Source organism: Phalacrocorax aristotelis, chromosome 10, assembly GCF_949628215.1.
Source record: "Phalacrocorax aristotelis chromosome 10, bGulAri2.1, whole genome shotgun sequence".
In the NCBI taxonomy this organism is placed as follows: Eukaryota; Metazoa; Chordata; class Aves; order Suliformes; family Phalacrocoracidae; genus Phalacrocorax; species Phalacrocorax aristotelis.
The window spans coordinates 20,637,841-20,845,210 of record NC_134285.1 but is presented as its reverse complement, the minus strand read 5'-3'; the positions used below and the strand labels follow the sequence as shown (position 1 = coordinate 20,845,210).

Sequence of the window (207,370 nt, the reverse complement as noted above, 5' to 3'; positions counted from 1 at the left end):
TCCTGCAATGAGACATTACAAGCGTTCACACAAAGATCCCATTCAAGTTTATGGGACTCGAATGCCAGTTTATATTCTCAGATCATATTTACTGACATTCTGCTTGACTTAATCCAAGTTGTCCTATCCTCTTTCCTCAACAGCAGGAGAGAGGAACATCAGGTACACTTATACAGTATACTAGAGTTGTTAAGCTATACTCCTTGACATCACACCCAGCAGAATGATGTGACGTAGTCTACAAAGATCAAAATGGGATTTTCAGAAAGTTTCAAATATAGAGTAGACCAATTACCAGTAAGTGAGATCACAGTGTGCTCAACAAAGAACCAAAGATTTCTTCCTTAATTCTACTTTTAAGTTTTTATGCAACAGTCAGATAAACTGCAGTGACATCTGTGTGGTACTGAGCCACCTAGTGGTTACTTTCAAAAAATAAAGGGCTCTTCCACAAGAGAAATCAACGAGTTGGATGCAATAAAGAATTCTGATAAAAAAACCAATCCAACAGTAGAAAGGAATTCATCTGCATCACTGCCAGTTGGCTTTGTATCCTGAATACATGACTGGACATCCTCCAAAGACAACCAACCATCCTGGTTTATAGATGTCCTGCCAGTGACATTTTACCAACAAGTCTTTTCATGACATAGAAGTCACTAAGGTTGCAAACTGCAACAATCAATGCTTTTGCTAAATTGTCAGTCATACTCATGGAACAAGAGCTTTACTCTAAGGGGGGCCCAGATGACAGGGCAAACGATAGGAAAGACTGAAGAATATATTTATCACTATCATAGAAATGTGGTTTGCAAATCAGCAGACCTGCCATAGATCACTGAGTCCATTCCCTGCTTTCCCTCACAACCACATCATAAGCCATAAGAAAATGTAACTTAATACTAGCTTAATTTCTTGGTTGGAACTCCTATGGAAGCATAAGCTGGGACCTAAGACTTCACACTGTATACGGTTTTGTAACAAAATTAAAACCAAGAAACTGAGCTCTTGAAATCTAGTGCTTTTATTGCAGTTTTGTAGTGGCATACAAAATACACCGTTTTATCAAGACGCTTACAAAAACGAATAGAGAAACTCTAGCAAGTGCATAAGAAATATAAAAACAAATTTACACTGATGATACAGGCTCCAAGGGAATCCTGTCCAACTACTTCGAAAAGGAACTCCTGAACAGTCTTCTCAGTAGCCTGTCTTCCTATGAACTGCTGCTCGCTGTCCTTGCTGGTTTTGCTGTTTTGGGTTTTTTGTTTGTTTTTAATAATTGAAGAACTGTAACATAAGAACAGAAATATAACTACCTACAAAATCCCTATTGGATTAAAGCACAACTATGTTGTATTTTTCACCCAAGAGCGTAAAGAGGTAGTTCTTTGAATAGCCATCCTATTTGAAGAAAATTATTTGTTAGGTTAAAGATAAGCCAAAGTCCAATTCAGCAGTGTTGCAGATGCTATCAGAATACACTTCTTTTTGCAGTTCTCTCCATTTCAGTATTTGCTCTGTCAGCTCCTCCAACTCCATTGCAAGCAACTCTATTTTTGTCAAAGCAATGTCCTGAAACAGAAGAGAGTTGGATTTAATCTCTATACATCCTGTCAATCTAGCAGGACATAAAAATAACTTAAAACAACCCAATAGCATTGAATTCTTAATGCTGAAGGAGACAAAAGGCTCAGTTCTTTTGCTACTCACCATATTCTTTATTATGTTCGGTATCTGAGGGATGCTTCTTACGGTCTGCAAATGGCTTTCAAGTTTCTCGGTGAAAGTCACAGCCTCAGTCAACAACTCTACTAAATACCTGTAACCAAGAAGGAGCCCCCTACTCAGACACTGTGCAAAACAACGAGGATTTAATACTTCCAAGCTCTTATTTCTTTCTCCTATGGGTTGTCTTAGTCCAATCCTCCGGTTTCACAGAACTTCCTAACCACCTAATTAATTTCTCTGCAATTACACTTCTTTTATGACTCCCAGCAACAAGTAGGGCAGGAATTACAGAAATGAATATGCACTTCAGTAACTGGACTAGATTTTTAGACCATGAGAAGGACTATATTCTAAAATATGTGCTATGCATGTCTGTGAAACATTCGCTCGCTTATTCTGAGCAAGTCACAGCGGAAGGAACGCACCAAATGCTAAAATAACAACTCCTACCCATGGAGAAGCATAATCAAGCTCTTAAAACATCTGTTTAAAACAATACATCACAAATTGTTATAATCTTCAGAAGACCAATAACTTAAGCAAACAGTCATAAAAATATGTATCGCTACCTTTCTATGAATTTAGCAATGAGTAAACTACTATCTTTTAGCTGAGATTCTGCTACCATTTTTTTTTCTATTCTTCTGAATGGAAAAGTGAATGAAAGCATGTGGTTTTTACTGCCTATTAGTTCAAATTAATTTGGACTCATGCAGACAAAGAACAATTATTTCCTAAATGCCTACTTGTGAAAAGTAACCTCAATAGGCAGGGTGTCTTGACATCTGGGCTCTATCAACCTCTTCCTAAGAGCCCTCTTCTCTTTCAGTACAGCTTCCAAGTGACTGTTCATATCTTGCAAAATCTGGCATTTTTCGCCTATAAAATAAAATTGCAAAGTTGAAACTATTGTCCTGCCAAGACAAGGGCAAAATTTCTTCTGGAGAAGGACAGAAAGAAAAAGTTTGGTCTATTGCATTGGACAGTTTACACTCAAGAACGGTATCATTAATCAGAATGACTTTTGTTGGAGCGTATAGGACTTGATATCAGCATACACCTCAAAGTCGTAATACCTACTTTTTAGAGATAAAGCTTTGTTAGTTGTTTTACGTTATTTATAGTTTTAAGTAAACCGTCTTTGAGATGAAACCAACTTCTTAAACTATACTATAGCACTGAAGAATTACAATATTCCAACTATCACACAAACCTACTAACATACAAACATAACACTTAACTAACACAGTAGTAGCAAGCTAGAATGTTTTTAAGCATCCACCAAATCGTAGTGGGAAATGTGCAAAATAGTAAAGAAATTAATACATATGCTCCCAAAATACTAAAATGAAAGTCCAAGTAATTTTAGGCACATACAGATGCAGCAGAAATGCACTGAGTTACTGGAAAAGCAGCAAAGAAGCACACAGGCCAAGGGAAGCAAATCAGGTTACTGATGATGATGTCTGAAGTGCTGACGCTCCACTGACCCTGGGGAGCTGACCACACACATACACAAAACGTTTTTGGAGATTGTGTTTCACACAGAGCTTCTACTGAGCCAGCAGAAGGTGAGAGGTCAAACAGTATGGAAGCATTCTTTAGGGGCTAGTAAAACATCTGCCACCCCTAACAAGCTATCCAGTGGAGAAATCTGCAATAACTTCTAGAAGTGTCATGTTCTTAGATGAAACAATCTGCTGACGAAGTCATTTAACGCTCTTGGTTTTTCTACAGTACAACTGCACTTACCTAAGTAAAAGGGGTGAGCAATGTCTGCTGTCTCCTTCTCCAGCTGCAGAATTTCAGCTTTCAGTTTCTTCTACAACAATAAGATCAAATTAAAACACTTTTTTAACATACCTATCTGGATATTGTTCACTCTCTTGGGGTGGGGGAAGAAGTAGAAAGGGAGAAAGCTGGAGCACAGGGAGAGCCTGTGTGTGAAAGAGTAAGCATTTGCATGACAGCATGTTACCATGTTCTCTCGAGCGTTTCTACTACTAGGTGGGGCTTTTTTGGTCAATAGGAAAAGACTGTTTAAAAAAACCTAAACAATTTGGTGATTTATTGGGAATTTGTGCTGGAAAAGTCTGATCCTGCAATTCATTCCTAAAACACAGAAACTTACATCTGTTTCATAGTCTATATTCTACTGAAGAGCCTTGCATAGCCACAAGTTTCCTCCTCCTGGTAAAGATTGGTTTGTGTTGTGTTAGTGTTTTCAGCTGTGGGAGAACCTCTCCCAGGTGAAACTCCGAGCTTTAATTCTCTACAATAATAAGCCAGCACAAGAGCAGCACATACCTTCCTGTGGCTGAAAGAATCACAGGTTGGAAGGGACCTCAGGGATCATCTAGTCCAACCTTTCGAGGAAGAGCGCAGTCTAGACAAGATGGCCCAGCACCCCGTCCAGACAACTCTTGAAGGTATCCAACATGGCTGAGTCAACCCCTTTCCTGGGGAGATTATTCCAATGGTGACTGTCCTCACTGTGAAAAATTTTCCTCTGGTGTCCAGTCGGAATCTCCCCAAGAGCAACCTGTGTCCATTCCCCCTTGTCCTCTCCATGTGACTCCGTGTAAAAAGGGAGTCTCCACCTTCTCTGTAGCTACCCCTTAAGTACTGGTACATGGGGATGAGATCCCCTCTGAGCCTCCTTTTCTCAAGGCTGAACAAACACAGCTCTCCCAGCCTACCCTCGTATGGCAGCTTCCCAGTCCTCTGATCATCCTGGTGGCCCTTCTCTGGACCCCTTCCAGCCTGGCCACATCCTTTTTGTATAGCGGGGACCAGAACTGCACACAGCACTCCAGGTGTGGCCTGACCAGCGCTGAGTAGAGCAGGATAATGACCTCTTTCTCTCTGCTGGCGATGCCCTTTTTGATGCAACCCAGCATCCTGTTGGCCTTCTTGGCCGCAGCAGCCACTGTTCACTCATGTTGAGCTTTCTGTCCACCAGGACCCCCAGGTCCCTTTCCACAGAGCTGCTCTCCAGCCAGGTGGATCCCAGTCTGTGCTGCACTCCTGGATTATGTTTTCCCAGGTGTGTGACCTTACACTTCTCCTTGTTGAGCTTCATAAGGTTCTTGCTGGCCCACTCTTCCAGCCTATCCAGATCTCCCTGCAGAGCAGCTCTCCCTTCTGGAGTGTCTACTTCCCCACTCAACTTGGTGTCAGCCACAAACTTCACAAGGCTACACTTGATGCCGGTATGCAGATCACTTTTAAAGATATTGAATTGGGCCCAATATTGATCCCTGGGGGTCTCCACTAGTGACAGGTTGCCACCTGGAAAAGGAGCTATTTACCACCACCCTTTGGGGGCTGCCTGTCAGCCAGTTCCCCACCCACTGCACAGACCACTTGTCTAGGCCATAACACATCCATTTCTCCAGGAGGAGACTGTGGGGGACCTTTTCATCAGGAGAGGGGTTTGGGTAGTTGCCGCAACCCACGGCCTGTACTGGTGTGTCCTTTCTTACCAGACCCATCTGGGCGGACGCGTCTGACATCTTGGGGGCTTTTGGTGAACGAACAGCGGTTTTAGCTCTGAGGCAAGTGCCCACCATTTCGCCAGAGACCAAAGCACTTGCCTGAGCTGTAGACCTACAAGCAGGCTGTGGCGTCCCTCCTGCTTGCCCTGCCTGCGCGAACTGCCGTGCCCTGTTTGCCCATCCTGGTCGCCACGCTCCCTAGGGGCTGTTTAGATCTCCCGCCGTTGCTTCTGGCAACACCCCACGCTGCATCAGCTGCATGTCAGCCCCTCGCTCGTGAGAGCTGCCAGCTCCTGACGGGTCCCTCTGCTAGACAATGGAAGACTGAGGAAGGTATAGAAGAGGATGGCATATCAGTCTCCCAGGACAGAGGGAGCCGTTGCTTTGCATTTCTTGATCAAGAGATGACAAAAATAAACCTGCTTCACTCACAGCATATTGAACATTTGTCACCGGGAGTATTCTGTATGTGAAACTTTTCAACAAAGGAAGCTAAGCAGCCACCTTACTAGGAGCTGGAAATTTCTTACCAGGAACTATGAGTTAGGACCCACAGGAATGGCAGGAAGATGTGCCAGGGGAGGGTTAGGTTGGATATTAGGAAAAGGTTCTTCCCCCAGAGGGTGGTGGAGCACTGGAATAAGCTCCCCAGGGAGGCGGTCACAGCACCAAGCCTGACACTATTCAAGAAGCACTTAGACAATGCCCTCAGAAGCATGGTATGGATTTGGGGTTGTCCTGTGCAGGGACAGGAATCAAGACTTGATGATCCTTGTGGGCCCCTTCAAACTCATTATATTCTACAATTCTATGAAACTGTTTGTTCCTTCTGTCTGTCAATACAGGGTGATGCCAGCTGTCTAACTTGTTCTCCAAAAGTGTAAATGGTGAATTTGTCACTAAGGCTTTGTAGCTGCTGGAGCCCATGTTGTGTAACTTAATAAACACAGTTTTTGCACCACTAAGCAAATGCTCTGAAAACATCATTGTAAAATACCAGCAAACAGTCAATTCAGGCAGTAGGAAGTGACTGAGGTTACCTCTTGCTAACCAACAAAATGGTCTAGCTGCCTATAAAGAAACACATTTTTGTGAATTCAAATCAACTACAGTTTCTTCACAAAACTTCAGGTAATACTTCAGTCAAAGATGCAGGCTGCTGCATCTTTCCAATCATACCAAAGCTTTTTGTTTCATAATCCTGTTCTTTTCTTTATGGCAACTCAGCCCACTGGGGAAAAAGTGCCAACTATCAAACAGCTGAACTGCTAAAAAAAAAAAAAAACTGAAACAAGAAACAATACTGCATGGCAGTCTGATACCTCATCTGGTGCCATGTATTATCTCTAAGTATTGAAGTGTTGAGTGTACACTGACAACAGTAAAGGTGGTACCTCACTGATTTCAGCTTGAATGTTTGCCATTTTTTCCATCTCTGAGAATTTCACAAAGCATGGGGCTTTTCTACAGGTTAATTCCAACGTCTCCTGTGAAAGGAAAACAATGGGGAAAAAATGCAGTCAGCAGCAAGAACATATCGGACAGATTCTCAGGATTGGCTTTTATTAGCCAGAAGTCAATCTCTTGTACTATGCAACCAGTAAATTTCATCTGAACAACTCATAAATTACATGCATTATTTGGGGAAAACAAACGTCAGTGAAAATAAAATTTCATAAAAGGCAGTACGAGAGCACTCTCAATGACAATGGCTTGCATGCTGCTGGAATGCGCTAGAGGGCATCAAAAAAACCTCATGTCTATACTCCAGAAAAATACACACCACAAACATTCAGACACACAAACACATACCAATACACTCCAGAAAAATATACACCAGAAGGTATGGTTTTTCCTGGTAAGGAAAGCTGCCATCTAACCACAAAAGATCCCACAATAAAAGGAACAACTTCTCTGTCTTTCAAGTTAACAAGCATTTATGCAAACAGTAGCACGGTTTACTACTTTCATAGAATGGTTTGGGTTGGAGAGGACATTTAGAGGTTATCGAGCCCAACTGCCATGCAGTTGAGTAGAGACATCTTCAACTCGATCAGGGTGCTCAGAGCCCCGTCCAACCTGACCTTCAATGTTTCTAGGGATGGGGCCTCCACTACCCCTCTGGGCAACCTGGGCCAGTGCTTCACCACCCTCATTGTAAAAAATTTCTTCCTTATATCCAGTCTAAATTACCCTCCTTTAGTTTAAAACCATTACCCCTTGTCCTGTCACAACAGGCCTTGCTAAAGAGAGTGTCCCCATCCTTCCTATAGTCCCCCTTTAAGTACTGAAAGGCCACAATAAGGTCTCCCCACAGCCTTCTCTTCTCCAGGCTGAACAACCCCCCCTCTCAGCCTGTCCTCCTACGAGAGCTGTTCCACCCCTTAGGATCTCATTTTTGTGGCCTCCTCTGGACCGGCTCCAACAGCTCCATGTCTTTGCTGTGCTGAGGACCCCGGAGCTGGACGCAGGGCTCCAGGTGGGCCTCACCAGAGCAGAGCAGAGGGGCAGAACCCCCTCCCTCGACCTGCTGGCCACGCTGCTTTTGATGCAGCCCAGCATACGGTTGGCCTGGGCTGTGAGTGCACATTGCGGGCCCATGTCCAGCTTTTCACCCACCAGCACCCCCAAGCCCTTCTCCGCAGGGCTGCTTACCCTCGGGCCGTTACCTGGCTAACAACGCCCGCCGCCAGGCACCGCGCCAGAAGGGCGGCCGCCGCTGTGGGCTGCCCCCACTCCCAGCGCCCGCGGGCGGCCGCGGCGCCGCCGCTCCGCTCCTCATCGCCCTTCTCGCCTCGCCGCCCGTTCAGCTCCGGAGCCCGTCCCGCCGGTCCCACCGCCCCGTGGCGCTTGGGTATGGCAGCCGCCGCCGCTGGGGAAGCGGGGCAGCAAGCCTCCGCCGTGCCGGGTGCGACAGAGGCGCAGATAGATGGCGGCACGCTCGGCTGCCGGGCGGCCGCCATCTTGGGTGTGACAGGAAAGGCGAAGGGCGACATACGACCGGTTCCGGGGGAGCCGGCAAGTGCTTTTGGAGCGTCGGTTCTCGAAGGGCCGGTTCAGGTGGGTCGGGCTGGGCTGGGCTGGGCTGGGCTAGGCCGGGCTGCCCCCGCTGGAGCTCCCTGGTGGGGCCGGAGCCGGCGAGGCGGAGGGACGCGGGTCGTTGCTGGCTTTGCCCCGTGCTGAGGGTCCCGCTGACCCGCTGCTGGCCGGCGCGGCAGGGAGGGCTGTTTGGGCTCCCCGTCCCGGCTGGTTACGTGCCGCGTTAGGCTTTATTCCCCACCTCCCGGCTACAAACCTGACGCTAATCCTTCGGCCTGTAACCCGGCGTAGTTTGTCGCGGGGATTAAACGCTGCTGGAGTTACGGGGGGTGGGTGTCGTGTGTCTGCAGCTAGAGTCACGAGAAAGGAGTCAAGTCTTGAAATGAATAAATTAAAAAAAAAAAACCAAAAAACAGGCAAATAAAACTGCAGTATTGAAAGCAGGTCAGTACTGGTAGATGCCACTAAAATCACAGCTGATCTCCACGGAGAGTCTCCTTGCATTACTGGGCCCTGAAAGAGGCGAAATGTGGAAAGTATGCCTTTTTTTCCCCTTAGTTTTAACTATATTTGCTGCATCATTTCAATATTCAAACAGCTATAATGAAGGCACCTTCAGCTAGGTAAACCTTTTTAAGTTCTAGGTTTTATTTATGAGGGAGGTGAAAACGCAGCAGTGAAACAGTTCAGTATGTTGAGATGCTTGTGTTGAAGACAGTATGCATAAAATGACTTTTTGCATTTTCTTTATCACAGAGGCTTCGGACTGTGGTTCTCCAGTGCAGAGTAACTGAGAGAAACTCGCCAAGACTATCACTCCAACTCTGTATGCTTGGCAAAGAACTGGTAGGATGGGAAATAGTGCATTAAAGGCTCACCTGGAGACAGCACAGAAAACTGGTGTGTTTCAGCTAACAGGAAAGGGACTTACAGAGGTAATGAAACTGTAGTGGAAACGTGGCTGTGTGTACGACTGACAATTTTGGAAAGAAATTCCCACCTCATTATCATCATGCACTGCATACCAGTATTTCTCATAAATAGTGATGGATAATATTATTTCAAGATCTTCTTTTTCCCCCTTTTTGCAAGCAGATTTTTGCTTGCACTGTCTTCTGATTGATGATTTGTCTGTCAGGACATTAACATGCTTCTGACCTTATGCTTTAGAGTGCATGTATGTTAAAGAAATACTAGTTATGATGTTGCTGTGCTTTTTAAAGAAGCGATGTAAAGTTTGGGGAAAAAAAGTAAATTTTATAACTGTAGTGTTCCCTAGATCGATACTCCACAATTTGTTGCATTTAGATACTTGTGCTGTATTTAATTGTAGACATATGAATAGTCTGTACAGGTGTTCACTGGGCTGGAAGCATCTTGAAGTTTATTACGTTGGAAATTGTCTTGACTTTGACTCAGCTGCAGAAAAACACAGAATGTCTTGAAGCCATAAGTCTAGTAGCAATTCAGAAAATAGCCAAAATAACTATATTGCAGTAATTTTCCATTACTTTTCTGAAGTATCTTCTTCCACTATCCTACCTTCTCTCTTCCCTTTTCCTCTGCCAAACCAAAGGAGAATCAACACCACTGGTCTATTGACCAGGACTCACCAATGGTGACTGTCAGATTTTAACTTTTTTCAGCTTAGTGCCAAGTGCAGATTGCAGTGGTACAGAATGTAAATAAGAATGAGGAAAATTGGTTATATAATTATTTAAAAAGGAAAGCAAGACAAAAATTTCCCACTCCTGCTCTGGTAAAATAGAGAGTTGTTAACTAGCGGTAGAATATTTTTAAATGACAGGCATGTTTAAGAGAAACACACAAGAGGACTAAAACAAATGAGCTCATGCCGTGGTGTACATCCTTCTCCCTTCTTAATTTAAATTCTTTGGCTTAAAAATTACTCTTTCTACATGCTAGGCTGTCCCCTTTATATCCCTTTTCTTTTCCTAAGATGAAAAAATATCTTTAAAACTATGTATTAAGCAAATTTGCCAACTTAATTGCACACCATGGTGATTGGACATTGTGATATATATGACAGTATGCAATAACGATACAAATTTCAATTAAAATTTTAAGCTGTGTAACTTGAACATGCGAAGTCGTATAAACTATTTAAATGCTGTATTTTTTTTCTCCCCCATAGTTTCCTGAAGACCTGCAGAAGCTAGCAAGCAACTTAAGGACCATAGACTTGTCAAACAACAAAATAGAGCTCTTGCCACCACTCATTGGAAAATTTTCCTTTTTGAAGAGCCTTGTTCTAAACAACAACAAACTGAGTATGCCTGCTAATTAATGTCTCCACAGATCTTTAAAATAACAACCTGATGTAACTGATCAGAAACTTAATTTTGGTGATTTAACTCTCACAAGATGTAAATGAGGAGTTTAGTCACCTAAACTGAAATGTTTGTAATTCATGTACAGGACAAAAAAAAACCCAAACCATGAATTCTTCAAAACTAGTTGCCATCTTAGTTGTACGATCAGTTTTACAATGACGTGTAAGTAGTTCAAACCATAAGATGTTTCTGTGCCATGACTTGTCTGATCTGACAGTTTATTACTTGCATAGAGAACAGGTAATGAAGACTATCTGTAGAAAATGCTGCTGGCCATTCAATGGTTGTTATGGTTTCCGTTGGAAAACTGTCCAACTTTATGGAAAAATCAGGATGATGCGAAGAAACTAACTTTTTAATGCATTAATTGTGTATTATCTGCCTTTTTGAAAAACAGATGTAATTTACAAACCTCTTTGGCTCTATAGCAGAATTCAAGGAATGCTACAGGTTATACGCATGTGTAGGTAGAGTGAGGGATGAACACCAGCAGAGCTTACCTGGTGAGGCTTATTGCTGGCATGATACGATTATGAATTATCTGAGAACTTACTTTTGAGTGAGTTGAGTAATACTTATATAGCGTTGCAGCAGACCTGAAGCTGTGAATTGTGGGGTACTTCAAATGTCATAGAATGCATTGGCAAAGTGCTTAATAAAGAGTATAGCTGATAGTCTGAAATCCTCCGAGTAGTGTTTCCAGCCTGTGGAAAAGGCAAGTTCTGCCTTGTCTGCAGATTATTTTTACGATATTCATGGAAGATTGTAAAAAAGCATGTGTTCGTATTGGGATTAAATTTCTGTGCAGGGATCTGTCTGTGCCTTCAGTGGAAAATGGTGAGGAATCCTGTGAGAAATTACTGTAATATAGCACCATTTTCCATGCAGAGCTTTTTTGAATTAAATGTGTATGAATGTTTACTTTTTGTTTAGGTCATCTCTTTGTTCTGTCATTTATTTCTAGCTGCTTTACCGGAGGAGCTGTGTAAACTGAAAAAACTGGAAACACTACACTTGAATGGCAATCACCTGAGGCAGCTACCGGCTGCATTTGGACAACTTTCAGCTCTCAGAACCCTGAGCCTTTCTGGAAACCAGCTTCGGACTGTGCCTACACAACTCTGTGGTCTTCGCCACTTGGATGTGGTAGATCTTTCCAAAAACCAGATCCAAAATGTACCTGACACTGTGGGAGAATTGCAGGCTATTGAGCTCAATTTGAACCAGAATCAGGTCTGGTAACAGATATTATGGGCTTGTAGATTTATGACATGGTTTATCTCGGACTTAGTATGTCCACAGAACATAAGTTGAAACAAAACTTCATAGTGAAAAGAGATCTCCTAGATACAAGAGAAACGAGGGATCATAACTAGAATTTGTGTACTGATACATCCAACTGTCTGATTTAACTAACAAACAAATCCTGAATTTAATTAAAAAAAAATATTTGAACTGTTCTTGAGTAGGAATCTGATAAAGATGTGTAGGTTGCCTATCATCATGGAAGAAAAAAAGGTTTGTTGGATTTTTTGACTATTATTATTGCTGCTTACGATTGTTGTTAGGTAGTTACTGTAGTTTATATTTACATGATAATTGTTTCATATTAGTCTGAAACACAAATCACTTTAAGTAATCGTGGATCACTGACATTTTAATTCCATTTCTCTTTGTTTCTGTATTTCTACCAGATCTCCCAGATCTCAGTGCAGATCTCCCACTGTCCACGCCTCAAGGTCTTGCGTTTAGAAGAAAACTGTCTAGAACTCAGCATGCTTCCTCAAAGCATCCTCAGCGATTCCCAGATCTCACTGCTGGCAGTAGAAGGTAACCTCTTTGAAATCAAGAAACTCAGAGAACTGGAAGGTTACGACAAGGTTTGTGTCTTCTTTTTTTTTTTTGTCTTTAATGAAGCTTCTGGTGAAGTCCTTACCCCGTACCTCCTCACAATACTAAGCTTTTATGCTGGTGAATAAAGCTGCAGCCTGCTGGTATCATCACTGGTACTGGTTTTGTAACTAACCTCTGAAAAGAATTTCAAGAGTTCTTCAAAGATTAACTTTCTCATACGATTCAGGATCAGCATTCTTTCATGAGCATCTGTTGAAGGGTAGCTAATGATGACAGGTGTATGATGGAGTGAGTCTTCACTTTGATGGGACAAAAAATAATGGATGTTTCCTATTAGGCTGCATTAACTGCTTAATGTTAGTTCATCCTTAACACTGAAGAGCTGACCGTGCAGCACCGTGAGGACTTTCTAGAATATTAATATGAATTACAGGAAATGGCAGAAAGTTTTTTGTTTGGGTGGGTTTTTTTCAAATTAAAGCTCTAACAGTTGTGTCTGGGAAATGTAAATATGCTTTAGATATAGAGTACTCTTGCCTCTGAGAGCATAAGCTTAGCTGCGTTCAGTAGTGAATTGTGTGTTAATTTCTGCATCTTTTTGTTTTCTTTGTAGTACATGGAACGATTTACAGCTACAAAGAAGAAGTTTGCGTGATCATTATTCTGACTCCATGTATTCCCAGTAAGAAGAGTTAGTGACTGAAGCACCTGACTCACTGACTTAAACCAAGACCAATGAAGGAGATGATCAGAGTACTCCTCCTCTAGTAGTCTGAAAAGGTCTGTTAAGGCCACACTGAATAAACTTGAACTAGAGAACATGGGTAGCAGACTGCTGAACCTGCCCGGGGCCAGTTTTGATTTTTGTGCCACTGTAGCTTTTAACACACGTTCTACTTTGTCAGGGCTTGCTCTTTAACACAGAAATGGAACGAGCATTTTGAAGTTTCCAGTTCCCTTTTGTCAGAAAGCTGGCTGTTGATTTCTAAACAGATTATTTCTCCTGGAAACGTTTTTCCGTGATAGCACATGGAAATTCTACCACCAAAGCAGATCTGAAACATTAGATGTCTTGCAGTAAGCACTATTCTACAGAGAACTTTTACGGATGAGGGTTTAGTTTATAACATGTGTAAGTCTTTTATAAAGCACAAATAGTTGTGGCTAACCTAAGCGTTTTATTTACTAGAAGCAGTTAACAAATCATGGTTTAAGCATCCTTACTTCATATTTTACTGTGTAGGTTTTCTTTTCCCATAAGCAAGAATTGCACTACAGTCCACTTCTGCTTGAGCTGTATCAGATGAAAATTAGGTTCACCTTCAGTATATTCAGTAAAAATGTGTATTGCTGGAAAATGTAATATGCTTGCATTGACTCCTTGTGTACAGAGCAATGCTGAAAGTTTTAGTTGTCAGCCTACTGCTGCTGCCTTATTGCCAAAAGCACATAGAAAGAGCTAAAAATGTATGCAATTATGTAACTTATACCGAAGAGGAAAATGTACTTGTTTATTTTAGTAAATAATTTTCAAAAAAACAGTTCATTTGGTGTAACTGTCACTGTTGTCACCAACAAGCCACCCCTCACCTACTTGGTTCCATCCGTTGTTGGTAACAGCTATACTTCAACTGCTTTGAGAGTGCAGAGGATTCGAGTATGCCAACACTTCGGTAGCAATTCAGTTATCACACAGAATCACAGGTTGGAAGGGACCTCAGGGATCATCTAGTCCAACCTTTGAATAGGTTAATAGGCACTGCATGCTCAAAGCAGTCAAGTAGGAGCTGTACTAAGTACGCTTCTTTGGAAGATAAGCATGGATGCATCTATACCTGTAAGAGTCTCCTTAGGAAATCATACAGTAACTACTGTTCTATACTTAAGCTTTCCTGCATGAGACAAGAAAGGCCATTAGACAGCAAACTCCTTAAAGCTCCTGGTGTAACCAAGTGTATTCTATGTCTTATATCATTTGCAGTTAAGACTGTGGGTGTAAGAGACACCCACAGAACAAAGGCCCTCAGTCAGCAGATGCCCACTTTGCAACTCACCAACTCTGGCAACTACAATGGAGTGATGTCGGCAATAAGTATGCACTTGGCTATGCTGTTGCTTGATATTTTTCTTAAACTGGAAATATTCTGTGCTCAGAGATGCTGATTCTCTCAAGTTTAGTATTTGTTTATCAGGATTCTATTCAACAAAGATGTATAAGAAGAGACAGTAGACCAGAACATTTAAAAATTATGAAGTTAGTATTGCTATTCAATCCTTACTGCTTTTGGAAGTATTTCAGATAGTAAGTCAACATTATGTATACATTTAGTTAATACATCTATAAACCTTTCAATTACCGTTTAACTCATTTGCTACCTTGGAGTTACGACAGCAATCAAAAATTTTGTAAAGCCAAGAGGGAGAAAACACCATGCAAAATACTGAGTAGTGCTGAGTTAGTCCTGGATTAGCCAAATTTGTTTCAGAACAGAAGAGTATTTCTGTTTCAAGGACAAAAAATCAAAACCAAAACCAAACGGGCTGACACCCTCACATGTTGTAGATCATAGCAATAAATAACTGTTACCAAGTCACTTAGTAGACCACTGTTCTATACATTTCAGGACTAGACGTAATATATTATTAGTTTTATATTGTGTGTTTCTCATTTTTGCCTTCTCACCACACCCACTCTACAAGTGACACTATAAAACAATTTTATTTCCATGCACAATTATACTTGCAGCTTTTCAGTTTTTGAATTATCGATATAGAAAATGTTACCCTAGTTAACAGTATGCACCACTCATGTATTGCGTGTCAGACTTATTTTACTTGTTCTCCAATTTCCCATTGCAGTAAGATACACTTTTCACCCATTTCTTCAATCAACATTTAGACAGTGCATTGCTGTCTGAAGCGCAAGCAAAGGTTCATTACCACTGCATTGTGTAAACGGCAAACTGTTTTACCATATAGCCTTCGCAGAGGGGAGAGTTCTGCAAGTTACTGCACAGGCAGCGTGTGCTGGAGTTCTTTCTTACCACAGCTACCCGTGTTGAGGGGCTTAACTCGTCTTTCATCAAGAAGTAGGCTAGCCTGAATTTACGAACTATCACAGCTTAAGTGTACCTATAGGACATGTGCTGCATGCTCAGAACAGTTATATATGCAGGCTGTCCCCGATGTTTTTCTTTCCTAGTTACTGGTGGGAATGTACTAGGCAGCCCCACAGTAGCATGAGAAGTACTACTTCCAAGCCATTCCCAGATCTGCTATTCTCTCCTACAGCTCAAAACTGCTGCAAGGCAACACAAGCCTGTATCCTCCCCTACCTCGCTCCCCCTGAGTCCACTCTGGGAACCTGAGGCTCAAGCATCAAAGAAAATATAATTCTAAATTGCTTTGCGAGCAAAATTGTATCAGCAGTAGGTTAAATGACTGGATTTCACCTATTGGATTAGGTATTTGCTGGACATTCGTTACCGATACTCAACTGGGGAGTTTTATTCTGCTTAGTTCCTTTATCATCCTGAAGTATAGTCCCATGTCAAATCTCAGCCTTTCAAAGCAGAAATGGATGCATTTCATGGTTTGAAGTTAGGTGATGTTGATTATGCAGGGATGAAAACTAGAGTGTTAAAAAAATAAAAATATTCCTCTTCTGAACTACACCCCTTCCTTTGTTAGGATTTCTGTGAAATAAAAATAGAAGGGAGACTTCCTAGTCGTGTAGTAGCAACTAGTTCTGCCAAGTTTTTCAAGGACAGGAAATTAAGCAAAGACATTTCTAAGAGAAAACAGTTTTAAAACGCATTCAGTTATAAAAGTAATGTATTTTTGTGCACAATATATAGTTCAACAATCAAAAGCAGAAACTGTAAACCTTCATTCTTAATAGCATTCAGAAATACAGAGATGTACAAGTGCTGATTCCATCCCACAGATAAGGAAATTAAGCATCTATTCTATAGACAACAGTAAGACAATCCAAGAAGCAAAGTGTGTTTTCACTAACATAAAAGCACCAACTCCCTCACGGATTTGGCTCTTGCTGCATCAGAAAACAGTATTGATATTCTGCTAATCCTCGAGCTTAGAGTCTCAGAAATTATTTCCCTGTGTGGTAGTCACTGCAATATTACAATTCTGAGATACCAACCACAGCATTCTCTCAGCCAACATGGTAATCTGTTGTTACAGCTCAGGGAAATCAAGAACATGGGCTTGTAATGGCAAGGAAGAAAAACATTCTGATGTTTGGAATGCCTAGATGCTACGGAGCATGTTTGCACTGTTTTAAGGAGAATAAGTTAACAGCTTTAGTCTTCTGTTTCAGGAGACAATCATACTTAAATAACGCATGCTTTGCTTTCACAACCAGCAACAAATATTCCTTCACTTAACCTGAAGTTTGTAAGAAGAAGAAAAACAAATCATACAAATCCCCAATGCCTTCCCCTGCAAGTGATTGTTAGAAATCTACTATGCAACGTTCTTGAAAGTACTACTTTGCTACTTGTGGTTTTAAGCAAAGTTTTCATTACTAATGGTATAGATAATGAGCTTTTAAAATTCATTAGCCTTTCAACAATTACCGGAAGCCAGAGAGAAGCCAAACACACACTACTGAAGTATCCAGTCCCCCGAAAAGGACTTTACCTTATTCACATCGGATAGTCTACCACTGGTCTATTTATTACATGCAGCAGTTCCATCCTTTGGTCAGGGTGTTTGGGGTTTTTTTGGGGGGGAGGGAGTGTGTGGTTGTTTGTGGGTTTTGGGGAGGGGTTGTTTGGGGTTTTTTGTTTGTTTCTCTCTTTAAATATCAAGTTGTCCTGGGGGTGAACTGGTAATACACCAGTAATACTGATTGAATTTCTACTGAAAAGCAAAACAAAACAAGAACACTTACCACTGTTTGTCTTACATTTCGGCTGATTAGTGTCATCTCTCTAGCCCTGAGGTTTATTATTAATGGCTACAAGATACTTGTGGACTGTCCTTCCAAAAAACCACCCCATAACACTATTAATTATTCCTCCAATCAAAGTGGTTCAAAGATTTTTGCCATCCAACACTGAGTGTCACAGGTTAGTCCAACGCATCATTTCCACCTTTAAAACACACATAATATATTCCTGGATGGAGTTAAAATTAAACAGATTGCTTGCAATTTACTTGCAAAAAAATTTCAAGAGAATCCTGGGAATAAATCTGATTACATTACAGTAAACCCAAACTGTTTTTCTTCTTCATAGGAAGACAGCTTTACCTCACCTGCTCAGAAACTCCTCTATTCTGCAACAGCACAGGAACATTTTAGTTGCAAGCAACTTGGACATGTAATACTTCCCATTGCCAGCCAGGAACCTACTCGGAACTCGCTTATTTACAACTAGCATAGAGTTCTTAAATAGATACTGCTTCCTCCAGAATTGTGACAAGTAAGTTTCATAATAAGCTTCTCTGTTTCCACTAGGTTTAAGAAGCTCCCCCGAAGTCACCGCTGAGAACAAACTCTGCACCAGATCTCAGTCATTATTTTGCACTGGAAAAAGGCATAAACTGAACTCCAGTGAAAACTGGCCAAAACAGAATCTGAAATGGGATGTGAGAAAACTGTGTGCTTTCCTACTCAGTTTCTTCCAGTTAAGATGCATCATTCAAACACTTAAAACTTTTAGGTGACGGGCATAAAATTTTTCATCACAAATACTTTACGGAGATAGTTTTATTTTCTTCTACTCACATGTGCATGGGGTTTAGATCAAGTATATATACACACACAGCAAATAATACCAGAACAATGCACCATAATTTCTTAGTCCTGGCCTCCAAAGCAATGTTAATTTACAGTAAAGAAATGGAAACCTGTGTACCCCTCCAGTTACCTTTACATTAAACTTTGTGTGTTTAGAAGTGTTTTAAAGTCCTCAACCCACAAATACTAAGTAGTGGGCCTCTTCAGTACTGTAACCCACAAACCTCAACCCCAAACCAATCATGTGGTTAACTACGGTTAGTCTGCTAGAGATACAAGTCAGATAATATTCACCTAGTCCCTATTTTAGTGAAGACACTCAACTTATGAGGTATTTCAAACAGTGCAAAGTGCCCTCTCCAACTTTCCACAACTGTGAATTCAGGTTACGCTGCTTGTTCAATTTCAATAAAGGACTGTATTTTGGGTGCAGGAAAAAAAACCAGACTGGGAGGGGGAATAAAACATGCAAGAAGATTCTCAAAGGCATAACACTTCTAGCCCTGAGCAGTTTAAAGAAAGTGAAGGCAGATGAGTAGGAGGAAGTTACGTTGGCTGCTTTCTTAGAGTCAAGGCCATGTTTACATGAAGCAATAAAAATAAAAGAAAATTAATCCCTATAGCAAGGGTACTGCTTCATTTTTCCCAGCTCCTCTTATTTCAGAATAGGAGAAGTTTCACAGATCCATGAATACGGTGGCTTGCAGCTGGAGAGACAGTGTCATTGAACAATGACAGCAGGCTTTAATTGTCGATTAGCTTCTTGGCTCTGATGTTGGCTTGCTCAATACGTTCCCTGTTTGTATCAGCCTGAAAGAGACAAATTCATAGGTGATTTGCAGACTTCATGCGAAACAATTTAGAAATTCAAACTGACATGAGCTTCTGAATTGCAGGGTACTATCATTGTGGTAGACAGAAGGGGAGCAACTTTCAAGAAGCTAGAAGTAATTTTTTTTTTTTTTTTAAAGGCAGCATAGGCTGTCAATTTTGGCAGAAAGAGAATCAGAAGGAAAAGTTTACAGTCTTTAGCTGACCCTCAAAACATACAGCAGCTTGCTTCAGCAAGTCAGGAAGAATATTAATAGAACAAAGGGATAAAAGTTCCCTCCAAGTGTTTAGACATCTTAAGGACCTCTACAGAGCAATTTTGTTGCTATGGACTAGAAGTAATAATCAAAACTGGAAGTGACCTATGGGCATAATATCAGAATTTATTTGCTTAGTGTGAATCTCTGGTTTTCATCCACGCACCCTCTGGCGCCCTAGCATCATAATAGCATGGTATCTGTAAGAAAAGCACTTTATAACTGTTTTACTATTACAAAGCATCAAGAGACAGCTACAGCATCTAGGCTGAACAAGTATCAAAATACAGTTTTACTGAAAGGTATTATAAGGAGCTTCAAAACAATCCCCCGATTATCCAGCCTGCACTGGCAAATGAGCAGGAGGAGTAACAAGCAGAAAACTAGCCTCTGCCCTCACCGTGAGGAGTGGAACTTCTGAGAAGCTCTGCCTGTGCCAAGTATCAGCCATTCACACTTTCATACTGCAATGGGCTGGGAAGAGGATATTGCCAGTTCAAGCCCTTCCCTCCCATTCTTTCCTCCCTGCCATTCAGGTCGAGGGTTGGGGAGTGGCAGGAATCGACTATAGAAAAGTGGAAATCTAACCTGTTAGTAACACTTCGGAAGCACATTGATCGAACTACCATATCCTCTTCTAAGAAAAAGCCAGTAACGTAAGCTTTTATTAGGGGTTTGCTCAGAGTAGGAGTCCTGCATAACACTGCAGGCTACCAGCAGTCACCCAGTCAAGGCCATGTATTTTCTAGGGTTTTTTTGGGGGGTTTTCTTTTGTTGTGGTTTTTTTTTTGTTTGGTTTGGGGTTTTTTGTGTGTGTGTTTTTTTTGTTTTTTGCCTCCCCCCCCCCCAAGCATCAACTCTATTCTGAAGTTAAGCTTAATAGTGCTCTATTTCTTTACACTGTACTGTCCTTTGGAGATTTACCCTCAACGTTTTGATTCAGTTTCCACAGTGTTCAGTAGATTTAAAAAAAAAAAAAACAACAAGCCACTTATCAGCAGAAAAGGATCATTTTAATATCCTCAGGCAGGTTGTCAGTCTCAAAGCCAGGAATTACACTGGCATTTTTACTGCTGTTTTATAAAGCAATTCTAGCTTGTTGACATCGTATTTCAAGTGAGACTTGATCAGCAATATTTATTCAGACCACAAAAGTCTGACCAAAACAGGTGCTTGAAACTACCAGAAACACTACTGGCAAAACCAGTAATTCCCACTGGCAGTTCATTTGACCAGGCCATTTTCAGTCCACTTTACAAGCTATAAGAATTTCACACCTCATTTTTAACTATGATTAACTTTTCTAGTGTTCTTCAAAACGCTTGGGTTCTTTTACTTGATAATCACCTCAAATCTGCAGTTTCAGGGAACAGTGAAAGACAATTAAGGCATCCTCCATAAAATCGTGCTTACGTCAGTACAACCAGGATTTATGTCAAACTAGCTCTGTATATTTGAGAAAATTCCATTCCTCTTGCATTGAACCCTACTGGGCATTTCAGTGATATCTTTAACTTGTCATTTTGTCTTAATTTTATAATTTTACAGCAATTGGTGTCCACTTCTGCTTTTTAAGAAATCTTTAAGACACTATTCCTTAAAACTTTAATTTCTTTTCTTAACCAGGATGCCTGTAAAAGAACTTCTATTCATTTCAGAATATGGGGATTTCTAAAATATTACTAACTTCCTCATAACTTGCCCTCAGAAAGTAACCCCCCCCAACATATTTATATATGATTAATCTGTTTGGGGAAGTTAATCTTTAAAGCAATAGACTTAAAAAAAGAAAGAGATGCTACTGGCTATGACTGACTTCATTTGCAGACCATGTTCCCATGTGCCTACAAAACCTATTATTCCTAAGTCTCTCCAACCCCAACATTAACCTGTCCATGAGAATTAGGGCAATGTATTACCTGTGGTTTATTTTATATTCAATGATTACAGTGATTTTTTAGGAATTCCAGAAGAATCTCTCTATTTTTAAAAATACCTATTCCCTATCACATACATACAGGATTCCCTGCAAGCGACAATCTCCCAGTTATACCTCCCGTAAATGTCTGCTCTTTTGATCCAATCAAGTTTAGTTGTTTGCAGTCTCAGCAGTGACCTGTGCTGTATTTTTAGGCTTCCTGACACTCTGAAGCGTTTGACTTTTCAGCTACACACCAAACACCAAGATACATCTCTTGTTCAAATCCCTGCAACCTAGAGTATGGTATAATCTTAATGCATGTTTACTGCAAATACAGGTAGATAGGACAGTGAGCTCATTCCTCATACCTTCTCAGTAACAACCTCTAAGCTGAAGGCAGAGAACAGCTTTTATGCTTACCTTTACATTTATCCGGTCTATTTGCTTATTCTGGGCATCAATCTCATTGCCCATATCCAAAGCCATGTTTTTCAAATTCCCAAGAATGTTTCCCACTTGAGCAAGATTTTCATCCATTTCATCTTCTCTGGCATCATTTGTTATCCTGTTCAAATAATTAAGACAATGTTTCCAAGAATCAAGAACTTGCTGTTCCCTACCTCAAATTTACTTTAATAGAAATTGTTTGTTGCAGTTATCTGACAGGCAACTTATTCAAGCCAAAGCATGTTTTTCCCCTTTTAAAGCCCCATGTATTTCAAGCAAGCAGCCTACCAAAAAAAGGGTGTTAAGCTAACTACTATTACAAAAACAGCCTTAGAATTTAAGATAAGAGCTACCAGAGGGAGTTTAAGCCATGAGTTTGTCTCAAATATACATTATGGCAATAAAAGTCCTTAATATTTTTAACATTGCCCTCCATAACTGAGCACTAAGCTCTATAGTCCTCACATCCAGAAACAGACTGTTAATACCACCACTATGAAAAAAAATGGAAGTGTAAGATAAGCACTACAATACTGAAAGTGTAGGTGTCTTGCCACCTCCTCTCCAAGCACTAACAATTCCTCCAAGCAGTAGTAAAAAACTTACTATTTTAAAACTTCACCTAACATACATCTGAAAGAAGCTGACAACTGGTCTGCTTTTGACATTGAGAAATATGAAGAAGCAAACCTTGTAATATATCCGCCGCCACCACTTGGTCCTCCAGAGGTCTGAGGCTGCTGCTGATTCATACTTCTTGGTTGCATGGATATCACATGATCTGCTGAGTTCTCCATTCCATCTCCCCAGGTTGCTCTGTATGCCTTGCTAGCCTCAAAGTTCTTCGTCCTACTCCATAAAAATAAGAAGTCCGAACTGCTACATCAGAAATACAGCTTCCTGACTGAAGTTCTGTATTAATCTAGGCTTTTCAAAACATTTGTCTTGTGCCTGAAAGAGCGCAAAGCTTTGTCTATACAATACAATTTCTTATCTTGGGATAGTACGAACAACTGAGTTACTTTAGGGAGAGCAGTTAATTTGGTCTTAAACTTTCACACAAGCAGAATAATTTCCTTAAAGTAATAAGCTTCCCTACTTCTGGTAAACTATGACAGTAACAGGAAAGCTTACACTGTCGTAAGATAAGCTGTATTTACAACAGGAGTTAGTCTAGAGTCAAGATTAATTACTCTTCAGGGAAGAAATGAGGATGAAGGAAAAAATTCCTTCAAATACAAGTACCTACGCTATGCAAGAACACCATTAATCTCTACTAGTTTATGTCAAACATTTTCTGTTGCCAAGTCTTTCTTTTTAAAGTTAATATTTCATAAGTAAAATTAACCTGATGAACAACAGTAATCATGCTTAAATAGCTCCTTCATTCCGCAATTCAATTGTACTAACTCCACTAAAGCAACAAACTAATTTACTATTACCCTTTTATCACATAATTCAGAAGAGAAAAATTAAAGAAAGCACACTGATGTGAAGCAATCTTGGGACTAGCAGACCCACAAAAGCAAGGGGGAAAAATATAACAGAAAAATAACTGAGCTAATTTGGGGTCAGTTTTCATGAACCCTAAAGAACATATGTTGAGATTATTCTCATGTTCACGTTGTTTGCTGACATTTTCAGGTTTAAACTAGATAATCCAGACTCCACTGCCCCTTTTCCGTTTCTTTAAAAGCCCGTAAAGGGAAGTGTGTAGTGTCTTCTGGTACACCTAACTTTACAGTTACAGGTAATCAAGTTCTGTATCTATAGTGCCTTTCAGCAGCCCAGATGTTTCACATTTGAAGAGGTGTGAAATCAGCTGTAACAAAGAAATATTCCCCTCATTCCTCTGGCATTTATGTAATCAAAATGGGAAATTGTATTTCATAGGTCAGATCCTATGAAGAGTGCTCTAGTATGAATACACCTAGGGGAAGAAATGGAATAGCTTCTCAGTTTGTAATGGAACTGTTGCATCCAGCAGAGCCCTAAAGAAACCTAAACTAGTCAATTCTAGCTCCTTGTGCTTACAAATGCTTAAAGATCTCTTTAGGTTTCTGGAACTAGATTCAGCATTATATTTTAATCTCTTTCATACTAAAGCTTCAAGAGCAGGAGAGCTTTGTATGCTTGGCTTTTGGATTAGCAAAGTCCTAGGTGCCAGAGGTGACTGTGAGGAATTTATTCAACAAAAACAAGTGGCCAGAAAACTACTTGCACATCTGAAGTGGACAGCTAGAAACAGAATTGCTGCTCAAACTAAGCACAGTTAAGAACAAAGCTTCTCACCACTTGATTTTTTAAAGAGCTGGTTTTTGGGGTACTGTACATTCACTTTTCTCATGTTTCATTTCTGTAAGAGTAAGGCAATTCATACACCTTGTCAAACCAGCAAGGGCTCAAACAGTTCAGTGTTTCCACAGCTAATACACACTACAGTAACTGACATTTTCTACTCACGTCAGTATTACAACACATCACAGTCACAAGGATACCTCCATGCAGACATCATGCACATGCAAGCACAAATCCAACAGAAGCATCACTTCAGATAATTGGTTAGATGTACATCCGTACTAGTAAGACTGACCTTGTCCTAAAATCCGCTTTCACCAGTTAAGAGAATACAGCTTCATATCTTAGTCTTCAGTTTTAGAAAGCAAGCATCAGTGTTAGGAGAGAATGGGGAAGAAAGAATAGTAAAGACCAGCAAACAGGTAAAACTGTTATTAGTACATAGGTTATATTAGAGCACTGCCGGTATTTTGTGTTTTCACTACACTTTTATACATAATCTAAGCCTAGGAGAAATGAGAAAAGCACTATCTAATTCAGCAAGTGTTCTGATTTAGCTTTATGCAAAAAACTGAAAAGCTTCGGTGATAACTTGTTGATGAATAACTCTGAGATGGACAGAAAAAATCGATGTACCAGTAGATATATGAAAGGCTTTCACAGTTTTTTCTTATTTATTGCCCTCTACTTATCTAGTAGATTTTTCTGCACATTACTGCCTATTTCGGTACACAATTCATTATTTCTTTTATTGTTATCTGTGTATTTGGAGTGCCACAAGACAAATTCTGAGCTTGCTCAGCATCAATAAACTGCTTAGCTTTAGTGAAATAAGACTGTCAACTACAGACAACAAAGACTGAGTGTGTCAAAACGCTCGAAGTCCATCAGCTTGATAAAGCTAATATAAACCAGGAAGCACACCTATTTAGAAGTCAGGACAGAACTATCTGCCTTTTCAAGGTACTAAAGCTCTAAGAGCTTCAGCCTTAGAATATCTATCCTAAATGATCCTCAAAATATTACTCTGTTGATTAAGCAGACTCAGCTACTCCAAGAAACTTTTACCTAAATTTCTGCTACCTCTCAGTTGAATGAGGTTTGTTTTTTTTACTCATGCTAAAGAGCTAAAAATAAACAAACACACACACTATTCACTTCATTGGTCACCCTCTTAAAATAACTTATTTCTCCTTCATTTGGAAGAACTATGATTACATCCCATTCACACAAATCAATTTGATACTCTCTTGCTTAAAGATAAAGCTAGCACAACTCCAAAAATATATTGGTTTCCTTATAGTACTGATTTCTGACCATTATTTAGAAGTACAAATCAAGTGCCATACAAAATATTAGATTACTCTTAACTGGCTTGGATATGGCAGCCGTAACACTGATGTTAGAGGTATATGAAGCAGGTCTTTAAGAATTTATATAGCCACTAGCAAAAGATCAAAGCTTTAATGCCAACATCTATTCTTCTACTCTCTTCCTCCCTACAGCATGAACATTTTTTAAATACCTAGAGAACCAATATTACTTTCCTTCTCCAAAACAGAAGTTGTCTTGCTTTTAAGTTAGTACAAAAGTACTTTTGTGAAAAAATCATGTTCGGAGTCAGATTTCTAACAGACAGACACTTCAATACAGCTATTGGCAGTCCAATTTGGTCTCCTCTGTACAGAGGCTGACAGTGTTCTACTAAATATAAGCTTTAAGGCAATTAGGGTACAATTGTGCAGGATGTTAAACAGTGAACAGGGTACAATATATGGTTAGATGCAAGTAAGCCTTAGCTACTCTGATACAATTTAAAAGGGTGCACCTCTACAAATCAAAACAGTTGACTTTCCTAGAGATTCAGAATTTTTTAATTAGTTCTTTTATTAGAGACCATCTCCCACTACACTAGCTATTGGGAACTTCAGAGACAAGTAACAATTTAACTGACCTGTTACAAGGGCAGACACAGAGCCCACAACATTTGTTGAGCTCTGTCAGTGTCTTCTCAGCTTCTCTCATATCCTTATTTATCTGGTCCATGCCTTCTTCTATGCGTTTTAGTTGTTCTACAAGAGAAAAAAGTAACCTGAATAAACAGAGACCGAGGGAAGGTGAGGGTAGCGTATTAATATTTCCTTCAGGAAGGAACTTAAAAGTTTAAGTTTCAGTTCTATCTTTATACCAAGACTAATGCCTTTTTTCTTTCCCGTCTTATGGGATTTTGGGGATTTTTTACTTTTTTTTATTTTTAGGAAAGATATCAAGTGATAAGTTTTGTTAACTACATTAAAAATACTTTTCCTATCCTTAGAGCAGCACTTCTGTTGCTGCTTTTAGAATAAACGCAGTTACACTCATGCTATAGTGGAAAGGATGTAGCAGAGGCTGTTTACAATGTCATCAATGTGGTCTCTCAACTACTTTAAAACATCTTAAATACTACAAACACATGGGAATAACCAATTAGGAAATCTGATTTTCACATAAGTAGTCTTTAATAAGTGTTTGGGTTCAGCAACAACTCTTGAATGATAATCCTTTTTCTTACAGTCATAAAATTGATTTTTAGTGTTACACAGGAAGAAGGAAGAACTCACCCCCCTGTTCATCCAGCATGGTGATAGTTTTGATGCCAACATCCTGGGACTGCAGAAAGAAATTTATTTGCAGGTAGAAACAGATTACAATACAGCAGTACAAAACCTGAAGGTCTCTATAGTAAATCTGATAAGCCACCGAAGTTCATAATAGAACACTGTGCTAGGAATAACTTCTGTAGTAAAGCTATGCTAAGTTTCAAATTAGACCCTACGTTAGGTTGATAATAACCTCACCTGTTACACTATCTCAATTAGTGGGGGGTCTGTGATATTTTTTTTAAACATTACAACAAGATAAAATTTATTGTAATACTCAGATTGAACTATTATAATGTCAAGCTAAAAAAGTAAACCTAGCTGTACCTTGTTTTGAAAAGTGGCATTTAGTTCATTCTTTATCCCTACACTCTTCAGTAGGTCTGACAAGACCTTTATTCCTGAAAGCCAGAATAAAAGAATGCAAAACAAAGCCTGCAAAACCAATCAAGAATTCAGCAGAAGAGATCAGAAAGAGAATAGCCCATCCCTAGTTTTAGAACCAACGAAAAGAAATCACCAGGGAGAAATATACCACAGTACGGCCCTTTGCTGGCTCAAAGCATGCAAGTTGCACCCATGCTTTACTGTAAACTGGCACCATAGAAGTGCCTGTGGTAGGAGTTATGCTAGCTTCCATTAATCACTAAACTATGATAACAAGAGAAGTTATGTTGTCTCGTTACAAGTTCTTTACGTTTGCGTTAGAGGTATTCATTAGGCTATGACAATTCATATGCCTCACTGATAACAGCAGATCTTCAGTTCCACAGCAGCCTGCCACCGTCTGGACTGTGAGTACAGGCTCTAAAGCAGTAGTGACCAAACACTTTAGGGTCCTTATTCATTAGATTATTTCTTTTAGTGTTCTTACACTGACAATAAATTGTCTCAAGTCTTCAGCACTACAAGCCTGGGCATTATCTCTGAAAGGCGTTTCTGCTTAGTCCCTATGGCATATTCAAGTACTAGCAAAATTGTCTTGCTGAATTAGTTAAGCTGTGTTAAGATGGCTGATAATCAGCTGTGGTAGGCTTATCTTACTTCCTACCAACAGCATGCTCTATATTTTTTGAAATTACAGTATCTAAAGTAAACTTTCAGCCATTTTTACAATGGGGCATGCAAGCCACAACGGTGCAGAGGAACAGATTCCTCATAAAATGTCACCTAGATAAACCCAAAATACAGTTTTATTTGCTTCAAGTCATGTACAAGGGCGTTAGTTTCATCATCATATTTAACTCCCTTTGAAGTTAAAACTGATGAACAGATTTTAAGAAACTACTTTAGTTTAGAACCAAAAACAGCCTTACCCTCTACTATACCATGCAACTGAGCCCTACCCTACTCCCCAAAGCAAGATATTTTCACACTGTTCACAGGCAAAGTGAGCTAGAAGACAAACGGACACTGTTATTGATATTGAAGGATGAAAACAACCGTGATGGTCGGCCTTGAAACCTTGAATAGAGAAAAGAGAAAGCACCTAAAACAAAGATCTGCAAATAGCTGCCGTGGGGTTCCCCATTGTTCAGGCAGAAGCCACAGCAGGAGGTGAAGTAACACCTTAACTCAGTGATAACTGCTAGGATGACCTCGGGTTACCTTAGGTAACTATAACACTAAAAAGCACACCCCTAGGTGGAAACCTTAGATGTAATCGCAAACCCACCTTAATATAATGAACCAAACTAGAAGACATGCGCAAACTTGTACCAGTAACAATAAGATATTTTAACGTAACTTATTTTGTTATGGTCTGTTATGAAAGACCCCCATGTGTTTCTAAGGTTGTGCTGGCTGATGTTAAATGCCCAGCACCCCACTCTGCAGACTGGCAATAAAGACAAATATCTCAGATTAGCGTTCTGCACACTGGGTGAAGGAAAAACATTATGTTTACGTAATTCCAACTCTACTACTGAATTAAAGCAGCAAATTCTAATAATGAAGTGTGCGTCAAAAAAAACTTGAGAAAGATGCCGAAGCGGTTAATGTCACCTTGTGATTGTTAGCATGCTGCTTCTTATACTGAAATTAATAAATCCCCAGGAATTTAAAAGCTTTTCCTTACCTCAATGGCCAAGCCGAGAATCCTCCTTGTGCTTTCCAAAGACTAGAAAGAGAATTTTTAAATGAGTGCATTAACAGTATATCTCAGCATCCGAAAGTCTTCTTTACCAGTTCATTGCAGTAAGGCAACTAGTATACAAAGGTTCATCAGCCTGTCTATATGTAATACGCACTACACCACACTCATAGTGGCAGCATACTAGAGGTTTTTTCCAGCAGCTAGTAAACCCTTGGGTTTTAGTACTTGCTAATTTTTTGCTTATCCCATTGGATAGTCATAATACATTGGATAGTCATTATAATAAGCAAACATATTCAAATGGATTTTAGTTAAATTTTAAAAAGGATTCATGAGGTATCAGCATGATTAAGAACAGTGTAGGTACCCAGCCTGCATTGTTTCAGTAATTGGGACTGGGTGATCATTACTCAGTCAAGTAGGTGGCTTAATTAAAAAGTTTAAATTTAGTCTTACTTTTACGAGTAGTCTTCACTCCAGTATTTACAAAGTAAAGTGAGAGTTTGAAACATTCAGCTATACCCGTACAGAATCACTACCCTAGACTGTCTTTATTTTTAAAAGATATTTTAATCTCAGGAGATAAGTACTGTAATCCCAGATGGCTTCCTATAATATTTACCTCATCAGTGACCTGGTTGGCCCTCAGCTGAATTTCTTCAGGCGATAGTTCAGCCATAATGAGGAACTATTTCTTGTAAGTAATCACATTAAAGAGAATCTTCCCCCTGTAATAAGAGATACCAGTCATGCATCAGAACTATCCTTTTTATCAGTTTTTTGAGCTGAAACTAGCAGACAGTTCAAAGAATGAAAGACTACAGTTTTTATTCTGCTTAGTACAACACTGGGTTAGAACAAGAAGGCACTAAAAGAATTATTTAGTTGATATGACATAACTGAGGAGCCAAGAGAAATGCAGGAACAATCAGTATGTGAAATAGTTTCCTTTCCAAGACTTGGTTTCCTAAACATTTTTGGAAAATTCTATCATTAGTTTAAGGTAAAAAAAAAAAAATCAGGAAACAAAGTCTTAAAATACGAAGTCTTAAAATAAAAGTGTTGGAAAAGCACATTGGTTTACGCAGTAATCCAGAAAGAAGTTCATTAAGGCATTTATGTTACTAGCATAAACTTTTAGTGTTCTTCCCCTTCCCTTTGAGGAATTTCAACAGTCAGAAGAAGGGGAAGCATTTTCACAGACCAAGCACCACCTAAAAGGATTCCAGTAACACTCTAGAAATAGTTATTCTTATGGTATGGTGAATCCCTCAAATGCAAAAGGATCTGCAAAAGTTTTAATTGTTATGTCTGCAACTCTAGCAAGATTTTCAAATCCACCTTTCTCATAATAAAGATAGGACCAAGGCTTTCATAAATCATGATGTGTTGGGACTTGAGTTAACTTTTGCAATAAGCAGGAGATATTTTTTGCCTGAAGAGAAAAGCAGAAAAAGCAAGCCCATCAATAAGTATATTCTTATTAGAGCCAAGTTTTTCCAAGCTAAAGATCTGTATTTTTGTTGGAGGAATGGTAACAAAGCCATCACTTCTAGCACTCGGAAAACAGAGCTCCCAGGCTTTGTGAGAATTTAATGAGATAGTCTTATTCTTCAGCTTACGTGCTATTTTTTAAATGCATTTCCCCCTTAACTTTAGATTAATGCTTGCTCTTTCACAGCAGTAGCTTCCAATTAAGTTATTCAATTATTCACTGGGATGACTCCAAATATCCTGCTTGACTGACCGAACTATATTCCATTTTTCCCCCTACAAGACCAATATTTTAGAAGACTAACATTAGTCACTGCTCCTAGAAGGGCAAATTCATGCAGACTTACCCAGCTGTTAACTAGAGAATGGATGCTGTTCACAGCTCTTTGCTGGAACTCTGCATACCTCAGAGTGAATTTACATCAAGACACTTAATCTTTTACAGCTGAAGTACCTCATAATTTAGAGAATATTTCAGCAGGTCTGGTCTTTAGCACCTAACATACCTCCTCAGCCTGAGACTATGGCTCTAGGAGGTTTTTTTTCAGCACAATCTAGTTTTGCCATAATTAAAAAAAAAAATCAGACATTCTCACACAAGGACTCTAATAGCTCAGTTTGCAGTAGTCCAATTTGACTATATAACCAGTGACTTATCTTTTCATTCACAGGTTTATGCTCCTTTTGTGAGGTTTACTTAGGACAGCTCAGTCCCAACTCTGAATTTGGGAATGCCCTTCAAGCTGGTTTGCACAAGTAAGGACCAATGAAGCAGGAACAGGGGGGAAAGGGCTTAAGCACAGGAAAATGACTTCAAGCTCATTCTTTGGGTGAAGATCTCACACTTACTTAATATTCAGAAACAGGATGATATTTTATTTAATTAGTTGCACTGAACAAGCAATATCTGGATTACTGTAATTGTTGCAGGCTTGGCCAGCCTTTCCCTACTTTGGATGCCACGCAGTCAGGTACTTCTGCAGCTTGGAGCCATAAAATACATCTCATCTCGGACAGCAGAAGGGATATCATATCCCCACCCTGTGAATACAATAGCTTCCCAAGAATCCCATTGTAATTGCAGAACAGGGCCATAAATGCAGCTGTATTCCCAGAGCAACCTGGAGATTTCTTTTCCAGCAGCCCTGGTATCCTGCTTTCCTTTGCAGCTGTAGGTTCACGCTACCCAGGAGTTCACATTCCAGCATAAGCACAAGCAACCGCTGGCCATATGACGTAACTCTGGCTCAGCAGCTGTATTTGAGTTACCCAAGAGCCATACTGCAGCCAACACTACACAGTCCAATTAGTTTCTTTGCTTTTGAGGCAAGAACATGACAATACCATTCTCAAACATGTGTAAGAATGATTTCTTTACAAAATAAGTCTTTAATGGGTAAAAAGACTTATCTTTGAAGAGACTTTTGCAAATATATTATACTACTACCTTCATGTCAAGAAAGCACCCAAAATCTGAAGAGTGTATACTGTATCAGGCCAGATACTGACTTGTGTTTTATTCAATACTGCCAGAATGTTGCTCTGTGTTAGTAGAACCACAAGTTCATGGAGAAGCCATTGAAAAATCTAAGCAGCAGTGAAACTGAAAAAGGAAAAGGAAGGAGACAACACTCAGCACTTACAACTCCCAAGCTAGTAATTCTTAGTGGTACAGTTTGGAAGATAACGTGTTACTTGAAGTTGGCAGTCATGAATTAACTTGAGGACTGAAGCTCACATATGCTATACTAAATTCACTGTGGGCTCGATAACTGCAATATTAATCAAGTCCTACAAAAGTAATACCATGTTGAAATCTGAGCATGAGTACCTGGAGAGACATAGCAATTACCCAAAGAGCTGCTTCATGTACTACTAGCTATCAAACTATTCCCCCAGCTTTGTCCTATTTCTGTTATCCCACTAATGAGCTAGCAATCCATTATTTCACACAAATTAGTAGTAACACACTAAACCAGAAAGTGCCTGAAGTTGCGTCTGACACTAGGCAATGGCTTGAAGATAGAAGCACTTGCCACTGAATCTGCCTATCAGCCAATACACAAGCTGAATATCATGAACTGATGCATTAGACTCCAAAAAGCCATAGTTTTATTCCTGTTATTTTACAACTGAGTTGGCCAGCATTGCTTTTTGTAAACACACAGACAACTTGTACAGTAGCTGCGCAGAGGAATTTCGTACCATGAGGCAGAACAGAAAGAGACATTCCTTAGGCAGTAACAAAAAGACTTCATCACACAGCAGTTCACACCATCCAAAAAAAGCACACAGGAATAACTGAGAAGAAACCAAACATTTCCTAAAAAGCCTGTTTCCAAAGATGGAGACACATGTCTCCATCTTAGCTGCATGTGTAATTGGAATGGCTGGAACATAACAGGTGCCTTTATTGCAAGTTATCTCTAAAGAAGAAGTTAGAGCACCCAAGATGAGGTCATTTGTATTGAAAAAATGGCTCAGCTATTCCAACAGCACACAGTATACCTACATAAAGAAAGGATACTCATTCCCCCACCTTTCTGCCTAGGAATCATAAAGCACGCACTGAAGTACCCAGCTCTTAAGTTAACGGTATGTGACAATATGATTTTTATATCCAAGACATGAAGATTCCTCAATAAAGACAAAATATTCAGGGAGGAAATATTTGATATGACTAAAGTATTCCTGGCATGTATTTTTATTATAATGTAATATTTGGCAAGGCAAGCATTTATTTTAATATCAATGCTCAATGCCTATTTTCTTTGCTTTCCCTCTCCTACCATTTTCAAAATCCTAGCCACAAAGTAACGAAAGAAAAAAAATAAAAGACAACAGCCTACAAGGTGACTTCGTAATTACAACAACATTCTGCTATGTTAGTACTATGGAAAGAAAATAAACTAAGTTTTAAATAAGAAACTAATGTGCCTAAATACAAAGTAGGACTCCCTTAAAGAATGATGTAATGTCAGCTGTATTTACTTTTTGTTATCAAAAAGCACTCTGCAGTATTTGCTCAGTTACCAGACTGCAAGGATTGATGTTAAACAAATTTCAGTGCAAACTCCCCCTCTATCGCTTGCAAAGGAAAATCTGGCACCTACAGACTATGCAGAACTAAGCTTACTACTTCAAGAAAATGTATTTCTGTAGAAAAGTTTCATGAGCCCCTTACCAGGAAACTTAGAACACTACAACACATTCATCATCCTAGCTATTGCTGTCTTGTAGAAAGGAGTCATGAAGAAACAAGAACAGCAAGGAAATAAACACAGGGCCTGCAAATCATAAGAATCTGTCTTTTCTGCCATGTTTTATTTTGGAGATTATGGGAGCAGAAGATGATCTTTGAAATTCTAATTCTGACCACAAGCTTTAGATAGATGGTATCTCTTCACAGGACTATTCATATTGGGCTAAGCCATCCTGTAAACTAGATGGATTAGACTTCAGTTACTTCCATCCCTTGGACAAGAGGAACAATGAGGTACGGGAAATAAATTTATGCCTGCACAGACTTTTTTCCATTTACTGTACATTTAATCATGGCTCCAAAACCGCTGAAAAACCTTCAATTCACTCTCGTATGTGAAGCTGTTAAGTTAGAGAAGGCCGAGGAAAAGATACAGCAAAGGTGATTTCACAAAACTTGTTTAAAACCTCAAGATATTTCCTGCAAAAATGTGAGGGACATGACAGACACTTTTGGGCTGATTCTTCAGCATGGTGCCAGACCCATTCAAAGCATCATTGGCTTAGATATTCATGTGGTTAATCCATACACCCATACAGCAGCTGAGGCATTTTTAGTAGTTTCTTTTTCTGCCTTAAAAAAAAATGGAAGGGGACACACATCAATATGAGCTATGGGTATATCTGTATTAGCAGTAGGGTGGTCCTGTGAGACTACCATGCAAATTTGTATTTGGGGAAGGTGCTGCTCACATTACCACACTTCAGATGGATCAGTCAAGTATTTAATCAGCTTTCTGCCCCAAACCCTACTACCAAGTCATAACTTTTGTAAGGCTGAGTGCAGTAGGAACAAAATCAGTGTTAGTAATACCCACGGTGATCTACTGTCTGTATGTATGTATATGTCTCCAGGTTTAGCTTTCTGATCACAAGCAGATAATTTAAGACTGCATCATTTTATCCAGCAGCAGCTCTCTGGCTAGGATTCCCTGACTTTGAGGGGTAAAAAAGAAAGCATTTGAAATGACAGGGCCTCGAGATCAAAGTACCATTTTATGTGGCCAGCAAAAACATAGTCATCTTTGCCACCCATCTTCCCAGAGCATGCAGTAAAAAGTTAACACAAAATCTTTCTTTGTCTCTGTCATTGGTCTAAGATACCCTTAGTGGTGCAGAGGGGTTTTTTTTTTCTTACAAGTTTTTTTCCTTCTCATTCAGAATTACTTGCAAACTGGATGCCAGCTATTTATGTCAACACTCAGTTTCCAATGTAAACAAGTTAAAAAAACCATTAACACAGTGGGGTTGCAGAGTCTTTTCAAGGGTTTTCCAATCCCAATAAACTTTTGAGGCTTATAAGACATTTCCAAGGTAATGAAAGCTACAGTGGGCAGTTTACAGCTGTCTGAATATGCTTTTCTTCAACACTAGCTGAGAAGCAATTCTAAGGCTTATTAGCTCAAGAAAAAAAAAATACTTCCTTGTTTTAGAACAGTCACAGCATGTTCAGGCTGTGCTATCCAAAGCACTCAAACCCCTTAAGAATCTTTGTCTTACTGATCTTTGTGAATTTAGAACATCTGCAGGGCACCACAATGCCTAATAAAGTGCTTACTTAACTGCAAGTACACAGTCCACATCTGGAAAGGACAGCAGGCAGGGAGAGGCTAACGAAAGTCATGAGTTTTCTTAAACCAGACAGGTCTACTTGCACCAGACCAGTAAATTGTTCTGATTGCTTGCACTTTCACAAACCCATCTTGAATGATTATAAGATTTTTGCCCTGCACCTCCAGCTGACATGCAGCAGTTCTATGCCTCTGACAGACTGAATGCCTTGCAGAAATATATCATACATCCATCACATTTGCTAAATAGCATAAACTATTTCCCTACCATCCGCAAGTCCTCTATTTTGACCTAGCCCCTTCACTATCAAGTTATGCTTCTAAACAATATCACAAACTTTTCTTCCCCCTTCACTGATAACTCTAAACTAGAAATTAAGCACAAATGTTTTATTTTTTTCCCTGTTAAAGATATTTTGATAACATCAACAAGACACAACAGGCTGTACCTTAGTGCCTGGGTCCATACATGAAGAATAAGTAAGATGTCCACAATTTTCCTGCGAGTAGGAACTAAAGTAAAAGAAGAAACCAGCATAATACTTTTGACCATGGAAAACAATAGCTGTGAGAACTGAAAGTTGGTATAAGATTATCTCTTTAATGCCCAAACCATAAAGTTATTAAGTTTGCCTTCTAGAATAATTTCTCTCTCTCTCTCAAAAGAGCTATTTCCAAGCTGTGGATGAAAACCATGTAACTCCTACAAAGCGTTCTAGCAAGACTCCATGCTTACATTCTCACGTTGTTTTCCTCTTCAATAATCTAGTGAAAATTTTTGGCAGTCAGGGACTAAATGTAGCAGAGTTGAGTGGAAAACTTTCATACATGTACATCCAAATTACTCATTTTTATGAGGTCATGATATGAAAGAATCCTACTGTTTCCAAAAAAACTGTATTTGACTACCTCTTCATTTCAGAGAAATCAGAAAGTAATCCTTGTACTTTATCCTATTAACATAATCCATTAGTAAGAATACCGAAGTATTAAACCTTAAAATCCTACAATTCCCAGTTCACTAGTTCTTTCCTTGGATGTTTCATATACATACTAGGGAAGACATTTTAAATAGCTACTAACCAATGCGTCTAAAAGTATGATTGAGAAATGCAGCCTATGCCTCCTTTTGGGTAATCTTACAATAAAGGTAGGAACTAGGAGATGACACAACCCTGCTGTTTGAGCAACTGACTGAAAGCCAGTGTCTCATGAGCTATACTTTCAGCCATCAGCAAACTGGTACAGCCTCAGGTGATCATGGACATTCTCTCAGTTCCTTCTTTTGTAAAGCAAACTGTTGCCTTCCCCAAAAGATGGAAAAGTTTATGAAACAATATTCTTAAAATAATGTGAGCATTAATTATGAAATTTCTGGGCATTCTTGTAAAAGATTAAAAGTTAGACAAATTAGACGACCTTGTACTGAGGTTTTTTTCTTTCAAATTCTTTGTATCACTACTGCAGAAGGAGTTGTTTTTTTAAAACCCTTCCTTAACACAGTTATCCTAGTAGTCAGCCAGCTGAAACTCAGACCAGATAACGCAGGGTGGTACAAGGTGTCAGCACCAGAATGTACTCCTCCATGTGATTATGCCTACAAGATAAATGAATAAAGTGTCTGTAACCCTGGCGGAAGAGGCCTGGACCCAAGAACAAGGAACTACTCTGCATGCTTTCTGCTTTCTCTTATCAGCTTCCTGAACACACTGCACAGAGGTGACAGTGCAAAGAATAGGCACTAGTAATGCCACCTCCTCTGCGCAATGTGTTCAGTTCTATACTCGTCTCAACAATACATTTTTGTCCCTGGAAAAGCCTCGTGATACCTCCTCCAGATTACTTACTAACCAACACAAATTAACAATCAACCTTAGATCCACATACAGACAGTAACAGATCCCATTTTTTCTAATGACACAAACTGTGCTACGTAACAAGCTACTTCAAAAACTGCAGAGCAGGCATAGATTGGTTACTAGACTGTTAGTAAGCAATTAATCAGTCAAGTCAATGAATCGAGCAATTGACATCATAGGAGGCTTCCCCTTTGTCCCTAGATACATTCCTATGTAATTGGTCTCTCTGCAGCACAGAATCAGGTTTGTTTATGAAGGAGAAGTAAACCAACACCGGCTGCTTAGTCTGAACACTAGACGTCTACTGCCATTTTCAAGGCAGTGAAAAAGGGGAAGGTAAATATCTAGAGGAATTGCATGAAGGAATTTCCACAGATTCTCTAGCTCCTTTACTTAGGTTGTCACATCGCATGCCCTGATTTGATAACTTTTGTTGTGTAAAACAAAAATGACAGTGAAAGAAGAAAAAAAAGTGAAAGATAAAGCTGACTTTTCATCAGCTTCCCAGAAGTTCCAAGGGCAACAAGATGCAAAATTAAGAGAAGCACAAAAAGCTCACTCTTTACTACGCGCCACATCTCACCGATTAGCCTAGAGGCGGCAGGACGTAACGCAAATTTAGGCAGGCACGACAGGAGAAGGGTTTTACTGCCAACAGCTCAGTTCAAGCGCTCTCACCAAGCAAGTCAGGATCCCCTGGAGCGGCCCTGGCGGGGGAGTGCCGGGCCTCCCGGCCCAGAGGGGCCCGCCCGGACCCTGCCAGGCCACATCGCGGCCGCCCCGTTACCCTACGGGGCCGGCAGCCAGGGTAGGGTGGCAGCCGCTGGGCTAGCGCCAGCCCATCCCCGCCGAGGCGCCGGCGGTGTCCAGCCGAGCCAACCCGGCCCGGCCCGGCCCACCCGCAGCGCGGAAGCGGCCACAAACCAGATCCCCCAACCAGCAGCCCCACCCGCGCCGCGGACAGCCGGCAAGCCCAGGCCGCCACACACCTACCGGCACCACCGCAGCTCCTTCGCCTGCCACTGCTGCCGCCGCCGCCCTCCAGCTTAGCCGAGTGGAGCCGAGCCGAGCCCTACCAGCCCATGCCCCGTCCGTCCCCGCTTCCGAGTGCCCACCCACGACCGCGCCACCGCCCACCCACAGGAAGCCGGAGCAGCACCGCCCACCGGGCGCCACACCTAACATGCCGGCACAAAGCGGACGCCCTCAGCGCCACCCCATCTCACGCTCCCCACAGGAGGGCGCCGGGAACCGCGGCCGCCGCCTGGGTACACCCAACATGGCGCTAGGCGGGAGCTTGTGCGCATGCGTCGGCCTCCGCTTGTATCGTCGTCAAGGCTTGCGGGCCGAGTTAAGTTTACAGACCGGGTAGTACAGAAATCATAGAATCATGGAATCGTTAAGGTTGGAAAAGACCTCTAGGATCATCAAGTCTAACCGTCAACAAAACACTACCATGTCTTCTAAACCGTGTCCCAAAGTGCCACGCCTACGTGTTTTTTGAACACCACCACTTCTGGGCAGCCTGTTCCAATGCCTGACCACTCTTTCACTAAAGATACTTTTCCCTAATGCCTAATCTAAACTTCCCCTGACGCAGCTTGAAGCCATTTCTTCTCATTCTATCATTAGTGATCTGGGAGAAGAGACCAACACCCACCTCGCTACAACCTCCTCTCAGGTAGTTGTAGAGAGCGATAAGGTCTCCCCTCAGGCTCCTCTTCTCCAGACTAAACAACCTCAGTTCCCTCAGCTGCTCCTCATCAGACTTGTTCTCCAGACCCTTCACCAGCTTCGTTGCCCCTTTTCTGAACACGCTCCAGCAATTCAATGTCCTTCTTGTACTGAGGGGCCCAAAACTGAACACAGAATTCAAAGGTGTAGCCTTACCAGTGCCAAGGACAGGGACTATCATCTGTTACCAAAAGAGAGAACGAGGGCAGAAAGGGAAAGTTGCTGTTCAGAATCAGACACCTTATCTTTTGTAGCTGACCCACATAACCTTTCCTGAGATGTATTCCATTTCAGCTGTGGATAACTTCTTCCCTGTTCACGCTGCTGTGAGGATGCTGTACCAGCTGTCAGGCTGCTAACACAGCACAGTGCTGGAGGCTCTCACAGGATCAAGGCCCACAGCAGCTTATACAGCACTTTGAGCCTGTATGAGGTCCTTCTTCCAGTGAACCTCTGTGATGGCATTGGAACAGGCTGTCCGGAGAGGTGGTAGAGTCACTGTCCCTGGATGTGTTCAAAAAACAGACATGGCACTTGGGGATGTGGTTTAGGAGGCATGGGGGTGTTGCGCTAGCAGTTGGACTTTATGATCCTAGAGGTCTTTTCCAACATCAACGATTCTGTGATTCTATGATCCCCAGCTGGGCCGTGCTGTCCATTCTCTCTCTCAGGATGCTCGGAGCTCCCTTGGGCACCTTAAAACATTCTGTATACTGCATACTGCACAGCCGAGGCACAAGCACACGCACCTGTCTTTCTCTGTTTCAGATCGCTCCTGGACTGGGTTTTCCGTGCGCAGCTGCCCTGACCGGGTGAGCCTAGCACGACGTCAGTGCCTTCTCGCTGCTGAAGCTCCTGCGGCCTTCAGCGCCCGCGTTTTAGAGCCGAGGCCAGGACTACTCTTCCCGGCAGGCACCGCGGCGGCGCAGGCGTACCTCCCGGCGTGCCGCGCGGCCGCCTCCCTGCCGCTCCACTGGTTGTGCTGTGTGGTCGGTCCGCCCCGCCGTGCGCCGCGGGTCTCTGTGGGCTCGGCCTGGCGCTGGTGCCGTGAGGGCGGTGAGTCCCGGGGCGGGTGGCCGCCGGGCCTGCTCGGTCCCTTGGCCCTGAGGAGGATGGCTTTCTGGGCCGCTACCCTGGGGAGGGGTGCGATATGTGAGTACTGGGGCTGGGGGGAGCGGGGGGCTGGGGAAGCTCTGTGGCAGCTCTGTGGCGGCAGCGGGGCGGGTGGTGGGTCGCTCCGGCTCTGGCGGAGGGGGCGGCCTAGCGAGGGGAGCGGGGAAGGCCTAGCCTAGAGGGGCTGTAGCGGATATCTTGCCTTGGGGCGGGCACACGTCTTGTTTTGTGTTCTAAGCATCCCTTATTGCTGCAGTCGTCCCTGAACTGTGTTATCCTGTTAAGTACAAGCTTTGCTAGAGCAGGATCTCTCTTCCGGATGCATGCCTATCATGCTCTCCCTTCATGCCTGCCAGAAGCGTTTCCAGGGTTGAAGTTGGGCTTTGGGTACAGAGTTGCTTAGTTACCTTGCTCATAACATGCAGCTAAAAACGTGTTGTTGTGAAAGCATGTATAAATTGTGGTACCAAATATCTGGTAACCTAAAAGGGGTGGGACTGATAGTGTGAAACAAGTCTTAATAGTTCACTGAAATATGAGGTATTGAAAAGGTAATCATTTATCATTGCAAGGAGGGTAGTTCACATGCAGGCATATTAACTGTTATGGGGGGCTTATGAACTTTAACTTGGAGAAGTTTATGAACGTTGGATAGAAGTGGCACTGATTAAAGCTTATACTTTATTATGCTGTACTGATAGTGGTTTGATAACAGTGGTCTCACGCAAGTAAGAAATTTTCCTTTTCACCTTCCCTACGCCTTCTGAAGTGTAGCTTTAAAGAGCTTTGTGGAGTAGATGAGTTCTGAGGAGCAACCTGAGAGAGAAGAGGATTGAGGTTTGATGGTATTTGTTTTCATCATGAGTTCCCCAGGCTGTTCTTCCTATATGTCTGCTTGTTATTTCTGTTCTGTTGTTCTTTGCTACTTCTTTCAGTCAAGCTTTAATTACTGTATTAAACTAATTGACTGTTTTGCTGAACTGATAGCTCTAGCCTAAAAAAAACCCACTTAAGCCTTCCAAAAATTTGATTAATAGTTTTGTTGAAGTTTGAAAGTATCTCCTCATTAGAACTGCAACGTTTGGGATGAATATTGCAGGTCTAAGCACCAGTGCAATCTGGCTTTGTAACTTCTTGCCCTGGAAAATAGATTCCTATCCTGAAGTCTCTTCTGTTAAAGGCAACTGTATTATCTTTTGTTAGTTCTTGCTTGACTTCAACTGAACTGGCAGTACAAGGCAACTGCATTTGCACCACCGTGTAAGTTCCACTGTTGACTGATTTTTGTATGAAAAGTTCCAAATTGAAAACGCTAGGACATAGCAACTATTTAACAAACAAGTAATTGGTTTTAGCCAAACTATGCTAGTCTGTTACCTGACTTAGTTTGATCGCTGTGACCAAACTTTGGGTAATTTCTAGTCCATACGTCCAAAAATGTCACACATTTGAAGAGATGTCAGCTACATGCATCTTAATTTATGCAGGCTGTGATATCCAGTATAAAGAACAACAGCAATCACTATCCTATAAGTACTTACCTGAATTGTGTACAGAGATACTAAGACTTGCAGATAACTTCATCTAGGTAAAATTAAGGGTTTTTTTCCATAGATTTTTTCCACTTTATCTTGCAAAGACAAAATTAATAAGATATTTGGATTCAAATTTAAATTTGATCAGAATAAAATTTAAATTGATAAAATTCTTTTTAACATCTGGTAATCAGCTTCTGTGAACTCTGCCACCAGATGGTGTCATAAGATTTGAGATGTTATCTGACTCAAGCCAATTATAGGCAAATACGAGGATACTGTGCATTACAAATAACTTCTTTGTTTTTATAAAAATGTTTTTCATATCTGTATTGTAAGGGATTTTTCTTATCTAGTCCTAGACTATTTTACATTTTGATTCCCAAGTTGACGGAGCCTCTAATGTGTAGCCCTGGGACAAACTGCATTACAGAGATGTAAGAACTCAGGCCCCTGTATTTCTATTGCCTACTCATTAATGACCACTGTCTTAACGTTTGGGATCCTTAACTTGAATTTACTTGGCACCAAAGCTCCATATACTGAAGGGTGACCTGACTACCTTGGTCTGAGTGCCTCAAATCACTCTCTAGTGGTTCTTCATACTCTGTAGCGACTGCATAAATAGAAAAAGCCCAATGACTGACTGAATGCTTTCCTACATGCCCTCTTGTGTCTATGTAGATCTTTCTTAGGGAGTAGTCGTTTTGCCAAGGCCAGGTACCTGCTTCTGTGGTACTGCAATAGATGGGATGTATAGACTAGTCTGTTTTGGTTCAGCTTCTGTTCTTGACTTCTAATTGGTGAAAGAGACACAGTATGCATACCTGTGAAGTGTATTGAGAGCTTAAATACCCTAGGAAGGAAAAAAAAAAGATACAGCTGAATGTTACCTGCCACTTAATTTTATGCTTATTTCTGTATTTCTGTGATTCTCATAAGGGTCTGTTTTCTGAAGACTTCTATAAAGTGGCACAAGTTTATCAGAATAAGCTGAGGTGAATTCTTTTGTAAGTCACAGAAATATCTAAATCAGTTAGGTTATTTGTCCTACATGTTGTGGATTGCTATGGTGCTTCTTAATAAGGCTTTGTCTCAATCATTATCAACCGTGTTTGAGGCTGTAATGGTAGTAGGGGTACGAAGGCGCAATTCCCCTCTCCAAAGGGTGTTAATAGGGGTCTTAGTTGGAGTACTCTGTCCAGTTTTGGGTGTTTAGAGTGTTGTGGGCAACTTGGAAAGAGGAATGGCAGGTTTTAATAGGCTTGAAGTGTGTTGTTCGAGGAAAACATCTGAAGAAAGAGTTTGTGAATGTCTAAAAACAAACTGGGAGTATAAGGGAAAACAGAAGCTCTCCAGGTGTGTGCATTTTAGGTGTCCTAAATGACAGTATACAGGAATGATGCTGAACAGCTCTCCATTCCAATTAGGACAGTGCATATCCCTCAATCTTCTGGTGTATGAAAAGCTATCATAAGTAAGATAGCAATAAGGCATTTACTTTCACTAGGGAGGTGTTATCATCTCAGTTTACAGTGAAGACAACTTCATTTGGATATTAGTAAATTACTAGCATTGCTCATATCTAGGGAATTAGAAAGATGCAGTTGATTGTGACTTCAGGTGTATATATTCTTCTGGCCTGTAGCCCATTCTTAGATTTACTTGAAATAAAAATAGACATCAGTGAAAACTCTGTGTTTGTGCTGTGAGCCTGTGCTGGTCTGTTTAAGGCATTTCTCTACAGTCTCCTATCTCCAGTATACTTTCCCTGTGTATTGTAAAAAGCCAGCTATACTCACGGGATAGCATGCAAATAGTTTGTGCTAGACGTCTTCTAGGCTAGTTAGTGGAGTCAACTTTATTGCTTTTAACAGGAACTTCAAGAACTTTGATCTGTGAAATAACTGTTCTCTCCTTCTGACTCGAAGTCAAAACAGTTGAGCACTCGGCTGCCCAGTTATAACATTTGCTGTGCAGTGGTACTGCTTCATGTCTGAGGGGTCTGGAGTAGCCTCAGTCTGGCATGACAATGAAGTTAAATCTTGGAAAGCAGGAAGGAATTTACCTTAAGTCTTCCTTCCAGTACAAGAATGTTAACTACTGATCTGTATTAACTCCTTTGCCACGTTAAAAAAAACCCAACCCTGTGACTGTAAGGTAGTCAGCACATGATATGTGCGTACGTGTGTTTGATTAGTGTGCTAGGGGAGAGTAATGCTGTTAGTCATGACTTCAGTAAGTCCTTAGGTTTCTGGCTGTGATCAGGCTAGGTTGCACAGGTCATAATCTCAGAAGGTTAAAGTGCCTCCCACGTATGCCCAAAAGTAATGTTATGGTAATCAGTAAAAGTTATGGCATAGCAAGGGGACATGTAGTGAATTCGGATACCTCAAGGGGAATGAATCTGGGAAAGACAGTCTTAGAATGTTGATGCTTTATTCCACATAAATTCTGCTCAAGGTGGTGAAATTTGAGCATAGGCTTCCTTCTTGTTATGATGAATTACTTAGTTTTGTATGGCATTCTCACAGCGGTACTGGGCTTTGATGTTTGGAGCGGCGTGTAGTACAGGGAAATGGTTTTATAGTCATAAAATTTTTCCTTAAGAAAATATCTCTTTTACTAGACTCGAATGAATCATTATTTAGGTAGGTTAGCAATCATTATTGCTTTGTAGCATTTGCTTATCACAATAAGTGTTTGGATACAGCTTTCAAAGGCGTATGTGGTATTCTTCAGGTTTTCCTGTGAAATGACTAGGCTTCTGGGCAGATTAGCAAAGTTAGTTGTGCTGATAATCAAACTACATATGGCGTAGCCTAGCAGTGGTTGTGTAAGTGGTTTCCAGGGCCTGAATACAGTTCCATTCCTAATTCTTCTGAGCAAGAGGCTTCCCAAGTCGAAATGACCTTGTGTCCACCACTTCATCCCATGAACTAACTAAAGGTTTAATGAATGCACTTTGTGGTGAGTTGCTTCTTCCCCTCTGCTCTCCTTTCCCTTCCAGTGTCTGTGGCAGCTGTATTACTGTTCCACAGCTCAACTAGGACATGTACAATCCTTCACTGCAGTGAAGGAACAACATCCCTGTGAGCACCTGAGGAGCGTGTTGCTGCAGAGGGTTCTCCCATGGTGAACTTTTAGACTCCCATTCTTGTCAAGTGTGGAGTTTCCACTGCTATCTGTAGGGACATGCAGCGTTTAGGCAGGCCTTTAGGCAGGCCAGTGCTACTGATCTCTTTGAGGCCTCCTGAGGATTTCAAGGCAGCTGGAATGCTGGGCTGCCCACCCCGCTCCATGGCACTTGTGGCTTTATATAGTCAGAGTGTTCAGCCACTAATCTGTAGCAGGTTTAACCTTGATGTACATTTTTAATGTATGGTATCCGGTAAGGTTGAATTACTGTGGACAAATGGATGTTGTAGCAGGAAGTAGTCTAATGCCTTATACTCTTTGTAGACTATTTTTACTTGTGAGAAGCGTTCTCCAAAATCTCTGTAGCAGACTTGCTTAAGTTAATTAAAACTGTGTGGTGTTTCTGAGCTCCAGGCAGAAGCAGGCTATGGGCAAGTTGCGCTTCCATCACATAGTTATAAAATGCATCTCTTCTCTTTAAAACAAAAAATCACCCACTGGAGAGTTAGTCTCCCAAAATAGAATGTTGTTGTAACATTTTATTTGCTTTGAAGGCTTTAAATTTTGCTGTTGACATATGTTTCTCTTTTATGTGGTGGTAGGGTCTTTCTGACAAAACCTTGTCTTTGCTTGCAGTTTGCTTATTTTTTAGTAGTTCATTTTCGCATTGATGTCCCATGAGAGGTAATTCCCTATGCTATGCATCAAGTCAGTGATTTTAAAAGCGCAAATGGTTAAATCTGATAAAAGCTTGAAGGTTGTTCAGTGTTTGAAGTATGGAATTTTTTTTGTTAAGAATTCCTGCATAAATATGCCTGCATTTATGTAGAGAAAGCTGTTTCTGCAGTTTTTCTGTATGAAACTTTGATAATTGAACAGACCCCAGTGTATGATGTGATGAAATGCCATCACTGACTACATGGCTCAAAAGCTGCCTTGTTCTTGTCACTGTTGCATAGTGAATGAGGGAATACCTTGAATTTATAATGTTTTTCAAAGTACTTAATGAAAGCTATTTGATAGTGAAATTGAAGTACTTCATTAAAGTGAGCCTTGGGCTTCGTAGCAGGATTTGGGAGACAGCTAAGGATGAAGGGAAGTGATTTATCTCTGTGTAGACAGTAAGTCAAGAGGTGATCTGGAAATAGAATGTTGGTCTGTCTTCTCCCAGTCCCTGTAGCATCTACTAAATCTCTGTACTCTGAGTCCTTGCCTTTCAGAGCTTCTCTCTGTGGAGGTGAGAGTTTCACTTTTCATAGTGACATCCAATAGCATTTGAATTCCATTAGTATTTTTAGTACTCTGTCATAAGCAATGCCCAGCTGATTGGGCAGTTAGCCTAAAACTCTTCCTGTAATCGTGTATAGTTACTATAGGTTTTAATTAGCCAAAACAGGTGTAATGTTAGCTTTACTTGTGAAAGCTCTTCAATGTTACATGCTAACTGGTATGAGCAAGTCACCATACTTTACTAGCCTGCATTTCCTGATTTAAGTCCCATGCTGCTGCTTCACTCTTGTGCAGAATGAATTCTGTAAATACTTGAGTAATCTTGAACAAGATCCTGAACACATGTGGGGAATTATTCTGTTAAACTACAAAGTAGTGCTAGTGAAGAATGTTGCAGGAGTAGAGAATATTTTAATGCAAAAGGAAGTAGCTGAAACTGGTGCAAGGTTTAGCACCCTTGCTTTTCAGGAGTAACTTTGTATTAATCACATTAAAACAGCTCTCCTGTATTGAGGAGGCATCCAAATGCTTGTCACTTGTGTACAATCGTAAATAATTCTCCACATCTGTTGTGTTGCAGCTGCACAGGTCTGTGTATAAATAATATGTTGATGGTGTGCTCCTATACTTACCTAATAGCCTACTGGAAAACTATGAGGCTGGGATACCTCATTTTCTATCTCTGCTCACATTGGCTTAAATTTTCCTTAGCTGCTGTTGCAGTTTAAATTTGTTTAAAAACAAATTATACTCTTTATATATGGTTTCAAATAACTCCAAAATACTTTGTTCCAAAACTTCTGTGTTCTGACTTTCCATGAAGGCAGGTGCTTTTGCATGCGTACCAGTGATATCATATGAATTTATATGCTCTAGGTGACCTATGCTGGTGCAAAGCTCTGAATGATTTTTTTACCTTTGTTGGGGGTGATTTGTCAAAATAAATAGCTGTTATGAACAATTTGAGTACATTAGGTGCCCATGTGATAAAGCTAGAGAATGCATATTTAAACACTACCAGGTATTTCAATGAGATCAAGAGTGGCACCCTAGGAATGCTGGATAGGGAACATAAGATGATTAAATCTCCTGTTGTGTTTTAATTGGGTTTGTTTTGGTATGACGATGTGGATTTTTTTTAGGGATGAAACTGTTTTCTCTGAAGGTGAAAGAGCTATTGCAACTCTCAGGTCCTTCCCCTTTAAGCCGGATGGATGCTGGTACATCTGTTAACTGTGAATGGACATGCAAACCTGGAGGACAAGTTTTATTTGTCAAAGACCACGTTTTGGAATTAGATTGGGTGTGAGTTTACTTGCTTATTTTTGTTTACAGTTGGACAGAATGTCAGAGCTGCTTTAACTCTAGGTAATCTGGATTTGGTAAAAATCCAGTTCTTCCCTTTGCTTGCAGCTTCTAGTCAGTATCAGATTCGGAGGGTTTGGTGCTGCTGATACAGAATGTTGATGGTAAATAATTAGAATAGAATTTGTAGAGTAAGCTGTGGAGAAGAGCTGTTGAAGAAGGCTCTTGTAGGTTGTGTTTGATGGTTTTAGCTAAGTTAGCTCTGAAGATGACTCATGTAAGATGGCAAAGCTTGGAAGGGTTTGTCTTTTTGTGTGGAGATATAAAAATGGCTAGCAGTAAAAAAGATACATTTCTTTCCACTTTAGGGTGAGGAACTGCCTCTGCCAAGTCAATAAAAATTACTATAGTGCTTGATCATTCTGCATTTTAGTGTCTTTTAAGAGAAACTTGGGCACACGTGTCCATCTTTGTATTATAACATAGACTGTTATGTATCTCTCTAATTTAATTGTTCTCCATATGAATTAGACATTATGAGAAAATGCATATGGCATTTAACTTGACCTGCTGCTGCTTTCATTTGCATACATGCAAGTCTGAAGTAGATCAGTGTTAAAATGTTCCATATTCTGGTACAAAGTTTTGAATAATCTTGTACCATTGGGAATAATTAATGAAAATCAGTAGCTTTTGTTAATGATTCAAATACATAAGGTGCCCATGTAGAGCATGATACAGCATGTATCTTAAAATGTTGTCTAAATTGAGTATGTATTTCTGTACATGTGTATGTGTAGTTCTTACGGAGGTTAATGAGAAAAACACTGAATTTAAATCAGTTTAGGTTTTACCGTGAATAAATGAACTGATAAACCTTGAAGACTGACCATCATTGTTGTTGTGAATGGCCTTTGTTTCATCTTCCTAGGGCCTTAGCCTTAAACACCATAGTTGATCTGCCCTGTATACCAAAATAAAGATCGGAGTTTGCCCTACTTGCTTTCCCCAATTCCTCATCTCCCTCTCATCCTCCCAGTTGAAAAATATTGTCTTAATCTGGTTTGAGTAGCCAAGAGGATTCCTATAGATCTTTGTTTGCTTGTAGAATGAATGCCGTGTTTTGGAGGGCAAGGAACAAAGTGAAAAGAAAGAAAAGAAAAGCTATTTTTTATTACAGCTGGTTTAGATGACTATTCAAAACTATCTTATATTTTTTTGAAGACTATTGACCCTGTACAAGAGGTATGTATTCTCTTAAAGAAACTCAGCACAAGTGTTTTCATGAATAGTAACTTATTTTTACTTTCCTTACTGAAACACATTAATGAAAAAAAAAAAGTGATCCTGAATGTTGGTTCTTTTAAAATTATTTTTATTTGCAGGTATGGGATAAGATCTTTCCAGAGTAATAAGCATGGTTCGAGAACGAAAATGCATATTATGTCACATTGTATACAACTCAAAAAAGGTAAATAATTAATGCTTTACATCTATCAGTAGATACTAATATGAAATGTGTCTGAGAAATGCTTCCATCTTAAAAATGTGTGAAGTATGAGGGGTTTTCCTTTTATCAGGAATATTATTGGTCTAGGTCTATCACAAATCAAATAATATATTTGCATGTGCTTTAGAGTATCTTTCTTGAAATGAGCTGTGCAGTGTGCTTGATTCTGATTGTTAAAAATATTGAGGTATTTGAGTTTTTTATATGGTTGTATAAAGATAGTAAAGGGAAAAGCACTTACTCGTTTGGCTATAAATTGTGCTATGTTAAGAATACTGTAATACATAATTTTTAAATTCCTTTTGGAAGGTCTGTGCTTCTGTATGGAAGGAGAATGTGGAATTACACAGCATAGCATGTGTGTTTATTAATGCGTCAATTTGGTGTGTATCTGCTGTGTACTGCATGTCATGCAAAGCTTGCACTGAAACTGAGTGTTTCTTAATGGACCTTCATATATTTCTTAACCACATGGCATATGGATATCTTGCAAATGCCAATGTGTTAATTCATATAACTCTTCAAGGTTGAAGATGTTGCTTTCCTTTTGCAGATGGGATTTCAAGGACTAAAGAGGATAGTGATTAGTATCTGTTCTTTGAAGATTTCCAAACACTTCAGCTCAGACACCAAGTTCAGAGTTAAATCTTCTGAACTGCTTCCTTTTGGTGAATTATGAACATTCTTTCTTTTCTAGCAGCTCACTTTCAATAGCAATTAATTTTACTACCACTGCAGTTTATGATTCAAGGTTGCTATAAACAACAAACTGACGTGTTACATACATCTCAGTTTCTGAAGTGCATCTAGTAGGGTAAAATAGTATGTGATAATGAAATTACAGCTGTGTCATAATACAAATACAGAGAGACTGTTCAGACTGCACAGGAAAACTGTTAAGTACTGTGATTCTGGAGAGTGGTATCAATGAGACTTTTAATTAAAATGATGATCAACAGTAACTTGTCAAAAATAGGTTTGCTACATGTGCTCCTGTTTGTCTTTCTTCTGGAATTCTGCTCCCCTTCTGTTGAATTCTAATGACTCCTGTATGTCCTTCCTCAGGAAAGGTAACATTATACAGCTTTGTGAGACTGTGGCTACTTGTTCTTTCATGGTCATAGAAACAGGAATGGCAACTGCTACAGCCCTACAGGAGTAGAGTACACCTTCCTACAAGGCAGGAGAGCTCTCAGCAGAGAGCTTTTCAAATATGATACATAATTTTGTTTTGTTTTTGACGAATTTTACTTTTTTCCCCATGTTGAAGGAGATGGAAGAACACATGAGAAGCATGCTTCACCACAGAGAACTTGAAAACCTGAAGGGAAGGTATGAGAACAATCCTGCATCCTTCCTGTCTGTGCAGTTTGTATGTCACTCTCTGGAAGAACTCACGTCCTATTTCTCATACAAGCTGAATTGCACAATTTATTTTTATGCATCACTTAATTGCGTGCCTTGTGATAAAGCTGGCAACAAGCATGTTCTTTTAATGTCAAACTCAGGAGGCAAACAGTGAGGTGGAAGAAAGCTCTGCTGTATTTCTTGGACTGCAGTGAAATAAAATTTAAAAACATGGTTTTTAGGTCTTGACAGTTTCATGGTTGGTTTTTTGGAAGCACTAGAATCCTGCCTTTGGCAGAATTACGAACACTAGTGTTTTCCTTTTTAAAGTGTTTTTTAGAAGTTTTCAGTGATGTAGAAGCAATTGATCTTTTAAACCATTATGAGAAGACTGACAACTTAGATGTAAAGTCTGCATCTGTTTGAATGACTGCCTTGTCCCCTGGCACTCTCATTCAGTTGTTCGATTAAGGGACCTAACCACAGAGGATGGCATTTTCCCTCTTGTTTCCTTGGTTTTATTTGCAACATTTGGAAAGCAGAAGGAGGGAGTTAAGTGGTGTTCAAATATCATCCTGATAGTGTATCAGAGTGTACCAGAGTACACTTAAAAGTGCTTTCAGGTGTATGGGTTTTGAGGTAGCCAGAGAGATCAGGCAGCCTGCACTTCAATATTTGACCTACAGACTAATTTTTAATTATCTTGCAGCACAAACTTTATATGGAAATGGCAAATCTCTTTTAAACACTTTTTAAAGGACTAAAAAGTGATCATCTTTCAACTCTTAGAGGTGTGGGAGATCTGTTTTGTCAGAACATCTATCTTATATCCAGGAAAAAAAAAATTGTAGGCTGCTTTTGTTCACATACTAGTTTTTCATCCATTTAGCTTTTATTCTGTTGTTTTGTGTAAGGTGAGAGCAGCTGTTAGGGCTCCAGGCCCCTTTTTTTCAAGAGTTAACTGTTCAAGAAAGGCTGAGTGAAATTAACAATCTGATCTATAATATGATAGATACTGATGCCAATGTAGTTAAGTTGTGCCAAGCTGAATTCTAGTAGAACTCTTGAATGGTTTTGTTCTATAATGTTTCAAACTTAGAGGAAGTTTGCAATTTACTTATCTTCAGTATCTTTTTATATGCAAAGCTTACACAGAGCTGCAGAAGAGTGTCCATGTTTGGAGTACAAGATTGTGTTACATATATGCCACAGCTGAGGATATTTGTTTGAGCCAGCTGTATAGTATTTTATACTACTCTTATGTATAATTGCTAAGTATTGCTGTAGTTCATATGAATCTGCAACCTAATACGTTTTTAGGTTAAGACTTCCAGAAAATCTGTAGCATATGTGTATGCCCACTTATATCTGCTAGCGTTTCAAATTGTATCTCTAAAGTAGAAAATTATCCTTATCGCAGGACAATAAGTAGAAAGATGCTGCTTACCTTGAAGTGTATATTTACTGTCAGTAAATAACCTCTGTTGTCTGATTTCTACTTCCATTTACTATTCGATTAACTTGTCTGGGGCTTCACAACAGGTTAGTAAACTGGGAAAGCTACTTCAGTCTTCAGAATCTCTGTCACCAGTCTGTCTTTAGGCAGGGCCTGTGTGGACTATCAAAGTGTTCAAATATATTGGAAAGAAAATTAAATAATCTTCCCCTCTTGAAATTAAATTCGTTTTAGTGAGACTCAGAAAATCTTCACCTTGTCCAGATTAACAAAGTTGTTATTGTGTCACAGAGAGAAAACGTACAAAAGCAGCTTATTGGAAGCTATTTCATTTTTTCAAATAAAAATCACCTTGTATTAAAGATGGAGGGCATAAAATGATAAATGCCTCATGTTCCCCACCCTCCTTTTTTTTGGTCCTGCCATTGCCATCCCTTGCTCAGCCCTACCTTTCTTGGGGGTTGTGTTTTGTTCTGAGTTCAGCTACTTCCTTAAAAAGAAAAGAGAGCAAAGCAAAAACAAAAAAAAACCAAATCATTTTGTTTTCTTCTCTGCAGTGCCCCACACAACTGGGTCTTGAGAGCTGGGAACATTCTGAAAATGTGCCTGGAATCAAGTGCATTATGCTATGCAATATCTGTCCTGTTGGGCATGAAAAAGATTTGTTCTGTTACTGAACAGCTGTGAACGGGTCGCTCAGAAACCAGAACATCCCGAGCACTATGTGCTGATTTAGGGCTTCTGGTCAGCTGACTTGTAGAGCATTTCTGTTCTGGACTTTCTTCTTCTGACAATGATTCTGAGACCCTCACCAATAGATCCTCACCACAGAAAGAGGTGAGGATTTTACAGCTTAAAATTTGACACATTTTGGCATCTTATTTCTGGCCTTCTAAGGTAATTATTTTTTAGTTTATGACTCTTGAAGGTAACAGTAATTTCTAGAAGTTACATATTGTGTCCACGGTGGCTTGCAAGTGACCTGACAATTCTTGGTTTTCCATTTCCATAAGAATGAAACTAAATCACATTTGTTTCATCAGCATTACACTTTCTTAATAATTAAGGTAAATGCCTTCATTACTGTCATGGTGTATCACATCCATTGGAATCAGACGACGGTCATCTTGCCATTTTATTCCTAAGAACAGGATCTCTTCTGCAGGTCCCTTAATTTTACTTCGTTTTATGGCAAAACCAGCCTTCAGAAGGATTTGGACTATTTTCTTCCCTTTTCAAAAACTCCTTCTGCTATGTTGCCCCATGCAATGATGTCATCAATGTATTGTAGGTGTTCGGGAGCTCCACCTTGTTCTAATGCATTATGGATCAGCCCATGGCAAATGGTAGGACAGTGTTTCCACCCCTGGGGCAGTTGATTCCAGGTGTACTGGACGCCCCTCCAAGTAAAAGCAAACTGTGGCCTGCACCCTGCTGCCAGAGGGATTGAGAAGAATGCATTAGCGATATCAGTTGTGGCATACCACTTGGCTGCCTTTGACTCCAGTTCGTATTGAAGTTCTAGCATGGCTGGCACAGCAGCACTCAACGGTGGAGTGACTTCATTCAGGCCATGGTAGTCTACTGTCAGCCTCCACTCTCCATTAGACTTCCGCACTGGCCATATGGGACTGTTAAAGGGTGAGCGGGTCTTACTGATGACTCCTTGGCTCTCCAGTCAGTGAATGAGCTCATGGATGGGGATCAGGGAGTCTTGGTTGGTGAGATATTGCCGCCGGTGCGCTGTTGTGGTGGCGATTGGCACCTGTTGTTCTTTGACCCTCAGCAACCCCACAACAGAAGGGTCCTTTGAGAGACCGGGCAAGGTAGACAGCTGTTTAATTTCCTCTGTCTCCAAGGCAGCTACACCAAAAGCCCACTTGTAACCTTTTGGGTCCTTGAAATACCCTCTCCTGAGATAGTCTATGCGAAGGATGCACAGAGCCTCTGGGCCAGTCACAATGGGGTGCTTCTGCCACTCATTGCCAGTTAGGCTCACTTCGGCCTCCAATACAGTTAGCTCTTGGGATCCCCCGGTCACTCCAGCAATGCCGATGGGTTCTGCCCCCTATACAGCTTGATGGCATTAAGGTGCCCTGTGCGCCGGTGTCCACTAAAGCTTTATACTCCTGCGGGTTGGATGTGCCAGGCCATTGGATCCACACAGTGCAGTAAGACTGGTTATCCCTTTCCTCCACCTGGCTGGAGGCAGGGCCCCTCTAGTCCTGATCATGGCAGTCACAACTCACTTTCTGTAAACGTGAATCACGAGTCTCTCTATTAAGCTTAGAAATAAAATCAGCACTTCTACTCCTCTGTCTGGGGACCTGCTCACTGGAAACTGGAGCAGCATCTTTCCTGGAAGAACCCCCCTGAGTAATTGTTTTTTCTGTGTAGCTCACGTACCCATGCCTCTAGGATCAAGGTGGGTTTTCCATCCCACTTCTTCATGTCCTCTCCGTGGTCACGCAGGTAAAACCATAGGGTGCCCTGTCATGTGTATCGTTTCTCTTGAGCAAAGGGACCCTTAATCCTAATGGCTGAGATGCTGGTCCATACTGATGGGGAGTAGGACATATCTTCTTTGAATTGTTGGAACTCCTGGGACAGTTTCTCAACAGCAGAGACGAGCGAGGAAGAGTCTATCAATCAACTCTGCCACTGTTGGTGCCTCATCCCCTCTCCAGGACATTACTGCTGATGAGTTCTCATGCGTTGATGGTGCTCTCCGTACAAACTTCTGCCACATGGGTCGTGTGCACTTGGCTTCATCTGGATCTTTGGATGACTGTTGATCGTCCAGGTCACCATAAATCACCTCAAGCACAGCTAGTTCCCTCAGATACTGGATACTTTTCTCCATGGTCATCCATTTCCTTAGGTGAAATACAATATCTTCCTTGAAGGGGTACCTTTCTCTCACACCTGACAGGAGTCACCTCCAGAGGCTGAGGGCTTGTTTTTCTTTTGCAATTGCTTTGTCAACACCCCCTTCCCCAGAAAGGGATCCCAGTTGTTTGGCTTCTTTTCCCTCTAATTCCAGGCTACTGGCGCTGTTATCCCAGCATCGGAGCAGCCAGGTGATAATGTGCTCACCTGAACGACGGCCAAAATCTTTTCACATATCCCACAACTCACTCAAGGACAGGGATTGGGTAGTTTCCATTTCTTGTACGAGTTCTTCCTCTTCTTCCTCCTCTCCTTGTGATGACCCTGCTTCTTCATCATCTCTTTCTAAAGGATTTGACTTTCTCTTTCAGGATTTCCTCTTGTGTATAGGGGCGACTGATACTGGCACGGTTGGAATGGCTGCAGTTCTTGTCACTGGGGTTGGAGTAGCCACAGAGTCTGTCCTGGGGGTTTGAGTGGCCGCTGTGCTTGTCAGTTTCCTTGTCTTTGTCTTTTTTAGATCCAAAGACCTTCCCTTCCCTTTGAGGGTACTGAATAGTGTCAAAAAGGGCTTGATGGGCATGGGCCAGGCCCCAGCACATTGCAGTGATTTGTATCTCTCTGGAATTGCCTGGGTGACAACATACTTCCTCCAAATATTCTACTAATTTTTCAGGATTCTGCACTTGTTCAAGGGTGAAGTCCCACAACACTGGGGGTACCCACCATCTTAGGCATTTACCCATACTATCCCACATACCCTGCCACGTACAGCTATCGAGCCTTGGGGCAGATCTCTGGATGACAAATTGCTTATTAACCTTAGACAGAACTGAAACCGTCTACCAAAGCAATACCAGCAGGTGTATCTTAACTACCCAAGGATGTTCAAGACACTGAAAAGTTGTTGTAATGAAGGAGGAGGCATTCAATAAGATGGTAGCTAAGGTGCTATTCTGTATTTCCTCCATAAAAAACCTCTCAGAGGAGGAGGTATAATTGGTTATTGTCTCCATGAGGTGGTAGCTGAAGCACAGTAACGGCTTCCATGCAAGACCCAAATAACCGATAACGCTCAAGGCCAGTGTTTTAATAACAGATCTCCTAGGCAAAACATCTCTAATCACTGCAGAGCACAGCAAACTACAAAAACTAACAGCAGTTTTTAATGTGTACTTTACAATCAGCATGGTATAGACTGGACAAACTAATATAGAGAACAGATGAATCAATGCTGTGCCCAGCAACTGTTCTTATCTCAAACCTTTCGTGCCCCACTTTGGGCGCCAAAAAGGACTGTTGTGGTTCAGCCTCAGCAACGAAACACCATGCAGCCGCTTGCTCACTCCCCCCACCCCTCTGGGATGGGGGAGAGGAGGGAGGAGGGGATCGGAAGAGCAAAAGCAAAAAAAAACTTGTGGGTTGAGATAAGAGCAGTTTAATAATTAAAATAAGATAATAATAATGATAATATAATAAAAAGTAAGAGGGGAAAAAACCAGAAACAGAAGCAATCCAGTCGTTCATCACCCACCAACTGACGCTGCCATCCCCAAGCTGTGATTGCTGCCTCCCCCCTGGCCAGCTCCTCCCAGTTAACATACTGGGTATGACGTTACATGATATGGAATATCCCTTTGGCCAGTTTGAATCTGCTCCTTTAGCTGTGCCCCCTCCCCTCCTGGCTTCTTGTGCACCCAGCAGAGCACGGGAAGCTGGAAAAGTCTTTGACTAGCACAAGCACTGCCCAGCAACAGCCAAAACATCTGTTTGTTATCAACATTGTTTTCATACTAAGTCCAAAGCACAGCACTAGGCCAGCTGCAGTGAAGAAAATTAACTCTATCCCAGCTAAAACCATGACAATTGCTTCTTTCAGAAGAATACATGGAAAATGTTTGTTCTCAAAAGGAATAATGAATTTCATTTTTCACTGTGCAGCAGCAGCCTTTTTTTCTTCCTCTGTTACTCTCCTGCTTCCTCCCATTTAAGTTTAGTAGAAGTCTTTCAGGAGTCTTACAGCTTTGTAAAGCAAAAGGTGCTCCAGGTAGAAAAATGTGAAGCACAAGCAACAGCCTTGTGAGTTGAATCGTGTAACAGAGGATAATACCGTTAAAGTGTGTAGTGTCAGCATCTTAATACTTTCAAACGTAACATCCAACTAGAAGTCATTTTTTAAGCTTCCTGTAGGGAAGCTTCCTTTAGGAAATGCACACATTGGTTCACACTTTCCTCCTTTTAAAGTTAACTTAGTAATCTCAAGGTCTAGAATAATTTTCTGAAGCATTTTAAGGGTCTTCTCTTCCTGAAGTCTTACTCCATGTGATATATAAGGAGAATTGGATCTCAAGTACAGAGCTTTAGTGTTTGTTGTTTGTGTTGGTTTTTTTTATTATTATTTGTTTGTTTTTGTTTTGTTTGTTCATTTTTTTAAATTGACAATGAAATAATGCTCTTGTATGAGGGACATTGAGCCTGCCATCTGAAGTACACATGCAGTAAATAAAGCTCTTGGATGTTTTCATACTGAGAATACTTTTGTCGTGTTTATTTTAAACTGCCTTTGGCCTTCTTGTTGAACAGCTAAGATTGTGTGGTGTTCCTGTATGATAGGGAGATGCGTAGACATGATCAATGTGTGTTGTGGAGTGTGCCCAGTTCTGGCTGGTATCAATGGGGACAGAGGAAGGAAAGAACTGAAGGAAATCTAAATTCCCTTAAGTGTAACTATTTGAACTCCTAGCCAGCTAATTTTCAATTAAAGCAGTTTTTCATATAGGAAAAAATAGTATTGTCTTTTCTTTAGGTACATCTAGATTAAAAGCAGGACAGAGAAGTGTAGTCACTACTCACTTGCGTCTTTTCTTTCCAGACTGTCAGTTGGTACAAGAACCACATCTTTGCAATAGTAACTTTCAAGTAGGAAGTGATAGAATCAGGTTCTTTGTCCTTAGGCTGTCTGCTGACTCACTGGCTTTGGCCAAAGTTAGTAAAAGTTTGCATTTATTTAGTTTATAAATGAGGATGATGAAAGTTTTATGAAAGAATTGAAACACAGGTCTTATGAAGGATTTGGATTGGTCTCAGTAACCTAATTAGTACCACCGAGCTATGGTTCTTGTTGAAATGTCCTTAGGATTGAAGTGGAACGTTATGTAAGAAGAGCACCTTTTTCAGCAAGAAGCCAACTTTCTATTTGCAGTTTGTCTTGTGTGATGACCGAGGTTAAAAATAAGTCTTATTAGCAATGCGTAGCTGTGCCTTTTATGAGTGTGGAGAGGACTCTTCTGATGGCATTAATGAAATTTACTGATTCTATTTGGTTATCTTTATTGGGTTAATGAGATAACCCGAAGTACAATATATAGTATCTGGGCTTTCAGTATTTATTAGTGAGTGTGAAGGGTGCAAAATGAAGTACACCGCTCTCTGGAAAATACAGAATAAATTTGTTAAGCTACTGAGTTTATAAATGAAATTTATCCAGATGTTTCATCTGAAATTACTTAGACTGCAACCTACAAAATAATTAAATGTTAAAAGTGTAATTTTCATGAATTAGTCTTTTTAAAATAAAACCCTTCCTTGTTGTGCCTGAATGGCTGCATTGGTTAAATCTCTCAGCTATGTTAGTAGGAAAACACAGATTTCCAGGGTAAATGAAACACAGCTGCTGACGGTCCCTTAACCGCTCCGATAAGGATGATGGCATAATATCTTGAGTGAAACCAAGGATTCGTGTTTGCCTTTTTCATTTATGGATCCCATTTTTTTTGAGCCCAGTCATAAACTGTGTGTTATAAGACTTTGGTCTCAAGTGCACCATGGAGATAGACAGATCTGCTTTTATGAATTAAATGGCAAAACTGAAGAAAGCATTGTGGAGGCAGGCAGTGACTCCTAACTTAGTCCCACTGAGTTATTTGCAGCACCGTATGCTCTCATTAAGTTTTTTCTGACATTTTTAAACTGGTGAACATATTTTCCTTGTTTAGGTTTATTATTAACAATATATTTTCAGGAGAACAAATAAGGTATTTTTAGAAATCTCAATTTCTTAAAAAGAAAAAAAAGGAAGGCAAAAAAAAAGTTGTAACCTTAATCCAGTGTTCACTGAAACATGAGTAAAGCCATTTGTCTGACACAGCTGTCAACTTCCTCCAGCTGAAATAATTTCTGTATTTTTTAAGATAAGTCCTCTAAAGTAGAAAGCAGACCTCATGCACACTTGAACCAAATAAAGTACAGTGAACTGAAGACACCCTCCCATCACTCGCAGTGCTGTGGAGTCTTCGGATTCCAGGCAGCAGTCTCAGCTGTCCCAGTTTAGGTTATGTTGTATCAGGATTGGCTGTATCCATGTGCTGCCTCCTCCCTTTTCTAAATTTCACTGGGGGAAGGCTCAAGGCAAGGATTAAATGTAGAAGCTGTCACCAGGCTTTCCCAGTGCAGCTGGCACCATGGATAGGCTTCAGAGCAGCTCCTGCTAGCTCTGTAAGCCTTCCACTCTGCCGCCTCGCTCACTATGTTTCCTCTGAAAAGATTTTGAGTACAACAATTCAAGAAGAATTCCTCCTCCCACTTAATGCAGCTTTATTATCAAGTCTTTTACCTCTTGATTGTTGGAAAAAAAATCTTCTAGAAACTGACCATCAAAAACTAGACCTTGAAAGAAAAAGCCAAAGAATTCAAGTAACTTAAATATACTGAGCAAAACCTAGTTGCCTTGAACACAAGCACATTCAGAGGAAACAAAGTAAGACCAGAGATACCTGCCATGCCTGTTGGCAGAGTTGAAAGTCCACCCTCTGCCTCTCTTCCTAGGGACAGCAACCATGAATGCCGGGTGTGCAGGGTGACACTGGTGGGTTTATCAGCATATGCCAAGCACATCTCCAGCCAGCTGCACAAAGACAATGTTGATGCCCATGACAGAAAAGAAGAAGAGAAAGAAGAGGCAGAAGAAGAATACTTTGACAAAGAACTCATTCAACTAATCAAGCAAAGGAAGGAACGGAACCGGTGAGTTTTCCTGTATCCTCTTAGGTTACAGAATTGCTTTTAACACAGCTGGGATACGTTCCTAAGGCTTAGGTACTCATGACGTGTAAACTGCCTGTATCCAGTGTACTTATTATGAGGACAATCCAATAGACCTGTGTGGATATTGTAGTTTAAACATGTGAATGTGATTATGCTGAATTTTCTTGTTTTGTTGATCTAGTACTGGTAAGGAATACAGCTACTCTCCATTATGGATGGAAACTGTCCCCAGTGTGGAATCATATTTTTTGAGAGCCCTAATGCTTTTATTTTAATATTTGATACCCATTTAACTGAAAGGCATAATAAATGTGACAGTAGTGCTAATATTGTTTGGGGCGGAGGGTTTCTATAGGAACCTGGCCTTTTAGAAACTGTTGACGAACAAGCTTTGTTATAAAACTTTAATCTGTCTGTTTTTAAAATGACTTGGATTGTTCTGTCAATGGCACACTGAAATCCCATAATCTTGAATAAAATTTCTTACCTTTTTTATCTTTCTGCTTACCATTAGCTAAACATAATTCTAGTGGCTCAGTATGAAATAGAAGGCTGCAGAGAGTAACAAGCATTACCTTTTATCTTCTATGTGACTTTGCAAGTGTGCATTGCTAATATGATGTTGCACTTGGGAATACATTGTTTGAGTAGATTTATGGCATGGCAATGGTTTAAAGGGGCATATGATTTTTGTAAGAAGCTCTTGCTTGCTGTGGCTTGACATTTCAATAAGCATCTCCAAGTGCACAGATCTGTGGAGATTATTTGGTTTTGACACCATTCTGTCATACTAGGGTGTTCTACTTGCACAGTGGTGGCATTTTCATATAGGTCAATGTAGGCAGCAACAGTGTCTCTTTGCCTGGTTTTATGGTAAAGGAGTAGTGCTGCCAGTACAGTAGTATTCTGAGGCGAGTAAAATCTTAGAAAATCTCTCTGCTGGATGGCAGTTTGGGGGGGGGGTGGAAAGAAAATACACAGATTAAGTTACTAATACAGCAAAATTGTTTCCATTACATCATAACCTTGTTGAGTCATCTCCTAGAATTTAGAGTATCAGTTAGACAACATTTCTCTGAGTTCTTGTCTTAGAGCTCACTTTATCTTATGCAGCAGGCCATTTATCATTAGAGAGTAATTATTTGTGCATCTTTTAGCAAAACTGGAATATGTTGAAAACACAAATGGTACAATATGAATTTTCAGTTTACTCAGATCAGTTGGTTTTGAGCAGTAGAGCGAAAGTTTCTTGTCTTCCTTTCCAGGGATTTAGAATGAATGTATTCCTGTAATGTCAGAAAGAAGCATTTCTGTACTCAGTTTTCAGAAAAACTTTTAATAAAAAACTCCTCGTTTGGTAGAATAAATACTTAGAACATTTAGACTGCTGACTCTGGGGATAGCTGTCAGTGTTGTAGCATTTATCTTTAAATGTACTTGTGATAATTTACCACGTGTTCATGGTAAGTTGCCAAGCGCAAGTACTATCCAAAGGGCAGTAGATAGTGCTTCTGGGAGGCTCGTACAGACTCAGCATTGCATGCTGTGGATTATTTGAGTCTGTTGGTTACAGCAAGACAATATTTTTGTATCTGAGGTACAGCTTCTGTGGATGTTCTACATCTGTGTTTTGACTTAAGCTTTATTAACTGAGACATGATCTCAATTGTTTTTTCCAGTAGGTCGAATAACTGCTTTCCTCAGTCTAACTTTCTTTCTATTTTGTATCAATTCACTCTAGTTTACGCCATCTAACACCAACAGAATAGTGTTCAGAAAAAGTAATTATCTCACTACTAATGAATTTTTTGTCTATCAAGATTACTCAAATTACAAAGACTATACATCAGAACAAAGCTTTCTTTTTGTTTGTTTCTTATTAGTCCAATATTTAAGAATTAGTATATTGAACCGTCCCTGCACCAAACCAGTTGTTCTTGTAAGAACAATTTTGAAATACCATACTGAAGTAAAGGTATAACATTAGTTTCAAAAGTCAAACACTACAGAACCCTAAAAAAAGTTATCTTTTTTTTAATAAGAAGAAACAAAGTTTTCTTCCTAGTGCAAATAAAATGCATGAGGCTAGTGTGCTGTGGATCTCAGAAGAATGGCATCAGAATTTAGGTTTTTCTCTGTTGTTTTGTAGGCAAGCTGAACCAAACTGTGCAAACCAAGAATTAGAATGTGATGATAGGAGATCACAGAGAAGGCGAGAAGAAAGAGCTGCTTACAAAGAAAGAGAAGCTTATGATCAGTCATCGTGGCATCATCATAATGCATCACAAAGGGACTGGAAGTGGGAAAAGGATGATTACATTAGTCCTAGACAAGGCAAATTTTCACACTCTCAGAGGAATGTTAATATAAACAGGCACTCAGGTGGCCCAAGGGGACGCTGTGGGTGGCACCAAAATGTTTCAGGAAGCTCTTCAAATCGGCATAACTATGGGAATTCTGGAAATGTTTGGCACCCAAGTGGGCGGGGAGGAGGAACATCAAATTGGCATCACAGTGCTAGGGAGAGAAATTCTACTTGGCACTCAGAAGGAACGGGTCATTTTTCTAGCTGGAATTCCAAGAGTTATGGAGGAAATTGGAAATCTAGTCCTCTTAGTGGAAATGGGTGGAATTTTGGAAGCTCGGGAGATACATATTCGGTTGAGCCAATTAAATATAATAAAGAAAGATGTGCACGGCAGTGGCAGGAGAAAGACGCGGATGTTCCACCATACAGAGATCGAAAAAATAGGAGTGACTTGCTTGATTTTACTAGCGATAAACTTCCTTCTGAGGGGGCATTAGATTTTGGTATGTCAAAGCAATCAGAAAGCAAAACTTCAAGAGCCAGTGGAAAAAGTGGCAGTCCTTCCAGAGATAAAATGTATCGTTGGACTCCCTACCCATCCCAGAAGGTTGCAGAGCAGCAACCACTGTCTGAAGATAATGTTTCCAAAACTCCAGATAAAATGGACTCTATATTTATGCATCTTACTGATTCATCAATGACAGGGAAAACTTGTGAAGCCAATGTTAGCCTTTCAAAACTTAAAAAACAGGAAGCATCTTCCCCTTCTAATGTAACCTCAGGTGACCTTGATTCTTGCAAGGTAATGAAAGACAGTTCCAGTGGTGAAAAGCCTGACAAAGATGATGGCAGAAGTAATAAGATGCCATCACTGAAATCCCCTCTTCTGAATATCACAGATATAAAGTTATCTTACTCAAAGCAAGACACAAACAGTCTCTTAAAAAATGTCAAGCTTCTGTTATCCTCAACGAGTGGTGAAGAGCAGAACCATTTGAATGCACTGAACTTGGAATCAAACAGTTTCTCCTCTTATTCATCAAAGCTGCATGGTGCATGTGCTGGTAACTTAGAAGACAGCAAAGATGTTCTTGGTAGAAATCTTGGAGAGCCTGTTAATAACTTAAGTGAAGCAGAACAAAACCCCAAAAATGTTCAGTTAGACCATTCCTTGCAAAATGCTCCCTTAAGCTCTTGCAAGGATACAAGTGACCAGAATAGGGAAGAAACTGGGAAAGCATCACCAAAGAATGAGTTCAGACTAGATTCATTAGAAGATGTGAGTGATGATGATTTAATGGGAAGTGAGAAGTCAGAAGGAAAAACTGAAAAGTTGGGTTCTTCTGGTAGTTCTTGTTTACCCTGTGACGCTCCAGAAGGTAAACCTGCCACCTCTGAAAAAGATGATGATGAAAAGCCGGCTGCTTCAAGTATTGCTTCTGCTGATCTAAAAGACTCTACATTTCAGATGGAATCCACAGCTTCTCCATTGAGCGGTCAGGACCATTTGCATGTGGATTTGAAAACTTCCTCACAGGAAGGAAAAGGGGATGAAGAGCGTGTCAAGTCACATGATCACTTTGAAATGGAAGGTTTTGAAAATCCTTCAGATCATGAGCTGCAAAAAGGAGGAAGCCAGTCACTAGGCCTCCTTCTTCCAGATTTAAGCAAACTTGGTCTCCCTGCCTCTCTGCAAAGAGACCTGACACGACATATTAGTTTGAAGAGCAAAGTCGGGACACATCTTCCAGAGCCCAATCTCAATAATGCACGGCGCATTCGGAATGTGAGCGGCCATCGGAGAAGTGAGACTGAGAAGGATTCAGGGCTTAAACCCACCCTCAGGCAGATTCTTAGTGCTTCCCGGCGAAATGTAAACTGGGATCAAGTCATCCAGCAGGTAACCAAGAAGAAACAGGAACTTGGCAAAGGTTTACCAAGGTTGGTAGCTTTCAGATCTAACAATGACTCTGTGTGTGAGTGTGTTGAGGGGGGAGGGTTGTTTTTCTCCAAATCTGGAATGAATTCCAGAATCCTAAAACTAAGACTTCAGGATGAAGCTTGCTATATACCATGGCCTTTTAGAAATAATTCTAAATTTTTATGATTGCTTGCTGCTGTGGATGTCTATCCATAGGTAAGTAATAATAGTCTTTTGTTCAGAAAAGATTCTGATCAGTTCATAATCATGCTTAATATCTGAATGCGGACACTAGCAATATATTTGCTTTTCAAGTTCTAGTAAGTAGAAGAATGTAAAAATGCAATTAGGGTGTGAACAGTGCTGTGACAGTTGCTTATTTCTTCATTTATTGAGGAGTACAATAAATGCTTGTATTGCTGCAGGCAGAATAAAAGCTCCCTCTCCTTTTGTTAATCTTTTAATCTGATACACAGTTGGGTTTGTTTTTAGACAAAGCAATTATGTAATACTTCACTTCTGAAACTTTCTTTAAACCTGAAGTTCTTGAAGCATCTTGCAAAGATGTCATATTTGCTTATTCCAAACTTGGAGTAATTATAACAACATGATTTCTGACTTGGAAATCACACTGTCAGTTCTTAGCCACTAAATCTAATTTTGTGATACACAAAAGATATTCCATTGCCAGATGAGACAGAAAGCACAGAATAGCAGTGTAATGAGTTGCCCGGTCTCTTAAAGCAGTAATGTGCATTTGGGGTAGGGGGAGGCTTTTCTCTAGATTTAGCTGGCTTGTTACATGTGTATCTTATTTTTATCTTGTTAAAGGTTTGGCATAGAAATGGTGCCTCTTGTTCAAAATGAGCAAGAGGGTCTAGAACTCGGTGAAGAATCTGATCTGTCTACTCTGGAAGGATTTCAGTGGGAAGGGATTTCCTTAGCAGTTCCTGGCTCAGCCAGAAAACGTAGCTTTTCTGAAAGCAGTGTCATTGCAGACAGAAATCCTTCTGCTTATAGATTCTTCAGTGAACAAGCCAAAATAAAAGAAAATGGGCAAAGGCAAATAATTGCAGCCAGCCACTCACATCACATAACATCTGGTCATAAGGCAAGCGCTGACATTGAGGCTGACTTGAAGCGGGAGACATCTCTTCCTTTGTCACAGTTTATGTCTGAAAGACCTGAAGCTAGTGGAAGGAGACACAGCCTACAGGCCACCTCTGAGGTCACAGGCCTCACAAAACAAGACCAGGAGAGCCCAGAGAAGAGAACACCTCTTCTTGAAAAACAAAATGTACTAGAAATCTCAGAAGAAAATCGACCAGCTTCAAATAATGCTTCGCTTCTCGCAGTGTCTAATAACATAGATGCAGCTACAGACAGTAGCTGCACATCTGGTACTGAGCAGAATGACAGCCAAGGAATTGGAAAGAAACGAAGAGCAACGGGAGTAAGTGTGCAGTTTTGTCCAGCTTTGGTGTGCTGAAAAATGCTTTTTCCCTGTCAATGGTCATTCAATCTTGGAAGATCTCTGCAAGGAGGGCTTTCTCCATTTGTTTGTCTCATACATTGATAGCCTCAAACTAATTTGCTTGTTTGACTTAATTTTCTTTAAGAATCTTTACCATTTCTGCCTTCCTAGTGCAGGACTTCTGCTTTATCTTTTTTAATTAGTAGGAATGGCAAATGCTCTTTGATTTTGATTTGGTAACTGGCATACAATGCTGGTAAACGAGAGCTATTAAAGTATTTCTGTGGAAGTACTTGGTGTTGTAGCGAGGATCTTGGTGTTTCAAAATTTGGGTTGCTTAACTTTTCCTGGTTATATGGTCAAGCAAGGAAAGGCAACCCTTTTTACAAAATTATAGACTTAAAATTATATCCTTAAAATTATATCCTTAATTAATCACATATAATTAAAATTATATCTGATTTGTTTTGCTGTCCTGTCTTGGACTTAACCAAAGGGAAAAAAATGTTTCTCATCAAAATCCTCAGAATGGTTTTGTTATATGCAGAAGTGATAATTTTAATTCCTCACTGGTTTAATCCTCTAGACGTTCAGCTAAAACTGTAGAGCAGAAAATCTGACCCAAGTGTTGTCTTAAACATCTGAGCAAGTAGAAGGCTGTCAGCTTATGTAATATTTCTTCCTAGCTGAGATGAAAACATGGCACTCACTTTGTTGTCCTCCCTCTCTTAAGGGCAGAGGGAAGGTTGAGTTATACACAAATGTGCAAAATTAATTATATATTTTTCTCTGTGGGTACGAGTAATGGTTGGAAAGACAGTAGATGTTTGACTTTTTGACCTGGGCAAAATGGCTTTTGTAACTTTTGTTAATAAATTATTTTACTTGCAGGAGGGATCTTCTCCTGAAATCCCTAGTCTAGAAAGAAAGAATAAGAGAAGAAAAATCAAAGGTAAAAAAGGTGAGTGAATATCACACATATGTGTATCAGGTGTAGAGGTATACCTGATACCTAATGGTATTTTGACTTGGCTAAAATGGTAGTTCCTTAATGTTACTTTGGTGCTTCTTGGGCTCTTAGTGAAGATCGATCATACGGTGGACCACTCTGGTCTGTAACACATTCTTCTCTGAAGAGTCCTATCTTAATTTGTCAGAAGTTATTTCTAAGAGAAGACTTCGTGCCTCCTTTCTGCCTGCAGTTCACATTCCTGGTTGCACAGATGAGACCTTTGCTTTCCTCTGCTCAGGGAAGAGAGGATTGTTGCCTCTTAGGAAGTTCTGAATGGAGAAGCACCCATCACTCCCTTCTAATTCAGCCATACAGCTTTCCCTTTCTACTTTTGGGTGGTCTCATCAGAAAACTTGTACTCTGCATAGCTTGTGTTGTGTTGTGTTTTTTACATCTTTGGCAATACTTTTCAATTTTTGACTCCTTATTCCCTGTCCTTAATGACAGTTAGTGTGGAATGCCTCACTCCTTTCTGCTCCTGACCAAAGAAAACTTATTCTGATGTTAGGTCTTTCGCAAACATGCCAAATACATCCATGTCACCACATATCAAAATTAACCATCTGTGTTTTAGAGAGAATGTTTTCTTTGGGGACAAAATCATTGCATCACCATCTGGGAGCTTTGGGGTGCAGAAGATAGGTTTCAAATGTTCTATTTATCTTTTTAAAAAATTATTTATTTATATTAAGAGTTGTTCAGAATGCAGGGCAATTAATATGGATCTTCTTGTGGGAACTAATATTTTGCTACTTGAAAAGGTGGGGGGTTTTATCAGCATCTTCAATGACTAGTGTCTATTATGGAGACTAATAACTCATTTGACTTAGTAAAATCTCTCTTTCCCATTACTTTGGTTGAGCATCATCATTACTGTAGTAAAGCTACTAAAGGAAACTATAACCTGAATGAAACTAAGCAGTGCACAAACTGAAACTTAATTTGCTTGGAGAATCTCTGTAAGGAGAACTTCCGAAAGGAGTGTAGGAGGATCTTTTACTGAATAAAGTGCTCAGAGACTCTTTCTCAGGAGATTGCAAACATGAATCTCACAGCCCAAAATCATCCTGGATAGTAAAGTTTTTTTATCATTGGGTTCTTTTTCTCTTAATAAGCCTTTCCTTGGCCTTTGGATTAACTGAATAATTGAAATATTGTTTAGATTAAATTTGCCTTTCCCTTTTTGTTTACATTAATGGTAAGCGTGTATTTGTACTTTAAGTACGCATGTACTTCAACAAAAGATCTTTGTGGAAGAGAATGATTTTGTTCAACTAAATTAAGTGAGTGCTGGCAAAGCTATGATGGAAATGAAGTTACTAGAGTCAAGGTTGAGATCCTGTAAAGAGGAATACTCGACTTCGCTGTTCTTTCATGCAGATGTGACTATTCCTGCAGATTGAAGCTTGACCTAATTGACATGATTTTTACCTTCTGAGGTGGTAGCATTTATTGAGATATGCGTAATGTATTTTAATGTATTATCAAGTGCAATTATACTCCACATTTTGTCTCTTTTTTCAGAACGTTCTCAGGTAGACCAATTGTTGGCTATTTCACTGAGGGAAGAGGAGTTAAGCAAGTCCCTGCATAGTGTGGACAGCAGTCTCTTGCAGGCTAGGGCTGCCCTGCAGGCTGCGTATGTTGAGGTTCAACGGTTCCTTGTATTAAAGCAACAGGTAACAGTGGGCTTCTGAGGCTGTCTGAACCAGAAGTTAGCAGCCTGAAAATCTGTCTTAAGTAAGACTGATTTAAACCACAACTGTTTTACAGATAACCATGGAAATGAGTACACTGAGAAGTCAGAGAATCCAGATCTTGCAGGGGCTACAAGGTATGAAATACCATAAAACCATAAATGCATAAATACAACAGTGGAACTCAGCATCTTGTAAGAATTGCATTTAACTTGAATTCACTCATTTAAAATGTGGATTAAAATTGTAGGCTTTCAATATTGAAGTCTTCATTGCTCAAGTGTGAGCTGTCATCTTTGGTAGTACCATCTAGTGGCACTACCAAAAAATTTACGTATTTTAAAATATTTTAAAATTTTGAACAATTTACAAATTTTTTCTCTTCCTTGTCTGTGTCTCCACAAGAAATGAGCTCTTGGCACCACTAAATTTTATTGTAAAATATGAACGTTCTGTTCTGGTTTTTTTTTCTCTCGTCTTTTGCCTTTAGAAACGTATGAACCATCTGAACTGTCAGAGCAGCTTTCCTGCAGTGTCTTAAGTGAGAGAAGAAGTAGCAAATCTCAGATGACAACTGACTTAATTCCTGCAGGTTCCTTCCTTCCCCTTTTGGACACTTTGTCTTCTTCTGTAGCTCCACTAGGAGCTTCTGTTCATGGAAACATGCTGTCATCATTCCAGTCTTCTGGCATCACACCTGCTGCTCCTCCTGACTCCTCAGTACAAGTTAAACGAGAACCTCTGTCTCCAAAAGGCTCACCAGAAAATGTGAATTCTGTACTCCAGAGCTCTCCAGGTGCTTCACGAGGAGAAGAAGTGGAGCAGAAGGATGGTATGTGCGCTTTCTTTGTTTTAAGAGAATTACCTTTAAGAAAATAAGGAAATTTTTTTTTTCCTGGGAGAAATATACGTTGGGTCTCAAATGTGCAGCCTGTTGGCAGGGGTGAACTCCCACTAACTTGTGTAAGACTTTGTCAACTTAATAGTCTTTACAACACATCCAAATGGATTCCACGTTTTTTAAATTGTTAAGCACATGCAAATTTAGTCATATGCACCTAAGGGTTTCAGTTTTACTTCAAAATAGAACGAACATGAATTTGAAGGTTGCATCCTCTCAGAATAATTCAGTTAATTTAAAAAAAAACCCAAACCTTAAAACCTCCCCAGTAATTTTTGTTTTCCACTCTGCATCACTTACTGGGCATTAGTAGCTGAAGATCTGCCTACAAAGGAAAAATGAATGCTTGAAGATATTTTTTTTAAAATCATGACCAACTACATTAAGTGTTCTTCTTGGGCCCTGCTGGATAAGCACGAAGAGTATAATTTTTGATATCAAAAATATCAATCCATCTTCTCCCCCCCCTCCATCTCTCTAAATCCCACTGGTTTGGAGATGCTCGTTCCAAGTTTGTGTGATATTATTTGTGATTTCAGTGAACTATTTACTGTAAGGAGGATGTTAGGTTCTGTTCACTCCCACTCCCCTCACATGACTGAGTAGGGGAGAGCTACCAATGAAGGCGTATGTTCACTTTTGCCTGGAGGAGAAACTGCTCAATTAACTGAGCTACTAGTGAGAGAGCTACTGCTTCAGAAAAATGAGATCTTAATGGCTATAGCTGAAAGTGCTAACTCTTTTAGACAGTTTAAAACCCCTAAAATACATATACTGTAGTCTGTGGTTAACGGTTTAAATGTTGTTGGTGCTTTCCACTGCAACTTGCTACTGTGAAAGGTACAAACTGAAGATGAAAAACTCAGTCATCCTTTACTTCCCTAAGAGCCTGTAAAGTCAAGCAGGGTAATTCTAATGACAGTTGTTTGTCTGCCATAACAATGTCACTTACCCAAACCCTTAAGTTAGATAATTTGAGATAGAGATTCGTAAGTAAGATCCTTATTAAACATAGCCAACACAATTTTTTTCCCCTTTTCACTGAAGTGAAAAGGGCTATTGGAAAAAGCCATGCTCTTCTACTTTTATAAGCAGGGTTTTTTTGTTCTCAAGCAGCAGATAAATGTTGGCTGAATTGAAGCTTAGAATTCTGTAAATACAAGAATTTGAGGGTTGTTTTTTTTTTTACCTTTTTGCAGTTTGCTTCAGGTGTAGAATTCTGTATGAATAGTGCTTTTTGTGCTTTTTAGTCACCATTGCATTTCCTGTATTCCACTGTGTTACATTACATTAATGTAGTATTGTGAATTTTGCTTCATGTCTTTTTCGAGGATTTGACAGAGATTATGAAGCTTTAGGGCTGTGTGTCAAAGTAAACTTGGTGGTGGGGAAGAATCAGCTTTTGTGTTTGTTTGCATTGCTAAGACTTATCATGTAGGAAGCTACTACCTTTCCCTTGCTTTCCCATTTTTATTGGCATATGCCATTCTGTTACGTTTAAATATCAATGAAGAGATGTGTCGTTTTCCTTTCATGTTAGAGGTGGAAAATTCAGAATAAAGATTTAGTGATCACTAGTTGCAGTGGCACTGTTGCCTGCAGAATCTTCAGACTTCATTGGTGTCTGTGCAGGCACAACAGAAGCTGAAGAGGTGTTTTAGTTTTTTCTCATGAAGACAAACCTTCAATATATAGCTGTATTTATTACTTAAATAATTAGTTTAAGAATGGCTTCATCACATTAGCATATTAGTCAGTTTTCTACAAGCTTATTTTTGACATAAAAATCAAGAATGTTCTTTTGATTGTCAAATTAATGTGATTTTGATATTGATCAACTTCTGTATGTGCTATATTTAAAATGAGTCTCTCTCATAAAATGAATTTGCTACTTTGCGGAGAAAATAAGCATTTACCACCAGGTAAATTCTGTAATTTGAGGGAGAGGAATTCTCTCTGAGGGCAGACTGTCTCCTTTCTGGGGGTTGAACATCTGGCTTGTCAGCTTCCTGAGGAGGTCAGCTCAGCCTGGCTTTGAAGGAGCATTTGGTTTCCCCTAACTACCAGCAATCTCTCCCACTGTGGAACTGAGTAATTCTGCTTTCTTGCACTACCATGGTGATTTCCTTCTTCCTTTTCTAACACCTGCAGTAGTCCAATTGCTGAGAATTAATAATTTTTGGTTTTAGAAATTTCAGTTTAAGTTGCTGGTTACTCTTATTTTCCTGTTTGTTTTGTTTTAAATGACCAAGTTCCTTCCCTCCCCCTTCCTGTGGGAAATGAGGGACGCACGATGTTAGAGGATTCAGAATTTAAGGGTTTGTGTACCTTCTTCCCAGTCTAATTCAACACAGTAACCATTTAAACCTTGTCTAAGCATTTATTTGTTCTGTATAGAGGGTTTTCTAGCAGATTGCAGCTGTGTATGACAGTTATGGGTCAGGGGAAAATCAGCTTTCCATGGATTTACTTGAAATATGATATAGCCTACACTGTCAGCAAGTTCTAGTTTTACCTTGGATATTCCCATCCGAGAAAGGTGTGGGGCAAGATGTTCACATTTAAACTGTCTCTACTTGGATGTGTAATTCTAAAGCATCAAATTCCTACTGTGATGTGTTCAACAGTCCAACAGCTCTGTGTGAGCATTGCTGTAGCTTTAATTTGCTGGTTTCTTAAGAGACTGAAGCAGGGAAGTGTTTCAAATACTGCCAGCTTCCCATTCGTGTTGATAAATGCACTGCAATATATGAATTTAAAACATCCCGTTCTGGATTGTAGTTATTGCAGATGCAACTGGGGAATTTCAGGGTGTGAGAAACACAGCTGTGATATGCTACCTGTGCTCTTAGCCTGTCTCAGTTGAGAGGTTGGGTTCATTTGTTCATATTAGCTTCAGATTAAATGACACAGAGAGTATGTTTGCCACATCGCTTAGTCCACCACAGATGAACTAACAAAGCTTACCCTGATGGCTTACAGACCTGCCGTTTCCAGGATAGAAGGCGTGATGCTGCAGTGTGAGTTGTGCATGACAACGTGGGTTATGCACCGTGGGTCCAAGTTACTTGGTAGAAATAACTAATGCAGATGGATTAAGCAGAAGGTTTTCCAACTATGTCACTAAGCAGCTGAGATGTATTAGGCATGCATTGGTTAATACCAGTCCTACAGTAGTGGTGACAGCTGGTAAAAGGAGCACACAGTGAAGGGTGGTAGCATCTTAAGCCAACAATGTAGGATTCACCAAAGGTTGGTTGTCAGAACTTGAAAAGCATATAGTCAGCTGGCAGCTTGAATGACGTGCCCCATTCCTTTGCTTCTCAGTACACAAAGAAACATTTTATTCCCCAGCTATGTCTTTTAAAGGCTGGACAGCTGACTGAAATAGCAGATCTGCATGTGCACATAGCTTTCAACATGTAGGAATATGTACTTTACATGCACAACTAAGTATAAACAAAAAAAAATGTGGAGAAAGCAATTTTGCATTAATATTTATTGTTGTACAGATTGAACATAACACTATTCTGTTTTCTTCAGAAGAGACCAACCAGAAAACTTCAGCGTATCCAGTTATCTCTGCAACCATATCCCTATCAGAGCTGGCAGCTTGTTTCCAACGTACTCATCAAGATGTTCACAAGCCTGCTGTGGACAGGGGAAAGGTTGGACTTCCTGAGAACACCTCTCCTCATTCGCTGTCTGTTTTCAGCAAGAGAGAAGCAAATGACAGAGTGACTGAAAACTTTTTACTGGATCAGTGTAGCCCTTCTCTTCCAAAGCATTCAGTCCTTCTAGAAATGCCAATGGATAAAAGCCCCAAACTGTCAGCAGAACCATCTGAGCAACAGACAGCAACAACTGTAGTCCCAGCAGAAAAAGGGAACAGGAGGAGGAGAAAGTTGAGGAAGAAGAAAACTCTGAGGGCAGCCCACGTGCCAGAGAACAGTGATACAGAACAGGATATAATTGACTCTAAGCCCGTCCGGAAAGTCAAGGGTGGAAAGGTACCTAAAGGAGAAAAAGTTACTACATCCACTCCTCCAAGACAGGAGGATGGAGCTACTGCTCAAACAGCAAGAAACAAAGATGGGAATGACAGTGATGCTTCTCTAGAACTAGTGGAAGTTCCAGCGCCCCAGTGCGAGGTGGTTGATGTTGGTTCATCTGAGTCGGGAGATGAGAAACCAGACAGTCCATCAAAGAGGGATTCACGCAGCTCTGTGGATCAAGCAGTCCTAGAGGCGTCTTGCTCTGGTTATGATGAAGTGAGCTCTACCAGTGAGATTGGCACAAATTATAGGGATGATAGGAAAAGAAGGTAAGATTATTGTAGATCTCTCAAAAATAAAAGTATTAAACAAAATTCATGAGAGGCCTCTTTTTTTCTCTCTTTTTTTTTACTTTTCCTATTCAGAAAGTCTTGCAACATCAGTAAATTTTAATTTAATTCAGGAGTGAAATAAGAGGGAAAATGAAAATTGAATTTGTTTTTTGGGTCCAACAGATGAATGTGTCCTTTTACCAACTAATTTCTCTAATGCAAGAACAAGGCTGCCCTCTGTGGACAGTTTAGTTTTTCAGCTTATCTGTTACAGCCTATTTTCTACTACATGCAGAGTAACTTCTATTCTGGAGTATTATGTAACCAATATTTCATCTGAAAATGAATATGCAAAGTCCAATCTCGCTACTCTATCTGTGTTACAGCGTGGCTGAGACGCAGACTTCTATATCATCACTAAGAGGATCAAAGAACTCATCAGGTATATCTTTTAAGCTTTTCTTCTGATACTTTGTGTATATAGGACTTTGAGTTAAGTCTCAGTTGTACTGCTTCCAGAGGGGAATTTTGTCCTGAAGATAAAAACCTGCACTAAAAATTGAAGTGGGAAGTGATGCGTACTCAATTCTGTCATCCCTCACTGAATACTTTGTGCCTTGACCCGTATCCCCCAGCCCCCTCCCAACACAACCGCTTGTGCTCCACAGTCTCTGTAGAGCTGTAGGACAAACAATAATACAATCCTTTTTCTATTTTAAAGATCTTTCTGGACTGAACATCATAAAAAAGTCTTTCTGGCATTTTTATATTGCCTTCTGCCTCTTACAGGCTCTAGGTGGGACACAGTGAAATCTGACTTTAAGCTGCTGAACCCACGAAATAGTTCTGCTGTTTGGTAATACAAACAACAGTAGCATGTTGAGTGCGTTCACATAATCAAAGTACGTGTGTCTCTGTCCTACAGAAGTATCTTCGGAGCCAGGTGAGGATGAAGAACCTACAGAGGGAAACTTTGAGGGACACCTGGCTGCAGTGAATGCTATTCAGATTTTTGGGAATTTGTTGTATACCTGCTCAGCAGACAAAACTGTTTGTGCCTACAATCTGGTTGTAAGTAAGGTTGTGGGAATGATGTTACGTTAATTGCAGTCACAAGGTTGCAATTCTGGTTTTGTGAAGCCTCACTGTGTGGTTAAGGAAGCAGCTGCTTTTTCAAGCACTTAGGTTTTTTATTCTCTTCTTCAAACCTCTTTTCTCTCCCTTCCCAACTCCTTCTCCCTATGTGAGGGGTAAGGAGAGATAGATGGCTGCATGTGTTCTGCGTTTGTTAGCTGTCCTACCCTACTCTGTCAGGCGCAGATCCTGAGAGGCATTATGGGCCTTTATGTTGACAGACCTTGTGCATTGCTTTTTAGAGCAGGAAGTGTGTGGCCATCTTTGAAGGACATACTTCAAAAGTGAACTGCCTCCTGGTCACTCAGACAAACGGGAAGAATGCTGCACTCTACACTGGCTCAAGTGACCACACTATCAACTGTTACAGTATCAAGGTACTCAAACTCTGTGTTGATTAACGTATACTGCTTTTTTATGTGAGGGTTTCCTTGCAAATACAAATGAAAAAAGCCTTTTAAACCCATATGAAACAGCAAACCATGAGGTGATTTACTCTCCTAATCTTTTGGCTAGCTTGTCAGCAGAGTTTTTGCCAGAACAGCATGACAGGATCCTGAATGTTGGAAACACCAAAGTGCAGGATGGTTGTCTGGCCATGAATATTGTATCTGTCTTGCTGTATGTCTAACTTCATTGCTTATGGAAGGCACTGCTGTCCTTACAGAGCAGCTATAGAGAGAACAGGAATCTATTATGAGGGCTTGATGGGCTAGAAACGAATTATCTGCTTCAAGGGGCAAACTGCCAGAGGTTTTTGACTCTTAGGCTGATGATTAATGGCACTTCGCTTTAGGGGACTTCACGTGGATTCCTCAAATTCAAGCATGTAACAGTGTGTTATTCATATATATATGTGTGTGTGTGTGTGTATATATATATATACACACACACACATATATGTAGTCTGTAGTCTAAACTTCTATATACATTAGAGGTTGTGACTGGAATAAAGCTTTTAGGGTTATAACTGGTTGCTGAAGAACTGTCAAGTCTCAAAGATGACAGTTAGCTGATTAAAACCAGTGTCAAACTGCCATATGACACCAGATTTTCAGATGTTTTTCTTCAGCCCTGTTGGTTCAAAAAATGCAGATTGTAGGTGAAAATCATCATTCCCTTCAGGCTTTTTTCCCTGAATTGTTTTCAGTTAATTAAAATCTTTAAATAATTCTTTTTATTCCAGACCAGAGAGTGCATGGAACAGTTTAAATTGGAAGATCGAGTACTCTGTTTACACAGTAGATGGCGGATCCTTTTTGCAGGCCTTGCAAATGGCAGTGTAGTTACTTTCAGCATAAAGGTTAGTTTGTTTAGATATTAGCACCTAAAAGGCTGTTGCAATACTGTTTCTCTCCACTTTGTGTGTCTTTCACTTCTTTCTCTTGAGTAGTAATTGTATTTGTAATTTAAGTATTTTGGTACAAATGGTCACTTGAGCCCCTTTTGGTCCTTTTTCTTGTCAGTGCACAAAGCTGTCCCATCTCCCCTTCCCTCCGGCTACCGTTGTCTTAACTGCTGTATTGTTGTCACTTTTTCCTTAAGGTTCCACCTGGCCTATCAGTCATGTGCCATGAATGTTTTTTGACACAGTTGATTATTTGTGAATCCTCCTTTTGTGCCCATCAAAGTAGTATGAGGGATTTTAATGTGTGGGTGATTTTGCCTGCTCCATTTGCAGTTGTAGAAGAGACTTGTTCATGTCGTTTTCTGACAAAGAGGCTTAATCAGCAGTTCCCATGATATTTAAAAGTTCCCGTGATATTTAAAGGTGAATGAAAATCATTATTTAAATAAACCTTTTTTCTCAGTATTCTTTTCATGGATCCCTGACTAAATTTCTCAAATTTATGCTGACAAATTTATTTTGTTTTGCATTTTTCTCATAACACTATTTCCTCTCATTGTCCTAATTTGAAAGGAGTACTTACTGGGCCTTCACTAAATAATGAAATTTTTTTTTTTTTGAAAGCCAGAAAATCGAAGCCCAACATAAGGAGTTATTTCCTTAATTTGGAAACTTAGTGTTAAGGTACAACTCTTACCGCTGCTGAAAAAGTGTGTTACTAAACTGAAATCAGATGCTGTAACAAGCACTACACAAAATGGACTCAGTGGTCTAGTCAGTGTCGTAGCAAAGTTTTAATTCTTAAATACCATTTTTTCCTCCCTTAACAGAACAACAGGCAGGTTGATACCTTTGAATGCCATGGCCCTAGAGCAGTGAGCTGTCTAGCCACAGCTCAGGAAGGAGCACGCAAGTTGTTGGTAGTGGGCTCCTACGACTGCACCATAAGTGTGCGAGATGCACGGAACGGGCTGCTTCTCAGAACCCTGGAGGGTCACAGCAAGACTATACTCTGCATGAAGGCAAGTGTATTTGAAAATACGTTTTTGACAAAGAATGCTAAAAACCAGTATTGCTTCTTTCTTTTTCTTCCTCATCTAATTGTGCAGAATCTCAGCAGGCTGTGGTAGGAAATGGAGTATTTCTCTATTTTAAATGATAAAAACTGAGTAATCTGGTAGGAAAATTGTCTCTGGCTGCTATATCTCATGTTCCCAGCAAAACTGTTGGGGGTGTGTATGCAGGAAGCATGCTTATTTCATGCCGGAAGATTCAGGGAATCTTGAAGCATGAGTTTGCCAACAGAGGGAAAGTTGTGGAAAAGATGAAGCTAGTTTTCACAGACCCTGATTGTACAAACCTTAAAGGAAACTGGAAAAAATGTAACACTAGAGAAATATTCTTCTTTAATAGAAGAGTCATTAGCACTTATTTACAGGCTTCTGACTCCTGAGATTACAAGTTGGAACATATGCTTGTCTGACTGCTTTGCTGTGACCACTGTCATGTAACAGATGGAGGATGACTTCCATAAATTGCACATGTTGCTTTATGTATTTTGGTGCAGTGGCACAGCCTTTTTTGCCCTGTGGACTAGCCTAGTCCTGCTTGCATGGCAGCATACTCTGATCCCTTCTTTGATCCATCATGGAACTGTTAAGCTTCCTCTCTAGATTAGTACTTGTCAGGAGCACTGATTTTCTTATGTGACCAGAATATAAGTGCACAGCACATCCCACATTTCCAGGAAACAATGGGCTTTAGTGTGCATGTGCAGAAGCAGTATTCTGCATTCAGTTTGCTTGGTCCCTGATCTGCTGCAGAGCTGTCCCTGAGACTAGTCTGTAGGTAGGATGAGCTAGCCTGGTGGGCTGCAAGTTAACAGCTTCTAATTTCAATTGTGCAGTGTCAAAAGTCATTAGGATAGCAATGGTACATTTTAACTCTTATGTAAAGGAAGTGCATATTGGGTTTTTTTCATACTTTGTTGATTTTAAGAATGTCAAATTTAGGAAATATTACAGTGCAACTTGAAGCTGAACAGCATCTTAATGTTTTCCTTGCTTGCCCATTTCCATATTTGTTACAAAAATAAAACTTTTTGGTTTGTTTTGTTTTTGTAAGGTTGTGAATGATCTGGTATTCAGTGGCTCCAGTGATCAGTCTGTCCATGCCCACAACATTCATGTAAGTCTCACATATAAAGTTGGAATGACTTTTGCTATTAAGGCAATGAATTCCTGTCCTATAAAGTCAGTATTTCCAGAATTTTTGACTGACCGGTGGGGCAAAATATCTGCCAGAAAAGGAAGACACACAATTTTGTCAGTGTGACTATGCACCACAGCTACCTAAGGAGGGATGGAGAGTATAAAATACCTTGGGAAACACAAACATGCTGACTCTTCTAATACGATATGCAATGTCTTTTTATCTAGGGAACTTGCTTTTGCAAATATTACTAAAATGTGCTGATAATGTAGAAAGGGCTCAGAGGAAAGCTGTGTGGGATATTCTGGTGGGGAAGAGTTTCTTCATTGCAGGAAAAACTTGAACACAGTGTTCCAAACCAGCTGGTTCAAAAGCTGTTATCCTGTTATGAATGCTCTGTCTCTAGCCTGCCACCCTCTTACTCTTTTACACCATCTTTTCCCTGTGCTAGCAGAAGCATTCATGTAGCTATGCAATAAGTTAGATTAAGAAACTTGTCACAGATAAATTTTGATTGACAAACAAAAATTCTATACTTCTGTGTATTTAGTTAAATTTGCTCACTGATCCTTGTGGCTACATAAATACTTCTAGTACTAATAGCACAGTACTATTTGCAGGGTAGGTGGGAACATATAACTAATGATGGAAGGAGAAGTAGACACTTTTTGTAGTGGCTGGCATTTCTGTTGTACTGGAATGGCTCTGAGTTGATGCGGGCAAAAAGAAGGATAACTAGTATTTGACCATAATCTAGAAGTGCCTTCACAGGAAATGGAAGTCTAAGAAAGAGTATGTCTGTTTTTTGAGTAGTGAGCATTGAAGCTAGCAACTCTGTTAGATAAAACTCTTTTCTTGTTTAAAAAAGAAAACAAAACCAAAACAACCAAACACGTATTTGCCTTTGCTTTTTCTTGGCGCAGACTGGAGAGCTGGTACGGATCTATAAAGGCCATAACCATGCAGTAACAGTTGTGAACATTCTTGGGAAGGTGATGGTGACAGCATGTCTGGATAAATTTGTTCGTGTTTATGAGCTACAGGTAAGAAAATTGATAGTTACTGATGACATTTACCTAAGGTGTTAATTATTTTGAAGTAAAAAAGAAGTCATCTTTGTGCTTACTGGTCTCTGGCCCATCCCTCTCTTTCCTGTCACTCAGAATATCTACTTGTCTCACCAGCCAAAATACATGGGTTTTAAAGAATAAAACCTAAACACCTAAGCCCCTTTTTTTTTTCTTTTTTTTTTGGACCTGGGCTATCCTAAGATAATGACAGCTCAGAAAAGTGGGGAAATTTTAGTTTTGTCTGCTTGAAAGACCAAGTGCTTAGCTGGACAAAAAGGCTCACAGAAGTAATGTAAGCAGAAGTGAGCTTTCATGGTGGCTAAGAAGTTTGGTATCCACCAGGGGAGTTTAGTTTCTACCCAGGGAACTGCTCTTGGAAGCATTGTCATTTCCATGTCTGTTAAAATGGCTGTTAACTGTCACACTATTAAATGTCTATTTCTGTTTCTTTCAAGTCGCATGACCGATTGCAAGTCTATGGAGGCCACACAGATATGATCATGTGTATGACCATCCATAAGAGCATGGTAACTTCCTTCTTTTCACTGGTCCTAGAGAAAGTTGTGATTTCCATAAGCATATACAAGATAGTTTACGTTTTTCAGCTAATGAAATCAACCTGCTGTCTAAGGCAGAAGAACTTAGAAATGTTAGCCAAAAAATCAACGTGCTACAACAGCTTTGTATTTATGTGATATTATTGTTTGGGGAAAAATTACCTGCTAGCTTACTGTAGTCTTAAAACAATAGTTCTGTTTACAGTGATGATTGCAATAAAGAAATAGTAATTATCTAAATAGAAAGTAAATAAGTGAATAGAAATAGTAAAATATTCCCTCTTTTCAAGCATCAATCCTGTTTGACTTTTACTCAAGAGTCACACAGATCATAGAAAAGCTTCAGCCACAGTCAGGCCTCTAGTAACCTTTGACAGAATCTAAACAAGCATATGCAGTTGATTTAGGTGCACAGGTTTCTTCATGCATCTGCACTGCAAGATAGGTTTCAGAAGCACTTCTGGATGAATAACTTGCTTAAAATAGTCATTAAAAGCCCTTATTTGCCTGCATGTGTAGGAATTTGTTTACAAACTTTCTTTCAGACTGTAAAATAAGAGGTATAGTAATGATCTGTAATAATAGAAGAATGAAGTCTAACAGAACTGATCTACTAATTGGAACACATACTGCCCAAGCTTCACTTCTCACGTGAGTGAGATGGAGAGCTAAGTGCACTCGGGCTTTGCGCTTACAGTCCGAGGCTTGAACTGTCCCCCAGCATTAGGCTGGTTTGGGCATTCTCAATCAAAGAAGTGTTCAGCTGAGAAGCTTAGTGGTGTGTGAAAGATTGTAATTTTCTGTAGTAGTCTTAGTAGTAAAGTATAGTCCGTTACACACAGCAGATTGGCTGTTATAGCCCAGTGATGAATTTCTGAGAGACAAAAAGACTCAAACAAAAATAACAAATGAACACTGCAGCTTGCCGAGTTTTCTGTATTATGTGAGGATTTTATAAAATGATGAATGCTGTTTATGGGATTATGAATGTCTGACATCCTTTCCTTTCCAAAGGACAATTTTGTGTAGAGTATTTGCCTAACAAAAGTGGTTTTTAACGTGTCATTTTGCCTCCCTTTTAAGGATATGCATCAGTCTTCTTTTTCTGAAAGTCTGATGTTCTTCCTCACCCTTCCTCTTCATCCTGTTCCGATATACATGTAACTGGTTAAGTCCTGGAAATAGGTTCAACTTGATATTTACACCCGAAGTTTTTTTCACTTCAGTGGATAGTAGCATTATATTTTAAAGTTTTCTGAACTTTTACACACACGACGTTATCAACGATAGAAGTTATGGAAACATTTCTTATTCATTAGTAGTTTTTTGTAAACTATGAATCCAAATCTTAAAAGAATTAGGTTAGACCCACTTTTTTAAATTTAGAAGCCTTGCATGTCGATATTTTATTGTTGTTCACCTAATATACTCTACGCTGAAGCTGCCTTCAAAATTTGACCTAATTTTTTTTCTGTTATTCCCAGCTTGCTTATCCATAAATGTTTCTTTTACAGATCTACACTGGATGCTATGATGGCACTGTCAGAGCTGTGAGGCTTAATCTGATGCAGAATTATCGTTGCTGGGTAATGAGCAAAACGTTTTCAGCCTTTCTTTGTTACAGTTTTTAGATTAGTTTTCTGGGGGTGGTCACTATTCAGTCGTGGATAGCTTGATCTTTAATGTATTCAATAATATTTTTAAAATGTGTATGTACATTTTAAATGTAAGTATGTATCACTGGTTCCATTTTACATGGTCTTTAGTACACGTGTATGCTTTGGGGAAAGTTGGTAGTAGCATCTCAAATTATTTTTTTTTCTGGCAGTTTTTAAGATAGTGACGTATAACTGTTTAAAACCATTTCATCTGAGTGACAGAGAAAAGCTGATTCTCTGCTAAATAAGTTTAATTAAATTTCCCATGACTCTGTCTCAGGTTAGCTTAAATCTTGTAAAGACTTAGTTCCTCTCTTCCTCCTGCCATTCTTGCTGATGGTCTAGGCTTGGCTAGACGCATGAAGAATCTCTGTAAAGCTGTAATTAAAGGTATAGAGACCACTGAGAATGGAAACGGAATAAGAAGGTTAAAAGTTACAGGAGGTGGCACGTGTGTGAACAGTCTTGGTAGAATATTTTGAAGTTGCAAGAAGAAAGGCATTAGCTAAAATTCTTTTTCCCTGGCTTGTTCTGACATGTTTTTCCTACCAGTGGCACGGATGTTCACTGATCTTTGGAGTTGTGGACCATCTGAAACAACACTTGCTAACTGACCACACCAACCCAAACTTTCAGACCCTAAAATGTCGTTGGAAGAACTGTGATGCTTTCTTTACTTCCAGGAAAGGTTCCAAGCAGGTATGTGGTTGAGCTAATGTGGCTGTATTTGGTATAAAGCACTTTATATCACCACAGTTGTGGGACTCGGTGCTATTCTCTTTAAAAGGGTTAAAATCTTCTAGTCTTGACAGGTTTAACAGTTACAGTCATACAAGGTTCATAGGGTTCAGTTCAACTTGTGGCAGATGAGGAGTGCAACTAAGCATGATAACTTGAGTTATGGTCAATTTTAAAACAGTTTGATCCTAAAACATTACATGGAAATGATAAAATTCTTGAAATATTAGAAGAAAATTTGGTAATTCTACTCAAGATATTATTAAGTTTTTGTAGAAAAAATTTATTTTTAGGATGAACAACCATGGGTCTTGAAACAGATTTTTATCCTCTTAATCTTTATCTATCGCTACCCTCCTTCATTGTGGTGGATGCTGATGCTATTTAGTTTTCACACAGGGTTGGTTTTGCTAAAAATCTTTAAGTATAATGCATAAATGTTTGATTAACTATTAGCACAGATGTGAAAAAAATGAAGGTGTCAGAGTTGGACGCCAGATAAATTAAATTATATGGGAAGGATTGGGGGGTGGTGGGAAGGAGGCTTGTTACCTGTAGACTGATTGGTAAAATCCCCATTTTACTCCTTGCCAACATAAATTACCTTCATGTTGAATGCTTTTCAAAATACAAAATGTAAGGAGGTTTCTTCGAGCACTAAGAAACAGAAGTAGAACCCTTAATTTCTCTTTAAGCACCGGCTTTGGAGATGATGTGTTTATTTGATACACCCTTTTAGTCAGAAAGGAAGCTGGTTTTCATTTGCCTTGAATCCTTTAGTATGTGAGATACTTTATATATGTGATTTAATAGCTTGGCATTGATTTTTTTTTCAAAGCTTTTTTAAAAATAATTTTTTAGAACATTTAAGCCAAAAAATGCGTTATCTAGAATGTCACTTTCACTGAGGCTTCAAGAATCTTCTGCAAAGTTTTTTGTGGTTTATAATTATTATTATTTTTATTTTTAACTGACTTCTCTGATTCTGTTCTAGGATGCTGTAGGACACATTGAAAGACATGCTGAGGATGACAGCAGGATTGACTCATGAAGCTTTTCACCTCCCACATTGGGAAGTAATTTTATATGTCAGAATTATTCCAAATAACATCAGTTTCTTACTCCAGTCTTTCCTCTTTCTTTTCCCACTTAAATGCAAAAATGGAATGGGGCTGAAACGCCTTGCCACAGAGACTGCAGGTTGTGTTGCACTCTGTAGAAATAAGGCTGGTTGATTAACACTTGGCCCAAATGGAAGGTTCTTGCAAGTTTTTAATTCGTTGTCAGATAAGAATATTCCTTACTCTTGTCTGCTTTGTTTTATTGTTGTTTGTTTTTTCTGTTGTGTTGTTTTTGTTTTGTTTTCTTTTAAGAAGTATAGTCTGAGAGTCTTTGGGAAGTCCAAAGGGGTGTTGAGAATTTAGATTATAATAGGTGCTGGTGTTTGCAAACTCAGCTTGAAGCCTGTTAAGTGTCCAAGACATGACTGGTTTTATGTCGTATCCAATTTTTTTAGCTGATTTTAATATGATTCTGCAAACCAGAATATCACAAATTCTAACTATGTAACCTGAATAGCCAGTGTACATTTTTACTTTCTTCATAAAAAGAAAAGGTATTTTATGGAGAACTGGAATAAATTAATTTTTTTAATGTTAACTGTAACTTATTTTTTATTCCTTGCGAAAAATTGCTATAACTGGCACAATATATACAGTGACAGGCTGCCCTAGATACTGTACCTCCCGAGGTATTTTGTTTATTTGGATGAAAGCAGTTATTTCTTGAGAGGTATGCCAGTAGCAGCAGAACAGCCAGAACAGTGGCTCCACTGATGTGCTTTGCAATCTTAGTCTTTTTAAATATAGACCTTTATGTACAGGAAAGGATTGAGTGGTGTCAGCTTTTTAGTTAAATACCAGCATAACCACTGCTGTCTTGATACAACACCATAGTCGGATTCCTGATTTTTATTTGGAATCTTAGCGACTGAGCTCTGCAGTCGTATGTTCATGGCATAGCAAAGTAAGGAAAATGCAAAGGCACTGCCTGAGTGCATCCACTTAGGTAATATTTCGTTTCTGTTGTGAACTGGCTTAATTGGCTTGAGCTATATCAAATTCACAAAAACTCAACTGGAAAGAACAGAGCAGGATTTTGAAGGATTTTAAAATCTAAAGCTCTCAAGCAGAAGCTGAGGATACAAAATGCGTATCACATGTAGAAGTCTTTTTTCTACTAATGCAGAGAATGTCCCACAGAGAAGCCAGTGCAGAGGGGAAGACTGTTTCTACTTGTCAGGGTTCCTCTGCAGGTGTTCCTTGGGGTGGAAAACTTTACCTATTAAGTTCAGTGAAATGTACTTCTTGCATGTGTGGTCCTCTCTCCCATAACGACACTAATTTAGCAAAGAGCTCTCTTAAACTATGAGACTAATCTGGCGAAGAGCTTCGTGTTCACCTTTGCCTAACTTGCTGCTCGGGATAAAAAAAGCAGAGGTTTCCTTAAACTGTAACAGAAGGTAAAGACAGCCCAGTGTCAAAACTGAGCTACTTATAAACGAATCCAGCGCTGTTCAAACAAATTGAATGTACTGTTTTTACTGGGCATCTCTTTCTCCACTATTTTGAGGCTTGGTGTTTCATAGCCTCATTCTTTGACTATAAGGAAGCATTTTTAGGCCAAGAAAGTGATGGAGGGAAGCCCATGGATGTTTCACTCTGCCATCAAATCAAGGAAGTCCAGGGCCTTCTCTGAAGCACGCTGTTTTGGTATTGTCTTAGCGGACAAGCATAATTTCTCTGTAATTGCTTGACATTGATGATTTTTTGTGAGATAGGAACGAGATGCATTAGCATTGTGTTTCAAAGACATAGGAATCTCTGAGGTTCCAATGCTTTTGTGGTGATTTATTTGGGGTCTTTTTATTAAGCTGTGTGTGGACAGGAAAAAAAAAAAAACGGTATTTGGCTCAGACCCCAGGCTGTTTTAAGGGTGGTTTTATTTTGATTTTTGGGGTGTGTGTTTTTGGGGTGGATTTTTTTTTTATTTCTCTTTCTTTCTGTGGTCTGTGAATGAAGCAATTCAAGAGAGAATCAAGTTCAGGGAAATCTCTGAGCACTGTAAATGTCTTCTGATGCAGGCTGTATTGCTCTAGAGTCTCTGAGAGTATTTAGTTTTTTCATTACCTAAAATCAGAAGACTGTGTAATACTTAAACCATTTCCGAAATTATTTATATTATTTGAGAGGTTTTTCTGGGGTGTGGTTTTTTTCTTTTTTTTGAACCACAGTGAGAGAGCATGTAAAAGCGTGGCATGAACAATGTGAGCGTCTCAAGCTGTCCTTCATGGACTAGGCTTGAAGTGAAGCTGTAGAAGTGTGTGTCCTGAGGACAAGCATGTGGAGTGATTGTAGCATTCTGAAAAATGGTGTGTGAGAGTAGATTTTGTTACTTCTTCCTTGTGATTCTTCATGTTCTTTCAGCTGTTTTCAGGAACGTGTAAAGATCTTTCTCACTAGGTGTTGCAACAAACACAGCTGTTACACTTTATTTGCATTCCTGATTGTTTGTTGGCTTTATCTTTTCTACTTGGTGGAAGCACACTTCCTCTCCTTGTAGTCCATGACATTTCCTTATTTGTCCTTGGAAACAGTGCTCTGGAACAATCTGGACTTCTGAACCCCAGCTTTAGCTTTAGCAGTGATGTCTCTTGCTACTTTATAGGTAATTTCAGATGTAAGAATTTTAAAATGGGTAAGAGGCAGGAAAATAGCAGAGCTGCATGAATGTTTATAAAATTTTGCTTCATAAATTAAAACCAGTTTTTAAAATTCCTCAGGGTTTCAGAGGAAAATGCTGTGCTGCTTTGTCCTGAGAATATCTTAAAAGGACTTACTATGAAGTTGTTGTGCAGCTGTGGAAATCTCCAGTTCTGTGGGCAGGTTTCCCGTTTGTTCAGCTGGAATTTTCACTAATGGCCGTTCACTTCTTCCAGAGGCAGTTGCCAAAGAAAGGTGGTAAACTAATGTATTGGCTACGTAGCCATTAAGGAGATCCTCTCCGGTCTTGCAGCTTAGGGTTTTGACTCCTGGTATACCTCCGGTCGAAGAGTGTAATAACTTTGGGAAGGCAGACTCTCTGTGAGATTTAATGAAGTAATATTTGCATGAAAAGCAGCACTCCACATCTGAAGCCTGGTTCAGGACTACTTTTGTTTTCAGTTTGTATTTTATGCAAGTAAAAACTTGTGGGTGGAAGAGTGAGTAGAGTGAGGGTTTATTTTCTGGTTAGCTGTGCTTATTTTATTAGTCAAATGTTAAATAATGAGCTCTGCACTTGCTGAATGGCTGACTAAATATGACAGGTCCTTTGGGGGAGCAAGCCACCATTTTCCTCTTAGCACGACTGCCATGAGGCTTGTTAAGCTATGAGACTCCTCAATGTACGGAAAGTGCTCAGAGGTATTATGGTCTTTTATGCTATAAAGAATGGGCCAGGAGCCACTGAAACTGCTTACGTCATTGTTTTGAAAAGCATGAGAACTTGTTGCGCCATAGGCATACCAAGCCTGCCCAAGCTCCAAAAGGAGGGCATGAGTAGCATAAAATGATCACTTAAAATTCACGTGTGCTGCAAAGCTTAACCTTCCCCCAACCCCGTTAGCCTCACACACATTGAATGATAAGACAATGCTAGGATTGGTCTATATTCGTAGCTCCTTTTTCCTTCAAATCACAGCGAAAAATAAGTTAACTGACAGTGCAAAATACTTTATGGCCTAACGCTGCTGCTTCTGTATGTGGAAGAGGCCAGAGGGAAAACTGCTGCATCCGTTGATACCAAGATGCATTAAATATCCCAGCTTCTGCTTGCCTGGTGTCACTTAGGTGTGGACTGCAGACTTTAAATATATTATCAGTGCCTGAGCTGACTTCTGCAAAATAGCAGGAGTTTGGCTCTGCAGCATGTTTGAAGTAGTCCAGTTCTTAATGCACACTTTCAAACTGTACGATAATGCCTGGTCATGGTAAATGATAACTGAAAACACGATAGCTTGTGGGTTCCCAGAAACAAAAACGTGGTGTTGAGAAAATAGTTTTTCCTTCTTTTGAATTAAAACACAGGTACAGATGAATCTTGGTTTTCAGGCTTGTATGGTACTATTTTTCAAACAGTCTAAGCTGTCCGGAGTTGCAGAATGTATGAGGAAGGATAAGGAAACGGTTTTGGCCACTGTTTGTAAAATATTTAATAGTAAAGAGCAAACTGGTAGGTATATATTCTGTTACATGTGCCTGCCAACTTCTCAAACTTCATTTTGCTGTAAGTGTTAAATAGTCTTTTTGAAGAATGGAAGTAGAATAAAACAACACGATTGAATATTTAATAATTTAAGCTGTGTAGAACGCGCACAGATTGACCTTGGTTTTCTTCTTTCACTTTGGTACAAAGCTGTGAGTGTAATAACTAAACTTTACACAGCAAAAGAAGAAAAAAAAGAAGAAAAAAGAAAAATAAAAGTTCTTTATATTGTTATGGTTTGTCAGTCTGATTCTTCTTAGTTTTGAATAGAATGATTCTTCCACAGGATTCGGTAGAACTTGACTTTGTTCTGGTCTTTTGTCCTGAATGAAATCAGACAGGTCACTTTGAAGCTCTAGCGCTGGCAGGAATGTTGCAAGTTTTTGCTTCTGACGCGCAAGAATCTCAGACCTAGTAGTTTGGCAGGGCAAATGGGAACTGCCCACCCAGCTGGTGCCACCGAGGTGGCTTACTGACTCCCTTGCTTCACGGCCCGTTGCAAAGGGAAGTTGTCTAGAGCTGTTGGTAGTTTGCTCAGCAGGACTTCAAGGACCAGTTTTGAGTTGCCAATCAAAAAAATCCTGATTTTGATCTTTTGACTGATAGATTTTGGTTTTCTCTGAACACCCAAACCAAGAGCATCTCTACCATATTTTTGTATGGAAAATAATAGCTTAGTGGAGAGAACACCTGGCTGGAACCCAGGGCTCCTGCTGTTTCAGCCATCTTAAAAACTTGATTTGGGTTAATGCAGGAGTTAAATTTAAAGGAGAATAACTCTTCTTTAGATAAACTGTAGGATTTTCTTACTCTTTCAGAGTAAGTGACAGTGCATGACAATAATAAGAACTTTATAGTCAAAATGTGCTACTTACCAGAATAACTTTGAGTGGATGCTACGATTTGATTTTACAGGTTTGCTTTACAATAGTGGATTGCTTTGTTACTCTTCACCAGGAGAGGGTAGGTAAAAGGTTCTCCTGATGAAGTCTGGTCTCTTCACACCTCTTGCACATTTTGTTTTTTCTTTCCATTTTTGTATTGATCAACAATGCACCAGTTCTGAAAACCTGTCATCCTTAAAGCTGGTACCAGTGGTAATGATGGAGCTCTCAAGCTCAAGTGCTTTTTTAGTGTTAATGCATTCGGGAGCAAACAGGCAAGGGTTTGAGATATTAAGCTCATTTCACACTTGCCATAAAACTCTAAAAGCTGCTGTATAGTTAGGAGAATGATGGAAGAGTGCTCAATGTTTCATCCTCCTCTGTTCTTTCGAAACAAAACAAAAAATAACCCTAAATATTAGGCCAAAATCCAGTTGATTTTATTTTTGGTTCAATTAAACTGATCATACTTCCACATTTTAATAATTTCCCTAAGTGGTCATGCTAACATAGTGTCTGATTCTGCTACAAGTCACCTCTTACAATAGAGAAATAAAAAATTCTGTCAGGAATTAGGACCCGGTGAGGGGGGAAGTGTGTGTGTGTATATATATATATTTTTAAATGTATAAGAGGTTTTCTGTCTCAAACAACTTTCTCAACGTTACAGAGAATGCAGCTACAATTAACAAAAACAACAACAACAACAACAAACCACATTTAAAATGCCCTATGTGTAATTAAGATACTATGGGGTACTAAAAATAAGAGCAAATTGCTCAGTTCTGATACCTTTGCTGAGGCATTAGACCAAGATGTACCTAGGTGGTGTGGTCTGCTGTGCCTTACTTCTGCGTTTGTAGCGTAGCAGCGCCAACCCGCGCAGCCACATCTGTAACAACGTAAGGGATTGGGATGCATAATATTAATGTAATCTAGCACAATCTCATGAAATACTCAGTTCACGTTAGGAAGAGGCTGAAATGCTAGTATCAAAAGCAGGACAAAGAGTTAATGACTAATTGTAAGGTGGTAGTAAACACCTCTGACTTTCACAGTTCAAATACAGTCCCAGTTGTGCCTGACTTAAGACTGTTCCAGCTGTCAGCATAAGCACAATAACAATGTGTGTTCCATGTCTTTACCATGCAGAAAAAGCTTAATTCAGTCATCAGTAAAGTAATCCTTACTGCCTGTAGGAAGACGTCAGGAAGTTATAGGAGTAGTTACAGTATATGTGCCCTGGTCTGCCTACTGGCGTAGGGTTGTCTCTTTTTCCAAGGGATTCTTCTCATGCGCTGTCTGTCTCGGTGAGTAAAGCACGTAATGAGGAAGTGCTCTTGTTTGCACTTGGGGCTGAATGGAGCTAGTTACTCAAAACAGAAGTCTTGAGGTTTCTTGATGAAGGTGGGCACTGGCTCCGGTGTTACGCATACATCGTGAGCTGCAGCCACTGAAAGAAGAGTTAGAATTAAAGGGTGAATTAAAGGCATCCTCCAACAAATTGTATTGAGATGCCACCATCTCTAGCTGGAAGGCAGCTGCTTGCTGATATTTGGTATGAAGCACACTGGCAGTGGGGAACTTTGTCGTAGGCTGCTTGCTCCTATTCCTCTTCCCCTTGCAAAAACTGAAGGGGTCTTTTGTGGTCTCCCTAGCAGAAAGCATGCTTTAAGTTGAAACTTAGAAGTGTTCTTAATAAGATTTTAAAAAAGATAAAGAACTGTGTGTTGAATCCTATTCTCAGTTAATGCCTTGAAACTAAAGTATGTTTGATTTAAACTGCCTCACAAAAAAACCCCTGTGCAGTGCCTGTTGCTGAAGTTGGAGTAGCTGCAGTGCCTGTTGCGGGGGTTAGAGTAACTGCAGTGCCTGTCACTGGACGCAGTGCCTGTAGTTACGGTATTCTTAAACAGTAGTTTAACCCTAAACAAGACCTGAAGCACATTCAGGAGACATAGCACCAGGAACATGCTGGTTTGAGCATCCCAAGGATATTCAGAATTCTCAAGAGCTGTTGTAACTAGCCTGAAAGAGAAAAATAGGCAGCACTTTATACTGACTCCTGGATGGTGGCAAATGCCCTGTGGGGCTGGTTGCAGCAGTGGAAGCAGAGCAACTGGCAGCGCAGAGGGAAACCCATCTGGGCTGCCGCATTGTGGCAACATACTGCTGCCCATGTAGGGAACCTGGTTGTGAAATTACATCACATGGATGCTCACGTCCCCAAGAGTCGGGCCACTGAAGAACATTGAAACAACCAGCAGGTGGATCAGGCTGCTACGATTGAAGTGGCTGAGGTGGATCTGGACTGGCAGCATAAGGGTGAATTATTTATAGCTTGGTGGGCCCATGACACCTCAGGCCATCAGGGAAGAGATGCTACGTATAGATGTGCTCATGTGCTTGTGATCAAGGGCTAGACTTGACCATGAACGCTATTACACAGGTGATCCATGAGTGTGAAACATGTGCTTCAAACCAAGTGGGTAAAGCCTTTGTGTTACGGAAGGCAATGGCTGAAATATAAATATGGGGAGGCCTGGCAGATTGGTTATACCACACTCCCACAAACCCGCCAAGGCAAGCGCCATGTGCTCACCAAGGTGGAAGCAGCCACTGGGTGACCAGAAACAACATATCCCGTGCCCCTGACACTGCCCGGAACACTATCTTGGGCCTTGAAAAACAAGTCCTGTGGCGACATGGCACCCCAGAGAGAACTGGGTCGGGCAACGGGACTCGTTTCCAAAACAGCCTCATAGACACCTGGGCCAGAGAGCACAGCATTGAGTGGGTGTATCATGTCCCTTGTCATGCACCAGCCTTCGGGAAAACTGAACGGTACAATGGGCTGTTAAAGACTACACTGAGAGCAAGGGGGGGTGGGACGTTCAAACACTGGGATACACGTTTAGCGAAGGCCACGTGGTTAGTCAACACGAGGGGATTGGCTGGTCAAGCCAACCTTGCCCAGTCAAAACTTTTATGTACTGTAGAAGGGGATAAAGTCCCTGTAGCACATGTGAAAAATTGCTGGGGAAGAGAGTCTGGGTTATTCCTGCCTTGAGCAAAGGCAAACCCATTTGTGGGACTGCTTTTGCTCAAGGACCTGGGTGCGTTTGGTGGGTGATGCGGGAGGATGGGGAATTCCAATGTGCACCTCAAGGGGATTTGATTTTGGGTGAAAATAGCCAATGAACTGAATTGTATGATGTTAATTGCTATATAGTACTGTATATCATAACTTCTGCGGTTGCTATATGGTATATCAATGGTATTACAGTAAGAATCACACATATTAATGAAGAATGAATTTTGATTAAACCAAGAAAAGTGCAGCAATAATGGAATCAGGACTAACTTCAGCGTGCAACAATCCAACACCCCACACCATCCTTCCTGCCCTGAAGGACTGTTACGACAGATGGAGCCCACAGTCATGGACTAAATGAACTCAACAGACATTTTATAGGGATGGCCCATAGATGAAGGGAATATCTGTGTGTATATCTCAAAAGACAGGAAACCTGGTGGTGATTAATTGGAATGTATTGGAAAGTGTGGGACCTGGGCATGATGTAGGTGGTATAGAATAAGGGGTGGATGCTGTTCTGGCTTCAGCTGGGATAGAGCTAATTTTCTTCCTCGTAGCTGGTACAGTGCTGTGCTTTGGATTTTAGGATGGGAATGATGTTGACAACACAGTGATGTTTTAGTTGCTGCTAAGTAGTGCTTATACTCGTCAAGGACTTCTCAGCTTCTCGTGCCCTGCCAGCAAGAAGCTGGGAGGGGGCACAGCCGGGACAGCTGACCCCAACTGGCCAAAGGGGTATTCCATACCATATGCCATCGTGCTCAGTATGTAAACTGGGGGGAGTTGGCTGGGGAGTGGGGACTGCTGCTTTGGAATTGGCTGGGCGCTGGTTGGCAGGTGGTGAGCAATTGCATTGTGCATCACTTATTTTGTGTATTCTCATTATTATTTTCCTTTGCTTTCCTGTCCTACTAAACTGCCTTTATCTCAACCCATGAATTTCACATTTTTTTTCCTGATTCTCTCCTCCATTCCACTGGGGTAGGGGTGAGCGAGCAGGCGGCTGTGTGGCGTTAGCTCCCTGCTGGGTTAAACCACAACAACCTCAAAGGCTTTCTGAAGCACTTTAAAGATGATATGAAGGGTCTGCAGCTGTGCCCTTCACCACCAACTGGAGCCTTACAGAGCAGCTGTTGCTGGCAGATCATGGACACAGGTGTTCCCTGTGTGAAATGGGTAGCAAAATTTTTAGGAGGTTTTGTGGACTCTTACCACTTGGGTGACAGTTTCAGACCAACTCTTATAGGCTACCTTGACACGGCGTGCAATGAATAATACAAATAAAATTTAGTCTTTTGACTTTGTGTAAGAGATACTGGCATAAACCTGTTTACCTCCAGGACATTGAGCTTGATGATGCCGTCTCCATCTTTATCAAAGGCGTGGAATGCCCCTAAAGGAAGGAAACAAAAGTAGCATAGATTGAATTACTGTGTGCGTAAAGATGATCCCAGATAGCAACCCGAATCGTGCTCTTCTGTGTTGTGCAAACTTGTGCGGATACTTTCTCACACGGTCAGCAAGTATTTCGGCTGTTTTTCCTTAGCTAATACGAAGAGAAATGCAATAGCTTATTTTCTTTTGTGTTTGTATGGGTTGGCCGTCATATTTTAGATGCCCTAAGCACATAAATTATTAAAACTTTATGTAGGCAGAGGTGATTTGAGTACAGCAGTGCATTTTTGGGGGGAGGAGGGGAGGCAACACAGTAAAACTGGGGCAGCCACTCACTGAACATGGCGTCCAGGCGCACAAAGCAGCAGATGAAGCTGTCAAAGTCAATATTCATGTTCTTGTCGGCATAGCGCATAGTGATGATGTCGTAGAGCTGGTTGTTCAGCCGAAACCCTGCAAAGGACCAGAAACAGGGCTCAGCCGGGCTGTGGCCGGGGGGAAGCGCTGTGTCAGTTTGGCTGTAGGCACTCCCCAGGCCCAGGCGAGGCTCAGGCTGGAGGGTACTGTGGCGGACGCAGAAGAAAATTAAGCTATAAGGAGCTTCCCTGTGTCCGGCTGCTTTCTTAAAATAGAAGTAACATTTTGAAATCACCATTTGGGACAGCCAGTAGCACGTGAGTTACCCTATGCTGTAAATATGAAGAGGGGTCTCCACCAAAGAGTTTGAGCCTTAGCTGAGCCTAATAAGGGCAAAGCGACAGAAACTTGGCTGACAGAAACATAGGAGGAAGTTGCTATGAAAACATAATTACACAACGGTCAAAGACTAGAGAAGGAGGTAACTCCTTGGCATGATGTTACCAGATAGCGGCACTGACGGCTGCAGTGTGTGGCTGCGCGCAGTAAATAGTCTGTCATGATTTGGGTCCTGCTGGTTGTTGGCTAAATGCAAGGTCGTGCACAGCCTACGTGCTGTAAAACTGAGGAATGTTTAATGCAAAATGTGTTCTTAGTTCTAAAGTCAGGGCAGGAGATATTTAGATGTTGTGGGTTTTTACATTAACAAATTTTCAGGTGAGAATGGAAACATGGAAAATAAAAATGACCTGTATTTCTGCATACAGACTGATATGGACTGCAGCAGAAGTCCATATCCAGGTGTAATTTTGTCCTTAGCAAAGGATCGAATCACTGATGTTTTCTAAAGTATGAGATAGCCATCTGTTTCTGCTCCTTGATGAACTGGTAACTGACGTGCCAAAATACTACTGAAGATAAACCGTCACTGAAAACATCACATTTAGGTTGTAGTGATGCTACACATTTTCTAATTTAAAAAGCCATCTTGCTCCTTTTACCAGAAGTTGGTAAAGACATTTTCCGAGGGGGGCCTACTGTCCAGGCCACCAACATGCTTGAGTCAAGAAGCAAGAAAAGGCAAAAGTCTCTCTTTGCAGGACAAATTTCATTAACTGCAACTTCTGGAAAATACTTTTTTCTTACTGCACAGGTAGAAGAGGAGACTGAGCTTGCAGTGGTTTAGTGCCACTAAGAAGCATGAGCAGTACTCGAGAAGCGTCCATCCAGTTGCCTCTGATGCAAACTTGGACATTGACCTGCTCTGCCTCAGTTCCAGTGCCCGTACACTTGGGTTGAAGGTTTTCTGCTGTTCTTTGATTGTTAAGCTGTGGATTCTTCATATTTGTGTAAATGAAATCATAGGTCTTTAGGGCTTGCTGGTCCCCCTGAACAGCAGGACCTTGAGTGGGAGATCCTTAAGACAGCAGAGCATCATTTATTGGGAAGTTTAAAGAGCTAAAGAGACCTGTTTGGTTGGCAAGACATACAAAACTTGCTGTTTGGATATTTGAGAAGCTCTGTTGGGGGAAAAAAGGATTTCTGAATTTCTGTAGGGTCTCTTTTTAAAAGGCTGCATTGTGTTCCTGATTTCACCCTGTGATAGATCGACCAAAATAAGGTTTCTTTGGCTCTTGGGCGCTGAACCCTAGAAGTACCTGCATCGTTGACTGCGTTGCGCATCTCATAGCTGTTAATGGTTCCCGAATGATCCGTGTCGTAACGCTTGAAAATTTTCTGGAAAGAGGGAAAAAAAAAAACCCACCTCAGAAATAAAAGCTTGTACTTCTGTTGAATGTACCCACAGTCTGGGTACAGTATGTGTACCTCAGGCCCTTGGAGGCTTTGCTGTTTGCTTTATATTGCTGCTTCTGGGCAGCCTGTGTTGTTAGCACAGAGGTCCTCTCAGTCACAAATTAAAATAATTTAGATCCATGCTGAGAGAAGCAAAAGCTCTCTGCTAGAGACTCTCCTCGTTTGACTTCAGTTTATGCTGTTAATCCTCTCTCGATTGTCCTAATTAAGCTACTTATGAGGCCTGATTATAGCTCCCATCACCATCCTCCCCCAATTTGTATGTCTCCATGCTATCCTCCTGGAGGAAGTTCTTACATGAATGCTGGAGGTTCAGAGGTTCAGGCTATTTGTTTAGGCTATGGGTACAATGAGGAGAGACATTACTTTTCAGAAGCTGATCTGCAATTTTTTTAGCTTTTCTTTTTGTTGTAGCGTATGTAGGGAGGTCTTGTTTTCCTGCACAAGCTTTTGTGCTGCAGAAGCTGTGAAGAACAGCACTGTGGATACCAGCAATACCTGCCAGCTTTTAATCTTGTTCCAGAGATGTCGAAACTCATCAAAGTTTATCTTCCCTGAGCCGTCTGTCTGTGATGCAAGAGTTCAGGTAAAAAACTATGATATTTTAAAGAGAAAATTAATTAAGTCTGCAGCTACTGGTGAAAGGATGATTGTGAAACTGAGTTCAGGATCTCCTCGGTATTGAAGTGGCTGAGCTGTGCAGTAAAACGTGTGAACATTTTGGTTATTATCCATAGTATTTTGTTTCAGGATTGTGAAGTACTAGTTGCACTTTGTGTAGAAGGAAGCATCTGGCACAGGAGAGAGGCTCGCTTCTGGAGCTATTATAAAGCACATGAGCAGGATGTTTTAGAGGGCTCTTTCCAAATACATCCAAATGCAAAGCTTACCCAATGTTTTTAAGACAACTGAGCTTTATCCTAGAGTGAAGGTCTTTCTGCCTTGCTTAAAATTAATGGAGAACTAAGCAAAATGTTGACTAAATGTTACAAAAATGTGCTTACGCTCCAATCATTATGGCTCTGGGCTGTAGCTACAAGTTTGTTCTAGTTATGTTTGAATGAGCTTATGTTATTTGAAAATCATGTGTTTTCTCAAATAGGAAAACTGAGTGATGTTGTATCAGAGGTAACCCCATATGGTATCCTGTAGAGTGTTTTACTATACTTGCTTTGAGATGATGTCTGTATGCATTGCATGCTAAGGACGCAGTGGAATGTATAATACATTATAGACTTAAAGATAAGAGAGAAATATAGTAAGTTTGGCAAGAACTGTAGTTATGTTGAGTTGGTTTGAAAATTATTTTTTTTTTAAATCATCCCCTAGTACATGAGCTGGCCAGTTGCTGATACCTAAGGAAAGGTACTGACTGACCAATTCTGTAGTTTCCTATTTGGGGATATTTTCATCTGCCAGCTACGCTAACGTTGAGATGACTGGAGTTAAGGTGTGCCAGACCAGGAACGCTGTGTTATCTGACGACAGACTATAATGTACTGTTCTGCATCCCTGGCTCACTAAGTTGTGTGTGTGTGTAGTGGTGGGAGACAACCCAAGCAGACTAGCGTGGTATCAAGCACTCCTCTTTCACCAGAAAAGGATACATCCATTAAAGCAATCATGCTGCGGCAGGATTCCAGTTCAAATCCTTCGGTCTTTAGGTCCTTATCTGAAATAAATGATCCCAGGTGAAAACAGGTCATACAAGTCAGCAAGCACTTCTTCCTCTTAGGTGTGACTCTACTGAAAGTAGAAACCGAATCTACTTCTTTCATCCATTAAGAAATGAGTGGTAGAGAGACCTGAAAAGACTTTAAGTAATGTTATTGCTTGTGGATTAGAGATTACTCTTCCTGACTTGTTGTATACAAGAAAAGCTTTTGGAAAACTCTAAACTAGCTTCCAGGTAACTAAGCAAGCCCAGGATCTGTAGGCTAAAGTTTGCTCAGCAGGGAGAAAGCTCTGCCTCGATTAAATTTTTTTTTTTAAAGGGCATTTGCAGACTGCTAGAAATGCTGTGTTATCCTGTGCGATGCTTCCAATGAATGCTTATTTCTGCATTATAAGTACTTGATCACTTGTAGAGATGCTCTCTATGAAAGGTTCAGCTCACTAAAGTCTCGATGCAAAGTCCGTGGAAGCATATCTAGGAAATTTGTGAGTCTGAAACCACGAATAATTTTTAGAGTGCAACTCAGGGGTGGAGCATTATGTTATATCGCAGATCTCTTTGTCCAGGGTTACTGAAAAACATGCTCAAACTCACGTTTTTTTACAACGTTATTGAGAACGTTCCTGAGTTCTTCAGCATTGATCTCCATGTCCTGGTGGGAAGGAAATGTGGTGAGACTTAATAAGGAATGTAACTAAGATAAAGCAGATCACTTTATGGATGGATATGCTAAAAGTATGAAGTCTTTGGTCACTTTTCAGTATGGCATGTACATGCTTTAAAATACAGAGCGTTCTAGTTTATACAGACATTAGTCCAAATCTTTCATGAGGCTGCAGTACACGGTAGGTCTAAAGTTACCATATAATGCTTATTAAACTACAACTAGAAGAATGACCAGTAATTTCAAGCCACTGTATAAGCCAAAAATCCCTGTAACCCATTTGCAGCCTCTTCGTTTTTGCAGTTCTTTGATCTGTTTTTGCTTTTAACTTCCCCTGTTAAGCATATACTGGAGGGCATTGTATTTTTAACTTGTTGATATGTGCTATGCAAAATAGCATCTTGTCATAGTGATAGAAGTAAAAGCCTGAATTTAGATAAGGCTCCCTTGTACAGAATGGGAATACCTTATATGTACATATGAGGACAGCTGTATACTTAATTGGATTTTAATTTGATTTTGCTTAGCTTCAGATCTCAAAGGAAATTTGATGGAAATAAATTCAAAGGAAATGTTAAAATTCATTTTCTATCTGTGACGCAGTTGATTTAGGTGCTGTTGTGGCTAGGCTGCTCTAATGGCAGAGGCAGGGGCCGGTTGCATACTCACATCTCCTGCGATCTGTTGGAAAATATTCCTGAACTGGTTTTCCTCTTCACTCCTTTCATGAGCTTTGGCTGAAGGACGCTGAACAGAGACAAGCAAAGAAGAGATACAACCTTAACCCAGCAGGGAAGGGAAGAGGCCCAGGGGAGCTCACTCGCCCTTGCACAATAAGCCTCTCGGTGAATCTGGAGCTCTTCAGAGAAATGCGTCATCCTCCGGTTCCTTTCCCCTTTTTTTTTTTTGTTAAATATGTTCCTTGGCAAAACTGCTGAGTATTTAACCTCACCCCATTGCTCTCCTTTCTCTTGGAAGGAGCCTAAATGATTTCACTGACAAGTGTTTATCTTCTAATTTTTTGTTTCAAAGCATTGCAAAGGAGAAGTTTGGAGCAGAAGAGGCATATCTGCTCCATAGCTGCCCTGTAGGTCATGGATTGACCAGAGGGACTTGGGCTTGAGAGCTCTTTGTAGTGTGGGGGGCCCCTTGCTGGAGACAAGTAGCACATGAGACAGAGCGGAACAATGAAGGTAAAGCTTTTTCAGACACATGCAAAGAGCACGCCTTAACTCTGAGGCTGATACTGAAAAAGGAAACTATATTTTATCCCTCCCCCCTCCGCCAATATCAAATTACAGGAATTATGTTTAACAAAGTTAATTTCTTGGCTTAGTTCTTATTTTTGTTCGTCTAAGTGCAGAGGAAAGATAAGGTTGGTTCCCACTTTGCCACCTGCATGCCCGGGCAGTTATACAGCAGAACAGCACGCTCCCTGTAAGCAGACATTCAAGCCATTTCCCAGTCGCCGTGAGTCTGGGTGCAGGATATAGCTGTGGCATCTTGTGTCCCTCACCCACCTGCAGGCAGAAACTCCGATTCGTTACCCTATTTTCCTCCTCTCCAGTAGTGAGATAAAAGAGGAGTGCCGGACCTCCTGGGGTTACTCAGGCTTTTTTATACCAGCGAGGACTGGTATAGGGTCCTGTAATTTGTACTAGGACAGGCTGTGATCATTGCCAGGTTCAGGTGCGACTGGCCCGTGTGCCCTGGGCAAAGCGGGTACCGCTTCAGGGGGCCGAGCAAGAGTGGGTTGAACTGTGCTGCTTGTGGGGAAGGGATCTCTCGCAGCCAGGGTCCCTGTATGAGAGAGCAACCAGATGTTTTCAAGCAACTACATCCTCCAGCACAGGTGTTAAATAACTGAAGGGATAGTCTCTGTTTGCTCATGCTCATTAGATACACATAAACCAGACGCAAGTTATGCTAAGATTTGATTAAAAGCTGCTAAATGTCTAAGGGTGTTGCCCCATTCATGTGCTCTCCCCAGCCACTCTTCCATGCTAGCCAGACCAAGCCCTATTTTCCCCCTTTCCACGTGCTGCACAAACCTTCTTCTCATCTACGTGGGTTTTTTCACCATCTGTGCCAGCATCTTCATCTGCTGTCAGCTCCTTATTACTGTTGGCTCTGTCAGAAACAAAGATGATAGGCTAGAAGAAGAAGGAAGAGAGCAAGAGAGAAGTGGAATTACGCAAAAAATAGTGGAAAGGAAAGTATTTGGGGACACCCGTTCTGTGGTAAAGCACATGCAGCAACAGCCCCTGCCCTGAGAGGCTGCCTGAAGAAGCCAGAGCTGGGAAGGAAAGGAAAGAAATAAAAGGTAGAGGCATCTCTGAAGTTACTGCTCTCCTCACGCTAGAAAAGCCACAACAGTATTTTTGCAAAATAATGCAATCTCTGGCTTCTAGCCTTCCTTTTCAGAAAGCCAGTAACTGTTTAAATGCTACCTTTTTTTTTTTTTTTTTTTTTTTAAAAAAAGCAAAATAAGTCTCCCAGATTCTTGATTCTCAGTTAAACTGATGAACTTGCCCCTCTCCATGGACAGTAGCACTGAAAGCAAACAGAATCTGAATCCTACACAGAAGGTATTTCTGTAGGAGCTTGTTAATTATGCAAAGCTTATGTTCTTTGTATTAATTCCTGAAGCATTCGGCTATAAGCAGCCATGTGCAATTGCTCAGTTTTAGTGCATTTAAAACAATGAAAGCTGCTACAACACGCAGATGTATTGAGATTAAAATGCCTGGTTACATTTTCAGGGTCCTAAATGTGTTGTATAGAATTGAAAGGAGAATCTTAGACTCTGGTGAGCAGAAACTTCAGGAAAGAGGAGCAGCTGCATTAGGCAATGCAAAGTGCCTGCGAGGGCATGTGTCTGGAGGACGGATGATTTTCACTAGAAAGGGGTGTTGGGATGCCTGTGGAGGAGCAGGAAGGAAGGGCAGTTGAGCAACCCAGAGGATCAAGCTTGTAAAACTGAAAAGTTTCTGTCACAGGTTTGCCCCCCCCCTTGAGTGAGAGAGGTATATGATGCTATAGCTATTTCATTAGATTTTGGTGTAGGAAGACAAAATCTTTGCTGCCTGCAAATAGCCTCTTATCCAGTGCCCTTCATTAATGAGACCAGTTTCCAGATGCAGAGAAATCACTAAGGATACCAAGGAACTCTGCTCCTGCTGCATGCATTGCACGTGCTCTTTGTCTTACTGGCAGCCAACACATTGCACCAGTACTCACCTTGCCCTTTTTCTTCTTCTGTACAAAAAAAAAAGGCAATTAAAAAAAAGTGTTTAGAAACAAAATTGTAGATTTTATGCATGTTATGCAAACCTGATGGTAAAATGTCATTTTTTCTCTTTACCCTTCTCACATTTCTTTTTTCCATTCTTACACAGTTTTCAAATCTCAGAAAAATGAGGGAAAATGCACCCACCAAGAAATTGCATACTGAAGGACAGAAATTGCAGAAACCATAGCAAAACAGTGTCTCATCTCACCTGGGGCTTTGTCTGCTTGAATAAAATGTCTATTGTACCTTTAGCTCTGTGGCTCTGACTATTCCTTTTCTTTTTTCTAGCCCATCATTGCAGTGGAGATTGGACTTCTGTGCCCACAGATCAATGTTATCTGAAGTGGCAATTAAATGCCACCAGATCTGGACACGATCTTGTTATCATGACAGCAAACGAAAGGGGAACACTTCTGAGCAAGGCTTGATGGCACTTTGTTCTGTGCAAGACCATTTCCTCTGATTTTTTTTTTTAAAGACTAATTAGCTCGAGTGTATTCCCATATAGATGTGTAAAACCCCAGGCTGAAGAGTTAGAGCTTGTCAGGAATGCTAGTTTGAACCGGAATATCAGTAAGATCCCTTTCCACTTCAAAATAAGGTACTTTTTTGCTTTATTAGATGAGATACCAATTTCACAGACAAATCTCTGAGCACAGAGCTAGGCCTCCTACTCACAACTGACGGAAGCAAAGGCAATGCTTAGCATCCAGCTTCTTTATGCCAGGAACAGATTTCAAATCTGGCAAAAGATTTTGGTCTGTTCAACATAGAAAGTGGTGTATATAAAGCAAGTGTTAATAAAAGTATCTTGAGAAATATGGCCACAAAAGGTTTCCTGCCGTAGGTTTCCCTAGATGTGATGGTTCTCCCCTCCCTACTTCTGTTCACATACAAAAGATGCACAGAACAGTGCTTACCGATGGACGCTCTGCTTCAATCGTGGTTTCAGCCTCCCTAGAAGAATGCAGAAAGTAAACGAATCAGGAAAGTGGATGTTCCCAACCTTGGTTTTTTCTGTAGCGGGTTTGTAAATAGCCATTTGAACTTTCCAAACAGGCAGTGGTGTGAGCTGGCTTCCAAGCGTTACAGCTGCAGGCTCTCGACGTAGCTTTTCCCAGTTTGAGCTGAGCATCCCAAATACCACTTCCAGGAGCACTGCTGCCTGGTTTACTCTTCTAAAGAGCCTCGATGACACTGAACTTTGACCGCTGGGAGTAAAACAGAATCTGTTTGGCCTAAGCAAAGTGAAACTGGCTGCAATTTGCTGAGCTCTGGGAAACTAGTTGAAGAGCAGGATAGAAACGAAATATCTACATACTTCTGTGTTTCATTCGTGACTGAAATTAGATCTGGTTCAATGATCTATCTGGCCAAAACTTTAGCCAGTGGCATATAGCAATAAAACCCAAACTGGTTCATTTGCATTATTAAAAATGGCTAATGGTATGTTTACAAAAGATATCCTGCAAGTTGTAAGCTTCCCCAAAGACAATTCAAAGTAGGCTCTTGACCGAAGCTCAGGGAAATGAGCAAAGCTCAGGGAAATGAGCAAAGCTCAGGGAAATGAGCAAAGCTCAGGGAAATGAGCAAAGCTCAGGGAAATGAGTTTGCAGCTTGGAGTTTGTAATGAGGTTAAGAAAATGAAAAGCAAGGTGTAGCAAATGGGGAATGTGAGTATAACAGAGTAGCAAGCTCACTTCTACCTTTATGGCCAGATGGATGGATCTGCAACTTACTCTGAAAGACTTCTTTTCTCTGAGAAGACCCTCAGGATGAATTCTCCCTCCTGGTGGGGTTCATATGTTGATGGGATGACAACATACTCGCTGGGAGGTAGCCGGAAGCGCTCAGAGATTTCTCGCATGTTTATATAGTTCTTACTTCTAGCTTTGGAGGCGTTGTAGAGGAAAAAATCCTTTTGCAAGTGGTGCTTAGTACCATGCATCTGCAGAAATAAATGAGTCAATTTGTCTTCAAGGAAGTCTTACCCATTTCCCAGGTGTCTTGTCATGCAGGCAGTATGTGGTTGGGACAGAAAAACACCAAGGAAGCAGGAGCTTAGCAAGCAGGGAGCTGACAAGGGATGCTAGCTGGGAACAGATACAGAGTCTGTCACCTTTAAGTTGCTACTGGCTGGGTCTACTTGGCTTCTGAGGGCTGCTCCAGGGCCCACCCGCAGAGCGTTGGCTGACTTCTGCTGGGTAGGCACTTTTATCTAACTGTTTTGTTGGATGATAAATGGTGTACAAACAAAATTCAGCTAGTTTCCTTGGAGGGTGGCAAGGCAAGGAATGGTATATGCAAACTCCTACATGCAGTGTGGGTAAGGTGAAGGTGCTTTCAGTGGAAACATGTCCTTGCCTGAACAAAACATTAATTCTGTATCTGGTAAAGAAACATGATAATCAAACGTTGCATTGATTCAAATATGAAAATTAAGTCAAGAATTTTGGGCTAAGAACTCTTGTAAGGTCTTTGCTGCAGAAATAACCACCTGTAAAATACTCAGCAACGACAACATTCAGACTGTAATCGTCATGTTTTCCAGGTAACATAGCCTTTAGGTGAGCTTGTTTGCAAAACTTGTGATGTTAACGATTCAGCTACTGGCAGGTTCAGAAAAACTTAATTGGTGTGATTTTAATACATTTTCTTCAATGGCTGAAAATACCATTTGTTTTCCAAATAAATTCTGAGACTATAGAGAAAACTCTGTGGCTGCAGGATACAGGCCATTGGCATTATTTGCAGGAGGAAACTGAAGTGGTTTTGGGTGCTTCTGCGTGGGGTGCAATGGCAAAGTGCTCGCTGATGCTGCTTCCTGCAGCCCAGGCTCATTGACCGACTGTGCAAGACATGGCCCGGTCACGTACGAATAGAAAAGAAGGACAAAGGAAAAGGTGCAGGTAAAAACGGGGTGTGGGTGAGAAGGAATTAAAAATTCCTCACAAAAGCTTACTAATAAACAGTCAAAGCAGAAAGGTCAGCAGCTTCACTTTTGTTACATCCCTGAAAACGAACTCGACCGGACAGTTTCCTGCTGACTTACAGACAGGCACAATAGTTACGCTAGCTGTGAGCATACACCAAGATGTCAATCTGCCTCCGTTCTGCTCATACCTCTTTGGGCACCTTAGGAAGAAACAAAGAGAAGAAACAGTCAGAGCTGCCAGGTGAGTCCACTTGTTTATAGATCGTACAGAAGGGCGTTCACACAGATTTCTGGGGACACAGCCAGTAAATAAAATGCCCCAACTTATAGAATTATTCTAAGCAATTTCTTCCTTCCCAGGTTTCTTGAGATCTGCATGAGATCCAATAAGAACTGAACTAAATACGTTTGTGCAAGGGACTGAGTAAATTGACTCCATGAAGTTGATAGCAGGGGCAGAGGTTAATTGCTATGTGTCTTGGATGTCTGTTTCCTTTTTTACACTATTCTGTTTATGAGATGTTTAGTTTCAGCAAGGATGAAAGGGAGATCAAAGGCAAAGGACACAGGGGAAAGAATATGTTAAAATCTGGCACTAAATCACCACAAAACCTAGAAAGTGTATTACTTATAGATGGGGTAAACCCTGAGGTTACTGTGGGCTGAATGGTTAAAAAGCCTTGAATTTCCTTTCTTTCTTCCAGGTTTTCCCCGAGTTCCTCGCAAAGTAAAAATTGCAATTCATGTAGTCAGGCTGAATGATTCAGTGACTCTCTTGGTAAACGCTTGCTGTCAGGTTTTATGACCACAGTGCTAAGAACAAAGTCTGGTGCTAAGAACAAAGTCTAGAGCTGGTACCTCATAGATGGCAAAGCCAATGGTGTACAGGTTGGCTCCCAGCTTGCGTTCTTTCCTCCTATTTTTCTGCATCAGTGCGACAAGGAAGCTGCAGACAACCTCTTCATCCTCAGGATCATCATCTTCCTCCAGGAGCTTCAGGCGGTACTGGGGATTGGTCCAAAATGTATCTGTGAAATCCCACCAACCCAAGGGAAACATGTAAAGCTTCAGTTTTCTAATGATACTTATGATCAAAGAGAACTTTCAAGTTCCCCGTACATGGCTCCTGAGGGAAAGGTTAAAACTGGGCTAATATGCATATACTTTCTTATGTGTTACGGGTTTTACATAGTTCTAACAAAACTGCACAGCAAAGGATGACATAAAATGAAGAACTGGCACCTGAAAGACTTCCAAAGCACCTAAAGCTATCATAAAGTGGATTTCCCAAATAAAATCTAACTGTTAGAGTGAAATTCATCTCTCGTATCTTACCTGGGGCACTGTGAGGTATTTGAACAATGATTTATCTTTGTCAGGCCTGCCTTTTGGGCTGACGAGGTGCTGTCACAAACCTAGTGACAGAAGATTCCAGCTACAAAATCGCATGCCTTGACCACTGAGGAAGCAAAGCTTTTTCATATGGCCAAGCACTGATAAGACTAGTATGGCTTAGCCTGTGGGATCTAATACAGTCCCCGTCAAAGAGGCCTTCTCTCTCTTAAGACTCGTTGCTCACCTGGGTAATTGCGGCAACCGCCAGCTGAGCAGCCTCTCACCCAGCGCCCTTCATTGACTGACACAGTCCAGGTGTGGAGTTTATCAGCTTCCAGAGTATCAGGTGTGAGGTTACAGATCTCAAGTTTTGTGAAGTGCCTCATGAAATCTTCAAATGATATCCTGGAGGAATTGAGGGGAAACTGAACCCAAATGGATTTACATGGTGGGCAGTTGGCTAGAAGATCCTGGTGAGGTGGAGGAGGGTGACCCATGTTACTGTCACTATTCGGGCAAGTTTGCAGTGGGAGTGCCATGATTTCCTAATGCGTCTCACCTGCTGGTTGGTCAATTAACACAGGTACAGCTCCAAACTGGGGGAATCTGGGCTGAGAGGTACATGGGGAGGGTGATGGAGAGCTTGTGGAAGTGTGGCATAATTAGAAGGACTGTGCTGGTGGCATTCAATAAACCCTGATGGGAGACTGGGGATCACAGAGCAGGGCTTACTGGGAATTATGAAGGTGATCAGGGAGCCCTGCTATGGTTTTAGCAGATTTAAGCAGTTCAGTTTGATTAATTTTTGCTATAGTTGCACATCTCCTAGAGAAACACAGGTTTCTGACTGATACTCTCACCAGAACTCCCCATCCTCCATGATCTTGTGCTGCAGGCGGATTTTCTCTGTGTCATTAATGAAGTTCCACTCATCTGACCTTCAGACAAGTACACAAGTTAGATTACAATTTGCAACACAGCTTTCATTAAAATTTCTACTTTTTACGGTAAGCCTCGTAGAATGGAAAGCCAAGAGTCATCTTGCTGCATACATATAATTTTTAATTTGTGAGCTTTGCAACCATTTGTTCTCAATGCTACCCTCCTGTCTGCGTGCCCAAATAAAAAAGGAATTGCCCTACTCCTCTCTGCCTTCCCTTCAGACTTCTTAGTAGCTCTCAAAAATCTGCTGAACTGTGTTCATTTTAGCTTGAAGACAAAAGTGTTTGCAGACTGTCATTGCTAGAGTAGCTATTGAAACTCCTTTTAGTAAAACCTAATGAGAAGCTTTATCCAAACTTGCTCACATACTGACATCTTGATTCATCCAGTTCTTCCATAACTTAAAATATTTTTCTACTGTCACATCTTGCTTTGCAAATGGACATTGCTGAACTTGCTAGACAGTAAAATCAGATTGACTGGAGTTTCTTTTCATTTCCATTGGTTAAAGCCACCCGTAACATTTCTTTTAGGTACTCCTTTCTTTTTACAGCTTCAGCTAAGCCCTCAACTATGATCAACTTCAAAGTGCATGTGTCAAAATGACAAAGGCAGTTCAGATACCTCATCATGAAACATTAGGGTCATGCCGAAGCTGCATAAGGGCAAATAAAGCTGGTTTGTTTTTTTTCCCCAAAACACACAAAGCTCTTTTTTACTCACTTGTCACTCCAAGGTCCATTCCATTCCACCTGCCCCCAGGGGTTTCTCAGCCTTACCAGACGTATTTTTTCCCCTTTAAATGTTGTCTAATTGAAAAAGAATGCAATAAAAGTAGACTGAGAGTAGGTTCAAAAGGAAACATTCTCCGTGTCAAATTGCTGATACCAGCTCCTCCGGTGATGGTGCTTTCCTGGGCCATTGCCCAGCCTGAAGTACTTGGGGTGAGTGCGGGAAGGCTGTAAGACCAGGAGGTGGCTGGCTGTGGCCACCTTTGCCTAAGCAGACCATGGTAGAATATCCATTTCCCCAGAAAGCCAAAACTTGGACAGGTCTATTTCTCCAGAAGGCTTTCATTTATTTAAATATAAATTTTGTCTCCTTAGCTCATAATTTATTTTGACTCCCCCCGCCCCCAATCATAGCTTTGCTGACATGCATGATTCTAGGCCCGTGTAGAACGCAACTCCCCACAGCTGGAGGAAAGGGACTGTACCTACCTCTTCCACGGCCGTGACAGAGTAGGCGTGACCTTTGACGAGCCCGCAAGACATCCGGGTTTCATACTGCATTGGCACTATGGTCTGTTAGACACAAGACAAAAACTTGTACGAGTCACGCAAAGCTCAGCTGCTCTAAGGCAGGTATTGCCACCCAGGGCTTTTGGAAGGAGGATGACACCGTTCAGGTGATAGGGTTTTTGCCTTCTCTTCTTTGCATTTGCAAGGTGGCCAAGTTTAGTGCCCTCAGAAATAATGTTGCTGGTTAGAAAGGAGTGAAGCATGGACTAAAAAAATCAAAAAGTTAATAATATCAATTGGAAAGGACATTTTTGTGATCTACTTTTTCCCTTTGTAGGTTACTACTTTTTGCACTCAGAACATGCTAGTATAAAGCATGCTTATTCAAAATAATTAGATTTTCTATCAGCAGGACTATTCAGTGCTTTCTGCCACAGTATGTTGTATGGCTCAGTAAGGTTATTACATGTTAACTGGAAACAGCAGAGCAGATCAACAGAGGAATACTTTCATCTTTAAACATGGCTGCAATCTTATCACAATGACACCCTATTTAATACACCATTCCTACTAACTTATATTATTTTCTTAAATAAATTTCCTGTGGATATTTACATTTTATTCCATAACCGTTAAAATCCTCAGGATGGAATTTTTTTCCCACAGACATTCAGGAAGAGCATGCTTTCTTCAGCAACATGTTGTTCAGGTGTAAATACACTTGCTGTCTTTGTAATCAACTGTTAGTGTGTCTGATAGATTTTTATTTGCAAATCTCAGAATGCTCTTTATCTGGGAGATAAAGAATTGAGAGGAAGACGGCAGGTGCACATAGTCCACTGTATTTGTAGGGGAAATCACTGAGAACGGTGGGAAGGGAAGACTCTGCTACGTACACGTGGACGATGTGCAAAACTTCCCCTCCTCCGTTACGTCTGCCACTGAGAGATGACTGCAATGCCCTGCCAGTAACTCTGCCTAAATCAGAGGGCCTGGGAAAGGCAGGGCTGGAAATGGAGAATTAGTAAGGTCACACAGATACAATCTCAGCTTGCACAGGGAGGATCTCATCCAAGCGTTTCCTGGCTGTCAAAATTATTTTCCATTATTTCCCTTCTGCTCCTGTTCCTTTTTTAAACTTGCTCCTGTTTCCATACTTTTTATGCCTATAACCTCATCTCTATTTCCTTTTTTCTTAATTTCTACTCATGTTGTCACCATCATTACTTATCAGAAGCCCTTTCTGTCTTTTCTGCTTAAGAATATTAGCTTCTGCTGGTGCCCTGGGCCACTTCTCTAAAGAGCTTCTGAAGTCTGCACTATCATCTGCCTCTTTCCGTCAAGAGTCACGATTTTTTTCTTTTTCTGGTAATGGCTCAGGAGTGTGTGTAATAACCAACAGCAAAACGGCTCAGGGGTTAGCAACTACAGAGAATTTTCTAACCTTCTTTGAATAGACAGTCACGGGGGAGGAAATTCCCCCAAAACGTGGGTGATTTGGGCAGCCATGCTTGCAAAACAAGACAGTCATACTGGGCTTTCCTGAAGAATTACACCATTTCAGTCTTTTAGGAAGACTAAATATGAGTGTCAAAAGAGGAAAAATCAGCTATTTCCGCTGCAAATGCAGAAGACAGTTTGTGCAACCAAAAGTTTTAGATTATGTAATTGGGGTGGGTGTTGGGTTTTTTCTTCTCTGTAAAGTGAGAGAGATAATTTCATTGTCATGGAAATGCAGTTTCCTAAAGGGCAAGGTATGACAGCTGCCTGTCAGAGAGAAGAAGAAAGCAACATGTCCCTCTACAGATTTGGAAGCTTTTAAGTTTCCCAATATGGGATTTTCCATTAATGATTTTAACATCCCTCTCTCTATTTTGCTAGGTACCTAGGTATGCTAGAGTTACTTTGCATTTTATCATACATGTAAAACTCGACACGTTTTTCATTTTCCTTGTTACATGTTTTAAATGAGGATCTTAAAGGCAGTAATCTAAAAGGAGCCTCCTGAGAGCAGTCGTCCACCGGTGGCAAAGCTCCATAGCACTCTCTGTCTCAAAGTAAGTTTACCAAGAGCTTTTGTGCCTGGAGTGAGGGCTGTGAGCTTGCATTTTCTTTCTTTTACAGCCCCTCCACACTCAGGGATCTTGTTCCATTCAAGTATTTTAATTTTCTCGCTCTCTCCATCCTTCAGAAGCAAAGGACTTTATAAAATCCATTAATCATGTCCAGTTCCCAAATACAATAACTGATGTGCCACATATTTGGTGTGATTTTGCTCTCCACTTCTACTGTACAGGTAAACTCTGGAAATTGTAAGCTTTTGCCACAAGCCAACAGCCCTTTGCCTCAGTATCAGCAAAGCCCTCTAGTATCAGTCACTGTGTTTGAAAGGACTGAAATCCTTTAATGCATAGGTCAAATAGCATCCATAAGAACAGGTCTTTAGTGTTGGGATAACTCAGTGAAGCCAAATAAGGATTTAAAAGCATGGATTATATGTTTCTCTAACTGTTCCATCTATAAATAAAAGCACTGTGAAGTCAACCTGTTCTGGAAACATACGAACCCAGGCCGGCCTTTCATCTGTCCCCTGGTAGTCTACAGCGGGGTGAGTCATCTGCGCGTTTTCTAGATTCTTCACCATTTTAGCAATCAGTTTCCCAATGTCACTCCGAGGAGCTGATCCATAGGAAAAGCCTAGGTTATCCTGGCACAGAGAATGGGAGAAAAATAACATGCAGAAAGAAGAGTCAGGGAGAGAGAAGAGAAATGATACAAAAAAGATGAGTAGTAAAAGAAAGCCTAGATATCGTCTCTCTCACTACATACTAGATGGAACTTCTCTCTCACTGCATGCTAGATGGTCCATACTTATCTACAGTGGTTGACAGCACTGGTTGTTCTGCCTTCACTGCAACTTCATACTCCATAATGGTTATTGAAGATAGTTTTCTTACTTCCACTTTTAAATTAACCTCAGTAAATGAAGACAATTTAAGACTGTGTTGGCAGTTGAAGGGTTGATTTCCCAAGCATTTGCACACTTAGCATCTTTGACATGAAAATTGGTGTCTTAATGGAGTTGCGGCACCCCCCCGACTAACCTCATTTTACTGGGTGAGGGCACTGAGGGTGGGGGTGCTGGTTTTGCTGATTGCACCCCTCCTCCCTGCCTCCATGTTCTGCTTCTGTTCATTTCCCTTTTGGCTCTTGCTGTTTGCTAATGTGTGGTGTCTAGTGGAGATTACTCCATCTCCTAGAAATGGATGTTTGCTCTGTGGACTAGACAAAGCAGTTCCAAAAGGTGGCATATATTTGATTACTCATGGAGAGGTCCCTCTCCTCTGCTATTTCTTATGGCTTATCTGCAAAGTTCACATAGACTCACATCAATGGAGCTGGCCATGAGGGATCCTCTGTCAATGGCATGTTTCATGATTTTATAGATATCTTTAGGGGCATCCTTTATCTCATAAAATTCTGTGACTCCTCCGGTGAAGTCCTCCATGGCTTCGGTGGTGTTGCCTCCTTTCAAAGCTTCATATGACCCATGGAGTCTTGGAAAGAGAAAGGAAAAATAAGATTCTCTTTTACACATATACAGATACCTACCTATATATTTTTTATACATAATACATATTTATCTTGTCTGTGTGTGTATCTAAATAAAGATGTGTAAACAGACATACTAAAAAACCCCACAAACCATCTGTTTGGGAACCCTCAAGTTAAAAATTTTAAAACATGCCACCTGCACACATTAAAAAAAAAAAAAGAAAAAAGATGTTGAGACTCAAATTTAGACCTCTGATTGGGCAACAAACACCCCTAGAAAATATGTTTTACCCCATCCCCAATTCTGACGCATGAGAATCTATGGGAAAAGGCACTGGTATGTGCGTAGCCTCTCTACATGCTCATCATAGGTCCTGTATGCAGTGGTTTAACCATGTCCCCAGCCAAAGCCTCGGCGGGTAGCCCGGAACGGTCTGGCAGGTTGTTTTACTTTGCATAGGCTTTTTCCAGGAGGGCGCTCCAGAACTCGTTGCGCTGGGAGGACTTGGTAAACACCAGCTGGTTGTTGTACGTGGGTAAGCAGTCATCAATGACAACGTCCACCCAGTCTCCATAGCGCCAGAACTGAATAAAGGCAAACAGAGAAAAAACCTCTAGGTTGACTTGGTACAGGGAGGGAGAGCCTGGCTGAAAAGCTGAAAACCCAGACCGAGAGAGGAGAAATGTGGACGTTAATATGCCAACTTCATAATATGCCAAAAAGTGATGGCTTTTGGGAGGGAGGCAGCTGGACTGAATTCCCCCTGGTGACGCATGAGGGACAGTGAGAGGTCCCTTAGGAGACCCAAGGGAAATACAGAAAGCAGTCAACCTTCTCTGAATAAGTGGTTCTTCAACAACTTTTGGGGGTTTTTTGACAGACCAGCTGCTTGTTAACCTAAAAATAGATGCTCTTGCCAACTGCCAGCCTGGCTGTGCTGGCTGTAGCACTGCATCCGAGCAGCGAGGCAGGACTGGGCACCTGTTGCTATCCCTTATGCGCAGGACACAGAGATCCACAAATGCTTCCTTGGTGGGTTAATGCTCCCTAATTGCCTGGATAGGCTGGCCCTTCTATGGCTGCCCTGTTGGAAGAGTTTAGGGTGAGGCAATCCAGTCGCTCTGCCTTCCTGGCTGTTGCTCATGCTTCCGAAGGGTGGAGAAGTGAGAGGGAAGAGCACGCCCAAGAGTGGAACTCTCTGGCAGGTAAATACAGTTACGTGTGCTTCCTGCTGGATGAAGGAACTCACCTGGAAGTGAAAGATGCCAGCATAGTTTTGTATAAAGGACTGGTCATGAGGTATGACTCTGCAGAGTAGTTTTTTATTCAGTGTCAGGCAAGCAATGGCAGCCAGGAACCAGCAGTCACCTGTAAACAAGCAGAAGTGGCAGACAAAATGAAGGAACAGAGCAGCTAGAATCAAAGGGGAAACCTGAGATACTGCAAAGTGACATATTAATTCTCGGCAGAGCATGCCATCGCCTTTCAGGAGAGGGCTCTTCTCCATGTGTTCTGCAGTAGTTTAGCACTTTATTTGTGCTCTGGAAATACCCATTGGCATCATTCATGGCTAGGTACATGCCTGTTAAATAGGCAGTGTTCCCTGTAATTTAGAAAAAGCCTAAAATCTGATGAGCTGTGTTAAGATTTCCCTGTCCCATGTGAATGCCTATCTGACTTCCCACCTTAGTTCTCCTTCCAAGCTTAGGACAGAGACCAGCTGAGAGATAACCCTCTCCCAGGTGGAGCTCTGTACAGCTGAGGTTCAGTCTCTCATTTCCATTTTCTGCTCTCAAGATAACCTACTGTCCCAATCATCATTCTGTGGGGCCTCTTCCCTGCTTCATTGCTCTGACACATTTTCCTCTCTTCGAATCTGTGTCCGTGCTGTTGTAAACACTGTCCCCTTTAGCGCTTTTCAGTTCCTCCTTCAGACTCTTGCACAAGTTTGCTGCCTCTGTGGGAGCTCTGGGAAAGTCATTTGCTCCCATAGTACTTCTGTATTCAGCAAAGGATGCCTCAACCCTTAATTAAACCCGCCTAGCTGCTACTGTAAGCGAGGTTATAGGGTAAGTATGCCTAAGCAGTGTGAATTAGGGGGGTGAGAGAGTTATACAAGGTAGTGAAAACTAAATCTGATTGCAGAGATTTGTAAAAGAAATTTATGAAACAGGTGGAGTGATAAAACATATAGACATGCATATAGGTATATATTTTGAAAAGCCAGTTCTATATGAAGAGCAGTACATTCTAAGTCACCTATTTCCCCTTAGGAATGATGTGGGGTCAGCTGTGAACAGGAGTTTTCTAAACTCTACAACATTCAGCAGAAGTCAAAAAGGTAAACAATGCTCTGTGTAATTGGGGAAGGAATGGAAGGCAAAAGAGACAACATATTATGTGTGTAAATTCATTTGTGCCTACACCTTGGCAACCGTGAAGTTCTGGTCAGCTCAAAAAGAAAGCAAGCTTTAAATAAATTAAAAAAAAAAAGTACTGGGAACATGATGAGTCAGAAGCAGCAAACAACACTTGAATGAAATGATTAGCACACATCAGGATGTATTATCTTAGGAAAAAGATCGCAGGAGAAGTTATAAAACCGTGAAAGACACAGGAAAGCTGAGTGGGGAATGACTTTACAAAGCAGGGCAGGCAGGTGCTGCATGGGTGGCTGTTGTAGAGGCATCGCCTGTACCTAAGCAGTGGTTCTATTTGTCAAAGTATCTTTGAGCTTCTGAGCTTAGGGTCTTCAATATCGGGGTTGTCCTTGAGTACAAGGCACACTTAGCTGGAGGCCTTCAGAAGCTCCTGTATGGAAATAACAGGACTAAATAGCTGAAAAAAACCACAACAGTAGCTGATTAGATTTTTCTCTTGATCAAATAACTCCTTTTTATCTCTTATTCTTGTCTTAACTAATTTTGTCCCTCCTCAAAGCCTGAAAGAAAGGCCAAATGGTGCTTTGTAACACACTCGTGATATTAGTTAGTGAAAAGCAAAACCCCCTGCAAAGCATCTTTCGCTTAAAATTCTTCCCTAGATTGCTACGAGGCAGGTACCAACAATTTGCTATAGAGAGAAGGAATCAGTAGATGTGTAGTGGCACACTGAGGCAGAGGATTTCAAATATCACCTTGGAAGCAAAAGAAAATTGAGTGATGCAGACTTTAAAAAGTGCAGAGTTGAAGTAAGAATTTCATACCTAATTCTCCTTGGCAGATATCTGTTCTGTTGGCTCCACCGATAATAAACCGTGGATTCTCACAGATTTCCTGTAAAACATAAACCGGTGGATGAGCAGGAAAAGCATGCATTATGATGCCTGTTTGCCACAGGAATATAGGCTATTTTAGGACAATTGTTTCCTGTAAGATAGTTTCTGGATATCAGATTCTCTTGCAGAGTTTTCAGCTACATTTTCACTATGAAAATGTTTTGGAATCTGGATGTTTCAGAATTCAGCCAGAGTTTTCTCCATGTATCTACAGGGTCTAATATCTAGGCTGTATGGGGGTTCAAACACATTAAAACGAGAAGAATAGGGAAAAGTATTTTTCTACTCAATAATGAAAAAATAAAAACACTGGAGGAGGCAGGAAAGCAGGTAGGTGGAAGGAGCATCAGGGAACCAGATTAAATTCTTTAAAAATGACTGGAGGTTTAAGGTGTCCAATTTGCAGTAACTAATCTGCTGGGGCATGAATAGGGTTGACGAATGCATTTCATGAGGAATGAACCCCAGTAATACTCCTTAAAATTTGTCCAGGATCAGATATTTAATTCTCAGGAATAATCAACTGCTGGTTAAGTGATTTTATTCTTTTCCTCATGTCGCAGTATTTAATTGCCAATGCTGCATTCGGAAATGTACACAGGCATCGTCTGCCTCTGAGGACAGGAAGCTCTTCTTTTGTCCTGCACTTTGGGCAATGTATTGAGTTTGTCAGTATTTTTACTAGTACAGAATAGGCACAAGATGCTGTACAGGCATAAATAATTAAGGAATTGCCATAGGGAGGGAAGGACTATATGGGAACTACCAGCAAATGAGGTGGGACTACTGCAGGGTTACACAGAACCTTTTCTGTATGGGCAAAGAACCATGGGGTATAGGAAAGCCAAGGGAAGAAGTAGGTACAACCTGTCCTACAGAGAAAAAGTGTCCCTGCTTTATCCTATCTGTCATACTTAAATACTTGGCGTGGGGAAGAAAAAGACGACACTTAACTTTTGGACCCATCTCTTGTGAGGGTAAAGAAAGAAAGACACTGCAACCTGAGGGCCACTTCCCTGAGCCACTGCAAATGGGGAAGAAGGCAAAGTATAGTCCAAGAACCCAATCTGACGGCAGGGCTGGAGTGGGAAGGAGAAAGAAGAAACAACTGACAGTTGCTTGTCTGGCATTACAGGCAGCTGATGCTACCTCTGCGATAGAAAGCTTTTTTCCCGTGTCATCAGGGTAGCCCTGGATTTTCCCATACTCATGTTTCAGGTCTAGTAGTTTCACTTGGCTTGAGCCCACTTTTTTGTTCCTTCACAGTAACTGGCCGAGTTGCTTTGATGTAAATATTTGGATTAGTCGTATAGTCAGATAGAGAGACCAGTGTCTGGCTCCCCCCAGCAGTCACCTTATTCTCCTCAAGGGAGGGAATGGAGGGATTGTTCTGTTGTTTTGGGCCTCAGTCAGCTGTCCTGGGGTCCACTTCTGTCAAGGCAGCTGTTTGAGATGCTTTCATGCTTTTCTCCACCCACGTGCTTTGTTGAAAGTATTCTTCCTCACATTGCTGTGGTGCTCTCTTGAAAACTAGCTGTGAAATGCCAGGTTTTTGGACTGCGTTTTTTCAACCTCTATTACTGTATTTTAGCTTGATCCTGCTCCTATTGAAGTAACAAGTTCTGAAATCCAGCATGCTGTGTTTTAGATGAAGGCAGTTAGATGGTGCCTAAGTGTTTCCAGATATTAAATGTACAGCAATGATTGTTCCTCAGTGTAATTTATTGCATCTTGGACCTGTTAGCTTTGGAGGATGGTTGGTAAAGGAATCATAAAATTGTCATATGGACTGATTTAGCTATGATAGAAATGCATTTAGTATGCTGTGGATATGCTTTTAATGTAACTCTAGTCCATCCCCACCTGTGCTCGTTGTGCTGAGTATAGTTGAAGTTACAGGGAAAGGCTTCAAGGTGTTCCAAGGCTGATAAAAAATACTCAGCAGAGCGAGACGACCTGGTGTTCAAGATGCAGGTGGCAGGTCTGTCCTTCCAGCATTCCTGGCTGAGCAAGGCATTGCCCTTGATCTCTCAGGTCAAGTTATCACAGAGAATCCCAACAGGCTGCACTTCATTGATGCAATGATTCATCTAGAAAGAGTCTCCTCTGACCCGAGTGCCTCAGACTGCCTTGGTACTATGCAAAGGACCTTTGTGTTCACTGGGTTGATTCAGTTCAGACTGTAACTTCATTACAAAGAGTCAAAGTTACAGCAAGGGAGACAGAGAATCCTAGGAGAAACCCATGAGTAGTGCACGCTGCTTTCTGCGCAGAGGGTACTTAGGAGTCGGTTGGAAGGGAGCACTGGAAAATGCAAACGCAGCATGCAACTAAAAATGGCATTTGACCTTTGTTATATTTTCATGAGCTTTTCTTCTGTGTCAGGAAAAATCCTCCAGTCAGCTTATACTGTTGCAGCAAAAGGCATTCACTCCTTTAAGACCTGCTGTTAATAAAATATGACATCCTAAGTAAATTCCCTAAACTGATCCTATCAAGTAGAGGAAGTGTTTTCTTTGGCCTGCCTAAAACAATTCATAGCCTCATGCTTCTCTCTTGGCCTCTCATGGTCCCGACCATGCTATTAAACGGCTGTGCTGCGGACTTCAAGGCAGAGCTCGATGTTGTCATACACCGAGCTGGTTTTAGAGTTTCAGAGTCGGATTACCCTCAACTGAAAGGCCTGCCTTGGTGGCACTAAATGCCGTCTTTACTTTGTGGTGCTGCCTACACATTTTGTGACTGCTAAATTCAAACAGCTTCACACCTGTGCGGCAGGTGACCTGACTGATTCATTTTCTTTCTAAGTAAAATCCACTAGTATGCTGACTTGATTTTATTTGGATTCATTATGAAAAGAAAAATCTTCCTGCTGATCATCTTGGCTGTGGAGGGGATCACCATAGGGAAGTCATCAAATCTGGCAGTTGATGCTGTGAGCAAGGAGAATGACAACGGTGCATTTGAAAGCACAGTGTCACCGCAGAGCCTTCCTATTAATGTCCTAATATCATTAGATCCAAACAGGACTGCAGCAGGACCTCTTGATACTCTGCATTGTGTTATAATACAGACTTCTTCTCAACTCTCAAAGATCAGTGACCTTGTCCCTGCTCTCAGCTGAGAGAAGGTCCCACAGGCAGCATGGGTGTGGAAGGCTGAGGCCATTAAGAAAGCGGAGCACAGCCCATCACTGAGCTGGGTATAACCTGGTGCAGGTGAGAATGGCTCCTTGGGTTTCTTTTACCTTCCATGAGTAAGCAAATTATTTAATATTATGCATTAACTGAGGGGGATTTTATTTTTCCTCTACATACCTAAACCATGCTCATGCATACTTTGAACAGAAACACTGGATGGATCCTGCAGTCTTCACTCAGGGAAACTTTCAGGGCTGTCACTTGGCTTTTTCCCAAACTGAGTATTAAGAGGTCTGCTCTGCACATTCATGTCGTGGCATGGCAGTCACTAGTGGGGTAGAATTACAGGGGCCTTCTCGCTGCTTCCCATGCCAACGCTTACAGCTGCCCTGCATGGCAGCCGTCCTTCTGACGGTAAGGCACAAGACCAGTCTTCATGTCCTTGCTGCCCTTGCAGCAGCAGAAGCTGATTGTTTCGAGAGGTGGTGGAGGAGGACCTGACCTCCGGGTAGCACCAACTGCAAAACGAAGAGCCGGTAGGGCCTCACACAAGAAAGCAAGAGGTAGCTCTGGGGCTGGGATGCTGGGCACCTCTCACCGCCTCACTAATGAATTGCAGGAGCCCTGAGGAAAAGGTCAAGTCCAAGCATGGCCATTACCAGGGGAGGTGGAGAGAGCCCATGTTCCCACAGCTCACTCATGGGAGGGGGAGTTGCCCATGCCAGGCTCAGCGGGTACCTCAGCTCAGAGCCGGGGATCAGGGGAGCATCATCCATGTGGCTGACTTGTTGTTGGGGTCCACATAAAGCCCAGGTGCAAAAGCAGACTCAGAGCCTTTCCATGTGTCCGCACAGTATGCTGACAGCTACAGCGAAGAAGCACTACTCAGCTGAGGAATGGCACTGTCATCAGTGCTTTGTTGTAGCGTTGGTAACTGGCAAACACGTGCCTTTTAGATTAACTTTGTGATTCCTCAAACAATACTTGGAGCTTCTGGAAAAACTTGCACTCAGAAATCCCACATGGATTCATGTCATAGGAAATGATGCTCATTTAAGGCCAGCTTTAATCATGTATATTATATTCTTGTGCGCTGATCTCGTGTGGTGGTGGTGAGCTTGGATACAAATTGGTTAGGTGGCATGACTAAGGTGATTCAGAAAGCCAGAGGCAGTCAGGAACAGGTTGCCTATTTCCCAGCTTTCTGTTTTAAATGAGAACTTAGTGCACATTGATCTCTTGTTTATTTGCTGTTTCTGGGAGTATGTGGCATATACAATGTGCTACAGAAATCAGGGAAAGGATCTAGAGTGAAGCCACTGTTAAGATATTCTTTCAGGACTTCTGAACTGTCTGGTATTTTGTTTTCTTTTAGAATACATTATCAAGTTTGATTCAATTCAAGTTTGACCTGAATTTCAAAGTGATTAAAAATTACCACCTTATAAGACTATCGTTCATAAGCTAGTCACTTACTTTGGCAAAAAAATACCATTGCAATTCAATAAGAATAGGAGTTGCCCATATCTTCACAGGCTTACCAAACATGGCCTGTGCAGTCAGATCTTTTCATTTGGTGCTTCAATAATTGCTTTAATCTCTTAACAAAATACTCTTTAGCCTAGTATTACTACTTCATATTCACTGGACTTTACAATGCTCTGTCAACGTGTCTATTGTCCGATAATATTACACACACAAGTAGCAATAAGTCCTCCTATCACTGCTATATAAATTAGTTTGAAAGTCCAGTGAAGCAAAGTCCTGGGTCAATCTGAGATCAGCACCAATAGATGCAGGTCTTCTGCACCAGTGCCCAAGAGAAGCCTCACTGCAGTTGTGGTAGGGATGACAAGGTAGGGGACTCCTTTTATAAAAGGAGAAAGCGTTATATGTGTGTCTCTCTTCTTTGGGGACCTACCAGGTACAGCAATGACCTGAATGACAAGGTTTGTTTTAAAGCAAACACATTTGCAACAGAAAGCACAGTCATCTCCACAAATCAGGCCGTCTCTATTGGGGTCAGGACTGGCTGGCTCCACGATCCTACAGCATGCCTGTACTCAGCAGGTGCAGACTGCAGCTCTCTGGATCTCCTGCCTCTGCTCTACCGATATCTGGCACCACAGATACATCAGGTGCCTGAACACTCGTGTCAAAAGAACAGAGCGAGCTTTGGTTTTGATGTTCAGGTTGTATTTTGAGTCTTACACGGTCCCCAGCTTGTTGTTGCCTTCCTCTGCATTTGTAGCAGCTACCCACAAGAGCTCCTGGTCTTTTGCTATTTAGTTACGATCCTGTGGTTAGTTTTGTCGATCACCACTGACTTTGCCATTCCAGTACAGAACTGGATGTTGGGGAAGTACGGCAAATCTAGAAGAGGTGGCCAAAACCTGCCAGATAGAGGGGGCTGGGGAAGCTCCTCAGAACCATGTCCTCGCTGCCAGACGGGATGAAGCACCAACCCAGGGGCTCTCTCACCGGAGGGGAGCAGCCACCCAGCAGGAAGGACAGGGAAGGAGGGTAACTCCTGCGGTAGGACAGGGAATCAATTGGGAATTCAGGAATTAGTCCTCTACCTGCGAGAGAGACTCTGGGTGGGAAAGGAGAGGAAGGCTGGCTGGGGAATGCCCACAAGACAGGAAAAATAAATGGAATTAGCAGCCAGGAGTGGGTCCTCATAGTGACCACAACACCCACATTCATGGTAAGTGGGTAATATGCTAACAACCTCTGCAAGTTGGCTAAGCAATGTTGGGAACAAACAACTGAATAAAAGCATGTTTCAGGCCGTAAGCTGTCCTTTTATTTTCAGATTAGGCAACCAGCGGAATATTAAGTAAAGTTGTAAGTGAAATGAAGTAGTGTTTAAAAATAAAGTCTCAGCAAACCAAATAACGTGTAGAATGAGAATTTTTTTTTGGTAGTTTCAGACAAGAAAATCCCTAGCAAATCATGCAAGAAGAAAATTAAATTCTATATTTCTTTTTCTACATATTACATTCCACCTCTTTTTTTTTGTTCCATTTTGGTTTATTGTATTTTAGTTATTATATACACACTCTTCTGAGCTTCCACAGCCCTAACTAGTTATCTTCCAGGAGAGCTCTAAGGAAATATACTTCCTGCTTATTCTCCCGTCTCACTTGACACACACTTTCTGCAAAAATATAAGCTCAGGGCTTTTTCACAGATAGTAAAAGGCACTCAGCAAGCATGTTACTTACATGCGGTCTTTTCCATTCAAACTTGATTGGGATTTTCTGGCTATAGAAGAGGGAGGACTCATTCGGTGGGAAGTCAGGATCTTCATAGAGGATGTTTTTCTCCAGGCACTTCTTGTGAAGGTCTTCATAGGTCTTCTCCTTTACTCTGATAATGGGCTGGTTGCGACTTATAATGGCAGAATAAATCCCCCCTGTGCTTCCACCTGCACCTTCAGTCGTAGTGCTGATAGTAGTGCTGGGAACTGACCCAGCAGCTGTCTGCTGAGCCACCGCTGCATTTATGGCGGACGGCATGGAAATAAGGCTTAAAGCAAATGTTGAAAGAAAGCAAGATCTCGCAAACTGGAAGGAAATTCAAGAAAAGAGGAAGTTGCTGTGTAAACCGCTTTTTCTATCCGTTGAAAGTCTCGTAGTCAAATTTGCATGAAGCAAAATTCCATGTGGTTGAGCGTGTTGCGCATCCTCTCAAAGGGCAGTATTTTGTCATAAGAAAGCAGAATTTATTCCCTGATGTGGAACAAGATAATCTGTTGGCTAATTCCTGTGCCTGAGTTGTAGTATCTACAGCATGTGTGTGCGCCGGCCCTGTATGTATCAGGGTCCAGAAGGGACAAGCTTTAACCCGTGAAATCTAAAAATAACTACAGGCAAAGAGTGAGAGCAAGTGAGAGGGAGGGGTTAGTGAGATGGATGGTGCCAGTCTGTGCAGCTCGTGCCGAGGCCAGGCATGCTCCTGGGGCAGGCTCCGCGTGCAGGCTGACTCCTGGTGCAAGCAGCTCATCTTTTCCTTAAGTAGAGAGAACAGTGAAACTGGAAGGTAAACTCATGTGGGTTTGGGAATATACTTACAAGGTACTGCCACCCAATAAACTAGTCTTGACACGACTGAAGGAACTGTTTTACTGGAGTTGTTGTTTCTACCCTTTGCTGCAGAAAAGATATACAGAATCACAGAATGGCAGGGGTTGGAAGGGACCTCTGGAGATCATCTTGTCCAACCCCCCTGCTTGAGCAGGGACACCCAGAGCAGGGGGCACAGGAACACGTCCAGGTGGGTTTTGAATGTCTCCAGAGGAGACTCCACAGCCTCTCTGGGCAGCCTGTGCCACTGAGATTTTTACTAGTAGAGAGGATTTTACTAGTAGAGAGGATTTTTACTACAGATATTTTACTAGTAAAGAGGATTATCTGAAGACATGCTCCTAATGGTGAAAAAGGTAATTATTTGCTGCTTCTGAAGTCAGGTCAATACCTGCCAGCTGGGCTTGGCTCCTCTAGAAAGCAACTCGCCAGCACTGATTCACCTGGTGCTAGCTACCTCCCATGTAAAAGGCACCTTTTCATATAGCAGCAAGAAGGTTTATAAGGGCCCCAGTGTGGAAGCTGATCCATTCTGTGTGTGTTAGGATATACCAATCTTAGAGGAGGTGTCTGACTTTGCACATTTATTTCATCACACAACAGTGGGATAAGGGAGAAACTCACAGTCTCCATGAAACAAAATCTAAACATGTTGCTCTTCTCTGTAACGCAGTTCTTTAAAAGGTGACATTGTGTATGTGTCAAGAAAAGCCCCCTAATGCCTTGATTTTTCTGTGACTGGGAAGTCTTAAATCACATGATACCATTAGTGCTATTTTTGCCTAATGACACTAGCCTCTGGACTCTGGCTCATGTACACATTGCTGACCTTCTGCCCTAGTACTACGGTGTTTTCCAAAGCACTGATTGTTTTTTCTTTCTCAGCCATTTGCTTGGTTTACACATTTCAAATCAACAGCATAATGGATGATCTCTACGGCTCATTAAAAAAACTCCACGAGGGGAACTTTTAAAGAAGGAAATATAGTTGGCAAGCTTCACTAACCTCTAGGAGTATTCATCTGCCATCTTCTAATGGTGCCCTAAATCCTTTTCTTTTTATCATGAATACAAGCATTCTTGCACCAACAGGGCAATCAGAAAGGACAGATTCAAGTGGTTGTGGAAACAGGAATGAAATTGCTTCAGGGTGGGTTGTCCGCATGCAGAATTGATGACTTCCTCATTACATTTAGATAAAAGGACTGCAGGTCACTCTTTCCAGGATATTTCAAGAGCAATGCAAAGGCCTTTCACTGCAGAGTCTCAGCAAAAATGCTCACTTTGTTCTTTCTTTCATGTTGTCCCTTCTTGCCTAATCCAAAAATTCATCTATTACATCTCGTATGCAGAGTTCTGTTTTGGCAAGAATGCCAGTAGCACACGTGTGATATTTGGCAAACTCCTTGTGGGCTGCTGGGGAAGTCAAGTGAAGCATTAGCAGTGGTTTTGGGTTTTTTGGTTTTTTTTTTTTTTTGTTTTGTTTTGTTTTGTTTTGTTTTGTTTTTTGTTTTTTTTTCCTTGGTGGGGGGGTGGTGGCAGCAAATGTCAGGGTATGACCTACTGCTACAGCTAACCATTCAGCTAGTGCCTGCACAGGGGAGGGCAGGTGGACATGCACTTCCCACTTCTAATCCAATGTTGCTCTTCATGGTTGTTCAGGAGTATTTCGTGGTTATACCTGTTCAAAAAAGAGCTTCTTCTTTTCTTATTTTTACTGGACAGATGTTTTTGCTAAGTAGGTCTTTTTTTGTGAGAAACAGCAGCTGTTAGTAAAAGACAAATGGTGTCTTTCAAGAATCACAGTTTACCGTAGAGAAGAATGGATGTGCTGTCTGCTACAAACAGCAAAATAAACCCTTTGTCCATTAGGAATTAAACCACCTTTTGCAACGCAATTTCTTGCAAGCAGAAGTACTGCAATACCTGACCTGTTCAGACAGAGCAAAAGTGAACGACATGGATGATAATCTTTCAATTTAATTTTTATGAAGTTTTATCTCCAGTTGTTCTTACTAATTCAATTCAATTACCTGTTTTGTAAAGATATATTATAAATTTATTTCTTCATTTATGGCATAAATATGTGGAAAAGTATGTGAGTTGCTACAAATATCGATGTAAATCATATTCTTTGAAATTGATTTCCTCAGATCTAAGACACAACTGCTAAGATTTTCAGCAACTAATTCCTATCAAAATCCATAGAAGTTAGGCACTTCATACCACTGAAAATGTGACCCATGAGTACTTTAGTATAGTTCAGATATCATACCGAGGGCCAGCGTATAAAAGCTAGTAACCCACTTTAACCAGATACCCTTGGAAGAATACTTAGTAGTGACTCTCAATAACAGAAAGAAGGTTGGAAGAAATAAGGCATGTAACTTGCTTCATTGTTACTTTATTTCCACTTACTTTCCAACTTCAGAAATAGCAGTTAGAACATTTCATTAAAATACCCCAGACAATAATTATATCCTGTCAGAAGCACTGCTTTGCTTAAGCATAAGAAGCAATCATCAATTAAAGCTAGAAGCTGATAGAAAAATAGGGTCTGTCTCAAAAATAGGGTCTGCCTCTCTTCTTACAGATGTAAAAAATCTATTTGCTACTGTTCTACCTGCATTAGCTCATCTGCATTAAGCACAGCAGTATTTAGGCTGCCAGATCCTGCAGTGGAGGCTCACATGATCTGCTAGAAGGGGCTGACAAACAGCTCTACAGAACAAAAAAGAAGGAACCTACAGGTCTGGTGGCGAACCAACTGTGCTTGCTAGTCAAGAGCAGAGTAGTCACAGTTTGCTCTCACACTTGCTATTCCCAGAATTTTGCCCTAGAGGACAAACAGCAGCAGGTGGGAATGACTGACCAAGCACAGGGAGGACTTAGTAAGAAGAGTAGAGAATGACGTACAAATGGACTGTTATGTTACCTTTCGTTGGCAAAAATGGTGACCATCCTTCTCTGTTTCCTAGGAGTTAATTTATTGGTGTGTTTAGAAAATACTTCCTTATCTTGCTAAAAGAAATTAAGTAAATTTTGCACTTTTGTATCCACAAAACCCAACCAATGGTGTGTTCAGATTTGACTCAAAGCAGAACTGGTTTTAAAATAATATAGTTGACAAGTGTAGCAAATGGAAAGGGCAAATAACTTGAGCTGTGGAGCAACGGTAGCCTGCAAAAAGAGATGCCTGGTATGGAAAGGGCAGTTGGGAATAAGCAGGATGTAGGTAGGGGGGTGTGGTACTTGGGATGTCTCATAGTTTTGAAAGGGAAGAAAGCATCAGGACACACCAGTTCTGTTTGCAGAGATGGTGGGAAAAGGAGGCAAGGGAATATTAGGGTGAATTGTAAGAGAATGGGGGAATAACCATGAAGTGGGACGGCTAAATGCAGAATTAATCTCATCAAAGTTAAAAATTTGCTTCATAAATACCAAGCTCAAATGCAGCCAGATACTAAAAACTGACCAAGAAATTACTAAAATACATGTAAAGGAAGCCAAACCTTGACAAGAGTTGGAAGATGTGGAGAAGTAGAGCTCTCTCCATAAGCAGAGCTGCTTCGCTGGGTTGGCTTTAACCAAAGACATTCAATCATCCAAAAATGCCAATTCTTTCCTAACAAAAGACTTTTTTTTGAGTAGTACTTGCAGAGAGAGGGGAACAATAACATGTTAAATGTCTAGCTGCTACCCTAAGCCAGTACTGCACTTACGTACACCTGTCCTTTTCAAAATCCAAGTACCAGTTTCAAAGCCAGGTATTGGAGAGACTTCTGCACTCCCACATTACTGTCTTTTACTATCACACAACCAGCTGGCACAAACCACTCAAACCTTACCTTCAGCAACCGAACCATTTGGGTAGCCTGTTGTTTACTTTCCTGTACAGGCTGCATAATTATGCATTGTCATAAGGAATGGAAAGGGGAAGTGCCTGTAATCACACTGGGTGGCTCGTTCTGCGTTTGTTTTCAGAAGGCAGCTTGGAGGCAGAACTCCGACGATAACCTTTGTGTCTGGTATATCTACTGATGCTGCTTGTTGAACTGGCCCAGACCTGCTCTTCTCAAGTTCTCCAGTCTCTGAATAGTGGGATTTCCAAATACTTGTATGGAACAAGCCAACAAGCCACAGTCTCATCCCATCAATTTTATTTTTTTTGGTGCAAGTGAAGGCAGAACTCAATCTCAATGCCTAACTGAAGCTAGCCTGGAGCAGATAGTATTTAGCTTTTTTCTCTCAAAGACACAATCCTAGTGCTATTACTTTTGCTATCCAAGTTTAAGTTAGTGCTTTAAAAGAAAAACTGTAGGAAATGTCAGTCTGGGGGTGTGGGTGGGAAATATGTTCCTTGATTTGATTTGATTCAAATGATCATTTTACGTTCTCCCAACTTATTTCCCCTCAACTTCTCAATGAATTCTCTGAAGAAGTTGCGTCTCCTTTCAGTTGATGCAAATCTCCCAGTCAGAATCAATACTCAGGGCTAAGTTTTCCAGTATCAGTGCAGAGGTCTTCGTATCATATGTGAAAACCACTTCATTTTCTTTCCCATCTGAACAGGACGAAAGAGTTTACTACATGATTTAAGAAGAACCCTTCTGAAACACAGTTACATGATTCCCTCCAGTTTTTAATTCAGACCATCCCTGCCATTGGTGGAAAGAATTGATTAAAAAGGAAATAGTCAAATCTGCCCAGTATCCCCATAAGAATGCAGCAAAATTGGAAAAACTATTTATTTTTTTCTTTCAACTTTCACCTTTCAACTATGGTTATCAAACTATGGAACTATTCAAGGATTTCTGAAAAAAAAAAACCCCACCATTGTTCCAGCATAGGTTTTCCTCCAAGCACCCTAAAATCTTCAAGATTGACAGGTGGAGGCAGAAGGTCCATGTCCACATGATTCCCAAAGTGAAGGGATGTGCTTGGAAAGCAGCCAGATATGATAAGCCCTTTCTGTAGATGCTATTGCCTATCCATATGGGATCCCTCACAACTTCTAGAGGTCCCCACATAGTCATTAACTCCAGACACTTTTGAATGAGCAGGAGAACAGAGAAATAATCTGGGTTTTGTCTGCAAGTTTCCTGTTCTAGACTAGGCAGGCTTACAGATCTGAGCAAACGGTCCTTATTTTGAAATGGTCATATTCTGTGCAGGACAAAGTTATCTGAACTTGCTAATTCTGAACCACTTTTACTGCTGCATCTATTGCCTTACAATGCAAGTGTTCTTCAGTTCTGCATGTAATATTAGTGGATAGTAGCTGCTGGCTCCTTTCACTAAATTCTGTCCTTGATATCAAAAAAAGTAGCAAATAAAACTAAACAAAGACGCTCCCTATGCTGTAACACTTCCTTCATAGAGCTGTTGGTTTGCCACCTCTAATGAATGGCAGCAGAGCAACACCATTTTAAAAAATTGTAGTAAAATAGAATTCAGCTCATTACCCTTGGAACAGGCTGTCACAGAAGTGGGTTGCTGTCCAAATCCCAGAACTATCACCCGTTCAACCACACATGTAGTCTGGTATTGTCCACTTTCATCTGTGCAGCTGAAAAAAGAAAAGAATTTCATATACATTCATTTCTGTCCATCAGTAGTTCAACATCATACAGAGAGAATACTACTTCAGTCTCACCCTGAAAGTTCCCTATACTGGTTTCCTTTCCTCTATTTACCTTTCTCCTGAAACAAGTAAAACTTTCTCCCATTATCAGCTAATTTTTCACTGCATCACAGATCTCAGAAACTTAGAAGAAAAGACGTTTGAGAAGATATTCTGTGCAAAAAGCATGGCTTTGACAACCAGAACAGTTCTGGGCATTTGCAAAATGAGAGTTAAACTCCTAGATATTTCAATCTGAGGCACAATTTTCTTTCATTTTGTAATTAATTTAATTTTTACTTAAAAACCCTAAAAAATCTAATCAAAATGAAACCTTGCTTTCTGGAGTGAACAGAATATTATATCATTCATCTCAAAATGAATTTTTTCCAACTTCTAGATTTGCTAGCAATATAGCAACAATTTCTTTTCCATCTTGAATTTTTAAGCTTTTCAGATTTCATAACCCAGATAAAGAGATCTGAAGCACACTTTTAACCAAACTGTCCAAGCTAGCCTACAGTTTTGCTCTCTGTTAAATTTTGTAGTGTTAGGACCACCTCCTATATATTTTTGAACCCTGAAGTAATAAAGAAAAGCCTGTAAAATTACCATTTATGCACTTCACAGCCCCGTGGGCAACACACCTCAATAGTAAAAGTGCCATAGTGACATATTTAGCATCTCTTTCCTTACAAGCAGCTATGGGTATTTTTGGCTTTTAGGTTGTTTCACTCAACCTTTGCAGGTTGTGTCCCCTTGCGCTGCCTTTCAGGTGCTTTCATTGTATATTTTACCATGCTAATATATATGGTGCGTTTGTTGATGACTTTTGGAGACTATGTGTAGTAGCGTCTGTTTGTGGTTCCCACATAAAATCATAGAATATCTCAAGTTGGAAGGGACCCATAAGGATCATTGAGTCCAATTCCCTGCTCCTCGCAGGACTAAGAGCATTGTCCCGATGCTCCTTGAACTCTGACAGTCTTGGTGCTGTGTCCACTTCCCTGGGGAGCTTGTTCCAGTGACGGAACATCCTCTCAGTGAAGACCTTAGAAAAATACATCTTAGAAAATACAAACACTCCAGGTGTTGCCTATTTGCATATCTCCCAGTTTATCTTCTTTTTTTCTCTCTGATAGGCTTTACTCTTGCTGATGACTCTTTTGTATTTGAGCAAATCTGTAGAATCTGTAGATTTGACTAGACTGAAACAATATGAGACAACTCAGTATTTCATGTGTCGCTGCCTTTACCCTTAAGCAGAACATTGTTTATCTGCAGCTTTATGGCAGATTCTGCATGCTCTGGGACTTCACTAAACAATAGATAAGTCTAATATTTCTACATTTGCAAAAAGGCCTCATGAACTAGAAAAGGCATTTCCAGGTACAGTCTGTTGGTGGCTTTTGTCCATAATTGCTATTACCTGGAAGAGAGACTGTTCTTGTGGAAAGTGAATTTCCGATACAGGAACTGCTTCTTGTGGAGATATTGAAACGAATGCCCATCATCTAGGTAGAGCTCACCTATTGCACAGGCCTGCGAAACACACCAGATGGAGTACAAATTAACAGCAGCTTCTAGCACTGGACAATTGTCCTGGTTTAGGCTAAGATAGAGTTAATTTTCTTCACTGTAGCTAGTACAGTGCTGTGTTTTGGATTTAGAATGAGAATAATGTTGATAACACACTGATGGTTTAGTTGTTGCTGAGCAGCGCTTACACTAGTCAAGGACTTTTCAGCTCCCCATGCTCTGCCGGGTGCACAAGAAGCTGGGAGGGGGCACAGCCAGGACAGCTGACCCCAACTGGCCCAAAAGATATCCCATACCATATGAGGGCATGCTCAGTATATAAACAGGGGCGGGGCGGGGTGGGAGAGTTGTCCAGGGGGTGGCGACCGCTGCTCAGGAACTGGCTGGGCACTGGTTGGTGGATGGTGAGCAATTGCATTGTGCATCACTTATTTTGTATATTCGTTTTCATCATCATCATCCATCATTATTATTATTATTAATAATAATAACTACAATAACAATTTTCTCTTCCTTTGCTGTCCTATTAAACTGTCTTTATCTCAGCCCACGGGTTTTACTTTTTTTCCCCCTGGTTTTCTCCCCCACCCCACTGGCTAGGGGGGAGGGCGAGCGAGTGGCTGTGTGGTACTTAGTTGCCAACTGGGATTAAACCACAACAAGAAGGAAACTAAAAATGTCTCATTATATGTTGTGCTTCATAGTGAAGGGTATGTGTTTATTTTTCTTTAGCGACTTGCATCCCTGGAAGGCTCAGGGAATCTAGCTCTGAGAGTGCCTGAAGACTTGGACATGCTGGTTTTTGTAGATTGATGTGGGTGCCAGGTGTCACCTCATTTATTAGAAAAGACAGCTGTGGGAAGTTCTCTGTGTCCAAGAGGGAGTTTGTGGCCTGCTCATCCTCTGCTCTTTCTTCCAAGGGACTAGAGGAGGGCTGGCAAGGTCACAAAAATATTCTGCCTCCGCTATATTCAGACTCACTTTGATGGAACAGTGAGAGGCAGGTGGGAGCACCCCCAAACAGGACAAGTGGAGGAGAGCCATTGGGCATACAGATGCAGATACTGTTGTGCTGCTCATACAGGCAGCAAGGACTAAAAAGGTCAGATGGAATAAAAGACAACTTCTTAAAGGGAACATCATCTCAGTGTACCTTTTTGTCCAGGGCCACATGGAGTTCATAAGAAATATCTATCATCCATTCAGTGGATTTTCCAGCCCTGGTCTTCAGAGGTATCACAGTGCCCCCCCGCTGGAATACAGGAATCTGCAAAATACAAAGCCAGGGTATAGAAAGGTTTGTATACTCTGATCATATAATTTTAACTTGGAACAGGGATAACTGAAGCTTGCTCTTATCAAAGCTCAGAAATGAACTTTTATCACAAGTTGCGGCAGTGTGCTCCCCCTGACCCCGCATAAACAATAACCACCAGCGGGGATCCTGATGGCTGCATTCAGCTTATGCTGGACTTTGGGGATGGACGGCAACACAGTAGCCAAGGGCTGTCTGGAGCAATGACCCAGAGGTCTTGCTGGCATGCAGATATGACTATAAGTCAATCATCTTACTCCATAAATAGTGGACAGCCCAGGGCCTGTTGAGCTCTTCTGCATGGCAGTGGGTAGCCCACCAGGATCTCTCCTTGGGTAGGGACACCTCTTACGGTAACTGTCAAGGTTCAGAGATTCCTTGCCGCAACAGATCCTCAGTAAGTGACTAATAGCATGCTAAACTTAAAAATCTTATCTTAGTGATATAAAGGATTGATTGTGCATATATAATCCTTTAGACATAAACTGTTAACCCAGTCTGGGACTAGGATTGGATCCAGCCACACCTAGACTCTTCTCCAAGAAGGAGTTTAGAAAGCAAGGGGGTTCTTTCTGAACCTCATGACTCAACGGGAGGGTCCTCCTGACAGTTTTGTCTGGCCCTGTCCTCTGTGCAGTAACTAATCAAGTGTACCTTGCCATTGAATCTTGTTAAACCACCATCACATTTTCCATTGAACTTTGTTAACTCACTGTTTTATACCGATAAAGTATATCTTTGCTTCTCTCTTACGAGTGAAGTGTACTCTTGCTCTATTTGCAACACAAGTACATAAAGAAAATTATACAACTAACATTGGGAATAGTGGTAATCTTGTATGTGTACAAGCGAAATATCTTTGCTTGGAGGAGTCACCCTTACATCATCTCACTTTACCACCAGGACACATTAGTGTTCCATCTCACAACATAGGAGATAGGACTTTTCTTCTCCACAAAAGCTCTTTCAGATTACATTCCTACAAGGAAATTGAAATGTCACTTTTCTGATTTCAAATGTTGACAAAACAAAAGCCTTTTTTTTTTCCTGTTCAACAGAAGTAATAGCTTAAAACAAAAACATACATTCTCCAGTGTTACTGGGATCTTCAGAATGCCTGGATCTTCAATTCGTTTAAATTTTCTGAAATCATACCAAATCTAGGAAAAACGAAAAAAGAATGAGCATGACACATATGGCAAGATATGCTCCCTCTGAAGATGCAGTTACTCTTCTGCTTAACCTCAGCTGTTGCTGTTCCTAACAACCTATTCGATGTGCAAGAAATAGCATTTACTTTTAAAATCAAATTACTTTCTGGATGGAAAGAATAAATTCTCATTCCTGAAGCACACAAATAAGCTGATCTTTTCTACAGTTTGTGTGATATCTTGTATGTCTTAAAGCACCTGGAAGTGCAAAACAGTGAAGTACCCTTCTTTTTTTATATAGGAATGCTGAGTTCCAAAATAAGCATATTTCTACTGAAGTGACAATTAACAACAAAGTTGCTAATAACAGGTCACAAAAGAGAGTTACACCTGAAACTTCCCAAGCACCGTACTTGCCAGCAGTTTTAACTGCTTTAGGTGTAGGAGGCAATTTCCACAGAGATCTTGACAAAAATATTTTTCTTAACTTGTTTGGAGAGCCTCATCTGGTTTTCTCCTTATATTGAGAAGAATTCCAAGTGTCGTTGGGTGCATTAATGGAGTCACAAGGCTCTGCATGGTCTCACATGCTCCCCTTTGCTGCTGTCTTTCTTCTCATTCCTCACTAGAGTCTCAGGCTTTCCCTCAAGAACTATTTTCCCCAAATGGCTTCCCTTCCCCCACCTCTCAGTTGCTGCAGCCAAACACTCTGTGTAGGAGTGGATCACAGTGCTGTCCTGTAGATAAATAACTTTACTTCAGAGAGGAACTAATCTCTGTATATGTCAAAGTTTTTGCCACACACATCCCAGGCTACTGAGGCTTGTGATTTCCATGTTATAATTTTCTCTCCCCACAGCTTCCCTCTGATGTGACAATTTAGTGAGCTGTTTATTGGTGTTCCATGAGAAGTAGAAAGCCTTGAGAGAAGACTTAATTATAGGAGACCTGAGGTTTGTACAGCAGCTCTTTGAAAAGCAGGAAAGTAAATTTACTGTGAGCCAAGTATGTGAGGTATCAAGATGGAAAGAAGGTTCAGAGTGGCACAGAATGGCTGGCCAGCACTTGGCACAGTGGCAGTGCTCAGCAGTTATGAGATGGGGAACTGGAAGGTTGCTGTAAAAAATACTTCTTTGGGCTGAACACCTGAGCAGTTTCATATTCATTCTCACCTCCTCTGATCCTGGAAACAGAACACTCACTGCCTTGGCCTCTCGCTCCATTACTGGATGCGCCAACAAAGCATTTCCTGGAGAAAAACATAAACATGGCTGTGCTCCTCATGGTTGCATCTCATTGGAGCAGCAGCCAGGGTTGTCAGCTTCCCACAGCCATTTTGGGGTCTTGCTTGGGCACGCCATGTGCTTAGGTTTGCTTTTCACAGGAAAAAAGGCATGTGTAGGGAGGTGATGGCTGCTCGGGTCTTGTTCTGTTATGGTACTGGGATGCAGCTCAGCTGCACTGTATACCTACCAGCCTGGAGGCCCTTCTGGTTCCCTCATAGTCTATGAGATGACTGTTTGTTTGCTCTTTGGTTGAACAAAAAAAATATGCTTTTCTAACCAAAAGAGTGGAAGACAGAAATGTCCTTGGGAAAAAACCCAAACCAACCAAAAAACAAACAAACAAAAATCCCCACCCACAACTGCTTAAGCTTATTGCACTGTGAGTGGTGGTTCTTTACTCAAAAAAACCCAAAACATTTATGTATATAGACTGTACAGTTTGATAGAATTCTTCCCTCCTTGCCCACTGGTGATGCAAGCTGAACTCCCAGAGTCCTCTGAAATGCTCTGCTTCACCACACAGCTTTGCTGCCGTGTGCTGCCTAGCTTGGTCAGATTTCTGCACGAGAAGTCAACGTCCCTTCATTGGTAGGCACTCTAATTGGCCCCTTCATTAGGACTTTATTAGTCCCTTCAGCCGTTAGTAGGCACTTTTGAGCCCAGAGGTAACAAAAAATGGTAATGAAATGCAACATTCCCCTCCCATCCCCTCTTCCTGTACAGGCTAAATGTGCTTTACACAAACACACCCACCGCTTAAGCTTAATTTCTGAGAAAACTGACTTTAGCGGCCAGCCATAACAGATTAAAAAACAATCAGCTTTGGATGGTAGTTGTTTGCTATTGTCATTTCTGAAGCAGATGGTGGTCTTAGCTGCTACAGTGAACTTCCATGTTTCAGGTCAAAACAGACCATGGTTTTTCAAAGTGACTAGTGAGATTGAACTCAGTTTTTGCGTCTTGCATGACCTCTATTTTCAAAGTGCTGTTAAAACCGGGTCCCTTAAAGAGGTCTCAAGGTCTTTATTGAGCTACAATACAATTTTTAGAAGTCTTGGGCAGAGTTTTAATGTTTTAGTTTTGTCATGCGATGCTCTATCACCTCAAAAATATTTAACTCAAATTCCAGAGAACGAGAAGATACCTGCTTACCCAGCATGTACTCATTTTCCACACCAAAAGTTTCTATTTCCCCTGGAAACTCTATCCAGAGGGGCCTGTAGAAAGACAGTGGGATTCAGTTAGTTTCTCCTCTACCACCACCCTGTTCAAGGCCTTCTGGCATTTTCAGGCTCCATTTACCCCTCTCTTTACAAGGTACAGCTATCAAGAACTGAAGATAGGGCAAGGTCATCTTCCGTGGCTTAAAGTATCTCTTTTGAGTCACTGATGAGAGTTCCCAGTAAAACATGGGTGAATACACACCAATATACCTATGGTTTGGCCTTCTGCAGCCTTTCTTCCCTCCTGCCTCAGTCTTTACAAACATGCACTACATATACCTTCCTTCTAGCAAAGGAGAGATGGATGAGCCTTTCTGTCCCAGTCTACCCGCTGTGCTGACACCTGATGAGCTAGTCCCTGCAGCACAGTCCTTCCTGTTCTCAGCAGCTCACTACTGCTTTCATAGCATCACCCCTCCTGGTCACAACTGAAAAACCTGCACCAGAAGTTCATTTTCAGTCTTTCTAAAAAAAAAGGGCAGTGCAATAACCATCTGGTTGTGCAACAGGAGCTGTATATTTAAAGTTTCAGACAATAATAGCTCATTCATAGAAACGGTCGGGGTTTCCTTACACAAAAGTGGGTACTCATAGGTACCCACTTGTTCACTGCAGCCCTGCTGTTGACATGCTTGCTAATGATACACATTTTCCACTCTGCTTGTCTCCGTGAGAAAAATACCATGCTTCCTCTCTAATTTTGTACCTACTGCAGAAAATGAAACATAATCCAAGTTTTATTTTAACACTGTGAGCAGCACACATGTCAGCGTAAGCTTTATTTCAAGAAAGACAAAAAACCACTGTCTAGGTCAATGCGTACGAAGCGGGCATCTACGCTTACACGTGTGCAGACAGATGCTCACACTATGCCTGTAATGCAAATCACCTTCAAAACTCAAACCATTCGACCCTTTTCAAAAAGACCTTTATAACTTAGGAGATGTATTATATTTGCATAACAATAAGTAAAGGTAAACGTGGTGCAAAGGACAGTTCTAGGGCAAACTCAAAGACACAGCAATACCTGGGAGATTAATGACATTCATCTCTTGCTGAAAGGATTGTTGCTTTCGGTTCCACTGAGATACTTTCTTAGAGGTTAGAGAGCAGCAGAAAAAAAGTTTATTTTTGAAATTTAATTTCTGTTCTAGATTATTGGATTCTCTACTGAAAGAAAAATTATAAGAAATACTGCAGAGATAAATCATCAAATTATCACTAGGAAATAAGCTTTTATAACAGTAACCATTCAGCAGTAACAAATACTTTCATAAGGGGCAAAATGGCCTTTATGTTTTTAGGTCAGCAAGTTCAGAGTCCATTAAGCATTGTTTTAAGCATGGGCTGGAATACTACATAGTGTTCTTTATCATGAGGAGAAGTTTGGAGCTCACAGTACTTTAAAAACGTGTTTAAAGACTGCAGCATTTTTTTAATTAGTGTGTTCCAGGTGTCATTTGGAAAAAAACCCAGAACATATAATTTCCCTCCGAGAACCCTACCAAAGCTTGAAGAATGTATGAAAATAGAATTTATTAAATTTTGTGTGGTTTTTCTTTTTAATAATCACAAAAGAGATGGTAATTTAACTTCCCTCCTCCAAGTAACTTCCTGAAGATAATCACTAAACCTCCTGACTTATGCTCTTACCTCATAACTGGTTCAGCCGCTGTGTGTGCCCGATAGAACAGTGTGTATAAGTACGGCAGGAGGACGTAGCGCTCTCTAATGGCTTCCCTGATGATCTGGGTGTTCTTCTCCCCAAAGAGCCACGGTTCTCGCCGTTTGCTCTTCATGTTAGAATGACCTCTGAAGAAGGGCTGGTAGGCTCCAGCCTGATACCAGCGAACAAGTAATTCTGGTTCTGGATCTCCAATAAACCCTCCCACATCAGCTAGATATTGTGCAGACAAATAAAAATACACATTTTTGGAAATTGTTCTGAAAAATGTGGAGTTCTCCTCTCACAAACATTTCAAGCGTATAAACCCATGCATTTCACAGTGTGCTTGCAGTTCTGCTGTTGGGCAGCTGCTTGTCCAAATGAGAGTGGAAAATCTGTGTAACAAGTTATCCTTTAATAAAAACTGCAAGAGAGCTTTTGGAGGCTGAGTGCCTTCCCCAGTGACAGAGGACTGTCACAGTGGTGCTACAGTATACCACCTGAGGATTGCTGCTCCAGGTGGAATGCAAACACTACATAAGAGTTAGTGGAGAAATGATGGTGAGAGCCAGGTTATTGGCTTCTGAAACCAGACTAATCTGTGAAACTTCCTGGAAATGCACTGGACTGTTGAGCCTTCCACCACCTGTGTTGAAGTCTATGTTGGGATACAAACTTGGTGGCACCAGTGATTTATGCATAGTGAGCAACTCCACCTTACCTCCACAGAATGAGATCCCTGCCATGCTGATGGTGAGAAGCATTGGAATGGATATTTTCAAGTAATCCCACTCTGCCTTATTGTCTCCAGTCCACACTGCCCCTGGAAACACCCAGTTTCAGCATTACATAGGAAAGTCAGGTGTATGCTACAGTTTATGCATGCAGTTAAGACAGAAGACAAGAATGGTCACGATCTACTGGTGAACTGCTGTTCATTGCAACTTTATTTTCTTTATACATGCATGCTCCTGAAACATGCAATAAAAGCAGGTAGTGGTTTGTCACAGGACACAGGTTTTCTGCCTTTAATTTGTACACACTTTGCCAGCCTCTCCTGATTTTTTTAATCACTTGCACTCTTATGAGCTCACTATGTCAGTATTTTTAAGATAGTTTTTGTCCTCTCTAGACTTTACTCCACGCCAAACTTAACAGAACAAAGCAGCATGAAAGGTATCCACCTAGTCCTTACTTACCATACTTCTGTGATCCAGCAAAGAAAGATCGTGTGAGGACAAATGGTCTCTCTTTTCCTGCAGAACGTCTGATGAGTCCTTCTGCAGTTGCCATTTGCTGAAAATCATTAATATAAAAGTCAGGTAGACAAACTCTATAATTAGGATGTTTGCTACACTGCCTTTTTAGCTCTTCCAAGGCAGGAGAATTAAGAAATCTGTTCCCACAAATAATACCTATTATCAAAACAACACTTTCTTACAAGGATATATTTGAAAAAAAAAATATTATTAATACTGTGTAGTCACAGCCAACGTCACTTACGTTGCTGTGGTAGAGAGGCATGGATGTTGTCACATTTTCTTCTGACCAATCACAGAGTTTATTTAAATACAGCAACATCCAGCATAGCAGAGTTTCAGTCCTTTATGGAGGTTACAGAATACCTATTATCGTGTAAATTACCACAATAGACATACTCCATGAGAATAACTGCTGGTTTGTGTCTCCAGATGCTCTACCTGATAGAATCCATAGAGGTTGTGTACTTCCCGATGCTCCCAGTTGTTGTAGTGCACAGCATCTTTCTGCATTGTTAGTTCTGCCCCTCTGAAGACTGAAGGCTCGTTCATGTCATTCCATACAAAGAGGATATTAGTGGATCCCTGTGACACAGGGTTGCAATTAGGACATAACAGAGCCATTGGTGTGACTTAGTGTGTTTATCTCTAGTGTGTGTCAGACCAGTCTGGTCTGACAGCAGCAGCAAAGCAAGACATGGTAATTACACTGTGGTCACACGAGAGCTGCCAGTCATTCATCTCATCTCTCTCGGTGGCCCTTTGGTCAGAGTGGCAGCACACAAGCCCACTTGATTTTTGCAATTCTTACAAAACTTGGTAGGTACTTGCTATTCCTGTCTGCTGGTGAGGGAAAAGAGAAGTACTAAACAGCCATGAGTCAAAAATCAGAGAAGGCCAGAAGAGAAAAACTGGAGAGGAAAAGCAGCATGGGAAATGTCTGCTACGCATGTCTACGAGCGGAGTAGTTTCAACAACCCTCCTGCAATGCAGAACTTCAGGGCAGGGGGCAGAACTGGAGGTCAGCATTCACCCAGCAGCATTCACCCAGACACTTCCAGTACTAGGCAGGAGTGCTAGAAGGAAGGTCAGGGTGAAGTGATCTTGAGCTATGAGAGAGCACTCCCACATCATTCCTTGTGTGCTATCATGGTAGTAAAAGCTGGAATTGCAGCAGCTGTGTTAGATTATGGGTTGCTAGAATGCCTGCAGTTTGTCCATCCTGCTGCTGCAACTAAGTGAGCAGGTTCACTGGTGGCATATGGATTCCAACTTTCTTAGTGTAGACAAGTCTATGGAGAAAATTCTTCTGTGGTACTTCAGCTTATTGAGACATTTCCTCTTCATTATGACAATAGAGCTACAAAAGCCACCAACTTGCTTAGCCAGTAGTTTATCTTCTTGCTTTTCCCCACTTTCAGGCTTTCTGGGATATGTAGATCAGAGGAAATAAATACATACCTTGTATGTTTTGAAAGCAAATTGATCTCCATACCATCTTCGCACTTCAGGATTGGTGAAATCCAGGTAACAAGAGGAACCTGTGGATGTAGGAGATCCCAACTATTTACCTGATTTTAAGAGCAAGCATGCATTGTCTCTGCACCTAAATACCTAAATGCTTTCCATAATGGGCAGCAATAATGAGGTCGCTATTGTTTCTGAGACAAAGCTCAAGAGCAAATTCCAGGTTGACTTGAAACTCAGTACACCCCTTGCCACTTTCTGCAGACCAACACAGGTAGATTCTGGAGGTCTGAAGCTGAACACTATTTAAGGATGACTGCTAGCAGTTTGAGATACATTCAGATTTGAACAGGGAGAGACAGCACCTCTGGTATTTTGAGCTCAAACAGGGAAGTGTCACTGAGAAACTGAGTAACTACACCCTGCCATACTACTAGAAGTTATAAGATGTCCTTGATTCTTCCCATATTCATTCTTTGCTAGGATTGTAAGCTTTCCGTCTGCAAAGAAGGGGGACAACCTCGTTTGCCTCCGTGCAATGAGATCTCCTGATGAAAAATAACATGTCAAATCACTATATTATGACTGAATCAAAGTCTTCGGTTTCAGGATTCACTTAATTTCATCCAGCCTACATAAGCTGTGCTCACTGCAACAGGCCAGCCTGCATTTCTGTTACCCGAGACCACCTGGGAAAGTGATGGCTCTTCTGATCAACAAAGCCAACTTTCTTAGCTCTAGACGCTGGGACTATCTGCAGAGCCAACAGTATAACAGAGGAAGTTGTACAGCTCAGGCAGTTAGGACACGACTGCACCAAAGAAACAACAAATTATTTGAAATTATGAATAATTATAAAAAATGCAAGGAATGTAAGAATTTAATTCCACTTCCTTGGGTCCCAAATTAAACTATTCTGCAAAATTTTTAAAATAAACAGCTTGAAATATAGAAGCAGAGTGGTTTTTTACCTGGCCAACAGATGCCTTCAAAATCTCGTCCATTTCTGTCTTTCACAAAATATCCCTTGTCTTTTGCCTGTGAATACAGGGTATACGTGGGATCAACCTTAATGTGGGGATCTACAATGACGACAAGCTGCCAGGATAAGAAAATAAAATGCATCATGAGCATCACCTGTATGGATTAAAACAGTAAGAGTTCACTTTTGATAAAAGGCAGATAATGATTTCACTTCAGGTAAAGAAGGTAGCTGTGTCACTAATTTTAGAAAGCAGTTACCAGTTCTTGTACTGTGCTAGACTTATGTATAACAGCTGAATTTATAAGGAGGGCATGAATTCATTCTTACTCCTCTGAAATAAGGGCCCCAAACCATTTTTTCAGATAAAAGCAAGTACCCCAACCCCTTAAAACACCATGTTTAATTTACTGCTGTATTTTGTGAATGGGAAAATATCTGAGTTCCATGTTCATGTCTGCTTCAAGTCATTTGCCTTAAGATATTTAAGTATATCTTAGTTTGTATAGCATACAACAGCAACACAAGTTTCTAGTTTTTTTAAACAACCACTTATTGTATTTTGCAATCACTTTCTGCTTCCGTTAACTGCCTTGCTGCTGAGAAAGTAAAGCTAGTAAGAAAGTAATAAAAAATTATTAATTGTTATTATATAATAGACCACACATCGTACCAGGACTTCACCAGAAGGAAAAAACGTTTAGTTTAGGGTAAGTAATTGTATCAACAGAAAGGACAAATCTCAGTTAGTATAAGCGGAAAAAGTATTATCAATACAAAGAAAAGCTGAAGCAAGGATAGCAACTACCAATGGTGAAAGCTTGTGTTAAGTAAAAAAATTTTCCACTGTGCCCATCAAGGACAGCACAGAGCTGCTTCTGTAAGATGGAGCTTCACATGGGTCGAACAGCCTGATGGTCAGGGTACAGAAGAAACTATGAAATAATAAAACGGCACGAGGAGCTGAATTAAACAGGATAGCTGGTGCACTGGAAATATCACCAGACCACACCACAGTCTAATTTGCCCTGTTATAGTTGAACTGTTTGCAGTATCTGAAGTACCTTGCTTAAAGCTAGATTGGGTAGATTCACACTACAAAGAAATATTTTCTTTCTTCCTGCTATATTATTTACCTTTCGTTTTTTCTTCCTGAGATGTTCTTGCATCTTTCTAGGGTTCTGGAATTTCTTTTTGTCCCAAGTAAAATACCTCTTGCCATCTGTGTGCTCTATGTCCAGCCATATCACATCAAAAGGAATGTCATGTTCATCAAAGCCAGCATCTACTGCCTTGACATCTTGCTCATCCTCATAATTCCAGCGGCACTGATGGTAGCCCAGAGAAAAAAGGGGGGGCAGGGCTTGAGTGCCTAGGGAGAATACATGAATAAAGACAGCACTGTTAACGCCCTTCAGGATTTTATCTAGACACTCTGCAAAAGTTAACATGATTAATATGTATCTGTCTGGAGCTAGGGAATGCTGACCTAAAGTTGAGTCTAGAGCATATTGTTCATACCAAAGTGACTGAACTTTTGAAATAACAAACATTACAATGGGCTCAACAGCCAGAAAGAGCAGATAATACAAGAGTGAGATGCAACTTGCTGTTCCATGATGTTGAAGTGTTATTCCAGTAACCAATATATATTCTTTTTTCAAATGTAAAAATAATCTAGATTAGCTTGACTGTCACTAATGCAAACAATTAAACAGATTTTAATCAGTAGAATGCAATTCCTGTGACTGCTTGAACCCGAGTAGTGTAAACAGGCCCACAGGTGCTGCAGTACAAGGAGAATCATGGAATTGCAATTGTTAGGAATTTTTAAAATTAGAAAACATGTACATATGTATGCATATGGCAAAAGGGAGCTGGGAAAATATCCCAAGTGTGCACTTCTGCTTGGTGAGTCCTCTTGTGATCTGGCTACTTGCCTACTCCTGTTCAGCTGAACTACATTCTCTCCATAACATCAGTGCAGCAAATAATCATTGCTAACACACTAAGGAACTACCAGGGATGTTTCTGTGCTTTTAATTCTCTTTAGTACATAAAGAATTTTGCTTTCATAAAATGATAGTCCTCTTGCCTCCATTTTTTAGTCTCTTCCCGAGCCTCTCGCTTCTCTCCTTTCCCAGATCGGCATGCCATCTCTGCTCCCTTCCCTAATGGACGCACTGGACAGTTACCTATCTTCTTTCTCTACTGTCCAGGATGCATTACTCCACAACTTCAGGCTTTTCTCAACATAAGGTGGCCTGCCTTGATGGTGACTGGCAGTTCTAGCCCCATGTCTCCTCTCTTCCTATAAGGAAGCGGTTTTAGATAGCAGTAACTATGCTGGCTTCTCAATTAGGGCCAAGTTTGACCAGCTGGAGGTGCAAGGGAAAACAAGGATGGAAGCATGTCTTCACAAAGCACCAGCCTTAGCTCTACAAACTGCAGTTTGGGAACAACTGGCCTCCTACACACAACATATTACATAAATATTAACCCACTCTTGGGTACAGCATGTTCTTCAGAGAATCTCCCAGGTGAATGTGCCATACTGAATCCGATATGTGAGTTAATACCTGTCAGTTGTGCAAACTGCTTGAAGATATCAAATGCAGTGGGTCCCATCAGCAGGAAAACATCAATGATCCCACTTTCTGACATCCAGCGCACATCAGTTAGAGGCACTGCTCTCTGCTTAGCAGTCTCTGCAGCAGATTCAGATGATGTGTGCTTTGAAGGAAACCGTGGTAAAACTGAGTATCTCTCTCCATCAAACTTCTGTTCAATGAAGGAGCAAAGATGGAAACCCACAAAACCCACTAACACATACCTGGCAAGTATGAGGAATACACACTGAACGTTTCTTATATATCCACCACAAATCGTTTACCTTGCATACTGCTTATACAAAATACAGAGTAATAGTTATTGAGGAAAAATGGGTAATGAGGAGCAAAGAAATTAAATCTTTTCTGTAATTAAAGACTATGCATTTTCTGCAGGATTTTTGAGTAGTATCTATAACTATACCATAAGTAATAAAGAAAATTAATAGTTTTAACCATGTAATGAAGTGCTGGAATAAAGCAATATTTTTTTTCACGGTTTCAATTTTAACAGAATTCATATATTTGTGTTTGAGGAGTTGAGTGAGTTCATTTCCTGAACATTTTATGTTTCTTGAAGGTCAATTACATTGCACAGAAGAATGAGCTTGTTAAGCAGAAATGTGTGGCAATTCCAACAATTTAAAAATGCAGAAAAATTCCTCAAATCCAAGATTATCAAGATTTTTGTCCACCCTTTTTTCTGCCTGCTACATCTACCTGTGTAGGTATTTTCTGCTCCAACATTACATATTTCCTCTGCCTTCTCTTGGAGAACTGTTAAAATACAAGTTCTATAACTTGACTCTTGAAAGGTGTCATCTTGTTCTTTTCAGTGGTTTAATACAATAAATTTAGCAGTAGGGAGGACAGGAGGAAGAGACTGATAATTCTTCATTAGGGAGCAAAAGATAAAATCTCCAATATCGTTGCCACATTGCTGTTGGCCCTGCCCAGGAGTGCTTTCTTTTGTTATTGAATTCTGAGGAAAGTGAACAACTCACCTCAGCTACTGCCTTTGTACTAATATCCACCAGTGTTTCTGAAGAGTTCAGCCAGAAAATCCCTGAAGTTCTGTTAGGCTTGTGTGCCAAGAGAAGGGGCACCGAACCATAAATGCCTATTTTGTCATGAATCTTGTGGCCGAAGATATCCAAATTATAAAGCCGGTAGGCATCACCATCACTAGGACAGACAGAGAGATGTGTCTGTTATATGTAAGCATCCTGCACTAGGACAGTTTTAGCTTTATTGCCATCCCACTAAACTCAGTGAACGCTCAGTGAACACTCTGTATTATGGTCTTTCGTTTAGCATCCAGAGCTGAAACGTGGACTAGATTACTGCTTCTTTGCTTTAGTCCTAGCTATCTGAATCAAACGATATTTTTGCATCCAGTAAGACTACTGCTCATTTGCTCTAACAACTTAGTCCCCATGGACAGGGGCTATGATTCAGCTTGCTGTATCATTAAACTAAAATATATACTATATAATATACACATCTCAAGCTGTTGTCTGCATTAAATTATTAAGGCAATGTTACAGCTCTCCTCTACAAAAACAATACTGCTTTCACTAACAATCTGCTACCTTTACCTGGTGTTTTTGAGAAGAAGTGCTTCTGTGTGTTGTGGTATTCCATAAACATGGTCAAATCCATGTAAAGAGAAGTCCATGCCTACCGAACTAGGACCTGTGGGAATAACGTTAAAAGAGAAAACCAGAGAGTTCTATTCTCAGGCTTAGCTGAAAGCAACAGAGCAGAGCAACCTAGCTGAAAAAAAATATTAAAAAGCAGGTTTTAATAATTAGTTCTTTCATACTTGCTTTCAACTTCTCTTTCATTATTACTTATGTACTATAGAGGTAATGTTTTAGACAGATTTTATTATATTTATTTTGATTTTGGTCTGCTTAAGAAGATAAAATTAATCACTTCAATAGAAAAAAATATATATAATAGTGGGTCATTTCTTTATTCTGTAGTGAAACTGCGTAAAATTATTTCCTGTTTCTATCCCTGTACCTACAAGCCAAGCTTTGCAGCACTGTGGTACAGCAGAGTGGACTTTAGAGTCAGTTGCCTGTTTTCTACTGCTCTTCTCTTCAGCCTCAGCCAGGGGAGTAGCATGAATAAGAGCCTCTGCCAGTGATATCATCTTGTCACATTACTGAATCCAGAGCAACTTTTGGCAGGTGACCAGAGATCCTGTAGACTGACAAGCAGTGGCTTCAGGATGAAGACCTGACCATATGGACTTTACTCCTCCAACACAGAGAAACAGAAAAAACCATGATGCTGGCCTAACACATTAGATACAGCATGAACAACATGGGCAACAGCTTTCTGCCCCTCTGTGTCTTGACTGTGAACTGAAGAATCCCCTGTCACCGAAAGGAAGCTCTTTCAGACTCCTCTCTCCTGGCTGCAGCTGCTGGGTAGCGCTGGTTGATATGAAAGTGGGCATGACAGTGGTAATGGACAAAGCTAACCAACTCAGTGCAGAATACAACTGGACAGACAGCAGATGGTAATAAATTTTGGTAATTATTAATTTAAATTGTATTTGAGCTACTGACCTACAGGTTTCTATAACCTTCTTTCCTTTCTTTAACCTATTGCCTTTTGTAGTCCCTCACTTACAAAGAGTTTTTCTGTGACAATTGTTAATGCTTGGGTATCATGATTTCTGATATGTTGTGAGAATAAATTACAAGTGAAATCAATGTTATGTGCTGATACTAAAAGAGAAAAAAAGGAAAATAAAAAGGAAATAACGCATTGTATACCAGTCAGCCAACACAGACAGGGTTATGCTATGTCAGAAATGGTACACAGTGAGCTGACAAAATGGGTCACATTTAATATGTTCCCTCCTGAACAGAAATCTAATGAATACTTCCAGTACTTTTGTCAAGTTTGTTACCCATCACTGATATCTGATGGGCAAGTTAAAAGAAGGAGCAAGTGAGACACTGATAAATGTTAAACAGCTAAACAGAAAGCAGACAGAAATATGAATGAATGCAGCTATATACAAAGCAGTAAAGCTGTTTTCAGAACTGGGCTGAGACTTACCATGAGCTTTGATGTCTAAGAAGCTGCCAAATTTCTCTTGCCAGAGACCTAGATTCTCTTGTTTCTCCTGCATAAACAGAAACACATAAGTCTAGCAAATGCAACTGGACACACAACGTATTCTAAGAAAAATGTGTTTATGCACATGAGATTTGTACATTGTTAACTGGGTTGTTTTTTTGCTAAATCTGGTTAATATAACACAATTCAGATTCTGCTGCAGGAATTGACACTGAAGAACTGATGTGTTAGTGTAGCACACATGCACTCTGCTACAGCATAAAAGGAATATCTAAAGTCTTGGATAGAATCATAGAATGATAAAATAGCCCAGGCTGGAAAGGACCTCAAAAGATCATCTGGTCCAACCTTTCATGGACAAGGGAGCCTAGATATTATCTCGCACCCTGTCCAATTGCACCTTGAAACCTCCAGCGATGGGGGACTCTACCATGTCCTGGGGAAGGCTGTTCCAGTGAATGATTGCTTTCACTGTAAAAAATGGCTCTCTTCTGCATGTTGAACATGATTACGAAATGCAAAGATTGCACAGATGGAACCAAACAGGAAAACCTGTACAAACAGAAACCAGCACACTGCCCTGAACAGTAAGGGTCAGACAACAAAAAAAACTCTCCAGGCTCTCCAGGGTCCTCTGTGTGTAACTCACTTTTAGCCTCCTCCAAATTTTGAGCATTGTGCCCTGCCATTCATTGTCCTAAAATTTCCACTTTTTGAAGTGTCTTTCCTGGTCTTCTTTTCTACATTAACCCCAGAAGTGGATGTGGCCTCTTGCAGCTGCGTGACTCCCCCAAAGCATGCACACTCCCTGGCAGAACCCAGAGTTCAGACACAAGCATGCTGAAGAAGCATATCTCCTGCCATTTATAACAGGACGGTGGAGTAAGCAGCCACCTGCTCTGCAGGAGGCTAAAATTATATCATGGGCATAACTCAGCCTCCCGAGAAAACTGGTATGTGCCTTTATGCACTGCCAGGACCTGGTCTCTTTTCAGAGAGAATCTTACTTCTGTATTAAGCATGAATGTATGCAGAGGCATATTTTTTGGACTGTTATAAAACAGGTCTTGTTGTTTTGAAATTCTCTTTGCAATGAACAGGGAATTTGAAAATGACCAAATATCACCATAAAAATCCCTTTTACACATCTACTCCAAACCAAATGAGAGAACAAAAAAGAAAGAAAATCTATATAAAAAGGCCATGGAAAAATATTTTTGAGCCAGATCTACCTGACTGATGCCTTCTACAGCCCTGGTAAAACACATAAACCTTTATTCAACTATGAATTTACAAAATATCTCAATATGAAATAACAGGTCCTTTTTGAATTTCACTGGAAAGGGTTTAGGCTATGTTTGTACACATAGTATGAGAAGAAATCATGCACATGTGATTCCCATTAATCAATTATCTTTTCTAGAAAATATTCATGCTGGAATTGGAGTAAGCGTGGGTTACCTTAGAGTAATCACTTGCTGCCTCCTCATTTTCTGCTGTAGGTTTTCTAGTGAAACAAACACATAGAAATAATCAGTTTATTGTTAACATAAGGAAGGATTTCAAAGAGAAAATTCATACAGCCTTATGTATTGCCTTATACATTCTGACTATTCTGAAAAATTCATGTCATTGTTGAGAGCTCTAATTGGCAAATAATTTTAATATTCAGTGTCTTAAAATAACCTTCACCCCATATTTGAGTTAGGTTGACCCCTGGCCTTTCACATTTATTCCTATCTGTGTCAGTGTTTTACCTGCCCGGAAGATCCTCACTTCTTTGTTGTTCTCCATTAAGGGCTCTCTATTAATTATAATTTTTGAAATAATGGTCTCTAGGAGAGTCGCTTGCTATGCTCTTTTCCTAGTCATGACATGTCCTGCACTGTGGTTTCTCACCCTTTCAGCACTTTGCAGTAGGATTGACCTGTAAAATCTTGCAGCTATATGGCACATTGTAAGTTGAACAAAACTTACTTCAAGAGCTTATATGGTGAATCAAACTTACCTATAGAGTAAGTTTAGTCATAAAAGGAGACAAAACTAATAACCTCATCATATTACCATCACTCATTCCCAAGAAAGACAAGGGTAACAGGATACTTCAGTGCTTTACAGAATTGGCCATTAGCTGATGACAGCATTTTGTGCATGGCTGCTGTAAGGGATTAAAACAGTCTGCAGCTAAATGACCTAGAATTTCTTTGTTAAATTTTCACCATTGTACTTACTGGTATGAAGTAAAGGAGAAGACAGATTTCAATGCATAAAAGCTTCTATCATAGAAATTGCAATTCCACAGAATTTTTTATCTTCAGCTAGAGCACAATCAATACATACTACAATGTGGTAGACAGATACTGTACCTATCACTGGGAGGTGGTTGTAGGTGCTCAAAATATAACAATCCATTGGAATTCATGCTCAGAACAGTCTCACCCTTGGACTGTACCTCAATCTGGAAGGGATTTGCTGTGACTTGAAGTTTGTAGTCCTCATTAACGCTCAACACCACCAAAATACCTGCCTCCTTCTGGGATAAAGAGAGTCTGGCAAATGAAAAGCAACAACAGCACTATATCAATCAGCAGCACATGAAATCTACTGTAATTAAATAATAACTTGAAACAAAAGATGGGCTGAGAATATCCACATACATTATAAAACCTCAAGGTCAATGTTGCAGCAAAGAACCCCAGAAATACATGCTGTGTTCAGGGTTCACTGAACAGTGCAACAGGTGGCTACAGAACTGCCATGAAAACTATCCAGAGTTTGCATTCACAGAATCACAGAATCCCAGGTTGGAAGGGACCTCAGGGATCATCTAGTCCAACCTTTCTAGGAAGAGCACAGCCCAGACAAGATGGCCCAGCACCCTGTCCAGCCGACTCCTGAAGGTGTCCAGTGTGGCCGAGTCAACCCCTTTCCTGGGGAGATTATTCCAATGGTGACTGTCCTCACTGTGAAAAATTTCCCTCTGGTGTCCAGTCGGAATCTCCCCAAGAGCAACCTGTGTCCATTTCCCCTTGCCCTCTCCATGTGACTCCGTGTAAAAAGGGAGTCTCCATCTTCTCTGTAGCTGCCCCTTAAGTACTGGTACATGGGGATGAGATCCCCTCTGAGCCTCCTTTTCTCAAGGCTGAACAAACCCAGCTCTCCCAGCCTACCCTCGTATGGCAGCTTCCCAGTCCTCTGATCATCTTGGTGGCCCTTCTCTGGACCCCTTCCAGCCTGGCCACATCCTTTTTGTATAGCGGGGACCAGAACTGCACACAGCACTCCAGGTGTGGCCTGACCAGCGCTGAGTAGAGCGGGATAATGACTTCTTTCTCTCTGCTGGCGATGCCCTTTTGGATGCAACCCAGCATCCTGTTGGCCTTCTTGGCTGCAGCAGCCACTGTTCGCTCATGTTGAGCTTCGTGTCCACCAGGACCCCCAGGTCCCTTTCCACAGAGCTGCTCTCCAGCCAGGTGGATCCCAGTCTGAGCTGCACTCTTAGATTATGTTTTCCCAGGTGTGTGACCTTACAATTCTCCTTGTTGAACTTCATAAGGTTCTTGCTGGCCCACTCTTCCAGCCTATCCAGATCTCCCTGCAGAGCAGCTCTCCCTTCTGGAGTGTCTACTTCCCCGCTCAACTTGGTGTCATCAGCAAACTTAATCAGGCTACACTTGATCCCGTTATCCAGATCTTATAAAGATATTGAATGACATTTGGCTCAATATCGATCCCTGGGGGACTCCACTAGTGACACGTTGCCAGTTTGAGAAAGAGCTATTTACCACCACCCTTTGGGTGCTGCCTGTCAGCCAGTTTCCCACCCACTGCACAGACCACTTGTCTAGGCCATAACACATCAATTTCTCCAGGAGGAGACTGTGGGGGACCATATCAAAGGCCTTGGAGAAGCCCAGGCAGACAATGTCCACTGCCCGCCCCATGTCAACCAGGCATGCTATTCGTTTCACAATAGCAAGTAATGCCTTAGGTAAAACGATGCATCATAACAGGTAGGCTATCTTCTGACTGGGTCAAACAGCCTCAAGTTTCTGAAGTATATATTCTGATGTATATAATAAAAACCTTTTCCTATGTATTTAACATGAATTTTTGAAAGTAAATTAACCGCGTGCATTTTTATTTTCTCTTCCTGTAACAACTTTGTATTGTAGAGAGACAACTGTAGTGTCGTGCAAATGAGAAGGGAAAACACTCTTGCAAATGAAGCTGTATAAGTTACTAAGGTGCTAAACCATCTTCCCATCACTTACCTCTGGGTGGTAGGTTCCTTTATAAGAACATCAGGAACTTTGTATCTTGCTCTGAGAGGAGCTGCCTCGTCAATTTTAAGCCTGAAAATATTGCCTTCTATTTCACAAATTTCTACTTGTAGAAGAACCTGGGAGCAAACAAACAGATAAACTGGTAGTGATAACAAATACCAACTTACTTTTCAACTCAACATCACCACCTACTGTCTGGAAAAAACCATGCCTGCTTTCTGACTTAACGTTCTTTAGCATTGCTGAGTAACAATCATCATCCATCTGAATTTACACCAGCTAACTCTACTTCTCCTCTTTGAAGAAGCAACTCTTTATCTTCAAGTCTAGCACGTCAAGCACGTCTAGACATGACTCTTGACGTCCAGCATTTTGCAGCTCTCCCCACAAGCAGCATGGAAAACGGGTGGCATACACAAATGTCGAAGTTTGGACAATTTCACTACTGTGCTGTCAATGTAAGAGTGGGATACTACTGAGATGTGGGTTTTTTGCAAAAACATCAGCGCTCTGTGCTCACTAGTATTCACAGCGGTGCTGATAGTGATGAACTGTGTCAGAAAGATGCCTAAAGAAAACGCATAATACTGCTCCACCCACTGTAACTTGCTATTTTACAGTTCAGGGAACTGGGAAGTCACTCTGTTTTAGCTCATACAAAATTACTCATTTTTCTTCCATGGAAGATCCCTACACCACAAGTCAGATTTTCTTCTGTTTTTTCCTTTCTTGATCTCTCTTCCCATGAGATGCAAAACTGGCTGAAGAATTTTGGCCTGGTATCTTTTCCCGCTACCTGGATGCCAGTCAGCCCTGCTCTCTTCAAAGGCATGAAAGAATGAAAGAGCCGTAAGACCAGAGGGAGAGTAAGCAAGAGAAAAAAGATTCATTTGGAGTTCCAGATCCTGCTTCCCAGGAAATATTTTACATTATGCCATCTTTGTATAAACCCCTGAATAGTCTAGGAAGCCACAGTGCCTTCAGCCTTCACTCTACCTTAAAATCTAGACAAAAAAATGGGGTTTTTTTTCTGTGCTGACTGCAAAGAAGGTCAGGATTAACAAGAGAGGCAGAAAATACATTTGTGCAGACTACCTACATAGTGTGATGCTTAGAGCATGGAAGAGAGATGTAGTTCCTAACTCCCATAATCTGAGGACAGGTTAGGTTGCCTCTTCCCTGAGTGAATGTGCTAGCTGCTATGCTGTTAGATTAGAGAAACAGGAGACACCCCCTCTTCCTGGCTGCCTTCTTAAATGCAAAGACGACTTCTTTTTCCCAAAAAACTGCCTTTGAGCAAACACAGGAATACAAAGAAATGGTTAGGGGGTGCTGGAACATAGGTCTTCTTACTCCATTACAGAAAAATAATTTATTATTTTGGAACTGTGGGGAAAACTCTGAATTAAAAACATTTTTTTCAGCTAAGAAGAGTTCTATTCAGATTTTTCAACAAGTCATTAAAGATTTTTTTAAGTTCCTTAAAACATCTGTTCTCCTTGTGCAGTCTCAAGTTGTCAAATAAATACTGACTGGTAAGGACATCTTTAGGCCGATACTTTGCATCATATCTTAATTATCCACCATCGAAGAATCTCAAAACCTGCAAATATTATCAGACTGGTTGATAATATTCACTGCTCTTTCTGTAAGCACTCTCTTACGCTAGGTGGGATCTCACCTTATTCTCCTCATGAATAATTTGGAATTTGACATTCTCATCACTTAACATGACCGAATCCAACAATGCTCGATACAACGACTTTCCAGGACGTAGAAGTTTCTGACGCCTGTCAAGACAGAAAATTATTTTTGGTCTCCCTAATTGTTGTGGGAGACTTTGTAAGACTGTGGCTTACACTACACAGAGGGATATAATATTGTTAGAAATGCCTAATTAATAATTATGTCTTGAATTTTTTCAAATACAATTATTATCAGTGCTTCAAGTCAATGAGAAAAGGAAGGAACGTAGTTCTGAGCACACATACATATTTATGACTGAGATGTTAGAGGGTTTTGGTCACCCATCACCACGCTACAGGGTTTTTTTTAAACAATCATAGTCTTAATTCAAGTGTCCAGCTAAATTCTCAGTTGTCCGGTTACATTCTTCTTTCCATGACCCCAGAAATTTCATCTGAATAATCTGTTTTTCATTTTCTATCATATACCCCTGCTTGGTCTGCAACCCCATAGTGAATAGCTTCTACAGTCTGTGGTGATGAAACAGTCTATGCTTGTAATTTGTAACCTCCTGAACACACATTGAGGAAATAGTTTTTCAACAAGCCTGCTGACTACTGAGTTTTGACTACAGCTTTTGGTGCTAACGATGTTTTTAGGACAGAGACCCTGAAACAGGCTCTTTCAACTGTTTGTTGAATGTGCCTTGCTGAACCCAGGTTTTATGAACTACTTGAAGGTAAGTGTCTTGAAGGCTACCTTAAAGGGAAGTTCCTTCAGTAGTAAACTGGCTTTGTTTCCTTGCAAGCAGATATTGCACAAATGCGAGCAATCAGATAAAAGGATTTCTTTTAAAAGCATAACAAAGACAGGATCTGATGCTTGCCAATGTGTGGCAACCTGCTGCTGAGAAATTAGATGTGTTAGGTTAAAATAGCAACAGGCTAGAAAGGGCTGGTGCAGAAAGAGGAAGGAGTCCTGCTCCCACTGTCAAAATGTTATTTGGGGTTTTCTGAACATAATTTCCTGCAGAACAGAAATGAATATGTGAAACTGTAACCCAGTATGTCAGTGGCTAATTGGTATAACACTGGGCAACCATTCCTTTCATCCAGGCAGCCCTGGATAGAAGACGATAGAGGATGGGAGGAAAAAAAGCCGGAGAGGTATCTCAGAAATTGGATGAGAAGGATCACTTAGCTTAAGATTAGCTTTAAGAGACTAATGAGCTAGAATTTAGATTTGATGCTGAATTCTGGCCACGGTATTTGTTCAACAGGACTGTAATCATTTATGATATTGTCACATACTAATGGTTTCTATTGAGAATTCTGTTGTTTTGAACTATGGATATTCAAGAAATATCCATATCAAGAAAACAACCTGTGTCTGAGCGTACCTACAGTTAAAATATTGCTGGGGCTTTGTCAGGTGAGAGGACTGACTCTTTTAATTTTAACAGAAGGGGTTTTGTACGTAAGATTCCACCTTTTAAAATATGCTTATTATTGCTTGCTGACAGGTGAGTGGAACACTCACTTTGAAAGACAAATCCTGAAAGCAGCAGACTTTCTACGATTAAAAATCGATGTGTAACTACTTTCTGTATCTTTTAATATTACTAGTTTAAAAAAAAAACAACAAAACAAAACCTCACTACAATTCTTTTCTTTACCTGTAAAAAGCAATCTGGTTGCATTCTTTAAAGGTGCTTTTTCCCACAGCCTCATCTTGGACACTAGAAAGAGCAGATACAGAAAATGGTTAAATGTGTTCACCAAACACCTGCTGACTGATCAGATGATGGGTGTTCTCCTCAAGAGGGGTGAGGATTAAAGAGATTACTGTGTTGATATAAAAATGTGTTGGACTTCAAACTACTGTGTTTGGATATCGGAAGAATTTCTTGCACAGTTCCATGCTAAACCATTTCCTTTTAAACTTTGATAATTTTGGCAAACAATTGAATCCATGACTAACAGAGTTGAATTTCAGCATGAGTGAATTCTTGGGGCTTTGCATTTTGAACCCAGATCTCTCTCTGCAGTCCTTATAGTCAAATATTATGTTCCAGTAATAAGAATGGAGAAAGGGGCAAGACGGGCAGAGAAGAAACCCTGCACCCTTCTCTTCTACCTGCAGTGGGACCGATGAGGGAGGGAGGGAGGCTTCTGATGGTGCTGCTGACGCTATCTCTAGGCCTGAGGTAACTTTTAGATCTATTAGCAGTAAATTTTTGGCTTGCCTGAAAAAAAAAACGGGCTGCCAGTAGCATATATCATCAAAATACTCCCGACAACATGCTGAGTTCAGACACACATGGAAAAGAGTAAGGTATTAGTACTGGCAAAGATCCAATGCTTACAAAACACTTAATAATTATACATATGCAACATATAGAATGCAGATGGCAGCCATGAAGACTCGGTCACAATTACTGTGAGCTAAATATTAGTAGACCCGGATTATTATTAGAGACCTCACAGTAACCTTATATTTAGGCAACTTAATCCTTCCCATTTTTGCCTTCGGGTTTTTGCACCAGGTCTGTGGGACTCCGTCGCCACATTTAACACCCTGCAACCGGACTAACCTCCCCGGGGTGCGGCCTGCACCCGCACTGCCCTGCGCGTTGTGAAACCGGCTCCCCTCCGCGGCCCGGTACGCGGGAAGGCTCTACCCGGGCAAGGGCGGCGGGGAAACACCCTCACGGCCGCCTCACGCCTGTCCCCACACCGGCAACACCGGGATCCCAAGGAACCGCTACCGGACAGCGTTACCTGGCTTCCCCCGGCGTGACCGCCTCCATGGCAGCAGGGCCCGGGGCTCCCCAGAGAGAGGGGCGGCAGCCGGGGGAGCGGGGCGGTCTCTCCCGGCACGGCCTCGCCTCGCCGGCCGCAGGTGCCGGAGGCCCCGGCCTGGCGCTCTGTCCCCGGGGAAGCAAGCGATCGGCAGCCGGTGCGGTGACAACCCAGGACCGGCCAGGGCGCGGCTCCGCCCCCCGCGCCCCTCCCGCCGGCCCACGGCAGCCGCGTCTCCCCCACGCAGGGAGCGGAAGAGGCGCGGCCAAGGCGGCGGCGGCCTCTGTGCGACGGGATGGCGGCGGCGCCGCGTTTCGGAGGGCGGCAGCGGTCTGAGGCCGTCCTGCTCCGGCTGCTGGCGGTGCTGCTGCTGGCGGGCGCGGTGGGCGCCGGGCAGCGCTCCAAATGGCGGCTCCCGGTGCTCCTGGTGAGTGTGGGGAGGGTGGCCGGGCCGCCGCGCTGGGGGTTCCCGGCCACGCAGCCGCCGGGCTAGCTGCCTGTGGTGGGGGTGGGAGGCTGCTCCTGCTCTGCTCGGCCTCCGCGGCGAGGCGGGGAGCGGGGGGAAACGCCGTGGGAGGGCTGCGGCCTGTCCCCGCCCGGACCGCCCCTGTGAGGGGCCTGCCCGCACCTGGGGGTTGCCGCGAGGGCCGCGGGGCGCCTCCTGCCCCGCCACCGGGCCCCTCTGCCCGGCCTGAGCCCCCTTCGGCGGGTCGGCGGCTGCCACGGGAGAGAGGAGAGTTCTGCGGGACATAGCTTTGATGGGCGGCGGGGGAGCGTGGTCCCTGTGGGGTCTGCGGGGAGGGAGGCCGCCTCCCCGGCCGGGGCCCGGCCTCGGTGGGGCCCGTGCGGGGGGGAGGATCCCCCGCGGCCCCTGCCGTCGGGAAACTCGGGCCCCTGGAAGACTGTACCGAGGGACGTGCGGGCCTCTGGGAAGGCGAAGGGATTGCTAGCACTCCTCTTCTACCCCGTGTCTTTAAAGTTGTGTGGAGATAAGCTGTTTTGCCTCATTAAACCTGCCTTCACCAGGCTGTGGGAGGGAGCAACGTATGTTTTCTGTGAGGCTGTTGAGGTTCAGGAACAAAATTAAAGGGTCACGGTGAGCACTTGTGTTGATTCTTAGTACAATTTTTTTTTTTGGTCGGATAGTCCAGACATTCTCATCAGCAAGAAAATGCTAATCATTTCAACAAATGGAAATGAAGTTGATTCGGTTTTGCAGAACAAAAAGGGGCTTCAAGCCTCTCAAGCCATCTTTAAGAGTAGGTTGAAAGGGTGGCGAAGCATGACTGGAAAATCTAGTAAGGCTGGTTCCTGATTTCACATTCACTTTCATTGCTGTATTGACTTAAAAGTCTGAGTGGAAGGTTATGTTTGCTTAAGCTGGGTGACATTAAGCCCACTAATATCTTTTCCTTTTTTGTGGCTTTGCAGGGGAAGAAGTTTAACTTTGGGAAGATTCTCTTCAGCAACACCACCATTTTCCTGAGATGTAAGTGGTTACAAGGAATTAACCTGCTCTTTCTGCTGTTTACACACACACACAAACACCCACCCACCCACCCCATTTAACATTTGTGACTTAAAACACTGTGTTTAACTGTACTGGTTGCAGTGACAGTTAATCTAGCACTGGATGAAAGCCATAGCTCTGATATGTCTGGGTGTGTTAACAGCCTTGAAGCTTCCTAGTTGTGATCTGTTTAGGCTGTAGCAGAAACAAGTGGTTCTGTTCAGGCCCTCTGTGGAGAGGGCAAGGTGGGCAATGGGAGCATCGCTTTATTTTGGATAGCAGGTAATCAGGTGTCGGATGCACTGAGCCATATTGTAAGGTGTGCTTTCCTTATTTAAGATATAAGAAATTCCTCCACCTGGGAGATCTGGTGGTGTTTGGGACAGGGGCTATTTGTATTGCAGGGTGACTGATGCCAGTGTGCAGGAGGCAGTGCTTTTTAAGGCCATTTCTTTTTAGTTGGGCACTTCTGGGAGCGGTAGAGGAATGTTGTTGCACGCTATGGCAGAGCTATTGAGAGCTGTTTTCTCCTGATGACAGTGTGTGTGCCACAGAGCAAACATGTTTGCAGCCTTCCTGTTTGATTTTTTTCTGTTTATTGCTTGTTGCTGATATGGCCAGGGCTATGGCTTATGTAGATTACTGCCCAAAGGAGAGTTTCTGTAAAATACCCTCTTATCTGTGAACATGAGGACAGCATTTAGATAGCAACTAGATGATGTAGGTGACTTGTGGAAGTGACTAGGTGATTTAGAAAAGCTTGAAATCATCTTTCCCGTGCTCTTTGAGCACTTTAAGGGGTTGTTTGCACCAATTCCTACTGTGGTGGTGGGGGAGCTGTTTGATCCCCAGCTGCTAATTGGGTAGTTATACAGTTAGAGTGTCTGCGAATGCCTTTCTGCACTTCTGTCAAACCAGGAAATAAAAGTCACTTTATAGACAATTAGTGGGACCTGTGTCTTTGTCACTTCAAGGCTTAGTTGCTGCAGTGATACAGTGATAGTGCTCTTTTTTTTTCTTTTTAACTGAGAAAATTAAGGTATCATGCAGACTAGCTGATGCTTCTTGATGAAATTCTATATTGCTGTGCTCTGTTATGTTTAGTACTTAACTTACTGATTTTCTGGTTTAATTTTGGATACATGCCCTTCTTGGGACAGTGTTTTGAAGGGAGTTTGTTAAACTCACATGAATGAAATAGGCTAGTATTTAAGTGGTTGTTAGTGAAGGTCCCTCAGGTCAAGGTTAAGGTTTTCCCACTTGTCAAGTGTAGCTTAAATGCTGAGTTTCACAGCTTGCAGCAAGACAATTGCCAAGTGTGCAGCTGCAGGATCAAAATGTAGAAATCTGATGCTTGGGGGAAAGGAGGGGGATGTCTGAAAGGACATTTGGAGCTTTGGTAGGTGTTAGGCATTCTTGTCTAAAGTTTAATAGAAATAGTGTACTTGTACTAACATGACAACTAAGATGTGGGTCCCCACAGTGAAGTGTGTGGTAAGTCTAATCTTGAGGTGTACACCTGAAATAATCAAGAGGAGGAAGGAATTAAGGCACAGGGAAAATAAAATTTCTTTCTTATAAGAGAGGTTTGTGGCAGATTTGGCAGTAAGAATTCAACCTCCTAGCTTCTGATGTGGACTTTAACTACACTGTGCTGTCAGCCTTTAAACAGGCATTAAGCCTTAAAATTCTTCAGTGAAGACACCTGTTTTACATACCAGTGTGATTAAAAGATTTACATGAATTTAGATAATGAATCACTGAAAGAGGAAGGAACAAAGACTAGGAACTTAATTTCAGTTTCTCAGCCTAGGTGATACTTAAACTGCATCTGCTACTGGGAAGCTTCAACTTTACATCTTGTTTCTTTTCTGCTTGTGTCTCTCTGGAAGCTGGTCTCTCCTGCTTGCTGTCTATTGCCTTTTCCATCTGCTCTGTAGTGTTTGTGTGGACAATATGACCCTTCCTGCCAAACATGATTGCTCAGGGTTTTTCATGTTTTTGATGAGCACCTGCATCTCCTCCTCCTTTTTCTTTCCTTGCCTTGATTTTTTTTTTTGTGTGTGTGGTGTATCAGTGTCTCATGCTTTCTGCCTCGGACTAGGAAGATGGCCACTGGTGTTTCATATTGTCAGTAATGAATTTATTTTTACCTACTCGTTTACTTAAGTGCTATTCTAGAAGGCATCTGGTTTCCTGTCTAGGATCATGGTAGAAATCCTGCTCTCTGTAAATGAGTACAAAGACTGCATTTGAGGAGTGTTGCTGGTTTTGTTTGAAAGCTAAGGAACGTAGATTTCCATGTTGCTGAATTCAATAAATGCCATGGATGCCTTTTCTGTTTTTTAGAGTACTTCCTTTTCAAGGTTTCTGTAATTTTGATGTTTGCAGATACTGGCGGATTGTTCAAGTCATGGCCTGTTTTACCTTTAGTATACGTTACTGCTGAACATAGTTTCAATAATCTTATTTATTTTTATAGGTAAAAAGGTATTTAAAAGGTGTTTTTGAATCCCTCCCATTTTTTGGTAGCACTTTTTTGAGATCAACTTTATCAGAAGAGCCTTTGGCTTCTAAGAATTTGCAATCTACCCGTGTCAGGGCAGTGCTTGTGTTGCCTCTTAGTTTCTTTGTTGTGCCCTCTGGAGCATCCAGGGCTACATGAAGAATGTATGCCTTGTTTTCATGCTTACTAGAAGGTGTTATGAGGAAACTCTTATTTTTCAATGATTGCATTTCCATCTTCCCCCCTCCCCCCCGCCAAATCTTTGGTATTAGAGGCTTAGTTATTGAGTTTTTAGCTCTACATGTACTTGCTTTAGTAGTCATGTGGTTTAAAGTGTGATTAGTCAATTAAGACCCCATGGCAGGGCCTTTTTTTCTAATTGCATTTTTTTACCTGCAGTGGTCAATGTGGAAACTTTCATTAAAAGCTCATACATGTAACAAATTTGTGGGTGTCTAGTCTGAGATGACTGTTGCCTGTGAAGGTGTGGGGACTTAGCCATTAGAAACACGCTGTCAACTCAAAGGGTTTTGTCACCTGTTGACTGGCAAAACCCAAACATCTAAATGGCTCTTCCAAGATTCTGAATAATCACTGCTCATTTTGTTTACAGGTAAAGCTTACCTTCTTAATATCTTAATATCAAATTCTATTGATCAGGATTTAGTTTCAGATGAGATTTGAAACACAAAAATCACATGATCTTTCCTGATTAGGGGTGGGAGGGGGAAAGTCTTGTGTTTTGCTTCTCATGCATGTTGTTCTCTAAGAAATCAAAGCTGAAAGTTGTGTTTTTGCTGTTTTAGGTGGCAGTGCAGCTTTGACCGTGTGAGCTACTGTATAGATGGCTCGTTTGTCTTTTGGGATCTGGGGTGGTGGCTGTTGAATTGCAAAATCTTTTATTTGTTTTCGTGGTGATGGTATTAGTATATTGTCTATTCAAATTGCTCTTCATATTAACCTGTTCCTAGCTCTATCTGCTGTGTGTCCCATGTATCTTTGAAAGGGAAATCCTTTTGTGTATTGTAATCACCGGGAGTCACTGCTTTTCTCTTGTTTGGTATTTGCAGTTGCTGAAATATCCCCGATTGTCTTGAGAACAAAAAGCTCCCAAAAGATCTCCAGTTCTTTAGCAGAATTGCATAATGTTGCAATGGAATTCTGTTTTCCACATGCTTCTTTCTTTCACCGAACAATAATGGATTACTTGAGGGGAAATGTTTTTCTATTGTTTGCTTTCAGTTTTGTGTGTAAAATAAATATAATTATGGTAGTTTGGCACAAAATGGGAGGAAAAGCATGGTGGGTAGAAGGGTGCCTTACATGTTGCCTTACATGCGCTTATCTGTTGTGGGTTTTCTTTGTTTTGTTTTTGTTTTTTAGTTGAAGGGGATGAAAAAGCTTGTGATCCCTCCCAAAGTTACAATGTTACTTGGTACTTAAGATATTCTGACTGCTACAATGAAGTCTTCAACTTTGGGGTAAGAATTCCACCAGATCTGGGACTGAGGGGGATGGAGATGTCTCACTTGCATCCTCATTGCTCTTTGGGCCTAAAAGACACACTCCTCCATTGGAAGATAAGAACTTCCTGGATCATTAGGAATGGAATGGAAAGGAACTGATCTACAGCTTGCTGGAATTACTGACTTTTCTGGGTTTTGGGTAAGGTGGAAATGTTTGTCAGAATTCTTCTAAACTCAGGAGCTTAAGTAGGTGCATAGACTCTATACTGAATTGTGTGAGTTTATGGCAGATGGTAATATTTACAACAATGCTTAATGACAGAAAACATTTACTATTTTCATGTTTAGTCTAAATTCTATTCTTCATGGATGCACATTGCAAGTATTAGCAATTTATAAAAAATGTATAGTGTTTCTGTCAAACGTGGTAGAACGCAACTGTGGTTTATACTGTGTAAAACCTTTTCCATGTTTACTTAAAATATTAATTATGATAGTTACAACTACTCACCCAACAGTACTGAAATCTTTAATCCTTCAATATGGTAATGTAGAGTTTGTTTGTGTAGACTGAAGTTTATGCTGGCTGCTGCACCTCCACTGCAGGAATACTGTGATTTATTTTTTTTTTTTAAATTAGGTATTAATTCTTACTCAAAGCCTGGTTTTGCCTCCTTTTTCTTTTTTTTTTTTTTTGAGTCAGAATAGCCTTGTGTGGTTGATGGCATTTATGCTATTAAATTCTGCTCAAGAGTGTGTGCAGAGGGAAGGTATGGTGCTCTCTAGGTCTTGCAGCTGCCTAGTGAGATAAACCATTCGATATATTGGATGCTAACCTAAGTTCTGTTCTGTGTTTGGCAGGATGAACAGGCAGACTACTATTTTGGGGCTACATCTGAAGAGCATCCGGGTTGGTCAGGGTACTATGCCACGGCTTCTCTCCTCTTTCCAAATTGCTCTGAGCTCTTCAGGCCTCAGGTATGGATAGAAACTTCAGTTTGCTCTGTTCTCTCATACAATATACAGAGAAGGTGATAATTCCTGTTATGTGTTAGCATCCTATGTACGTATCCATGTATGTTGGAAGGTACTTGGTTTTTTTGTCTGTTTATGATGGCCAAACTGCAATGATGATTTCTTAATTCTGCTTTACTTCTGGCTTGCTATTCAACATCTGGCCCACCATGGCATCCGGGGAAAACCCACTGTAAAGTTCAGTGCTATTTTTTTGTTTGTGGTTCTGTGTTCTGAATTGGTTTCACTTACATAAGCTACTGCTAGTTGAGTAGAAGTGTGAATCTCTGGTGGCAGAATGAAACTCCCACTAAATTCAGGTCAGTAAAGGACTGGTGTTTTTTGCTCAGATAATGGTCATTTATAATAAAGGAAATGAAAATGTGTTGGGAAATGGGTTACTTAAGCACTGACAGCAGGCTAAAAATTAAAAGTAAGTAGTGCTAAAACATGTTTGAAACAAATGAAATGGAAGAGAGAAGACAATGCAGAACAGCATAGGGAAGTAATGTGCAAGCATAGGCTCTTCACCAGCTGTATATCACCAGGTGAAGCTGTGCAATCATACTAATGACAATATCAATATAGCATTGCTGTCTTTCTTTAATGGTGTACATAAGGATACAAGGCAAATTGTGCAGTGTTGAATCTGTATTCAGCCATTTCTGATTTAGACAAAGGGTTGTGGATAGAAAATACTGGGAAGTGTCTCATAACAATTGAACCTAGTGTTGTGGGTTTTCTGTTTGTTTTTTTTTAAGACAGACAGACATGCCTGAAGATTACTTGAAAAGGGTTTTTAGTAATCTGTTTGCATGTTTGTAATGCCTTTGGTATGCAAAGATGGCTTGACAGGTTTTTCAAAATAATCTGTATGCTGCCTGCTTTTTGTGTTTAATAATATAAGAAATATGACTTCTACTTTTACTTGGTTTTATAGAAGAGATCTTGTGGGTTTAGCTGTGTAATGTGAACTCGGGCATCTTAAGTGAATGTTCAGGTTGGTGAAACTGGGGTCTTAAGTCTTTAAGTGACTTTTCCTCTGATTCCTTTGAAAAGCCTACTGAAATTTCAACAAGATATTCCTCTCATAGAAATTTCTGAAGTTTCACAGAAATGTCTTCTTTTGATTGTTTGGCTTTTTTCTTGTGGTACAGCAGTTTCATTAGATTTCAGGTCTCCATAGTTTAGGAGAGTTGGCAAAGTCTGGATCTCTAATAGGCACCCACTCACCTATGAACCTTTTTTGCACAGACTAAGGCAGAAATCTCCAAATCCTGTTTCTGTGTTGACTTCATCTACTAATGGAGATAGCCAACAGATTAATATTTAGAAAATAAAATAACTTCACTGCTGTCATGTCTGTGGCTGCAGTCCCAAAAATAGACATCTGTTGCTGCCCCCTCCCCATCAGACAACTCTCAAATGACAAAATATTAATCTAAGTATTCAAGATTCCCTCCACAAATGGACAGTTGTTTGATTCAGAAAAAATTAAAACTCTCTAATACAGCTGTTCAGAGACTCTTTCCTTATAATAAAGTTTACTGGAAGCTGTTCTGGTAATGTCATGTTAATATAAAGTGCCTATAAATGCTGTACCTTTCTTATCTTGCAGATTTTCTATAAAGAATTTGTTCATCCAGAGCCTCTCTCACCTGAGAAACAAGAGGTAAGGGGGTTGTTTTGTGGGTTTTGTTGATGTTATGGTTTGGGTTTTTTTTTCTTTTTCTCATGAGTGAGCATAGGCATTGAAGAGATAGGTTTGGCATATTGATTTATCCATTTCTCTGTTTTTCTTTAAGGGCTTAAAAGATAAGAAGGAGAGTGGAGGAAATCACACAACAGCAGCAGATAAAACTGTACGTATATTGAGTTTAAACACGGCTTGGAATCCAGCAGTCTTAATTTGTTTTGTTTTAAATTTATATTTGTTTTTATAAGAAATTACTGGTAGCATCTACAAGGATGGTGGTGTTTTGACACCTAGATATTTTTTTTAGCTTGAAACTAGGTAGCACTTTGTTTCAGTTACTCTGTCTTCTGTTTTTCCAGAGTAACTGCTGCTTCTATATATGAAATACAGAACTCATACTGTTCAAACTGATGGCATAAATTAAAAAATAAATTTCTTTTTTCATCATACTTTAATCATTGATATGATCTGTTTTAAGTGTTGACTAATACTTAGAGATTGCATTTGGTTTCATCTTTAACTAGTCAGAGTTTAAAACACTGTACCTAACAAGTTCAGTGATTACTTTTGATTTTCAAATATATTAGTACTTTTATTATATATTATGTTCAAGCTTTCACCAGGAATAATTGTCAAAATAATTTCAAGTTGAGCGTCCTGGATGCCAACAAAGAAAATGTATTTAACTCCCTGTGTACTTAACAGGGCCAATTACCTTAAAGGTAAAACATAAATAGCTGTATGTGCAATTGTGAAATAAGGAATCAATGCAGCAAAAGATTGAGATATTTTAAAGGCAAAGCTGGTGTATAAAAAATATCCCTTTTAAGTTTACTGTGTTTTTAGTTAATTCTTTTAATTTCAGTCAATATCAGCATAAACTTTTTTGATACATAAAATTCTGTTGGTTTTAGGTCTTGTAGTCAGTAAGTTTCTTAAAAGAAATGCATGCTCTTAATGCTGAAATTCTCTTGGAGAGACCTTTATAAAAAGTCTTTGTGGTAGTTCTGCAGCAGTCACGTGAGTGGCGTACATGTAGATAGTCTTAGTTTTAACCTTAATGCTTTTGGTAAGTATTGCAGTTTCTGAGATGGCCAGAACTTCTTCAGCTGTGGAATTAACAGTTTTGTATGCTGGAACTCAAAGAAATCTGATTTGTTTTATGGTGCAAGTATTTATCTGAGCAAGCTTCCTCTCTGTTTGTTGGCAGGGTTTGAGTCTTATAGGTATGAGAGCTGTTGCAGGGGCAGTAGTAGTTTCCACAGGAAATTACTACTATGGAAATTTTTTTACTTCTCAGCTACCTCTTCTGTCTTAAACTATGAAAATCAGCCTTCACTGGGAAGTTGAGTTACATGTAGCTGTGCTGTTGACAAACAATTGATTTCAGGAGGAAAGAAGTATCTCTGGGATTTCCTAATGTTTCTAGACTGAAAGTAAGGAATAGGGATGCATTGCGGAATTCTTTGTAGCTTTTGCATTACCTTTGAGTTGACTCTTGCAGTTAGCTAGTATTGAATTTGCAAATAAGCACTGATCACCTCCCAGGCCTTTGAGGATTCTTCTGGATTCAGACAACTAAATCTTAAGTATTATGTCTAATAAATAGATTTAAAATTCACATATCAAATATCTATTAACAAGTTTTAGGGCTAGGAAGAGATGAACTTTATTTTTACATTGAAGATATCGCCTGTGTATGGCAAGTCTACTTCTTTTTTGTCTTTTTGGCTATGCACTGTCTACATGTAGACATTTTATTTTCAGGCAATGAATGCTGTTATCAAAACATGGCGAGATGGGCCGTATATATTTATTGTGCAAATTGGAATTACAACTGTGAAGGATTCTACTACTAAAGATAGAAGAACAGCAAACCCAACACCTTCCTCGTATCAAAATAATCCCATTACAAGTAAGATAGCTGTTTATACAGTAAGGTAAAATAATATGCCATTTTTATGTATACCAGTCTCAGTATAGTCTAAGGTACTTTTAATACATACTGTATGGTTCATTTTCATAAGATACTATCTCTCACTTCACATAGATGTAAGTACTACCTACAAGAAGTCTTTTTTATCCTAAGAAAATAGGTGATTGTTAGTGTCTTGAAGATGCTAAGGCTGTTGGTCTGGCAGTTCAGTAATGGATGTAAAGAAGAATCCCAAGCAGTTCCATTTTGAGGCTTGGTGCATTTCAGAAATGTCCAGACCAACACAGTGATTTATATTAATAAGCTCAAATCATATAGAATACAAAGATCATAACTGTCACCTTGAAATTATAGTATATCTAACAGTGCATCGATAATCTATTGAAACTTTTCTAAAGTTTGAAAATCCCCTTAAAAAGTTATGTGTGTTTCTGAACTTTCCTGTTACATGTGAATCTCCAGCACAAATTACTTTTAAGTACTGCCATGAGTTACTTGGTAATAGAGTGTGTAATTTTAATTACATGCTTTTAGCAGAGTGTGTTATGAGTCTTACCTTTTTTGATTAAAGTGCAAGCTAGGTTTAAAAGCTATGTGAAGATCTGGAATTTCTTTGTGCTTGAGTAAAGATCAGTTAAGCACTTGATCCTGGCTTCCTTCTTTTGATTCTTATTCAATTTGGTTATCTTTTCACAGTGACAGTAGAACTGAAGGGGCCATATGAGTATCTCTCACTTGCAGATTATCCTCTGATGATTGTAAGTAAAACACCTTTTCTTTGACCTATAAAGTTGTCAGTTGATTTGAATCTCAGTGAAATACTCCTTCCAATCTTCAGGAAACACAAAGCCAGTGTCTCAGGAAAACAAATTTAGTAAAGGTTGGGTTTTGAAGTGTTGGTTTTCTTTTTTGTTGACTGGTTTGATGGTGGTATTTTTTTGGGGGTGGAGGAGAGGGGTGGATGTTGGGGTTTGGTGTTTTTTGTTTGTTTGTGGGTTTTGGGTTATGTTTGGTTTTGTTCTGGTTTGTTTTTGTACTAAATACAGGGTAGGGAAAAGATATGATTTCAGATGTTTGCATGTGCCACTAATGTTGTCCTTCTCTGTTTGACTTTATGCCTGTCAGTTTGTGATGCTGATAACTTCTGGAACCACTAGCTCTAAACTCAACAGGTTTACGGATGCTGTTTTTCACCTTGGCTCTTATCTTGGAAAATTTGCTATTTTATTCTTTTGATTACAGCAACCCTTTCATTTGTCACTGCTTTCTTTGTTCTTTTACAGCTTAATCTTCCTCCACCAGCTGTCTTACGCCCCACAAGGAGGTCCTTAATACTGCCTAACAGTGAAAGCATAACTGAACTACAAAGAGCTAATCCCCTTTTAATTCAAAGGAGTTGTTGACTTGGTTACTGGTTGCCTCTATCCAGGAGGCTAAGAAAATAAAAGAACTTACTCTCTACACTACACAAATATTTAGCTGGGGATCAATAACAAGTAAGGGCTCTAGCCTCATTGTATTGGCAGAAGTGGCCTGTAAATAGGAGAGCCTGACAGAAGTGAAAAGCCTCCAGCAGCTCTGCTGACATGTAATTCACTAGTGTGAATATCCCTATGTGGCAGGTCCAGAAAAAGTTCTCTGTAAATAAATGTGTGGTAAAGTTAGTAACAGAATAATATGTGAGAAGGGGCAGAGTTTCTAGTACTTGATGGTTTGCCTCAGCTTTTGAAACCTGAGTTTTTGAAAGCTAGTAGCCTTGATATCTTCCTTAGAAAAATTGCTTTTGAATGCATTGGCAGACTGCTCTTCAAGAGAGGAATTGCTCAGAAATTCAATTACTCTGATTCCCTTTGTTGGCAGTGAGAAATTAGACTGTCACTGTAAAAGAATCCAGAGAAGACAAATGAAGCAATGCTTATTTCTAGTCACTTTTGTATATAAAAGCTTCAAAGGTTGCTGTGCCTGGGGAGAAACTAGAGCTGTCTTACAGCTGTGGAATGGAAACAAGGAAATTATTTTTCTGGGTTTTTTTTTGCTTCTTTTTTTGTAATAGTTTTTCATGGTGATGTGTATCGTGTACGTATTCTTCGGGGTTCTATGGCTCGCGTGGTCAGCCTGTTACTGGCGGGATCTCCTGAGGATTCAGTTCTGGATTGGTGCTGTTATCTTCCTGGGAATGCTTGAGAAAGCAGTTTTCTATGCAGAGTTCCAGAATATCCGCTACACAGGGGAATCTGGTAGGTAGCAATTGCAGTTTGCAATTTAATTGATGGGGCATAGCACTGGGATGACCGATGCATATTAAGCATGTGATTACTTGAGGATTGTTTCAAAATTAAGAACACAGAACCAGAGTTTCTGCATTTTTTTAAATATATATTGTAAATATGATGATCTGTGCTCTTCTAAAGCTAAAATGCTGTTGCTTTCTCTGACTCCTGAGTGTGCTGGCTTGAAGTTTGAAGTAGGACTTCCTAAGCGTAGCTTGTAATTCATTTCTGACATCTGGTATTGGCCTTGGAAGGAGACTTTGAATCTCCTGTTCAACATGACAGTGTTGCAGATGGTTTTTGGTATTCAGCCCGTAGCCTAATAATCCATCTGAAGCGATTCTCTCCACGTAAGACTTTGGGACTCTGGTTTTGAGTTTTAGGATGGATGCATACAAATGAAACTCTGCAAGTAAAACTTCATTATGACTTTGTTAATTGGCCACACCCATGGTACAGAAAGTTCTGTTGGTTGACATGTTTGGAAGATCATCCAGGCTGATCTTACAGATAAACATTTTATGGATCATTCACTCTCCACTTCCTATGGATGTAAACTTTTTCAGTAGCTTTTTTTTATGCTAAGTGACCTACCTTTTCTGAAAGCTTACTCCAGATTATGTACTTTAATAGCCTGCTTTCTGAAAATAATTGTCTTGTCTCATAATACAATCGCATGCAGTAGTTAACAAAACAGAAATTATATTTTAATAATGTAGCTTCCTTCTGTTTTGCTTTTGGTAGTTCAAGGAGCAGTAATACTGGCAGAACTGCTTTCTGCTGTGAAGCGCTCATTGGCTCGAACTCTGGTCATCATAGTCAGCCTGGGATATGGGATAGTCAAGTGAGTAATTCTGTTACAGGTTTGTTGTGTTCTATGAAAAGGCTTTTCACTGTTGGTTTTTAGTAACTTAGTGCAGTATTTATCTCCCTGTACTTTGGTACTTAAAAGGTACATGCTTTAGTTAAGTGCTGTCAAGGCCTAGACCACTAGTCAACAGAGACATACAATTCCATATGGTGATTACCTTTCCTCCCACCCCCTTCTGTGTACCACTGTTGGGTAGGTTTCTTAGTCGCTGTTGTGATACTCCACTGGCTGGAATGGTAGCTTTATATGCCTGCCTTCTGGGCAAAGAGGAGATTCTAGAAATGGGGGTGGTCAAGAATCACTGATAGGGGAGGGGTTCTGCTTTAGGAGGCTTCTGCTGCCAAGACTGCTGCTCATCTGTCTGTCCACAGCTATATAGGATGGTAAAACAACATGCTGTCTGGTAATGGAAGCTTCAAGCAAGTGTGGATATGCTGGGGGAACTGGTGGAGATGGTGTGGGCTATGACTTCCTGGAATGTTCATAAAAAGCTGAACAGGTTAACTAGGAAACAGGACTGTTACCAATGTCATCCTTAGTCACATCATACCATAAGACAAAATAGTAAGATTCAAGCACCATAATAAAATTATTTCTGGATCCAGAAGTGGCTTGTTACAAGGACTTTTTATTTGCATGCTTCATGCTTTATCTTAGACTCAAGTTGACCTGACTTAATTTCCCCACCCCCGCTTAATCTAAATTTCACTTTGTTTTCCTACAGACCTCGCCTTGGAGTTACTCTTCACAAAGTAGTTATGGCTGGAGCCCTTTACCTATTATTTTCTGGAATGGAAGGCGTTCTTAGAGTCACAGGGGTCAGTAATAACTGCTTGAATTTTCCCATATGCTACAGATGCTAATGGCTTTATTTCTATGCTAAGGGAGAGTCCCAGGGCTGTGCTGAAAGAAGGAAACAGAGACAATGGAGGAATTAAACTCTGAGATTGTGGATATGGATTATTGACAATTATTTTAAGTTTGATGTCTTCTCCATTTATCAGGATGTAATTCTGTGTGTTTTGAAATAATTCTAATAGTTTTCTGATTAGTCAGGTTTCAGACACTATATTCTGCCTGGACCCTTGTGTCTAATACTTTGGGTTAGGTAGGGCTAGTTGCAGACACAAACATGACCCACCCAGAAAACCCACCACCACTCCAATTTTGGAAACTGTACCTGGGGAAGTACATGTGAGTGGTGCTGCTACTTGTTTCATTAGGAAGTGCATCTCAGGCTATAGATTTCTGTTGTTCTGTTTTTTGTATTTTGGGATAAGGTATTTAACATGTCATGTATTTGGTACTTTTTCAGTTTTTCTATGACTCTGTGGCTCTGATAGCAAACTTGGCCCTGTCCATGATTGATGCCTGTATTATTTTGTGGATATCCTTTCATAAACTGCAGAACGTTACAAGCTTATTCACAGCTTATTTCTGTCTTACACTTTGAAAGGAATAAAAGGTGGTTTGCTTGTTTCAGTTGGGACTTTGATGTACACACAAAGGCAATTTTTGCCACTTTCAAACTCATGGTCAACCATGAGTTTGAGCTCCAACAGTGGAGCATTCAGTTCATCCACAAATAGTGTGAAAGATTTAATTACTACATTTCTAACAAGCTGATTGCTAGCTCTCTGTAATGGAAGTGGCCAGAGCATGTCATCACATCAATTGCCTCAGCAGAGGCTCCCTTTAATGGTGCTAGGTTGACTTAATCTGGAAAACTACTTGCTGGCGGAGAACTGAGAACTGACAATGTGGTATTGTCAGTTCCTCTCTGTGCATTGGGCTAAACTCTTGGTTCAAACCCTCTGCTGCTGTAGTAAAACTCAGAAGCGTTGTGGGTGGAGTATTTGTGATTTCTTAAAATAGTCTGACCCTCCTCACTTCTTCTGTACCTTGTTTCCTTTTCGGTTTGTTCTTACTGGCTCTCTCTTTGTCTCCAGGCCCAGAATGATCTTGCCTCCTTGGCTTTTATTCCCCTGGCTTTCTTAGATACTGCCTTGTGCTGGTGGATATCCTTCACTATTTTACTTGGTGGGGTGTGTTTTCTTTCAAATTTGGGGTTTTTTGGGAGTCTTTTTGGCTGAACTTTGGCTGAAACTTGAAGTGAACTTCAAGTATATGTTCTTTCTACTTTGGTAAAGTCAATAGAACCTCTGTAATTGAGTGTTCAGGTAAGCTTCTGCTACAGCCAGTACAGCAAGAAAAACTAGATAACCAGTAGATAACTGTGATAGAGCAGCTCCTGAACATAGACTAGTTAAGTCTGTCTGTTATCAGTCTCTGGTTGTTCAACTATGAAATTAATTTGTTCTAGTGTAGCACTGTAATAATGTCATAGCAGTAGCCTTTGGAGAACAGACTCAGTTTGGTTTTGGGAGAAAGTTTCTTAGCAACATCAAACCTACAATTCTTTCTGTAGAATTTGAGCTCATCTTGAAGTAGTTAGATGACAAAACGGGTCAGCGTTAACTTTTTGGTGTCTTGACATATTATATCCAAACAGCTGTAATCATGTGTGACTTTAGCAACAGTTGTCAAATACCAAACTCAAAGCCATGTATAGCAAAATTCCTATATAGTGTTTTAGTCAGTCAATCACAAAACTCCATTTAAAATGTGAATAGCTCACTCTCCAGCCATGACAACCCCAATTCTCTCCTACCGTGATGTCTCTCCCAAGTACTTGTTTTGTCACTAGGGAAATAAAATTGTAGGCAAAAGGGTGAAGACACATGTATGCACTGTCTTAATTGGATTTTAACACACTTCTAGTTCAGACTTGATTTCCATTTATCAGAAATACATTTGACACTTTCCTGGAGGAATGGGTCATAGTCCAAAAGAGATGCTTGGGTACCATCTTTGTGTGACAGAGACTTCTAGGTTTAGATGACTAAATAACATGAAAGGGATGGATGCTGCTCTTTGGCACCTTTGCCATAGGATGAACTTTTCTACTGAGTCTGGTCTACCTTTTTAGAGAGCTGAGTGTGTGGGTGGGAGAGCTGTTATAAGATCTGTGTCCTCTTAAGTCTTGTGACCAGCTTGTCCCTTCAGAGGCTTTCCTTGACTTTCCATACATATTCATCAGCTTAACTCAAACAATGAAACTGCTAAAACTTAGAAGGAATGTTGTGAAACTCTCTTTGTATCGGCACTTCACCAACACGCTCATCTTGGCAGTAGCAGGTAAGCAGAGAATTAGGTTAATCAAATAAGACCACTTGCCATTTCCATATATGGCTTGATTTGACCGTTAAAGCAGAATTTTGAGTTTGGTGACCTTGTTGTAAATGCTATAAAAGAACTTGGTATTTCTTGACTCACTTCTAATAGTGGGCCTATGCCAAGTGTTATGTTGATACTTCAGAGACAGTGGATTATTAGTCCTGATGTTAATATGATCAATAGTTCTTTGCAGCTCCTCTAATGGAGCACTTTTGTCCCTGTTAAAGCTGCTGGGGGCAAAAGATTATTATCCTATGCTGTTAACTTTGCAGAAGTAGTTTTTGCGAAAATCACAGTATTACTGTGTACTACGGGATTCTTAAGGTGTCTGAAGAGCAGAGTGATTCTTGGAAAACCAGTATTCTTAGTATTGTAAAGTAATACCTGGAAGAACACAGAATCAGGTTCTCTTTCCATTTGTAGTAGTGATGAATTGAACTTCAAGAATAAATCTTGATGCTTCCAGGTGCTCAGCTCCTTGTCTATTTGGCAGTGCTATCCATACTACGCGCAGAAAACTTCTAAGCACTGTGGGTTTTTTATTTAAATAAGCAAAAAGGCACATTCCTTTTAATCGACAGCTCTGAATAAATTCTTTGCAGCATCTGGTTCTTACTCATAGAACACCTTAGTAGAGAGAAGTCTTGCCTTCTAAAACTGGTGAGAGCACAGTTTGAGCACTGAAACTCTTATGGGTCAAGATCTGAATGCTTAGGCATTCAGGAAGATCAGATGGTTCATTTACTACAAGGTAGGCTTTACTTGTCAACTGGTAACAAAGCTGTGGTTTGGAGACTAGATGGAAGTAATGTTAGAATAGTGAATAGGGATGAGGAGCTTGGCTAAATACTTCATACCTGAATTATGCCTTCTGTCTCTGAAGAACCAAGAACAAAATATACTGGTCTGTACCTAAACTACTGTATATGGCCAGTGCAATAAATCAATCTCTTGTTTTCTAAAACTAATAAATTGGATTCCAAGAATTCACTGTTTAGGTCTTTGCCCTTTGTTTGGGAAACACAGTCCTGTTAATAGGTGGGGTTTTTTTTTTGTATTAGCATATTTTGTAGTAATAAGCTTGTTTGTTTGGTTTAACCTTGCAGCATCTATTGTATTTATCATTTGGACCACCATGAAGTTCAGGCTGGTGGACTGTCAGTCGGTGAGTTTATACTGAATGCTTCCTACAAATTGCTGCCAAAATTGGTAAGTTTATATTTGGCAGCGTAAGAAGTGAGATTGGGCATTCTGGAACAGATTTTTTTGTGAATGGTGTCTAGAGTAATATACCACATGCTAAAACTCTCACTGTTGTGGGAAATGAGCCTCTTTGTCACATGCCTGTAGTTCACCCTTGGAAAGAGCTGAGGACATGGAGTCTCATTCTTCACAACTTTTATTTGTGCTGCTGTTTTTCCTTGACAGGACTGGCAGGAACTATGGGTGGATGATGCCATCTGGCGTTTATTGTTTTCCATGATCCTTTTTGTCATCATGATTCTGTGGAGACCATCTGCTAACAACCAAAGGTTTAGCTTTTCTTACCCCTTTCTAAAAATACTGGGTTTTTTGAGAATGTTTGTTTATCCGAAGAAGTACTGGTGTATAATTTTTAATTGCTCTATACTGATCTATAAGGATACTAAGCAGTGGGGGGGGGGGGGGGGCGCTAGAGGGAAAAGTAAGTGTAGGAAGTCACATAGATAAAATTCAGTCTGTTCCTGTTGGTGAACTTATTTAAAAGTGACTTAAACTTTTGATTACGTAGTTTAGCATAGGTCTTAAACAGTGAACTACACAGAATAATCAAGTAATGCATGTTGCGGTAATTAATCTCTTCGGCAGCAAGAGGTATTATTCTAAGACAGCTTTCATTCTTTTTCTCTTACAGGTTTGCTTTCTCACCACTGTCTGAAGAGGAGGAGGATGATGAGCAGAAAGAGCCAATGCTAAAGGAAAGCTTTGGTAAGAGAAAAACTTTTTTCCCCACCTAATTTCGGTCTTGAGGAGACACTTCTGTAGAGGGAGGTCTCGTGTTCTCTGGCAAAAGTATCATTACTTGTAAAAGCAGAGTCAATGCCTCCCTGTTACCATTGATTTATGCAGTTGTAGAGGAAATGTTGGCTTTGTTTAGTGTTTACATTGCCTGCTTAATTCTGAGGTTTTCAGGTGACACCGAACACACTGCTACTGTTATGGTTGCTTTACTGTGTCCACTGGACTTTGTTTTATTAAATATGGCAAGTCATAGGTTTGGATCCAGTCATGATGACGGGTATCCAAGGTCCTCAGATATTGTTGCTAGGCAGTGATTTAGTTTGCAGTTCTCCCTTAAAATCCAGTTTAAGGATTTTCATATATTATCTGAACTCTGCTGTCAACTTCATTTTTCCATATGAGGGCCTAGTACAGGAATGTCCAGTGTAAACATATGGATGAATATGTTTACATATTCATGAAATTATATATGAATGAAACAGTCCTGCTTTATAACACCAGGTTGCATCTTTCTCTCTGTCATCCCCCTCCGACTATAAAACCCTCTCTCTTCCCTGCCTCCTGTCTCCCTACTATGTCTATTGTCCTTGTAACACTGTTTATAAGTTGTGTAAAAGGTGGGGTGACATACCCACTGCTGCTGTCTGTCCACAAATCAATTCTGCTGGGATATATCAGTGCTGTTTCAGTTGCTTAGAGCTGAGGAGGAGTCTGTAATCCCTTAGGTGCATTTGCCCTATCAGCTGTCTTTGCCTGTCTGCGAGGCTGGGAGATGCATGTTGTCTCTCAGCTCTTAAGTCAACCAAGTGGCTGGTTAGCAGTGAGTAGCTAAATAAATTTTGGGAGTTGTGTATGTCTCAGAAAGGTTGTGGGTGGGAAGGGACCTCTGGAGGTCATCCTGTCCAAACACCCTGCTCAAGCAGGGCCACCTAGAACAGGTTACCTGGGACCGTGTCTGGATGGCTTTTGAATACAAGGATAGAGATTCCACAACCTCTCGGGTCAGCTATGTCTTTGAGTTCTATGCTGCTTATGTCTAGCTTAAAGAAAAGGACTAGGAATTGATATTTCGTAGGTAAAACTGCAAAATTCAGGAAAAAACTAGGTACTCCACCTGTCAAGAAAAATACAAGTATTTCAAAGTGAAAGCGTTGTCTTACTCTGTCTCTTTGGATTTGATTAAATATTCTGAATGAACACTCAATACTTTCACTTAGTCTATGAACAACTACAGTTCAGTTGTCCCAATCTTTTTCTCCTCCTTTTGTCTTCAGAGGGAATGAAAATGAGAAGTACAAAGCAAGAACCAAATGGGAATGCAAAAGCAAACAAAGCTGTAAGTATGCCCTCCCTACCTCGAAGGATATAGATACATCTCTCTTGTTTGATAGCCCCCAAGTCGTAGCTCAAAAATATGCTGTGTTCAGCCTATAAATGTGAGTGTCCTGGTTTTGCCTCAGAATGGGAGTGAGTCGAAGTGTCATACGTTTACAGTACTTCTGAAAGGAAAGTAAATACAGGTAAATACACAATCCAGTATACATAGAACTGTATTCTGATAGAACTATATTCTGATAATGAATAATACATTACTTTGACAAGTTTATCAGGCTGAGAGGGAGGATGAGCCATATTTTAAATAAATTGTCCTTCTAATTTTGAGATTTGTAATACATTACTTGAATAGGTTGATGTGTATATTATTATTTAGCTACCTAAATAGTTTGAGTGGAACATTTTTAATATATCTGCATTTTATCCATGTGGCTTATAAGCAGAAGTGGTTTCACATTCAGCTAGGAGGTAGGTTTTGGAATCGTTTAATGGAATTCATGCATAAACTTAGAAGTGGAAAGGAATTAATGATAATAGCGATAGTATTTTTGTTGTTGACATTGTTCTTCTCAAAGGTTGTTTGCAACTGTGTGCTACTTATGTGAGAGTAACAGGAAAATCCAACTTTCCTGTTTTGGGGATGGGGGGATCAGAAAGGGTCAGTTTCCAACTTCAAAACAAGTGTGCTTGTGTTCTGAATTAGAGAGCGTTCATCAGTTAGAAATGAGAAACCCTGACAATGCATTTTAACTTACCTTTTGCAAATTTTAACTTACGCTTGTTGTAGATGAAAAATTATTATAAAATCTTCTAAAGATAATCTTCATTTGTGGGAGGCTAAACTAGGTTGTATAAATAACCAAAGTGTCCTGAGGGCCTGCTTTTCCTAGTCAGCATTAGACTATTACAGACTTGACAGTAATTTATAGTTGTTGGGGTTTTTTTTTTTTGGAATGTGTTTTCTGTCATCCAGAAATCAAGTTAAAGGTGGGTTTTCTGTGGTGTTTTTTTGTGGGTTTGTTTTTTAAGTGACATTATAAATACTTTGGTTTTTGTCAGGTAGGCTGAGAAGAAAAAGGCTTGCATGTGACAGCACTTTGGGGAAACTGAATTTTGTTTTCCATTTAATTTCTGTCCTTGTAGCAGGAGGATGACCTGAAGTGGGTAGAGGAGAATGTTCCTTCATCAGTGACAGACGTGTGAGTATTTTTATAGTCATAGTAAAAGCAGGTTTCTTGGACACAGGAACACAAATACATTAGAATGCCTTATAACTTGTATGCTGCGCTTACATGAGCAGATACTGAGTTCAGCCTGGAATGGGCCTATGACTTCTTAGCATGCTTCCACATGGCTTTGTGCAGTCTGTCAGACTTATACACTTCATGCCACTTGAATATATGCTAACTGAAGGACTGCAGGCTCAGACTCTGAAACCACAGACTGATTTGTCTGCACTTCAGTGAAGTTAAAAATAAATAAATCCAGAAAACAAACAAACCCCCTCTGTTTAGTGCTCGGAAAAGTCCTTCGAGTATCTTGCTGAATGTAAACCACTGAATAATGGCATTTGGTTCTCAACTTTATTTGGAATGTCTGAGTCATTTTTATGCTTCTGGCAATATAGTCAGCTATGTAGGCAGTCATATCTATTCTGCTTTTAATGACTTTTACATCCTAAAAATGTCAGTGTCTGTGTCTAAATTTTTCATAGCAAAACAGAAGTTCACAGATTAATTATGTTCACAAGTCTGAACAGGTAATTTTGGCAGAGGCTCTGGATTTAAGTACAAAACTCTGCTTGAAGTTAGTTCAAGGCAAAAAAATCAAGTGAAGCTTCAGGAGGACGAAAAAGTGCATTTTCTCAATTGAATTTGTTTTTCCCAGTTCTAGTACTTATTTTTTGAAGAATGGTAGGATTCCTTAAGAAAACAAGGACTAGACTGGTATAAGCTAGGAAGGAGCACTTTGAGATAGTCTGCTGCAGGGTTTTCTGTTCTTGGAAGAATGTTGATCAGGGTTGTGAAGAGATGGGACCCCAATTGATAGTTAGTCTGTTGTAGCTGAGGTGGCTATGGTACCAGTGTGACCTGTTTGATTTCTGGGATGTATTTTTATAGTATTGTCCCATATTGTAAATGTCTGCAGTGTAGTTCAGCAGTGTTCCCATAGGAATGATGCAGCTTATTTCATGGCAGCTTGGAAACTCTTCAGTTGGTAATGAGAAGCTTAGAAAGAAAAAATAAAACTGAAAGTCATTGAGGATGCTCCTTGGGCTTTTCCTCTTTTGTGTGCCTTTCTCTAATTTCTGCCTGTTTTATTGAAAGGTCCATCTTCATTATTGCTCTCCTGTGTTGTAAAAAGTTTGAGGTGAAATAATGCTGAGAATGGTTGTCAGTAATATGCTCTCTGTAGATGCCCTAATTCTCTTAACTATTTCCTTTTTTTTTTTTCCTCCCCCCTGCAGTGCTCTTCCAGCTCTTCTGGATTCAGATGAGGTCAGTTAAATCTTTCGTTCAAATTAGTCTGCTGACATGCCAAAGGAGTAATGAATTAGCTGTTAAGGACTTGGCTTATTAGAACCGCGCTCTCTGATCTTGCCAGTGCAGCAGTAAAATACTACAAGAGGGGGGAAGGACAGCAGGGACAATCATGATACAACCTCTTAGAATACAAACGTGTATTCTAAAAGAAGCGATGTCTGCTGTGTAAGCCGAACCCCTGATGTAAAATGCATACAAGTGTGCATTTGTTGTGAATGTGCAAAGCATATCACCTTATTTCTGTATAATGTAAACCTACTGGGGGGAAATGACAACACTGGGTGTTTTGTTTTCCAGGAAAGAATGATTACACACTTTGAAAGGTCCAAAATGGAATGAGGGAGTAGCTTTTTGCTATCAGAAGTGGAGACGCCTCTTTTGAAGTTGCTTGGTGGAGCAAGCGCATCCTGCTGATTTGTTTCTTGATCTCAGCCTTGGAAGTTTGATGCTTTATTGTCATGAGGGCGTCTTACTGTGGAAGAAGGTCACAAGGACATTATAAACCTTTTGGAAATTTGAATTGACAAAGTTGCTGCAAGTTTGGTTTTTTTAAGCAATTTAAATGTGTACTATTCCAGCACCTTCTGTAACTTTTCAAATATTTAATCTGTGAAACTAAAATCCCTAATGTCTGCTTGAGGAGTTTATATTTCAATGTTGCAACTGACCCTTAGAGGTGAACTGCCTGTACCTTTTTTGGGGGGAGGGTGGGGACAGATAACAGTAAGCACTGAAAAACAACAGACCCGTTTTCTGGTAAATAATGGCTTACTGCTGTTGTATGTCATGTGTCCAAAACAAAAGAGAGGTTTTTTTGAGAGAAGCTCCTGTTAATGAAGAAAATTAAGATGCCAGGAAGGAAATATTTGGAAAAGTTACAGTGATATGAGTTTTTAACAAAATCAAGTGCAATTTTATTCATAACACTGTGTAAGAAAGACTTTTCTATTTTAAATGCCATTGACCTATAGTAACACCTGCATAGAACTAACAACTTGCAGTTGTGGCACATCTCATTGCCGGCAATGTGGTGGATGCCTGGAAAAATGATTTGCCCCTATGTTCCATGTGTTGTATGATTTAATTTAAAACAAAACAAAAACAAAAAACACCACCAAAACCAAACATCACTCCTGCAGTGCTCCTCCACAAGTGCTCAACTACTCACGTTAAGCAGGTATTAACTAGACGTTTCAGCAGAACTCCCTGCACATGTAAAATCTCCCACTGACAGGTCAGCGGTCTTCAAGAAGACAGCGTCGGTTTCTAGAGGGTGCAGGCACTGCTTACTTTACTTGAGAGAGGCTTTGATGGGAGTAGGCAGTGCTGGGATCGTTCTGTTCCCAGTGTCTGTTTAGAATTGCCTCCCCTGTAAGCGATTTGCTAATGGACTTTCCTGTCCCTGTGGCCAAGAGGCGCTCTGAGATCACTGCGTTTCAGTCAAAGTTGCAGATTTCTATCTATATAATTGCTTTTTGTTTCTCCTTTTCAAATGAAAAAGAGCTTTTGGATGGTGTTTTGTTTTTATTCTATGCTTGGCTGTAGAGGCTTCACTTGCAATAATTTACACATGGAAACCCATTGTGGACTGTATGACAAAAGCTCTAATTTGGGTTTACAACCTTTACAACTGATAATTAGGAGGCAAGCAGCAGCATAGCTGGACTTCTAGGGAGCTGCTGCGGCTGCAGCTGGAATGGCATAGGGAATGGGCTTTTCTGGTTCTTCACTCACAGCTGTGTCAGCAGAAGTGAACATGTGCCTGTACGTCATTCACTCCACTGTAGGGGCTGGTAGCTTAGCTCTGCTACATCCTTATCAGCAATTTATGCTGAAACGTGGCACTTTACAGTAGAGTACCTGAGGCACAAGTGCATGGTATTTTCTGCTAGCTGTGCGTGGAGGCAGCAAACCTTCAGCGGAAGGGTAGAGAAGAAAAGCTGTAGCTGTAACACCTCAGTCTGCCTCTGCAAGAGCTGCTGGAGCTCTTCTGCCATCCCCTTTAGGCCACAGGTAGTATCTTTAATTAGAAAACAGTTTGACTTCTAATTTGCTATGCTTAATTGATATAGATGAAACGAACATTACCTCCGTGTCCTTTTGGGGAGTGGAAATTTTGTGAAATAAAGCTACATGAAACTTGCTATTTAATATTTGGGATTTTTTTTGTTTGGATTTTTTGAGACAAATAAGGGAAAAATGTTCTCTACTGGAATCACAACAGAAGTTTGTATGTACTATTTAATAAAAGCTAGGCAAAGAGTAGAAAGGCTAACATTGTGTCCTACTTACTACCTGTTCTCTCCCATGAGAAAGCGTTAACCTCTTTACACAGCTCCCCCACTTTTCATTACCTCTTTATTGCATGGTGTTTATAATGTAGTTATTCCCAATTGGCACTTTTTTCTTCTTAAGCTTGACAATAGAGTGGAAGTCTGTCATTTGAAAAGCTAAAGTAGATAGGGCAAATCATAAATTTCTGAACAGAAGTGGAAGGTCTACACAGGTTCCGTTATTGCATTCATAGTTTAATAATTTAAAGACTTAAAATTAATGTAGCAGCAGTTGGTGCTTTCAGCCTATGCAGGTTCGAGCAGTCCTTTCTGCCTTCTACCCTTCCATCCCTGAGTAACTTCCATCAGCATTAGAAGCTGTCCTGAATTGCACAGGGGGCTTGTTGCTCCCATCGTTAACTGTTCTTGTTTTTCCACTTGTTTGGCAGAGTTTCTGTACCCTTGGAAGGCAGCATCTGCTGCCTAGCATGCAGCAGGCATGTGCTGCGACTTGTTTGCAGTCTTATGGAGTCTGTATTGGAGCTGAGTTCCCACAGGATCATGTGGGCTATGGTACACACAACTGCTGCCACAATTATGACTTTGGAAGATGTGGCTAAAAGCAGAGATGTGGGTGAGGAGTGAAGGTTACGTGTGCAAGGGAGTTGCAGCAATGTAGCCTCTCCCCTGACAGCACGTTCAGCCAGACGTATTGGTTCTGTTGCCTCTCCTGATGCCTGGGTTTTGTTCCTAAAGACACGTAGGCTCCATGACTTGTCAGGAAAGCTTCAGCAGCATGGATAGCTTGCTACAACACATGAAACCAGAAAGCCTGTAGGATTGTTACCTTTAATTATGTAGACAGGGAAGACAATCTAAATTTACACCCATTCTTTCAAACCGGGTATTGTAATTTTAAAACCGTACAGACTACTCTGAAGACTTGGTGAGCAGGAGAGAGGAAACATGTCTGCTCTTAGGTTTGAGATCTGCATAAGTTTTTAGTGACTAGAATGGTGTGTAGAAGCTGAATTTAGCAAATTTGGCTGCTGACTTCAAATATCTTCAACAAGCTGTTCCTAACTGAGATAATGCTCTACTTGCTGAAAAAATAAACATCTGCCAGGAAGTGAAATACAGAGGGAGTTTTTTAGAGTTCTTGTGCCTGATTAGTTCTCTGTGTGTGGATTTATTTGTGAGAGTGGATATTACTGATGTGATTGTTGTAGCATGTGCAGGCTATGCAAAAAACTGAAAGTAATAGTGAAGAAGATTACGTTGTTGACCAGCTTTTAATTAGGGTGACAAGATGTTCCTGCTAGGAGCTCCAAAGGAGGGACTGAGTAGCAAGGAATCACATAGCATGGTGAAAAAATGCAACAGGCTTTATAGGCACAGAGTGAGTCAGGATCATAAGACCTGGGGTAGGGAAGGCTATGTTTGTCTCATTCTGCAGATGTAGGGGTGTGTGAGTTTGTCAGCTTATTTTTATTCTTTTTTTCACTTTATATGGTGTTTTATGTTGTATGTTAAAGGAAAAGTATGCTACTTTTAAAACCTGAAGAGGCCAATGCCTTGCACATAATTTTCACTCTGGTAAAAATGCATTACAGCCATTTGTATGTGAAGTTATTAGCCTTATGTTTCCTTTCACTAAATTGGTGCTATGTTCCTCTTCCTTTTGTATGAAACCTAGGTCAAAGAGAACGGATACACGCCATTACTCCTTTGGCAATTTGCAGTTTTGGTATCTGTGAAGGGGATGTGACTTACGGTTTTGTGCTTTAGCAAGGTTTCATTCTTGAGCAGGAGGGAAGCTGAATGCATGAGTACCATGCTTGTTTTCCCATGGGTCTGCTTCAATCTCCCAGCACACAGCCCCAGCTCAGACGCTGTTTTCTAAAATAGTGGTCTCTGTTGATGTTCAGAGAACGTAGCACCACATGCTTTTTTAGTTCTGTTTAGTTAGTTTAGCTTCTAGGCCGGTGGTGAATGTTGCACCTCTCCGTGGCCAATGTAAATGCAACCATGGCCTGTTCTGGAAGGGACAAGGTAAAGATTTCCTCCTGGAGATTGAACTTCACTGGCCAAGATCATAGCGTAAGTTCATTCAAATAAAACTTAGGACCTCCAAAACCAGACATTTACTTGCAACAGATGTTTTGCTGTTCTCATCTGGTTTCCATAGGTTATGCAGGTCAATTTTGGTCTTTACATACAGCGTGACTTTCCTACCTGCCACAGTGTAGGTTAGTAAATGGCAACCTGACGCTGATACTGACTGACCTGACCCACAATGTTGTTGTGGGAAGACAAAATGTCTTACAGTCTATGCCCTTTTCGGGCTGTATGAAGATACACAAGGGCTATGTCAGGGCGGGGAGCGTCCCCTCAGGGGCAGGGAGTGGGCGCCCTGAGACCGCTGGTGCCGGCCGTGCCGACCCGCCTTTCCCGAGCACCCGGGAGCCGGGGCGGCCTCCTTGATGGCACACGCTTTGCAGGCTGCCGGCGCAGGGACTCTGTGCCTGGCGTGGAGCTGCCCCGGGCCATGCCAGGACCCTAGAGACGGCTCCCGCCGCCACCACCGTACCTCTCCTCCCGCCCCGGGGCCCTGAGGGGGCGAGGCAAGGGCGGGAACAGCGCAGGGGGCGGTACCGGGACGTGGGGCCGCACGCGGGGGCTGCCGGGAAGGGCGGGGAGCTACGGGGCGGCGGCGCTTTCCTCGGGGCCGATCCCCTGCGCTGCTCCGCCGCCGTGCAGCGGGGGAGCCTCCCGCCGCTCCTGCCTCTCCCCGGTCGGCGGACGCTGTAGCAGCCGGGCTGGGAGGACCCGCCGCCATGCACGACGCCTTCGAGCACGTCCCGATCTTGGAGAAGCTGCCGCTGCAGATCGACTGCTTGGCGGCCTGGGGTGAGCCGGGGTGGGGTGGGGGGTGCCGCCCCGCAGCCGCCCCGCAGCCCGGGCCGCGCCGCTCCCCTCCCCTATCCCGGGCGGCCGGGACGCCCTGTCAGCTGCTCTGGGGCCCTCCGCGCCCTGCCCCGCGGTGGGGCGGCCGCTGGCCCTGCCGCCTCGCAGGCCCAGGCGTGCGGGGGGCGCGGGAGCCTTTCCCCGCGTTTTGGCTGGTCGTGTCGGTTCCGGTGCCCGCAGCGGGGCTGGGGGGAGCTGTCGGGGCCAAGCTCCGCTGGCGGGGTGCCGGCGGTGGCTGCCGCCCGCAGTCCGGCCCGCCCGGCGGCAGCCCTGCTCTGGGGGAGGCTGCCATGACTCCCCGTGCTACGGCCGCGGGTCGGCTACTTACTTCATCGCTAAAAAGCGTCCCCATGGCTAAAGTTTATCTTGGAAAGTATGTTCAAGTCTTAGGTTTAGCGTCTGTTTGCTTGTCTTAATGGTGTATAAGCATAGGTTATATTTTTGGGTGAACTTGGCAGTCAAGATTTTGGTCAGGTGATTGCTCCAGCTGTTGTAATTTTAAGGCTTGATAAGGCTTTTCAGACTGCCTGAGCAGTTCCCATAAGGTGGGCTACCATAGTACAAAACTGGTAATTAAAAAAACCTGCTGACACTGTGGAACTGTGACCCCTTTAATCTGTCTTAACAACAAAATTATAACTTGAATAGTAGTGCCATGTTCAAGCATGGTTTCTTTATACTAGAGTTATGTGGTAGAGAACACGGTAAGACAGTTTATTCTGCGTTGAAGCTTTTCTTCTTTATGTCTTGGAAAGCATTTATTTTGCTGAAGTAGACAAAAGCCTAAACCCACAGGTGTATGATAGTAAGGTGGTGCAAAAAGAGGTGCAATTCTCTCCCTGCAACTTTTCTACCAAACAATAGAGAAAAGGTCATGCAGAAAACAAGATTTTATTAAAATATCTTTGGTAATGAGGGAGTACTAGATGTAGAAAGAAATATTTGTGTATGCCTCTCTCCTATATGATCTTCATCAGGGAGGAAGAATTTCAGTCATATTTCATAAACCGAATAAAGATTCTATGCCTTTTGTATGCTGTAAATGCTGTAAATAGGAAGAGACTGAAGCTGCCACAGAGTTTGTGTATACAAAGGTTCTTTCCTGTAAGTCTTAAACGACTGTTGGTTGTCCAAGCAATTCAAATGCCATTTAAGCAAAGCTGCCACTGTCCTTCCAGGCATATCTGACTATTCCAGAGAGTTTTTATCAACACTTGACTATTTAAAAAAAAACAAAACAAACCCACATAGAACTGTCTGTCTTTCTTCCTGACAGTTCTTCCTATTATGTAGCAGTGTTCCTTTCTGGGAGACAGTAGTGTCTGAAGAATATTTTTTTGCTTCTTTTGATTGCACAAAAGATGCAATGGTTTGCTTCTTTACCTTTGTATAAACAAGTGGGATGCGATGTCTCGACTGTATTCTTTGTTTTACTGCCTGATCGTTGGCCATCCTCTTCTGAGAATCGAATCTACTTCCATGTACTTCCACAAGAGAGATGGTAGCAGACCTGCATGTAGTTGCCACAGAAAGTCCTCATTGGCATTTGAAATAAGTTTCCAAGTGTTCTGATATATGTATTTTGGCTGGGAAGGGCAGTGTTTGTTGAAACTAATCAGACACTTTTTCTCCTGTCTTTGTAGAGGAATGGCTCCTCGTTGGTACCAAACAAGGGCATCTTCTGCTTTACAGGATCAAGAAAGACACAGGTAAGTTGATTTTTAAGAATGGCACAAAAACTTGATTATACTGTTTTTATTTCCCACATTTCAGGAGGTTATAGTGATGTTAACACAAGTCTGTTTAACTGCTGATTTTTTTTTTACATAGTTTAATGAATACTTGTGTGGGATCTTTGATGAAGCTGTACATACCATTTATCAGATGTGCAAGAAAGATAGCAAGTAGTATCAGCCTTTTGTCTGTTTTAAAGTATGTTTAATAGCAAGTCTCCATATGTTTGAATTTATAGTAAATTAGTGTAGTTTTTGTGAATGTGGTGTGCACAGAAGTGCAGTGTACTAGTTGCTGGAGGTTTGATGTTTGTCTTCCATCAATGACGGACTGGGTTAGTTAAAGAGCAACTTTATTCAGTGGGTCCATGAGCATCATGGGATGGGGAAGACGGATCCCTCCTAACCAGTTCTGTCGGACATTTAGTCTTCTTCCTGCCTCTTTGACAGTCCTAAGTGTCCATAATCTATTCTGGAGATGCCACAGGTAGAACTATTCTATTTTTGGTTTAGCTAAAATGGATTTTGACTAAACAGATTTGTGTTTAGCATTATCTGCTATTTCTGTAGAGACTGATGTTATTTAGCACAGTATTGTAGTGTAGTAGGAGACAGGAAAGAAAAAACCCCATCAGTTTCCAAGGTCATCGGCTCTTGGAAAGATGTTCCTTTGTGTAGCTACTTGAATTCTAGAGATTGAGTTCAGCTTGCTTTTTCTGAAACTTGTAGGCCATCTGTTCCAGTCAGAACATGTTAGTCTTGAGTTGCTAGTGTCTTATCTCACGTGGTAAATTTCTCCCCCTTTTTTGCATCAATGCCAGGAGAGGTTATGTCATCAGAAAGTGTCTGTAAGTCTTTATCCCTAACACTCCTTTTAAACCCTTGTGGTGTAGTGTTTATTCCTTGTCTACTTTGCAGTGATGTGCTCCCTAGAAATTTAAATTGCTGATATTTGATTGGTGTGGATAAAGTCTTTATGGGTATCTTTGTATCTCTGGGTTTCCAAATACTTAAACATAATTCTTGTAATCTAAAACTCCAGTAAGGCAAAAATGTTGATGAAGTCCTATGATGGGTACAAGAAGTGTAATTTAAATTTTCACCTGACACTGTAGAAGACCTTCTGATGCATTTAGCTCATAAGTAACAGATAGCACAGATATGTCAGAAGAGTAGTTCTTCTAGTGTTAAGTGGCCAAGTTTTATAATTCTTTGTAATCTATTTAGCATAAGATATATTTAGCCATAAATATAAGGGCAACTTCAGTTTACATACTCTCTCAAATCTTTTTGGTAGGTTGCAATAGGTTTGAAGTGACACTAGAGAAATCCAACAAGAACTTCTCAAAAAAGATTCAGCAGGTAGGAAATACCATCTTTTTGACAGGGGGACAGTTTTCAAGTGTTTTCAGCCAAGAAATGAAATACCAAATATACTTCTGGAACCTCTGCTAAGCTTAACAAAAGATTTCCCCAAAACTATAGATTCTTCTAGAGGCAGCACAGCCTGGTGTTTTTGCCCACTCTTCCTGTAATAGGAATAAGCTTGGTTTGGTTGCTAAAGGAGAAAGCAAAGAATTGGAACATACAAGTTTATTTTTGGCTTTTATGGAGATACTGTTGTTAGCAGTAAATATTCAGCTGTTCTGACTGGGAATGTTTGAAAAAATTATGATAATACGCCAATGAACTGTAATATATAATTTGACTCTCGGATAAAGTGCTATAGTAGTGTGAATGTAATTCCGCTTATTTGGAATTTAGAACTCGAGTAACTGGTTATCTACTGCCAGTCTTAGTAATGTTTCATGTTCTCTTTGGGGTTTTTTTTTGTGTGGTTTTTCTTCTTTTTTCCCCTCAGAATGTTAGGTCATTGTTTTCCTGAGTATTAATATAAGCACTTATCTCAAATATTATGCAGCCTCTTTCAGCAACATTCTGCATATCCTTTAGAAGTACTTCTGTGCTAGTAACATACCACTTCTAAGCTGGTAAAAAAAACCCAACATCTTATGTTGCAAGCTGAATATGCTAGCCTGTAAAAACTGGGTGTTATATGATAGCTGGAGGCAGGTTGTGCATAGATAGCTGCCTTGCTGTTTTCATTATTTTAAGAGTATCTAAGATGCATTTTCTTAGACTGTCTGTAATCAAGCCTTTTACACAGGTTTAGTTTATGAATGGAATAATTAACAGAATTCTTTCTTTCAGATTCGTGTTGTTTCTCAGTTTAAAATTCTGGTCAGTCTATTAGGTAAGTGAAAATAAAATGTTTTAATGTTTAATAAGTTCTTTTCGATGCAGTTACTTGGCAGAATGTGGCACCCTTTCCACACACCTACGTAGTAGTTTAGTTGTTGAAAAGTCATGACGTAGGCTTTAGGCTTTTTCACTTAGCAGAGGAAGCATTATGCAGCATAGATTGAGAAGCAGCTTTGCTTGTCATAAACCAGCTTGGAAAGCAAAGCATTAACGCTAAGTTTGGCGATTAAAAATGGAATAATACATACATGCACTAAAGTATGTGTGTGTATATATGTGTGTGTATATATAGTTTGTCTGTATTGGTATCTGTATATATAGAAATATATACACATGCATGTGTATGTGTGTGCACTGTATGACAGGGGCTAAAACGTCTGTCCAAACTTACTTGATGTATGAAACTTAATGTGGATGTATTACAGTGAATTCCGTTTATATGCAGATGGCCATCTTTTACCCTCTTGTGGAAGATCTAAGTTTGCTTGTCTCTGGCTATATTTGTTTAATCTTATGATCTTCCTATGTCTTTTTTTGCTCATGTTGCTACTTCCTTCTTTATGATCTCCAAGTCCCAGCTCTTCCGACTCCAGCATGTGTAGATCTCTGCTGCCTGCGTCCTCGTGCGTACAAAAACTTGACCACAGCACCCTCCATTTGCAACCATTCACTTCCACTAATTTCAGGAGCCAGTTCAAAATGGTCTTTGTTCATACAATCCTCCATCCTGAACTTGCTCTGCTCTGGCCTGCTTGCTGTCACTTCCACTCCCGCTTCCTCTGCTTGGTTAGCACCAGTTCTCAGTTCCTTCATGTAATTTTACCAATGCTGGTGTTAGTCGTCTTTTCTGCATTTATTGTCTTGTATTTGTATATGCCTTAGCGCTTATTTTTCAGCTTCTGGGAAAACATTCTTCTTCCTTTCTTGCAGCTCTTACTTTCAAAAGTTCTTTTTATGCAAATGTAAACTGTGATAACTTATTTGAATTAGCAATGAGCTCTGTGTGTTTTCAATATTGAATAATAATTGGAATTTTGTTTAAAATAGAAAATAACATTTATGTCCATGACCTGTTGACATTTCAACAAATCACCACCGTTTCCAAGGCAAAAGGTGCAACTCTCTTCACTTGTGATCTTAAGGTAAGAGGAGGAACACAATGGCACAGATGTTCTTACTGTTTGTAATAAGGTTAACTTTTTTATGTTGCTGTATAGATTAAGTTGGTTAATTTTGTGTTACATGCAAGTCGCTTGGGTACTTGGGCTTTTTTAAAATTAGTGCCTACTGGATATTGAAGCTTTGCTTAAGGCAACAATTTTTAGTGTAGTCACCTTATTTTTCTTCCTGTCCTTCATAAGATACCTTCCTGCTGTGCGTGTTGTGATTGTAGCCTTTAACCTCCTGATACAAAACTTCAAGGCATTTTTACCCTGTAGTAACTTTTGAGTGTTGTGTCAGTGCTGTTCGGTTTTTGTTGTGTTTTTTTTTTTTTTGAAAGATCCTCTTCAATGTAAAAGCTATTCCCTTAGTTTGCCAGTGTACTAGCTCATAGCGGTTTCTTTCACCAAGCATCTCCATCACTGGTTTTGTTACATCTTTGTTTCTGTTAAACTGTATTGGCCCAAGGAGCCTCATAGCATTCAGGCCATAAAATGGTTCCATAAGCTATAGCAATCCTCTGTTCATATGCTGTGGTTTAAGTGACTCATTTATATCCAAGTGAGTTTCTCAGCCTAGCCATGTCATTCAGAAACCTTATTCATAACTAGAAGGAGATAGCTTAGTGCTCTTTATAACTTTTTGCCTCTTTGCCCCATGGAAGCTTAGTATTAAATATTTTCTAGTAAGTACTTAGGGTTTTTTAGGTGTTAAAACCAGTGATGTCTTTAAAAGCACCTTTAAATCTGGTCGTTCCAAAATGCCTTATTGTTTTGTGTGTACAGGCACTTAGGTTTGCTAGTATTTCTTGTCAGGAAACTTTTCCAACAGGCTGGAATATTAAACAGCTATTAATGTTTTTATCTGTCAGTATAAGATATTCTTTGCATTGTTCCATTTCCTCCCCTTTCCTGTACTGCATAGAGTTCAAGCTGTTTACCCTAGTCTTCAGGGCTGGGCTGGTAGCTCTCTACTTATCTTCTCTTTGTGTGTGTGTATGTCTTTAGTGCTCTTTTTTTTCTTTCTTTCTTTTTAATGTTTTCTTGGTGTCACAATCCCTGCCAAAGTTCATTTTTAAGAATGCCGCCCCCCTTCTCTTTGTGTGGTTCCTTGTTTAGGGAATGCCCTTCTGGCATGGGTAAACAAAGCTGCTGTTCAGCTGACAGCTTTGCTTCAGGCTGAACATTCTTTTGGCCTTGTATTATCTTACTTGCCTCTTAGTTTGTGACTGCCTATGAGTTAGGCCTGTCTATTTTCACAGCAGTCAGATACAGGAGAAGAGGTGCTGAGAATGTGCGTGGCAGTGCGGAAGAAGCTACAACTTTATTTTTGGAAGGACAGAGAATTCCATGAACTGCAGGTGAGTTGTGTTGTTTCTGTAGCCTAGCATGCCTCAACAGAGAGTGTAGTTGCTCTTTACTGGTTGCTGTGCAGTTCCTGTTACTCAGAGGCACTGCTGACTTCCAGAGCATTGACTCCTGTTGGTTCTGCAGTGATTTAATGATGAGGCAGCAAATAAAAGTGAAAACACATGGTTGAAATTGCAATTAATGGCATTAATACAGTTTCATAAATTAAATTAAAGGCTGTGTTCTATATTTTAACATTCTGTTTCTAGTACGCTTGTAAGTCAGTGAAATGTATTAGCATTCAGCCTCTATAAATGTACACCTGACTGTAGCACTATGGAAGTGGGTCTGCTTCTACCCAAAGTTTTCCACGTATGTCATTAAGTCAGAAGGTAGTTACTGACAACAAGCCCGTAGAACTGCACTTGTGAATACCAGAATGATAAAAATAACCATTGGAAATGGGTAGAGAATTTTTCAGCTAGGCTGCTCATTAGGAAGTTACCAGCTAATTCAGAGCACACCTCTTTACTGTGCATGGATCTAGCCTTTTAGTTGAATACTGCCATTCCTTGACCAGCAGAAGTCAGGCTTGTGTGGTGGGGAATACCATGTCAGCAACAGTGCTGCCTGTTACACTCTGGTGCCAGATCTGACTTCTGCTTTTCTCTTGTAACAGCTGTTTTAATAACCTATTTTCCTCAGGGGGACTTCAGTGTACCTGATGTGCCTAAGTCTATGGCCTGGTGTGAAAACTCTATCTGCGTAGGCTTCAAGAGGGACTATTACCTGATACGGGTAAGAGTGGGGTTTGGAATACAGTATTTAAGAAGATTTGAATAGCAGTAGGCCCTACGGAGGCTTCTCCTATGCTCAGGGATTCAGCTGACAGACATGGAAAACAGCATACGGTACTCTTGCTACCTCTGGTTTTGGTCAGGGCAGTCTAAATGTGTCCTTTTAAATGGTGTTTTGTCAGGAAGTTACCTTCTGTTTATCGCTCTTGAAGCCAGTGTTTGAAGCTCTTGCAGAAAAAGGGCATTGGAAAAGGTATATTTTGCTTTGGCATCAGTCTGTGTAAACGCAGTTTGCATTTTATTTAATGTATTAAGAAAGGGGATAGCTCTAAAAGGGAAAGACCAAGAGTACCTCCTTAGCTGGCAGATAGTGGAGCATAACCATTTTTTCTTTTCTTGATTCTCTTGCTGAACTGTATTCATTTCAGTCTGAAAGTCTCTAAACTTACTGTTGTTAATTTAGTATCGCAGTTTCCACTTATGCTTAACTTGACAGATACTTGATTCTCTTTTCTGCCTTTACAATTGGCTTCTGCTGATATTACAGGAAAATGAGATGAAGATGAGGTACATCATATATATGTATGTGCATGTACACATACATGTGGCAACACTGATCTGAAGTCAATAGGAAAATACACAGTAATTTTTACAGTCACTTCAAACTGACACTGCTCACAAAAGAAGTGATGCCTTTCTGCAGCCCTCTGCTAGATATTGATTCTTGCCCTTCTAGTGGTACAAATAGTTGTGCCAGCTGCTCAGGCAACTAGAGTGGGGACTTACTGTCCAAAAGGCTACTTTGGGTTGACTCTGGTGCTTGACTGATCCCTCCTTGAATGTCTTCATTTCACTAAATCGGCAGAAAAACCCCCCATGTTTTTATGGTGTTGGTTTTTGTGCTGGTGAGCTATTGATTTGTAACAATGCTTGAGTTGTCCCTGCTGCTTCCCTTGCACTAGTGTAGTGGGAGTTGAAGGAGAAGGATTCTCCATTTTGGTAGTAGTGTATTGTTAGATTTGCTTGTGAATCAGCTCTTTGGTGGAGATACTTTTTTGTTGTTGTTGTCAGGGCTGGGTTCAGTTCCCTGGACAGCATGTGGCTGCAAGAACGAGCGCTTAGGGCAGGGAAAAAGGCTAGGCAGGTTGCTTGGCTTTTAGTTTGTTTTTTATGTGGCAACACTCGCTCGTGCCAGAATAAAACCATATGAAGGTTTTGGCCTAAATGAAATCCTCTGGTTACACCTAGAAGCGTTTGGACACTTTAACTGATGTTGCTACTGTGCTATGTAGTCTATAAACCTGTATGAATTATGTACTCAGCTACTTTTATAGTAACAGGAATACATCATCTCAGACACAAAAGTACTCTTTATTTCCAAATGATGTGTAAGCAAAATAAATGATGATATACAGAAAATTTTGTTGCTGCTCTTTAAAATTGTTCTTGTCCTGTTAGTGGTTAGTCTGGGTTTTAAAATTTCTCCAGTGGGGTTTTGGCTTTGGTCTTATGCATCTTTGAAATTAAGGTTATTCTGCAAAACAGTTTTTTCCTTAATTTTCTTTGTTATCCTAGGTGGATGGAAAAGGATCCATCAAAGAACTGTTTCCTACAGGGAAACAGCTGGAACCATTGGTAGCTCCTGTAGCAGATGGAAAAGTTGCAGTTGGCCAAGATGATCTAACGGTTGTGCTCAATGAAGAAGGGGTCTGTACTCAGAAATGTGCCTTGAATTGGACAGATATTCCTATAGCCATGGGTGAGAATTAGCAGTAATTATTTAAAATTTCCTTCTTTACTCCTTTGTATATGACAAAATCGTTATGTTTCTGGTATTTAGAAGCTTCATTTGGAGTGTGAGAGTTGCTAAAGTATTTCAGGTTGTACTCTGAGTGTGGAAGGTTTCATGTGTTTATTTTTGTTTCTTTGCTACTAGTCTGCATGCCTGTCTCCTCAGGAAATAGGCATATTGCATATCTTTTATAAATGGACAAAATTTGAAATGGAAGGTAGTATGGTAAAGCACTGTAGTTCTGAGCACCTCAGTGCCACAGAAACTCCTTATGTTGAAAGATGAACAAAAAGCATGGTAGTGGTCTATTAGCAAATTGCTGTCAGTGTTGGGCATTGAGCTTTGTTTTTAGTAAGCAAAAAAGGGACACATTTCAAGGTGTGTGTGTGGGAATTGAAGAGAAGCCTTATGTGGCTTGTTTGAAGGCATACTTGAGAACGATCAGCTTATATTTTTTACTTGTTTCACTAATAGAACACCAGCCTCCCTATATCATTGCTGTTCTGCCAAGGTATGTGGAGATCCGCACTTTGGAACCCCGGCTGCTGGTACAGAGTATCGAGCTGCAGAGACCACGGTTCATCACCTCTGGAGGGTATTGAGTATAACTGATTATTACTTTTGTTGGGCTGTCTGAGTGTATGGTGGCACTCTGGAAAAACGGGGAGAGGAAGAGCTTTTTTTAAGTCCCTCAGCTTAAGTACTAGCATTGAAGCAGTATGTTGTTTTTTTATGAACACATGGGTGGAGGCCATACCTTGAGGAGTAAATTATAGAGTTAAGCGTCTTTGGGAATTTCTCATCACTGGAGATATATTTTTCTCCTTTCTGTTTTGCAATATGGCTCAAGTTGCCCTTGTATCTGATTGATCCAGTGTGTATGAATGTATGTATAACGAGGATTGGTTTGGGGTTTTTTTGGTGTTTTTTTTTGTTTGGCTAGGCTATTGCTCTCTTCTTAGTGCTGGAACTTAGTAAGTGACCTTTCTGTCTTGCTTACAGCACGAATATTATATACGTGGCAAGTAATCATTTTGTTTGGCGGCTCATTCCAGTGTCCATAGCCACACAGATCCAGCAGCTTCTGCAGGACAAGCAGTTTGAGTTGGCTTTGCAGTTGGCAGTAAGTACTCAAAAACCTTTTGGTTCGCAGCGGATGCACTTGTGCAAAAGTACGCAAGAGGATGTTCGTCTTCTGCTTGACTGTAGCCAGTCTGGAGAGTTTAACCTCTTCCTTACTGTCCACTTTCCACAAGCTGGTAAACTCTAGCCTTTTTTGACTGTAGTTTTAGTTTTGGGCTGTCATTTTTCTGTTGTTTAGATGTTGAGATATCACCTTGTGTCTGAAAGATGATCTCTCTTAGCTGTTTAATTGGTTACTTTCTTTTAGACTGTTTGTAAACAGTTTTGCTTGGAGGTGTGTGTTTTGTTTTGTCAAATGACCAGAATTTTTTGTAACAGCCTTCTGTATTACTCCTGAAGTGTAATAATTTCTTAGAGATGCTGGAGCAGTACGTTTAATTATATTGCTATTACTGTTTCAGGATTTTCTGGTTTCTGGAAACTTCCCTGGAACTACATTAGAAGGAATTAGTTGCATTTTGTATTGCTAACTTGAAAAAAAATTTTGAAAAGGCAAATAAGTTAAGAGATAGTTGATGTGATAGAGTATATAGATAACCAGAAGTATCTTTCAGACCATCCAGGTGATCTTAGTGACACAATAAGCTGATAGTCACCATCAGAGGTGTTCACTTTGGAAGACTATCATTTTTATTCTCTCTCACTCCAAAGGATAATGTTCCTGTTATTTCTGTAGTGTGTTTCATTCTCATTTACGAGGCCCAAGTTCTTAATGTTGTTAATTTGTATGTGTGTAGGAAATGAAAGATGATTCAGATAGTGAGAAGAGACAACAAATTCACCACATAAAGAACCTTTATGCCTTCAACCTCTTCTGCCAGAAGCGCTTTGATGAATCCATGCAAGTTTTTGCTAAGCTTGGTACAGGTAAATGCTTGGGTTGGCATTGAGATACCTGAGTTAGGAGGAATGAAATGAATGTCACAGACTATTGTGTAGAGGGGGTTGTTTTCTGTTTTGTTTTTGTTTTGGAACGGGTTTCTTGTGTAGACCAGTCCCCTGTGAATGGCACATAGCCTAGCAGCTACTTAACTTTTTTTGTGAAACTGGTTATAGTACTTAATTAACTCCAATAAGTTAGGTTAAATCATGAATTTGCCCTTTGTGCCAAATACATTGGTATCGTAGGCTGTTTTACAGCATGTGCACAGACCCTTGAAGCTGAGGGTTTCAGCAACTGCCAAAAGCCTACTTGTAGCTTGGAATGAAAAATAAGGAACATCTATAGGTTTGCTAAATCCTTGGACTTGGACGAAACTGAGGACCCTTAACCCTATTTCCTGTTTAATGGACCAAACTGCTGAAGCCAGGAAACTTTTCTGTGGTTTTGGAAGTCAAAGGAGTCTCTGTTGCTACTCCTCTGGTTCATACTAGGATTATTGGAAGAACTCCTGAAGACTGAACTGTACCATAGAACAGTGTGTAAGACTGAGATTCTTTTATTGGTGGCAGCACATCCCATGTGCATTTAAACCTACAACTTTTACTTGTTTTGATGACACTTAACATCGTATTTATTTTGGAAAATTACAATGAAAGAAAATGACTGAGAACTAAAAGACTTTGAACTTAAATTAGGGGGCAGTAATTTTGAATTTGCTTAAACTCTGTGAAAACTAATGCTCATTAGTTACAGATGGTACTATTCAGTTCTTGTTTCAAAAGCACAGTAAATCTCTTAAAACATTGCTTGTTCCTAGAAATCCTTTCCTACTGTCAGAGTTGTTAATGCTGGGATTCCACAAGAAGAGCAGTAAGAGGATTATAATAATGGCTTGTCCTCCAGGTGTGCCAAGTGTACAGCTTGGAACTTGTGCTTGGACTTTGAAATAGTCTTTGTCTTGCTTCTTTTGCCTTGTTTTAGCTTCTTTTCTGTAATAAGCAAATCCTGTTATTGGGAACCTTGTGGACATAAAAGTTCACTGCAAACAGCTGTGTTGGAAAGCTAAGCTTGCTCAAAGGTTACATACATTTAAGAATTTGCAAAAATAATGTTATGAATGGATACTAATACTAGTTATTTTTTGCTTAGATCCCACTCATGTGATGGGTCTGTATCCTGACCTCCTGCCCACAGATTACAGGAAACAGCTACAATATCCCAACCCCCTGCCAGGTCTCTCTGGGGCAGAGCTGGAGAAGGCACATTTAGCTCTGATAGACTACCTTACTCAAGTGAGTGCTCCTATATATGTTTTTAGGGCAGGGTTATTCAGTTTCAGCATACTTTGTTGGTTAACTTTGTGCAGGAAGCAGTATGCCTACTCCAGCTCCGTCATGCTAGCATTAATGGGCTGTCTTCATGGTTGGAAATGATGAGAAAGCAGGGGAACTGGAAAGCGTGAAGTCCCCCATAGGTATGTGGGAGACCTCATGTAACTTACGTGAGGACTGGACAAAATTTACTCATGGACCAGATCTGAATATGAGTCCAGTATTTTGTTTCTAGTAGCCACCTCAAGAGGGCTTGAGCTCTTGATCTTTTGGGGTTTTTTTGGTGACTGTTGTGGAGGGCACTCTATCCAGGAGACATGACAAACGTGTGCATTAAGTGGAACAGGAGGTAATGGGTAGTATAACTTCCTGTCCTCTTTATCTGGAATCTGAGTTGTTCTGTTGCCATTCTTACTAGACTAAAAGTAAGCTTGTGTCTGAAGGAGGGTAATTTTTGTGCCTAGTAGTTAAAAACCTAAATTGTTCTCTAGGTGCTTTAAGTGTCTCCTGACTTCTCTAAAATGTCTCTGTTCAGGGTAACCGAGTTTCTTTCTAACTATTTTCTCAAGACTCTGGACATCTTGCAAAACTATAAATTTGCAAACCAAATGTATACACGTGAAGGTGGTTGGAAAGATGATGTGCTGAATAGTTAGTAACAATAAAAAGTCTTCAGGAAACAATTGATATTTAAAGAAGTTTTAATTTAGTCTTTTTACTTGGTGGGTTACATATCCTGAGATAGGATAGAGAAATCAGTGGCCTTTTCCTCCTAAAATTTCATTTCATGTCCTGCAGAAAAGAAGTCAGCTGGTGAAGAAGCTAAATGATTCTGACCATCAGTCCAGTACCTCACCGCTCATGGAAGGAACACCCACAATCAAATCCAAAAAGAAGCTGCTACAAATCATTGATACCACCCTGTTAAAGTGTTACCTCCATGTGAGTTTCAGCCTGACCTAGAGGCCTTTTCTTTACTATGCAAGCTCTGTTGGAATTTCAGGCTGAAACGTTTGAGAAGGATGATAAAGGAGCTACTTCAGACATTCTCACACAACAATCCGTCTTTGGTCCTAAAAACAATCTGTGAAATTTTTGGCGTTAGCTAGTTTGTTCACTGGTCAAGGTGTAGTTTAATGGAATAAAGCAGATATGTCCATTTCTGGTCGCTGCCTCTGCCAAAAGAATGTGGCCTTGCCTGTGTTATTGAAGTTAAATGAATGCTTCTTGTGTTGCCTTGTACTTTTAAATGCAGGAGAGTACAATCTTTACTGTCAACAGTGTTTTTCAAAGCTGACCTCTGTTCTAGAAGGGGGGGGGGGGAATAGCTCTGATTTATTGTTTTCTTTCTGTTCCAACAATTTCAGGAAATGAAGGTGGGCCTGAATCTAAGAGGTTGAACTGTCACTACTTATGCTATAAGGTCCCCCTGCCCTGGTTCCAACTCATGTTTTGTACCATAAGCTTAGGAGATGCACATGTTTAAGTGCTCCTTTTTTGCTTGCAGACAAATGTAGCACTGGTGGCACCATTGTTACGTCTGGAGAATAATCACTGCCATATTGAGGAGAGTGAGCATGTACTGAAGAAAGCACACAAATATAGTGAGCTGATAATCCTGTATGAGAAGAAAGGTCTGCATGAGAAAGGTAGGTATGAGCTTGGGGTGGGGAGAGAAAGGAGTAGGAGCACGCATTCCTAGTATTGATTTTCAGCTTCTCTTCAGTGAGCAGGCAATACTCTGAAGAGACTTTGTTTCTGGGTCTGTCTTGTGATTAAATTGGTCTTTGTTCCTGTGACCCATTTGGCCGGTGTGTTTAAAACAAAACTTTGTTTTGTCTCTGGTAGCAGAACAGGAAGAATGCACTTTTTTGTAGTTCAAGTGGAATGGTACTTTTGTGGTTACAAAGGAATGAACCTTCTCATTTTTTCTGAAAGCATTACAGGTACTGGTGGATCAGTCAAAGAAAGCCAACTCACCTTTGAAGGGTCATGAGAGGACAGTGCAATATCTGCAGCATTTGGGTGAGTGTGAAGGAGAGCATTGTTTCTGTGAAGGTGTTACTCTTGTTGGGCTTAGCAGTTGCTCTGCGGTTCAAGCAACTTGCTAGAGACTTATCAAGCTAAAGGGTGTCCTTGTCATCTTGTCTGGTTTCTTGCATAAGGCAAAGGTCAGGGATTAGTTCACAAGTGTCTTTTTGAAGCTTGGCTATCTTAGTGAGAAACATTCCTTATTTCTGATAAAAATTTCCCTTCGTAGAAAATACACTGTAGTATTTTGAATCATATTCCAGTGATGATTTACCATCAATGACAAAGGAAAGTCTAACTTCTGGGTTAGGCTTTCCAGCTGAAAGTCTCACTTCCAGTTGCTGAGTCTTGTAGTATCTTTCCTAAGGTGAAGAATCCTATATGAAGTTCTTGTTTTCATGTGTATAGGTAGATCTAGGTCATGACTTAACAGTTGCGGTTGGTGGTCACAGCATCATAGTAGGAACTTGCTTGGTTGAGTATTCGTTGTGAACTCCCAAGTCCTTTTTTGGTTTTGCTACTTTTGAGAATAGTCTTCTCTCATCCAATAATATTCTTTATTTCTAAATGCACAACTCTTTACATGTATCACGCTACTAGTCTGGTAGTGAGTAGTTTGAGGGAAATACCTTTGTTCATCTCAACAGCCTTACGCTGTTGGCCAAGTTTGATATTTTTCTCAATAATTACTTCCTTTAAGAACTCCTGCAGGCTTCTGTTCTGTTGGTGTGGTGTGATGTGACGTTGGCCTTTTAGTATTCTGACCTATAAGCTTTGACTTCCTCCTCTTCTGCTGTCTTGAGTGTTTTGAGTAGGTTGTAAATTCATGTTTGATTTTGTTGTGATTTCAGCAAAAGCAACTTGCTTTGGAAAAGAGCTATTCTAACTTACACTTGTTTCTAACGAGTGAGATTTTCTCTTCTTTGTCTCTTGTTCTACATAAGAACTTGCTCCTATGATTTGTCCTTTATCTGTATTTTCTCAGTGAGGCTAGCAAACCCATTACCATACAATGCCCTGTTAATTCAGAAAGTTAACTGAAGTTCAGCGAAATTCAGATCCCTGACCTTAGCGCCATTTGCTGGGTCACTTTTGTTTCTGAAACTTTGAAATTGTCTCTTCTGATGGCTATTTTAATTGTTTTACGTCATAGCACTCATCATCTGGCTTTTAAAATACTGCTCTTGTGAAGATGCTGCTTGTTTTAAATATTTAAAATAAGTTACTCCTGATGATGATGTAGGATGAAGAAAAGCAAACAGTGGCTGCCTCTTTATAGGATTGGTGTAGGTTTCTGTTTCTTGTGTAGTTGTGTTGTTGCATTGTTTGGGCAGTGAATGCCTCAGTGGATTCCGATCAGGAGGGTGGGGGGAAAGTCATGTTTTTCCCTACATGTTTTAGAAACTTTTTGTGAACCAAAAGTACTCTTTTAAAGAGGCAGGTCCTAAATTTTCTTGAAAGTGGAAGAGTTATTACCTGTCATGTAGTTTCTATGCCAGTTACTTCAGTACTATGATGCTTTACTACTTGTTATGAAGTGTTTGACCCTTTTGCTGTAGAAGTCATTAGACTGGCAGGCTGGAAATGGACTGAAGGAAATTACACAAGTGAAAGTACAGTCTTTTTCTACCCTGATAAAAACAAATTGTAAGGGAAGACTTTTGGAATGCGATTAAGACAACTGAGCTTTGTTTTGGTCTGAATTGTTTATGTTTGGAGGCACTTATTATTTGAGTTCCATTTTAAAATCGTGTTTGGAAAGTAATGAAATTGTGGCTGTAGTCTGGAATGTGTGATTTGCTTCACTTGAGCAGAAAAAAAACCCGAACCGGGTTCTTCCTGTAAATTAAGCTTTGCTGGCTCGGAAGGCATCCGCTTGTGTTGCGAGTAGATAAATCTTTAGGATTTTAACATTGAGCACTGCTGCTTTTTGTATTCTAGGTGTAGAGAACTTACACTTGGTATTTTCCTACTCTGTCTGGGTGCTAAGGGATTTTCCTGAAGATGGACTAAAGGTAAGTGTGGTTGAAACAGGCACCTTGCCGTTGAGATTCTTAGTGCAGTGTATGGGATCAGGAGAACTCAATGTAAGAAGCCATTATTAACGCTAAATCCAATTAAATCATTTTTTTCTATGCTCAGTAATGTGGTAAGAATCGGAGTAGATAAAGCAGGACACCCTTGCAGTTTTTCTCATGCTTCTCCATTCTTGGAATACCTTATCTTGTAATAATTAGCTAGGAATGTTTGATACAATGTTTAATGTTATTGTTATCATGCTTTTGCACAAGAGTCTGACTGAATATTTAAATGTAAAACGTTAATTTGCCTTTCTTATTTTACCGTTCCTCTTTGATATAGAACTGACTTTCTATATTTGGGAAGTGTTGGGCACTGTAAAAGAAGAGCGCTAACTAATGCAGAAATGGGGGTGTTTGTTAATCCTTTCAGATGCAAGATAGCTTTTAAGTGCCTAAATAAGCAGCTCAGACTTCTTTAATACTACTTGTGCTTACCTTTGTATGTACGTGATGATAGGTTGGGCTTCAGTGCCTCAGAAAATAACTGGCACTTAAACTAAAAAAAAAAAAAAAATCACCATTCTGTGAATAAAATTTTGTTTATCAGATATTTACAGAAGACCTCCCAGAAGTGGAAGCTTTGCCACGAGACAAAGTGCTCAGTTTCTTGATAGAAAACTTTAAAAGTTTGACTATTCCTTATCTGGTAAGAATTCAAACTGTACTAGTGTGTTACATTCAGTACAACATGTTGTGTGTAAGGCTTTAGTTCTTCAGGTGTTGGAGCCTGATGCTGTCTCAGAGAATGCTAGCTTTGCCATAAGTTGTGCAAAGAAAAATAAGATACATGAAATCATGAAGTCATGCTTGGTAAAGGCAAGCGTAAAACTGTTGCTTGCTTGTAATAAATTACTTTCTGGAGGAAGTTTCTATAACTGAACCTGAACATGTATTTACAGGAACACATCATTCATGTCTGGGAAGAAACTGGTGCAGACTTTCACAACTGTCTGATCCAGCTGTACTGTGAGAAAGTGCAGGGCTTAATGAAAGAATATCTCAATTCTTTCCCTGCAGGTATGTTTAGCTTTTTCTGATGGGAAGACATGGGGCAAGGGACACCATGGGGGAGCCTTCACAGTATATTGCTGTAAGCCTTTCCTGTTCATATCCAGAAGAAGGGGTATCCCAAGTGATGAAGGAACTGGAGCAACAGAAGTTGTGGGTTTGTAGGGAAGTCTAGTTTATTGACTCCCTAGAGATATTAAGGGACTAAGTGATGCATTGTTCATGATTAAGTGTTTTGGCAGCTACTGCTCCCTGAACTCTACACGTTAAGGGTAGGGAGGGGTCGTGAATAACTAAGTCTATTGTTTAACCAGCCACTTCATGTGTTTTAGGGAGCTGAAGTAATTTGGCAGGTGCACTGGAATCCCAGCCCATATAACAGTTTTATCAGCATTTGGTTCCTCCTCATAATTATTTGTTTGTCTTCTGTGTACTAGTGCAGTGAAATAGTTGTCTTACCGAGGCTTATGTTGTTTTCTTCCATACAGACAAAACTCCAGTGCCTGCTGGGGAGGAAGGAGGAGACTTGGGGGATTACCGGAAAAAGCTTCTACTTTTTCTGGAGAAATCTAGCTGGTATGAACCTAGTCGACTAATTAGTGACTTCCCCTTTGATGGTGAGTTCAGTTTCCATAGGTTAACTAAACCCTAGCTTATGGCGTTGTACAGTAAAACCTTCTCACTTATTGTAGAATCACAGTAACTAGAAGCAGAAAAGATGACTGTATCTGTAGTTGTAGGCGACTGGTAAACCCAACTGTGCCAGCAAAAACAGAGTTTGTATACACACCAGTCTCCGCAGGATCCCTGTAACTGTTGGCCTAAGACCTTGTGGCGTCTCTCGTCACTTATTTAGCCTAAATTTTTGGTGAGCCTGAACTGATCAACAGACCTAAAGTTTGTTGCATCTTAAGGTTACTTAAGAATTCATAAAATGTTGTTGAGACTAGTGTGAAGTAGACTTAGTCTCACCGTCATTATAACTGGTGCTCAGACTATAGTTCCTTCTCTTAATCTGGTCACTAATGGAGCTTATGTTGTCATTTCTCTGTGTAGCCACTGACTAATCCTTCATGCTATCACTAGGTCTCCTAGAAGAACGTGCTTTGCTCTTGGGTCGTATGGGGAAGCATGAGCAAGCTCTGTTCATCTATGTTCATATTTTGAAGGATACCAACATGGCTGAAAAGTAAGAATTTCTTTTTAATTTTTTTACTGACTACCCTGTGGATAGGATGTGTAGTGAAATGTTGCTCTATGTGGAACATGAATGCTGTAAGCCTTCAGATTCTTACGGGTTTCCATGTTTTCTTGACTTTTGGGCTCTTCCAGGGAGCTGCTCTTTTACCGATGATGATTCCAAACTCTTCAGGCTTACCTTTTCATGCTCTTCTGTCATTGCTCTTTAGAGCAATATGACTGTCATCAAGGACGACTTTGTTTCCACCTGTCCTTAGCTTGTGAACTTCCGTATATTTTACTTCCTTTTGATTTTGAGACATGTTTACTAGCCCAGATGCAAAGTTAAGCTCCTTCAGTAAGCAGAATCCTCTCTTGAAAAGGTATGGCATTTTGGTAGATGTATTGTGTCAGGGAACCTTCTGAGTGAATCTGAAGTACTTGGGTGAAAATAGAATTACCTGATGTTGTAGTGAATAGAGTTAAATCCAGTTGGTGGCCGGTCACAAGTGGTGTTCCCCAAGACTCAGTGCTGGGCCAGTCTTGTTTAATATCTTTGTCAATGATCTGGATGAGGGGATCGAGGGCACCCTCAGTAAGTTTGCAGGTGACACCAAGTTGGGAGGGAGTGTTGATCTCCTTGAGGATAGGAAAGCTCTATAGAGGGACCTGGACAGGCTGGATTGATGGGCCGAGGCCAGTTGCATGATGTTTAACAAGGCCAACTGCCGGGTCCTGCACTTGGGTCACAACAACCCCATGCAATGCTACAGGCTTGGGGAAGAGTGGCTGGAGAGCTGCCCGGTGGAAAAGGACCTGGAGGTGTTGGTTGACAGCTGGCTGAACATGAGCCAGCAGCGTGCCCAGGTGGCCAAGAAGACCAACAGCATCCTGGTTTGTATTAGCAATAGCGTGGCCAGCAGGAGCAGGGCAGTGATTTTGCCCCTGTACTGGGCACTGGTGAGGCCACACCTTGAATACTGTGCTCGGTTTTGGGTCCTTCACTACAGGAAGGACACTGAGTTGCTGCAGCGTGTCCAGAGAAGGGTAATGAGGAGCGGCTGAGGCAACTGAGGTTGTTTAACCTGGAGGAAAGGAGGCCCAGGGGAGACCTCATTGCTCTCTACAACTACCTGAAAGGAGGTTGTAGCGACACGGGGGTCGGTCTCTTCTCCCAAGTAAGAAGTGATAGGACAAGAGGAAATGTCCAGAAGTTGCACCAGGGGGAGGTTTAGATTAGGAAAAATTTCGTCATCAAAAGTGTTGTCAAGCACTGGAAAAGGCTGCCCAGGGAAGAGTTGTTGAGTCACCATCCCTGGAGATATTTAAAAGACTTAGGGGCATGGTTCAGTGGTGGACTTGGCAGTTTATAGTTGGATTTGATGATCTTAAAGGTCTTTTCCAACCTAAATGATTCTATGATTCTATGGATGTAAGACTGGTTGGGGTCTTCTTGTAGCTGACCTTGCAAGCAAGACTTTGAATCCAGCAGCAATACTCAGAGAGGCCTGATACTTGCACTCCACCATGGATATAAAGGAAGCAGCATAGCTATTTAAAAGAGGTATAGATGTGGTGCTTAGGGACACGGTTTAGTGGAGGTTTTGGCAGTGCTATGTTAACGGTTGGACTGGATGATCTTAAAAGTGTTTTCCAACCTAAACGATTCTATGATTTTATGATACTGGTGGGTATATCTGAACATTGGGGCCTGTTCAACACAGCTTCTTTTAAAGCTAGTTTCAGCAAATGTCTGTTAGAGGACATGCAGCTTTGGTATGCAGTGTACACTATAAACACGTCCTCTTTGTCATTCAGATATTGCAATTGGATTTATCTACACATATTTTTTGCTGTGATGTGTTGATTGGAGACATCTTTTTTCCCTTTTTTACACAGCTGAATTAAATTTAGTTCCTGCATGAAAACTTTTAAAGTTGATTCAAAGTGGGAGACCTGCACAAAACCTCCCTCTTTCTCATCATTGTAATGCAGAGTAAATGGTGTAATTTTGTTGTGCATCTTGATTAATTGATCAGAATTGGATCTACAGTCACCTGGCTTGGCTTCAGTAATCAAAGCTTTTATATGTTAAGTTCTGTGGACTGATTCTCTGGGTTCCAAAACTGTCCCTGCATTTCACTCTATTCTTCTCTGTTCTAGCTACTGCCATAAACATTATGACAGAAACAAAGATGGCAACAAAGATGTAAGTAGCTTCATCCTCACAGTCTTCCTTTTCGGTAAGGATGTATTAGACTATTCATACCATGTTAGGGTGTTTGTAGTTTTTGCTCTGTACAGACTTTTTCAGGGTTTGTGTAGGTGGACAGGAGCCGATGTATAAACTCCTGGAATTCAGGAATTGCTAAATGATTAAAAATTTTTTTTTTTTTTACAATATTAATGTATCACAGGAGTTGACCATATATTCCGTAGCTAAAACTGTTGGAATTCAGAAGACAAAATACTGTGCGTGTTCCACATACTTCTACAGAGAAGTTAATGTTAAAAAGCAGTGAAGTTTTGGTTTCTAAAGATTATGAATGAGTTATGTAAGATGAGGGAGGTGTCTTTAAAACTACTTTTATAGAAAAACCTTAGCATAGAGTGCAAGTCTTAAAAGGCCTTGAACATTGTTGATACTTTTCAGTGTTTGTTTTAAGATAAAAGCTGTTTAAATGAGCACTCCAGAATTTTGAATGGCATGGGTACACTTACTAGTACGGTTGCGGGGTTCTACCAGCACTGTCAATTGCGGATGCGTGCAGTAGTTTCAGAATTTTCCTTCTGTGTGCAACAGGTCTATCTGTCACTGCTCCGGATGTATCTCTCCCCACCTAGTGTTCATTGCCTGGGACCAATCAAGATGGAAGTGCTGGAGCCTCAAGCCAATCTGCAGGCTGCTCTGCAGGTTTTGGAACTACATCACAGCAAACTGGATACCACCAAGGTAAGAAACACTTGCAAGTACTTGGTTTGTGCTGTTGGCAGAAGGTACTGGAGTAGGCAAGTGAAGATATTTTAACAGTGGTGAGCTAAAATTTCAATTCTATTTTGTTCTCTATTCCTTTTTAATTTTTCCTAACTAAGTATATTTTGCTCCAGGCGATAAACCTACTCCCAGCAAATACACAGATTAGTGAGATTCGGATCTTCTTAGAGAAAGTCCTTGAAGAAAATGCCCAGAAGAAAAGATTTAATCAAGTACTCAAGAATCTTCTTCATGCTGAGTTTCTGAGAGTAAGTACCCACCACCTGTCATTTATGGGAATGGTGTTTTAAAACCGATGTTCAGTATCTCTATTAACTGTTCCTTACACGGAATGCGTGTCCTCTAGATGGTGCTGTAGTGCACCTGAAATTAGTAGATGTGCATCAAGTAGATTGAATGTCCCTTTACTGGGAGATGGCAAGTACATTCATTTTAGTTTGGATGAGGTGTGTGCTTTTGCTGTGAGTCTCTGGACTCGCTGTGCTCTGGTGTGCGTTGCAGGATGATTTCAGAGAGCATGGCCTGGATTTCTTTCAAATAAACTAAACCAGATGATGCACTTCAGTATTTCAGCTGAACACCCCTTAGTACTTAGAGCGCCTTAGCCTGTGGACCAGACTGGTTGAAAGTAAACTCCTGCAATTCATGTAGTGTGGGTGTTGGATGTTCAATGCCACCTGCTCTGCAGACCTGCTTCTTCTGCCCTGTATAACTTGATAATGTGGATATAGCCACTGAAAACTAAATGTTATGACAGGTTTCGGTTTCACTGGACTAGAAGGGAGCTGTGGTGTGGCATTGCTTTTTGAGCAAATGTGGTGGGTTTTTTTGTTGGTTGGTTTGTTTTTATTTTGTGTTTTTTTTTTTTTAATTCTTCTATAGGTCCAGGAGGAGCGGATCTTGCATCAGCAAGTCAAGTGCATTATTACAGAGGAGAAGGTGTGCACTGTGTGTAAAAAGAAGATAGGTAACAGGTGAGAGTATATGCCTTAAAGCTTGGGAAAGTGACTCAAATATAAATCTTGTACACTTAAACTAAGAATGTTACAGAGCTTGGAATGTGTATATACGCGGAGAGAACAGCAGTATGAGGGTGACATTTGAAAAGTGTTTGAATTGGAAATTACATTGCTTAGCTGCGTGGCTGGGAAAACATCAGAGCTTTAGTCAGTGAAGTTTATTGCAAGATTTTAATCCTGCTTTCAACAAAGGAGAATACAATCCCTTCAGAAACTCCTAAGACTTCTTACTTCACAACTCTAGAAGGCAGAAAATAACTTCTCATACTGAATTTGGAAAATTTTCTAAGAACACTGCCTGCTACCTGCTTCTTAACTAAAATTAAGAAGGATGGTATAAAGAATCTCAAACTAAGATAAATGTGTAATAGCTTTCCGTATCTGATGGCTTTGTGGTTCCCTGGCTGATTTACATTTTGTGGCTTAGTTATCTTAAGATCTCTAAAAGTAGAACCAATTCACTCGATACCTGGATGCCAATAACTTTTCTTCTACCATTCCTGATAGGTAATTATGGCTTTGTATAGAATGCAGATTTTATTTGCACTTTTTTCCTCTTTGAACTCTACTAAATAGGCACATGACTAGCTTATTCATTGCTTCTCCTGTTGATATGAAGCCTTCTGAGATATTGATAGCATTTACAGTGATAGGGAAAGGTTCTTTCTCCAAAACATTTTAATGAATGTAGGTCTATATATACTTACTGCTGTGCATATTCAGTGTTTTGCTGTTAGTGTGTAGCATGTAGCGTCAGAATTTAAATTTGCATGTGCAGTGTTGTTTTAGTTGTCTAGGATTTTTCTAATGCTGTTAAGTTCAACAAGGTTTTGAAGGTCAATCATGTCAGCATGTCATCCAGTCTTTGTTACCATTGACATTCAAGTAATGTGCTTATAGAAATGAAAATAGATACTATTTTTTTTAATTATGCTTTTCAAAGTCCATAGAATTCTTCTGTCTGGTTTTCTTGATAATATATTCAGGCTGTAATTTAAACAGCAAAATGTCACTCTCATGTATCTTTTTCTGATTCTGACACGACTTGGATGTTCTTCTTACAACAGGGAAAACTGTTTGTATTGACAGTTGATTTTTGTGTTCTGTCTCTTTACAGTGCATTTGCTCGGTACCCTAATGCAATAGTTGTGCATTATTTCTGCTCCAAAGAAGTCAACACGTTGGACACCTGACCTTGTCATGGTCAATAATCAGAACTGATGACTTAAGAAGTTGATGCCTCAGATATTTGAGGCTTGTTGCTACGTTCTCTTATACTGGGTAGAACTCAATTTTAACTGTGGACTGACTGTACCTATCTGGCAATATTGATTTACTAGAAAATGACATTAACTGTGTTGTTATAGTGCTGGCAACTACACTGAACCTCTCGGTACTCAGATGAAGAATATAAACTGATTTTTGTAGTGACTTTTGTATTGCACTCCAGCCTTGCAAACTTGTTGTTAGACAACTTTTGGGCATTCACCACAAGTCAGGTTTTACTATAAAACTTACCTCCATCAGGTGACAATGTTGTGATTTGGCCTTGTATGTAAATAGTTCTTTCAAAAAAGAAAAAATTCCCTTAAAGTCTTTGCAGCTGTATCAGTGTTGCATGGAGATCACCAGGTGTTTGGCATAGAGGAGGCTTCTGTGCCTATTTCTAGACTTAGAAAATATAATTTTACTTTCATCTCAGTAATGGGAATGTTTAAATGCTGGCCAAAGGAATCCTTTTATTGATATTCAGTGTTATCACCTGACCTTCTGATAAGCAGAAGTTCCACAGGAGGTAGTCAGACAATAGATACCACTAGTAAGCATTTTTTTTCTTTTTACTTCCATTTGAGAGCTGTAAGTGGAATTAAGTTGTGTGTTTTTTGCACTGAATATGTTCACTTTTGGCATGAGTGGAAGCTCAGAGACTATTCAAGAAGTTCATATCTGCACTCATACCAAAAAGCAAAGAACACTCTGAAAAGCAACTTCTGAAGGGAGTGAACTATAGTTATTGCTTGAGCTTCTAGGCTACGCTTGAGATTTGTGTACATGAAGTTATTTGGTCCCTGGTTCACGTTCCAGCATTGAAGTAAAATCCAGACTATTTCATTATCTCTCTATTTTAAATGTGCTAGAACTGTGTTCTGCTCAGGCTGGTACTGTTCTTAAGTTACTCTTGGGCCAGAAGTCTTAACTACAAAAACTGGATTGTACCATACTCCTTGTAGGCTGTAATATTTTTGTCTAACTTATTTTTCCACAAACTTTAATCTATAGCAGATTGGTATGAGGGATATTAAAAGGTTTGATCGGTGCAGAAGGAATCTGTGCAGTGGTAATGACAAGGTAGCAGTAGCCAAGAACCCAATAGCTGGCTGTCTGACTCTCAGCATCCTGGTCTAGCAATCCTTAAAAATATGTAGTTATTAAATAGTATGGAGCATGGCATGTATCTACCAGATATCGCCTCTTAATGAACAAGTAGACTAATAAAGCCTGTCTGCCTAAAGTGTAACTGGATCTCAGCATTGTAGGTGTACTTAAGCCATTGTTATGTGAGTGCTTTTTAGGAACAGATCTGCTGTAGGCTGACAAGTCCTAATTCACTTTGATTTGCCAGTGTTAATAGTTTCCCTTGGTAACTGTTTTTTCCCTTTCCACATGTGTTTGTATTTATTGTTCATATGCCATGCATTTTCATGGATTTCTTGGTCTAGTGTTTTGCTACTTCTGTAAGACTTGGATGTCTCGGGCGGTATTGCTACTGATGTCTTTCTGCAGAGGCTGGGTAGAGGGAATCTGTGGTGTTAATGTTTTTAACCTTGTATTTCTTCTATTTGAAGAAGAGAGCCTAAAAATACTTATATTGGATTTGCACATTCTGTATAGATCTTTATATACTAGTTGAGGTACAGAGGGAAGATGGTTTGGGAGAGTTGTGTTTACAGGTCATTAAGAATGAAAGAAGGGTATTTAAAAGGACCCTGTGTTCTTTGTATACAGATATAACAATATTGCCCTGATTTTTACTTATCTTATGCATAGTACTGTTAGTCTGATTTTTATTTCCTTCATTATCTGCCACCAGGAGAGCTGTGTTTGCATATGAGGATCTTCATTGTGCTCTTACTTTCATGGTTAAGGTTGTGACTCTGTTCACCTCCATTACATACCTTTTACAGAGATGTGGTTTGTGGTGTAACTTCTTTTTGTTGGTTTTTATAATGTGGTTTGGATTTACTAACCATACAGCAGGTTTATCTAAAGCAATAGATTGTAATAAATATTGTGAACCAGTGTGTGTTTCAATCATTGTGCAGTTAAGCTTCTCTGGGCTGCTCTAAATGGTTTTATGTATTAGTCCTCACTTTCTCCTGGAAGTCAGTCCCAATGCAGGGGCTCCTGGAATCACTCCTGCTTTAATATGTGTAACTCAGATAAGGCTATGTCATATGAGAGCTGTCATCACTTCTCAACTTTGGTTTTTAGATCTACAGGTTTATAGTATGCTTGTGAATGTTCTCAATAACCTACTAAACCCACTTTTGTATTCTCTCTTTGAAGAATGTTTTTGAAAGTCTCATACCATTAAATATCTACTTACTAGAGAACACTAAAATTACTGACAGTTTTTTTTGAGTGATGGTACGCTGTTTCTGGGTGGGGAGGGATGTTGAGCTCTGTGTGGCCAAATCAGGAAATCTTTACGGTTACAGGTTTGCAGTTGCTCAAACTGTAGGTCATAGAGTAGTCTAGTGTTGGAAGTAGAATATAGATTTTCAGTTTTCCTGTTCTGTAGACATGGGAGATAACAGTACTGAAGAAGAGTCTTTGTGTCCATGTCAGAAAATTGAGTACTGGGATTTCTGGAGAAAACCAACCCACCAAAAACCCAAACCAAACCAAACCTTGATAGCATCCTTTGGAATCTTCATCCCCTAATTATGCAGCTGCAAGTCACTGCATCTCAGCTCTCTTCTTAGTGCTGCTAACGGGAGCAAAAGGGGTCCGTACACACACACCGACAATGGTATAGTTGGTGGTGGTGTCATTTGTTCAGGCTTGCTGACAAAAAAATAAGTGAATGAAATGTAGGTATACATCTACATTTATCACCATGGGGGATGCTAATCCAAGCAGAAGTTAAGTTACTAGGTGTGATGCCATTTTTGTTGCCTCATGTTTTGATGACATTTTGCTTGCTTGTTGTCTCTTATCCGCTAGGAAATGACAAAAGCAAGTAGCTTCTCTTTGGCTATTAAGGTGTCTGTAGATAACCAAAACTGCATACAAACATGGTTTGCTAATGGGTGATCCGTTGACTATGAAACAATTCTTAAGCATATGTTCTAAAGAGCTTTGAGTTTTTCTTGAGAGAAGATTTCAAGAGAAGCTCTATAAACATGAGATCCTTT

The 207,370-nt window shown here is 40.8% G+C and overlaps 8 protein-coding genes across 27 annotated transcripts; 4 read left to right on the top strand and 4 right to left on the bottom strand.

Moving 5' to 3' along the window:
* Positions 1-1,006: 1,006 nt before the first annotated feature.
* HAUS2 (HAUS augmin like complex subunit 2) lies at positions 1,007-8,224 on the bottom strand. Its single transcript, XM_075105670.1, has 6 exons — positions 7,898-8,224; positions 6,623-6,715; positions 3,484-3,553; positions 2,478-2,610; positions 1,714-1,822; positions 1,007-1,575 (listed from the first exon to the last, which is right to left on the bottom strand). The coding sequence occupies exons 1-6, from the start codon at positions 8,222-8,224 to the stop codon at positions 1,426-1,428; spliced, it is 882 nt and encodes a 293-aa protein (XP_074961771.1). The 3' UTR covers positions 1,007-1,425.
* Positions 8,149-14,016, top strand: LRRC57 (leucine rich repeat containing 57). Of its 2 annotated transcripts, none has more exons than XM_075105672.1 (6): positions 8,149-8,288; positions 9,024-9,202; positions 10,423-10,558; positions 11,586-11,767; positions 12,316-12,501; positions 13,089-14,016. In XM_075105672.1, the coding sequence occupies exons 2-6, from the start codon at positions 9,119-9,121 to the stop codon at positions 13,128-13,130; spliced, it is 630 nt and encodes a 209-aa protein (XP_074961773.1). In that variant the 5' UTR covers positions 8,149-8,288; positions 9,024-9,118; the 3' UTR covers positions 13,131-14,016. The 2 variants fall into 2 exon arrangements, with proteins under 2 accessions (XP_074961773.1, XP_074961772.1); XM_075105671.1 differs by having other exon boundaries at positions 11,586-11,854.
* A 2,275-nt stretch (positions 14,017-16,291) lies between these two features.
* SNAP23 (synaptosome associated protein 23) lies at positions 16,292-39,536 on the bottom strand. Of its 3 annotated transcripts, none has more exons than XM_075105674.1 (8): positions 39,399-39,536; positions 29,353-29,458; positions 28,713-28,754; positions 26,597-26,645; positions 25,948-26,065; positions 22,386-22,544; positions 21,669-21,813; positions 16,292-19,049 (listed from the first exon to the last, which is right to left on the bottom strand). In XM_075105674.1, exons 2-8 carry the CDS (start codon positions 29,407-29,409, stop codon positions 18,984-18,986), a joined length of 636 nt encoding a protein of 211 aa, XP_074961775.1. In that variant the 5' UTR covers positions 29,410-29,458; positions 39,399-39,536; the 3' UTR covers positions 16,292-18,983. The 3 variants fall into 3 exon arrangements, with proteins under 3 accessions (XP_074961775.1, XP_074961774.1, XP_074961776.1); XM_075105673.1 differs by lacking the exon at positions 39,399-39,536 and adding an exon at positions 37,909-38,054; XM_075105675.1 differs by lacking the exon at positions 39,399-39,536 and adding an exon at positions 37,475-37,497.
* A 77-nt stretch (positions 39,537-39,613) lies between these two features.
* Positions 39,614-87,109, top strand: ZNF106 (zinc finger protein 106). 6 transcript variants are annotated; one of them, XM_075105651.1, is made up of 23 exons: positions 39,679-39,801; positions 40,532-40,599; positions 48,356-48,441; positions 49,751-49,812; positions 58,997-59,194; positions 61,365-63,464; positions 64,276-64,897; positions 65,810-65,879; positions 67,455-67,609; positions 67,704-67,764; positions 68,118-68,459; positions 72,072-72,852; positions 73,242-73,297; positions 73,781-73,926; positions 74,232-74,366; positions 75,176-75,292; positions 76,168-76,359; positions 77,462-77,524; positions 78,472-78,591; positions 79,074-79,145; positions 80,690-80,761; positions 81,386-81,532; positions 82,566-87,109. In XM_075105651.1, the coding sequence occupies exons 3-23, from the start codon at positions 48,388-48,390 to the stop codon at positions 82,620-82,622; spliced, it is 5,622 nt and encodes a 1,873-aa protein (XP_074961752.1). In that variant the 5' UTR covers positions 39,679-39,801; positions 40,532-40,599; positions 48,356-48,387; the 3' UTR covers positions 82,623-87,109. The 6 variants fall into 6 exon arrangements, with proteins under 6 accessions (XP_074961757.1, XP_074961755.1, XP_074961751.1 ...); XM_075105653.1 differs by having other exon boundaries at positions 39,754-39,801; positions 40,537-40,599; XM_075105656.1 differs by lacking the exon at positions 40,532-40,599 and having other exon boundaries at positions 39,614-39,801; positions 64,465-64,897.
* A 1,066-nt stretch (positions 87,110-88,175) lies between these two features.
* On the bottom strand, positions 88,176-126,118 carry CAPN3 (calpain 3). 7 transcript variants are annotated; one of them, XM_075105658.1, is made up of 25 exons: positions 126,034-126,118; positions 119,708-120,049; positions 113,269-113,338; positions 111,313-111,431; positions 110,514-110,647; positions 109,896-110,064; positions 109,074-109,214; positions 106,487-106,570; positions 105,990-106,075; positions 105,185-105,262; positions 104,569-104,729; positions 103,848-104,017; positions 103,178-103,189; positions 101,794-102,002; positions 100,975-101,011; positions 100,003-100,020; positions 98,814-98,915; positions 97,432-97,509; positions 96,693-96,750; positions 96,031-96,095; positions 94,922-94,990; positions 94,267-94,345; positions 92,588-92,704; positions 92,191-92,249; positions 88,176-89,212 (listed from the first exon to the last, which is right to left on the bottom strand). In XM_075105658.1, the coding sequence occupies exons 2-25, from the start codon at positions 119,999-120,001 to the stop codon at positions 89,186-89,188; spliced, it is 2,436 nt and encodes an 811-aa protein (XP_074961759.1). In that variant the 5' UTR covers positions 120,002-120,049; positions 126,034-126,118; the 3' UTR covers positions 88,176-89,185. The 7 variants fall into 7 exon arrangements, with proteins under 7 accessions (XP_074961759.1, XP_074961761.1, XP_074961760.1 ...); XM_075105660.1 differs by lacking the exon at positions 98,814-98,915; XM_075105659.1 differs by lacking the exon at positions 100,003-100,020.
* Positions 122,953-152,730, bottom strand: GANC (glucosidase alpha, neutral C). The gene is made up of 24 exons (XM_075105657.1): positions 152,543-152,730; positions 151,438-151,500; positions 149,758-149,866; positions 148,065-148,192; positions 146,157-146,339; positions 145,252-145,297; positions 143,770-143,836; positions 142,287-142,383; positions 141,693-141,873; positions 140,659-140,812; positions 139,216-139,451; positions 138,069-138,195; positions 137,092-137,171; positions 136,072-136,215; positions 135,571-135,667; positions 135,093-135,194; positions 134,359-134,602; positions 132,635-132,699; positions 131,369-131,445; positions 130,131-130,205; positions 128,884-128,997; positions 127,621-127,733; positions 126,034-126,137; positions 122,953-125,132 (listed from the first exon to the last, which is right to left on the bottom strand). Exons 1-24 carry the CDS (start codon positions 152,569-152,571, stop codon positions 125,023-125,025), a joined length of 2,745 nt encoding a protein of 914 aa, XP_074961758.1. The 5' UTR covers positions 152,572-152,730; the 3' UTR covers positions 122,953-125,022.
* Positions 143,204-177,099, top strand: TMEM87A (transmembrane protein 87A). 5 transcript variants are annotated; one of them, XM_075105669.1, is made up of 20 exons: positions 143,204-143,221; positions 153,995-154,052; positions 157,963-158,060; positions 158,907-159,023; positions 160,678-160,731; positions 160,865-160,921; positions 162,523-162,670; positions 163,388-163,449; positions 164,745-164,928; positions 165,706-165,805; positions 166,557-166,650; positions 167,148-167,223; positions 168,926-169,030; positions 170,176-170,234; positions 170,498-170,601; positions 170,964-171,037; positions 172,345-172,406; positions 173,549-173,604; positions 174,873-174,903; positions 175,246-177,099. In XM_075105669.1, exons 1-20 carry the CDS (start codon positions 143,219-143,221, stop codon positions 175,285-175,287), a joined length of 1,584 nt encoding a protein of 527 aa, XP_074961770.1. In that variant the 5' UTR covers positions 143,204-143,218; the 3' UTR covers positions 175,288-177,099. The 5 variants fall into 5 exon arrangements, with proteins under 5 accessions (XP_074961770.1, XP_074961769.1, XP_074961768.1 ...); XM_075105668.1 differs by lacking the exons at positions 143,204-143,221; positions 167,148-167,223 and adding exons at positions 152,857-152,990; positions 167,782-167,850 and having other exon boundaries at positions 168,922-169,030; XM_075105667.1 differs by lacking the exons at positions 143,204-143,221; positions 167,148-167,223 and adding exons at positions 152,857-152,990; positions 167,782-167,854.
* Positions 177,100-179,901: 2,802 nt separating this feature from the next.
* On the top strand, positions 179,902-206,252 carry VPS39 (VPS39 subunit of HOPS complex). Of its 2 annotated transcripts, XM_075105648.1 has the most exons (25): positions 179,902-180,131; positions 181,832-181,897; positions 183,219-183,283; positions 184,133-184,175; positions 185,231-185,325; positions 186,606-186,704; positions 187,399-187,491; positions 189,066-189,249; positions 189,757-189,877; positions 190,285-190,405; positions 191,163-191,292; positions 192,458-192,600; positions 193,438-193,581; positions 194,147-194,288; positions 194,578-194,664; positions 196,612-196,685; positions 197,299-197,397; positions 197,651-197,768; positions 198,248-198,376; positions 198,846-198,948; positions 201,102-201,147; positions 201,742-201,891; positions 202,047-202,181; positions 202,816-202,907; positions 204,070-206,252. In XM_075105648.1, exons 1-25 carry the CDS (start codon positions 180,059-180,061, stop codon positions 204,143-204,145), a joined length of 2,628 nt encoding a protein of 875 aa, XP_074961749.1. In that variant the 5' UTR covers positions 179,902-180,058; the 3' UTR covers positions 204,146-206,252. The 2 variants fall into 2 exon arrangements, with proteins under 2 accessions (XP_074961749.1, XP_074961748.1); XM_075105647.1 differs by lacking the exon at positions 183,219-183,283 and having other exon boundaries at positions 179,916-180,131.
* The last annotated feature ends 1,118 nt before the right edge of the window (positions 206,253-207,370 follow it).

Bases quoted from the DNA above. Each gene is read 5' to 3' on its own strand.
- LRRC57 (XM_075105671.1), top strand. From the start codon at position 9,119: ATGGGAAATAGTGCATTAAAGGCTCACCTGGAGACAGCACAGAAAACT. The intron at 9,203-10,422 runs GTAATGAAACTG...TCTCCCCCATAG, and splicing joins CAGGAAAGGGACTTACAGAG to TTTCCTGAAGACCTGCAGAA. The intron at 12,502-13,088 runs GTTTGTGTCTTC...TTTTCTTTGTAG, and splicing joins AACTGGAAGGTTACGACAAG to TACATGGAACGATTTACAGC.
- SNAP23 (XM_075105674.1), bottom strand. From the start codon at position 29,409: ATGGCTGAACTATCGCCTGAAGAAATTCAGCTGAGGGCCAACCAGGTC. The intron at 26,646-28,712 runs GTAAGGAAAAGC...TTCTTTCTGCAG, and splicing joins TTCTCGGCTTGGCCATTGAG to TCCCAGGATGTTGGCATCAA. The intron at 21,814-22,385 runs GTTTGCTTCTTC...TTATTTGAACAG, and splicing joins GGCGGCGGATATATTACAAG to GATAACAAATGATGCCAGAG.
- VPS39 (XM_075105648.1), top strand. From the start codon at position 180,059: ATGCACGACGCCTTCGAGCACGTCCCGATCTTGGAGAAGCTGCCGCTG. The intron at 180,132-181,831 runs GTGAGCCGGGGT...CTGTCTTTGTAG, and splicing joins CGACTGCTTGGCGGCCTGGG to AGGAATGGCTCCTCGTTGGT. The intron at 185,326-186,605 runs GTAAGAGGAGGA...CTATTTTCACAG, and splicing joins TCTTCACTTGTGATCTTAAG to CAGTCAGATACAGGAGAAGA.
- CAPN3 (XM_075105658.1), bottom strand. From the start codon at position 120,001: ATGCCGTCCGCCATAAATGCAGCGGTGGCTCAGCAGACAGCTGCTGGG. The intron at 96,751-97,431 runs GTGAGTATGCAA...CCTTCCCACCAG, and splicing joins TCCAACAGATCGCAGGAGAT to GACATGGAGATCAATGCTGA. The intron at 94,346-94,921 runs GTATTGCTGGTA...CCCTCTTTCCAG, and splicing joins ACAAGATTAAAAGCTGGCAG to AAAATTTTCAAGCGTTACGA.
- TMEM87A (XM_075105666.1), top strand. From the start codon at position 152,859: ATGGCGGCGGCGCCGCGTTTCGGAGGGCGGCAGCGGTCTGAGGCCGTC. The intron at 152,991-153,994 runs GTGAGTGTGGGG...GTGGCTTTGCAG, and splicing joins GGCGGCTCCCGGTGCTCCTG to GGGAAGAAGTTTAACTTTGG. The intron at 164,929-165,705 runs GTAGGTAGCAAT...TGCTTTTGGTAG, and splicing joins CCGCTACACAGGGGAATCTG to TTCAAGGAGCAGTAATACTG.
- GANC (XM_075105657.1), bottom strand. From the start codon at position 152,571: ATGGAGGCGGTCACGCCGGGGGAAGCCAG. The intron at 138,196-139,215 runs GTAAATAATATA...TTATCCTGGCAG, and splicing joins TCAGGAAGAAAAAACGAAAG to CTTGTCGTCATTGTAGATCC. The intron at 130,206-131,368 runs GTGAGAATGAAT...CGTTTTTCCTAG, and splicing joins TGTTTCCAGGATCAGAGGAG to ATTTGGTATGATTTCAGAAA.
- HAUS2 (XM_075105670.1), bottom strand. From the start codon at position 8,224: ATGTCGCCCTTCGCCTTTCCTGTCACACCCAAGATGGCGGCCGCCCGG. The intron at 2,611-3,483 runs GTAAGTGCAGTT...TTTATTTTATAG, and splicing joins TGCTCACCCCTTTTACTTAG to GCGAAAAATGCCAGATTTTG. The intron at 1,576-1,713 runs GTGAGTAGCAAA...CTTCTGTTTCAG, and splicing joins CGAACATAATAAAGAATATG to GACATTGCTTTGACAAAAAT.
- ZNF106 (XM_075105650.1), top strand. From the start codon at position 48,388: ATGGTTCGAGAACGAAAATGCATATTATGTCACATTGTATACAACTCA. The intron at 63,465-64,275 runs GTTGGTAGCTTT...ATCTTGTTAAAG, and splicing joins CTTGGCAAAGGTTTACCAAG to GTTTGGCATAGAAATGGTGC. The intron at 75,293-76,167 runs GTTAGTTTGTTT...CTCCCTTAACAG, and splicing joins TAGTTACTTTCAGCATAAAG to AACAACAGGCAGGTTGATAC.